Source organism: Chanodichthys erythropterus, unplaced genomic scaffold (genome assembly GCF_024489055.1).
Source record: "Chanodichthys erythropterus isolate Z2021 unplaced genomic scaffold, ASM2448905v1 ctg001590_np12, whole genome shotgun sequence".
Taxonomy (NCBI): Eukaryota; Metazoa; Chordata; class Actinopteri; order Cypriniformes; family Xenocyprididae; genus Chanodichthys; species Chanodichthys erythropterus.
In genome coordinates this window covers 104,089-392,446 of record NW_027125673.1, presented here as the reverse complement: position 1 = coordinate 392,446, position 288,358 = coordinate 104,089, and the positions used below count along the sequence as shown (strand labels likewise).

General features: G+C 40.7%; 3 protein-coding genes and 1 pseudogene across 4 annotated transcripts; 2 read left to right on the top strand and 2 right to left on the bottom strand.

The window, feature by feature from the left end:
• Positions 1-101,213: 101,213 nt before the first annotated feature.
• On the top strand, positions 101,214-105,422 carry LOC137016409 (uncharacterized). 2 transcript variants are annotated; one of them, XM_067380798.1, is made up of 3 exons: positions 101,214-102,583; positions 104,132-105,197; positions 105,263-105,422. In XM_067380798.1, the coding sequence occupies exons 2-3, from the start codon at positions 104,132-104,134 to the stop codon at positions 105,274-105,276; spliced, it is 1,080 nt and encodes a 359-aa protein (XP_067236899.1). In that variant the 5' UTR covers positions 101,214-102,583; the 3' UTR covers positions 105,277-105,422. The 2 variants fall into 2 exon arrangements, with proteins under 2 accessions (XP_067236899.1, XP_067236898.1); XM_067380797.1 differs by having other exon boundaries at positions 105,245-105,422.
• A 1,505-nt stretch (positions 105,423-106,927) lies between these two features.
• LOC137016407 (uncharacterized) lies at positions 106,928-112,604 on the top strand (annotated as a pseudogene).
• Positions 112,605-162,923: 50,319 nt separating this feature from the next.
• Positions 162,924-163,799, bottom strand: LOC137016406 (uncharacterized). The gene has a single exon (XM_067380794.1). It carries the CDS (start codon positions 163,797-163,799, stop codon positions 162,924-162,926), a length of 876 nt encoding a protein of 291 aa, XP_067236895.1.
• Positions 163,800-177,775: 13,976 nt separating this feature from the next.
• On the bottom strand, positions 177,776-268,120 carry LOC137016405 (protein FAM199X; the record flags this gene model as incomplete). The annotated part of the gene is made up of 2 exons (XM_067380793.1): positions 177,776-182,086; positions 267,872-268,120. Coding segments are annotated over 2 exons (423 nt in total), but the record flags the coding sequence as incomplete, so codon positions are not given.
• Positions 268,121-288,358: the final 20,238 nt, after the last annotated feature.

The following is a 288,358-nucleotide window of genomic DNA, read 5'->3' as shown; positions in this document are numbered from 1 at the left end:
GATTTCTTTCAAAATTCTTACAGACCTCTAGGACCATGAGTTGAACATGCCCATTGAGTTTCGTTCCGATCGGCCTCCGTTAACCTGGTCTAATAGGTGCTCAAACTTCATTGGCCGATGGCGGCCATGTTTTTTGAGATACGCCAATGTCCTCATAGACCATCATGCCCCCTTGGACCAAGACACTGCATGCCAAATTTCAAGTCGATTGGACTAACGGTTGCTTAGTTACAGACGTGTTTATGTTTTTTTCAAGTTATAGCGCCACCTAATGCCCAATCGACGAGATTTTTTTATCGTGACCAAAGAATGAGCCCATACACATGTGTACTGAGTTTGGTGCAAATATCTCATTTCGTTCTCGAGTTATAGCCATTTTAGTAAAAGTGGCTCCGCCCTTAACGTACGTTTTGGCGCCCCTTCGTGACCGTGAATCAAAATTTCAACTTTTTTTGATAATTATTGATATTCACACTCCAGAGAACATTTCTGCACTGGTTTGGTTCCGATCGGGCAAAAAACCTAGGACTAGTTCGAAAAGTAGGTTTTGGACAAAATTCAAAATGGCGGGAAAACGGGACCTCGGAGAGCAAATCTGATCTTCTACGCTTGTCACCGCCTTGACGCAAGGATTCCAAATATGTAATTCTTTTAATCTACGACAAACGGTTTAGGAGTTATGAGCCATTTTGCGCATTTGATCGCTGTAGCGCCACCTATTGGCCGATTTGGGTCATACTTTGTCAACCTCTCCTCGATTTTTGTACTATCATCTGACAAAGTTTCAAGTCTCTAGGCCTTACGGTTTGGGCTGCACGATGCGTTTTACGGCAGAAGAAAAAGAATAATAATAATAAAAATCAGCACAATAACAATAGGGTTTCAGCACTACGTGCTTGAACCCCTAATAATAATAATAATTAAAGCTGCATGCAGCATTTTATCGGGGTTCAAGCATTTAAGGCAGTTTAAGGCAGGATTTGTCTTATTTAGCAAGCATGTACCACTGAAATCATATATGCTAAAACAAACACAGAAAGAAAAGGTTTAAACAGTAATACCTTATACATACGAAGCATGCTTTACACACATACACACACACACATAAACAAAAAAATATAATTTTCAGGTCACAATGTAATTGTAATGTTGTCTTACTGCAAAGACATAAGTCACATGAACAAATGAAGTGGTAAACCTTGAAAAAAATGTGATTTGTAATGTTATTATAAGGATTTATATAGTTTAAAGTAGGGGTGCCCAATCCTGTTCCTGGAGATCTACCTTCCTACAATTCAGCTCTAGCCCAGCTCAACACACCTGTCTGTAATTATGAAGTGCTCCTGAAGATCTTAATTAACTGATTCAGGTGTGTTTTATCAGGGTTGGAGCTAAAATGTGCAGGTAGGTAGATATCCAGGAACAGGATTGGGCACCCCTGGTTTAAAGGGATTTTAAATTACAAAACATTGAATTCTTGAAACCTTGAATTATATTAGTGGCCTTCTGCTGCCATCTGGTGGCACAAAATGACAGTGTCAGGCAATACATTATAGAAATATATAGTTTTAAAGGTTTTTTGACAGTTATAGCGCCACCTATTGCCCGATCTCCACCATTTTTGGGGGATGTCCTCGGAGTGTATCCATACATATGTGTGCCAAATTTGGTGAAAATATCTCATTTCGTTTTGACGTTATAGACACATATATATGAGCGCATAAAAATTGACCCATGAAAGACTTTGATTGGATTTTTTTGCCACTTCCTATCAAAATTTTGACATTTGGGCTTTAACGTATAGTAAACCAACTTAGGTTCCGTGTTTTCTACGGTGGTTTCGTGACGATCGGACAAACGGTTTCGAAAATATTCGCAAACGTTTTTTAAGCGCTAAATCACAAGGTGACACAAACCATTTTCCGAAACCTGGCAAGTCTGATATCGTTGAACTCGGCAAGGATTCAGGAGTCTAAAGATATATCTCTTGTCAAAATAAGTCGATCACATCCAGAGTTATATACAATTTAATCCAAAAGCATTAAAAACACAAGTTTTTTAAAGTTTTCTAACAGTTATAGCGCCACCTATGGTCCGATCTCCATAAAAATTGGTGTGCTTCTGTATAGTTATACTTTGCATGCGTTCCCCAATTTTCGTGAAGTTCTGAGTTTACGTTTAGGTTTTATAGGCTTTTGGGTATATTTAGCCACGCCCACTTTCTAAATGACCCCGTTATAGCGACCCAAAGGGTAAAGTTCAACTTTTTTTGATAATTATTGATCTGGAGAGTCCATAGAATTGTCCTGCACTGGTTTCGTTCCGATTGTGCGAAAAACCTAGGACTAGTTCGCAAAAGTAGGTTTTTAAAATATTCATGAATAATTAATGAACAATTTGATTGACAGCAATGGTTCTTGAGGCAAAGTTGTTCAGCATGAGGAGATCTATCAAATGATATGCATATTGTGTGGATTTATGAAACACCATGTGATTACAGAGTCGTAAAACTCGTTAGCGCCAACTAGTGGCCGATTTCTTTCAAAATTGGTACAGACGTCCATGACCACGATTCGATCATGCACACCGAGTTTCGTTCCGATCGGCCTCCGTTAACCTTGTCTAGTAGGTGCTCAAATTTCATTGGCCGATGGCGGCCATGTTTTTTGAGATACACCAATGTCCTTAAAGGCAATCATGCCCCCTTGGACCAAGACACTGCATGCCAAATTTTAAGTCAATCGGACTAACGGTTGCATAGTTATAGCTGTTTTTATGTTTTTTTCGCATTATAGCGCCACCTAGTGGCAGAGGTGCGCAATTTTTTTTATTTAACCAAAGTCTGAGCTTATATATATATGTACCAAGTTTAGTGAAGATATTCCATTCCGTTCAAGAGTTATCACTAAAAATAGCATTTGGCTAACGTTAGCATAGATGTTTTTGGCGTACTGTTTCGTGCAAAATTCGAAATTTCAACTTTTTTTTGATAATTATTGATATTCAGTGTCCAGAGAATATTTCTGCAGTGGATTGGTTCCGATCGGTTGAAAATCCTAGGACTAGTTCGCGAAAGTACGTTTGGGCTTCGGGTCAATTTTACGGAAAAACGGTGCGTCGTAGAGTTAAAAAAGGCACAAAACAATTTTGTTCGTACTAACCCAAGGATTGCAACGATGTACAGTTTTTGAGTCTACGTCAAGCGGTTTACGAGCTATGGCCAAAAATGTCTGAAAATTTTGTTTTTTGCGCTGTAGCGCCCCCGTTTGGCCGATTGGGTCAAGACTTTGATAGGTTCTCCCCAAATTGAGCACTACAATCTGGCCAAATTTCAAGTCTCTAGGCCTTACGGTTTAGGCTGCACGATCAGTTTTACGGCAGAATAATAATAATAATAATAATAATAATAATAATTAAAGCTGCAAGCAGCATTTACCGGGGTTCAAGCATTTAAGACCTTTAAGCAGATATGCATAAAAAGATACTTTAAAGTTTAAAAGATATTTAAGTTTTATTTACCAAGCATGTAAACACCTAAATCATAGAAGGAATTGGCCATTTTCAGCCAAAACAGGCAATTTACCATTGAAAATATATGGATTTTAAAGCTTTTACAGTTATAGCGCCACCTATTGGTCGATCTCCATAAAAATTGGCATGCTTCTTTAGAGGCATATGCTGCGTGTGCTCACTTAATTTCGTGAAGTTCTGGGTTTTAATTTAGGAATTATAAGCTCTTGAGTACATTTTGCCACACAAAATGTTTTGTTGTAGATATTTGAAATTACATGATAGGTAAGAAAATCTTAGTGCAAGTCTTGTCTTTTTCACACCAAAATAATGAATGAATGAATGATGAATAGGAATTTGGTTTATCGCTTATATCTCAGGAACAGGACATCGAAAAATTCTGAAACTCAGAGGGTAGATAGAGCTCAACGGGCCCTGTGGAACAATCCTGTTCCTGCAGATCTACCTTCCTACAGAGTTCAGCTTTAGCCCAGCTCAACACAACACACCTGTCTGTAATTATGAAGTGCTCCTGAAGATCTTAATTAACTGATTCAGGTGTGTTTTATCAGGGTTATAGCTAAAATGTGCAGGTAGGTAGATATCCAGGAACAGGATTGGGCACCCCTGGTTTAAAGGGATTTTAAATGACAAAACATTGAATTCTTGAAACCTTGAATTATATTAGTGGCCTTCTGCTGCCATCTGGTGGCACAAAATGACAGTGTCAGGCAATTCATTATAGAAATATATAGTTTTAAAGGTTTTTTGACAGTTATAGCGCCACCTATTGCCCGATCTCCACCATTTTTGGGGGATGTCCTCGGAGTGTATCCATACATATGTGTGCCAAATTTGGTGAAAAAATCTCATTTCGTTTTGACGTTATAGACACTTATATATATATGAGCGCATAAAAATTGACCCATGAAAGACTTTGATTGGATTTTTTGCCACTTCCTATCAAAATTTTGACATTTGGGCTTTAACATATAGTAAACCAACTTAGGTTTCGTGTTTTCTACGGTGGTTTTGTGACGATCGGACAAACGGTTTCGAAAATATTCGCAAATAAAGTGCAAATAAATATTCGCAAACTGCGTGTGCTCACTTAATTTCGTGAAGTTCTGAGTTTTAATTTAGGAATTATAAGCTCTTGAGTACATTTTGCCACGCAAAATGTTTTGTTGTAGATATTTGAAATTACATGATAGGTAAGAAAATCTTAGTGCAAGTCTTGTCTTTTTCACACCAAAATAATGAATGAATGAATGATGAATAGGAATTTGGTTTATCGCTTATATCTCAGGAACAGGACATCGAAAAATTCTGAAACTCAGAGGGTAGATAGAGCTCAACGGGCCCTGTGGAACGAGACCATCGCCAGGACAGTGAGTGTTGGGGGTCGGGAGTTACGCCTGGTCTAATGCGTATCTTTTTGTGCTTATATCTCAAGAACGCCTAGACCAAATCGCACCAAACTTGAATCGAATCTAGTTGGGGAAAGGGCCTTTCCAACGAGCCCTTCCCCAAGGTCCTAGGAGGTAGGGCTCGGGAGTTACGGCCGTTTAAATTCGGGGGTCCCGCGAACTAGCGATCCGCGGGGGCGTCCCCGAGGCCCGCGACGGATGTGGCCGCTCAAGGGCCGGGAGGGGACCTTGCCATCCGAGTTTGAGCTCGCGGGGACTTTCGGTTCCTGAGTTAGAAGCAAAAATGTACCGGGATGTGACGTCATTGGCGGCCGCCATTTTAAATCGCGCCCGCTGGTTTTTGGCTAATATCTCGGCGAAAATTCAATGAAAATGCCTGAAATTCATAGTGTGGACAGACGTCATCTAGACTGTTCGAATGAGCTCAGTGCTGGCTGGATTGGTTGAGATTTTGTTTATAAACATAGGAATATTGTCATTTTTCATCATTATAACTGTTATAACTTCTATACCTGTTGCCCAATCTTCACAAAATTTGTCATGCTTATTTAGAACAATATTTGGCATATGCTCACTTATTTTCGTGAAGTTCCGAGTTTTCGTTTAGGATTTATAGGCTTTTGAGTACAATTTGCCACACCCATTTTCTAAATGACCAGTTATAGCAACCCACAGGACAAAGTTCAACTTTTTTTGATAATTATTGATCTAGAGAGTCCATAGAATTGTCCTACACTGGTTTCATTCCAATCGGGTGAAAAACCTAGGACTAGTTCGCAAAAGTAGGTTTTTCACATATTTGCGAATAATTAATGAACGATTTGATTGACAGAATTGGTTCTTGAGGCAAAGTTGTTCAGCATGAGGAGATCTATCAAATGATATGCATTTTATGAAACACCATGTGATTACCGAGGCGTAAAACTCGTTAGCGCCAACTTGTGGCCGATTTCTTTCAAAATTCTTACAGACCTCTAGGACCATGAGTTGAACATGCCCATTGAGTTTCGTTCCGATCGGCCTCCGTTAACCTGGTCTAATAGGTGCTCAAACTTCATTGGCCGATGGCGGCCATGTTTTTTGAGATACGCCAATGTCCTCATAGACCATCATGCCCCCTTGGACCAAGACACTGCATGCCAAATTTCAAGTTGATTGGACTAACGGTTGCTTAGTTACAGACGTGTTTATGTTTTTTTCAAGTTATAGCGCCACCTAATGCCCAATCGACGAGATTTTTTTATCGTGACCAAAGAATGAGCCCATACATATGTGTACCGAGTTTGGTGCAAATATCTCTTTTCGTTCTCGAGTTATAGCCATTTTAGTAAAAGTGGCTCCGCCCTTAACGTACGTTTTGGCGCCCCTTCGTGACCGTGAATCAAAATTTCAACTTTTTTTGATAATTATTGATATTCACACTCCAGAGAACATTTCTGCACTGGTTTGGTTCCGATCGGGCAAAAAACCTAGGACTAGTTCGAAAAGTAGGTTTTGGACAAAATTCAAAATGGCGGGAAAACGGGACCTCGGAGAGCAAATCTGATCTTCTACGCTTGTCACCGCCTTGACGCAAGGATTCCAAATATGTAATTCTTTTAATCTACGACAAACGGTTTAGGAGTTATGAGCCATTTTGCGCATTTGATCGCTGTAGCGCCACCCATTGGCCGATTTGGGTCATACTTTGTCAACCTCTCCTCGATTTTTGTACTATCATCTGACAAAGTTTCAAGTCTCTAGGCCTTACGGTTTGGGCTGCACGATGCGTTTTACGGCAGAAGAAAAAGAATAATAATAATAAAAATCAGCACAATAACAAAAGGGTTTCAGCACTACGTGCTTGAACCCCTAATAAATATAGCTGCAAGCAGCAATTACGGGGCCAAGCACAAAAACGGCACAAGAAGCAAGCCAACACGACTGGGAGCATCAGGCTAACTGCAGCAGTGAACAATTAAAGACCTATTAAGATCATTTTATGTGAAAGAGCTGAAAAATGATCAAAAATGAGGATTTACTGCTTCATCACTTTCGACCAATAGGTGGCGCTGTGTCCAAATTGTTGTGGTATGGTCAGAGTGAGGTGACAATGACACTTGCAAAGTTCGGTGTCAATATGTCAAAGCACTGAAGATTTATACAAAAACGGTTTGACATATCGACTTGAAATCCATAACTTTTTGTCGGCATCGTCTGAAGATGACACGGTTCAATTTTGGTGAAAATCGGAGCAACGGTCTAGGAGGAGTTCGAAAAAGTAGGTTTTTAAAGAAAAACAATATGGGGGAAAGGAAGTTTAGCTGACTATGGCAAATTTGATATCTATGTTCTCAGCATGACCCAAAGAATCTACTGAGACCAGTTTCATTTCAATTGGTGAATGCAGTCAAAAGTTATTAACATTTTTGTACATTTTGTTATAACTTTTGGCCACAAGGTGGTGCTGGTCTGAAACTTCTCAAGCACTTTCAGGGCATTGTCCTGATGACCCATACCGAGTTTCGTAACGATACACAAATGCATTCACAAAATACAGCATTTTAGCACAAATTTCAAAATGGCCGAAGAACAAAATGGCCCATATGAGAAAATTGGATATCATTCGACTCGGCATGATGCCTCGAATCTAAAGAGACCAAATTTATGAATTTTTGTCAAACCCATTAGAAGTTAAAAGCAAAAATAGCCATTTTTCATATCTCCACTCCAGTAGGTGGCACTGCGCCGAAACACTGCATGATGCCTCAGGTCATGCTTGTGATGACATGTACCAAGTTTGGTCTAAATATGATAAAGCAGTGCAGAGATACAGCTTCAGGAGTGGGTTTTGCATCATGACTCAAATTCGTTGCTCCAGTATATGAAAACGATTTGACGTATCGACTTGAAATCCATAACTTTTTGTCAGCATGGTCTGACGATGATACGGTTCAATTTTGGTGACAATCGGAGCAACGGTCTAGGAGGAGTTCGAAAAAGTAGGTTTTTAAAGAAAAACAATATGGCGGACAGGACGTTCAGCTGACTATGGAAAATTTGATATCTATGTTCTCAGCATGACCCAAGGAATCCACTGTGACCAGTGACATTACAATAGGTGAATACAGTCAAAGGTTATTAGCATTTTTGTAACATTTTGTTTTAACTTTTGACCACAAGATGGCGCTGTGCCGAAACTTCTCAGTCTCCTTCAGGGCATTGTGCTGATGACCCATACCAAGTTTTGTAAAGATACGTTAATGCGTTCGTAAAATACAGCATTTTAGCACAAAATTCAAAATGGCCGACGGCCAAAATGGCCGAATTGGGAAAATTGGATATCATTCGACTCGGCATGATTCCCCGAATCCAACGAGACCAAATTTATGATTTTTGGACAAACCCATCAGAAGTTATAAGCAAAAATACCCATTTTTCATATCTCCGCACCAGTAGGTGGCGCTGCGCCGAAACACTGCATGGTACCTCAGGTCATGCTTGTGATGACATGTACCAAGTTTGGTCTGAATACGATAAAGCGTTGCGGAGATACAGCCTTACTTCTGTTTTCGCAAGCACTACGTACAATTCGTTCGTTAGTTTTTCGAAAACGGTTTGAGGAATCAACTTGAATTCCATAACTTTTTGTCAGCATGGTCTGAAGATGATCTGATTCAATTTTCATGAAAATCGGAGTAACGGCCTAGGAGGAGTTCGAAAAAGTAAGTTTTTCAGAAAATTCAAAATGGCGGAAAAATTTTCATGACGGAAAATGACGTCATATGGTGCGTTCGATTCGTCTTGAGCCAAGGAATAAGAGGAAAAAAGAATTGTGTTTCTAGCCCTTATGGTTCAAAAGTTATTAACATAAACATAAGTGCAACTTTGGACAGCTGGTGGCGCTAGAGGGATTGAGTTAGAGACTCCAAATTTGCTATGGACAAAGGTCAGACTGTCCTCTGACTGTGTGCCAAATTTCACAACTTTCCCGCCAGCGGTTCTATGGGCTGCCATAGACTTCAAGAGCGGAAGAAGAAGAAGAATAATAATAAGCGTACGGAACGCCAACAATAACAATAGGTGCCTAAGCACCTTCGGTGCTTGGCCCCTAATAATAATAATAATAATAATAATAAAAATCCTAACAATTACAATAGGGTTTCAGCACTTCGTGCTTGAACCCCTAAAAATCCTAACAATTACAATAGGGTTTCAGCACTTCGTGCTTGAACCCCTAATTAAAGCTGCAAGCAGCATTTACCGGGGTTCAAGCATTTAAGACCTTTAAGCAGATATGCATAAAAAGATATTTTAAAGTTTGAAAGATATTTAAGTTTTATTTAGCAAGCATGTCACCACTTAAATCACAGATGAACAGCTATGATATATGCTAAACCAAACACAGAGAAAGAAAAGGCTTAAACAATAATACGCATGCTTACTCATACACACACACACACACCACTTATTAGGTTCACTTTCATTCTGTGTCAAAACAGTATCTGTTTTGTGTTTCAAGTATATTTCCATGTTCACTACATTAATTAAACGTGCTTACAAACACATTTTGTTGCAGATATGGATATTTGAAATCAATAATGAGGTAAGAAAATGCTTATTCCAGGTTTTCCCTTTAAAAATCATCATTTTCAGGTCTCAATGTAATTGTAATGTTGTATTATTGCAAAAAAACATATGTCAGATGAACAAATGAAGAGGTAAACCTTGACAAAATGTGATTTGTAATGATATAATAAGGATTTATATAGTTTAAAAGAGATTGGAAAAACCTTGAAATCTTGAACTATATTAGTGGCCTTCTACTGCCATCTGGTGGCAAATGACAATTTCAGGACATACAAAACATATGAACATTGTCATTCAACACATTTTTAACTGTTAAAGTTAGCTATTGTCCCGATCTCCATGAAATTGCTTGTTTAGAGTCATGTCACACGTCCTTGCTTATTTTCAGAAAGATCTGAGAATTCCTTGGAGAGATATATGGCTTTCAGGGACACTTGGTGAAGGCCACATTTTGAAATGACCCTTTTATATCCACTAATGCAAAAGTTCAACTTTTTTTGATCATTATTAAACAACAGAGTCCAGAGAATTGTACTGCATTGGTTTTATTCAGATTGAGCAAAAAACCTGATTAGTATGCAAAAGTAGGTTTTTAAAATATTCTTGAATGAACGATTTGATTGACATAATAAATGATGGGTAACGAAATGTTTACTGCAAGTCTCCTTAAAGTTTCACATAATGTGGCACAATTATCATTAATAATTCAACCGAAATTGAGTGATGCATTTTGACAAAATGTGATTGTAATCATTAATAGTGATTTTATCAAATCTAAATATGCATTACAGAACAATATGACTACTTTAACCAGCAGACTGTGGCAGCAAAGGACCAGTCATTAGCCTACTTTCAGTTTAAAAATGGTCTGGTTTTGTACATTTTCCATGACTGCATTAAACATGTTTACACACACATTGTTGTAGATATTTGAAATACATGATAGGTAAGAAAATCTTAGTGCAAGTCTTGTCTTTCTGACAACAGAATAATGAATGAATGATAAATGGGAATTTGGTTTTTCGCTTATATCTCGGGAACAGGACATCGAAAAATTCTGAAACTCAGAGGGTAGATAGTGCTCAACAGGCCCTGTGGAACGAGACCATCGCGGGGACAGTGAGTGTTGGGGGTCGGGAGTTACGCCTGGTCTAATGCGTATCTTTTTGTGATTATATCTCAAGAACGCTCAGGCCAAATTGCACCAAACTCGAATCGAATCTAGTCGGGGAAAGGGCCTTTCCAACGAGCCCTTCCCCAAGGTCCTAGGAGGTAGGGCTCGGGAGTTACGGCCGTTTAAAGTCGGGGGTCCCGCGAACTAGCGATCCGCGGGGGCGTCCCCGAGGCCCGCGACGGATGTGGCCGCTCAAGGGCCCGGAGGGGACCTTGCCATCCGAGTTTGAGCTCGCGGGGACTTTCGGTTCCTGTCATTGGCGGCCGCCATTTTAAAACGCGCCCGCTGGTTTTTGGCTAATATCTCGGCGACAATTCAATGAAAATGCCTGAAATTCATAATGTGGACAGACTTCATCTAGACGGTTCGAATGAGCCCGGTGCTGGCTGGATTGGTTGAGATTTCGTTTATAAACATAGGAATATTGTCATTTTTCATCTTTTTAACTGTTATAACTTCTATACCTGTTGCCCAATCTCCACAAAATTTGTCATGCTTATTTAGAACAATATTTGGCATATGCTCACTTATTTTCGTGAAGTTCCGAGTTTTCGTTTAGGATTTATAGGCTTTTGAGTACATTTTGCCACACCCATTTTCTAAATGACCCAGTTATAGCAACCCAAAGGACAAAGTTCAACTTTTTTTGATAATTATTGATCTAGAGAGTCCATAGAATTGTCCTACACTGGTTTCATTCCAATCGGGTGAAAAACCTAGGACTAGTTCGCAAAAGTAGGTTTTTCACATATTTGCGAATAATTAATGAACGATTTGATTGACAGAATTGGTTCTTGAGGCAAAGTTGTTCAGCATGAGGAGATCTATCAAATGATATGCATTTTATGAAACACCATGTGATTACCGAGGCGTAAAACTCGTTAGCGCCAACTTGTGGCCGATTTCTTTCAAAATTCTTACAGACCTCTAGGACCATGAGTTGAACATGCCCATTGAGTTTCGTTCCGATCGGCCTCCGTTAACCTGGTCTAATAGGTGCTTAAACTTCATTGGCCGATGGCGGCCATGTTTTTTGAGATACGCCAATGTCCTCATAGACCATCATGCCCCCTTGGACCAAGACACTGCATGCCAAATTTCAAGTCGATTGGACTAACGGTTGCTTAGTTACAGACGTGTTTATGTTTTTTTCAAGTTATAGCGCCACCTAATGCCCAATCGACGAGATTTTTTTATCGTGACCAAAGAATGAGCCCATACACATGTGTACTGAGATTGGTGCAAATATCTCATTTCGTTCTCGAGTTATAGCCATTTTAGTAAAAGTGGCTCCGCCCTTAACGTACGTTTTGGCGCCCCTTCGTGACCGTGAATCAAAATTTCAACTTTTTTTGATAATTATTGATATTCACACTCCAGAGAACATTTCTGCACTGGTTTGGTTCCGATCGGGCAAAAAACCTAGGACTAGTTCGAAAAGTAGGTTTTGGACAAAATTCAAAATGGCGGGAAAACGGGACCTCGGAGAGCAAATCTGATCTTCTACGCTTGTCACCGCCTTGACGCAAGGATTCCAAATATGTAATTCTTTTAATCTACGACAAACGGTTTAGGAGTTATGAGCCATTTTGCGCATTTGATCGCTGTAGCGCCACCTATTGGCCGATTTGGGTCATACTTTGTCAACCTCTCCTCGATTTTTGTACTATCATCTGACAAAGTTTCAAGTCTCTAGGCCTTACGGTTTGGGCTGCACGATGCGTTTTACGGCAGAAGAAAAAGAATAATAATAATAAAAATCAGCACAATAACAATAGGGTTTCAGCACTACGTGCTTGAACCCCTAAAAATCAGCACAATAACAATAGGGTTTCAGCACTACGTGCTTGAACCCCTAATAATAAAAATCAGCACAATAACAATAGGGTTTCAGCACTACGTGCTTGAACCCCTAATAATAATTAAAGCTGCAAGCAGCATTTACCGGGGTTCAAGCATTTAAGACCTTTAAGCAGATATGCATAAAAAGATATTTTATAGTTTGAAAGATATTTAAGTTTTATTTAGCAAGCATGACACCACTTAAATCACAGATGAACAGCTATGATATATGCTAAACCAAACACAGAGAAAGAAAAGGCTTAAACAATAATACGCATGCTTACTCATACACACACACACACACCACTTATTGGTTCACTTTCATTCTGTGTCAAAACAGTATGTGTTTTGTGTTTCAAGTATATTTCCATGTTCACTACATTAATTAAACATGCTTACAAACACATTTTGTTGCAAATATGGATATTTGAAATCAATAATGAGGTAAGAAAATGCTTATTCCAGGTTTTCCCTTTAAAAATCATCATTTTCAGGTCTCAATGTAATTGTAATGTTGTATTATTGCAAAAAAACATATGTCAGATGAACAAATGAAGAGGTAAACCTTGACAAAATGTGATTTGTAATGATATTATAAGGATTTATATAGTTTAAAAGAGATATAACATGACAAAACCTTGGAAAAACCTTGAAATCTTGAACTATATTAGTGGCCTTCTACTGCCATCTGGTGGCAAATGACAATTTCAGGACATACAAAACATATGAACATTGTCATTCAACACATTTTTAACTGTTAAAGTTAGCTATTGTCCCGATCTCCATGAAATTGCTTGTTTAGAGTCATGTCACACGTCCTTGCTTATTTTCAGAAAGATCTGAGCATTCCTTGGAGAGATATATGGCTTTCAGGGACACTTGGTGAAGGCCACATTTTGAAATGACCCTTTTATATCCACTAATGCAAAAGTTCAACTTTTTGATTATTATTAAACAACAGAGTCCAGAGAATTGTACTGCATTGGTTTTATTCAGATTGAGCAAAAAACCTGATTAGTATGCAAAAGTAGGTTTTTAAAATATTCTTGAATGAACGATTTGATTGACATAATAAATGATGGGTAACGAAATGTTTACTGCAAGTCTCCTTAAAGTTTCACATAATGTGGCACAATTGTCATTAATAATTCAACCGAAATTGAGTGATGCATTTTGACAAAATGTGATTGTAATCATTAATAGTGATTTTATCAAGTCTAAATATGCATTACAGAACAATATGACTACTTTAACCAGCAGGTGGCAGCAAAGGACCAGTCATTAGCCTACTTTCAGTTTAAAAATGGTCTGGTTTTGTACATTTTCCATGACTGCATTAAACATGTTTACATACACATTGTTGTAGATATTTGACATACATGATAGGTAAGAAAATCTTAGTGCAAGTCTTGTCTTTCTGACAACAGAATAATGAATGAATGATAAATGGGAATTTGGTTTTTCGCTTATATCTCGGGAACAGGACATCGAAAAATTCTGAAACTCAGAGGGTAGATAGAGCTCAACAGGCCCTGTGGAACGAGACCATCGAGGGGACAGTGAGTGTTGGGGGTCGGGAGTTACGCCTGGTCTAATGCGTATCTTTTTGTGCTTATATCTCAAGAACGCTCAGGCCAAATTGCACCAAACTCGAATCGAATCTAGTCGGGGAAAGGGCCTTTCCAATGAGCCCTTCCCCAAGGTCCTAGGAGGTAGGGCTCGGGAGTTACGGCCGTTTAAAGTCGGGGGTCCCGCGAACTAGCGATCCGCGGGGGCGTCTCCGAGGCCCGCGACGGATGTGGCCGCTCAAGGGCCCGGAGGGGACCTTGCCATCCGAGTTTGAGCTCGCGGGGACTTTCGGTTCCTGTCATTGGCGGCCGCCATTTTAAAACGCGCCCGCTGGTTTTTGGCTAATATCTCGGCGACAATTCAATGAAAATGCCTGAAATTCATAATGTGGACAGACTTCATCTAGACGGTTCGAATGAGCCCGGTGCTGGCTGGATTGGTTGAGATTTCGTTTATAAACATAGGAATATTGTCATTTTTCATCTTTTTAACTGTTATAACTTCTATACCTGTTGCCCAATCTCCACAAAATTTGTCATGCTTATTTAGAACAATATTTGGCATATGCTCACTTATTTTCGTGAAGTTCCGAGTTTTCGTTTAGGATTTATAGGCTTTTGAGTACATTTTGCCACACCCATTTTCTAAATGACCCAGTTATAGCAACCCAAAGGACAAAGTTCAACTTTTTTTGATAATTATTGATCTAGAGAGTCCATAGAATTGTCCTACACTGGTTTCATTCCAATCGGGTGAAAAACCTAGGACTAGTTCGCAAAAGTAGGTTTTTCACATATTTGCGAATAATTAATGAACGATTTGATTGACAGAATTGGTTCTTGAGGCAAAGTTGTTCAGCATGAGGAGATCTATCAAATGATATGCATTTTATGAAACACCATGTGATTACCGAGGCGTAAAACTCGTTAGCGCCAACTTGTGGCCGATTTCTTTCAAAATTCTTACAGACCTCTAGGACCATGAGTTGAACATGCCCATTGAGTTTCGTTCCGATCGGCCTCCGTTAACCTGGTCTAATAGGTGCTCAAACTTCATTGGCCGATGGCGGCCATGTTTTTTGAGATACGCCAATGTCCTCATAGACCATCATGCCCCCTTGGACCAAGACACTGCATGCCAAATTTCAAGTCGATTGGACTAACGGTTGCTTAGTTACAGACGTGTTTATGTTTTTTTCAAGTTATAGCGCCACCTAATGCCCAATCGACGAGATTTTTTTATCGTGACCAAAGAATGAGCCCATACACATGTGTACCGAGTTTGGTGCAAATATCTCATTTCGTTCTCGAGTTATAGCCATTTTAGTAAAAGTGGCTCCGCCCTTAACGTACGTTTTGGCGCCCCTTCGTGACCGTGAATCAAAATTTCAACTTTTTTTGATAATTATTGATATTCACACTCCAGAGAACATTTCTGCACTGGTTTGGTTCCGATCGGGCAAAAAACCTAGGACTAGTTCGAAAAGTAGGTTTTGGACAAAATTCAAAATGGCGGGAAAACGGGACCTCGGAGAGCAAATCTGATCTTCTACGCTTGTCACCGCCTTGACGCAAGGATTCCAAATATGTAATTCTTTTAATCTACGACAAACGGTTTAGGAGTTATGAGCCATTTTGCGCATTTGATCGCTGTAGCGCCACCTATTGGCCGATTTGGGTCATACTTTGTCAACCTCTCCTCGATTTTTGTACTATCATCTGACAAAGTTTCAAGTCTCTAGGCCTTACGGTTTGGGCTGCACGATGCGTTTTACGGCAGAAGAAAAAGAATAATAATAATTAAAGCTGCAAGCAGCATTTACCGGGGTTCAAGCATTTAAGACCTTTAAGCAGATATGCATAAAAAGATATTTTAAAGTTTGAAAGATATTTAAGTTTTATTTAGCAAGCATGTCACCACTTAAATCACAGATGAACAGCTATGATATATGCTAAACCAAACACAGAGAAAGAAAAGGCTTAAACAATAATACGCATGTTTACTCATACACACACACACCACTTATTGGTTCACTTTCATTCTGTGTCAAAACAGTATCTGTTTTGTGTTTCAAGTATATTTCCATGTTCACTACATTAATTAAACATGCTTACAAACACATTTTGTTGCAAATATGGATTTTTGAAATCAATAATGAGGTAAGAAAATGCTTATTCCAGGTTTTCCCTTTAAAAATCATCATTTTCAGGTCTCAATGTAATTGTAATGTTGTATTATTGCAAAAAAACATATGTCAGATGAACAAATGAAGAGGTAAACCTTGACAAAATGTGATTTGTAATGATATTATAAGGATTTATATAGTTTAAAAGAGATATAACATGACAAAACCTTGGAAAAACCTTGAAATCTTGAACTATATTAGTGGCCTTCTACTGCCATCTGGTGGCAAATGACAATTTCAGGACATACAAAACATATGAACATTGTCATTCAACACATTTTTAACTGTTAAAGTTAGCTATTGTCCCGATCTCCATGAAATTGCTTGTTTAGAGTCATGTCACACGTCCTTGCTTATTTTCAGAAAGATCCGAGCATTCCTTGGAGAGATATATGGCTTTCAGGGACACTTGGTGAAGGCCACATTTTGAAATGACCCTTTTATATCCACTAATGCAAAAGTTCAACTTTTTTTGATTATTATTAAACAACAGAGTCCAGAGAATTGTACTGCATTGGTTTTATTCAGATTGAGCAAAAAACCTGATTAGCATGCAAAAGTAGGTTTTTAAAATATTCTTGAATGAACGATTTGATTGACATAATAAATGATGGGTAACGAAATGTTTACTGCAAGTCTCCTTAAAGTTTCACATAATGTGGCACAATTGTCATTAATACTTCAACCGAAATTGAGTGATGCATTTTGACAAAATGTGATTGTAATCATTAATAGTGATTTTATCAAGTCTAAATATGCATTACAGAACAATATGACTACTTTAACCAGCAGGTGGCAGCAAAGGACCAGTCATTAGCCTACTTTCAGTTTAAAAATGGTCTGGTTTTGTACATTTTCCATGATTGCATTAAACATGTTTACACACACATTGTTGTAGATATTTGAAATACATGATAGGTAAGAAAATCTTAGTGCAAATCTTGTCTTTCTGACAACAGAATAATGAATGAATGAATGATAAATGGGAATTTGGTTTTTCGCTTATATCTCGGGAACAGGACATCGAAAAATTCTGAAACTCAGAGGGTAGATAGTGCTCAACAGGCCCTGTGGAACGAGACCATCGCGGGGACAGTGAGTGTTGGGGGTCGGGAGTTACGCCTGGTCTAATGCGTATCTTTTTGTGCTTATATCTCAAGAACGCTCAGGCCAAATTGCACCAAACTCGAATCAAATCTAGTCGGGGAAAGGGCCTTTCCAACGAGCCCTTCCCCAAGGTCCTAGGAGGTAGGGCTCGGGAGTTACGGCCGTTTAAATTCGGGGGTCCCGCGAACTCGCGATCCGTGGGGGGGCGTTCCCGAGGCCCGAGACGGATGTGGCCGCTCAAGGGCCCGGAGGGGACCTTGCCATCCGAGTTTGAGCTCGCGGGGACTTTCGGTTCCTGAGTTAGAAGCAAAAATGTACCGGGATGTGACGTCATTGGCGGCCGCCATTTTAAATCGCGCCCGCTGGTTTTTGGCTAATATCTCGGCGAAAATTCAATGAAAATGTCTGAAATTCATAGTGTGGACAGACGTCATCTAGACTGTTCGAATGAGCTCGGTGCTGGCTGGATTGGTTGAGATTTCGTTTATAAACATAGGAATATTGTCATTTTTCATCATTGTAACTGTTATAACTTCTATACCTGTTGCCCAATCTTCACAAAAATTGTCATGCTTATTTAGAACAATATTTGGCATATGCTCACTTATTTTCGTGAAGTTCCGAGTTTTGGTTTAGGATTTATAGGCTTTTGAGTACATTTTGCCACACCCATTTTCTAAATGACCAGTTATAGCAACCCAAAGGACAAAGTTCAACTTTTTTTGATAATTATTGATCTAGAGAGTCCATAGAATTGTCCTACACTGGTTTCATTCCAATCGGGTGAAAAACCTAGGACTAGTTCGCAAAAGTAGGTTTTTCACATATTTGCGAATAATTAATGAACGATTTGATTGACAGAATTGGTTCTTGAGGCAAAGTTGTTCAGCATGAGGAGATCTATCAAATGATATGCATTTTATGAAACACCATGTGATTACCGAGGCGTAAAACTCGTTAGCGCCAACTTGTGGCCGATTTCTTTCAAAATTCTTACAGACCTCTAGGACCATGAGTTGAACATGCCCATTGAGTTTCGTTCCGATCGGCCTCCGTTAACCTGGTCTAATAGGTGCTCAAACTTCATTGGCCGATGGCGGCCATGTTTTTTGAGATACGCCAATGTCCTCATAGACCATCATGCCCCCTTGGACCAAGACACTGCATGCCAAATTTCAAGTCGATTGGACTAACGGTTGCTTAGTTACAGACGTGTTTATGTTTTTTTCAAGTTATAGCGCCACCTAATGCCCAATCGACGAGATTTTTTTATCGTGACCAAAGAATGAGCCCATACACATGTGTACCGAGTTTGGTGCAAATATCTCATTTCGTTCTCGAGTTATAGCCATTTTAGTAAAAGTGGCTCCGCCCTTAACGTACGTTTTGGCGCCCCTTCGTGACCGTGAATCAAAATTTCAACTTTTTTTGATAATTATTGATATTCACACTCCAGAGAACATTTCTGCACTGGTTTGGTTCCGATCGGGCAAAAAACCTAGGACTAGTTCGAAAAGTAGGTTTTGGACAAAATTCAAAATGGCGGGAAAACGGGACCTCGGAGAGCAAATCTGATCTTCTACGCTTGTCACCGCCTTGACGCAAGGATTCCAAATATGTAATTCTTTTAATCTACGACAAACGGTTTAGGAGTTATGAGCCATTTTGCGCATTTGATCGCTGTAGCGCCACCTATTGGCCGATTTGGGTCATACTTTGTCAACCTCTCCTCGATTTTTGTACTATCATCTGACAAAGTTTCAAGTCTCTAGGCCTTACGGTTTGGGCTGCACGATGCGTTTTACGGCAGAAGAAAAAGAATAATAATAATAAAAATCAGCACAATAACAATAGGGTTTCAGCACTACGTGCTTGAACCCCTAATAAAAATCAGCACAATAACAATAGGGTTTCAGCACTACGTGCTTGAACCCCTAATAATTAAAGCTGCATGCAGCATTTTATCGGGGTTCAAGCATTCAAGGCAGTTTAAGGCAGGATTTGTCTTATTTAGCAAGCATGTACCACTGAAATCATATATGCTAAAACAAACACAGAAAGAAAAGGTTTAAACAGTAATACCTTATACATACGAAGCATGCTTTACACACATACACACACACACATAAACAAAAAAATATAATTTTCAGGTCACAATGTAATTGTAATGTTGTCTTACTGCAAAGACATAAGTCACATGAACAAATGAAGTGGTAAACCTTGAAAAAAATGTGATTTGTAATGTTATTATAAGGATTTATATAGTTTAAAGCAGGGGTGTCCAATCCTGTTCCTGCAGATCTACCTTCCTACAAAGTTCAGCTTTAGCCCAGCATAACACAACACACCTGTCTGTAATTATGAAGTGCTCCTGAAGATCTTAATTAACTGATTCAGGTGTGTTTTATCAGGGTTGGAGCTAAAATGTGCAGGTAGGTAGATATCCAGGAACAGGATTGGGCACCCCTGGTTTAAAGGGATTTTAAATGACAAAACATTGAATTCTTGAAACCTTGAATTATATTAGTGGCCTTCTGCTGCCATCTGGTGGCACAAAATGACAGTGTCAGGCAATTCATTATAGAAATATATAGTTTTAAAGGTTTTTTGACAGTTATAGCGCCACCTATTGCCCAATCTCCACCATTTTTGGGGGATGTCCTTGGAGTGTATCCATACATATGTGTGCCAAATTTGGTGAAAATATCTCATTTCGTTTTGACGTTATAGACACTTATATATATGAGCGCATAAAAATTGACCCATGAAAGATTTTGATTGGATTTTTTTGCCACTTCCTATCAAAATTTTGACATTTGGGCTTTAACGTATAGTAAACCAACTTAGGTTCCGTGTTTTCTACTGTGGTTTCGTGACGATCGGACAAACGGTTTCGAAGATATTCGCAAACGTTTTTTAAGCGCTAAATCACAACGTGGCACAAACCGTTTTCCGAAACCTGGCAAGTCTGATATCGTTGAACTCGGCAAGGATTCAGGAGTGTAAAGATATATCTCCCGTCGAAATAAGTCGATCACATCCAGAGTTATATACAATTTCATCCAAAAGCATTAAAAACACAAGTTTTTTAAAGTTTTCTAACAGTTATAGCACCACCTATGGTCCGATCTCCATAAAAATTGGTGTGCTTCTGTATAGTTATACTTCGCATGCGTTCACCAATTTTCGTGAAGTTCTGAGTTTACGTTTAGGTTTTATAGGCTTTTGGGTATATTTAGCCACGCCCACTTTCTAAATGACCCCGTTATAGCGACCCAAAGGGTAAAGTTCAACTTTTTTTGATAATTATTGATCTGGAGAGTCCAGAGAATTGTCCTGCACTGGTTTTGTTCCGATTGTGCGAAAAACCTAGGACTAGTTCGCAAAAGTAGGTTTTTAAAATATTCATGAATAATTAATGAACGGTTTGATTGACAGCATTGGTTCTTGATGCAAAGTTGTTCAGCATGAGGAGATCTATCAAATGATATGCATATTATGTGGATTTATGAAACACCATGTGATTACAGAGTCGTAAAACTCGTTAGCGCCAACTAGTGGCCGATTTCTTTCAAAATTGGTACAGACGTCCATGACCACGATTCGATCATGCACACCGAGTTTCGTTCCGATCGGCCTCCGTTAACCTTGTCTAATAGGTGCTCAAATTTCATTGGCCGATGGCGGCCATGTTTTTTGAGATACACCAATGTCCTTAAAGACAATCATGCCCCCTTGGACCAAGACACTACACGCCAAATTTTAAGTCAATCGGACTAACGGTTGCATAGTTATAGCTGTTTTTATGTTTTTTTCGCATTATAGCGCCACCTAGTGGCAGAGGTGCGCAATTTTTTTTATTTAACCAAAGTCTGAGCTTATACATATATGTACCAAGTTTAGTGAAGATATTCCATTCCGTTCAAGAGTTATCACTAAAAATAGCATTTGGCTAATGTTAGCATAGACGTTTTTGGCGTATTGTTTCGTGCAAAATTCGAAATTTCAACTTTTTTTTGATAATTATTGATATTCAGTGTCCAGAGAATATTTTTGCAGTGGATTGGTTCCGATCGGTTGAAAATCCTAGGACTAGTTCGCGAAAGTACGTTTGGGCTTCGGGTCAATTTTACGGAAAAACGGTGCGTCGTAGAGTTAAAAAAGGCGCAAAACAATTTTGTTCGTACTAACCCAAGGATTGCAACGATGTACAGTTTTTGAGTCTACGTCAAGCGGTTTACGAGCTATAGCCAAAAATGTCTGAAAATTTTGTTTTTTGCGCTGTAGCGCCCCCGTTTGGCCGATTGGGTCAAGACTTTGATAGGTTCTCCCCAAATTGAGCACTACAATCTGGCCAAATTTCAAGTCTCTAGGCCTTACGGTTTAGGCTGCACGATCAGTTTTACGGCAGAATAATAATAATAATAATAATTAAAGCTGCAAGCAGCATTTACCGGGGTTCAAGCATTTAAGACCTTTAAGCAGATATGCATAAAAAGATACTTTAAAGTTTAAAAGATATTTAAGTTTTATTTAGCAAGCATGTAAACACCTAAATCATAGAAGGTATTGACCATTTTCAGCCAAAACAGGCAATTTACCATTGAAAATATATGGATTTTAAAGCTTTTACAGTTATAGCGCCACCTATTGGTCGATCTCCATAAAAATTGGCATGCTTCTTTAGAGGCATATGCTGCGTGTGCTCACTTAATTTCGTGAAGTTCTGAGTTTTAATTTAGGAATTATAAGCTCTTGAGTACATTTTGCCACGCAAAATGTTTTGTTGTAGATATTTGAAATTACATGATAGGTAAGAAAATCTTAGTGCAAGTGTCACGAGGTGACAAAAAAATTCCAACTGTCAAGGCGGAACTAATGTTCGCCGCGATTGACTCCCGCCGGACCAATAACAACGGAACACCAGGCTAGTTCCGGTTTAGCGAAAAATCCCCGCGAATGGGGTGATTAGTGAAGATTGCCGGCAGTGGTGCACATTGGGACACGTTGCCCTTAGGGTAGGATAAAAGGAGAGAGGATGCACTAAAAGGGGCGTTTTTTTGTTTCTTTTGTTTGGGGACTGTGAATCTCGGAGGAAGAGTGAGCAGTGGAGAAGAGGAAGTGGGACTGGCAATCAGGCACGGCATTGTGAGTTTGGGAGAGAGAGCACGTTGACTCAATCGGAAGGAGGAAATCGCTGGACAGTAAGATTGTTTGGGAGAGACTGTGAGTAGTTCAATTGATCTCCATCCTCTTCCTTGTTTATGGGACTTCCTGACGTGAATGCCAGGTCAGAAATGGGCGACGGCCATCTATATATGTATTTCCCACTGAGTGTTGAATTGCAGTGATGAAGTGATGTGATGCACTGTTTGATGTGTGAAGTGTGAACTTAAACCCGCCGGGTGTCCACTACTTACCTGAGCTTTCTGTCACGTTCTAAGAAGTAAGAAGAGGATTACGTATCTGTGTATTTACCTGCCTGCTTTGCAGTGAACGTCTCCCATTGTAAGCTCCGTGTCTGCTAGTCCTTCGAGAGGAAGTTATACCTGAATACTCACCTGATTGCTCTGCAGTGAAGCCCTTCAAGCTGTAAGTTCTCTGTCTGTCATTGTGGAAGAAGAGGATTACGTATCTGTGTATTTACCTGCCTGCTTTGCAGTGAACGTCTCCCATTGTAAGCTCTGTGTCTGCTAGTCCTTCGAGAGGAAGTTATACCTGAATACTCACCTGATTGCTCTGCAGTGAAGCCCTTCAAGCTGTAAGTTCTCTGTCTGTCATTGTTGAAGAAGAGGATTACGTATCTGTGTATTTACCTGCCTGCTTGCAGTGAACTTCTCCCATTGTGAGCTCTGTGTCTGCCAGTCCTTCAAGAGGAAGTTATACCTGAATACTCACCTGATTGCTTTGCAGTGAAGCTCCTCCAGCTGTAAGTTCTGTCTGTCATTACTGAAGAGGATTACGTATCTGTATATTCTCCTGCCTGCTTTGCAGTGAACTCCTCCCATTGTAAGCTCTGTGTCTGCCAGTCCTTCAAGAGGAAGTCATACCTGAATACTCACCTGATTGCTTTGCAGTGAAGCTCCTCCAGCTGTAAGTTCTCTGTTTGTCATTGCTGAAGAAGAGGATTATGTATCTGTGTATTCACCTGCCTGCTTTGCAGTGAACTCCTCCCATTGTAAGCTCTGTGTCTGCCAGTCCTTCAAGAGGAAGTTATACTTGAATACTCACCTGAGTGCTCTGCCTTGAAGCTCCTCCAGCCGTAAGTTCTCTGTCTGTCCTTGTCGAAGAGAAGGATTACGTATCTGTGTATTTACCTGCCTGCTTTGCAGTGAACGTCTCCCATTGTAAGCTCTGTGTCTGCTAGTCCTTCGAGAGGAAGTTATACCTGAATACTCACCTGATTGCTCTGCAGTGAAGCCCTTCAAGCTGTAAGTTCTCTGTCTGTCCTTGTCGAAGAGAAGGATTACGTATCTGTGTATTTACCTGCCTGCTTTGCAGTGAACGTCTCCCATTGTAAGCTCTGTGTCTGCTAGTCCTTCGAGAGGAAGTTATACCTGAATACTCACCTGATTGCTCTGCAGTGAAGCCCTTCAAGCTGTAAGTTCTCTGTCTGTCATTATTGAAGAAGAGGATTATGTATCTGTGTATCTACCTGCCTGCTTGCAGTGAACTCCTCCCATTGTAAGCTCTGTGTCCGCCAGTCCTTCAAGAGGAAGTTATATCTGAATACTCACCTGATTGCTCTGCAGTGAAGCTCTTCCAGCTGTAAGTTCTCTGTCTGTCATTATTGAAGAAGAGGATTATGTATCTGTGTATCTACCTGCCTGCTTGCAGTGAACTCCTCCCATTGTAAGCTCTGTGTCTGCCAGCCCTTCAAGAGGAAGTTACATCTGAATACTCACCTGATTGTTTTGCAGTGAAGTTCCTCCGACTGTAAGTCCTCTGACTGTCCTTGTTGAAGAGAAGGATTACGTATCTGTGTATTCACCTACCTGCTTTGCAGTGAACTTCTCCCATTGTGAGCTCTGTGGTTGCCAGTCCTTCAAGAGGAAGTCGTACCTGAATACTCACCTGATTGCTTTGCAGTGAAGCTCCTCCAGCTGTAAGTTCTCTGTCTGTCATTACTGAAGAAGAGGATTACGTATCTGTGTATTCCCCTGCCTGCTTTGCAGTGAACTCCTCCCATTGTAAGCTCTGTGTCTGCCAGTCCTTCAAGAGGAAGTTATACCTGAATACTCACCTGACTGCTTTGCAGTGAAGCTCCTCCAGCTTCCTTCAAGAGGAAGCCATACCTGAATACTCACCTGACTGCTTTGCAGTGAAGCTCCTCCAGCTGTAAGTTCCCTGTCTGTCATTGCTGAAGAAGAGGATTACGTATCTCTGTATTCACCTGTCTGCTTTGCAGTGAACTTCCCCTATTGTAAGCTCTGTGTCTGCCAGCCCATCAAGAGGATTTCATATTGGAATACATCCCGGACTGCTTGGTAGTGGAGCTCCTCAGCCGTCAGTTTTCTGCCTGTCATCTGCAGAAGAAGAGTACGTATCCAAAACACGTACCTTAACTGTCCCATCACAGACCCTCCGGTCGTAAGTCCTGACCCATCCTCCCCTTGGGAAGAAGGGAGTACGTCACCTGAAATACGTACCTGAACAGTCCTACAGCAGTCCCCTCCCAGTGTGAGCCCTGACCCGTCTTTCCCATTGGAAGATAGCGAAGCCATTCCCTAGAGCACCCCCCTATATCGCACTCTGTGGGTCCGCAGGACGGAACGACCCTGCCCAGAAGACTCATTATTTTTAGATTCCCTTTTTATATTCAATAAAATACGGTGTTACTTGAAGCCTTGTCTGTCGTCCTTGTCTGGCCGCTGTCCGACTCCCCAAGGGTGGTACGGGTTTAGGGGTGGTTGCAGCCTGAGGGGCCTGCCCCGTGACATAATTTTGGCGTAGTCGGCAGGGTTCCACCTTGGGTTGAGTAGACAGAGGCGGAGCAATGGCAGACGAAGATGTACCGGCGGGTCACTCACGTGTTATGCCCATCTTTATGGGAGCCCCATGGGCCCAAAAGTATGGAGGACCAGGTTCAGAACTCAGTTTGTCGGCGTGGAAAACTCAAGTGGAGTACTTGGCAGGCCTCCAAGGGTTAAACGCTACACAGAAGACCCAGTTTATTTTAAATTCACTCGAAGGTGATGCCAGGAGAGAAGTACAAGCGGCGCCGGAAGCAACTCGAACCACGGCCCAGGCTATCCTTGACTTTCTAACGGAGCAGTACGGTGACGCAACTCCTGCAGCTGTCCTTCGGACGCAATTCTTTAATTGCAAGCAGGGACCTCGGCAGACCATACGTGCCTTTGCTTTGCAATTGCGAGAACAATTGTTTCGGCTGAAGAAAAGGCAGGACCATGGGCTTGGAGAAGGAGAGGCCCTTTTAAAGGACCAGTTTCTTTTGGGGTTGCGAGATGGCCCAATACGTCAGAGCCTCCGAATACAACTTCGTCGTAGTCCTACTCTGACGTTTGATGAGTTACGCCAGGAAGCTCTGGCCCTCGAACAGGATCATGTAGATACTTCTGATCCTTCCCACTGTATGGCCACCAATGCTGCCAGTAGTCCCCTGCCTCTCGTTCCGTCTGACTGGAAACAGGCCTTACGAGAAGAGTTGAGAAGAGATGTTCGTGACCAGATGACAGAGTTGTCTAAAACCTTTCTAGAAGAATTACGCCGAGAACATTTCCGGCCATTACCACCGGCACGGGAGCGAGCACACTCCGAAGGTAGTCGATTCCCAGTGCGACGTCCACCCGGGTCATCCGGGCCCCGTTTTCAATGGGACGAACAAGGACGTCCCATTTGCAATGGCTGTGGCGAACCAGGCCATTACGTCCGGCAATGCAGCGCACGCCGGGGATCGCAGGGGGGTTTTTAGAGTCTCCGGCCACTGTGGGTCAAGTGGTCGGGACCCCCCTAATTGACCCCTCTCCATTGGAGGCCAAGAACTGTCTAGTCGGGCGCTGCCCCCTTGTGGTGGTTCAAGTCAAGGGGACCGAAGTCCAATGCCTTCTGGATACCGGTTCCCAGGTCACACTGTTCTCCGAAAGCCTGTCTCGGGAGTTATTCGGATTCCAGGGCCATTCGGTTGCAGATGCCCCTTGGTTAACCCTGCGTGGGGCAAATGGTTTGGATATTCCATATGTGGGCTATCTGGTCACAGACCTGGAGGTTCATGGGACCCTTGTGCCTCAAAAGGGAGTTGTGATCGTACGGGATACATGTTTGGGAGCTCACCGTGCCCTACTGGGGATGAACGTCATCATGGATTGCTGGGAGGAGTTGTTTAAAGCGAGACCCACCCCTCGGTCCCGAGGGAGGAAAAACGGGAATGGGATCGGATTGTGGCCGATTGTCGCCGGGTCCGCATGGCTGATGCCCAACGGAATCGAGAGAATGTGGGGAGAGTGATGTGTCGTTACGCACTGTCAGTCCCGGCCGAGAGCGAGGCCATTATCTGGGCCCGCCTTCCTGCCCAGCTTCACGGGTCCCAGGAATGGATCCTGGTGGAGCCTCACTCAGACTGCCAGGCTGTGGAAGTGGCCCGAGGATTGGCTTCTGTCCGCCGGGGCCGGGTTGCCGTAAGACTGAGAAATACAAACCCCTATGCAGTGGATCTGCATCGACACCAACGTCTGGCTCGGGTCACCATGGTAAGCCCCCAACAAGTTCACGAGGAAGGAGAGTTTCGGTTCTGCCAGGTGGGCCCAACGGTAGTAGAGGTGGCCTTGGCACAGACCGAATCCCTTGTGCGCAGAAAGGAGGAAGCGCTGCCGGCCCACCTTGCAGGGGAGTCCTTACGAGGTGACGGGTTAGAAGAAGGGCAGGCGAAGCAACTCCGGGATTTCCTGGTGAGATGGGAGCATCTCTTCTCCGCACATGATGAGGATTATGGGCGGACAGACATCGTAAAACATCAGATCCCTACTGGAGATGCTCCTCCGAGCCGGGAACGCTATCGTCCCGTACCCCCGACTCTGTATGCTGAGGTTCGTACCCTCTTACGAGGGATGCTGGAGAAGGGTGTTATTCGAGAGAGCAGTAGCCCGTGGGCAGCACCGATCGTCCTCGTTCGGAAGAAGACCGGAGCATGGCGATTCTGCGTCGATTATCGGAAGCTGAACCATGTCACCAAACGAGACGCTTTCCCTTTGCCGCGGGTTGAGGACTCCCTGACCAGCCTCACTCGGGCCGCCTGGTATTCTACCTTAGACTTGGCCAGTGGTTACTGGCAAGTTCAAGTGGAGGAAGGAGACCGGGAAAAGACTGCCTTTACCACTCCCTTTGGCCTCTTTGAGTGGGAGCGTATGCCGTTTGGTCTGTGTAACGCTCCCGCTACCTTCCAACGGCTCATGCAGCGCTGTTTGGGAGGTCAGCTTATGGACACCACGCTCGTCTACTTAGACGATGTCATTGTGTACTCTCCCGACTTTGAGTCTCACCTTCGACACTTGGAGCAAGTATTCCAGTCTTTGGAACGGTACGGGTTAAAGCTACAGCCCGAGAAGTGCCAGTTGCTCAAGAAAGAGGTAAAGTTTCTGGGCCATCGAGTTAGTGCGGCTGGGATTGCGGTGGACCCCGAAAAGGTGTCGGCCGTTCAGGAGTGGGCCGCGCCGAGGACGGTGCGTCAGGTGAGATCCTTCTTGGGATTCGTGGGATACTACCGGCGGTTCATTAAGGACTTTGCCAAGATCGCTAAGCCCCTGAATCAGCTGCTTGGAGGCTCGGGGCGGACCCGGGGTCGAGGGTCCCCTACCATCTCGTGGGACCCCGCCTGTGAGTTGGCCTTTCAGAAGCTAAAACAAGAGCTGCTCCAAGCCCCGATCTTGGCCTATGCTGACTTCTCTCAGCCCTTTACGCTCTATACGGACGCCAGTAATCTGGGATTGGGGGCCGTATTAGCCCAAAAGCAACAGGGGGAAGAGAGGGTTATTGCCTATGCGAGTAGGAGTTTGCATCCAGCTGAGCGTAACGACGCTAACTATAGCTCCTTCAAGCTTGAGCTCCTTGCTATGAAGTGGGCCGTCAGCGAGAAGTTCAAGGATTATCTGTGGGGAGCGAAGGTAGTCGTGGTTACGGATAACAACCCCCTGGTCCATCTCCAAACGGCTAAATTGGGAGCCGTCGAGCAGCGATGGGTGGCGCAGCTGGCCAATTATGATTATCACCTTCAGTATCGGCCAGGGAAGGAGCATACTAATGCCGACGTACTGTCGCGGCTCCCTGAGGGTAAACCCTTGAGATCTACTCCGCTTCAGAATGTAGCACCGGGGGAAGGACTTATGGTGGGGATTGTAGAGGCCTCTGGGCTCCGAAGGGAAGGAGTTCCCTTGAGTTGGGGTTGGGACCCCCAACGGTGGAAGGACCGACAGGCAGAGGACTCGGTTTTGGCCCAGGTACAAGATTGGCTGCGGCGAGGGACTTGGCCAGAAGGGGGAGCACGACAGGGGCAACCTCGAGGGGTGAGGCAGCTCCTGGGACAACGGGAGAGGCTCGTTCTTAAGGAGGGAGTCGTCTGTCGAATGTTACGGGATCCAACACTGGGGGAGGAGGTATGTCAAATAGTGGTGCCTGAAGATCAATCCCAAGCTCTGCTCCAAGCTTATCACAATCACTTGGGACATCAAGGGCAGGAGAGGACGCTTTCGTTGGTGCGGAGACACTTTTACTGGCCGGGGATGGAGAAGGCAGTAAGGATGTTCATTGCACAGTGCCCACGCTGCACCCTCTTCAAGACTCGGAGAGAGGTACGAGCTCCACTGGCCCCCATTCAAGCTAAAGCCCCACTACATATGGTGGCAATGGACTACTTGACGTTAGGTCGGCCCACTGACTTTATCCAAAACATCCTCGTAGTAACAGATCTTTTTACGAAGTACGCATGGGCCATTCCAACTAGAGACCAGACTGCAACCACCACTGCCAGTGCCCTTTGGAAGAATGTGTTCCAGCCCTTTGGATGTCCAGAAGTCCTTCATTCGGATCAGGGCCCAAACTTTGAGTCCCGGGTCATCAGAGAGCTGTGTCAGCTATATGGGTGCAAGAAGACCCACACCACGCCGTACCACCCTCAAGGGAACGGAGGGTGTGAACGATTCAATCAGACCCTGTTGGGTCTGTTGGGGACACTGGAGGTGGAACAACAGGGTAATTGGATGGCAAGTCTCCCGGCCGTAGTCCAGGCTTATAATAACAGCGTGCATAGCACTACTGGATATGCTCCGACGTACCTGATGTTCGGACGGCATGTACGGCTACCCATGGACTTACTGTTGGGATCCAGCCCCGCAGAGGAGGGGACTAGCCTAACAGAATGGGTGAGCAATCACCATCAGCGCCTCCATTTTGCTTATGAGCAGGTTTCCTCTCGAATTGAACGAGCTGCGTGGAAGAACAAAAGATTATACGATCGAACAGCTCGTGAGGCTCCCCTGCTGCCGGGAGAAAGGGTTCTGGTTAAAGACAGTCGGCGCCAAGGAAAGGGAAAGTTAAGTGACCGTTGGGAGCCTCGACCTTATGTGGTCCAACGACAACCCCGAATTGACCAGCCTGTGTACGTCCTTTGTCCTGAAGGGGGAACCGGCCCAGAAAGGGTATTGCATCGGAACCTGATCCGCCCTTGTCCCAATTATCCAAGGCTGGTAGACACCATCATCCCCACCGAAGAAAGAGCTCACCAGACCCCGATGATAGGATGGACGGTAGTCCCAAGGGGACCGGCTATTGAACCTGAGCAAGCTATTGAACCTGAGCAAGCCATTGAACCTGAGCAAGCCATTGAACCTGAGCAAGCCATTGAACCTGAGCAAGCCATTGAACCTGAGCAAGCCATTGAACCTGAGCAAGCCATTGAACCTGAGCAAGCCATTGAACCTGAGCAAGCCATTGAACCTGAGCAAGCCATTGAACCTGAGCAAGCCATTGAACCTGAGCAAGCCAATTTCCCCTCGCCCCTAAGACGATCCCAGCGGGATAACCGAGGCCAGCCTCCGGCAAGGTACGGAGACTGGGTAGAGCCACCACGTTCTAGGGACTAGAACGGTTGGGTGGGGGGGTGTGTCACGAGGTGACAAAAATTCCAACTGTCAAGGCGGAACTAATGTTCGCCGCGATTGACTCCCGCCGGACCAATAACAACGGAACACCAGGCTAGTTCCGGTTTAGCGAAAAATCCCCGCGAATGGGGTGATTAGTGAAGATTGCCGGCAGTGGTGCACATTGGGACACGTTGCCCTTAGGGTAGGATAAAAGGAGAGAGGATGCACTAAAAGGGGCGTTTTTTTGTTTCTTTTGTTTGGGGACTGTGAATCTCGGAGGAAGAGTGAGCAGTGGAGAAGAGGAAGTGGGACTGGCAATCAGGCACGGCATTGTGAGTTTGGGAGAGAGAGCACGTTGACTCAATCGGAAGGAGGAAATCGCTGGACAGTAAGATTGTTTGGGAGAGACTGTGAGTAGTTCAATTGATCTCCATCCTCTTCCTTGTTTATGGGACTTCCTGACGTGAATGCCAGGTCAGAAATGGGCGACGGCCATCTATATATGTATTTCCCACTGAGTGTTGAATTGCAGTGATGAAGTGATGTGATGCACTGTTTGATGTGTGAAGTGTGAACTTAAACCCGCCGGGTGTCCACTACTTACCTGAGCTTTCTGTCACGTTCTAAGAAGTAAGAAGAGGATTACGTATCTGTGTATTTACCTGCCTGCTTTGCAGTGAACGTCTCCCATTGTAAGCTCCGTGTCTGCTAGTCCTTCGAGAGGAAGTTATACCTGAATACTCACCTGATTGCTCTGCAGTGAAGCCCTTCAAGCTGTAAGTTCTCTGTCTGTCATTGTGGAAGAAGAGGATTACGTATCTGTGTATTTACCTGCCTGCTTTGCAGTGAACGTCTCCCATTGTAAGCTCTGTGTCTGCTAGTCCTTCGAGAGGAAGTTATACCTGAATACTCACCTGATTGCTCTGCAGTGAAGCCCTTCAAGCTGTAAGTTCTCTGTCTGTCATTGTTGAAGAAGAGGATTACGTATCTGTGTATTTACCTGCCTGCTTGCAGTGAACTTCTCCCATTGTGAGCTCTGTGTCTGCCAGTCCTTCAAGAGGAAGTTATACCTGAATACTCACCTGATTGCTTTGCAGTGAAGCTCCTCCAGCTGTAAGTTCTGTCTGTCATTACTGAAGAGGATTACGTATCTGTATATTCTCCTGCCTGCTTTGCAGTGAACTCCTCCCATTGTAAGCTCTGTGTCTGCCAGTCCTTCAAGAGGAAGTCATACCTGAATACTCACCTGATTGCTTTGCAGTGAAGCTCCTCCAGCTGTAAGTTCTCTGTTTGTCATTGCTGAAGAAGAGGATTATGTATCTGTGTATTCACCTGCCTGCTTTGCAGTGAACTCCTCCCATTGTAAGCTCTGTGTCTGCCAGTCCTTCAAGAGGAAGTTATACTTGAATACTCACCTGAGTGCTCTGCCTTGAAGCTCCTCCAGCCGTAAGTTCTCTGTCTGTCCTTGTCGAAGAGAAGGATTACGTATCTGTGTATTTACCTGCCTGCTTTGCAGTGAACGTCTCCCATTGTAAGCTCTGTGTCTGCTAGTCCTTCGAGAGGAAGTTATACCTGAATACTCACCTGATTGCTCTGCAGTGAAGCCCTTCAAGCTGTAAGTTCTCTGTCTGTCCTTGTCGAAGAGAAGGATTACGTATCTGTGTATTTACCTGCCTGCTTTGCAGTGAACGTCTCCCATTGTAAGCTCTGTGTCTGCTAGTCCTTCGAGAGGAAGTTATACCTGAATACTCACCTGATTGCTCTGCAGTGAAGCCCTTCAAGCTGTAAGTTCTCTGTCTGTCATTATTGAAGAAGAGGATTATGTATCTGTGTATCTACCTGCCTGCTTGCAGTGAACTCCTCCCATTGTAAGCTCTGTGTCCGCCAGTCCTTCAAGAGGAAGTTATACCTGAATACTCACCTGATTGCTTTGCAGTGAAGCTCCTCCAGCTGTAAGTTCTCTGTCTGTCATTACTGAAGAAGAGGATTACGTATCTGTGTATTCCCCTGCCTGCTTTGCAGTGAACTCCTCCCATTGTAAGCTCTGTGTCTGCCAGTCCTTCAAGAGGAAGTTATACCTGAATACTCACCTGACTGCTTTGCAGTGAAGCTCCTCCAGCTTCCTTCAAGAGGAAGCCATACCTGAATACTCACCTGACTGCTTTGCAGTGAAGCTCCTCCAGCTGTAAGTTCCCTGTCTGTCATTGCTGAAGAAGAGGATTACGTATCTCTGTATTCACCTGTCTGCTTTGCAGTGAACTTCCCCTATTGTAAGCTCTGTGTCTGCCAGCCCATCAAGAGGATTTCATATTGGAATACATCCCGGACTGCTTGGTAGTGGAGCTCCTCAGCCGTCAGTTTTCTGCCTGTCATCTGCAGAAGAAGAGTACGTATCCAAAACACGTACCTTAACTGTCCCATCACAGACCCTCCGGTCGTAAGTCCTGACCCATCCTCCCCTTGGGAAGAAGGGAGTACGTCACCTGAAATACGTACCTGAACAGTCCTACAGCAGTCCCCTCCCAGTGTGAGCCCTGACCCGTCTTTCCCATTGGAAGATAGCGAAGCCATTCCCTAGAGCACCCCCCTATATCGCACTCTGTGGGTCCGCAGGACGGAACGACCCTGCCCAGAAGACTCATTATTTTTAGATTCCCTTTTTATATTCAATAAAATACGGTGTTACTTGAAGCCTTGTCTGTCGTCCTTGTCTGGCCGCTGTCCGACTCCCCAAGGGTGGTACGGGTTTAGGGGTGGTTGCAGCCTGAGGGGCCTGCCCCGTGACACAAGTCTTGTCTTTTTCACACCAAAATAATGAATGAATGAATGATGAATAGGAATTTGGTTTATCGCTTATATCTCAGGAACAGGACATCGAAAAATTCTGAAACTCAGAGGGTAGATAGAGCTCAACGGGCCCTGTGGAACGAGACCATCGCCGGGACAGTGAGTGTTGGGGGTCGGGAGTTACGCCTGGTCTAATGCGTATCTTTTTGTGCTTATATCTCAAGAACGCCTAGACCAAATCGCACCAAACTCGAATCGAATCTAGTTGGGGAAAGGGCCTTTCCAACGAGCCCTTCCCCAAGGTCCTAGGAGGTAAGGCTCGGGAGTTACGGCCGTTTAAATTCGGGGGTGACGCGAACTAGCGATCCGCGGGGGGGCGTCCCCGAGGCCCGCGACGGATGTGGCCGCTCAAGGGCCGGGAGGGGATCTTGCCATCCGAGTTTGAGCTCGCGGGGACTTTCGGTTCCTGAGTTAGAAGCAAAAATGTACCGGGATGTGACGTCATTGGCGGCCGCCATTTTAAATCGCGCCCGCTGGTTTTTGGCTAATATCTCGGCGAAAATTCAATGAAAATGCCTGAAATTCATAGTGTGGACAGACGTCATCTAGACTGTTCGAATGAGCTCAGTGCTGGCTGGATTGGTTGAGATTTCGTTTATAAACATAGGAATATTGTCATTTTTCATCATTATAACTGTTATAACTTCTATACCTGTTGCCCAATCTTCACAAAATTTGTCATGCTTATTTAGAACAATATTTGGCATATGCTCACTTATTTTCGTGAAGTTCCGAGTTTTCGTTTAGGATTTATAGGCTTTTGAGTACATTTTGCCACACCCATTTTCTAAATGACCAGTTATAGCAACCCAAAGGACAAAGTTCAACTTTTTTTGATAATTATTGATCTAGAGAGTCCATAGAATTGTCCTACACTGGTTTCATTCCAATCGGGTGAAAAACCTAGGACTAGTTCGCAAAAGTAGGTTTTTCACATATTTGCGAATAATTAATGAACGATTTGATTGACAGAATTGGTTCTTGAGGCAAAGTTGTTCAGCATGAGGAGATCTATCAAATGATATGCATTTTATGAAACACCATGTGATTACCGAGGCGTAAAACTCGTTAGCGCCAACTTGTGGCCGATTTCTTTCAAAATTCTTACAGACCTCTAGGACCATGAGTTGAACATGCCCATTGAGTTTCGTTCCGATCGGCCTCCGTTAACCTGGTCTAATAGGTGCTCAAACTTCATTGGCCGATGGCGGCCATGTTTTTTGAGATACGCCAATGTCCTCATAGACCATCATGCCCCCTTGGACCAAGACACTGCATGCCAAATTTCAAGTCGATTGGACTAACGGTTGCTTAGTTACAGACGTGTTTATGTTTTTTTCAAGTTATAGCGCCACCTAATGCCCAATCGACGAGATTTTTTTATCGTGACCAAAGAATGAGCCCATACACATGTGTACTGAGTTTGGTGCAAATATCTCATTTCGTTCTCGAGTTATAGCCATTTTAGTAAAAGTGGCTCCGCCCTTAACGTACGTTTTGGCGCCCCTTCGTGACCGTGAATCAAAATTTCAACTATTTTTTGATAATTATTGATATTCACACTCCAGAGAACATTTCTGCACTGGTTTGGTTCCGATCGGGCAAAAAACCTAGGACTAGTTCGAAAAGTAGGTTTTGGACAAAATTCAAAATGGCGGGAAAACGGGACCTCGGAGAGCAAATCTGATCTTCTACGCTTGTCACCGCCTTGACGCAAGGATTCCAAATATGTAATTCTTTAAATCTACAACAAACGGTTTAGGAGTTATGAGCCATTTTGCGCATTTGATCGCTGTAGCGCCACCTATTGGCCGATTTGGGTCATACTTTGTCAACCTCTCCTCGATTTTTGTACTATCATCTGACAAAGTTTCAAGTCTCTAGGCCTTACGGTTTGGGCTGCACGATGCGTTTTACGGCAGAAGAAAAAGAATAATAATAATAAAAATCAGCACAATAACAATAGGGTTTCAGCACTACGTGCTTGAACCCCTAATAATAATAATAATTAAAGCTGCATGCAGCATTTTATCGGGGTTCAAGCATTTAAGGCAGTTTAAGGCAGGATTTGTCTTATTTAGCAAGCATGTACCACTGAAATCATATATGCTAAAACAAACACAGAAAGAAAAGGTTTAAACAGTAATACCTTATACATACGAAGCATGCTTTACACACATACACACACACACATAAACAAAAAAATATAATTTTCAGGTCACAATGTAATTGTAATGTTGTCTTACTGCAAAGACATAAGTCACATGAACAAATGAAGTGGTAAACCTTGAAAAAAATGTGATTTGTAATGTTATTATAAGGATTTATATAGTTTAAAGTAGGGGTGCCCAATCCTGTTCCTGGAGATCTACCTTCCTACAATTCAGCTCTAGCCCAGCTCAACACACCTGTCTGTAATTATGAAGTGCTCCTGAAGATCTTAATTAACTGATTCAGGTGTGTTTTATCAGGGTTGGAGCTAAAATGTGCAGGTAGGTAGATATCCAGGAACAGGATTGGGCACCCCTGGTTTAAAGGGATTTTAAATTACAAAACATTGAATTCTTGAAACCTTGAATTATATTAGTGGCCTTCTGCTGCCATCTGGTGGCACAAAATGACAGTGTCAGGCAATACATTATAGAAATATATAGTTTTAAAGGTTTTTTGACAGTTATAGCGCCACCTATTGCCCGATCTCCACCATTTTTGGGGGATGTCCTCGGAGTGTATCCATACATATGTGTGCCAAATTTGGTGAAAATATCTCATTTCGTTTTGACGTTATAGACACATATATATGAGCGCATAAAAATTGACCCATGAAAGACTTTGATTGGATTTTTTTGCCACTTCCTATCAAAATTTTGACATTTGGGCTTTAACGTATAGTAAACCAACTTAGGTTCCGTGTTTTCTACGGTGGTTTCGTGACGATCGGACAAACGGTTTCGAAAATATTCGCAAACGTTTTTTAAGCGCTAAATCACAAGGTGACACAAACCATTTTCCGAAACCTGGCAAGTCTGATATCGTTGAACTCGGCAAGGATTCAGGAGTCTAAAGATATATCTCTTGTCAAAATAAGTCGATCACATCCAGAGTTATATACAATTTAATCCAAAAGCATTAAAAACACAAGTTTTTTAAAGTTTTCTAACAGTTATAGCGCCACCTATGGTCCGATCTCCATAAAAATTGGTGTGCTTCTGTATAGTTATACTTTGCATGCGTTCCCCAATTTTCGTGAAGTTCTGAGTTTACGTTTAGGTTTTATAGGCTTTTGGGTATATTTAGCCACGCCCACTTTCTAAATGACCCCGTTATAGCGACCCAAAGGGTAAAGTTCAACTTTTTTTTGATAATTATTGATCTGGAGAGTCCATAGAATTGTCCTGCACTGGTTTCGTTCCGATTGTGCGAAAAACCTAGGACTAGTTCGCAAAAGTAGGTTTTTAAAATATTCATGAATAATTAATGAACAATTTGATTGACAGCAATGGTTCTTGAGGCAAAGTTGTTCAGCATGAGGAGATCTATCAAATGATATGCATATTGTGTGGATTTATGAAACACCATGTGATTACAGAGTCGTAAAACTCGTTAGCGCCAACTAGTGGCCGATTTCTTTCAAAATTGGTACAGACGTCCATGACCACGATTCGATCATGCACACCGAGTTTCGTTCCGATCGGCCTCCGTTAACCTTGTCTAATAGGTGCTCAAATTTCATTGGCCGATGGCGGCCATGTTTTTTGAGATACACCAATGTCCTTAAAGGCAATCATGCCCCCTTGGACCAAGACACTGCATGCCAAATTTTAAGTCAATCGGACTAACGGTTGCATAGTTATAGCTGTTTTTATGTTTTTTTCGCATTATAGCGCCACCTAGTGGCAGAGGTGCGCAATTTTTTTTATTTAACCAAAGTCTGAGCTTATATATATATGTACCAAGTTTAGTGAAGATATTCCATTCCGTTCAAGAGTTATCACTAAAAATAGCATTTGGCTAACGTTAGCATAGATGTTTTTGGCGTACTGTTTCGTGCAAAATTCGAAATTTCAACTTTTTTTTTGATAATTATTGATATTCAGTGTCCAGAGAATATTTCTGCAGTGGATTGGTTCCGATCGGTTGAAAATCCTAGGACTAGTTCGCGAAAGTACGTTTGGGCTTCGGGTCAATTTTACGGAAAAACGGTGCGTCGTAGAGTTAAAAAAGGCACAAAACAATTTTGTTCGTACTAACCCAAGGATTGCAACGATGTACAGTTTTTGAGTCTACGTCAAGCGGTTTACGAGCTATGGCCAAAAATGTCTGAAAATTTTGTTTTTTGCGCTGTAGCGCCCCCGTTTGGCCGATTGGGTCAAGACTTTGATAGGTTCTCCCCAAATTGAGCACTACAATCTGGCCAAATTTCAAGTCTCTAGGCCTTACGGTTTAGGCTGCACGATCAGTTTTACGGCAGAATAATAATAATAATAATAATAATAATAATAATTAAAGCTGCAAGCAGCATTTACCGGGGTTCAAGCATTTAAGACCTTTAAGCAGATATGCATAAAAAGATACTTTAAAGTTTAAAAGATATTTAAGTTTTATTTACCAAGCATGTAAACACCTAAATCATAGAAGGAATTGGCCATTTTCAGCCAAAACAGGCAATTTACCATTGAAAATATATGGATTTTAAAGCTTTTACAGTTATAGCGCCACCTATTGGTCGATCTCCATAAAAATTGGCATGCTTCTTTAGAGGCATATGCTGCGTGTGCTCACTTAATTTCGTGAAGTTCTGGGTTTTAATTTAGGAATTATAAGCTCTTGAGTACATTTTGCCACACAAAATGTTTTGTTGTAGATATTTGAAATTACATGATAGGTAAGAAAATCTTAGTGCAAGTCTTGTCTTTTTCACACCAAAATAATGAATGAATGAATGATGAATAGGAATTTGGTTTATCGCTTATATCTCAGGAACAGGACATCGAAAAATTCTGAAACTCAGAGGGTAGATAGAGCTCAACGGGCCCTGTGGAACAATCCTGTTCCTGCAGATCTACCTTCCTACAGAGTTCAGCTTTAGCCCAGCTCAACACAACACACCTGTCTGTAATTATGAAGTGCTCCTGAAGATCTTAATTAACTGATTCAGGTGTGTTTTATCAGGGTTATAGCTAAAATGTGCAGGTAGGTAGATATCCAGGAACAGGATTGGGCACCCCTGGTTTAAAGGGATTTTAAATGACAAAACATTGAATTCTTGAAACCTTGAATTATATTAGTGGCCTTCTGCTGCCATCTGGTGGCACAAAATGACAGTGTCAGGCAATTCATTATAGAAATATATAGTTTTAAAGGTTTTTTGACAGTTATAGCGCCACCTATTGCCCGATCTCCACCATTTTTGGGGGATGTCCTCGGAGTGTATCCATACATATGTGTGCCAAATTTGGTGAAAAAATCTCATTTCGTTTTGACGTTATAGACACTTATATATATATGAGCGCATAAAAATTGACCCATGAAAGACTTTGATTGGATTTTTTTTGCCACTTCCTATCAAAATTTTGACATTTGGGCTTTAACATATAGTAAACCAACTTAGGTTTCGTGTTTTCTACGGTGGTTTTGTGACGATCGGACAAACGGTTTCGAAAATATTCGCAAATAAAGTGCAAATAAATATTCGCAAACTGCGTGTGCTCACTTAATTTCGTGAAGTTCTGAGTTTTAATTTAGGAATTATAAGCTCTTGAGTACATTTTGCCACGCAAAATGTTTTGTTGTAGATATTTGAAATTACATGATAGGTAAGAAAATCTTAGTGCAAGTCTTGTCTTTTTCACACCAAAATAATGAATGAATGAATGATGAATAGGAATTTGGTTTATCGCTTATATCTCAGGAACAGGACATCGAAAAATTCTGAAACTCAGAGGGTAGATAGAGCTCAACGGGCCCTGTGGAACGAGACCATCGCCAGGACAGTGAGTGTTGGGGGTCGGGAGTTACGCCTGGTCTAATGCGTATCTTTTTGTGCTTATATCTCAAGAACGCCTAGACCAAATCGCACCAAACTTGAATCGAATCTAGTTGGGGAAAGGGCCTTTCCAACGAGCCCTTCCCCAAGGTCCTAGGAGGTAGGGCTCGGGAGTTACGGCCGTTTAAATTCGGGGGTCCCGCGAACTAGCGATCCGCGGGGGGGCGTCCCCGAGGCCCGCGACGGATGTGGCCGCTCAAGGGCCGGGAGGGGACCTTGCCATCCGAGTTTGAGCTCGCGGGGACTTTCGGTTCCTGAGTTAGAAGCAAAAATGTACCGGGATGTGACGTCATTGGCGGCCGCCATTTTAAATCGCGCCCGCTGGTTTTTGGCTAATATCTCGGCGAAAATTCAATGAAAATGCCTGAAATTCATAGTGTGGACAGACGTCATCTAGACTGTTCGAATGAGCTCAGTGCTGGCTGGATTGGTTGAGATTTTGTTTATAAACATAGGAATATTGTCATTTTTCATCATTATAACTGTTATAACTTCTATACCTGTTGCCCAATCTTCACAAAATTTGTCATGCTTATTTAGAACAATATTTGGCATATGCTCACTTATTTTCGTGAAGTTCCGAGTTTTCGTTTAGGATTTATAGGCTTTTGAGTACAATTTGCCACACCCATTTTCTAAATGACCAGTTATAGCAACCCACAGGACAAAGTTCAACTTTTTTTTGATAATTATTGATCTAGAGAGTCCATAGAATTGTCCTACACTGGTTTCATTCCAATCGGGTGAAAAACCTAGGACTAGTTCGCAAAAGTAGGTTTTTCACATATTTGCGAATAATTAATGAACGATTTGATTGACAGAATTGGTTCTTGAGGCAAAGTTGTTCAGCATGAGGAGATCTATCAAATGATATGCATTTTATGAAACACCATGTGATTACCGAGGCGTAAAACTCGTTAGCGCCAACTTGTGGCCGATTTCTTTCAAAATTCTTACAGACCTCTAGGACCATGAGTTGAACATGCCCATTGAGTTTCGTTCCGATCGGCCTCCGTTAACCTGGTCTAATAGGTGCTCAAACTTCATTGGCCGATGGCGGCCATGTTTTTTGAGATACGCCAATGTCCTCATAGACCATCATGCCCCCTTGGACCAAGACACTGCATGCCAAATTTCAAGTTGATTGGACTAACGGTTGCTTAGTTACAGACGTGTTTATGTTTTTTTCAAGTTATAGCGCCACCTAATGCCCAATCGACGAGATTTTTTTATCGTGACCAAAGAATGAGCCCATACATATGTGTACCGAGTTTGGTGCAAATATCTCTTTTCGTTCTCGAGTTATAGCCATTTTAGTAAAAGTGGCTCCGCCCTTAACGTACGTTTTGGCGCCCCTTCGTGACCGTGAATCAAAATTTCAACTTTTTTTTGATAATTATTGATATTCACACTCCAGAGAACATTTCTGCACTGGTTTGGTTCCGATCGGGCAAAAAACCTAGGACTAGTTCGAAAAGTAGGTTTTGGACAAAATTCAAAATGGCGGGAAAACGGGACCTCGGAGAGCAAATCTGATCTTCTACGCTTGTCACCGCCTTGACGCAAGGATTCCAAATATGTAATTCTTTTAATCTACGACAAACGGTTTAGGAGTTATGAGCCATTTTGCGCATTTGATCGCTGTAGCGCCACCCATTGGCCGATTTGGGTCATACTTTGTCAACCTCTCCTCGATTTTTGTACTATCATCTGACAAAGTTTCAAGTCTCTAGGCCTTACGGTTTGGGCTGCACGATGCGTTTTACGGCAGAAGAAAAAGAATAATAATAATAAAAATCAGCACAATAACAATAGGGTTTCAGCACTACGTGCTTGAACCCCTAATAAATATAGCTGCAAGCAGCAATTACGGGGCCAAGCACAAAAACGGCACAAGAAGCAAGCCAACACGACTGGGAGCATCAGGCTAACTGCAGCAGTGAACAATTAAAGACCTATTAAGATCATTTTATGTGAAAGAGCTGAAAAATGATCAAAAATGAGGATTTACTGCTTCATCACTTTCGACCAATAGGTGGCGCTGTGTCCAAATTGTTGTGGTATGGTCAGAGTGAGGTGACAATGACACTTGCAAAGTTCGGTGTCAATATGTCAAAGCACTGAAGATTTATACAAAAACGGTTTGACATATCGACTTGAAATCCATAACTTTTTGTCGGCATCGTCTGAAGATGACACGGTTCAATTTTGGTGAAAATCGGAGCAACGGTCTAGGAGGAGTTCGAAAAAGTAGGTTTTTAAAGAAAAACAATATGGGGGAAAGGAAGTTTAGCTGACTATGGCAAATTTGATATCTATGTTCTCAGCATGACCCAAAGAATCTACTGAGACCAGTTTCATTTCAATTGGTGAATGCAGTCAAAAGTTATTAACATTTTTGTACATTTTGTTATAACTTTTGGCCACAAGGTGGTGCTGGTCTGAAACTTCTCAAGCACTTTCAGGGCATTGTCCTGATGACCCATACCGAGTTTCGTAACGATACACAAATGCATTCACAAAATACAGCATTTTAGCACAAATTTCAAAATGGCCGAAGAACAAAATGGCCCATATGAGAAAATTGGATATCATTCGACTCGGCATGATGCCTCGAATCTAAAGAGACCAAATTTATGAATTTTTGTCAAACCCATTAGAAGTTAAAAGCAAAAATAGCCATTTTTCATATCTCCACTCCAGTAGGTGGCACTGCGCCGAAACACTGCATGATGCCTCAGGTCATGCTTGTGATGACATGTACCAAGTTTGGTCTAAATATGATAAAGCAGTGCAGAGATACAGCTTCAGGAGTGGGTTTTGCATCATGACTCAAATTCGTTGCTCCAGTATATGAAAACGATTTGACGTATCGACTTGAAATCCATAACTTTTTGTCAGCATGGTCTGACGATGATACGGTTCAATTTTGGTGACAATCGGAGCAACGGTCTAGGAGGAGTTCGAAAAAGTAGGTTTTTAAAGAAAAACAATATGGCGGACAGGACGTTCAGCTGACTATGGAAAATTTGATATCTATGTTCTCAGCATGACCCAAGGAATCCACTGTGACCAGTGACATTACAATAGGTGAATACAGTCAAAGGTTATTAGCATTTTTGTAACATTTTGTTTTAACTTTTGACCACAAGATGGCGCTGTGCCGAAACTTCTCAGTCTCCTTCAGGGCATTGTGCTGATGACCCATACCAAGTTTTGTAAAGATACGTTAATGCGTTCGTAAAATACAGCATTTTAGCACAAAATTCAAAATGGCCGACGGCCAAAATGGCCGAATTGGGAAAATTGGATATCATTCGACTCGGCATGATTCCCCGAATCCAACGAGACCAAATTTATGATTTTTGGACAAACCCATCAGAAGTTATAAGCAAAAATACCCATTTTTCATATCTCCGCACCAGTAGGTGGCGCTGCGCCGAAACACTGCATGGTACCTCAGGTCATGCTTGTGATGACATGTACCAAGTTTGGTCTGAATACGATAAAGCGTTGCGGAGATACAGCCTTACTTCTGTTTTCGCAAGCACTACGTACAATTCGTTCGTTAGTTTTTCGAAAACGGTTTGAGGAATCAACTTGAATTCCATAACTTTTTGTCAGCATGGTCTGAAGATGATCTGATTCAATTTTCATGAAAATCGGAGTAACGGCCTAGGAGGAGTTCGAAAAAGTAAGTTTTTCAGAAAATTCAAAATGGCGGAAAAATTTTCATGACGGAAAATGACGTCATATGGTGCGTTCGATTCGTCTTGAGCCAAGGAATAAGAGGAAAAAAGAATTGTGTTTCTAGCCCTTATGGTTCAAAAGTTATTAACATAAACATAAGTGCAACTTTGGACAGCTGGTGGCGCTAGAGGGATTGAGTTAGAGACTCCAAATTTGCTATGGACAAAGGTCAGACTGTCCTCTGACTGTGTGCCAAATTTCACAACTTTCCCGCCAGCGGTTCTATGGGCTGCCATAGACTTCAAGAGCGGAAGAAGAAGAAGAATAATAATAAGCGTACGGAACGCCAACAATAACAATAGGTGCCTAAGCACCTTCGGTGCTTGGCCCCTAATAATAATAATAATAATAATAATAAAAATCCTAACAATTACAATAGGGTTTCAGCACTTCGTGCTTGAACCCCTAAAAATCCTAACAATTACAATAGGGTTTCAGCACTTCGTGCTTGAACCCCTAATTAAAGCTGCAAGCAGCATTTACCGGGGTTCAAGCATTTAAGACCTTTAAGCAGATATGCATAAAAAGATATTTTAAAGTTTGAAAGATATTTAAGTTTTATTTAGCAAGCATGTCACCACTTAAATCACAGATGAACAGCTATGATATATGCTAAACCAAACACAGAGAAAGAAAAGGCTTAAACAATAATACGCATGCTTACTCATACACACACACACACCACTTATTAGGTTCACTTTCATTCTGTGTCAAAACAGTATCTGTTTTGTGTTTCAAGTATATTTCCATGTTCACTACATTAATTAAACGTGCTTACAAACACATTTTGTTGCAGATATGGATATTTGAAATCAATAATGAGGTAAGAAAATGCTTATTCCAGGTTTTCCCTTTAAAAATCATCATTTTCAGGTCTCAATGTAATTGTAATGTTGTATTATTGCAAAAAAACATATGTCAGATGAACAAATGAAGAGGTAAACCTTGACAAAATGTGATTTGTAATGATATAATAAGGATTTATATAGTTTAAAAGAGATTGGAAAAACCTTGAAATCTTGAACTATATTAGTGGCCTTCTACTGCCATCTGGTGGCAAATGACAATTTCAGGACATACAAAACATATGAACATTGTCATTCAACACATTTTTAACTGTTAAAGTTAGCTATTGTCCCGATCTCCATGAAATTGCTTGTTTAGAGTCATGTCACACGTCCTTGCTTATTTTCAGAAAGATCTGAGAATTCCTTGGAGAGATATATGGCTTTCAGGGACACTTGGTGAAGGCCACATTTTGAAATGACCCTTTTATATCCACTAATGCAAAAGTTCAACTTTTTTTGATCATTATTAAACAACAGAGTCCAGAGAATTGTACTGCATTGGTTTTATTCAGATTGAGCAAAAAACCTGATTAGTATGCAAAAGTAGGTTTTTAAAATATTCTTGAATGAACGATTTGATTGACATAATAAATGATGGGTAACGAAATGTTTACTGCAAGTCTCCTTAAAGTTTCACATAATGTGGCACAATTATCATTAATAATTCAACCGAAATTGAGTGATGCATTTTGACAAAATGTGATTGTAATCATTAATAGTGATTTTATCAAATCTAAATATGCATTACAGAACAATATGACTACTTTAACCAGCAGACTGTGGCAGCAAAGGACCAGTCATTAGCCTACTTTCAGTTTAAAAATGGTCTGGTTTTGTACATTTTCCATGACTGCATTAAACATGTTTACACACACATTGTTGTAGATATTTGAAATACATGATAGGTAAGAAAATCTTAGTGCAAGTCTTGTCTTTCTGACAACAGAATAATGAATGAATGATAAATGGGAATTTGGTTTTTCGCTTATATCTCGGGAACAGGACATCGAAAAATTCTGAAACTCAGAGGGTAGATAGTGCTCAACAGGCCCTGTGGAACGAGACCATCGCGGGGACAGTGAGTGTTGGGGGTCGGGAGTTACGCCTGGTCTAATGCGTATCTTTTTGTGATTATATCTCAAGAACGCTCAGGCCAAATTGCACCAAACTCGAATCGAATCTAGTCGGGGAAAGGGCCTTTCCAACGAGCCCTTCCCCAAGGTCCTAGGAGGTAGGGCTCGGGAGTTACGGCCGTTTAAAGTCGGGGGTCCCGCGAACTAGCGATCCGCGGGGGGGCGTCCCCGAGGCCCGCGACGGATGTGGCCGCTCAAGGGCCCGGAGGGGACCTTGCCATCCGAGTTTGAGCTCGCGGGGACTTTCGGTTCCTGTCATTGGCGGCCGCCATTTTAAAACGCGCCCGCTGGTTTTTGGCTAATATCTCGGCGACAATTCAATGAAAATGCCTGAAATTCATAATGTGGACAGACTTCATCTAGACGGTTCGAATGAGCCCGGTGCTGGCTGGATTGGTTGAGATTTCGTTTATAAACATAGGAATATTGTCATTTTTCATCTTTTTAACTGTTATAACTTCTATACCTGTTGCCCAATCTCCACAAAATTTGTCATGCTTATTTAGAACAATATTTGGCATATGCTCACTTATTTTCGTGAAGTTCCGAGTTTTCGTTTAGGATTTATAGGCTTTTGAGTACATTTTGCCACACCCATTTTCTAAATGACCCAGTTATAGCAACCCAAAGGACAAAGTTCAACTTTTTTTGATAATTATTGATCTAGAGAGTCCATAGAATTGTCCTACACTGGTTTCATTCCAATCGGGTGAAAAACCTAGGACTAGTTCGCAAAAGTAGGTTTTTCACATATTTGCGAATAATTAATGAACGATTTGATTGACAGAATTGGTTCTTGAGGCAAAGTTGTTCAGCATGAGGAGATCTATCAAATGATATGCATTTTATGAAACACCATGTGATTACCGAGGCGTAAAACTCGTTAGCGCCAACTTGTGGCCGATTTCTTTCAAAATTCTTACAGACCTCTAGGACCATGAGTTGAACATGCCCATTGAGTTTCGTTCCGATCGGCCTCCGTTAACCTGGTCTAATAGGTGCTTAAACTTCATTGGCCGATGGCGGCCATGTTTTTTGAGATACGCCAATGTCCTCATAGACCATCATGCCCCCTTGGACCAAGACACTGCATGCCAAATTTCAAGTCGATTGGACTAACGGTTGCTTAGTTACAGACGTGTTTATGTTTTTTTCAAGTTATAGCGCCACCTAATGCCCAATCGACGAGATTTTTTTATCGTGACCAAAGAATGAGCCCATACACATGTGTACTGAGATTGGTGCAAATATCTCATTTCGTTCTCGAGTTATAGCCATTTTAGTAAAAGTGGCTCCGCCCTTAACGTACGTTTTGGCGCCCCTTCGTGACCGTGAATCAAAATTTCAACTTTTTTTTGATAATTATTGATATTCACACTCCAGAGAACATTTCTGCACTGGTTTGGTTCCGATCGGGCAAAAAACCTAGGACTAGTTCGAAAAGTAGGTTTTGGACAAAATTCAAAATGGCGGGAAAACGGGACCTCGGAGAGCAAATCTGATCTTCTACGCTTGTCACCGCCTTGACGCAAGGATTCCAAATATGTAATTCTTTTAATCTACGACAAACGGTTTAGGAGTTATGAGCCATTTTGCGCATTTGATCGCTGTAGCGCCACCTATTGGCCGATTTGGGTCATACTTTGTCAACCTCTCCTCGATTTTTGTACTATCATCTGACAAAGTTTCAAGTCTCTAGGCCTTACGGTTTGGGCTGCACGATGCGTTTTACGGCAGAAGAAAAAGAATAATAATAATAAAAATCAGCACAATAACAATAGGGTTTCAGCACTACGTGCTTGAACCCCTAAAAATCAGCACAATAACAATAGGGTTTCAGCACTACGTGCTTGAACCCCTAATAATAAAAATCAGCACAATAACAATAGGGTTTCAGCACTACGTGCTTGAACCCCTAATAATAATTAAAGCTGCAAGCAGCATTTACCGGGGTTCAAGCATTTAAGACCTTTAAGCAGATATGCATAAAAAGATATTTTATAGTTTGAAAGATATTTAAGTTTTATTTAGCAAGCATGACACCACTTAAATCACAGATGAACAGCTATGATATATGCTAAACCAAACACAGAGAAAGAAAAGGCTTAAACAATAATACGCATGCTTACTCATACACACACACACACACCACTTATTGGTTCACTTTCATTCTGTGTCAAAACAGTATGTGTTTTGTGTTTCAAGTATATTTCCATGTTCACTACATTAATTAAACATGCTTACAAACACATTTTGTTGCAAATATGGATATTTGAAATCAATAATGAGGTAAGAAAATGCTTATTCCAGGTTTTCCCTTTAAAAATCATCATTTTCAGGTCTCAATGTAATTGTAATGTTGTATTATTGCAAAAAAACATATGTCAGATGAACAAATGAAGAGGTAAACCTTGACAAAATGTGATTTGTAATGATATTATAAGGATTTATATAGTTTAAAAGAGATATAACATGACAAAACCTTGGAAAAACCTTGAAATCTTGAACTATATTAGTGGCCTTCTACTGCCATCTGGTGGCAAATGACAATTTCAGGACATACAAAACATATGAACATTGTCATTCAACACATTTTTAACTGTTAAAGTTAGCTATTGTCCCGATCTCCATGAAATTGCTTGTTTAGAGTCATGTCACACGTCCTTGCTTATTTTCAGAAAGATCTGAGCATTCCTTGGAGAGATATATGGCTTTCAGGGACACTTGGTGAAGGCCACATTTTGAAATGACCCTTTTATATCCACTAATGCAAAAGTTCAACTTTTTGATTATTATTAAACAACAGAGTCCAGAGAATTGTACTGCATTGGTTTTATTCAGATTGAGCAAAAAACCTGATTAGTATGCAAAAGTAGGTTTTTAAAATATTCTTGAATGAACGATTTGATTGACATAATAAATGATGGGTAACGAAATGTTTACTGCAAGTCTCCTTAAAGTTTCACATAATGTGGCACAATTGTCATTAATAATTCAACCGAAATTGAGTGATGCATTTTGACAAAATGTGATTGTAATCATTAATAGTGATTTTATCAAGTCTAAATATGCATTACAGAACAATATGACTACTTTAACCAGCAGGTGGCAGCAAAGGACCAGTCATTAGCCTACTTTCAGTTTAAAAATGGTCTGGTTTTGTACATTTTCCATGACTGCATTAAACATGTTTACATACACATTGTTGTAGATATTTGACATACATGATAGGTAAGAAAATCTTAGTGCAAGTCTTGTCTTTCTGACAACAGAATAATGAATGAATGATAAATGGGAATTTGGTTTTTCGCTTATATCTCGGGAACAGGACATCGAAAAATTCTGAAACTCAGAGGGTAGATAGAGCTCAACAGGCCCTGTGGAACGAGACCATCGAGGGGACAGTGAGTGTTGGGGGTCGGGAGTTACGCCTGGTCTAATGCGTATCTTTTTGTGCTTATATCTCAAGAACGCTCAGGCCAAATTGCACCAAACTCGAATCGAATCTAGTCGGGGAAAGGGCCTTTCCAATGAGCCCTTCCCCAAGGTCCTAGGAGGTAGGGCTCGGGAGTTACGGCCGTTTAAAGTCGGGGGTCCCGCGAACTAGCGATCCGCGGGGGGGCGTCTCCGAGGCCCGCGACGGATGTGGCCGCTCAAGGGCCCGGAGGGGACCTTGCCATCCGAGTTTGAGCTCGCGGGGACTTTCGGTTCCTGTCATTGGCGGCCGCCATTTTAAAACGCGCCCGCTGGTTTTTGGCTAATATCTCGGCGACAATTCAATGAAAATGCCTGAAATTCATAATGTGGACAGACTTCATCTAGACGGTTCGAATGAGCCCGGTGCTGGCTGGATTGGTTGAGATTTCGTTTATAAACATAGGAATATTGTCATTTTTCATCTTTTTAACTGTTATAACTTCTATACCTGTTGCCCAATCTCCACAAAATTTGTCATGCTTATTTAGAACAATATTTGGCATATGCTCACTTATTTTCGTGAAGTTCCGAGTTTTCGTTTAGGATTTATAGGCTTTTGAGTACATTTTGCCACACCCATTTTCTAAATGACCCAGTTATAGCAACCCAAAGGACAAAGTTCAACTTTTTTTGATAATTATTGATCTAGAGAGTCCATAGAATTGTCCTACACTGGTTTCATTCCAATCGGGTGAAAAACCTAGGACTAGTTCGCAAAAGTAGGTTTTTCACATATTTGCGAATAATTAATGAACGATTTGATTGACAGAATTGGTTCTTGAGGCAAAGTTGTTCAGCATGAGGAGATCTATCAAATGATATGCATTTTATGAAACACCATGTGATTACCGAGGCGTAAAACTCGTTAGCGCCAACTTGTGGCCGATTTCTTTCAAAATTCTTACAGACCTCTAGGACCATGAGTTGAACATGCCCATTGAGTTTCGTTCCGATCGGCCTCCGTTAACCTGGTCTAATAGGTGCTCAAACTTCATTGGCCGATGGCGGCCATGTTTTTTGAGATACGCCAATGTCCTCATAGACCATCATGCCCCCTTGGACCAAGACACTGCATGCCAAATTTCAAGTCGATTGGACTAACGGTTGCTTAGTTACAGACGTGTTTATGTTTTTTTCAAGTTATAGCGCCACCTAATGCCCAATCGACGAGATTTTTTTATCGTGACCAAAGAATGAGCCCATACACATGTGTACCGAGTTTGGTGCAAATATCTCATTTCGTTCTCGAGTTATAGCCATTTTAGTAAAAGTGGCTCCGCCCTTAACGTACGTTTTGGCGCCCCTTCGTGACCGTGAATCAAAATTTCAACTTTTTTTTGATAATTATTGATATTCACACTCCAGAGAACATTTCTGCACTGGTTTGGTTCCGATCGGGCAAAAAACCTAGGACTAGTTCGAAAAGTAGGTTTTGGACAAAATTCAAAATGGCGGGAAAACGGGACCTCGGAGAGCAAATCTGATCTTCTACGCTTGTCACCGCCTTGACGCAAGGATTCCAAATATGTAATTCTTTTAATCTACGACAAACGGTTTAGGAGTTATGAGCCATTTTGCGCATTTGATCGCTGTAGCGCCACCTATTGGCCGATTTGGGTCATACTTTGTCAACCTCTCCTCGATTTTTGTACTATCATCTGACAAAGTTTCAAGTCTCTAGGCCTTACGGTTTGGGCTGCACGATGCGTTTTACGGCAGAAGAAAAAGAATAATAATAATTAAAGCTGCAAGCAGCATTTACCGGGGTTCAAGCATTTAAGACCTTTAAGCAGATATGCATAAAAAGATACTTTAAAGTTTAAAAGATATTTAAGTTTTATTTAGCAAGCATGTAAACACGTAAATCATAGAAGGAATTGACCATTTTCAGCCAAAACAGGCAATTTACCATTGAAAATATATGGATTTTAAAGCTTTTACAGTTATAGCGCCACCTATTGGTCGATCTCCATAAAAATTGGCATGCTTCTTTAGAGGCATATGCTGCGTGTGCTCACTTAATTTCGTGAAGTTCTGAGTTTTAATTTAGGAATTATAAGCTCTTGAGTACATTTTGCCACGCAAAATGTTTTGTTGTAGATATTTGAAATTACATGATAGGTAAGAAAATCTTAGTGCAAGTCTTGTCTTTTTCACACCAAAATAATGAATGAATGAATGAATGATGAATAGGAATTTGGTTTATCGCTTATATCTCAGGAACAGGACATCGAAAAATTCTGAAACTCAGAGGGTAGATAGAGCTCAACGGGCCCTGTGGAACAATCCTGTTCCTGCAGATCTACCTTCCTACAGAGTTCAGCTTTAGCCCAGCTCAACACAACACACCTGTCTGTAATTATGAAGTGCTCCTGAAGATCTTAATTAACTGATTCAGGTGTGTTTTATCAGGGTTGGAGCTAAAATGTGCAGGTAGGTAGATATCCAGGAACAGGATTGGGCACCCCTGGTTTAAAGGGATTTTAAATGACAAAACATTGAATTCTTGAAACCTTGAATTATATTAGTGGCCTTCTGCTGCCATCTGGTGGCACAAAATGACAGTGTCAGGCAATTCATTATAGAAATATATAGTTTTAAAGGTTTTTTGACAGTTATAGCGCCACCTATTGCCCGATCTCCACCATTTTTGGGGGATGTCCTTGGAGTGTATCCATACATAAGTGTGCCAAATTTGGTGAAAATATCTTATTTCGTTTTGACGTTATAGACACTTATATATATATGAGCGCATAAAAATTGACCCATGAAAGACTTTGATTGGATTTTTTTGCCACTTCCTATCAAAATTTTGACATTTGGGCTTTAACATATAGTAAACCAACTTAGGTTTCGTGTTTTCTACGGTGGTTTCGTGACGATCGGACAAACGGTTTCGAAAATATTCGCAAATAAAGTGCAAATAAAGTGCAAATAAATATTCGCAAACTGCGTGTGCTCACTTAATTTCGTGAAGTTCTGAGTTTTAATTTAGGAATTATAAGCTCTTGAGTACATTTTGCCACGCAAAATGTTTTGTTGTAGATATTTGAAATTACATGATAGGTAAGAATATCTTAGTGCAAGTCTTGTCTTTTTCACACCAAAATAATGAATGAATGAATGATGAATAGGAATTTGGTTTATCGCTTATATCTCAGGAACAGGACATCGAAAAATTCTGAAACTCAGAGGGTAGATAGAGCTCAACGGGCCCTGTGGAACGAGACCATCGCCGGGACAGTGAGTGTTGGGGGTCGGGAGTTACGCCTGGTCTAATGCGTATCTTTTTGTGCTTATATCTCAAGAACGCCTAGACCAAATCGCACCAAACTTGAATCGAATCTAGTTGGGGAAAGGGCCTTTCCAACGAGCCCTTCCCCAAGGTCCTAGGAGGTAGGGCTCGGGAGTTACGGCCGTTTAAATTCGGGGGTCCCGCGAACTAGCGATCCGCGGGGGGGCGTCCCCGAGGCCCGCGACGGATGTGGCCGCTCAAGGGCCGGGAGGGGACCTTGCCATCCGAGTTTGAGCTCGCGGGGACTTTCGGTTCCTGAGTTAGAAGCAAAAATGTACAGGGATGTGACGTCATTGGCGGCCGCCATTTTAAATCGCGCCCGCTGGTTTTTGGCTAATATCTCGGCGAAAATTCAATGAAAATGCCTGAAATTCATAGTGTGGACAGACGTCATCTAGACTGTTCGAATGAGCTCAGTGCTGGCTGGATTGGTTGAGTTTCGTTTATAAACATAGGAATATTGTCATTTTTCATCATTATAACTGTTATAACTTCTATACCTGTTGCCCAATCTTCACAAAATTTGTCATGCTTATTTAGAACAATATTTGGCATATGCTCACTTATTTTCGTGAAGTTCCGAGTTTTCGTTTAGGATTTATAGGCTTTTGAGTACATTTTGCCACACCCATTTTCTAAATGACCAGTTATAGCAACCCAAAGGACAAAGTTCAACTTTTTTTTGATAATTATTGATCTAGAGAGTCCATAGAATTGTCCTACACTGGTTTCATTCCAATCGGGTGAAAAACCTAGGACTAGTTCGCAAAAGTAGGTTTTTCACATATTTGCGAATAATTAATGAACGATTTGATTGACAGAATTGGTTCTTGAGGCAAAGTTGTTCAGCATGAGGAGATCTATCAAATGATATGCATTTTATGAAACACCATGTGATTACCGAGGCGTAAAACTCGTTAGCGCCAACTTGTGGCCGATTTCTTTCAAAATTCTTACAGACCTCTAGGACCATGAGTTGAACATGCCCATTGAGTTTCGTTCCGATCGGCCTCCGTTAACCTGGTCTAATAGGTGCTTAAACTTCATTGGCCGATGGCGGCCATGTTTTTTGAGATACGCCAATGTCCTCATAGACCATCATGCCCCCTTGGACCAAGACACTGCATGCCAAATTTCAAGTCGATTGGACTAACGGTTGCTTAGTTACAGACGTGTTTATGTTTTTTTCAAGTTATAGCGCCACCTAATGCCCAATCGACGAGATTTTTTTATCGTGACCAAAGAATGAGCCCATACACATGTGTACCGAGTTTGGTGCAAATATCTCATTTCGTTCTCGAGTTATAGCCATTTTAGTAAAAGTGGCTCCGCCCTTAACGTACGTTTTGGCGCCCCTTCGTGACCGTGAATCAAAATTTCAACTTTTTTTTGATAATTATTGATATTCACACTCCAGAGAACATTTCTGCACTGGTTTGGTTCCGATCGGGCAAAAAACCTAGGACTAGTTCGAAAAGTAGGTTTTGGACAAAATTCAAAATGGCGGGAAAACGGGACCTCGGAGAGCAAATCTGATCTTCTACGCTTGTCACCGCCTTGACGCAAGGATTCCAAATATGTAATTCTTTTAATCTACGACAAACGGTTTAGGAGTTATGAGCCATTTTGCGCATTTGATCGCTGTAGCGCCACCTATTGGCCGATTTGGGTCATACTTTGTCAACCTCTCCTCGATTTTTGTACTATCATCTGACAAAGTTTCAAGTCTCTAGGCCTTACGGTTTGGGCTGCACGATGCGTTTTACGGCAGAAGAAAAAGAATAATAATAATAATTAAAGCTGCAAGCAGCATTTACCGGGGTTCAAGCATTTAAGACCTTTAAGCAAATATGCATAAAAAGATATTTTAAAGTTTGAAAGATATTTAAGTTTTATTTAGCAAGCATGTCACCACTTAAATCACAGATGAACAGCTATGATATATGCTAAACCAAACACAGAGAAAGAAAAGGCTTAAACAATAATACGCATGTTTACTCATACACACACACACCACTTATTGGTTCACTTTCATTCTGTGTCAAAACAGTATCTGTTTTGTGTTTCAAGTATATTTCCATGTTCACTACATTAATTAAACATGCTTACAAACACATTTTGTTGCAAATATGGATTTTTGAAATCAATAATGAGGTAAGAAAATGCTTATTCCAGGTTTTCCCTTTAAAAATCATCATTTTCAGGTCTCAATGTAATTGTAATGTTGTATTATTGCAAAAAAACATATGTCAGATGAACAAATGAAGAGGTAAACCTTGACAAAATGTGATTTGTAATGATATTATAAGGATTTATATAGTTTAAAAGAGATATAACATGACAAAACCTTGGAAAAACCTTGAAATCTTGAACTATATTAGTGGCCTTCTACTGCCATCTGGTGGCAAATGACAATTTCAGGACATACAAAACATATGAACATTGTCATTCAACACATTTTTAACTGTTAAAGTTAGCTATTGTCCCGATCTCCATGAAATTGCTTGTTTAGAGTCATGTCACACGTCCTTGCTTATTTTCAGAAAGATCCGAGCATTCCTTGGAGAGATATATGGCTTTCAGGGACACTTGGTGAAGGCCACATTTTGAAATGACCCTTTTATATCCACTAATGCAAAAGTTCAACTTTTTTTGATTATTATTAAACAACAGAGTCCAGAGAATTGTACTGCATTGGTTTTATTCAGATTGAGCAAAAAACCTGATTAGCATGCAAAAGTAGGTTTTTAAAATATTCTTGAATGAACGATTTGATTGACATAATAAATGATGGGTAACGAAATGTTTACTGCAAGTCTCCTTAAAGTTTCACATAATGTGGCACAATTGTCATTAATACTTCAACCGAAATTGAGTGATGCATTTTGACAAAATGTGATTGTAATCATTAATAGTGATTTTATCAAGTCTAAATATGCATTACAGAACAATATGACTACTTTAACCAGCAGGTGGCAGCAAAGGACCAGTCATTAGCCTACTTTCAGTTTAAAAATGGTCTGGTTTTGTACATTTTCCATGATTGCATTAAACATGTTTACACACACATTGTTGTAGATATTTGAAATACATGATAGGTAAGAAAATCTTAGTGCAAATCTTGTCTTTCTGACAACAGAATAATGAATGAATGAATGATAAATGGGAATTTGGTTTTTCGCTTATATCTCGGGAACAGGACATCGAAAAATTCTGAAACTCAGAGGGTAGATAGTGCTCAACAGGCCCTGTGGAACGAGACCATCGCGGGGACAGTGAGTGTTGGGGGTCGGGAGTTACGCCTGGTCTAATGCGTATCTTTTTGTGCTTATATCTCAAGAACGCTCAGGCCAAATTGCACCAAACTCGAATCAAATCTAGTCGGGGAAAGGGCCTTTCCAACGAGCCCTTCCCCAAGGTCCTAGGAGGTAGGGCTCGGGAGTTACGGCCGTTTAAATTCGGGGGTCCCGCGAACTCGCGATCCGTGGGGGGGCGTTCCCGAGGCCCGAGACGGATGTGGCCGCTCAAGGGCCCGGAGGGGACCTTGCCATCCGAGTTTGAGCTCGCGGGGACTTTCGGTTCCTGAGTTAGAAGCAAAAATGTACCGGGATGTGACGTCATTGGCGGCCGCCATTTTAAATCGCGCCCGCTGGTTTTTGGCTAATATCTCGGCGAAAATTCAATGAAAATGTCTGAAATTCATAGTGTGGACAGACGTCATCTAGACTGTTCGAATGAGCTCGGTGCTGGCTGGATTGGTTGAGATTTCGTTTATAAACATAGGAATATTGTCATTTTTCATCATTGTAACTGTTATAACTTCTATACCTGTTGCCCAATCTTCACAAAAATTGTCATGCTTATTTAGAACAATATTTGGCATATGCTCACTTATTTTCGTGAAGTTCCGAGTTTTGGTTTAGGATTTATAGGCTTTTGAGTACATTTTGCCACACCCATTTTCTAAATGACCAGTTATAGCAACCCAAAGGACAAAGTTCAACTTTTTTTTGATAATTATTGATCTAGAGAGTCCATAGAATTGTCCTACACTGGTTTCATTCCAATCGGGTGAAAAACCTAGGACTAGTTCGCAAAAGTAGGTTTTTCACATATTTGCGAATAATTAATGAACGATTTGATTGACAGAATTGGTTCTTGAGGCAAAGTTGTTCAGCATGAGGAGATCTATCAAATGATATGCATTTTATGAAACACCATGTGATTACCGAGGCGTAAAACTCGTTAGCGCCAACTTGTGGCCGATTTCTTTCAAAATTCTTACAGACCTCTAGGACCATGAGTTGAACATGCCCATTGAGTTTCGTTCCGATCGGCCTCCGTTAACCTGGTCTAATAGGTGCTCAAACTTCATTGGCCGATGGCGGCCATGTTTTTTGAGATACGCCAATGTCCTCATAGACCATCATGCCCCCTTGGACCAAGACACTGCATGCCAAATTTCAAGTCGATTGGACTAACGGTTGCTTAGTTACAGACGTGTTTATGTTTTTTTCAAGTTATAGCGCCACCTAATGCCCAATCGACGAGATTTTTTTATCGTGACCAAAGAATGAGCCCATACACATGTGTACCGAGTTTGGTGCAAATATCTCATTTCGTTCTCGAGTTATAGCCATTTTAGTAAAAGTGGCTCCGCCCTTAACGTACGTTTTGGCGCCCCTTCGTGACCGTGAATCAAAATTTCAACTTTTTTTTGATAATTATTGATATTCACACTCCAGAGAACATTTCTGCACTGGTTTGGTTCCGATCGGGCAAAAAACCTAGGACTAGTTCGAAAAGTAGGTTTTGGACAAAATTCAAAATGGCGGGAAAACGGGACCTCGGAGAGCAAATCTGATCTTCTACGCTTGTCACCGCCTTGACGCAAGGATTCCAAATATGTAATTCTTTTAATCTACGACAAACGGTTTAGGAGTTATGAGCCATTTTGCGCATTTGATCGCTGTAGCGCCACCTATTGGCCGATTTGGGTCATACTTTGTCAACCTCTCCTCGATTTTTGTACTATCATCTGACAAAGTTTCAAGTCTCTAGGCCTTACGGTTTGGGCTGCACGATGCGTTTTACGGCAGAAGAAAAAGAATAATAATAATAAAAATCAGCACAATAACAATAGGGTTTCAGCACTACGTGCTTGAACCCCTAATAAAAATCAGCACAATAACAATAGGGTTTCAGCACTACGTGCTTGAACCCCTAATAATTAAAGCTGCATGCAGCATTTTATCGGGGTTCAAGCATTCAAGGCAGTTTAAGGCAGGATTTGTCTTATTTAGCAAGCATGTACCACTGAAATCATATATGCTAAAACAAACACAGAAAGAAAAGGTTTAAACAGTAATACCTTATACATACGAAGCATGCTTTACACACATACACACACACACATAAACAAAAAAATATAATTTTCAGGTCACAATGTAATTGTAATGTTGTCTTACTGCAAAGACATAAGTCACATGAACAAATGAAGTGGTAAACCTTGAAAAAAATGTGATTTGTAATGTTATTATAAGGATTTATATAGTTTAAAGCAGGGGTGTCCAATCCTGTTCCTGCAGATCTACCTTCCTACAAAGTTCAGCTTTAGCCCAGCATAACACAACACACCTGTCTGTAATTATGAAGTGCTCCTGAAGATCTTAATTAACTGATTCAGGTGTGTTTTATCAGGGTTGGAGCTAAAATGTGCAGGTAGGTAGATATCCAGGAACAGGATTGGGCACCCCTGGTTTAAAGGGATTTTAAATGACAAAACATTGAATTCTTGAAACCTTGAATTATATTAGTGGCCTTCTGCTGCCATCTGGTGGCACAAAATGACAGTGTCAGGCAATTCATTATAGAAATATATAGTTTTAAAGGTTTTTTGACAGTTATAGCGCCACCTATTGCCCAATCTCCACCATTTTTGGGGGATGTCCTTGGAGTGTATCCATACATATGTGTGCCAAATTTGGTGAAAATATCTCATTTCGTTTTGACGTTATAGACACTTATATATATGAGCGCATAAAAATTGACCCATGAAAGATTTTGATTGGATTTTTTTGCCACTTCCTATCAAAATTTTGACATTTGGGCTTTAACGTATAGTAAACCAACTTAGGTTCCGTGTTTTCTACTGTGGTTTCGTGACGATCGGACAAACGGTTTCGAAGATATTCGCAAACGTTTTTTAAGCGCTAAATCACAACGTGGCACAAACCGTTTTCCGAAACCTGGCAAGTCTGATATCGTTGAACTCGGCAAGGATTCAGGAGTGTAAAGATATATCTCCCGTCGAAATAAGTCGATCACATCCAGAGTTATATACAATTTCATCCAAAAGCATTAAAAACACAAGTTTTTTAAAGTTTTCTAACAGTTATAGCACCACCTATGGTCCGATCTCCATAAAAATTGGTGTGCTTCTGTATAGTTATACTTCGCATGCGTTCACCAATTTTCGTGAAGTTCTGAGTTTACGTTTAGGTTTTATAGGCTTTTGGGTATATTTAGCCACGCCCACTTTCTAAATGACCCCGTTATAGCGACCCAAAGGGTAAAGTTCAACTTTTTTTTGATAATTATTGATCTGGAGAGTCCAGAGAATTGTCCTGCACTGGTTTTGTTCCGATTGTGCGAAAAACCTAGGACTAGTTCGCAAAAGTAGGTTTTTAAAATATTCATGAATAATTAATGAACGGTTTGATTGACAGCATTGGTTCTTGATGCAAAGTTGTTCAGCATGAGGAGATCTATCAAATGATATGCATATTATGTGGATTTATGAAACACCATGTGATTACAGAGTCGTAAAACTCGTTAGCGCCAACTAGTGGCCGATTTCTTTCAAAATTGGTACAGACGTCCATGACCACGATTCGATCATGCACACCGAGTTTCGTTCCGATCGGCCTCCGTTAACCTTGTCTAATAGGTGCTCAAATTTCATTGGCCGATGGCGGCCATGTTTTTTGAGATACACCAATGTCCTTAAAGACAATCATGCCCCCTTGGACCAAGACACTACACGCCAAATTTTAAGTCAATCGGACTAACGGTTGCATAGTTATAGCTGTTTTTATGTTTTTTTCGCATTATAGCGCCACCTAGTGGCAGAGGTGCGCAATTTTTTTTATTTAACCAAAGTCTGAGCTTATACATATATGTACCAAGTTTAGTGAAGATATTCCATTCCGTTCAAGAGTTATCACTAAAAATAGCATTTGGCTAATGTTAGCATAGACGTTTTTGGCGTATTGTTTCGTGCAAAATTCGAAATTTCAACTTATTTTTGATAATTATTGATATTCAGTGTCCAGAGAATATTTTTGCAGTGGATTGGTTCCGATCGGTTGAAAATCCTAGGACTAGTTCGCGAAAGTACGTTTGGGCTTCGGGTCAATTTTACGGAAAAACGGTGCGTCGTAGAGTTAAAAAAGGCGCAAAACAATTTTGTTCGTACTAACCCAAGGATTGCAACGATGTACAGTTTTTGAGTCTACGTCAAGCGGTTTACGAGCTATAGCCAAAAATGTCTGAAAATTTTGTTTTTTGCGCTGTAGCGCCCCCGTTTGGCCGATTGGGTCAAGACTTTGATAGGTTCTCCCCAAATTGAGCACTACAATCTGGCCAAATTTCAAGTCTCTAGGCCTTACGGTTTAGGCTGCACGATCAGTTTTACGGCAGAATAATAATAATAATAATAATTAAAGCTGCAAGCAGCATTTACCGGGGTTCAAGCATTTAAGACCTTTAAGCAGATATGCATAAAAAGATACTTTAAAGTTTAAAAGATATTTAAGTTTTATTTAGCAAGCATGTAAACACCTAAATCATAGAAGGTATTGACCATTTTCAGCCAAAACAGGCAATTTACCATTGAAAATATATGGATTTTAAAGCTTTTACAGTTATAGCGCCACCTATTGGTCGATCTCCATAAAAATTGGCATGCTTCTTTAGAGGCATATGCTGCGTGTGCTCACTTAATTTCGTGAAGTTCTGAGTTTTAATTTAGGAATTATAAGCTCTTGAGTACATTTTGCCACGCAAAATGTTTTGTTGTAGATATTTGAAATTACATGATAGGTAAGAAAATCTTAGTGCAAGTGTCACGAGGTGACAAAAATTCCAACTGTCAAGGCGGAACTAATGTTCGCCGCGATTGACTCCCGCCGGACCAATAACAACGGAACACCAGGCTAGTTCCGGTTTAGCGAAAAATCCCCGCGAATGGGGTGATTAGTGAAGATTGCCGGCAGTGGTGCACATTGGGACACGTTGCCCTTAGGGTAGGATAAAAGGAGAGAGGATGCACTAAAAGGGGCGTTTTTTTGTTTCTTTTGTTTGGGGACTGTGAATCTCGGAGGAAGAGTGAGCAGTGGAGAAGAGGAAGTGGGACTGGCAATCAGGCACGGCATTGTGAGTTTGGGAGAGAGAGCACGTTGACTCAATCGGAAGGAGGAAATCGCTGGACAGTAAGATTGTTTGGGAGAGACTGTGAGTAGTTCAATTGATCTCCATCCTCTTCCTTGTTTATGGGACTTCCTGACGTGAATGCCAGGTCAGAAATGGGCGACGGCCATCTATATATGTATTTCCCACTGAGTGTTGAATTGCAGTGATGAAGTGATGTGATGCACTGTTTGATGTGTGAAGTGTGAACTTAAACCCGCCGGGTGTCCACTACTTACCTGAGCTTTCTGTCACGTTCTAAGAAGTAAGAAGAGGATTACGTATCTGTGTATTTACCTGCCTGCTTTGCAGTGAACGTCTCCCATTGTAAGCTCCGTGTCTGCTAGTCCTTCGAGAGGAAGTTATACCTGAATACTCACCTGATTGCTCTGCAGTGAAGCCCTTCAAGCTGTAAGTTCTCTGTCTGTCATTGTGGAAGAAGAGGATTACGTATCTGTGTATTTACCTGCCTGCTTTGCAGTGAACGTCTCCCATTGTAAGCTCTGTGTCTGCTAGTCCTTCGAGAGGAAGTTATACCTGAATACTCACCTGATTGCTCTGCAGTGAAGCCCTTCAAGCTGTAAGTTCTCTGTCTGTCATTGTTGAAGAAGAGGATTACGTATCTGTGTATTTACCTGCCTGCTTGCAGTGAACTTCTCCCATTGTGAGCTCTGTGTCTGCCAGTCCTTCAAGAGGAAGTTATACCTGAATACTCACCTGATTGCTTTGCAGTGAAGCTCCTCCAGCTGTAAGTTCTGTCTGTCATTACTGAAGAGGATTACGTATCTGTATATTCTCCTGCCTGCTTTGCAGTGAACTCCTCCCATTGTAAGCTCTGTGTCTGCCAGTCCTTCAAGAGGAAGTCATACCTGAATACTCACCTGATTGCTTTGCAGTGAAGCTCCTCCAGCTGTAAGTTCTCTGTTTGTCATTGCTGAAGAAGAGGATTATGTATCTGTGTATTCACCTGCCTGCTTTGCAGTGAACTCCTCCCATTGTAAGCTCTGTGTCTGCCAGTCCTTCAAGAGGAAGTTATACTTGAATACTCACCTGAGTGCTCTGCCTTGAAGCTCCTCCAGCCGTAAGTTCTCTGTCTGTCCTTGTCGAAGAGAAGGATTACGTATCTGTGTATTTACCTGCCTGCTTTGCAGTGAACGTCTCCCATTGTAAGCTCTGTGTCTGCTAGTCCTTCGAGAGGAAGTTATACCTGAATACTCACCTGATTGCTCTGCAGTGAAGCCCTTCAAGCTGTAAGTTCTCTGTCTGTCCTTGTCGAAGAGAAGGATTACGTATCTGTGTATTTACCTGCCTGCTTTGCAGTGAACGTCTTCCATTGTAAGCTCTGTGTCTGCTAGTCCTTCGAGAGGAAGTTATACCTGAATACTCACCTGATTGCTCTGCAGTGAAGCCCTTCAAGCTGTAAGTTCTCTGTCTGTCATTATTGAAGAAGAGGATTATGTATCTGTGTATCTACCTGCCTGCTTGCAGTGAACTCCTCCCATTGTAAGCTCTGTGTCCGCCAGTCCTTCAAGAGGAAGTTATATCTGAATACTCACCTGATTGCTCTGCAGTGAAGCTCTTCCAGCTGTAAGTTCTCTGTCTGTCATTATTGAAGAAGAGGATTATGTATCTGTGTATCTACCTGCCTGCTTGCAGTGAACTCCTCCCATTGTAAGCTCTGTGTCTGCCAGCCCTTCAAGAGGAAGTTACATCTGAATACTCACCTGATTGTTTTGCAGTGAAGTTCCTCCGACTGTAAGTTCTCTGACTGTCCTTGTTGAAGAGAAGGATTACGTATCTGTGTATTCACCTACCTGCTTTGCAGTGAACTTCTCCCATTGTGAGCTCTGTGGTTGCCAGTCCTTCAAGAGGAAGTCGTACCTGAATACTCACCTGATTGCTTTGCAGTGAAGCTCCTCCAGCTGTAAGTTCTCTGTCTGTCATTACTGAAGAAGAGGATTACGTATCTGTGTATTCCCCTGCCTGCTTTGCAGTGAACTCCTCCCATTGTAAGCTCTGTGTCTGCCAGTCCTTCAAGAGGAAGTTATACCTGAATACTCACCTGACTGCTTTGCAGTGAAGCTCCTCCAGCTTCCTTCAAGAGGAAGCCATACCTGAATACTCACCTGACTGCTTTGCAGTGAAGCTCCTCCAGCTGTAAGTTCCCTGTCTGTCATTGCTGAAGAAGAGGATTACGTATCTCTGTATTCACCTGTCTGCTTTGCAGTGAACTTCCCCTATTGTAAGCTCTGTGTCTGCCAGCCCATCAAGAGGATTTCATATTGGAATACATCCCGGACTGCTTGGTAGTGGAGCTCCTCAGCCGTCAGTTTTCTGCCTGTCATCTGCAGAAGAAGAGTACGTATCCAAAACACGTACCTTAACTGTCCCATCACAGACCCTCCGGTCGTAAGTCCTGACCCATCCTCCCCTTGGGAAGAAGGGAGTACGTCACCTGAAATACGTACCTGAACAGTCCTACAGCAGTCCCCTCCCAGTGTGAGCCCTGACCCGTCTTTCCCATTGGAAGATAGCGAAGCCATTCCCTAGAGCACCCCCCTATATCGCACTCTGTGGGTCCGCAGGACGGAACGACCCTGCCCAGAAGACTCATTATTTTTAGATTCCCTTTTTATATTCAATAAAATACGGTGTTACTTGAAGCCTTGTCTGTCGTCCTTGTCTGGCCGCTGTCCGACTCCCCAAGGGTGGTACGGGTTTAGGGGTGGTTGCAGCCTGAGGGGCCTGCCCCGTGACATAATTTTGGCGTAGTCGGCAGGGTTCCACCTTGGGTTGAGTAGACAGAGGCGGAGCAATGGCAGACGAAGATGTACCGGCGGGTCACTCACGTGTTATGCCCATCTTTATGGGAGCCCCATGGGCCCAAAAGTATGGAGGACCAGGTTCAGAACTCAGTTTGTCGGCGTGGAAAACTCAAGTGGAGTACTTGGCAGGCCTCCAAGGGTTAAACGCTACACAGAAGACCCAGTTTATTTTAAATTCACTCGAAGGTGATGCCAGGAGAGAAGTACAAGCGGCGCCGGAAGCAACTCGAACCACGGCCCAGGCTATCCTTGACTTTCTAACGGAGCAGTACGGTGACGCAACTCCTGCAGCTGTCCTTCGGACGCAATTCTTTAATTGCAAGCAGGGACCTCGGCAGACCATACGTGCCTTTGCTTTGCAATTGCGAGAACAATTGTTTCGGCTGAAGAAAAGGCAGGACCATGGGCTTGGAGAAGGAGAGGCCCTTTTAAAGGACCAGTTTCTTTTGGGGTTGCGAGATGGCCCAATACGTCAGAGCCTCCGAATACAACTTCGTCGTAGTCCTACTCTGACGTTTGATGAGTTACGCCAGGAAGCTCTGGCCCTCGAACAGGATCATGTAGATACTTCTGATCCTTCCCACTGTATGGCCACCAATGCTGCCAGTAGTCCCCTGCCTCTCGTTCCGTCTGACTGGAAACAGGCCTTACGAGAAGAGTTGAGAAGAGATGTTCGTGACCAGATGACAGAGTTGTCTAAAACCTTTCTAGAAGAATTACGCCGAGAACATTTCCGGCCATTACCACCGGCACGGGAGCGAGCACACTCCGAAGGTAGTCGATTCCCAGTGCGACGTCCACCCGGGTCATCCGGGCCCCGTTTTCAATGGGACGAACAAGGACGTCCCATTTGCAATGGCTGTGGCGAACCAGGCCATTACGTCCGGCAATGCAGCGCACGCCGGGGATCGCAGGGGGGTTTTTAGAGTCTCCGGCCACTGTGGGTCAAGTGGTCGGGACCCCCCTAATTGACCCCTCTCCATTGGAGGCCAAGAACTGTCTAGTCGGGCGCTGCCCCCTTGTGGTGGTTCAAGTCAAGGGGACCGAAGTCCAATGCCTTCTGGATACCGGTTCCCAGGTCACACTGTTCTCCGAAAGCCTGTCTCGGGAGTTATTCGGATTCCAGGGCCATTCGGTTGCAGATGCCCCTTGGTTAACCCTGCGTGGGGCAAATGGTTTGGATATTCCATATGTGGGCTATCTGGTCACAGACCTGGAGGTTCATGGGACCCTTGTGCCTCAAAAGGGAGTTGTGATCGTACGGGATACATGTTTGGGAGCTCACCGTGCCCTACTGGGGATGAACGTCATCATGGATTGCTGGGAGGAGTTGTTTAAAGCGAGACCCACCCCCTCGGTCCCGAGGGAGGAAAAACGGGAATGGGATCGGATTGTGGCCGATTGTCGCCGGGTCCGCATGGCTGATGCCCAACGGAATCGAGAGAATGTGGGGAGAGTGATGTGTCGTTACGCACTGTCAGTCCCGGCCGAGAGCGAGGCCATTATCTGGGCCCGCCTTCCTGCCCAGCTTCACGGGTCCCAGGAATGGATCCTGGTGGAGCCTCACTCAGACTGCCAGGCTGTGGAAGTGGCCCGAGGATTGGCTTCTGTCCGCCGGGGCCGGGTTGCCGTAAGACTGAGAAATACAAACCCCTATGCAGTGGATCTGCATCGACACCAACGTCTGGCTCGGGTCACCATGGTAAGCCCCCAACAAGTTCACGAGGAAGGAGAGTTTCGGTTCTGCCAGGTGGGCCCAACGGTAGTAGAGGTGGCCTTGGCACAGACCGAATCCCTTGTGCGCAGAAAGGAGGAAGCGCTGCCGGCCCACCTTGCAGGGGAGTCCTTACGAGGTGACGGGTTAGAAGAAGGGCAGGCGAAGCAACTCCGGGATTTCCTGGTGAGATGGGAGCATCTCTTCTCCGCACATGATGAGGATTATGGGCGGACAGACATCGTAAAACATCAGATCCCTACTGGAGATGCTCCTCCGAGCCGGGAACGCTATCGTCCCGTACCCCCGACTCTGTATGCTGAGGTTCGTACCCTCTTACGAGGGATGCTGGAGAAGGGTGTTATTCGAGAGAGCAGTAGCCCGTGGGCAGCACCGATCGTCCTCGTTCGGAAGAAGACCGGAGCATGGCGATTCTGCGTCGATTATCGGAAGCTGAACCATGTCACCAAACGAGACGCTTTCCCTTTGCCGCGGGTTGAGGACTCCCTGACCAGCCTCACTCGGGCCGCCTGGTATTCTACCTTAGACTTGGCCAGTGGTTACTGGCAAGTTCAAGTGGAGGAAGGAGACCGGGAAAAGACTGCCTTTACCACTCCCTTTGGCCTCTTTGAGTGGGAGCGTATGCCGTTTGGTCTGTGTAACGCTCCCGCTACCTTCCAACGGCTCATGCAGCGCTGTTTGGGAGGTCAGCTTATGGACACCACGCTCGTCTACTTAGACGATGTCATTGTGTACTCTCCCGACTTTGAGTCTCACCTTCGACACTTGGAGCAAGTATTCCAGTCTTTGGAACGGTACGGGTTAAAGCTACAGCCCGAGAAGTGCCAGTTGCTCAAGAAAGAGGTAAAGTTTCTGGGCCATCGAGTTAGTGCGGCTGGGATTGCGGTGGACCCCGAAAAGGTGTCGGCCGTTCAGGAGTGGGCCGCGCCGAGGACGGTGCGTCAGGTGAGATCCTTCTTGGGATTCGTGGGATACTACCGGCGGTTCATTAAGGACTTTGCCAAGATCGCTAAGCCCCTGAATCAGCTGCTTGGAGGCTCGGGGCGGACCCGGGGTCGAGGGTCCCCTACCATCTCGTGGGACCCCGCCTGTGAGTTGGCCTTTCAGAAGCTAAAACAAGAGCTGCTCCAAGCCCCGATCTTGGCCTATGCTGACTTCTCTCAGCCCTTTACGCTCTATACGGACGCCAGTAATCTGGGATTGGGGGCCGTATTAGCCCAAAAGCAACAGGGGGAAGAGAGGGTTATTGCCTATGCGAGTAGGAGTTTGCATCCAGCTGAGCGTAACGACGCTAACTATAGCTCCTTCAAGCTTGAGCTCCTTGCTATGAAGTGGGCCGTCAGCGAGAAGTTCAAGGATTATCTGTGGGGAGCGAAGGTAGTCGTGGTTACGGATAACAACCCCCTGGTCCATCTCCAAACGGCTAAATTGGGAGCCGTCGAGCAGCGATGGGTGGCGCAGCTGGCCAATTATGATTATCACCTTCAGTATCGGCCAGGGAAGGAGCATACTAATGCCGACGTACTGTCGCGGCTCCCTGAGGGTAAACCCTTGAGATCTACTCCGCTTCAGAATGTAGCACCGGGGGAAGGACTTATGGTGGGGATTGTAGAGGCCTCTGGGCTCCGAAGGGAAGGAGTTCCCTTGAGTTGGGGTTGGGACCCCCAACGGTGGAAGGACCGACAGGCAGAGGACTCGGTTTTGGCCCAGGTACAAGATTGGCTGCGGCGAGGGACTTGGCCAGAAGGGGGAGCACGACAGGGGCAACCTCGAGGGGTGAGGCAGCTCCTGGGACAACGGGAGAGGCTCGTTCTTAAGGAGGGAGTCGTCTGTCGAATGTTACGGGATCCAACACTGGGGGAGGAGGTATGTCAAATAGTGGTGCCTGAAGATCAATCCCAAGCTCTGCTCCAAGCTTATCACAATCACTTGGGACATCAAGGGCAGGAGAGGACGCTTTCGTTGGTGCGGAGACACTTTTACTGGCCGGGGATGGAGAAGGCAGTAAGGATGTTCATTGCACAGTGCCCACGCTGCACCCTCTTCAAGACTCGGAGAGAGGTACGAGCTCCACTGGCCCCCATTCAAGCTAAAGCCCCACTACATATGGTGGCAATGGACTACTTGACGTTAGGTCGGCCCACTGACTTTATCCAAAACATCCTCGTAGTAACAGATCTTTTTACGAAGTACGCATGGGCCATTCCAACTAGAGACCAGACTGCAACCACCACTGCCAGTGCCCTTTGGAAGAATGTGTTCCAGCCCTTTGGATGTCCAGAAGTCCTTCATTCGGATCAGGGCCCAAACTTTGAGTCCCGGGTCATCAGAGAGCTGTGTCAGCTATATGGGTGCAAGAAGACCCACACCACGCCGTACCACCCTCAAGGGAATGGAGGGTGTGAACGATTCAATCAGACCCTGTTGGGTCTGTTGGGGACACTGGAGGTGGAACAACAGGGTAATTGGATGGCAAGTCTCCCGGCCGTAGTCCAGGCTTATAATAACAGCGTGCATAGCACTACTGGATATGCTCCGACGTACCTGATGTTCGGACGGCATGTACGGCTACCCATGGACTTACTGTTGGGATCCAGCCCCGCAGAGGAGGGGACTAGCCTAACAGAATGGGTGAGCAATCACCATCAGCGCCTCCATTTTGCTTATGAGCAGGTTTCCTCTCGAATTGAACGAGCTGCGTGGAAGAACAAAAGATTATACGATCGAACAGCTCGTGAGGCTCCCCTGCTGCCGGGAGAAAGGGTTCTGGTTAAAGACAGTCGGCGCCAAGGAAAGGGAAAGTTAAGTGACCGTTGGGAGCCTCGACCTTATGTGGTCCAACGACAACCCCGAATTGACCAGCCTGTGTACGTCCTTTGTCCTGAAGGGGGAACCGGCCCAGAAAGGGTATTGCATCGGAACCTGATCCGCCCTTGTCCCAATTATCCAAGGCTGGTAGACACCATCATCCCCACCGAAGAAAGAGCTCACCAGACCCCGATGATAGGATGGACGGTAGTCCCAAGGGGACCGGCTATTGAACCTGAGCAAGCTATTGAACCTGAGCAAGCCATTGAACCTGAGCAAGCCATTGAACCTGAGCAAGCCATTGAACCTGAGCAAGCCATTGAACCTGAGCAAGCCATTGAACCTGAGCAAGCCATTGAACCTGAGCAAGCCATTGAACCTGAGCAAGCCATTGAACCTGAGCAAGCCATTGAACCTGAGCAAGCCAATTTCCCCTCGCCCCTAAGACGATCCCAGCGGGATAACCGAGGCCAGCCTCCGGCAAGGTACGGAGACTGGGTAGAGCCACCACGTTCTAGGGACTAGAACGGTTGGGTGGGGGGGTGTGTCACGAGGTGACAAAAAAATTCCAACTGTCAAGGCGGAACTAATGTTCGCCGCGATTGACTCCCGCCGGACCAATAACAACGGAACACCAGGCTAGTTCCGGTTTAGCGAAAAATCCCCGCGAATGGGGTGATTAGTGAAGATTGCCGGCAGTGGTGCACATTGGGACACGTTGCCCTTAGGGTAGGATAAAAGGAGAGAGGATGCACTAAAAGGGGCGTTTTTTTGTTTCTTTTGTTTGGGGACTGTGAATCTCGGAGGAAGAGTGAGCAGTGGAGAAGAGGAAGTGGGACTGGCAATCAGGCACGGCATTGTGAGTTTGGGAGAGAGAGCACGTTGACTCAATCGGAAGGAGGAAATCGCTGGACAGTAAGATTGTTTGGGAGAGACTGTGAGTAGTTCAATTGATCTCCATCCTCTTCCTTGTTTATGGGACTTCCTGACGTGAATGCCAGGTCAGAAATGGGCGACGGCCATCTATATATGTATTTCCCACTGAGTGTTGAATTGCAGTGATGAAGTGATGTGATGCACTGTTTGATGTGTGAAGTGTGAACTTAAACCCGCCGGGTGTCCACTACTTACCTGAGCTTTCTGTCACGTTCTAAGAAGTAAGAAGAGGATTACGTATCTGTGTATTTACCTGCCTGCTTTGCAGTGAACGTCTCCCATTGTAAGCTCCGTGTCTGCTAGTCCTTCGAGAGGAAGTTATACCTGAATACTCACCTGATTGCTCTGCAGTGAAGCCCTTCAAGCTGTAAGTTCTCTGTCTGTCATTGTGGAAGAAGAGGATTACGTATCTGTGTATTTACCTGCCTGCTTTGCAGTGAACGTCTCCCATTGTAAGCTCTGTGTCTGCTAGTCCTTCGAGAGGAAGTTATACCTGAATACTCACCTGATTGCTCTGCAGTGAAGCCCTTCAAGCTGTAAGTTCTCTGTCTGTCATTGTTGAAGAAGAGGATTACGTATCTGTGTATTTACCTGCCTGCTTGCAGTGAACTTCTCCCATTGTGAGCTCTGTGTCTGCCAGTCCTTCAAGAGGAAGTTATACCTGAATACTCACCTGATTGCTTTGCAGTGAAGCTCCTCCAGCTGTAAGTTCTGTCTGTCATTACTGAAGAGGATTACGTATCTGTATATTCTCCTGCCTGCTTTGCAGTGAACTCCTCCCATTGTAAGCTCTGTGTCTGCCAGTCCTTCAAGAGGAAGTCATACCTGAATACTCACCTGATTGCTTTGCAGTGAAGCTCCTCCAGCTGTAAGTTCTCTGTTTGTCATTGCTGAAGAAGAGGATTATGTATCTGTGTATTCACCTGCCTGCTTTGCAGTGAACTCCTCCCATTGTAAGCTCTGTGTCTGCCAGTCCTTCAAGAGGAAGTTATACTTGAATACTCACCTGAGTGCTCTGCCTTGAAGCTCCTCCAGCCGTAAGTTCTCTGTCTGTCCTTGTCGAAGAGAAGGATTACGTATCTGTGTATTTACCTGCCTGCTTTGCAGTGAACGTCTCCCATTGTAAGCTCTGTGTCTGCTAGTCCTTCGAGAGGAAGTTATACCTGAATACTCACCTGATTGCTCTGCAGTGAAGCCCTTCAAGCTGTAAGTTCTCTGTCTGTCCTTGTCGAAGAGAAGGATTACGTATCTGTGTATTTACCTGCCTGCTTTGCAGTGAACGTCTCCCATTGTAAGCTCTGTGTCTGCTAGTCCTTCGAGAGGAAGTTATACCTGAATACTCACCTGATTGCTCTGCAGTGAAGCCCTTCAAGCTGTAAGTTCTCTGTCTGTCATTATTGAAGAAGAGGATTATGTATCTGTGTATCTACCTGCCTGCTTGCAGTGAACTCCTCCCATTGTAAGCTCTGTGTCCGCCAGTCCTTCAAGAGGAAGTTATACCTGAATACTCACCTGATTGCTTTGCAGTGAAGCTCCTCCAGCTGTAAGTTCTCTGTCTGTCATTACTGAAGAAGAGGATTACGTATCTGTGTATTCCCCTGCCTGCTTTGCAGTGAACTCCTCCCATTGTAAGCTCTGTGTCTGCCAGTCCTTCAAGAGGAAGTTATACCTGAATACTCACCTGACTGCTTTGCAGTGAAGCTCCTCCAGCTTCCTTCAAGAGGAAGCCATACCTGAATACTCACCTGACTGCTTTGCAGTGAAGCTCCTCCAGCTGTAAGTTCCCTGTCTGTCATTGCTGAAGAAGAGGATTACGTATCTCTGTATTCACCTGTCTGCTTTGCAGTGAACTTCCCCTATTGTAAGCTCTGTGTCTGCCAGCCCATCAAGAGGATTTCATATTGGAATACATCCCGGACTGCTTGGTAGTGGAGCTCCTCAGCCGTCAGTTTTCTGCCTGTCATCTGCAGAAGAAGAGTACGTATCCAAAACACGTACCTTAACTGTCCCATCACAGACCCTCCGGTCGTAAGTCCTGACCCATCCTCCCCTTGGGAAGAAGGGAGTACGTCACCTGAAATACGTACCTGAACAGTCCTACAGCAGTCCCCTCCCAGTGTGAGCCCTGACCCGTCTTTCCCATTGGAAGATAGCGAAGCCATTCCCTAGAGCACCCCCCTATATCGCACTCTGTGGGTCCGCAGGACGGAACGACCCTGCCCAGAAGACTCATTATTTTTAGATTCCCTTTTTATATTCAATAAAATACGGTGTTACTTGAAGCCTTGTCTGTCGTCCTTGTCTGGCCGCTGTCCGACTCCCCAAGGGTGGTACGGGTTTAGGGGTGGTTGCAGCCTGAGGGGCCTGCCCCGTGACATAATTTTGGCGTAGTCGGCAGGGTTCCACCTTGGGTTGAGTAGACAGAGGCGGAGCAATGGCAGACGAAGATGTACCGGCGGGTCACTCACGTGTTATGCCCATCTTTATGGGAGCCCCATGGGCCCAAAAGTATGGAGGACCAGGTTCAGAACTCAGTTTGTCGGCGTGGAAAACTCAAGTGGAGTACTTGGCAGGCCTCCAAGGGTTAAACGCTACACAGAAGACCCAGTTTATTTTAAATTCACTCGAAGGTGATGCCAGGAGAGAAGTACAAGCGGCGCCGGAAGCAACTCGAACCACGGCCCAGGCTATCCTTGACTTTCTAACGGAGCAGTACGGTGACGCAACTCCTGCAGCTGTCCTTCGGACGCAATTCTTTAATTGCAAGCAGGGACCTCGGCAGACCATACGTGCCTTTGCTTTGCAATTGCGAGAACAATTGTTTCGGCTGAAGAAAAGGCAGGACCATGGGCTTGGAGAAGGAGAGGCCCTTTTAAAGGACCAGTTTCTTTTGGGGTTGCGAGATGGCCCAATACGTCAGAGCCTCCGAATACAACTTCGTCGTAGTCCTACTCTGACGTTTGATGAGTTACGCCAGGAAGCTCTGGCCCTCGAACAGGATCATGTAGATACTTCTGATCCTTCCCACTGTATGGCCACCAATGCTGCCAGTAGTCCCCTGCCTCTCGTTCCGTCTGACTGGAAACAGGCCTTACGAGAAGAGTTGAGAAGAGATGTTCGTGACCAGATGACAGAGTTGTCTAAAACCTTTCTAGAAGAATTACGCCGAGAACATTTCCGGCCATTACCACCGGCACGGGAGCGAGCACACTCCGAAGGTAGTCGATTCCCAGTGCGACGTCCACCCGGGTCATCCGGGCCCCGTTTTCAATGGGACGAACAAGGACGTCCCATTTGCAATGGCTGTGGCGAACCAGGCCATTACGTCCGGCAATGCAGCGCACGCCGGGGATCGCAGGGGGGTTTTTAGAGTCTCCGGCCACTGTGGGTCAAGTGGTCGGGACCCCCCTAATTGACCCCTCTCCATTGGAGGCCAAGAACTGTCTAGTCGGGCGCTGCCCCCTTGTGGTGGTTCAAGTCAAGGGGACCGAAGTCCAATGCCTTCTGGATACCGGTTCCCAGGTCACACTGTTCTCCGAAAGCCTGTCTCGGGAGTTATTCGGATTCCAGGGCCATTCGGTTGCAGATGCCCCTTGGTTAACCCTGCGTGGGGCAAATGGTTTGGATATTCCATATGTGGGCTATCTGGTCACAGACCTGGAGGTTCATGGGACCCTTGTGCCTCAAAAGGGAGTTGTGATCGTACGGGATACATGTTTGGGAGCTCACCGTGCCCTACTGGGGATGAACGTCATCATGGATTGCTGGGAGGAGTTGTTTAAAGCGAGACCCACCCCTCGGTCCCGAGGGAGGAAAAACGGGAATGGGATCGGATTGTGGCCGATTGTCGCCGGGTCCGCATGGCTGATGCCCAACGGAATCGAGAGAATGTGGGGAGAGTGATGTGTCGTTACGCACTGTCAGTCCCGGCCGAGAGCGAGGCCATTATCTGGGCCCGCCTTCCTGCCCAGCTTCACGGGTCCCAGGAATGGATCCTGGTGGAGCCTCACTCAGACTGCCAGGCTGTGGAAGTGGCCCGAGGATTGGCTTCTGTCCGCCGGGGCCGGGTTGCCGTAAGACTGAGAAATACAAACCCCTATGCAGTGGATCTGCATCGACACCAACGTCTGGCTCGGGTCACCATGGTAAGCCCCCAACAAGTTCACGAGGAAGGAGAGTTTCGGTTCTGCCAGGTGGGCCCAACGGTAGTAGAGGTGGCCTTGGCACAGACCGAATCCCTTGTGCGCAGAAAGGAGGAAGCGCTGCCGGCCCACCTTGCAGGGGAGTCCTTACGAGGTGACGGGTTAGAAGAAGGGCAGGCGAAGCAACTCCGGGATTTCCTGGTGAGATGGGAGCATCTCTTCTCCGCACATGATGAGGATTATGGGCGGACAGACATCGTAAAACATCAGATCCCTACTGGAGATGCTCCTCCGAGCCGGGAACGCTATCGTCCCGTACCCCCGACTCTGTATGCTGAGGTTCGTACCCTCTTACGAGGGATGCTGGAGAAGGGTGTTATTCGAGAGAGCAGTAGCCCGTGGGCAGCACCGATCGTCCTCGTTCGGAAGAAGACCGGAGCATGGCGATTCTGCGTCGATTATCGGAAGCTGAACCATGTCACCAAACGAGACGCTTTCCCTTTGCCGCGGGTTGAGGACTCCCTGACCAGCCTCACTCGGGCCGCCTGGTATTCTACCTTAGACTTGGCCAGTGGTTACTGGCAAGTTCAAGTGGAGGAAGGAGACCGGGAAAAGACTGCCTTTACCACTCCCTTTGGCCTCTTTGAGTGGGAGCGTATGCCGTTTGGTCTGTGTAACGCTCCCGCTACCTTCCAACGGCTCATGCAGCGCTGTTTGGGAGGTCAGCTTATGGACACCACGCTCGTCTACTTAGACGATGTCATTGTGTACTCTCCCGACTTTGAGTCTCACCTTCGACACTTGGAGCAAGTATTCCAGTCTTTGGAACGGTACGGGTTAAAGCTACAGCCCGAGAAGTGCCAGTTGCTCAAGAAAGAGGTAAAGTTTCTGGGCCATCGAGTTAGTGCGGCTGGGATTGCGGTGGACCCCGAAAAGGTGTCGGCCGTTCAGGAGTGGGCCGCGCCGAGGACGGTGCGTCAGGTGAGATCCTTCTTGGGATTCGTGGGATACTACCGGCGGTTCATTAAGGACTTTGCCAAGATCGCTAAGCCCCTGAATCAGCTGCTTGGAGGCTCGGGGCGGACCCGGGGTCGAGGGTCCCCTACCATCTCGTGGGACCCCGCCTGTGAGTTGGCCTTTCAGAAGCTAAAACAAGAGCTGCTCCAAGCCCCGATCTTGGCCTATGCTGACTTCTCTCAGCCCTTTACGCTCTATACGGACGCCAGTAATCTGGGATTGGGGGCCGTATTAGCCCAAAAGCAACAGGGGGAAGAGAGGGTTATTGCCTATGCGAGTAGGAGTTTGCATCCAGCTGAGCGTAACGACGCTAACTATAGCTCCTTCAAGCTTGAGCTCCTTGCTATGAAGTGGGCCGTCAGCGAGAAGTTCAAGGATTATCTGTGGGGAGCGAAGGTAGTCGTGGTTACGGATAACAACCCCCTGGTCCATCTCCAAACGGCTAAATTGGGAGCCGTCGAGCAGCGATGGGTGGCGCAGCTGGCCAATTATGATTATCACCTTCAGTATCGGCCAGGGAAGGAGCATACTAATGCCGACGTACTGTCGCGGCTCCCTGAGGGTAAACCCTTGAGATCTACTCCGCTTCAGAATGTAGCACCGGGGGAAGGACTTATGGTGGGGATTGTAGAGGCCTCTGGGCTCCGAAGGGAAGGAGTTCCCTTGAGTTGGGGTTGGGACCCCCAACGGTGGAAGGACCGACAGGCAGAGGACTCGGTTTTGGCCCAGGTACAAGATTGGCTGCGGCGAGGGACTTGGCCAGAAGGGGGAGCACGACAGGGGCAACCTCGAGGGGTGAGGCAGCTCCTGGGACAACGGGAGAGGCTCGTTCTTAAGGAGGGAGTCGTCTGTCGAATGTTACGGGATCCAACACTGGGGGAGGAGGTATGTCAAATAGTGGTGCCTGAAGATCAATCCCAAGCTCTGCTCCAAGCTTATCACAATCACTTGGGACATCAAGGGCAGGAGAGGACGCTTTCGTTGGTGCGGAGACACTTTTACTGGCCGGGGATGGAGAAGGCAGTAAGGATGTTCATTGCACAGTGCCCACGCTGCACCCTCTTCAAGACTCGGAGAGAGGTACGAGCTCCACTGGCCCCCATTCAAGCTAAAGCCCCACTACATATGGTGGCAATGGACTACTTGACGTTAGGTCGGCCCACTGACTTTATCCAAAACATCCTCGTAGTAACAGATCTTTTTACGAAGTACGCATGGGCCATTCCAACTAGAGACCAGACTGCAACCACCACTGCCAGTGCCCTTTGGAAGAATGTGTTCCAGCCCTTTGGATGTCCAGAAGTCCTTCATTCGGATCAGGGCCCAAACTTTGAGTCCCGGGTCATCAGAGAGCTGTGTCAGCTATATGGGTGCAAGAAGACCCACACCACGCCGTACCACCCTCAAGGGAATGGAGGGTGTGAACGATTCAATCAGACCCTGTTGGGTCTGTTGGGGACACTGGAGGTGGAACAACAGGGTAATTGGATGGCAAGTCTCCCGGCCGTAGTCCAGGCTTATAATAACAGCGTGCATAGCACTACTGGATATGCTCCGACGTACCTGATGTTCGGACGGCATGTACGGCTACCCATGGACTTACTGTTGGGATCCAGCCCCGCAGAGGAGGGGACTAGCCTAACAGAATGGGTGAGCAATCACCATCAGCGCCTCCATTTTGCTTATGAGCAGGTTTCCTCTCGAATTGAACGAGCTGCGTGGAAGAACAAAAGATTATACGATCGAACAGCTCGTGAGGCTCCCCTGCTGCCGGGAGAAAGGGTTCTGGTTAAAGACAGTCGGCGCCAAGGAAAGGGAAAGTTAAGTGACCGTTGGGAGCCTCGACCTTATGTGGTCCAACGACAACCCCGAATTGACCAGCCTGTGTACGTCCTTTGTCCTGAAGGGGGAACCGGCCCAGAAAGGGTATTGCATCGGAACCTGATCCGCCCTTGTCCCAATTATCCAAGGCTGGTAGACACCATCATCCCCACCGAAGAAAGAGCTCACCAGACCCCGATGATAGGATGGACGGTAGTCCCAAGGGGACCGGCTATTGAACCTGAGCAAGCTATTGAACCTGAGCAAGCCATTGAACCTGAGCAAGCCATTGAACCTGAGCAAGCCATTGAACCTGAGCAAGCCATTGAACCTGAGCAAGCCATTGAACCTGAGCAAGCCATTGAACCTGAGCAAGCCATTGAACCTGAGCAAGCCATTGAACCTGAGCAAGCCATTGAACCTGAGCAAGCCAATTTCCCCTCGCCCCTAAGACGATCCCAGCGGGATAACCGAGGCCAGCCTCCGGCAAGGTACGGAGACTGGGTAGAGCCACCACGTTCTAGGGACTAGAACGGTTGGGTGGGGGGGTGTGTCACGAGGTGACAAAAATTCCAACTGTCAAGGCGGAACTAATGTTCGCCGCGATTGACTCCCGCCGGACCAATAACAACGGAACACCAGGCTAGTTCCGGTTTAGCGAAAAATCCCCGCGAATGGGGTGATTAGTGAAGATTGCCGGCAGTGGTGCACATTGGGACACGTTGCCCTTAGGGTAGGATAAAAGGAGAGAGGATGCACTAAAAGGGGCGTTTTTTTGTTTCTTTTGTTTGGGGACTGTGAATCTCGGAGGAAGAGTGAGCAGTGGAGAAGAGGAAGTGGGACTGGCAATCAGGCACGGCATTGTGAGTTTGGGAGAGAGAGCACGTTGACTCAATCGGAAGGAGGAAATCGCTGGACAGTAAGATTGTTTGGGAGAGACTGTGAGTAGTTCAATTGATCTCCATCCTCTTCCTTGTTTATGGGACTTCCTGACGTGAATGCCAGGTCAGAAATGGGCGACGGCCATCTATATATGTATTTCCCACTGAGTGTTGAATTGCAGTGATGAAGTGATGTGATGCACTGTTTGATGTGTGAAGTGTGAACTTAAACCCGCCGGGTGTCCACTACTTACCTGAGCTTTCTGTCACGTTCTAAGAAGTAAGAAGAGGATTACGTATCTGTGTATTTACCTGCCTGCTTTGCAGTGAACGTCTCCCATTGTAAGCTCCGTGTCTGCTAGTCCTTCGAGAGGAAGTTATACCTGAATACTCACCTGATTGCTCTGCAGTGAAGCCCTTCAAGCTGTAAGTTCTCTGTCTGTCATTGTGGAAGAAGAGGATTACGTATCTGTGTATTTACCTGCCTGCTTTGCAGTGAACGTCTCCCATTGTAAGCTCTGTGTCTGCTAGTCCTTCGAGAGGAAGTTATACCTGAATACTCACCTGATTGCTCTGCAGTGAAGCCCTTCAAGCTGTAAGTTCTCTGTCTGTCATTGTTGAAGAAGAGGATTACGTATCTGTGTATTTACCTGCCTGCTTGCAGTGAACTTCTCCCATTGTGAGCTCTGTGTCTGCCAGTCCTTCAAGAGGAAGTTATACCTGAATACTCACCTGATTGCTTTGCAGTGAAGCTCCTCCAGCTGTAAGTTCTGTCTGTCATTACTGAAGAGGATTACGTATCTGTATATTCTCCTGCCTGCTTTGCAGTGAACTCCTCCCATTGTAAGCTCTGTGTCTGCCAGTCCTTCAAGAGGAAGTCATACCTGAATACTCACCTGATTGCTTTGCAGTGAAGCTCCTCCAGCTGTAAGTTCTCTGTTTGTCATTGCTGAAGAAGAGGATTATGTATCTGTGTATTCACCTGCCTGCTTTGCAGTGAACTCCTCCCATTGTAAGCTCTGTGTCTGCCAGTCCTTCAAGAGGAAGTTATACTTGAATACTCACCTGAGTGCTCTGCCTTGAAGCTCCTCCAGCCGTAAGTTCTCTGTCTGTCCTTGTCGAAGAGAAGGATTACGTATCTGTGTATTTACCTGCCTGCTTTGCAGTGAACGTCTCCCATTGTAAGCTCTGTGTCTGCTAGTCCTTCGAGAGGAAGTTATACCTGAATACTCACCTGATTGCTCTGCAGTGAAGCCCTTCAAGCTGTAAGTTCTCTGTCTGTCCTTGTCGAAGAGAAGGATTACGTATCTGTGTATTTACCTGCCTGCTTTGCAGTGAACGTCTCCCATTGTAAGCTCTGTGTCTGCTAGTCCTTCGAGAGGAAGTTATACCTGAATACTCACCTGATTGCTCTGCAGTGAAGCCCTTCAAGCTGTAAGTTCTCTGTCTGTCATTATTGAAGAAGAGGATTATGTATCTGTGTATCTACCTGCCTGCTTGCAGTGAACTCCTCCCATTGTAAGCTCTGTGTCCGCCAGTCCTTCAAGAGGAAGTTATACCTGAATACTCACCTGATTGCTTTGCAGTGAAGCTCCTCCAGCTGTAAGTTCTCTGTCTGTCATTACTGAAGAAGAGGATTACGTATCTGTGTATTCCCCTGCCTGCTTTGCAGTGAACTCCTCCCATTGTAAGCTCTGTGTCTGCCAGTCCTTCAAGAGGAAGTTATACCTGAATACTCACCTGACTGCTTTGCAGTGAAGCTCCTCCAGCTTCCTTCAAGAGGAAGCCATACCTGAATACTCACCTGACTGCTTTGCAGTGAAGCTCCTCCAGCTGTAAGTTCCCTGTCTGTCATTGCTGAAGAAGAGGATTACGTATCTCTGTATTCACCTGTCTGCTTTGCAGTGAACTTCCCCTATTGTAAGCTCTGTGTCTGCCAGCCCATCAAGAGGATTTCATATTGGAATACATCCCGGACTGCTTGGTAGTGGAGCTCCTCAGCCGTCAGTTTTCTGCCTGTCATCTGCAGAAGAAGAGTACGTATCCAAAACACGTACCTTAACTGTCCCATCACAGACCCTCCGGTCGTAAGTCCTGACCCATCCTCCCCTTGGGAAGAAGGGAGTACGTCACCTGAAATACGTACCTGAACAGTCCTACAGCAGTCCCCTCCCAGTGTGAGCCCTGACCCGTCTTTCCCATTGGAAGATAGCGAAGCCATTCCCTAGAGCACCCCCCTATATCGCACTCTGTGGGTCCGCAGGACGGAACGACCCTGCCCAGAAGACTCATTATTTTTAGATTCCCTTTTTATATTCAATAAAATACGGTGTTACTTGAAGCCTTGTCTGTCGTCCTTGTCTGGCCGCTGTCCGACTCCCCAAGGGTGGTACGGGTTTAGGGGTGGTTGCAGCCTGAGGGGCCTGCCCCGTGACACAAGTCTTGTCTTTTTCACACCAAAATAATGAATGAATGAATGATGAATAGGAATTTGGTTTATCGCTTATATCTCAGGAACAGGACATCGAAAAATTCTGAAACTCAGAGGGTAGATAGAGCTCAACGGGCCCTGTGGAACGAGACCATCGCCGGGACAGTGAGTGTTGGGGGTCGGGAGTTACGCCTGGTCTAATGCGTATCTTTTTGTGCTTATATCTCAAGAACGCCTAGACCAAATCGCACCAAACTCGAATCGAATCTAGTTGGGGAAAGGGCCTTTCCAACGAGCCCTTCCCCAAGGTCCTAGGAGGTAAGGCTCGGGAGTTACGGCCGTTTAAATTCGGGGGTGACGCGAACTAGCGATCCGCGGGGGGGCGTCCCCGAGGCCCGCGACGGATGTGGCCGCTCAAGGGCCGGGAGGGGATCTTGCCATCCGAGTTTGAGCTCGCGGGGACTTTCGGTTCCTGAGTTAGAAGCAAAAATGTACCGGGATGTGACGTCATTGGCGGCCGCCATTTTAAATCGCGCCCGCTGGTTTTTGGCTAATATCTCGGCGAAAATTCAATGAAAATGCCTGAAATTCATAGTGTGGACAGACGTCATCTAGACTGTTCGAATGAGCTCAGTGCTGGCTGGATTGGTTGAGATTTCGTTTATAAACATAGGAATATTGTCATTTTTCATCATTATAACTGTTATAACTTCTATACCTGTTGCCCAATCTTCACAAAATTTGTCATGCTTATTTAGAACAATATTTGGCATATGCTCACTTATTTTCGTGAAGTTCCGAGTTTTCGTTTAGGATTTATAGGCTTTTGAGTACATTTTGCCACACCCATTTTCTAAATGACCAGTTATAGCAACCCAAAGGACAAAGTTCAACTTTTTTTGATAATTATTGATCTAGAGAGTCCATAGAATTGTCCTACACTGGTTTCATTCCAATCGGGTGAAAAACCTAGGACTAGTTCGCAAAAGTAGGTTTTTCACATATTTGCGAATAATTAATGAACGATTTGATTGACAGAATTGGTTCTTGAGGCAAAGTTGTTCAGCATGAGGAGATCTATCAAATGATATGCATTTTATGAAACACCATGTGATTACCGAGGCGTAAAACTCGTTAGCGCCAACTTGTGGCCGATTTCTTTCAAAATTCTTACAGACCTCTAGGACCATGAGTTGAACATGCCCATTGAGTTTCGTTCCGATCGGCCTCCGTTAACCTGGTCTAATAGGTGCTCAAACTTCATTGGCCGATGGCGGCCATGTTTTTTGAGATACGCCAATGTCCTCATAGACCATCATGCCCCCTTGGACCAAGACACTGCATGCCAAATTTCAAGTCGATTGGACTAACGGTTGCTTAGTTACAGACGTGTTTATGTTTTTTTCAAGTTATAGCGCCACCTAATGCCCAATCGACGAGATTTTTTTATCGTGACCAAAGAATGAGCCCATACACATGTGTACTGAGTTTGGTGCAAATATCTCATTTCGTTCTCGAGTTATAGCCATTTTAGTAAAAGTGGCTCCGCCCTTAACGTACGTTTTGGCGCCCCTTCGTGACCGTGAATCAAAATTTCAACTTTTTTTTGATAATTATTGATATTCACACTCCAGAGAACATTTCTGCACTGGTTTGGTTCCGATCGGGCAAAAAACCTAGGACTAGTTCGAAAAGTAGGTTTTGGACAAAATTCAAAATGGCGGGAAAACGGGACCTCGGAGAGCAAATCTGATCTTCTACGCTTGTCACCGCCTTGACGCAAGGATTCCAAATATGTAATTCTTTAAATCTACAACAAACGGTTTAGGAGTTATGAGCCATTTTGCGCATTTGATCGCTGTAGCGCCACCTATTGGCCGATTTGGGTCATACTTTGTCAACCTCTCCTCGATTTTTGTACTATCATCTGACAAAGTTTCAAGTCTCTAGGCCTTACGGTTTGGGCTGCACGATGCGTTTTACGGCAGAAGAAAAAGAATAATAATAATAAAAATCAGCACAATAACAATAGGGTTTCAGCACTACGTGCTTGAACCCCTAATAATAATAATAATTAAAGCTGCATGCAGCATTTTATCGGGGTTCAAGCATTTAAGGCAGTTTAAGGCAGGATTTGTCTTATTTAGCAAGCATGTACCACTGAAATCATATATGCTAAAACAAACACAGAAAGAAAAGGTTTAAACAGTAATACCTTATACATACGAAGCATGCTTTACACACATACACACACACACATAAACAAAAAAATATAATTTTCAGGTCACAATGTAATTGTAATGTTGTCTTACTGCAAAGACATAAGTCACATGAACAAATGAAGTGGTAAACCTTGAAAAAAATGTGATTTGTAATGTTATTATAAGGATTTATATAGTTTAAAGTAGGGGTGCCCAATCCTGTTCCTGGAGATCTACCTTCCTACAATTCAGCTCTAGCCCAGCTCAACACACCTGTCTGTAATTATGAAGTGCTCCTGAAGATCTTAATTAACTGATTCAGGTGTGTTTTATCAGGGTTGGAGCTAAAATGTGCAGGTAGGTAGATATCCAGGAACAGGATTGGGCACCCCTGGTTTAAAGGGATTTTAAATGACAAAACATTGAATTCTTGAAACCTTGAATTATATTAGTGGCCTTCTGCTGCCATCTGGTGGCACAAAATGACAGTGTCAGGCAATACATTATAGAAATATATAGTTTTAAAGGTTTTTTGACAGTTATAGCGCCACCTATTGCCCGATCTCCACCATTTTTGGGGGATGTCCTCGGAGTGTATCCATACATATGTGTGCCAAATTTGGTGAAAATATCTCATTTCGTTTTGACGTTATAGACACATATATATGAGCGCATAAAAATTGACCCATGAAAGACTTTGATTGGATTTTTTTGCCACTTCCTATCAAAATTTTGACATTTGGGCTTTAACGTATAGTAAACCAACTTAGGTTCCGTGTTTTCTACGGTGGTTTCGTGACGATCGGACAAACGGTTTCGAAAATATTCGCAAACGTTTTTTAAGCGCTAAATCACAAGGTGACACAAACCATTTTCCGAAACCTGGCAAGTCTGATATCGTTGAACTCGGCAAGGATTCAGGAGTCTAAAGATATATCTCTTGTCAAAATAAGTCGATCACATCCAGAGTTATATACAATTTAATCCAAAAGCATTAAAAACACAAGTTTTTTAAAGTTTTCTAACAGTTATAGCGCCACCTATGGTCCGATCTCCATAAAAATTGGTGTGCTTCTGTATAGTTATACTTTGCATGCGTTCCCCAATTTTCGTGAAGTTCTGAGTTTACGTTTAGGTTTTATAGGCTTTTGGGTATATTTAGCCACGCCCACTTTCTAAATGACCCCGTTATAGCGACCCAAAGGGTAAAGTTCAACTGTTTTTTGATAATTATTGATCTGGAGAGTCCATAGAATTGTCCTGCACTGGTTTCGTTCCGATTGTGCGAAAAACCTAGGACTAGTTCGCAAAAGTAGGTTTTTAAAATATTCATGAATAATTAATGAACAATTTGATTGACAGCAATGGTTCTTGAGGCAAAGTTGTTCAGCATGAGGAGATCTATCAAATGATATGCATATTGTGTGGATTTATGAAACACCATGTGATTACAGAGTCGTAAAACTCGTTAGCGCCAACTAGTGGCCGATTTCTTTCAAAATTGGTACAGACGTCCATGACCACGATTCGATCATGCACACCGAGTTTCGTTCCGATCGGCCTCCGTTAACCTTGTCTAATAGGTGCTCAAATTTCATTGGCCGATGGCGGCCATGTTTTTTGAGATACACCAATGTCCTTAAAGGCAATCATGCCCCCTTGGACCAAGACACTGCATGCCAAATTTTAAGTCAATCGGACTAACGGTTGCATAGTTATAGCTGTTTTTATGTTTTTTTCGCATTATAGCGCCACCTAGTGGCAGAGGTGCGCAATTTTTTTTATTTAACCAAAGTCTGAGCTTATATATATATGTACCAAGTTTAGTGAAGATATTCCATTCCGTTCAAGAGTTATCACTAAAAATAGCATTTGGCTAACGTTAGCATAGATGTTTTTGGCGTACTGTTTCGTGCAAAATTCGAAATTTCAACTTTTTTTGATAATTATTGATATTCAGTGTCCAGAGAATATTTCTGCAGTGGATTGGTTCCGATCGGTTGAAAATCCTAGGACTAGTTCGCGAAAGTACGTTTGGGCTTCGGGTCAATTTTACGGAAAAACGGTGCGTCGTAGAGTTAAAAAAGGCACAAAACAATTTTGTTCGTACTAACCCAAGGATTGCAACGATGTACAGTTTTTGAGTCTACGTCAAGCGGTTTACGAGCTATGGCCAAAAATGTCTGAAAATTTTGTTTTTTGCGCTGTAGCGCCCCCGTTTGGCCGATTGGGTCAAGACTTTGATAGGTTCTCCCCAAATTGAGCACTACAATCTGGCCAAATTTCAAGTCTCTAGGCCTTACGGTTTAGGCTGCACGATCAGTTTTACGGCAGAATAATAATAATAATAATAATAATAATAATAATAATAATTAAAGCTGCAAGCAGCATTTACCGGGGTTCAAGCATTTAAGACCTTTAAGCAGATATGCATAAAAAGATACTTTAAAGTTTAAAAGATATTTAAGTTTTATTTACCAAGCATGTAAACACCTAAATCATAGAAGGAATTGGCCATTTTCAGCCAAAACAGGCAATTTACCATTGAAAATATATGGATTTTAAAGCTTTTACAGTTATAGCGCCACCTATTGGTCGATCTCCATAAAAATTGGCATGCTTCTTTAGAGGCATATGCTGCGTGTGCTCACTTAATTTCGTGAAGTTCTGGGTTTTAATTTAGGAATTATAAGCTCTTGAGTACATTTTGCCACACAAAATGTTTTGTTGTAGATATTTGAAATTACATGATAGGTAAGAAAATCTTAGTGCAAGTCTTGTCTTTTTCACACCAAAATAATGAATGAATGAATGATGAATAGGAATTTGGTTTATCGCTTATATCTCAGGAACAGGACATCGAAAAATTCTGAAACTCAGAGGGTAGATAGAGCTCAACGGGCCCTGTGGAACAATCCTGTTCCTGCAGATCTACCTTCCTACAGAGTTCAGCTTTAGCCCAGCTCAACACAACACACCTGTCTGTAATTATGAAGTGCTCCTGAAGATCTTAATTAACTGATTCAGGTGTGTTTTATCAGGGTTATAGCTAAAATGTGCAGGTAGGTAGATATCCAGGAACAGGATTGGGCACCCCTGGTTTAAAGGGATTTTAAATGACAAAACATTGAATTCTTGAAACCTTGAATTATATTAGTGGCCTTCTGCTGCCATCTGGTGGCACAAAATGACAGTGTCAGGCAATTCATTATAGAAATATATAGTTTTAAAGGTTTTTTGACAGTTATAGCGCCACCTATTGCCCGATCTCCACCATTTTTGGGGGATGTCCTCGGAGTGTATCCATACATATGTGTGCCAAATTTGGTGAAAAAATCTCATTTCGTTTTGACGTTATAGACACTTATATATATATGAGCGCATAAAAATTGACCCATGAAAGACTTTGATTGGATTTTTTTGCCACTTCCTATCAAAATTTTGACATTTGGGCTTTAACATATAGTAAACCAACTTAGGTTTCGTGTTTTCTACGGTGGTTTTGTGACGATCGGACAAACGGTTTCGAAAATATTCGCAAATAAAGTGCAAATAAATATTCGCAAACTGCGTGTGCTCACTTAATTTCGTGAAGTTCTGAGTTTTAATTTAGGAATTATAAGCTCTTGAGTACATTTTGCCACGCAAAATGTTTTGTTGTAGATATTTGAAATTACATGATAGGTAAGAAAATCTTAGTGCAAGTCTTGTCTTTTTCACACCAAAATAATGAATGAATGAATGATGAATAGGAATTTGGTTTATCGCTTATATCTCAGGAACAGGACATCGAAAAATTCTGAAACTCAGAGGGTAGATAGAGCTCAACGGGCCCTGTGGAACGAGACCATCGCCAGGACAGTGAGTGTTGGGGGTCGGGAGTTACGCCTGGTCTAATGCGTATCTTTTTGTGCTTATATCTCAAGAACGCCTAGACCAAATCGCACCAAACTTGAATCGAATCTAGTTGGGGAAAGGGCCTTTCCAACGAGCCCTTCCCCAAGGTCCTAGGAGGTAGGGCTCGGGAGTTACGGCCGTTTAAATTCGGGGGTCCCGCGAACTAGCGATCCGCGGGGGGGCGTCCCCGAGGCCCGCGACGGATGTGGCCGCTCAAGGGCCGGGAGGGGACCTTGCCATCCGAGTTTGAGCTCGCGGGGACTTTCGGTTCCTGAGTTAGAAGCAAAAATGTACCGGGATGTGACGTCATTGGCGGCCGCCATTTTAAATCGCGCCCGCTGGTTTTTGGCTAATATCTCGGCGAAAATTCAATGAAAATGCCTGAAATTCATAGTGTGGACAGACGTCATCTAGACTGTTCGAATGAGCTCAGTGCTGGCTGGATTGGTTGAGATTTTGTTTATAAACATAGGAATATTGTCATTTTTCATCATTATAACTGTTATAACTTCTATACCTGTTGCCCAATCTTCACAAAATTTGTCATGCTTATTTAGAACAATATTTGGCATATGCTCACTTATTTTCGTGAAGTTCCGAGTTTTCGTTTAGGATTTATAGGCTTTTGAGTACAATTTGCCACACCCATTTTCTAAATGACCAGTTATAGCAACCCACAGGACAAAGTTCAACTTTTTTTTGATAATTATTGATCTAGAGAGTCCATAGAATTGTCCTACACTGGTTTCATTCCAATCGGGTGAAAAACCTAGGACTAGTTCGCAAAAGTAGGTTTTTCACATATTTGCGAATAATTAATGAACGATTTGATTGACAGAATTGGTTCTTGAGGCAAAGTTGTTCAGCATGAGGAGATCTATCAAATGATATGCATTTTATGAAACACCATGTGATTACCGAGGCGTAAAACTCGTTAGCGCCAACTTGTGGCCGATTTCTTTCAAAATTCTTACAGACCTCTAGGACCATGAGTTGAACATGCCCATTGAGTTTCGTTCCGATCGGCCTCCGTTAACCTGGTCTAATAGGTGCTCAAACTTCATTGGCCGATGGCGGCCATGTTTTTTGAGATACGCCAATGTCCTCATAGACCATCATGCCCCCTTGGACCAAGACACTGCATGCCAAATTTCAAGTTGATTGGACTAACGGTTGCTTAGTTACAGACGTGTTTATGTTTTTTTCAAGTTATAGCGCCACCTAATGCCCAATCGACGAGATTTTTTTATCGTGACCAAAGAATGAGCCCATACATATGTGTACCGAGTTTGGTGCAAATATCTCTTTTCGTTCTCGAGTTATAGCCATTTTAGTAAAAGTGGCTCCGCCCTTAACGTACGTTTTGGCGCCCCTTCGTGACCGTGAATCAAAATTTCAACTTTTTTTGATAATTATTGATATTCACACTCCAGAGAACATTTCTGCACTGGTTTGGTTCCGATCGGGCAAAAAACCTAGGACTAGTTCGAAAAGTAGGTTTTGGACAAAATTCAAAATGGCGGGAAAACGGGACCTCGGAGAGCAAATCTGATCTTCTACGCTTGTCACCGCCTTGACGCAAGGATTCCAAATATGTAATTCTTTTAATCTACGACAAACGGTTTAGGAGTTATGAGCCATTTTGCGCATTTGATCGCTGTAGCGCCACCCATTGGCCGATTTGGGTCATACTTTGTCAACCTCTCCTCGATTTTTGTACTATCATCTGACAAAGTTTCAAGTCTCTAGGCCTTACGGTTTGGGCTGCACGATGCGTTTTACGGCAGAAGAAAAAGAATAATAATAATAAAAATCAGCACAATAACAATAGGGTTTCAGCACTACGTGCTTGAACCCCTAATAAATATAGCTGCAAGCAGCAATTACGGGGCCAAGCACAAAAACGGCACAAGAAGCAAGCCAACACGACTGGGAGCATCAGGCTAACTGCAGCAGTGAACAATTAAAGACCTATTAAGATCATTTTATGTGAAAGAGCTGAAAAATGATCAAAAATGAGGATTTACTGCTTCATCACTTTCGACCAATAGGTGGCGCTGTGTCCAAATTGTTGTGGTATGGTCAGAGTGAGGTGACAATGACACTTGCAAAGTTCAGTGTCAATATGTCAAAGCACTGAAGATTTATACAAAAACGGTTTGACATATCGACTTGAAATCCATAACTTTTTGTCGGCATCGTCTGAAGATGACACGGTTCAATTTTGGTGAAAATCGGAGCAACGGTCTAGGAGGAGTTCGAAAAAGTAGGTTTTTAAAGAAAAACAATATGGGGGAAAGGAAGTTTAGCTGACTATGGCAAATTTGATATCTATGTTCTCAGCATGACCCAAAGAATCTACTGAGACCAGTTTCATTTCAATTGGTGAATGCAGTCAAAAGTTATTAACATTTTTGTACATTTTGTTATAACTTTTGGCCACAAGGTGGTGCTGGTCTGAAACTTCTCAAGCACTTTCAGGGCATTGTCCTGATGACCCATACCGAGTTTCGTAACGATACACAAATGCATTCACAAAATACAGCATTTTAGCACAAATTTCAAAATGGCCGAAGAACAAAATGGCCCATATGAGAAAATTGGATATCATTCGACTCGGCATGATGCCTCGAATCTAAAGAGACCAAATTTATGAATTTTTGTCAAACCCATTAGAAGTTAAAAGCAAAAATAGCCATTTTTCATATCTCCACTCCAGTAGGTGGCACTGCGCCGAAACACTGCATGATGCCTCAGGTCATGCTTGTGATGACATGTACCAAGTTTGGTCTAAATATGATAAAGCAGTGCAGAGATACAGCTTCAGGAGTGGGTTTTGCATCATGACTCAAATTCGTTGCTCCAGTATATGAAAACGATTTGACGTATCGACTTGAAATCCATAACTTTTTGTCAGCATGGTCTGACGATGATACGGTTCAATTTTGGTGACAATCGGAGCAACGGTCTAGGAGGAGTTCGAAAAAGTAGGTTTTTAAAGAAAAACAATATGGCGGACAGGACGTTCAGCTGACTATGGAAAATTTGATATCTATGTTCTCAGCATGACCCAAGGAATCCACTGTGACCAGTGACATTACAATAGGTGAATACAGTCAAAGGTTATTAGCATTTTTGTAACATTTTGTTTTAACTTTTGACCACAAGATGGCGCTGTGCCGAAACTTCTCAGTCTCCTTCAGGGCATTGTGCTGATGACCCATACCAAGTTTTGTAAAGATACGTTAATGCGTTCGTAAAATACAGCATTTTAGCACAAAATTCAAAATGGCCGACGGCCAAAATGGCCGAATTGGGAAAATTGGATATCATTCGACTCGGCATGATTCCCCGAATCCAACGAGACCAAATTTATGATTTTTGGACAAACCCATCAGAAGTTATAAGCAAAAATACCCATTTTTCATATCTCCGCACCAGTAGGTGGCGCTGCGCCGAAACACTGCATGGTACCTCAGGTCATGCTTGTGATGACATGTACCAAGTTTGGTCTGAATACGATAAAGCGTTGCGGAGATACAGCCTTACTTCTGTTTTCGCAAGCACTACGTACAATTCGTTCGTTAGTTTTTCGAAAACGGTTTGAGGAATCAACTTGAATTCCATAACTTTTTGTCAGCATGGTCTGAAGATGATCTGATTCAATTTTCATGAAAATCGGAGTAACGGCCTAGGAGGAGTTCGAAAAAGTAAGTTTTTCAGAAAATTCAAAATGGCGGAAAAATTTTCATGACGGAAAATGACGTCATATGGTGCGTTCGATTCGTCTTGAGCCAAGGAATAAGAGGAAAAAAGAATTGTGTTTCTAGCCCTTATGGTTCAAAAGTTATTAACATAAACATAAGTGCAACTTTGGACAGCTGGTGGCGCTAGAGGGATTGAGTTAGAGACTCCAAATTTGCTATGGACAAAGGTCAGACTGTCCTCTGACTGTGTGCCAAATTTCACAACTTTCCCGCCAGCGGTTCTATGGGCTGCCATAGACTTCAAGAGCGGAAGAAGAAGAAGAATAATAATAAGCGTACGGAACGCCAACAATAACAATAGGTGCCTAAGCACCTTCGGTGCTTGGCCCCTAATAATAATAATAATAATAATAATAATAAAAATCCTAACAATTACAATAGGGTTTCAGCACTTCGTGCTTGAACCCCTAAAAATCCTAACAATTACAATAGGGTTTCAGCACTTCGTGCTTGAACCCCTAATTAAAGCTGCAAGCAGCATTTACCGGGGTTCAAGCATTTAAGACCTTTAAGCAGATATGCATAAAAAGATATTTTAAAGTTTGAAAGATATTTAAGTTTTATTTAGCAAGCATGTCACCACTTAAATCACAGATGAACAGCTATGATATATGCTAAACCAAACACAGAGAAAGAAAAGGCTTAAACAATAATACGCATGCTTACTCATACACACACACACACACCACTTATTAGGTTCACTTTCATTCTGTGTCAAAACAGTATCTGTTTTGTGTTTCAAGTATATTTCCATGTTCACTACATTAATTAAACGTGCTTACAAACACATTTTGTTGCAGATATGGATATTTGAAATCAATAATGAGGTAAGAAAATGCTTATTCCAGGTTTTCCCTTTAAAAATCATCATTTTCAGGTCTCAATGTAATTGTAATGTTGTATTATTGCAAAAAAACATATGTCAGATGAACAAATGAAGAGGTAAACCTTGACAAAATGTGATTTGTAATGATATAATAAGGATTTATATAGTTTAAAAGAGATTGGAAAAACCTTGAAATCTTGAACTATATTAGTGGCCTTCTACTGCCATCTGGTGGCAAATGACAATTTCAGGACATACAAAACATATGAACATTGTCATTCAACACATTTTTAACTGTTAAAGTTAGCTATTGTCCCGATCTCCATGAAATTGCTTGTTTAGAGTCATGTCACACGTCCTTGCTTATTTTCAGAAAGATCTGAGAATTCCTTGGAGAGATATATGGCTTTCAGGGACACTTGGTGAAGGCCACATTTTGAAATGACCCTTTTATATCCACTAATGCAAAAGTTCAACTTTTTTTGATCATTATTAAACAACAGAGTCCAGAGAATTGTACTGCATTGGTTTTATTCAGATTGAGCAAAAAACCTGATTAGTATGCAAAAGTAGGTTTTTAAAATATTCTTGAATGAACGATTTGATTGACATAATAAATGATGGGTAACGAAATGTTTACTGCAAGTCTCCTTAAAGTTTCACATAATGTGGCACAATTATCATTAATAATTCAACCGAAATTGAGTGATGCATTTTGACAAAATGTGATTGTAATCATTAATAGTGATTTTATCAAATCTAAATATGCATTACAGAACAATATGACTACTTTAACCAGCAGACTGTGGCAGCAAAGGACCAGTCATTAGCCTACTTTCAGTTTAAAAATGGTCTGGTTTTGTACATTTTCCATGACTGCATTAAACATGTTTACACACACATTGTTGTAGATATTTGAAATACATGATAGGTAAGAAAATCTTAGTGCAAGTCTTGTCTTTCTGACAACAGAATAATGAATGAATGATAAATGGGAATTTGGTTTTTCGCTTATATCTCGGGAACAGGACATCGAAAAATTCTGAAACTCAGAGGGTAGATAGTGCTCAACAGGCCCTGTGGAACGAGACCATCGCGGGGACAGTGAGTGTTGGGGGTCGGGAGTTACGCCTGGTCTAATGCGTATCTTTTTGTGATTATATCTCAAGAACGCTCAGGCCAAATTGCACCAAACTCGAATCGAATCTAGTCGGGGAAAGGGCCTTTCCAACGAGCCCTTCCCCAAGGTCCTAGGAGGTAGGGCTCGGGAGTTACGGCCGTTTAAAGTCGGGGGTCCCGCGAACTAGCGATCCGCGGGGGCGTCCCCGAGGCCCGCGACGGATGTGGCCGCTCAAGGGCCCGGAGGGGACCTTGCCATCCGAGTTTGAGCTCGCGGGGACTTTCGGTTCCTGTCATTGGCGGCCGCCATTTTAAAACGCGCCCGCTGGTTTTTGGCTAATATCTCGGCGACAATTCAATGAAAATGCCTGAAATTCATAATGTGGACAGACTTCATCTAGACGGTTCGAATGAGCCCGGTGCTGGCTGGATTGGTTGAGATTTCGTTTATAAACATAGGAATATTGTCATTTTTCATCTTTTTAACTGTTATAACTTCTATACCTGTTGCCCAATCTCCACAAAATTTGTCATGCTTATTTAGAACAATATTTGGCATATGCTCACTTATTTTCGTGAAGTTCCGAGTTTTCGTTTAGGATTTATAGGCTTTTGAGTACATTTTGCCACACCCATTTTCTAAATGACCCAGTTATAGCAACCCAAAGGACAAAGTTCAACTTTTTTTGATAATTATTGATCTAGAGAGTCCATAGAATTGTCCTACACTGGTTTCATTCCAATCGGGTGAAAAACCTAGGACTAGTTCGCAAAAGTAGGTTTTTCACATATTTGCGAATAATTAATGAACGATTTGATTGACAGAATTGGTTCTTGAGGCAAAGTTGTTCAGCATGAGGAGATCTATCAAATGATATGCATTTTATGAAACACCATGTGATTACCGAGGCGTAAAACTCGTTAGCGCCAACTTGTGGCCGATTTCTTTCAAAATTCTTACAGACCTCTAGGACCATGAGTTGAACATGCCCATTGAGTTTCGTTCCGATCGGCCTCCGTTAACCTGGTCTAATAGGTGCTCAAACTTCATTGGCCGATGGCGGCCATGTTTTTTGAGATACGCCAATGTCCTCATAGACCATCATGCCCCCTTGGACCAAGACACTGCATGCCAAATTTCAAGTCGATTGGACTAACGGTTGCTTAGTTACAGACGTGTTTATGTTTTTTTCAAGTTATAGCGCCACCTAATGCCCAATCGACGAGATTTTTTTATCGTGACCAAAGAATGAGCCCATACACATGTGTACCGAGTTTGGTGCAAATATCTCATTTCGTTCTCGAGTTATAGCCATTTTAGTAAAAGTGGCTCCGCCCTTAACGTACGTTTTGGCGCCCCTTCGTGACCGTGAATCAAAATTTCAACTTTTTTTGATAATTATTGATATTCACACTCCAGAGAACATTTCTGCACTGGTTTGGTTCCGATCGGGCAAAAAACCTAGGACTAGTTCGAAAAGTAGGTTTTGGACAAAATTCAAAATGGCGGGAAAACGGGACCTCGGAGAGCAAATCTGATCTTCTACGCTTGTCACCGCCTTGACGCAAGGATTCCAAATATGTAATTCTTTTAATCTACGACAAACGGTTTAGGAGTTATGAGCCATTTTGCGCATTTGATCGCTGTAGCGCCACCCATTGGCCGATTTGGGTCATACTTTGTCAACCTCTCCTCGATTTTTGTACTATCATCTGACAAAGTTTCAAGTCTCTAGGCCTTACGGTTTGGGCTGCACGATGCGTTTTACGGCAGAAGAAAAAGAATAATAATAATAATTAAAGCTGCAAGCAGCATTTACCGGGGTTCAAGCATTTAAGACCTTTAATCAGATATGCATAAAAAGATATTTTATAGTTTGAAAGATATTTAAGTTTTATTTAGCAAGCATGTCACCACTTAAATCACAGATGAACAGCTATGATATATGCTAAACCAAACACAGAGAAAGAAAAGGCTTAAACAATAATACGCATGCTTACTCATACACACACACACCACTTATTGGTTCACTTTCATTCTGTGTCAAAACAGTATGTGTTTTGTGTTTCAAGTATATTTCCATGTTCACTACATTAATTAAACATGCTTACAAACACATTTTGTTGCAAATATGGATATTTGAAATCAATAATGAGGTAAGAAAATGCTTATTCCAGGTTTTCCCTTTAAAAATCATCATTTTCAGGTCTCAATGTAATTGTAATGTTGTATTATTGCAAAAAAACATATGTCAGATGAACAAATGAAGAGGTAAACCTTGACAAAATGTGATTTGTAATGATATTATAAGGATTTATATAGTTTAAAAGAGATATAACATGACAAAACCTTGAAAAAAACTCAAAATCTTGAACTATATTAGTGGCCTTCTACTGCCATCTGGTGGCAAATGACAATTTCAGGACATACAAAATATGAACATTGTCATTCAACACATTTTTAACTGTTGAAGTTAGCTATTGTCCCGATCTCCATGAAATTGCTTGTTTAGAGTCATGTCACACGTCCTTGCTTATTTTCAGAAAGATCTGAGCATTCCTTGGAGAGATATATGGCTTTCAGGGACACTTGGTGAAGGCCACATTTTGAAATGACCCTTTTATATCCACTAATGCAAAAGTTCAACTTTTTGATTATTATTAAACAACAGAGTCCAGAGAATTGTACTGCATTGGTTTTATTCAGATTAAGCAAAAAACCTGATTAGTATGCAAAAGTAGGTTTTTAAAATATTCTTGAATGAACGATTTGATTGACATAATAAATGATGGGTAACGAAATGTTTACTGCAAGTCTCCTTAAAGTTTCACATAATGTGGCACAATTGTCATTAATAATTCAACCGAAATTGAGTGATGCATTTTGACAAAATGTGATTGTAATCATTAACAGTGATTTTATCAAGTCTAAATATGCATTACAGAACAATATGACTACTTTAACCAGCAGGTGGCAGCAAAGGACCAGTCATTAGCCTACTTTCAGTTTAAAAATGGTCTGGTTTTGTACATTTTCCATGACTGCATTAAACATGTTTACACACACATTGTTGTAGATATTTGACATACATGATAGGTAAGAAAATCTTAGTGCAAGTCTTGTCTTTCTGACAACAAAATAATGAATGAATGATAAATGGGAATTTGGTTTTTCGCTTATATCTCAGGAACAGGACATCGAAAAATTCTGAAACTCAGAGGGTAGATAGAGCTCAACAGGCCCTGTGGAACGAGACCATCGCGGGGACAGTGAGTGTTGGGGGTCGGGAGTTACGCCTGGTCTAATGCGTATCTTTTTGTGCTTATATCTCAAGAACGCCTAGACCAAATCGCACCAAACTTGAATCGAATCTAGTTGGGGAAAGGGCCTTTCCAACGAGCCCTTCCCTAAGGTCCTAGGAGGTAGGGCTCGGGAGTTACGGCCGTTTAAATTCGGGGGTGCCGCGAACTAGCGATCCGCGGGGGGGCGTCCCCGAGGCCCGCGACGGATGTGGCCGCTCAAGGGCTGGGAGGGGACCTTGCCATCCGAGTTTGAGCTCGCGGGGACTTTCGGTTCCTGAGTTAGAAGCAAAAATGTACCGGGATGTGACGTCATTGGCGGCCGCCATTTTAAATCGCGCCCGCTGGTTTTTGGCTAATATCTCGGCGAAAATTCAATGAAAATGCCTGAAATTCATAGTGTGGACAGACGTCATCTAGACTGTTCGAATGAGCTCAGTGCTGGCTGGATTGGTTGAGATTTCGTTTATAAACATAGGAATATTGTCATTTTTCATCATTATAACTGTTATAACTTCTATACCTGTTGCCCAATCTTCACAAAATTTGTCATGCTTATTTAGAATAATATTTGGCATATGCTCACTTATTTTCGTGAAGTTCCGAGTTTTCGTTTAGGATTTATAGGCTTTTGAGTACATTTTGCCACACCCATTTTCTAAATGACCAGTTATAGCAACCCAAAGGACAAAGTTCAACTTTTTTTTGATAATTATTGATCTAGAGAGTCCATAGAATTGTCCTACACTGGTTTCATTCCAATCGGGTGAAAAACCTAGGACTAGTTCGCAAAAGTAGGTTTTTCACATATTTGCGAATAATTAATGAACGATTTGATTGACAGAATTGGTTCTTGAGGCAAAGTTGTTCAGCATGAGGAGATCTATCAAATGATATGCATTTTATGAAACACCATGTGATTACCGAGGCGTAAAACTCGTTAGCGCCAACTTGTGGCCGATTTCTTTCAAAATTCTTACAGACCTCTAGGACCATGAGTTGAACATGCCCATTGAGTTTCGTTCCGATCGGCCTCCGTTAACCTGGTCTAATAGGTGCTTAAACTTCATTGGCCGATGGCGGCCATGTTTTTTGAGATACGCCAATGTCCTCATAGACCATCATGCCCCCTTGGACCAAGACACTGCATGCCAAATTTCAAGTCGATTGGACTAACGGTTGCTTAGTTACAGACGTGTTTATGTTTTTTTCAAGTTATAGCGCCACCTAATGCCCAATCGACGAGATTTTTTTATCGTGACCAAAGAATGAGCCCATACACATGTGTACCGAGTTTGGTGCAAATATCTCATTTCGTTCTCGAGTTATAGCCATTTTAGTAAAAGTGGCTCCGCCCTTAACGTACGTTTTGGCGCCCCTTCGTGACCGTGAATCAAAATTTCAACTTTTTTTTTGATAATTATTGATATTCACACTCCAGAGAACATTTCTGCACTGGTTTGGTTCCGATCGGGCAAAAAACCTAGGACTAGTTCGAAAAGTAGGTTTTGGACAAAATTCAAAATGGCGGGAAAACGGGACCTCGGAGAGCGAATCTGATCTTCTACGCTTGTCACCGCCTTGACGCAAGGATTCCAAATATGTAATTCTTTTAATCTACGACAAACAGTTTAGGAGTTATGAGCCATTTTGCGCATTTGATCGCTGTAGCGCCACCTATTGGCCGATTTGGGTCATACTTTGTCAACCTCTCCTCGATTTTTGTACTATCATCTGACAAAGTTTCAAGTCTCTAGGCCTTACGGTTTGGGCTGCACGATGCGTTTTACGGCAGAAGAAAAAGAATAATAATAATAATAATAATAATTAAAGCTGCAAGCAGCATTTACCGGGGTTCAAGCATTTAAGACCTTTAAGCAGATATGCATAAAAAGATATTTTAAAGTTTGAAAGATATTTAAGTTTTATTTAGCAAGCATGTCACCACTTAAATCACAGATGAACAGCTATGATATATGCTAAACCAAACACAGAGAAAGAAAAGGCTTAAACAATAATACGCATGCTTACTCATACACACACACACACCACTTATTAGGTTCACTTTCATTCTGTGTCAAAACAGTATCTGTTTTGTGTTTCAAGTATATTTCCATGTTCACTACATTAATTAAACGTGCTTACAAACACATTTTGTTGCAGATATGGATATTTGAAATCAATAATGAGGTAAGAAAATGCTTATTCCAGGTTTTCCCTTTAAAAATCATCATTTTCAGGTCTCAATGTAATTGTAATGTTGTATTATTGCAAAAAAACATATGTCAGATGAACAAATGAAGAGGTAAACCTTGACAAAATGTGATTTGTAATGATATAATAAGGATTTATATAGTTTAAAAGAGATTGGAAAAACCTTGAAATCTTGAACTATATTAGTGGCCTTCTACTGCCATCTGGTGGCAAATGACAATTTCAGGACATACAAAACATATGAACATTGTCATTCAACACATTTTTAACTGTTAAAGTTAGCTATTGTCCCGATCTCCATGAAATTGCTTGTTTAGAGTCATGTCACACGTCCTTGCTTATTTTCAGAAAGATCTGAGCATTCCTTGGAGAGATATATGGCTTTCAGGGACACTTGGTGAAGGCCACATTTTGAAATGACCCTTTTATATCCACTAATGCAAAAGTTCAACTTTTTTTGATCATTATTAAACAACAGAGTCCAGAGAATTGTACTGCATTGGTTTTATTCAGATTGAGCAAAAAACCTGATTAGTATGCAAAAGTAGGTTTTTAAAATATTCTTGAATGAACAATTTGATTGGCAAAATAAATGATGGGTAACAAAATGTTTACTCCAAGTCTCCTTAAAGTTTCACATAATGTGGCAAAATTGTCATTAATACTTCAACCGAAATTAAGTGATGCATTTTGACAAAATGTGATTGTAATCATTAATAGTGATTTTATCAAGTCTAAATATGGATTATAGAACAATATGACAACTTTAACCAGCAGGTGGCAGCAAAGGACCAGTCATTAGCCTACTTTCATGGTCTGGTTTTGGTTTTGTACATTTTCCATGACTGCATTAAACATGTTTACACACACATTGTTGTAGATATTTGAAATACATGATAGGTAAGAAAATCTTAGTGCAAGTCTTGTCTTTCTGACAACAGAATAATGAATGAATGATAAATGGGAATTTGGTTTTTCGCTTATATCTCGGGAACAGGACATCGAAAAATTCTGAAACTCAGAGGGTAGATAGTGCTCAACAGGCCCTGTGGAACGAGACCATCGCGGGGACAGTGAGTGTTGGGGGTCGGGAGTTACGCCTGGTCTAATGCGTATTTTTTGTGCTTATATCTCAAGAACGCTCAGGCCAAATTGCACCAAACTCGAATCGAATCTAGTCGGGGAAAGGGCCTTTCCAACGAGCCCTTCCCCAAGGTCCTAGGAGGTAGGGCTCGGGAGTTACGGCCGTTTAAAGTCGGGGGTCCCGCGAACTAGCGATCCGCGGGGGGGCGTCCCCGAGGCCCGCGACGGATGTGGCCGCTCAAGGGCCCGGAGGGGACCTTGCCATCCGAGTTTGAGCTCACGGGGACTTTCGGTTCCTGAGTTAGAAGCAAAAATGTACCGGGATGTGACGTCATTGGCGGCCGCCATTTTAAAACGCGCCCGCTGGTTTTTGGCTAATATCTCGGCGACAATTCAATGAAAATGCCTGAAATTCATAATGTGGACAGACTTCATCTAGACGGTTCGAATGAGCCCGGTGCTGGCTGGTTGAGCTTTCGTTTATAAACATAGTTAAAAAGATGAAAAATGACAATATTCCTGTTATAACTTCTATACCTGTTGCCCAATCTCCACAAAATTTGTCATGCTTATTTAGAACAATATTTGGCATATGCTCACTTATTTTCGTGAAGTTCCGAGTTTTCGTTTAGGATTTATAGGCTTTTGAGTACATTTTGCCACACCCATTTTCTAAATGACCCAGTTATAGCAACCCAAAGGACAAAGTTCAACTTTTTTTGATAATTATTGATCTAGAGAGTCCATAGAATTGTCCTACACTGGTTTCATTCCAATCGGGTGAAAAACCTAGGACTAGTTCGCAAAAGTAGGTTTTTCACATATTTGCGAATAATTAATGAACGATTTGATTGACAGAATTGGTTCTTGAGGCAAAGTTGTTCAGCATGAGGAGATCTATCAAATGATATGCATTTTATGAAACACCATGTGATTACCGAGGCGTAAAACTCGTTAGCGCCAACTTGTGGCCGATTTCTTTCAAAATTCTTACAGACCTCTAGGACCATGAGTTGAACATGCCCATTGAGTTTCGTTCCGATCGGCCTCCGTTAACCTGGTCTAATAGGTGCTCAAACTTCATTGGCCGATGGCGGCCATGTTTTTTGAGATACGCCAATGTCCTCATAGACCATCATGCCCCCTTGGACCAAGACACTGCATGCCAAATTTCAAGTCGATTGGACTAACGGTTGCTTAGTTACAGACGTGTTTATGTTTTTTTCAAGTTATAGCGCCACCTAATGCCCAATCGACGAGATTTTTTTATCGTGACCAAAGAATGAGCCCATACACATGTGTACTGAGATTGGTGCAAATATCTCATTTCGTTCTCGAGTTATAGCCATTTTAGTAAAAGTGGCTCCGCCCTTAACGTACGTTTTGGCGCCCCTTCGTGACCGTGAATCAAAATTTCAACTTTTTTTTGATAATTATTGATATTCACACTCCAGAGAACATTTCTGCACTGGTTTGGTTCCGATCGGGCAAAAAACCTAGGACTAGTTCGAAAAGTAGGTTTTGGACAAAATTCAAAATGGCGGGAAAACGGGACCTCGGAGAGCAAATCTGATCTTCTACGCTTGTCACCGCCTTGACGCAAGGATTCCAAATATGTAATTCTTTTAATCTACGACAAACGGTTTAGGAGTTATGAGCCATTTTGCGCATTTGATCGCTGTAGCGCCACCTATTGGCCGATTTGGGTCATACTTTGTCAACCTCTCCTCGATTTTTGTACTATCATCTGACAAAGTTTCAAGTCTCTAGGCCTTACGGTTTGGGCTGCACGATGCGTTTTACGGCAGAAGAAAAAGAATAATAATAATAAAAATCAGCACAATAACAATAGGGTTTCAGCACTACGTGCTTGAACCCCTAAAAATCAGCACAATAACAATAGGGTTTCAGCACTACGTGCTTGAACCCCTAATTAAAGCTGCAAGCAGCATTTACCGGGGTTCAAGCCTTTAAGGCGTTTAATTAACATATATGTGCAAAAAGATATTAAGCTTTATTTAGCAAGCATGACACTGCTTAAATCACAGATGACCAGCTAATATATATGCTAAATCAAACACAGAGAAAGAGAAAGAAAAGGCTTAAACAATAATACGCGTGCTTACACATACACAAACACACATCACTTATTGGCTCACTTTCATTCTGTGTCAGAACAGTATCTGTTTTGTGTTTTGTGTGTCTGAGCATTCCTTGGAGAGATATATGGCTTTCAGGGACACTTGGTGAAGGCCACATTTTGAAATGACCCTTTTATATCCACTAATGCAAAAGTTCAACTTTTTTTGATTATTATTAAACAACAGAGTCCAGAGAATTGTACTGCATTGGTTTTATTCAGATTGAGCAAAAAACCTGATTAGTATGCAAAAGTAGGTTTTTAAAATATTCTTGAATGAACGATTTGATTGACATAATAAATGATGGGTAACAAAATGTTTACTGCAAGTCTCCTTAAAGTTTCACATAATGTGGCACAATTGTCATTAATAATTGAACCGAAATTGAGTGATGCATTTTGACAAAATGTGATTGTAATCATTAATAGTGATTTTATCAAGTCTAAATATGCATTACAGAACAATATGACTACTTTAACCAGCAGGTGGCAGCAAAGGACCAGTCATTAGCCTACTTTCAGTTTAAAAATGGTCTGGTTTTGTACATTTTCCATAACTGCATTAAACATGTTTACACACACATTGTTGTAAATATTTGAAATACATGATAGGTAAGAAAATCTTAGTGCAAGTCTTGTCTTTCTGACAACAGAATAATGAATGAATGATAAATGGGAATTTGGTTTTTCGCTTATATCTCGGGAACAGGACATCGAAAAATTCTGAAACTCAGAGAGTAGATAGTGCTCAACAGGCCCTGTGGAACGAGACCATCGCGGGGACAGTGAGTGTTGGGGGTCGGGAGTTACGCCTGGTCTAATGCGTATCTTTTTGTGCTTATATCTCAAGAACGCCCAGACCAAATCGCACCAATCTTGAATCGAATCTAGTTGGGGAAATGGCCTTTCCAACGAGCCCTTCCCCAAGGTCCTAGGAGGTAGGGCTCGGGAGTTACGGCCGTTTAAATTCGGGGGTCCCGCGAACTCGCGATCCGCGGGGGGGCGTTCCCGAGGCCCGAGACGGATGTGGCCGCTCAAGGGCCCGGAGGGGACCTTACCATCCGAGTTTGAGCTCGCGGGGACTTTCGGTTCCTGAGTTAGAAGCAAAAATGTACCGGGATGTGACGTCATTGGCGGCCGCCATTTTAAAACGCGCCCGCTGGTTTTTGGCTAATATCTCGGCGAAAATTCAATGAAAATGCCTGAAATTCATAATGTGGACAGACGTCATCTAGACGGTTCGAATGAGCTCAGTGCTGGCTGGATTGGTTTTATTTTGGATGGATTTATTTATTTTGTTTATAACACTATTTTCACATTTCTCTGCAATTATAATGCGTTTTAATTATTATTCCATGCACTAGAGGGCGCATGTATTATTGTTAGAGATAGCGTATTCCGGGTTTGCCCGGAAGTGAAGCCATTTTGTCTACTAGCTGGGCAAGGTAAGATGTATGGTGTTCTTTCTGTCTCTAATCCTAATCATCTGTGCATTATTGTTAGTCATCCGTGATATTTTGAAGTTATTCTAAGTAGTTTTTTGTGTGTTTGCATATTGTGTGGCTGTATTTCTTACATAAATGTTGAAAGGCAACGTTTTATTTCAGTTCTAGATTCTTAATTGACTGGGACAGTAATTTGATTATAAGACGAAATAAATCTCTTCTTTTTTTTTTTTTACAGTGATTGCTATTATTAGTTTAATAGTTAGTGGTTCATGTAGTTTATTCTTAGTATTGACATGTTTGGAAAGTAAGGGTGTAATTGTTAATTGCTCTAGCTTCATCTGTTTTTCTTCTTGGTTGAATTTATCATTAGCTTCAGTTTTAAAGGGTAGTTCATAAAAAAATACCAGTTTTGTGTTATATTTACTCATATTTTGTTGACGATGTAAATTCTGTCTATAGATACATTAGTATATTGTATAACGCATGCAGTGCGTCAACAACGTGTAGCACATGCAGTGCATGGGCAAGACACGTGATAAATGTTATTCATATGGTGCATTCAAGTCCTCCTGGGAAGTTTGTATTTATGAGGTGGAAAGTCGTGTGTACAACGGTAGGTGTCTTTCAAGTCACTTTCGTCGGAGTATGATGGCGGTGGGCCTTGTCTAAATTAATTACACAAAATAACAACATTTCTGCTTCTAGAAAATGTAGAGCAAAGAATATGCATTAGTTGTATGTTGCTTTTTTATGTTTTTTAATTAATTTATGAAGCCATTGTAAAATTTATTGTTACATATTACATTTTTATATTGTGATGCTATCGTATTTTTTGCTGGGAATCAGCTTACTTCGTTGTAAATAGAAAAGCCTGACAATGTCACTGCTAAATACCTGTAAGTATTGTGGTATTTCACTATGTTTCTGATTGACATGCCCCCAACTCGTACAGATCGGAGATTAAAGAAAATTACGAGATTCCCACTGGTATTTACGACATTGTGGTGGCGTTCATGTTGGTTCTGCTCGTAAATACGATCTTTCCGACATGACTTGAACGCACCATTAGTCTTTTTAACTAAAGCTAATTTTTTAACCATTTGTTGTGTAAATGTTTTATTCTTTATTGTTATGAAATTTTTCCATGTACCATGAATATGAAATCGAAATTACATACTTTAATAATCATAATTAAATCGTAATTGTAATAATCGTACTTTATCAGTCTCATGTTTCACTTGTTGTTAAACGTTTTTCTGTGTTTGTTGTGTACATAACTGAAAGCATAATAAGTTTGTGATTGGAAGAGAGAGGGCAGATAACTAATACGTGACATGATTGACAGTCAAGTCAAGTAAGCAATCATGGAAACATACTTGATACAGCATTTTAAATCAGTGATGCTCATTAGATCACATAATTTCGTGGATAAACAATAGAATCAGATTATATGTAAAACAAAAAAAATGAAAGTATACCTAATGATATCAGTATCTCTCTTAATAAACAATTTTGACTAAAAGCCATAATTGGCCGTGTTTAGTGATGCTTGCATTAAAATGTAGTGTGAAGTCTTTAAATGTATTTCTTTATATGTTATTAATTTTTTCTCAATTTTGTTGCAGAAGATTTGCAGAAACGTGATTTGAGGTAAGATGATAGTTCTTTTGATATTGCAATAATATGTCCAACAGTGAAGTATTTTGGGTAAAGTAGTGAATGTTTCACAATTTTTTTAATAGATAGCGTGTTGATAAGATTTGTGTAATATACTGTGTATTCTGTAAATAGTTATTATATGTGCTTTCTGAAGATATGTCTAATAAATTTTTATTTTATTTTATTATATTCTTTTTATTTATAGGTAAGAAAAACTCAAATGTTTATCATTTTTTGTAGGACTAGAGTGAATGTAGTTATAAAGGTCATGAAAATCTACATTGAGACATTTATAGTGCAAAAGATATTGATTTCAGTACAAGAAGTTACGTTAAAGTAAAATATTAATCCCTCACACAACAATTATTTTATTGTATTTTAAATGAGGAAAGCATTTCAATTAAGATGGACTTTATTAATTGCAAATAGTCTGGCTGTGCTTAATGGGTATATATTTTTTTCCCTTTAAGCACACCCCTGTACTCATTAAGCTCACATCATGTTTTATTAAAAATTCTTGTTTATTTTAAACAGCCTTTTTAAAGAATAATTGAAAAATGTTTTATTTTAAGGCACAAAGTTAATCACACAGACACACAAAAACAGAACTATAAAATCAAGCAACGAGGCATTCAATTTGATCACTTATATATAATATACATGATTTTCCACTTTCTACTTTCCAGTTTAAATAATTTTGCTAAAGTTTGTTGTTTAGCACATTTTGAAATAATGAAAACAATCATGAGTAGTTGGTGGTGGTGTTGGAATTTGAATAATGATTTATCCTTTATGATCATAAGTTAGTTTTGTTTCAACACTTTTGAATTGCTGTGTGTGAATATACATAGATGCACACAGATTTGTATGTGTGCTTATGATATAATGCAATAGAAAATTTGCACATTTACTGCATTTTGAAACTGTTTGGGAAAATAATCTCTAAACTGAACATTTAATAATTATTTGACACCATTTGTAAGTTAAAAATGGGGTAAAGGTCTTTCAAATGCAAAGAAGCTAAATTATTGTTCATTGGTACAAAGAAATAAATAAAATATGTAACTTTATGATTTCACCACTAGATGTCAGTATAGCTCTAATTAAAACAGGGTTGTTTTGTAGGGATTTAAAGAATTGTGTATTCGTTATCAATGGCTTTTTAGTGCAATCTGTTTATTGAAAAGCATAATGACTATGCAGGTTAATTTTATGTTTGTTATATATGTGAGTAATTATGTTCTGTTTGGTTATTATGGTTAGCTAATATGTTAATAGTTGTGAGTTTAGTTACCATTCAGTTTTATCAGTTAAACATTTAAAAATGAAAAAGTTAATGCTTGTATTTATTTAATTTTTTCATATATAAACATTTTAAGTGCAAAAGACCAAAGTAAGGAGAGTAGCATGCAATATTATTGTTACTAAACATTATTGTAATGTGAACTAAATTTAATAAAATCTTTAATGTATTTTTTGTTAATTATTATGCAGTAATATGTCATTTAATTTATCTTCCTATATTTTGTGTATGTGCAGATGCCTCGGACGAAGCAGTCTCAGCGTTCTCAGGCAGCCAAGAGGAGAATCGCGGACAGGCTGGCTGCTAATCCTGAAGAGATTTTGCAGCCTCCTAAACAAAGAAAAGAAATACAAGAGCCTGATCCTAATTTTGCCAATTGTTCCGAATTTGCCAATTGTTCCGAATTTGCCAATTTTACCGATTCTTACCCAAAGTCTGATTCAGACGCTAATTCAAAGTCTATGCCAAAGTTTCCAAAAGATGCTGAGATGACTATGCATGCTGTTTCTTATTTGTCTCCACAGACTTCCTATATCAGAGGCTCTTTTCATCAAGGACATCCCCGCTTCAATCCCAATGGTGGTAAGCAATGTGCTGCAAACAGTTTAATTGCCATTGTCATGTCTAAGATGAAAAATGTGTTGCAGTGGACCATCAGTGACCTGAATGATGTTCTGATTCACGGAAATGACCTGTACAGTGCCATGAGAGATGCAGGGAAAATCAACGATCACTTAGATGGCTACATGGAAGTTGCTGAGCTGCCTGACACACACACGCTGAATAATTGTACTTTTTCAATAAAGTATGGACAATTACACACAGGGTTGTTTGGCATTTCTAATTATGATGAAGGTCTGCAAGGCTTCGCCATGTCATTTGATGAAGCAGTAAAACAAGCATTCCAGAGGTTTGATGCATGTTTGGTAAATATGAACCACACCATATGTGCAGCTGTTAGACAAGGTTCATGGTATGCAGTGATTGATCCACATTCCCGACACTGTGATGGAACAATGGCAGCTTACGGTAAGAGTGTAGTGACTTTCTATGGCAGCATAGAATCTTTACTCATTCATTTCAAGAGACTTGGTGCATCCTTGAATGCAAAAAATCATCCTTTTGAGGTAACGGGGGTTGAGGTGAATAAGTGTGTACAAAAGTCAAAATGTTTCTCTCCCTATGTCTCTACTACTGAACATAATGAGATGAAAATGAATGCTGGTACTGATGTATGTCCCCAGAGATCTTGCATAAGAGGCTCTTTCCATCAAGGACATCCCCGTTTCAATCCCAATGGTGGTAAGCAATGTGCTGCAAACAGTTTAATTGCCATTGTCATGTCTAAGATGAAAAATGTGTTGCAGTGGACCGTCAGTGACCTGAATGATGTCCTCATTCACGGAGATGACCTGTACAGTGCCATGAGAGATGCAGGGAAAATCAACGATTGCACAGATGGCTACATTCAAGTTGCTGAGCTGCCTGACACACACATGTTGAATAATTGCACTTTTTCAATAAAGTATGGACAATTGCTCACAGGGTTGTTTGGCATTTCTCATTATGATGAAGGTCTACAAGGGTTTGCCATGTCATTTGATGAAGCAGTAAAACAAGCATTCCAGAGGTTTGATGCATGTTTGGTAAATATGAACCACACCATATGTGCAGTTGTCAGACAAGGTTCATGGTATGCAGTGATTGATCCACATTCACGACGCTCTGATGGAACATATGCACAGTATGGTAAGAGTATAGTGACTTTCTATGGCAGCATAGAATCTTTGCTCATTCACTTCAGGAGACTTGGTGCATCATTGATTGCAAAAAATCGTCCTTTTGAGGTAACTGGGGTCGAGGCAAATATGATTAATGATAACACTCTCCGCAATCGTTTGGTGTGCCATCCAGTGGTGGAAGAAAATACTGAAGCAGAACCAGTGAGTAGAGGTATGAAATCAGAAATGGAAAGTTGCAGTAATACTCTGACTGATTTTATCAACACAGATGCAATACCTGTGCATGAAACATGTACACAAATTGACAAAGATATTCAAAATAATCAGGTGATATGTAATCCTGTGATGGAAAATACTAAAATAGAAAAAATGACTGAGGGTATAAAATCAGAAATGGAAAGTTGCAGTTACTCTTTGACTGATTTCTCTAGTGCAGATGAAATATATTTTGTTCAAAGTTATGCACAAAAGAAAACGGAAATGCCCAGTGCATGCCCAAGAAATGAAAATACAGCAGATGTTGAATTCATTTCACAAACTGACACAGTTTGTTTTCAGTTTAGTCCATTAACAGTACAGCAACAAAAAAATATTTGCTTGAAGCTAAACATTGTACATGTTTCAATTGAACAAAATTATCCAAATGAAAGTGTTGAAATGGCTGAACCTTGTAAAACCAAAGATATTGTGGGTGATGGTAACTGCTTTTTCATGATCAATAGCTTATGCTGTAAGTGGAAGTGAAAAAGAACACAGAAAAGTGAGACGTGCTGTTGTATCTCATATTCTCCAAAATGAAGAAAGGTACATTCAGTATCTCAGACAAGGACACAGTTCTGTTGGGAACTATATTGCCACTTTGAGAATGAAATATGTTGGAACTTGGGCATCAGAGCTAGAAATACAAGCAGCCAGTGATTTAATTGGTGTAGACATATTTACTTTTACTCAAGAGAAATGGCTTAAGTATTCAGCCTTAAATGCCACATCAAACAGACAGAGCTGCCAATACAAGGGGATTTACTTGAAACATGCTAATAGTTGTCATTATGAAGTTGTTCTATGTGTGAAAAAAAGGATGGTAGCTGTGCTTCAATTTGTAAATCACCAGTTGAAGTTTCCATGTTTCCTGCATCATTAAATCCCAAGTCAGACCCACTTAAGCTTTATAGACAGAAAGTCCAATACAATAGTAATTATGACTTAAATGAGGGGAAAAAAATGAAAGCAATGAAAAGATATCATGAGGATGAAATGTACAAACATAGGAAAATTAAATCTGGTATTAAAATGTATAATGAAAATGAACACTATCAAGAAAAATTAAAAATATTAAGCAAAAATAAATATGAATCGCGCTGTCAATCTTTGAAAAGGTATTCTATTGACAAATACGCAGAGAATACCGCACACAGGGAATCTTTGAAGCAGCATTCTATTGACAAATACGCAGAGAATACCGCACACAGGGAATCTTTGAAACAGTATTCTATTGACAAATACGCAGAGAATACCGCACACAAGGAACGTTTGAAACAGTACAGTATTAGAAAATATAGTGAAGATGAAATGCACAAGACTAAGGTGATTCATTATAACAAAGAGAAATATAAAAATGATATTAATTTTGCTAGTAGCATTAAAATTAGAAATGCTGTAACTCATCATGAGGCAGAGATCAAAAGGAAAGAGATTGATTGTGTGATTGAACAATTTAAAGAAAAAATATCAACAGGTCCTGAATATGTATGTTCAGTTTGTCATCGCTGCTGCTTTAAAATGCAGGTGAAATACTGTAATAAAAATAAATATATTCAAAAATCTATCCAGGCTGGCTGCATTGCAGAAAAATGTATAACATTGAATGATTTTCATAAATGTAATAAAGACTGCAGTGAAGAATGTGTGTATAAAAATAGTCCAGCGGAATATTTGTGGATTTGTCACACATGTGATAGAAAAATTTCTGAAGGTAAAATGCCTGCTGAAAGTGTTGCAAACAATCTCACTCTGGATCCTATTCCTCCTGAATTGAGCTGTTTAAACTCTCTTGAGCAACATCTAATAGCGAAGCATATCCCATTCATGAAAATGATGGCATTACCACGAGGTGGACAGAATGGTGTTCATGGACCAGTGACATGTGTTCCATCTAATGTTACAGATGTGGTGAATGTTTTACCAAGATCAGAAGATGAGGATTTGATGATTCGTGTAAAGCTTAAGAGAAAACTGACATATAAAGGACACTATGAATATAAGTTTGTGCACGTTGATAAGGTAAAAACTGCTTTAAAATATCTACAACAATATAACAAGTGCTATACAGATGTAGAGTTTAATGAAAGTTGGATTAATCCTCTGAGTAAAACAGAAGAACAAATAAATGATAAAAGTGATAACAATGAACGAGACTTGGGCATATGTGTTAATAAAGAGTATGATATTGAAAATGAAGACAATGACATCACTGATGAGACACTTCATGATCGACAGCAACATGGTTTGTTTATGGATTCGTGTTTGCAACCAGTTGACATTGCACAAGAGGTGTTAGATCAACATTTTGATGGAATTATGTCACTTGCACCAGCAGAGGGCAACAATCCAGTGAGAATGTTAATGGATGAAACTAATGAAGCAAAATGCTTTCCAGTTCTCTTCCCAAATGCAACAGGAACATTTCATGATTCACGACCTGAAAAATTAACACTGTCTAGATATTTAAATAATAGAATCCTAAATGCAGATGGACATTTTGCTCAAAACCTGGACTACATCTTTTATGGACAATATTTGTCTGAGCTTAATCAAGTGATCTCAAATGTATCTATTGCTTTAAGGAAAGGCTATGACACAAGCAACAAAACAAAAATTACTTCAGAAATGCTAACAAACAAAGAATCCCTGCAAAAGATTTTAAATTTTGATCAGGGTTATAAATTTTTGAAACCTGTGAGAGGGACTCCTGTTTTTTGGCAAAGTGTTCAAAAAGATTTATTTGCAATGGTTAGACAATTAGGTATTCCAACATGGTTTTGCTCATTTTCATCAGCGGATTTGCGATGGACAGAGCTAATGCAATGTATTGTAAAACAAGAGGGCTGTCAAACACCTATTGATAAATTGGATTGGTCTGATAGATGTGGGATGTTGAAACGTAATCCTGTAACTGCTGCCAGAATGTTTGATTATCGATTTCACTACTTTCTGAAAGATGTTATTATGTCTCCAGCCCAACCAATTGGAAAAATAATAGATTATTTCTATCGAATAGAATTCCAACAACGTGGTTCACCTCATACACATTGTCTGTTTTGGGTTGAAAATGCACCTCAAGTGGACAGAGATGATGATAATGAAGTTGTAGCATTTGTTGATCGCTATGTCACTTGTGAAATGCCACCTGAACAGCAAAAAGAAATGCATGAAATAGTGAGCAGTGTGCAACAACACAGTAAAAGACATGCAAAAACATGTAAAAAGAAAGGAACTGTGTGTAGATTCAACTTTCCACGTCCACCAAGCAAAAATACTTTTATTACAAGAAGCAGCAAGAGTGATAAAGATGAAAAAGAAACTGATGATGAAAAAAATGAAAGACAATACAAAAAGACAAACTGTAAACAAATATCAAAAGAGTTAGCTGAAGCTGTAATGAAAAAAGTCAGAGAATGTTTATTGAATAGCGATGTTGCATTTGATTCAGTTGACTCTATGTTTGCATCTATTGGTATAAATCAAGAGACATTTGAAATGGCATACAATAGAATTACGAAAAAAACAAATGTTGTTTTGAAGAGAAAGCCAAGTGATGTATGGGTTAATCAATATAATCCTGATCTTCTGAGATGTTGGAATGCAAACATGGATATACAATTTGTTGTTGATGCTTACTCTTGTATAGTATATATAATTTCCTATATTTCCAAAGCTGAGAGAGAAATGGGTTTGCTGCTGGCTAATGCTCAAAAAGAAGCACACAGTCAAGGTAATATGGATGCAAAACAAGCTTTAAGAAAACTTGGCAGTGTGTTTTTACATAATCGAGAGGTCTCAGCTCAAGAAAGTGTTTATCGGCTGACTAACATGAAACTAAAAGAGGGGTCAAGGAAAGTAGTGTTCATTCCAACTGGAATTAATACAATAAGAATGAGTTTACCCTTAAACACTATACATAAAAAAGCTGAATGTGGAGATGACAACAGTGATGGCATATGGATGAAAAGCATCACAGAGAGATACAGAGCCCGTCCAAATACCAAAGAATTTACTGGAATGTGTTTAGCAACCTTTGCCTCAGAGTACAGAGTTTTGAGTAAATCTGAATACTTGTGTGCAGATAGAGTAAAACTGGAAAATGACATGGGCTTTGTGAGAAAACGAACTTGTTCAAACTGTGCCATTGTACGATATGCCCGTTTTTCACCCACTAAAAATCCAGAAAATTATTATCAAAGTATTTTGGAATTATTTTTGCCTCATTTTGTGCGAGATCAATTGAAGCCACCACATTTCCCTTCCCATCAGGAGTTTTATGAGACTGGATTTGTAACAATTTATAATGATGAGCTTGAGTCAGTGAAAATTATAGTTGACACAAACATGTGCAAAATTTGAAAAAGAAGCAGACACAATACAAAGAGCTCAAGATGATTTAGAACAGCACGGACCAATGGAAGATGCTTGGGCCCAAATCTGTCCAGAAGCAGAACTTGAACGTTTGGAATGTCTAGAGAGTAAGAAACAACAAATAGAAACAGAGGAAGGTGATGATATTATACCTGATCTATTACCAAATGTAGGTCCTTCAAAACTAGAATCCAATCCATCTGCTATGACAAAGCAAGATGTTTTGGCTTTGCTACGGTCTTTGAATGAAAAGCAGTCACAAATCTTTTACAAAGTGCGGCAATGGTGTTTAGCAAAAGTACAAGGTGAAAACCCAGATCCATTTCATGTCTTTATATCTGGTCCAGGAGGTGTTGGAAAGTCAGTGCTGATAAAAGCAATCTATTATGAAACCTCTCGCATACTTTCAAGGTTAACAGAGAACCCAGATGAGACACACGTGCTATTAACAGCACCAACTGGTGTTGCAGCTTACAACTTAAAAAATGCAGCTACAGTACATTCCACTCTGTCCATTGGAATAAATGCTACACTGCCATATCAACCACTTGGAGATGAAAAAATTAATTCCTTGAGAGCCAAATTTGGAAAACTGCAAATATTAATAATTGATGAAATTTCAATGGTTGATCATAAACTTCTGTCATATATTCATGGAAGATTGAGACAAATCAAACAAACAGGTGATTACTCTGCATTTGGAAATGTCTCTGTGATAGCAGTTGGAGATTTTTATCAGCTGTCTCCTGTTAAAGGAAAACCACTTTACACTGAACCAGTCAACGGTGTTAATCTTTGGGAAACTAACTTTCATTTTGTTGAACTTACAGAGATTATGCGTCAGAAGGACAAAAAGTTTGCAGAATTATTAAACCGTTTAAGGCTACGTAAAAAAGATGAAGTAATGCTTGAAGAAGATGTTAATATGCTTAAGAAATGTGAAACAGGTGATGGTGATGATAGTACAGATATCCATATTTATGCAATTAATAGTGAAGTTGATGATCACAATATATCAAAGTTACACAAAGTATGCACTGACACGGTTACTATAAATGCTCAAGATTTTGAAAGAAATGCTAAGAATGGCCGAATGGAAAAAAAGGATGGGTTTCATTCCAGAGTGCAGAACAGTAGTTTGGAAAAATCCCTTGAATTAGCCATTGATGCTCGAGTAATGCTGCTGAAAAATATTAATGTCTCAGATGGTCTTGTGAATGGAATCTTTGGGACAATTAAAGAATTTTGTTATGATGATGATGAAATGTTTCCATCAAAAATATATATCGAATTTGATGATGAACATGTTGGTAAAGAAGCTAGAGGTAAAAAAACATGTTTAAAACCTGGACTGGAGAAAAGTACACCAATTGAACCTGAAGAAGAAAAAGTAACAAGCACTGGTGGTGTCAGAAGGCAATATCCTTTGAGACTGGCCTGGGCGTGCACAGTTCACAAAGTACAAGGTCTGACAGTGAACAAAGCTGTTGTTTCAATGAAAAAGATGTTTGCTCCAGGACAAGCATATGTAGCATTAAGTAGAGTGACCTGTCTTGATGGACTCATAATAGAAGATTTCAAAGAAAATGTTATTTTTGCAAAAGACAACATTGAGCAAGCTCTACAGAGTATGCCTCCATTCATTGTTCCAAGGGAAATTACAGAAAGTGTAAAATTTCAAATTATGTTACACAATGTTCAAGGAGTCAATCCACATATTTTAGATATTCGCCAAGATAAGAGATATTTTCAAGCAGATATGATTTGTGTAACAGAGACATGGTTAAAACCAAACTATTTTGAGAATGAAATCAGTCTTACTGGATACTATTTTTATGATAAACCACGAAATGTTGCTTACGACACAAGTCAGGATGTTTTTGCTAAACTAAAAGAAGAAAATCATGGTGGTGTTGGTATCTATTATAGACAGAATGTAAAAGCTACTTTAGTTGATTTACCATGTATTAACATTGAATGTCTAACGTGCAATATACAACATTTAAACACAACCTTGGCAGTTGTGTATAGACCACCATCATATATCTTACCATTGTTTAGAGAGAGGTTGATTACCTTAATTAATCAAATAAACTGCTTACCAGGTGGAAAAATAATTTTAGGGGATTTCAATGAAAACCTTTTTAGTAATTCAACAATTCATGATGTTATGCAGCATTTTGGTTTTACACAAATTGTTGAAAAACCAACAACTGAAAATGGGACATTAATTGACCATGTATATATAAAAGATATTGACTTGGATAAACTTACGATTGACATAATGCCCACATACTTCAGCTATCATGACTGCATTGTGATGAAGTGGCTATAATGCATTGTCCACCGTAAGGGGGGGGATACAGAGGTGGATGTTAATCAGTGGACAGCCTCTGTGGGAATTTATGCTGCCTTCATGTGCTATCGGAATTATTGTAAATAAAAGTTTCTTATTTCATAATTTAATATGATTTTACATAAATATCTTTAATAACAAAATATTAATCAATGACATTTCTAAAAAAAAAAGAAGGCAAGAATCAACCTGCCTTCTATTGAAATTCCTATATTCCTATAGAGAATTAAATAAATTACGAAGACAAACTAAAAATTATGACTTAAGAAGTCAAAAGTAGGACATTTCCGATAGCACGTGAAGGCAGCAGTAGCCATTGGGATTGTTTAATTTTTTACTACTTTAAGTTGGTGTTAAGGTCATGTTCATATTTATGTTTATCTAAAATAAATAGCAGTACTCATTTTTTAGTTATTTAAACTTGTAATGAGTTAATATATTTAAAATATATTTATTGGATTCAAAAATAATGCCATTTATTCAGAGGCCTTAACACCATACACTTTTTTTAAAACAATTACTCATTTTAATTGTTGTAGTTTTTTTATTATTATTATTATTATTCATTCATTTATTCATTCATTCATTCATTCATTTGTCTTTGTTTGTTTCCAATATTTTATTGATCAAAATGTCTATGTAATATGCTTTTGTAATGACTTTGTATGCAGAAATTAATTTTACAGTTGGCATTGATCAAATTTATATTCAACTACTTAAAGAGGTGAAACTTCATTTTAAAACAGTAAGACATTGTATATAAAAGAGAAAGGAAAGACAAAGAGGAACTTTAAGAAATCTTGGACTATCTTAGCTACTTCATTTTCATCATATTACAACAGTTGGAGTATTCATAAACAGGTGAGACCATTTTTATCTTTTAAATTGGTCATAAGTTTTATAATATTAACATACAATTCTAAAATTACCACTATACAATATGTTTGCATTAGAAGAATATTTTGTTTGAATATAAAATATTGTGGTTAAAGTAACCATTTACAGTGTAATCCATTTGTATGTGTTGTAAAATTTAAAAAAAAATTCTAATCAGAATCTAATTCTCCTTAGGTACATCAAATGTAACATCAAATGTTGCTTTGATGACCACATCATCTCCATTATTAGGACAACATTCAACTCCAAGACCTCCTGGCATTTCCATTACATTTCCGTTTTCTACGTAAATCAGGAACAAACAGTTTGACTGCAGAGAACATTCTCCAGACCATTACAGCCCCATCACCATTATGGATTATTGATTCAAGGCAAGTTATTGACTCATGATCTCGGTATCATATGTGTGTGGCTGAATTCAGCTGCAAATCAAATAAGAGTGCAGTGTACCTTTTTCCACTGTTGACTGACCTTTTTTTTTTTTTGACTTTGAGCTAATTGCAGATTTAGCTTTCTGTTCTTGGTTCTCAGAAGAAGAAAACAATTTGATCATGTCATTTTACATTGCCATTTATGTAAAACGTAAAAAAAAGGATTTTTTTTGTCTGCAGTAGCCTATTATCATTCACTGGATTGTTTGTGCATTTAATTATTTGTTTACATACTAAGTAAGACTATTGATCTTCTAGGATTTTCCTGCAGAACTGTAACAGAAATACTCAATTCAAACAACAATCATGACTCCATCTGTCTCGCTGAGGACAATATCTGCCTCACTTTGAACCAGAAACTGAGTCAGCCTTTTTGGATCCTTGGTACAGATAATGAGAGCCTGGAGTGTTTGACAACATCTAATGTCATATTTCACTGAGGATATTTTGTTGGCCTGCATGGACTGAAACTCAAACTGCTATCACTGAGAATTATCCTATGAGCTCAGTTACCATCAAGTTTTGTTATATTATGAGCTAAATTCTAAGCCAATCAATCCAATTCCAAGTAATGTCCATCACTGCTGATTCCACCCAACTTTAAGTATCTGTTGTTGGAGCTTGTCTCTGTTGGCTCAAAGTCTCCTTTATCAACATGTTCACCTGGATTTACACTGTTCACAACTCCACCCATGTCGGTCAAGCTCCTTGTTCTATTGTGCATCTAACCTCCATCTGTTTAGTTGTGGGCCTCCATCACATCCTACCTTCTTACTTCTTATCCACTGTATTATTTGTTTCTGCTACATCCTAAGTCTCATCAGTCTTTGCCTGCTCCTCTCCAACGTTTTGAACCACTTTTTGTTGCTTCTGTTGAGCATTTTGCAGCACAACCACATACTTTTTAGTAGTGGGGCTTGGAGAGTAATGTCATGAAAATATTCTGATAGTTCAGTTTCAATCTGATTTAATTTTGAACATGTATTAACACAAAAATTTTACTACTTTCACATATATAACCCATTGAAATTGATGGAATGAATGAATGAATCATTTTAAATTTGTTGGATATTTTTAAAATGTTTTATGCTTTTTAAAATTTTCAGTAATTTAAAAAAAAAAATGTACTTTTTACATTTCTAAACTCTGTAAATGTTTTTGACACTTAACATTTGTTACTTCAAAGATATGTTTTATATATTATGTGCTTTTTGTTTTTGACATCTACACACTTTAATATCCAAACCATTGAAACTGAATGAATGAATGAATGAATGAATTAATTAATTAGGCTAATTAATATTTCCTTACTATTTTATATTTCTTATTTTCACATGCATTTTTTTTTTTTATATTTTATTGTCTTTATACTCATATACATTTTTTTGTTTGTTAATTGTATGTACTTGTTTTTTATATATAATTTTATATTGTGTAATATTTTTTAAATCTAATATGTGATTTTCCTTTTGCACATCTTATCACCTTTATAAATTATAAGGTTCTGTCTGCATTCTAGTTACTTTTTTAAGTAAGCTTCAAAGTTTTTTTATTGTATTTGTAAATGTATAATTTCCAGCTGACCATATATTAACACAGTTTGCTACTTTAATACACCAACAATTGAAATGAATACGTGTTAATTTACATTTATTGGATTTTTTAATGTATCTTTTTTTTTTTTTTTTAAATTCCCCATGTAATAGTCAATATTTGATTTGTATTGAGTTGGTTTTGGTTTAATTCACAATATTTATTACTGCAATATACAAAAAAGTAAAATAATAATAATAATAATAATAATAATAAAATAAAATAAAATAAAATAAAATAAAAACAAAAGGTAATGAGAGAATTTGATGTTATTTAGACTATTATACAATATTATATGAAATTATTTACAAATAGTTTAACTTTACTGTTTTTACTATTTGTCTTAACAAATGTTTCATTTGAACTCAGTATACAATATTTTTTTTTCTGAACCATATATATGCAAATAGAAACAATATAATGAAATTCCTAATAAATGCATTAATTATTTATTTCCTATAATATTTTAAAAATTGAACCTACTTTGTATGAGTATATGCAAAATTTCACCAACCAAAAAACTTCTTTCCATTAATTATATATTTGTATTTTTAGTAATAACTCAACCATATTGTGGCGGGCTTCAATGAGAACATTGGGGCAGACAGATTTACAGTTGTTTTAAGGGAATTTTAAACAACAGTTGCAGTATGTACAATATTTATATAAACAGTCCCAATGTCATGTGTGTTCTGTTGTCTGTCATGTTCTAGTTGCCATGTTGTTTGATTATGTTAATCCTTGCTTAGCTGTTCCCATTTAGTTCCCTCATCCACTCCTGTGTATATATTCTCCCTGTTTAGTTCAGTCTCTGTCTGTTATTGTTTGTGTGTTAGCACTCTGTTGCATATTTGCCTGAATTAAAACCTGTTTTTTGTTATTCAGCCTTCATCTGTATTCTTCCTGTAACACCCAAACACTAATAAATTATATGATCATACACAGGTATAACTAGATTTTTTGATAACTTTATTAAACATCATTTATAAACTTTCAAAGTACAAATACATTTTTTTTCATACATTCATAGACAATTGAAAACCATAATTACATTTCCTATTGGTTAATTCCTTTTTAGAACTGTGCACACACTCAAAAAACAATGAATCAAACAGGTCCACCAATCGGCCTCTATAACTGATAAATGATACATAAAAAATACTTACTGCAAGCTAAAATTAATTAAATTTAATAATTAGCTAAATTATTTTGAAATGACCCTTTTATATCCACTAATGCAAAAGTTCAACTTTTTTTTGATCATTATTAAACAACAGAGTCCAGAGAATTGTACTGCATTGGTTTTATTCAGATTGAGCAAAAAACCTGATTAGTATGCAAAAGTAGGTTTTTAAAATATTCTTGAATGAACGATTTGATTGACAAAATAAATGATGGGTAACAAAATGTTTACTCCAAGTCTCCTTAAAGTTTCACATAATGTGGCACAATTGTCATTAATCAACCGAAATTAAGTGATGCATTTTGACAAAATGTGATTGTAATCATTAATAGTGATTTTTATCAAGTCTAAATATGGATTATAGAACAATATGACAACTTTAACCAGCAGGTGGCAGCAAAGGACCAGTCATTAGCCTACTTTCATGGTCTGGTTTTGGTTTTGTACATTTTCCATGACTGCATTAAACATGTTTACACACACATTGTTGTAGATATTTGAAATACATGATAGGTAAGAAAATCTTAGTGCAAGTCTTGTCTTTCTGACAACAGAATAATGAATGAATGATAAATGGGAATTTGGTTTTTCGCTTATATCTCGGGAACAGGACATCGAAAAATTCTGAAACTCAGAGGGTAGATAGTGCTCAACAGGCCCTGTGGAACGAGACCATCGCGGGGACAGTGAGTGTTGGGGGTCGGGAGTTACGCCTGGTCTAATGCGTATCTTTTTGTGCTTATATCTCAAGAACGCTCAGGCCAAATTGCACCAAACTCGAATCGAATCTAGTCGGGGAAAGGGCCTTTCCAACGAGCCCTTCCCCAAGGTCCTAGGAGGTAGGGCTCGGGAGTTACGGCCGTTTAAATTCGGGGGTCCCGCGAACTAGCGATCCGCGGGGGGGCGTCCCCGAGGCCCGCGACGGATGTGGCCGCTCAAGGGCCCGGAGAGGACCTTGCCATCCGAGTTTGAGCTCGCGGGGACTTTCGGTTCCTGAGTTAGAAGCAAAAATGTACCGGGATGTGACGTCATTGGCGGCCGCCATTTTAAAACGCGCCCGCTGGTTTTTGGCTAATATCTCGGCGACAATTCAATGAAAATGCCTGAAATTCATAATGTGGACAGACTTCATCTAGACGGTTCGAATGAGCCCGGTGCTGGCTGGATTGGTTGAGATTTCGTTTATAAACATAGGAATATTGTCATTTTTCATCATAATAACTGTTATAACTTCTATACCTGTTGCCCAATCTTCACAAAATTTGTCATGCTTATTTAGAACAATATTTGGCATATGCTCACTTATTTTCGTGAAGTTCCGAGTTTTCGTTTAGGATTTATAGGCTTTTGAGTACATTTTGCCACACCCATTTTCTAAATGACCCAGTTATAGCAACCCAAAGGACAAAGTTCAACTTTTTTTGATAATTATTGATCTAGAGAGTCCATAGAATTGTCCTACACTGGTTTCATTCCAATCGGGTGAAAAACCTAGGACTAGTTCGCAAAAGTAGGTTTTTCACATATTTGCGAATAATTAATGAACGATTTGATTGACAGAATTGGTTCTTGAGGCAAAGTTGTTCAGCATGAGGAGATCTATCAAATGATATGCATTTTATGAAACACCATGTGATTACCGAGGCGTAAAACTCGTTAGCGCCAACTTGTGGCCGATTTCTTTCAAAATTCTTACAGACCTCTAGGACCATGAGTTGAACATGCCCATTGAGTTTCGTTCCGATCGGCCTCCGTTAACCTGGTCTAATAGGTGCTCAAACTTCATTGGCCGATGGCGGCCATGTTTTTTGAGATACGCCAATGTCCTCATAGACCATCATGCCCCCTTGGACCAAGACACTGCATGCCAAATTTCAAGTCGATTGGACTAACGGTTGCTTAGTTACAGACGTGTTTATGTTTTTTTCAAGTTATAGCGCCACCTAATGCCCAATCGACGAGATTTTTTTATCGTGACCAAAGAATGAGCCCATACACATGTGTACTGAGATTGGTGCAAATATCTCATTTCGTTCTCGAGTTATAGCCATTTTAGTAAAAGTGGCTCCGCCCTTAACGTACGTTTTGGCGCCCCTTCGTGACCGTGAATCAAAATTTCAACTTTTTTTTGATAATTATTGATATTCACACTCCAGAGAACATTTCTGCACTGGTTTGGTTCCGATCGGGCAAAAAACCTAGGACTAGTTCGAAAAGTAGGTTTTGGACAAAATTCAAAATGGCGGGAAAACGGGACCTCGGAGAGCAAATCTGATCTTCTACGCTTGTCACCGCCTTGACGCAAGGATTCCAAATATGTAATTCTTTTAATCTACGACAAACGGTTTAGGAGTTATGAGCCATTTTGCGCATTTGATCGCTGTAGCGCCACCTATTGGCCGATTTGGGTCATACTTTGTCAACCTCTCCTCGATTTTTGTACTATCATCTGACAAAGTTTCAAGTCTCTAGGCCTTACGGTTTGGGCTGCACGATGCGTTTTACGGCAGAAGAAAAAGAATAATAATAATAAAAATCAGCACAATAACAATAGGGTTTCAGCACTACGTGCTTGAACCCCTAAAAATCCTAACAATTACAATAGGGTTTCAGCACTTCGTGCTTGAACCCCTAATTAAAGCTGCATGCAGCATTTTATCGGGGTTCAAGCATTTAAGGCAGTTTAAGGCAGGATTTGTCTTATTTAGCAAGCATGTACCACTGAAATCATATATGCTAAAACAAACACAGAAAGAAAAGGTTTAAACAGTAATACCTTATACATACGAAGCATGCTTTACACACATACACACACACACATAAACAAAAAAATATAATTTTCAGGTCACAATGTAATTGTAATGTTGTCTTACTGCAAAGACATAAGTCACATGAACAAATGAAGTGGTAAACCTTGAAAAAAATGTGATTTGTAATGTTATTATAAGGATTTATATAGTTTAAAGTAGGGGTGCCCAATCCTGTTCCTGGAGATCTACCTTCCTACAATTCAGCTCTAGCCCAGCTCAACACACCTGTCTGTAATTATGAAGTGCTCCTGAAGATCTTAATTAACTGATTCAGGTGTGTTTTATCAGGGTTGGAGCTCAAATGTGCAGGTAGGTAGATGTCCAGGAACAGGATTGGGCACCCCTGGTTTAAAGGGATTTTAAATGACAAAACATTGAATTCTTGAAACCTTGAATTATATTAGTGGCCTTCTGCTGCCATCTGGTGGCACAAAATGACAGTGTCAGGCAATTCATTATAGAAATATATAGTTTTAAAGGTTTTTTGACAGTTATAGCGCCACCTATTGCCCGATCTCCACCATTTTTGGGGGATGTCCTTGGAGTGTATCCATACATATGTGTGCCAAATTTGGTGAAAATATCTCATTTCGTTTTGACGTTATAGACACTTATATATATGAGCGCATAAAAATTGACCCATGAAAGACTTTGATTGGATTTTTTTGCCACTTCCTATCAAAATTTTGACATTTGGGCTTTAACGTATTGTAAACCAACTTAGGTTCCGTGTTTTCTACGGTGGTTTCGTGACGATCGGACAAACGGTTTCGAAGATATTCGCAAACGTTTTTTAAGCGCTAAATCACAACGTGGCACAAACCGTTTTCCGAAACCTGGCAAGTCTGATATCGTTGAACTCGGCAAGGATTCAGGAGTCTAAAGATATATATCTTGTCAAAATAAGTCGATCACATCCAGAGTTATATACAATTTCATCCAAAAGCATTAAAAACACAAGTTTTTTAAAGTTTTCTAACAGTTATAGCGCCACCTATGGTCCGATCTCCATAAAAATTTGTGTGCTTCTGTATAGTTATACTTCGCATGCGTTCACCAATTTTCGTGAAGTTCTGAGTTTACGTTTAGGTTTTATAGGCTTTTGGGTATATTTAGCCACGCCCACTTTCTAAATGACCCCGTTATAGCGACCCAAAGGGTAAAGTTCAACTTTTTTTTGATAATTATTGATCTGGAGAGTCCAGAGAATTGTCCTGCACTGGTTTTGTTCCGATTGTGCGAAAAACCTAGGACTAGTTCGCAAAAGTAGGTTTTTAAAATATTCATGAATTAATGAACGGTTTGATTGACAGCATTGGTTCTTGAGGCAAAGTTGTTCAGCATGAGGAGATCTATCAAATGATATGCATTTTATGAAACACCATGTGATTACCGAGGCGTAAAACTCGTTAGCGCCAACTTGTGGCCGATTTCTTTCAAAATTCTTACAGACCTCTAGGACCATGAGTTGAACATGCCCATTGAGTTTCGTTCCGATCGGCCTCCGTTAACCTGGTCTAATAGGTGCTCAAACTTCATTGGCCGATGGCGGCCATGTTTTTTGAGATACGCCAATGTCCTCATAGACCCTTGGACCAAGACACTGCATGCCAAATTTCAAGTCGATTGGACTAACGGTTGCTTAGTTACAGACGTGTTTATGTTTTTTTCAAGTTATAGCGCCACCTAATGCCCAATCGACGAGATTTTTTTATCGTGACCAAAGAATGAGCCCATACACATGTGTACTGAGTTTGGTGCAAATATCTCATTTCGTTCTCGAGTTATAGCCATTTTAGTAAAAGTGGCTCCGCCCTTAACGAACGTTTTGGCGCCCCTTCGTGACCGTGAATCAAAATTTCAACTTTTTTTTGATAATTATTGATATTCACACTCCAGAGAACATTTCTGCACTGGTTTGGTTCCGATCGGGCAAAAAACCTAGGACTAGTTCGAAAAGTAGGTTTTGGACAAAATTCAAAATGGCGGGAAAACGGGACCTCGGAGAGCAAATCTGATCTTCTACGCTTGTCACCGCCTTGACGCAAGGATTCCAAATATGTAATTCTTTTAATCTACGACAAACGGTTTAGGAGTTATGAGCCATTTTGCGCATTTGATCGCTGTAGCGCCACCTATTGGCCGATTTGGGTCATACTTTGTCAACCTCTCCTCGATTTTTGTACTATCATCTGACAAAGTTTCAAGTCTCTAGGCCTTACGGTTTGGGCTGCACGATGCGTTTTACGGCAGAAGAAAAAGAATAATAATAAATATAGCTGCGAGCAGCGATGGCGGGCCCAAGCCCGGTGGCACCGCCACCCCGGTGGCTTCAGGGCAACTGTGCACAGCGGGCAATAGGCACTTAAAACGGTTAAACATCAAAGGACTATGTCAAATTCACTCCACATTTACTGCACTACAAGGTGCCGCTATAGAGCCCCTCCTCCCTGCCCATTTTCAAAGGATTACATGTGCCAAGTTTTAACATTATTCTGATGAATTTTGAAGCAAATCAGGTAAAAATAAGAGGGTGATCTCAATGTATGCTGAAAGTGACACATTTTCTGCTTCCAGTTGGTGGCGCTATGACTTTGAATCACAATACTCAAATCCATGTGATCAGCCTTGTACAACGAAGACTAAGCCAAAGTTTCATCAAAATCAATTAATGTATGCAGAAGTTATAACACTTTGTTTCCCTTTTCTTGCCATAAATTCGTTGCCTCGCCACGGCCAAACCGTTTGAGATATCCAAAATCCGTTTGCAATTAAACAACTTCAATGTGTTCGCAACAAGTTAAAAAAGCTTGGTGTAAATTGGATAAACCCTGTAGGAGTAGTAGTATAAAATTCATAGCCTGTTTTTTCAAAAAATTAACATTCAAACCAAAATAGCTGACTTCCTGTTGGTCGGAGCTAATGAATGTAAATTAGAAAATTGTCCGGCTTGATGAGAATAATATGTGTACCGAGTTTGGTGACTGTAGGAAAAACTAACCCCCCCACTTTTGTCAAAAGGTGGCGCTACTGAGCCCCTCCACCACGCCCATTTCTATGGCTTTGTCCATGTCTACTGGTTGACAATATTGATGTGTGTGTCGAGTTTCATGCAATTTGAAGCATGTTAAGAGCCTCAAAAACACTCAAGAATATTATTACAGTTTGACCTGTTGCCATGGCAACAATATTTCAAATATCAAAAATCCTGTCATAGGTCTACATCTGCTGTGTATTGACATTACACTGATGAAGTTTGAAGCAAATCAGGTAAAAATAAGAGGGTGATCTCAAAACATTTCAAAAAGTGATACACTTCCTGCTGCCAGTTGGTGGCGCTATAACTTTGACTCACAATAGTCACATCCATGTGATCAGACTCCTATAACGAACACACTCGTGAAGTTTCATAAAGATCAATATATGTATTAAGACGTTATAACACATTTCCTGTTTCCTTTTTCTCGCCATAAATTCGTTGCCTCGCCACGGCCAAACCGTTCGAGATATCAAAAATCCCCTGGCAATTTTTAATCATCAGTGTCTTGACTTCATGCTGACCGAGTTTGGTGGCGATCGGATTAATCGTCTAGGAGGAGTATATCAAATTCCAGAGCATGCGTTTTTCAAACAACCCTTAATAGCTGACTTCCTGTTGGCGTGGCGATTAACTTAGAGCGCGAAAGTTGTTCGGCCCGATGAGGTCTATATGTGTACCGAGTTTCATACTAATACGTGCAAGCATGTTTAATATATGGACCAAATTTTCAGACTTTTTTCAAGGGGGCGCTGTCGAGCCCCCCTGCCACGCCCGGGTACCAGCCTCTCCGGCGTCCTAATGGCCGCGGATTCCAATGTGTGTGCCAATTTTCGAGAGTTTTTGAGCATGTTAAGGCCCCCAAAAAGCCCCGGAAGACGGAAAAAAAAAAAAAAAAAAAATAATAATAATCCTTAGAAGAACAAGAGGGCCCTGCGCGAATTTTCGCTTGGGCCCTAATAAAAATCAGCACAATAACAATAGGGTTTCAGCACTACGTGCTTGAACCCCTAATTAAAGCTGCAAGCAGCATTTACCGGGGTTCAAGCATTTAAGGCCTTTAAGCACATAATAAGTTATTATATTTTATTTAACAAGCATGTAAACATTTAGATCATAGACGGAAAAGACCATTTACAGCCAATACAGAGAATTCAGTATGGAAAAACATGTTTTTTAAAGGTTTTTTGACAGTTATAGCGCCATCTGTTGCCCGATCTCCACCACTTTTTTTGGGTGTCCTCAGAGTGTGCCCATACATATGTGTGCCAAATTTGGTGAAAATATCTCATTCCGTTTTGAAGTTATAGACACTTACATATAAGAGAGCATAAAAAATGACCCATGAAAGACATTTATTGGATTTTTTTGCCACTTCCCATCAAAATTTTGACATTTGAGCTTTAACATATAGTAAACCAACTTAGGTTTCGTGTTTCCTACGCTGGTTTCGTCTCGATCGGACTAACGGTTTCGAAGATATTCGCAAAAGTTTATTAAGCGCTAAATCGCAACGTAGCACAAACCATAGGGTGAAACCTACCATATTTGGTATCATTAGACTCGGCAACGATTCAGGAGTCTAAAGAAGTGGCTCCCGTGAAAATGAGTCAGACGCATCCAAAGTTATATATATTTTCATCTAAAACCATTAAAACCATATGTTTTTTAAAGTTTTTTCACAATTATAGCGCCACCTATTGTCCGATTTACACGAAAATGGGCATGCTTCTTTAGAGTCATAGGTTGCATGTGCTCACCTATTTTGGTGAAGATCTGACTTTTTGTTTAGGTTTGATAGGCTTTTGGGTATATTTAGCCACGCCCATTTTCTAAATTACCCAGTTATAGCGAACCAAAGGGCAAAGTTCAACTTTTTTTTGATAATTATTGATCTAGAGACTCCATAGAATTGTCCTAGACTCGTTTGGTTCCGATCGGGCAAAAAACCTAGGACTAGTTCGCAAAAGTAGGTTTTTAACATAATTACAAATATTTAATGAACGATTTGATTGACAGCAATGGTTCTTGAGGCAAAGTTGTTCAGCATGAGCAGATCTATCAAATGATATGGATATTGTGTGGTTTTATGAAACACCACATGATTGCTGAGGCATAAAACTCGTTAGCGCCAACTTGTGGCCGATTTCTTTCAAAATTCTTACAGACCTTTAGGACCATGAGTCGAACATGCCCATCGAGTTTCGTTCCGATCGACCTCCGTTAACCTTGTCTAACAGGTGCTCAAACTTCATTGGCCGATGGCGGCCATGTTTTTTGAGATACGCTAATGTCCTCATAGAATATCATGCCCCCTTGGACCAAGACACTGCATGCCAAATTTCAAGTCAATTGGACTAACGGTTGCATAGTTACAGCTGTTTTTATGTTTTTTTCAAATTATAGCACCACCTAGTGTCCAATCGACGCAGTTTTTTTATCGTGACCAAAGATTAAGCCCATACACATGTGTACTGAGATTGGTGCAAATATCTCATTTCGTTCTTGAGTTATAGCCATTTTAGTAAAAGTGGCTCCGCCCTTAGCGTATGTTTTGGGGCCCCTTAGCGACCGTTAATCAAAATTTCAACTTTTTTTTGATAACTTTTGATATTCAGAGTCCAGAGAACATTTCTGCACTGGTTTGGTTCCGATCGGGCGAAAAACCTAGGACTAGTTCGCAAAAGTAGGTTTTGGACAAAATTCAAAATGGCGGGAAAACGGGACCTCGCAGAGCGAATCTGATCTTCTACGCTTTTAACCGCCTTGACCCAAGGATTCCAAATATGTAATTTTTTAAATCTACGACAAACGGTTTAGGAGTTATGAGCCATTTTGCGCATTTGATTGCTGTAGCGCCACCTATTGGCCGATTTGGGTCATACTTTGTCAACCTCTCCTCGATTTTTGTACTATCATCTGACAAAGTTTCAAGTCTCTAGGCCTTACGGTTTGGGCTGCACGATGCGTTTTACGGCAGAAGAAAAAGAATAATAATAATAAAAATCAGCACAATAACAATAGGGTTTCAGCACTACGTGCTTGAACCCCTAATAATTAAAGCTGCATGCAGCATTTTATCGGGGTTCAAGCATTTAAGGCAGTTTAAGCAGATATGCATAAAAAGATACTTTAAAGTTTAAAAGATATTTGTCTTATTTAGCAAGCATGTACCACTGAAATCATATATGCTAAAACAAACACAGAAAGAAAATGAGATTTTAAACAGTAATACCTTATACATACGAATTGGCATGCTTTACACACATACACCCCCACTCATATACTAAATAATATAATTTTCATGTCACAATGTTATTTTAATGTTGTCTTACTTCAAAGATATTTGAAATTACATATAGGTAATGAAAATCTTATGCAAGTCTTGTCTTTTTCACACCAAAATAATGAATGAATGAATGATGAATAGGAATTTGGTTTATCGCTTATATCTCAGGAACAGGACATCGAAAAATTCTGAAACTCAGAGGGTAGATAGATCTCAACGGGCCCTGTGGAACAATCCTGTTCCTGGAGATCTACCTTCCTACAATTCAGCTCTAGCCCAGCTCAACACACCTGTCTGTAATTATGAAGTGCTCCTGAAGATCTTAATTAACTGATTCAGGTGTGTTTTATCAGGGTTGGAGCTAAAATGTGCAGGTAGGTAGATGTCCAGGAACAGGATTGGGCACCCCTGGTTTAAAGGGATTTTAAATGACAAAACATTGAATTCTTGAAACCTTGAATTATATTAGTGGCCTTCTGCTGCCATCTGGTGGCACAAAATGACAGTGTCAGGCAATTCATTATAGAAATATATAGTTTTAAAGGTTTTTTGACAGTTATAGCGCCACCTATTGCCCGATCTCCACCATTTTTGGGGGATGTCCTCGGAGTGTATCCATACACATGTGTGCCAAATTTGGTGAAAAAATCTCATTTCGTTTTGACGTTATAGACACATATATATATGAGCGCATAAAAATTGACCCATGAAAGACTTTGATTGGATTTTTTTGCCACTTCCTATCAAAATTTTGACATTTGGGCTTTAACATATAGTAAACCAACTTAGGTTTCGTGTTTTCTACGGTGGTTTCGTGACGATCGGACAAACGGTTTCGAAAATATTCGCAAATAAAGTGCAAATAAATATTCGCAAACTGCGTGTGCTCACTTAATTTCGTGAAGTTCTGAGTTTTAATTTAGGAATTATAAGCTCTTGAGTACATTTTGCCACGCAAAATGTTTTGTTGTAGATATTTGAAATTACATGATAGGTAAGAAAATCTTAGTGCAAGTCTTGTCTTTTTCACACCAAAATAATGAATGAATGAATGATGAATAGGAATTTGGTTTATCGCTTATATCTCAGGAACAGGACATCGAAAAATTCTGAAACTCAGAGGGTAGATAGAGCTCAACGGGCCCTGTGGAACGAGACCATCGCCGGGACAGTGAGTGTTGGGGGTCGGGAGTTACGCCTGGTCTAATGCGTATCTTTTTGTGCTTATATCTCAAGAACGCCTAGACCAAATCGCACCAAACTCGAATCGAATCTAGTTGGGGAAAGGGCCTTTCCAACGAGCCCTTCCCCAAGGTCCTAGGAGGTAGGGCTCGGGAGTTACGGCCGTTTAAATTCGGGGGTCCCGCGAACTAGCGATCCGCGGGGGGGCGTCCCCGAGGCCCGCGACGGATGTGGCCGCTCAAGGGCCGGGAGGGGACCTTGCCATCCGAGTTTGAGCTCGCGGGGACTTTCGGTTCCTGAGTTAGAAGCAAAAATGTACCGGGATGTGACGTCATTGGCGGCCGCCATTTTAAATCGCGCCCGCTGGTTTTTGGCTAATATCTCGGCGAAAATTCAATGAAAATGCCTGAAATTCATAGTGTGGACAGACGTCATCTAGACTGTTCGAATGAGCTCAGTGCTGGCTGGATTGGTTGAGATTTCGTTTATAAACATAGGAATATTGTCATTTTTCATCATTATAACTGTTATAACTTCTATACCTGTTGCCCAATCTTCACAAAATTTGTCATGCTTATTTAGAACAATATTTGGCATATGCTCACTTATTTTCGTGAAGTTCCGAGTTTTCGTTTAGGATTTATAGGCTTTTGAGTACATTTTGCCACACCCATTTTCTAAATGACCAGTTATAGCAACCCAAAGGACAAAGTTCAACTTTTTTTTGATAATTATTGATCTAGAGAGTCCATAGAATTGTCCTACACTGGTTTCATTCCAATCGGGTGAAAAACCTAGGACTAGTTCGCAAAAGTAGGTTTTTCACATATTTGCGAATAATTAATGAACGATTTGATTGACAGAATTGGTTCTTGAGGCAAAGTTGTTCAGCATGAGGAGATCTATCAAATGATATGCATTTTATGAAACACCATGTGATTACCGAGGCGTAAAACTCGTTAGCGCCAACTTGTGGCCGATTTCTTTCAAAATTCTTACAGACCTCTAGGACCATGAGTTGAACATGCCCATTGAGTTTCGTTCCGATCGGCCTCCGTTAACCTGGTCTAATAGGTGCTCAAACTTCATTGGCCGATGGCGGCCATGTTTTTTGAGATACGCCAATGTCCTCATAGACCATCATGCCCCCTTGGACCAAGACACTGCATGCCAAATTTCAAGTCGATTGGACTAACGGTTGCTTAGTTACAGACGTGTTTATGTTTTTTTCAAGTTATAGCGCCACCTAATGCCCAATCGACGAGATTTTTTTATCGTGACCAAAGAATGAGCCCATACACATGTGTACCGAGTTTGGTGCAAATATCTCATTTCGTTCTCGAGTTATAGCCATTTTAGTAAAAGTGGCTCCGCCCTTAACGTACATTTTGGCGCCCCTTCATGACCGTGAATCAAAATTTCAACTTTTTTTTGATAATTATTGATATTCACACTCCAGAGAACATTTCTGCACTGGTTTGGTTCCGATCGGGCAAAAAACCTAGGACTAGTTCGAAAAGTAGGTTTTGGACAAAATTCAAAATGGCGGGAAAACGGGACCTCGGAGAGCAAATCTGATCTTCTACGCTTGTCACCGCCTTGACGCAAGGATTCCAAATATGTAATTCTTTTAATCTACGACAAACGGTTTAGGAGTTATGAGCCATTTTGCGCATTTGATCGCTGTAGCGCCACCTATTGGCCGATTTGGGTCATACTTTGTCAACCTCTCCTCGATTTTTGTACTATCATCTGACAAAGTTTCAAGTCTCTAGGCCTTACGGTTTGGGCTGCACGATGCGTTTTACGGCAGAAGAAAAAGAATAATAATAATAAAAATCAGCACAATAACAATAGGGTTTCAGCACTACGTGCTTGAACCCCTAATAATTAAAGCTGCATGCAGCATTTTATCGGGGTTCAAGCATTTAAGGCAGTTTAAGGCAGGATTTGTCTTATTTAGCAAGCATGTACCACTGAAATCATATATGCTAAAACAAACACAGAAAGAAAAGGTTTAAACAGTAATACCTTATACATACGAAGCATGCTTTACACACATACACACACACACATAAACAAAAAAATATAATTTTCAGGTCACAATGTAATTGTAATGTTGTCTTACTGCAAAGACATAAGTCACATGAACAAATGAAGTGGTAAACCTTGAAAAAAATGTGATTTGTAATGTTATTATAAGGATTTATATAGTTTAAAGTAGGGGTGCCCAATCCTGTTCCTGGAGATCTACCTTCCTACAATTCAGCTCTAGCCCAGCTCAACACACCTGTCTGTAATTATGAAGTGCTCCTGAAGATCTTAATTAACTGATTCAGGTGTGTTTTATCAGGGTTGGAGCTAAAATGTGCAGGTAGGTAGATGTCCAGGAACAGGATTGGGCACCCCTGGTTTAAAGGGATTTTAAATGACAAAACATTGAATTCTTGAAACCTTGAATTATATTAGTGGCCTTCTGCTGCCATCTGGTGGCACAAAATGACAGTGTCAGGCAATTCATTATAGAAATATATAGTTTTAAAGGTTTTTTGACAGTTATAGCGCCACCTATTGCCCGATCTCCACCATTTTTGGGGGATGTCCTTGGAGTGTATCCATACATATGTGTGCCAAATTTGGTGAAATTATCTCATTTCGTTTTGACGTTATAGACACTTATATATATGAGCGCATAAAAATTGACCCATGAAAGACTTTGATTGGATTTTTTTGCCACTTCCTATCAAAATTTTGACATTTGGGCTTTAACGTATAGTAAACCAACTTAAGTTCCGTGTTTTCTACGGTGGTTTCGTGACGATCGGACAAACGGTTTCGAAGATATTCGCAAACGTTTTTTAAGCGCTAAATCACAACGTGGCACAAACCGTTTTCCGAAACCTGGCAAGTCTGATATCGTTGAACTCGGCAAGGATTCAGGAGTCTAAAGATATATCTCCCGTTGAAATAAGTCGATCACATCCAGAGTTATATACAATTTCATCCAAAAGCATTAAAAACACAAGTTTTTTAAAGTTTTCTAACAGTTATAGCGCCACCTATGGTCCGATCTCCATAAAAATTGGTGTGCTTCTGTATAGTCATACTCTGCATGCGTTCACCAATTTTCGTGAAGTTCTGAGTTTTCGTTTAGGTTTTATAGGCTTTTGGGTATATTTAGCCACGCCCACTTTCTAAATGACCCCGTTATAGCGACCCAAAGGATAAAGTTCAACTTTTTTTAATAATTATTGATCTAGAGAGTCCAGAGAATTGTCCTACACTGGTTTTATTCCGATTAGGCGAAAAACCTAGGACTAGTTTGCAAAAGTAGGTTTTTAAAATATTCATGAATAATTAATGAACGGTTTGATTGACAGAATTGGTTCTTGAGGCAAAATTGTTCAGCATGAGTAGATCTATCAAATGATATGCATATTGTGTGGATTTATGAAACACCATGTGATTACAGAGTCGTAAAACTCGTTAGCGCCAACTAGTGGCCGATTTCTTTCAAAATTGGTACAGACGTCCATGAGCACGATTCGATCATGCACACCGAGTTTCGTTCCGATCGGGCTCCGTTAACCTTGTCTAATAGGTGCTCAAATTTCATTGGCCGATGGCGGCCATGTTTTTTGAGATACGCCAATGTTCTCATAGACAATCATGCCCCCTTGGACCAAGACACTACACGCCAAATTTTAAGTCAATCGGACTAACGGTTGCATAGTTACAGCTGTTTTCATGTTTTTTTCGCGTTATAGCGCCACCTAGTGGCCAATCGTCGCGATTTTTTTATCGTGACCAAAAATTTAGCCCGTATACAGGTGTACCAAGTTTGGTGCAAATATCTAATTTCGTTCTCGAGTTATAGCCATTTTAGTAAAAGTGGCTCCGCCCACATCGTACGTTTTGGCGCCCTTTAGTGACCGTGAATGAAAATTTCAACTTTTTTTTAATAATTATTGATAATCACACTACAGAGAACATTTCTGCACTGGTTTGGTTCTGATCGGGCAAAAAACCTAGGACTAGTTCGCAAAAGTAGGTTTTGGACAAAATTCAAAATGGCGGGAAAACGGGACCTCGCAGCGCGAATCTTTTTTTCTATGCTTTTAACCGCCTTGACCCAAGGATTCCAAATATGTAATTTTATTAATCTACGATAAACGGTTTAGGAGTTATGAGCCATTTCGCACATTTGATCGCTGTAGCGCCACCTATTGGCCGATTTGGGTCATACTTTGTCAACCTCTCCTCGATTTTTGTACTATCATTTGACAAAGTTTCAAGTCTCTAGCACTTACGGTTTAGGCTGCACAATCAGTTTTACGGCAGAATAATAATAATAATAATAATAATAATAATAATAATAATAATAAAAATCCTAACAATTACAATAGGGTTTCAGCACTTCGTGCTTGAACCCCTAATAATAATAATCCTAACAATTACAATAGGGTTTCAGCACTACGTGCTTGAACCCCTAAAAATCCTAACAATTACAATAGGGTTTCAGCACTTCGTGCTTGAACCCCTAAAAATCCTAACAATTACAATAGGGTTTCAGCACTTCGTGCTTGAACCCCTAATTAAAGCTGCATGCAGCATTTTATCGGGGTTCAAGCATTCAAGGCAGTTTAAGGCAGGATTTGTCTTATTTAGCAAGCATGTACCACTGAAATCATATATGCTAAAACAAACACAGAAAGAAAAGGTTTAAACAGTAATACCTTATACATACGAAGCATGCTTTACACACATACACACACACACATAAACAAAAAAATATAATTTTCAGGTCACAATGTAATTGTAATGTTGTCTTACTGCAAAGACATAAGTCACATGAACAAATGAAGTGGTAAACCTTGAAAAAAATGTGATTTGTAATGTTATTATAAGGATTTATATAGTTTAAAGCAGGGGTGTCCAATCCTGTTCCTGCAGATCTACCTTCCTACAAAGTTCAGCTTTAGCCCAGCTCAACACAACACACCTGTCTGTAATTATGAAGTGCTCCTGAAGATCTTAATTAACTGATTCAGGTGTGTTTTATCAGGGTTGGAGCTAAAATGTGCAGGTAGGTAGATATCCAGGAACAGGATTGGGCACCCCTGGTTTAAAGGGATTTTAAATGACAAAACATTGAATTCTTGAAACCTTGAATTATATTAGTGGCCTTCTGCTGCCATCTGGTGGCACAAAATGACAGTGTCAGGCAATTCATTATAGAAATATATAATTTTAAAGGTTTTTGACAGTTATAGCGCCACCTATTGCCCGATCTCCACCATTTTTGGGGGATGTCCTCGGAGTGTATCCATACATATGTGTGCCAATTTTGGTGAAAATATCTAATTTCGTTTTGAAGTTATAGACACATATATAAGAGAGAATAAAAATTGACCCATGAAAGACTTTTATTGGATTTTTTTGCCACTTCCTATCAAAATTTTGACATTTGGGCTACTGCACTTAGTAAATCAACTTAGGTTCCGTGTTTCCTACGGTGGTTTCATCTCGATCAGACTAACGGTTTCGAAGATATCCGTAAAAGCGCTACATTTTTAAGCGCTAAATCGCAACGTAAGACAAACCATAAGGCGAAACCTAACATGTTTGGTATTGTTAGACTCGGCAACGATTCAGGAGTATAAAAACATGACTCCCGTGAAAATAAGTCGACCACATCCAAAATTATATACATTTTCATCTAAAACCATTAAAAACATATATTTTTAAAAGTTTTCACAATTATAGCGCCACCCATTGTCCGATTTACACGAAAATTGGCATCCTTCTTTAGAGTCATATGCTGCATGTGTTCACCTATTTTCGTGAAGATCTGAGTTTTTGTTTAGGTTTTATAGGCTTTTGGGTACAGTTTGCCACGCCCATTTACTAAATGACCCAGTTATAGCGACCCAAAGGGTAAAGTTAAACTTTTTTTTAATAATTATTGATCCAGAGAGTCCATAGAATTGTTTTACACTGGTTTCGTTCTGATCGGACAAAAAACCTAGGACTAGTTCGTAAAAGTAGGTTTTTCACATATTTGCGAATAATTAATGAACGGTTTGATTCACAGCATTGGTTCTTGAGGCAAAGTTGTTCAACATGAGGAGATCTATCAAATGATATGCATATTGTGTGGTTTTATGAAACACCACGTGATTACCGAGGCGTAAAACTCGTTAGCGCCAACTTGTGGCCGATTTCTTTCAAAATTCTTACAGACCTTTAGGACCATGAGTCAAACATGTCCATCGAGTTTCGTTCCGATCGGCCTCCGTTAACCTGGTCTAATAGGTGCTCAAACTTCATTGGCCAAAGGCGGCCATGTTTTTTGAGATACGCCAATGTCCTCATAGAATGTCATGCCCCCTTGGACCAAGACACTGCATGCCAAATTTCAAGTCAATCGGACTAACGATTGCATAGTTACAACCGTTTTTATGTTTTTTTTCAAGTTATAGCGCCACCTAGTGTCCAATCGACGCGATTTTTTTATCGTGACCAAAGATTGAGCCCCTACACATGTCTTCCGAGTTTGGTGCAAATATCTCATTTGGTTCTCGAGTTATAGCCATTTTAGTAAAAGTGGCTCCGCCCACATTGCATGTTTTGGCGCCCCTTAGCGACTGTGAATCAAAATTTCAAAATTCTCTCGATAATTATTGATCTTTAGACTCCATAGAACATTTCTGCACTGGTTTGGTTCCGATCGGACGAAAAACCTAGGACTAGTTTGCAAAAGTAGGTTTTTGACAAAATTCAAAATGGCAGAAAAATTCTCATACCGTAAATGAAATCGGAGATATACATTTTGTTCGTCAAGGTCTCAGCTTTCCAATGATATAAGACACTTGACTCTGTGACACACGGTTTAGGAGTTATGAGCCATTTCGCGCATTTGATCGCTGTAGCGCCACCTATTGGCCGATTTGGGTCATACTTTGTCAACCTCTCCTCGATTTTTGTACTATCATTTGACAAAGTTTCAAGTCTCTAGGCCTTACGGTTTGGTCTGCACGATGCGTTTTACGGCAGAAGAAAAAGAATAATAAATATAGCTGCGAGCAGCGATGGCGGGCCCAAGCCCGGTGGCACCGCCACCCCGGTGGCACCGCCACCCCGGTGGCTTCAGGGCAACTGTGCACAGCGGGCAATAGGCACTTAAAACGGTTAAACATCAAAGGACTATGTCAAATTCACTCCACATTTACTGCACTACAAGGTGCCGTTATAGAGCCCCTCCTCCCTGCCCATTTTCAAAGGATTACATGTGCCAAGTTTTAACATTATTCTGATGAATTTTGAAGCAAATCAGGTAAAAATAAGAGGGTGATCTCAATGTATGCTGAAAGTGACATTTTCTGCTTCCAGTTGGTGGCGCTATGACTTTGAATCACAATACTCAAATCCATGTGATCAGCCTTGTACAACGAAGACTAAGCCAAAGTTTCATCAAAATCAATTAATGTATGCAGAAGTTATAACACTTTGTTTCCCTTTTCTTGCCATAAATTCGTTGCCTCGCCACGGCCAAACCGTTTGAGATATCCAAAATCCGTTTGCAATTAAACAACTTCAATGTGTTAGCAACAAGTTAAAAAAAGCTTGGTGTAAATTGGACAAACCCTGTAGGAGTAGTAGTATAAAATTCATAGCCTGTTTTTTCAAAAAATTAACATTCAAACAAAAATAGCCGACTTCCTGTTGGTCGGAGCTAATGAATGTAAATTAGAAAATTGTCCGGCTTGATGAGAATAATATGTGTACCGAGTTTGGTGACTGTAAGAAAAACGAACCCCCCCACTTTTGTCAAAAGGTGGCGCTACTGAGCCCCTCCACCACGCCCATTTCTATGGCTTTGTCCATGTCTACTGGTTGACAATATTGATGTGTGTCTCGAGTTTCATGCAATTTGAAGCATGTTAAGAGCCTCAAAAACACTCAAGAATATTATTACAGTTTGACCTGTTGCCATGGCAACAATATTTCAAATATCAAAAATCCTGTCATAGGTCTACATCTGCTGTGTATTGACATTACACTGATGAAGTTTGAAGCAAATCAGGTAAAAATAAGAGGGTGATCTCAAAACATTTCAAAAAGTGATACACTTCCTGCTGCCAGCTGGTGGCGCTATAACTTTGACTCACAATAGTCACATCCATGTGATCAGACTCCTATAACGAACACACTCGTGAAGTTTCATAAAGATCAATATATGTATTAAGACGTTATAACACATTTCCTGTTTCCTTTTTCTCGCCATAAATTCGTTGCCTCGCCACGGCCAAACCGTTCGAGATATCAAAAATCCCCTGGCAATTTTTAATCATCAGTGTCTTGACTTCATGCTGACCGAGTTTGGTGGCGATCGGATTAATCGTCTAGGAGGAGTATATCAAATTCCAGAGCATGCGTTTTTCAAACAACCCTTAATAGCTGACTTCCTGTTGGCGTGGCGATTAACTTAGAGCGCGAAAGTTGTTCGGCCCGATGAGGTCTATATGTGTACCGAGTTTCATACTAATACGTGCAAGCATGTTTAATATATGGACCAAATTTTCAGACTTTTTTCAAGGGGGCGCTGTCGAGCCCCCCTGCCACGCCCGGGTACCAGCCTCTCCGGCGTCCTAATGGCCGCGGATTCCAATGTGTGTGCCAATTTTCAAGAGTTTTTGAGCATGTTAAGGCCCCCAAAAAGCCCCGGAAGACGGAAAAAAATAAAAAAAAAAAAATAATAATAATCCTTAGAAGAACAAGAGGGCCCTGCGCGAATTTTCGCTTGGGCCCTAATAATCCTTAGAAGAACAAGAGGGCCCTGCGCGAATTTTCGCTTGGGCCCTAATAATAAAAATCCTAACAATTACAATAGGGTTTCAGCACTTCGTGCTTGAACCCCTAATAATAATAATCCTAACAATTACAATAGGGTTTCAGCACTACGTGCTTGAACCCCTAATAATCCTAACAATTACAATAGGGTTTCAGCACTACGTGCTTGAACCCCTAATAATCCTAACAATTACAATAGGGTTTCAGCACTACGTGCTTGAACCCCTAATAATAATAATAATAATAAAAATCCTAACAATTACAATAGGGTTTCAGCACTACGTGCTTGAACCCCTAATAATAAAAATCAGCACAATAACAATAGGGTTTCAGCACTACGTGCTTGAACCCCTAATAATAAAAATCAGCACAATAACAATAGGGTTTCAGCACTACGTGCTTGAACCCCTAATAATAAAAATCAGCACAATAACAATAGGGTTTCAGCACTACGTGCTTGAACCCCTAATCAGCACAATAACAATAGGGTTTCAGCACTACGTGCTTGAACCCCTAATAAAAAAAAAGAACGCCAACAATAACAATAGGTGCCTCCGCACCTTCGGTGCTTGGCCCCTAATAATAAAAAAAAAAAAAAAGAACGCCAACAATAACAATAGGTGCCTCCGCATCTTCGGTGCTTGGCCCCTAAAAAATAAAAAAAAAGAACGGCAACAATAACGGCCAATTGGTGGCGCTGTGACCAAATTAATGTGGTATGGTCAGAATGAGGTGACTGACATTTGCAAAGTTTGGTGTTAATATGTCAAAGCATTTCAGAGATACAGCTTCAAGAGTCGTTTTTGCATCATGCCTCAAATTCTTTGCTCTGGTATACGAAAATGGTTTGACTTATCGACTTGAAATCCATAACTTTTTGTTGACATGGTCTGAAGATGATACGGTTCAATTTTGGTGAAAATCGGAGCAACGGTCTAGGAGGAGTTCGAAAAAGTAGGTTTTCAAAGAAAAACAATATTTCGGACAGGAAGTTCAGCTGACTATGGCAATTTTGATATCTATGTTCTCAGCATGACCCAGGGAATCTACTGAGACCAGTTTCATTACAATCAGTTAATACAGTCAAAAGTTATTAGCATTTTTGTAAATTTTGTTATAACTTTTGACCACAAGGTGGCGCCGGTCCGAAACTTCTCAGGCTCCTTCAGGGCTTTTTCCTGATGACCCATGCCTATTTATGAATTTTGGTCAAACCCATCAGAAGTTATAAGCAAAAATAACAATTTTTCATATCTCCACTCCAGTAGGTGGCGCTGCGCCGAAACACTGTATGTTGCCTCAGGTCATGCTTGTGAAGACACATACCAAGTTTGGTCTGAATATGTCAAAGCATTGTAGAGATACAGCTTCAAGAGTAATTTTTGCATCATATCTCAAATTCTTTGCTCCGGCATACGAAAACGGTTTGACTTATTGACTTGAAATCCATAACTTTTTGTTGACATGGTCTGAAGATGATACGGTTCAATTTTGGTGAAAATCGGAGCAACGGTCTAGGAGGAGTTCGAAAAAGTAGGTTTTCAAAGAAAAACAATATTTCGGACAGGAAGTTCAGCTGACTATGGCAATTTTGATATCTATGTTCTCAGCATGACCCAGGGAATCTACTGAGACCAGTTTTGACCACAAGGTGGCGCTAGTCCGAAACTTCTCAGGCTCCTTCAAGGCATTGTCCTGATGACCCATAACGAGTTTCGTAACGATACGCTAATGCGTTCGTAAAATACAGCATTTTAGCACAATATTCAAAATGGCTGACGGCCAAAATTGTCAATATGGGAAAATTGGATATCATTCGACTCGGCATGTTTCTCCGAATCCAACGAGAACAAATTTATGATTTTTGGACAAAACCATCAGAAGTTATAAGCAAAAATGACCATTTTTCATATCTCCGCACCAGTAGGTGGCGCTGCGCCAGAACACTGCATGATGCCTCTGGTCATGCTTGTGATGACAGTACCAAGTTTGGTCTGAATACGATAAAGCATTGCGGAGATACAGCCTTACTTCTGTTTTCGCAAGCACTAGGTACAATTCGTTTGCGAGTTTTTCGAAAACGGTTTGAGGAATCGACTTGAATTCCATAACTTTTGTCAGCATGGTCTGAAGATGATCTGATTCAATTTTCATGAAAATCGGAGTAACTGCCTAGGAGGAGTTTGAAAAAGTACGTTTTTCAGAAAATTCAAAATCGATTCGGCTTGAGCCAAGGAGTCAGAGGAAAGAATTTTGTTTCTAGCCCTTAAGGTTCAAAAGTTATTAACATAAACATAAGTGCAACTTTGGACAGCTGGTGGCGCTAAAGGGATTGAGTTAGAGACTCCAAATTTGCTATGGACATAGATCAGACTGTCCTCTAACTGTGTGCAAAATTTCACAACTTTCCCACAAACGGTTCTATGGGTTGCCATATTGCCATGGATACAATAGGTGCCTCCACACCTTCGGTGCTTGGCCCCTAATAATAATAATAATAATAATAATAAACTGAGCAATTCCAATTGGGTCCTCACACCATCGGTGCTCGGGCTCTAATAAACGGAGCAATTCCAATAGGGTCCTCACACCATTGGTGCTCGGGCCCTAATAAACGCATCAATTCCAGTAGGGTCCTCACACCATCGGTGCTCGGGCCATAATAAATATAGCTGCGAGCAGGAATGGCGGGCCCACCCCAGTGGCTTCAGGGCAACTGTGCACAGCGGGCAATAGGCATTTAAAACGGTTAAACAAAGGACTATGTCAAATTCACTCCACATTTACTGCTGGTGATTACTGTGGTGATGACATGCAGGTGGCGGTGATTAGAACTCCGGTGATTGAGTGCGTGGGTATTGCAGGGAGGTGGAACCTAACGTGTCTGTGACAGATACATCTATGCTGGCTTCAAAAATCGATCAGATGAAGGTATCTCAGGAAACAGGAAGTGAAGCCAACATTGGATTCGGATGTGCCTTGATGCCTTCCCACCTTGAAATGTGTCCTCCAAAGAGAGCATTTTCCAGTTTTCAGACGTAGCAAGATGTACCAGAGCTCAATTTTGAGTGTCATGGCAAAGGCTGTGAATACTTGCAGTATATCGACTTCTACTACACCAGACAGCAAGACATCATGGATCTAGCCCCAAAACTCAACGAAAAAGAGGAAAACGGACTCTTCCACTGATACGGATGATTTACTCACGGCAGGAGAGGTCAGTTTAATGGCAAGCATTAATAAAAAACTGGATCTTCTCAGTCTGTTACATCAGGATGTTAAAGACATCACTCATAGCTTAGAATTTGCTCACGAAAACTTAAAAACCCTACAAAAGCTATGTACACTTGAAAATGTATACTTCACTAAAGTCGCTCTCTGACCAAATGCAAACAATCACAGCAGAAAACAAGCAATCAAAAGAAACGGTTTTGGATTTACAAACCCGGCCTTCCAGAAACAAACAACGAAAACGTGGAAAACGTCAAAGACTTCATAAAAATACAGCTAAAAATATCACCGGAAACATAACACAACATCACCTTTCATCGAGTTCATTGCTTCGGGAAAATCACAAACAAAACACATCGTCCCATCGTCACTAAGTTTGAATATTTTCAGGACAAGTTACTAGTGAAAAGCAAAGGAAAAGAACTGAAGGGTACAAACTTTGGACTTAATGACCAATTTCCAAAGGAAATAAATGAACGAAGGAAAGTTCTATATCCAATCAGTAAAGAACACAAACTCAAAAACATACACACATCACTGATAGTGGACAAACTGTACATCAATGTTCAACTATTTAAAGGCGGTAAAATAACACCCTGGCTCTTCTGATCACTTTACCCACAATGCAATGTATATTATACGAGCTGTAACTGCTAGTGCTACTGAACCTGACAATCTAGCCCTATGACCATGCTTAATTGAGTGTATCTTTGTGGTGTATGTTTTATAAGTCTTTTGTCTGTCTTACCACAAGTTTACCATGTTCTTTGTTTTATGTATTGTATGTACCCCCTCCCCTTCCCCCCTCCACCTCTTATCATTGTATTACTCTTACACTAAAGACTCCAACTATGACCACCATGCATAGTCTTAAAATCATAACCTGGAATGTATGTGGCTTTCGCACCCTCTCTAAAAGAACTAAAATAATTACTTATCCAAATTGAAGGCTGATATATGCTTTTTACAAGAAACCCACATAACCCAACAGGAGTCACAAAATCTACAATTCGGATAATTTGACAAAATATTCTCTGCAACATACAACAGTGGACAACAAGGGGTTTCTATCCTAATTAACAAAAACATTTCAATCATTCAAAATTCAATACATTTTGACCCTGAAGGACGATATCTTATTATGAATTTAACAATTAATAATATATCATGCACTCTGGCCAATGTCTATGGACCAAACACTGATGACTCATCTTTTTTTCATAATCTCTTTGCAGTATTACAAAATCAAGCAAATATCATCTTAGCAGGAGACCTCAACATGGTTATTAACTCAAAACTAGATCGTTCAAGCTCAACTGGTAACACAAGACACACACTATCAGACATAATTAAACAATATATGAACAAATATGGACTTTGTGATAATTGGAGAATGAGGAATCCTACAGACCAGGAATATACATACTTCTCTCCTCACCACCAATCATCATCTAGACTGGACCTTTTTCTCATTAGCAACTCACTCATCCAGTACATCACAGACAACACAATACATCCAATTGTAATCAGTGATCATGCCCCCGTCTCGCTAACAATATCTACATACACTAAAATTAAAAAAAAAAAATTCAAGATGGCGACTTAACACATCACTTCTTGAAGACACAGAATTCACCACACTTTTTTACGGGGAGAGTGGGCATCCTTTCTGGAGATGAACGACTCTCCAGAAATCTCACCATCATTGCTATGGGAAACGGTAAAAAAAAAAATCTAAGTGAAGAGATACAATACGAACTAAAATTAGCTAAAACTCAAATAGTCAGTGGTGTATAAAGTACTCGAAAACCATACTTGAGTAAAAGTATAGATATCTTACCAGAAAATGACTTTGGTAGAAGTTAAAGTCACTGTTGTTACGTGTACTGGTAGAGAGATGAGGCAGATGCGGATTTCCACAATTATATAATGCTTTTAATGTAACAAAGGTAAGGAACGCCAACATACACATCAAACAACATTCAGAACGGACAAGGAGTGAAGGGAGTGAGTGTCATATAAAGGGAGTGCTAACAATAGAGTCCAGGTGCAGGTGATCCGTGATGATGGGGAGATGACGAGGGAAGTGAGTGCAGGTGTGGAGAACAGGAGGATCTTGGGAAATGGAGTCTAGGAGAACAAGGGATCTGTAACAACTGTTTACAACTTTTATTCAAGTAATATTCTAAAGTACGTGATATTTTTTGTACTTAAGTACGAAAAGTATTTTTTTGATATTAAACGTACTTAAGTATTGAAAGTAGAAGTACAAGTAAATGTAAAATACAAAAGGAGCAAAAAAATATTATTATTATTAATATTCAATTGTTCTATACACAGTTTGAGCAGCAAGCTGTTCAGTTTTAACTCTTACATTTTGTTTCTTTGAATTTAAAAAAAAAAGGCTAAATGTTCATTGTAATTTAAATATAAAAATTCGAATATATTAATTATACATTGATCGTTCATGTTGTTTAATAGTGCATTATAACTAATGTAAGAGACAACTTTAAAAATGTAAGTTGAAATTAAAAATGAACAATACTTTTATTAACCTTATTTATACAAATGGACTCTTATTGTTGTAACAGACACGTCAGGTTCCACCTCACTTCCGTACCCACGTACCCAATCACCGGAGTACTAATCACCGCCACCTGTCACTCATCAGCACTGCAATCAACACCACTACAAATACTCTTCACTCACACACACTCACTGTCCGGTCTTGTTTGCTATACCTCACATGTATACTTACCTAAAGGACTCCCAATGCCATATCTACCTGCTTCAGAAGTCTCCTCCTGCTCCCCTGTCTCCTGCTCCTCGTGTTGACCAACCTGCTTGTGTGTGTGAGTGTCTCCGCCAGTTCCTTCCACCATCTGCATCTACAAGACACATTCAGGACAGTATTAGTTTCCCTTCATCTCTCATCCTCCTATTATCTGCTCAACTTCACCCCGTGCTTTGCTGTATTCAATAAACTCACCTGGATTGATCTTATCTCTGCCTCCGTGTCTCTGTACCGTAACAGAAGACCGGACCATACCAACTTCACAGCATGAGCACCAGGACCAGACATCTACCACCAACCTCCTCCGCCGGTCAGAACCCGTCAGCTCCCCAGAACCAGCCACCGAGCCCATGCAAGTTGATCACTCACGTCTCACCTCAAATGAAAGACAAAGAAGATTAACTCTTAACTTATGTTTATATTGTGGATCTCCGGGGCATGTTCTCTCCACATGCCCAACCCGTCCTCCTCGGCCCGTGGTGAGTGCGGTTTTTTTTTTTTTTTCCCTTCCATTCATAAGATGAAACCACTCACTACTGTTGTAATCCTTACTGCTGCAAATACTTCTGTTCCAGTGGTGGCGCTCCTCGACTCAGGGTCTGCAGGAAATTTCATCTCAGGCGCCCTCTGTCGACAACTCAAGCTCAAGATCTCCCCGTCTCCGGTTAACTATCAAATCCACTCCATCACGGGCAAACCCCTGAGCCGTAAGCACATTCGTCATTGTGTGGGACCACTTCAACTCTGCGTGGGTGTTCTACATACAGAAAAGATTCATCTGCTGATTCTGGAGGAATCCACCGCTGATGTGGTTCTAGGGCACCCGTGGCTCGAACAACATAGCCCCAACATCTCTTGGCGCACGGGCGAAGTCCTGAAGTGGGGCGACCACTGCTTTCCAGACTGCTTCCCAGCGCTTCCTGTTCCAAGGTCTTCATTCTCCGAGCCTCTCTCCATGAACGCTACCTCTATTGAAAGCCCCGTCGAGAAACGCTCCGTGGATGTTCCCCCGGACTACACCCCCTTCAGTGACGTTTTCTGCCCGCAACGCGCCTCCAAGCTTCCTCCACACCGGCCATGGGACTGTGCCATCGATCTGCTGCCGGGTGAACCAGTGCCCAGGGGACGTATCTACCCCCTGTCAATACCGGAGGAGAAGGCCATGGAGGAATACATCAAAGAGGCCCTCAACCAAGGTTACATCCGCCCGTCTACTTCCCCTGCTGCTTCAAGCTTCTTTTTTGTGGCTAAGAAGGACGGAGGCTTGAGGCACTGCATTGATTACCGTGCCCTCAACAAAATAACAGTGAAATTCCGCTACCCGCTTCCCCTCGTCCCAGCGGCCCTGGAACATCTCCGTGGTGCCACTGTGTTCACGAAGTTGGACCTCCGCAGCGCTTACAACCTCATCCGGATACGCGAGGGGGACGAGTGGAAGACCGCCTTTGTCACGCCCACCGGACACTACGAGTATCTCGTCATGCCGTATGGCCTGGTCAACGCCCCCTCCGTATTCCAGGACTTTATACATGAGGTGCTCCGGGAGTTCCTACACAAGTTCGTTCTGGTATACATCGATGACATCCTCATCTGCTCCCGGAGCTTGGCCGAACATCGCCACCACGTTGCGGAGGTCCTCCAATGGCTACGACAATTCCACCTCTTCCTCAAAGCTGAAAAGTGCTCCTTTCACCAACCCTCTGTCCAGTTCCTGGGGTACGTCATAGATCACAGTGGCATCCGGATGGACGAGGGGAAGGTCTCCGCCATTCAGTCCTGGCCCACTCCATCTTCAATCAAAGAACTCCAACGCTTCCTAGGTTTCTCCAACTTCTACCGCAGATTTATCAAAAACTACAGCTCCATTGTCAGTCCACTTACCAACCTGCTCCGTAATCAGCCCAAGTCTCTGTCCTGGTCCCAGCAAGCCACCAATGCCTTCGAGACACTGAAGAGAGCCTTCACCACCGCTCCCCTCCTCGTCCACCCCAATCCAGAGCTCCCATTCGTTGTGGAAGTGGACGCCTCCACCACCGGAGTGGGAGCGGTCCTCTCACAGCAGCAGGGGACACCAAGTAGGCTCCATCCATGTGCCTTCTCCCGCAAGCTCAACCCGGCGGAGGTCAACTACGACATCGGTGACCGAGAACTCCTGGCCGTCAAGCTTGCCCTCAAGGAGTGGAGGCATTGGTTGGAGGGGGCTACTCATCCTTTCCAAGTTCTCACTGATCACAAGAACCTTGAATATCTGAAGGCTGCCAAGAGACTCAATCCGCGCCAAGCTCGCTGGGCCATGTTTTTCTCAAGGTTTAATTTCTCTATCTCCTACCGTCCTGGGTCAAAGAATACCAAAGCCGACGCCCTGTCTCGTCTCCATTCTCCTGATGAAAAGCCCGAGGATCCTGAAACCATACTGCCGGAGTCCATCTTCGTGAACCCCATCCAGTGGTCCGAAGAAACCATTCCCTCCTCCAATGCCTCCACACGTACTCCGCCGGGTTGCCCCCAAGGCTTGCAATATGTCACACGGGCACGTCGCACTCCACTCCTGCACAATACCCACTCATCACTTGGCACTGGTCACCCGGGGGTCAATGAGACCCTCTCGTTGCTCAAACAACGCTTCTGGTGGCCCAACATGGCCAACGATGTCAGAAGGTACGTGCAGGGCTGCAGGGAGTGCGCCATCTCCAAGAGCCCACGCCATATTCCCACCGGCAAGCTCCTACCTCTGCCCGTTCCTGAGAGACCCTGGTCACACCTGGGAGTTGACTTCGTCACAGATCTCCCGGAGTCTGACGGTAACACATGCATCCTGGTGGTGGTAGACCGCTTCTCGAAGTCCTGCCGTCTGATACCCCTGGAGGGTCTACCTACCGCCATGGCAACTGCTGAGTTAATGTTTAATCACGTCTTTCGTCATTATGGAATACCTGAAGGTATAGTCTCCGACAGAGGACCCCAATTCGTCTCCCACGTCTGGAAGGCCTTCTTCTCGCTCCTGGGTGTGACCGTCAGCCTATCATCGGGATACCATCCTCAGTCGAACGGGCAGACGGAAAGCAAAATCCAGGAGATTGGCCGCTTCCTGCGTACCTTATGTCACGGCCACCAGAACTCCTGGAACCAGTACCTGGGTTGGGCCGAGTACGCACAGAACTCCCTCCGACAAGCCACAACTGGACTAACACCCTTCCAGTGCGTACTCTGCTACCAACCCCCACTGTTCCCCTGGGATGGGGAACCTTCCAACGTCACCGCAGTCGACTACTGGTTCCGGGAGAGCGAGAGGGTTTGGGACTCAGCTCATCACCAACTGCAGAGAGCCCTGCGCAGACGCAAAATGACAGCCGACCTTCGGCGCTCCGAAGCTCCTGTATACCAACCGGGGCAGAAGGTCTGGCTGTCCACCCGGGACATCAGGATGCGTCTGCCCTGCAAGAAGCTGAGTCCCCGCTTCATTGGCCCGTTCACCATCATCCGGCAGATCAACCCCGTCACCTACCGTCTCCAGCTCCCAGCACAGTACAGTAGAATCCACCCTACATTCCATGTATCACTACTTAAACCTCACCACCCTTCTGTTGTTCCCTCCATAGAACCTGACGTGGCAGCCGCCGAGCCCCCCCTTCCACTCATCCTGGAGGACGGCACAGCTTACGTGGTTCATGAAATCCTGGATTCCCGGCGCCGTGGTGGTCAGCTCGAGTATCTCGTCGACTGGGAAGGCTATGGTCCCGAGGAACGCTCATGGGTCCCCAAGAATGATATCCTTGATCCTATCCTATTACAGAACTTCCATGCCAATCACCCTGACAGACCTGCCCCACGCCCGAGAGGAAGACCACCACGACGTCGGGGTCCGCGGCCCTCAGGAGCGGGCCGTGGGAGGGGGGGTACTGTAACAGACACGTCAGGTTCCACCTCACTTCCATACCCACGTACCCAATCACCGGAGTACTAATCACCGCCACCTGCCACTCATCAGCATTGCAATCAACACCACTACAAATACTCTTCACTCACACACACTCACTATCCGGTCTCGTTTGCTATACCTCACATGTATACTTACCTAAAGGACTCCCAACGCCATATCTACCTGCTTCAGAAGTCTCCTCCTGCTCCCCTGTCTCCTGCTCCTCGTGTTGACCAACCTGCTTGTGTGTGTGAGTGTCTCCGCCAGTTCCTTCCACCATCTGCATCTACAAGACACATTCAGGACAGTATTAGTTTCCCTTCATCTCTCATCCTCCTATTATCTGCTCAACTTCACCCCGTGCTTTGCTGTATTCAATAAACTCACCTGGATTGATCTTATCTCTGCCTCCGTGTCTCTGTACCGTAACAATTGTATGTAGTGTTACCATTTCATTTAAATCCAAACAGTTATGATTAAATATATGCAACTTTGCTGGATAATGAATGCATAGCAGCAAACAACTAGATATAAACTAATGCAAATGAATGGTAACAATCGTGGCATTAAACAGTTGGCATTTGTCACATTGTTTTAACCGCTTGAGGTACTACTAATGTTAGCATCCTCATCCTTGACGACAAACATACTGCTGTTCTCCACTAATGCAGCATCTAATCAACAAACTAATTACTTTATAATGATATGAAAATATGTACTGTAGTGTACACTGTATAACATACAGTTTTGTTGTCCATTTTAAATCCGTTTTTGAAGTGTCCCGCTCTGCAGCACACAGCCTCACGTCACGTGTCAAAACAAATTCTCAGAGGCATCAGTGATGGTTGTCATTTTGCCTCTAGAGGCCGCTCTCGGACTGTTTAATGACAGCGCACTCTTCTCAGCTGCTCCAGCAACAGACGCAACCCGGAAAATGAAATCAACCGCGGTTGTGCGGCACTTGTTTGCACATGCTTGCTGTAGTCTGTGTTCTTCCTACTTTATTTTGTAGTAAGTAACGAAAATGCTTTGGGAAAATGTATCGGAGTAAAAGTACACTTAAAAAAAAAACAAAAAAAAAAACATAAATTTACGGTAAAATACTGGCAGCTGTGGTTCCAGCACTTTACCGTAATTTTACAGTTTCAACGCCGTTTTTCCATTTTACGGTTCAACACTGTTTTTCCGATTTACGGTTTTAATACTGTTTTTCCATTTTACGGTTATAATACTGTTTTTCCATTTTATGGTTTCAACACCGTTTTTCCATTTTACAGCCATGCTGTAATTTCACAGTAAAATACTGGCAGCTGTGGTTCCAGCCATTTACCGTAATTTTACAGTTTCAACACTGTTTTACATTGTACTTGCAGCAATGGTTACAGCTATAATTCTACAATACAGAAAAATTAAAATACATAATACATAATTAACACATCTCTAGTATATAATGCAATGTCAAACTATTTTTCACTAGATGGAGAGAAAATAAATAAAGAAGAAATAGATTATGGTGCATCAATTGCTATTTATTAAAACATGCAAAAAATAGGCATTGACAAATTGACTGAAACTGACCCAAACTGATTATCAACATAAATACAAACAATAAGTTAAAGGGTTATTTCACCCCAAAATTAAAATTCTGTCATTAAGTACTCACCCTCATGTTGTTCCAAACCCGTAAGGCTTTCGTTCATCTTCCGAACAAAAATTAAGATATTTTTGATTACAGAAGCTGTCAGATTTCCATCCATTGAGTGCCTTTTTATCTACCACTTTGATGCTTCAAAATCTTCATAAAGAGATAGGACAACTATTCCATATGAATCGAGCGGTTTAGACCAAATTTTCTGAAGAGACTTGATTGCTTGTTATGATGAAAAGATTTAAATTAGGCTTTTACTCGCATGTAAACATTGATCAGCAAACATAAGCAGAAGCTCAACATAACTTGAATAATGCACAAGAACAAACCTCTTCCGGAAGCTCAAACGTGCAGAGTAACCAATGAGGTTTATTCTCAAAGCAGGTTAGGTTGAGCTTCTGCTTATAGGTTCTCTGATCAATGTTTACGTGCAAGTAAAAGCCTAAATTAATTCTTTTCATCATAACAAGTGATTAGTATGCCCATAAAGAGTAGTTTTCCAATCTCTTTATAAAGTTTTTGAAGCGTCAAAGTGGTAGTTACAAAGGCAGTCAATGGATGGAAATCTGACAGCATTATATCATTAAAAAGATTATAATTTGTGTTCCAAAGATAAACAAAGGTCTTACGGGTGTGGAACGACATGAGGGTGTGTAATTAATGACAGAAATTTTATTTTGGGGGGAACTAAGCCTTTAAGAAAAGGGAAAATAGCACTTGCTTTAACCAACACAAATATTTTTGAATTTGTTAAAAAAAAAAAATTGAATCATCATTTTATCCCACAATTGCCTTTCTTCAGCAGAACACAAACATTCTTAGAATCAGTATCAAAGCCCTGGAGAGAAGCACTAGTTTAAAGTTAAGAATGTTTTAGTTATTGATTTGTTTCTTTAATCACAATGGTGGAAGCCATTTTCTTGCATTGTATGCATCCTACAAAGCTTGAATTTCCTCCAGATTAAAAATATGCTTTTGTGTTCTTATAAAGAAAGTCCTAATACACCATTGGATGGCATCAGGGTAAGTAAATAATGAAAATATTTATTTTTGAAACCAAACTGCAATAAAACAATGAAAAACAATGTCAAAGAGAAAAGTGTAAATTGTACAGTCTGATGAGAGAAACTTTAAGTTAAAGGATGAGTTCACTTTCAAGTAAAATTTTCCTGATAAATTTACTCGCCCCCATGTCATCCAAGATGTCCATGTCCTTCTTTCTTCAGTCAAAAAGAAATGAAGGTTTTTGATGAAAACATTCCAGGATTATTCTCCTTATAATGGACTTCAATGGCCTCCAAATGGCTGAAGGTCAAAATTACAGTTATTATTATTTCAGTGCAGCTTCAAAGAGCTTTAAATAATACCAGATGAGGAATAAGGGTCTTAACATAACGATATGTCATTTCGAAAAATGCAAATGTATGTGCTTTATAAACACAAATGATCGCCTTCCAAGTGCTTCCACCCAAAGCACACTTTTGTATTCTTCAAGCTTACACTATGTCCTACGCCTTCCTTATTTAACTTCCGGAACGACTCGGCCATAAGTAGAATAGGGAATGCGTAGGACATACAGTGTAAGCTTTTTGAAGAATACGAAAGTGCGGTTTTGGCGGAACCACTTGGAAGGTGATCATTTGTGTTTATAAAGCATATACAGTTGTATTTTTTTTTTTAGAAAATGACCAATTGTTTCTCTAGATAAGTTATTCCTCGTCTGGGATCGCTTAAAGCCCTTTGAAGCTGCACTGAAATTGTAATTTTGACCTTCAACCGTTTGGAGACCAGTGAAGTCCACTATAAGGAGAATAATCCTGGAATGTTTTCATCAAAAACCTTAATTTATTTTCGACTGAAGAAAGAAAGACATGAACATCTTGGATGACATGGGGGTGAGTAAATTAGGAAAAATTTATTTGAAAGTGAATTAATCCTTTAACCTTTAGAAAAGATTACATTACACCAACTTTGGATAGATCTGGAAAGAGGTCTGATGAAACTGGTCAACACGTCCAGGTCTGAAAAGAAAACATTAAGAAAATGTTAGTGACTATATATATATATATATATATATATATATATATATATTGCCCATGGAAAAGACAGTTATTATTAACACTACACACAGTTTTAAATTGAACAGAAACTGAACTGTTTAGTTAACCCTCATGTGGTGTTCGGGTCAATTTGACCCGGAGAAGATTTTATTTTTCCCGAAAATACTAGTTAATGTTATCGATTTCGACTGAAACTTAGTGACTTTTTTCCCAAAGGGTATAACTAAATCTCAATTTTTTGGGGGAAATTCTTACATTTTTGTGGGGGTTTTGTTACCTTGTTACACTTGTGACCGGCCTATAAAAAAAAAAAAAAAAGCTTATAAATCACTCATTATACCATATTTTCACCCAATCTTGGATTCAACCTTTTTGTCAACTTGTTCTTTCAATTAGGACTGTTTTTATATTTCTGTTTGCATCGGATTAATCATGGGCCTCATTTATCCGAGAGTAGGCATCTCATTTTTTGAGTAAAAAACATAGAGTAAATTTGGAAATATGAAAAAAAAAAAAGAAAAAAAAAATGGCTACTGTTGATCATACTAGTCTACTCTAATGTTTCACCAGGAATTTTGTTTTGAAACTTTTGTTTTGTAAAAAATATGGCACATAGTCACACTTGTGGTGTTCCCGGTCAAAAATGACCGGCCTATAAAAAATAGCTTATAAATCACTCATTATACCATACTTTCACCCAATCTTGGATTCAATCTTTTTGTCAAATTGTTCTCTTTCAATTAGGACTGGTTTTATATTTCTGTTTTCATCTGATTAATTGTGGGCCTCATTTATCTGAGAGTAGGCGTGGTCAAAAATGGTCACAATGGCCGACCATTGAAAGTGAATGGGAGAGACTGAAAATAACAGAACAATTTAGTTTTCAGGAGCATGTTCATTATTTTCATGTACACATATGAGCATATGTGCTTGCAAACATCGAGCCCTTGGACCTGTGCATGTATCGATACATTTATACACACGCTACCCAGACACACACACATTAAAACACACAAAATTTTTTTGAGTATTACACACATTCTTTTCCACAGAGAGAAATTTGATCATACCCTAACCTGCATCTAATATACATTTATCCATCTGACATTACCACACACACATACACACACGTTAGGTTTTTGTGAATTGTGGGGACTTTCCATAGGCCGCAATGCATTTTATACTGTACAAACCGTACTTCCTATCCCCCTACCCTACACCTAACCCTAAACCTAACCATCACAGGAACCTGTGCATACCTTTATTTTCTCACAAATACATCATTTAGTATTTTTAATAATTAATTTACATTGTGGGGACCAGTGGCCGGTCCCCACGATGTAGGTGAACTCAGGTTTATATTACACACACACACACACACAAACACAAACTGGCCGTGACTGCAGTGACCCGGCTTCAAAAGAATCTTTCTTTCATGTTCTTGTTTCATCACAGCGTCCAGACAAAATTTTATGACATTTTGTTTTGGAACTGTGAGGTTCTCACACAGAACTAGACAATATTTACAAATATACATCATGCGATAGCACAGGCATATATAAATGCCTCACAGCACCTTGCTTGTCATTCATTTGAAGCTGGGTCACTGCAGTCACGGCCCGTTTGTGTGTTTGTGTGTTGTAATGTTAGATGGATAAATGTATATTAGATGCAGGTTAGGGTAGGATCAAATTTCTCTGTGGAAAAGAATGTGTGTTTTAACGTGTGTGTGTCTGGGTAGCGTGTGTATAAATGTATCGATACATGCACAGGTCCAAGGGCTCGATGTTTGCAAGAACATATGCTCATATGTGTACATGAAAATAATGAACATCCTCATGAAAACGTCTCGGTTACGTATGTAACCCTCGTTCCCTGAAGGAGGGAACGGAGACGTACGTCAGTAGTGACCGACGAATTGGGATATCGCTAGAGAGCCCCTATCAGCTTCGAGAGAACTAAAACAAGCCAATGGAATTGGCGTGCGATATTTGCATAATGCGCACCTCCCCTAACAGGTGGATATAAAAAGGGGGGCAGATGCAATCGCACTCTGTTTTTCGCTGAGGAGACAACCGGTGTCCGCACTGCAGCGAGGGTACAGAAACTGTGGCGACGGGACGTACGTCTCCATTCCCTCCTTCAGGGAACGAGGGTTACATACGTAACCGAGACGTTCCCTTTCAGTCGGTCACGTTCGACGTACGTCAGTAGTGACCGACGAATTGGGATCCCAACTAAAACGCCACAGTTACGAAACCCCTTCCAGTGCCCAGCGCAGGCTCTAGCCGCCCGTCGCACCAAGGGGACGGAGAAGGGGGCGAGCTTACGCCGGAAAGTCTACTGCTGTTCCGATATACCCACTAAGTAAACTAGACTACACTGGGGAAGCGAACCCGTAAGGAACGCTGCGGAAACCACTACCTACCCAGAGGGGAAGGAATTTACATGGAAAACATATGGACTGGCCCGCAGGGCAGAGCGCATATGAGTCCCTGGGATGGCTCCACCTGAGTAGGGGGAGACTCATCTGACAGGAGAAAGCAGAAGCTCTGCTAAGGGAAAGACACGGGCTCACCGTAGGGAGTAACCGTGGACAATACACATATGGAATCACTCACGTAGAGGGATTGCAACATATGGAACCCAACCAACAGACAACATCGAAGATGGATGTTGGTCTGGCATCAGACACTCCGCAATGCCCGAGCCGAAGGTGGAGGTGGAGGAACTCGACAGGGTTCACCGAACGGGGAACACGACTGGAGTCAACAGATGCACATATCCTGCCCAGGGGGCGGGAGTGGCATTGCAAGCCGACACGAGCACAGGTTCAACGCGTCTACCGGCTGGTGGAAGCGAGTACACGGGAAGAACCAGCTTACACGTAAGCTAAAAACCCTAGCAAACGTGTTGGGTGTCGCCCAGCCCACAGCTCTACAATCTGTCAGCGAGGCGCCATGAGCCAGCGCCCAGGAAGAGGCCACTCCTCTGGTGGAGTGGGCTCTCAACCCGAACGGGCAAGGCACGCCCTGGGAACATAAGCCAGGGCGATGGCATCCACTAACCAGTGGGCCATCCTCTGCTTGGAGACAGCCTTTCCCTTCTGCTGGTCTCCGTAACAGACAAAGAGCTGATCTGAGGTCCTAAGCTTCAAGTTCTATCCACGTAAACACGCAGGGCGCGAACTGGACAGAGCGAAGCTAGGGCTGGGTCTGCCTCCTCCGAAGGCAGCGCTTGCAGGTTCACTACCTGATCTCTGAAGGGAGTGGTAGGAACCTTGGGCACATATCCAGGCCGGGGTCTCAGGTAGACGTGAGAATCCCCAGGCCCAAATTCCAGGCACGATTCGTCGACCGAAAATGCGTGCAGGTCCCCTACCCTCTTAACATGAGGCCAATGCAACCAGGAGGACGGTCTAAGAGACAGTACTTTTAACTCGACTAATTGCAAAGGCTCAAGGGATGACGCCGAAGTTAGCTAAGAACTAAGGTGAGATCCCTAGAGGGTAAGGAGGGTGGGCAAGGAGGAATCAGTCCCCTCGCCCCCCTCAGGAACCTGATGATCAGACAGTGTTTCCCCAGGGATTGCCATCAACTGCATGGAGATGTGCAGCGAAGCGGCAACATACACCTTGAGGGTGGAGGGAGACAGCCTTCGCTCCAAGCCCTCTTGCAGGAAGGAAAGCACAGATCTGACCGAGCATGATCGGGGGTCCTCTCGTCTTGCGAGAGGAGCACCATTCAACGAATAGGTTCGACTTCAACGCATAGAGGCTCCTCGTGAAGGAGCTCTAGCGGAAGTGATGGTGTCTACGACCGCCTGCGGGAGATCACCCAGAACCTCCGCATCCCGTCCAGGGACCACACGTGGAGGTTCCACAGGTTGGGACGCGGGTGCCATAGGAAGCCCCATCTCTGAGTCAGGAGGTCCTTCCTCAGAGGAATCGGCCAAGGAGGGGCTGTCGTGAGGAGCATTAGGTCCGAAACCCGGGTCTGAGTGACCAATATGGAGCCACTAACAAGACCTGCTCCTCATCCTCCCTGACCTAGCACAGGAGCTGTGCAAGAAGGCTCAATGGGGGAAAATGCATATTGCGTAGGCCCCGGGGCCAGCTGAGTGCCAGGGTATCCGTGCCGAGCGACTCGCCGGTCAGGGAAAACCACTGGCCGAGGGCAGTTCCTGGGGAGGCAACAGGACTACCTGGGCCTCGCTGAAGTAGTGCCAGATCAGCTGGACCGCCTGGGGATGGAGCCGCCACTTGCCCGCAAGTGGAGGCTGCCGTAAGAGCTCGTAGGCTGCACGGTTAAGCACACCTGGGACATGAGTGGCCTGAAGCGACCTCAGATGCTTCTGACTCCATAGCAAAAGATAGCAGCCGAGTTGCGATATGCGACGGGAGCGTAGACCAGCCTGATGGTTGATGTACGCAACGGCCGCCGTGCTTGTCCGAGCGGACCAGTACGTGCTTGTCTGACAGCAGCTCCTTGAAGCGGCCCAGTGCAAGACATACTGCTAGCAACTCGAGGCAATTGATATGCCAATGCAGTCGAGGCCCCGTCCAAGAGCCGAACCGCATGCCCGTTGTACATGGCCCCCCATCCGGTGGTAGAGGCATCTGTGTGGACCACAGCGTCCAAGGGGTACTCCCGCCCGCAGGAACAAAGGGTCCGACCACCGGATGAGGGTAGGGCGGCAGCTCCGTGTCACGAGGACACTGAGCGTGCTGCGCTGCCATGGCCATCTCGGGACCCAGTCGCGGAGCCGGTGTTGAAGCGGCCTCATATGGAGCAACCTGAGCGGCGAAACGCGTCTGCAGATGCCACATGCCCCAGGAGCCTCTGAAGTCTTTCAGTGGGGCCGCCATCCTGCGCTTGAGCGAACTCAGGCAGTTCAACACCGACTGGACGCGCTCCTCAGAGAGGCGCACAATCCAGGCGACCGAGTCTAGCTCGAGACTGAGAAAAGAGATCCTCTGCCCGGGGGCGAGTTTGCTCTTGTCCCAGCTGACCCAAAGACCCAACAGGCTGAGGTGAGCTAAACCATCTCCCTGTGTACGCACAACTGCTTCGCGAGCTGGCCAGGAACAACCAGTCGTCGAGGCAGTCGAGAATGCGAACGCCCTGTTCCTTGAGGGGAACAATGGCCACCTCCGCAACCGTGTGAGGCGTGGAGCGACAGGGCCAGCCCGAAGGGTAGGAGTTTGTACTGACATGCTCGACCCGAGCGCAGAATCGAGACATGAAAGTATGCATCCTTCAGGTCGAATGCTGCAAACCAAACCCCGGGACGGACGCACTCGAAAATGCGCTTCTGCATGAGCACCTTAAACGGCAGCCTGAAGGTACCGGTTCAAGACGCGCAGATCCAGGATTGGCCATAGCCCACCGCCCTTTAGGGTACAATGAAGTAGGGCTGAACCTGACTTCAAATCGGCTGGAGGGACCGGCTCGATTGTATCCCTCACCAGGAGGACAGCAATCTCCACTCGGAGCACAGGTGCAATGTCCAACGACACCTAAGTGAAGTGGACACCCCTGGACGCCGGAGGACACCGGGCGAAATGAATCGCATAGCCGAGTCTGATAGTACGCATGAGCCAGCGGAACGGGCTGGGGGCACTAACCAGGCCTCCAGACACCGAGCCAGCAGAATCAAACGCACCACAGACGTACCGGGGGTGGGGCAGCGAACCAGAGTACGGGGACCCGACTCGGGCGGCGTGGTAGCGGCCCAGAGTGTGATCAGACTCTGCGAGGTAGCAGTGCGTATGGGAGACGGCACACGGGGCGCGGCCTGCACCAACACACTGACACCTGCTGGCGAGGTGAGAGGGGGCTGGGAGTAGCAACGCGGGGCGCTTCACATCGCCAGCCACACTCTTGGGACGTAGAGGATCGGAAAACAGTTCTTAGTGGGTACCGCTGGACTCCGGAGAGCCAGCGGCGGAACAGACCAATTCTCCACCCGGCCCTCCTCCGGGGGAGAAAGAACCGTTTACGTCAGCTCCAGGTCGCCATATCTCCAGGACCGTCTCCCGCTAGTCAGGTGACTGCGGGTTGAGCGGGCTGGGTTCAAGGCCAGTTTGTGAGATGAGCGCATCGAGAAAGCACACTTTGACGACGGCACATCCCAGCAAGACTCGCCAGGGGTGTTTCTGGACCACCATGGTGGACATTGTCTGGCCAGGGGCCTGCGCTTTGATTTGCATCCTGCGTAGCTCAACCCCGACTCAGAACTACCCACATGCAATGAGTGCTTTGACCTACTGCAGACTTGCCAGGGGCCAAGACTCATGCAGGGCAGAGGTGGTGTGCCCGTAGCACTGCCACCCCACCCTAGGGGGTAGTGAGAGAGAAAAAACTTGTAGTGCAGATTATGACCCTCTTGGCGTTCCATATTAACGCCAAAAAAGGCCACAAACTGCCAAGTTTTTTCATGCACATCCGGGCTAAGCCAGGGGGCGGGGCAAGGCGAGTACGCGTCGCACGACACCCCCAGGGGCCCGGGAAAGCATGGTTGCCAAGTCTGAATCCAATTCGGCATGAGCACGCCACAACCGCGGGACGCTCAGCCTCATCTTCATGTTCAGAGCCCAACAATACTCTCTCCAATGTAGCAGTCGACATCTGATCCTCTGCTGGAGCCCTGACTAAGATGTTAGGTCCTCCATATTTATTTTAAGGAGGACCAGCAACACATGCAGAAGCTACCAGCCATGTTGGACAGTGAACGTGGCCGCCCAACTGGACGACACACGGCACCCTGGGCACCGACGTGGCCATGTATCTAAACATGATCCACCCACGAACATAGTCACAACATGTTTGCGATGCACTAGAGGAGTGGGGGGCCCACGGAGAATGACTCGGCGGGTATTGCCCCACTGTGATCCTCTGGTCACCCAGGCTTATTAACCAAAGTAGCACTTTTCTGATTCAGAAAAATAACTAGATCGGGGAATAAGTGAGGGGACTCCACCTCATTAAAGGCAGCCGAGTCTCGACCGTGCATCTAGAGCGCCAGACAGCGCGCAGGGTTGCCGTGGCAACGCGCTCTGTCAGCCGGCAATTCGACGGCACACGGCGCGCTGAGCGCTCAAGCCCTTACGAGAAAGGCGAGCAAACAACGCGCCGACGTGGACATATTTCCATAAGAAAATATGACCACCCACAAACACAGTCTCAGCACGCTAAGCAGACATGAGAGAAAGTGTTCGTGGCCGTCAGAGAGGATAGGAAACAACCGCCTCCAGAAACGCACAGACAGAATGACATCTTGAAAAAGACGCAGTGTCTGTCTGTGAAGCTCTTTTAGAAGGGGAAACTTCAGCTCTTTTGTGTCGAGACACACAGGGAGCGTCACGACGTGTTTAGAAAAACACAGGAGGAACCAGACCAAATCGCAGACCAACCAGTGGAATTACAGCGGAACGCTGGGAAAACAGTAGATGTTTCCACCCGGCTCACTCCAACTCGCGACCTCGCTGCAGGCGTCGTCACACCAACACAAGCGCCGAAACTTCTTCAGAGGCTTGAAGTTCAAACAGCCGCAGGACACCAGGTAGGCTCCGAAGCGAAAGACAGAGTGCGATTGCATCTGCCCCCCTTTTTATATCCACCTGTTAGGGGAGGTGCGCATTATGCAAATATATCACGCCAATTCCATTGGCTTGTTTTAGTTCTCTCGAAGCTGATAGGGGCTCTCTAGCGATATCCCAATTCGTCGGTCACTACTGACGTACGCCGAACGTGACCGACTGAAAGGGAACTAAATTGTTCTGTTATTCAGTCTCTCCCATTCACTTTCAATGGTCGGCCATTGTGACCATTTTTGACCACGCCTACTCTCAGATAAATGAGGCCCACGATTAATCAGATGAAAACAGAAATATAAAACCAGTCCTAATTGAAAGAGGACAAGTTGACAAAAAGATTGAATCCAAGATTGGGTGAAAATATGGTATAATGAGTGATTTATAAGCCATTTTTTATAGGCCGGTCATTTTTGACCGGGAACACCACAAGTGTAACTATGTGCCATATTTTTTACAAAACAAAAGTTTCAAAACAAAATTCCTGGTGAAACATTAGAGTAGACTATTGTGATCAACAATACCAATTTTCTTCAGATTTTATTTAATATTTCCAAAATTATTCAAAAATTAAAAAAAAAATAAAAATTACTCAAAAAATGAAATGCCTACTCTCAAATGAGGCCTATGATTATTCAGATGCAAATCAAAATATAAAACCAGTCCTAATTGAAAGAGAACATGTTGACAAAAAGATTGAATCCAAGATTGGGTGAAAATATGGTATAATGAGTTTTTTATAAGCTTTTTTTTTATGGGCCGAACACCAAGTGTTATAGGGTTTTGAACACGAGGGTTAAATGTTTTAAATGTTTTTTTTTACATAATTAGAAACTTGTAAACTACATAAAAGAGGGTGTTTTTTACATTAGAAAAAAAAAAAAAAACAAGACAAAATATCATCTTAAAAGCAGGGGTGTGCAAAAGATTGTGTGAATGTCTGTTTTCCAGGTAGCCACAGAAGAGTGAATAATTGATTGATTGAGTGTGTGTCTGAAAGCTATGGGTGTATTCTGCATATGCTCCTGGAAACATGCATGTGAATTTGCATGTGCCTCATAAATGCACAGATAGCACTGCTTGTGTTACATGTGTGCATAAAGTTTGCAAAAGTACATCAAGTACAACTCTGATTTTACTAGGAATACATGTAAATCAATTTAAAGGCTCCTATAAAAGAAAAATCAAACCACTTTTGCAATATTTTTATACTACAGCTGTTCAAGGCAGTAGTTCCAGGCATCTTGAGGATTTGACCGCATTACAGTTCCATATCACTTCGCCATACGATCTCAGTTATCTCAAAGGTCCTTAGAGCCTAAAAACCGCAAAAGAACCAAACCCCACAAAGAAATTGATCAAGCAAATATATATAACAGACAAGAGGATAAAAATGAAAAATCCATGTTTTATTGTCTAACCCATTCTCTCATTCTCCCGCTCTTTATCACATACAAACGCACATAGACTTAAACATACATTGAAACTTTATCAATAAAATAATTTTGCAATTAAAAAGCACTGTGACATTTCTCAGATGTGATGTAATAACGCAAGTTCTAAAATGAAGATCTGAATTAGCAACGGAGGACTGGGATGAGATAAATTTACATACAATATCGTTTTAAGAACAAAAACCTGAAAAATGTCTTGAAATACAACATCTGAACAATATCTTGTGGTGTGATGACCGAGGAGGAATACCCGACGACGGGCCGCTTCGAGTCGTGGCTGCATTACAATCTCGGATAGGCTATGCATTGTTTTTCTAATAATTCAGCGGCACGTACGTCGTCAGTTATTCCAAAACCTAACTTTAAAATCGGAGTTTGGAGAACACTACTGAAATGCCTCACCGTTGATAACGGTCTATCTGTCTCTTTTACAGTCTGTCTTTCAGTAACAAGCGATTCGCGCCAACAGCCAAAAATATCTCAAGAGCCACAAAAAAAAAAGAAGGAGATTTTACAAGTTGAGTGCAACAAAAGAACAACAGAAATAATCTTACCTTGAACAGTTTCCTTCTTTAGCACACGCAGACGAAGAGATTGTTATTCAGAGCGCAACACAATTATACCATACAGATTATAACACAAAATACATAGCATACTGAGGCGCTCTTGCTTCGTTTGGAGAACTGCCTTGGCACGCTCTAGGGTAAGCAGAAATGATAAATATAATTCTACGTGAAATCCATTAATTAAATGACTTACCGACCTTGCAAAATCGCTGTTCGTAGTATGAAAAAGTATATGCCCAATAAAATCCGAATACAGCTGCTCACGTACTTAGAATGTAAATAAGATGAAAACATTGTTGGCATTTTTATCATGATATATTCACATTGCATGATCACTCATTAGCCGACACAAACTCATTTCACTCAATAGCAACAGGTAACTTTAGACTGCGGTCAAGTGGGCCGCGCGTCGAAAATACACGGTCAAGCCAGCCGGACTTTTTTTTAGGTCGCTCGTCTATTCCTGCACTTACGGTATGGGTGCTGGAAACGGTCTAAATGCATTTAAAGACGGCAGTTTCCTTTATACTCTTGCAGTTAACCGTAAAAAGGACAAGAGCGTAAAGAGACATCAGATAATATATTGCTTTTTTCCCCATCTTATTATGTCTCTATATGTGCTATATATCATATGTTAATATTAATGGTAATTATTATGAATCATTTATTAATTTGATTTTTTTTTATTTTTTTTTTATTATTGATTTTAATGTTTTATAAATATTATACATTAATTATTATACATTATGCATATTAATTAATGCTAATATGAGTTTTATACATAATTTATTAATTTTATTATTTTTTTGTTGTAATGTTTAATATTCGTTTATTGTTCTACATTATTAATGTTAACATTAATCTTAATAGTAATGTTAATTAATATTGATCATTAATTTTACTATTAAATTAAAATTTTTGATTTTAGTGTTTTTATATATACAATAAATATTTAAACATTATTAATTTTAATGTTAATTATCATACATGCTTAATGTAAATTGTTTTATTTTTATATATAAAACATATATACATCAAAAATAAAAATTGTAAAAAGTACCTTCATAGGTTAGCTCATTCTGTCAACTGATATTTATTCAGGGTCACCCTGGCTATTACTGTACCAATTTTCATATCATTTTACTGTACAGTTTGCGAGAAAATTAGTCAAACTCACCCACAATATCCATTTTCAAACACTCATAAAAACTTTTTCTTTACATATTTGCTCATTCTGTCAGCTGATATTTATTAAGTGTTACTCTGGCTATTACTGTACTCATTTTTGTATCATTTTATTGTACAGTATGGGAGAAAATTTAAGTCAAATTCACCTATAATATCAAAGTGCATTCAAGCACTTGCACTGTAGCCCATATTCAAACCCTCATAAAAATCTTTTCTTTATAGGTTAGCTCATTCTGTCAACTGATATTTATTCAGAGTCACACTGGCTATTACTGTACTTATTTTCATACAATTTTACTGTACAGTTTGGGAGAAAATTAAAGTCAAACTCACCCACAATATCAAAGTGCGTTTTAGCACTTGCACTGTGGCCCATATTCAAACACTCATAAAAATCTTTTCTTTATAGGTTAGCTCATTCTGTCAACTGATATTTATTCAGGGTCACACTGGCTATTACTGTACTTATTTTCATATCGTTTTACTGTACAATTTGGGAGAAAATTAAAGTCAAACTCATCCACAATATCAAAGGGCATTTCAGCACTTGCACTGTGGCCCATATTCAAACACTCATAAAAATCTTTTCTTTATAGGTTAGCTCATTCTGTCAACTGATATTTATTCAGGGTCACCCTGGCTATTACTGTACTCATTGTCATATCGTTTTACTGTACAGTTTGGGAGAAAATTAAAGTCAAACTCACCCACAATATCAAAGTGCGTTTTAGCACTTGCACTGTGGCCCATATTCAAACACTCATAAAAATCTTTTCTTTATAGGTTAGCTCATTCTGTCAACTGATATTTATTCAGGGTCACACTGGCTATTACTGTACTTATTTTCATACCATTTTACTGTACAGTTTGGGAGAAAATTAAAGTCAAACACCCACAATATCAAAGTGCGTTTTAGCACTTACACTGTGGCCCATATTCAAACGCTCATAAAAATCTTTTCTTTATAGGTTAGCTCATTCTGTCAACTGATATTTATTCAGGGTCACACTGGCTATTACTGTACTTATTTTCATAACGTTTTACTGTACAGTTTGGGAGAAAATTATAGTCAAACTCATCCACAATATCAAAGTGCATTTCAGCACTTGCACTGTGGCCCATTTTCAAACACTCATAAAAATCTTTTCTTTTATAGGTTAGCTCATTCTGTCAACTGATATTTATTCAGGGTCACCCTGGCTATTACTGTACTTATTTTCATACCATTTTACTGTACAGTTTGGGAGAAAATTAAAGTCAAACTCACCCACAATATCAAAGTGCGTTTTAGCACTTGCACTGTGGCCCATATTCAAACACTCATAAAAATCTTTTCTTTATAGGTTAGCTCATTCTGTCAACTGATATTTATTCAGGGTCACGCTGACTATTAATGTACTTATTTTCATACCATTTTACTGTACAGTTTGGGAGAAAATTAAAGTCAAACTCACCCACAATATCAAAATGCATTTTAGCACTTGCACCTTGGTCCATTTTCAAACACTAATAAAAATCTTTTCTTTATAGGTTAGCTCATTCTGTCAACTGATATTTATTCAGGGTCACGCTGACTATTAATGTACTTATTTTCATACCATTTTACTGTACAGTTTGGGAGAAAATTAAAGTTAAACTCACCTCCACTATCAAAGTGCATTTTAGCACTTGCACCGTGGTCCATTTTCAAACATTCATAAAAATATTTTATTTATAGGTTAGCTCATTCCTTCAATTGATTTTTATTCAGGGTTTAGTGATTTTTACTTTGTCCATCAAAGGACACAAAGTAAAGTAGGGATTGGTATTCACGTCACCGCTGACGTTGTGATTTTAGGACCACACGTCACTTAAGGGGTGATTATGAGTACATCAGATGACCACTTCCCCTTTTTACGTAGTTCAGGGCACCAGTCAAAGTGTTTTACCGTGGCAGTATGAGAACACTCCCAGCAGGGGCTTTCATTCATTTAGAATTAATGTAAAGTGGTCAGCTGGTTTATCTGAAAGATTGGTGATATTGCTAACTTGTAGACCCTTTTCTGTATTATCAGCACAAGGAAGACACAAGTGTAATAAAATAAATTTTATTAACAAAAAGATAAACAAGAATAACTAACACAACAACTAAATGAATACTATGAATGATAAAGGAATAAAGTGCATAAGATACATAGAATACAAGTGATTAAGTTGGGTGTGGCTATGGAAGAGTTACGTTATCTTATGGAAAGATAAAGTGTTTCTCTGAAAATAATAAGGTGGAGAACCTTATTATGCACCAAACAAATAAACAAAAGATTATTTGTTATTAACTAACATCAGCTATATGTTACGGTGGTGTACTATCAAGGACGAGGAAGGCAGGATAAGAAGCAATAACGTAGTTTAATCACATATAGGAGTCAGGATACATAGAAACACTGGTAACATACAACAATACCGGACACTGGACTGAAGACAGGGAGGAACTTAAGTACACACACAAACCAGAAACAGCTGGGGATGAAATCAGTGTCCATGGTGAATAATGAGTGGCGGGAGCAAAACACAAAGGAACACGTGACAGTCAAACAACCTGGACGAGACGGTGGACGTAACAGTAGCTCCCCCCTCCGGCAAGGCGCGTCCTCGCGCCGTGGAGGAACATCACAGGGGTGGCCGGAGGGGGCTCTGGAGGTGGGCGGAGTGAAGGTGATGGAGTGATGGAGGGAAGACGACGATCCCCTGGCGGCGTGGGTGGATGACCGCTGGCACAGACCCAGAGCTCCCCAGATCCGACAGTCCACGGCCGGGTAGATGGAGGGCGGAGTCCAGATGCTGAAGGGCGGACTGAAGGCATCTGGGGGATGACCGACGGAGACTCGGCAGGTGGATTCTGGTGCGCAGACGGAGAGCTGGCGAACTCCCGCGACGTCGCTGGTTTAGGAGACTGCGGTGATGTACAGGCGACGATCAGCGGAGGTGTAGCTGGAGATCCCGAGGGCTGCGGTGACGTCGGCTCGACCGAGGACAGAGGCGACTCCGAGGGGAAGGAGGAGCCCTCTGTAGCCGAAGGGGTGGAGGGACGGAGAGTACTCGACGTCTCGAAAGTCCGTGGCGGAAGAGGAGGGACGACTGACCAAGGGGGAGCCGGCCGGACGAGGGAGGTCGGAGGAGCCGTCAGTCGGAGGGTCTCCGGCGGAACCGTAGCTGGGAGGAGCCTGGACGGAGCCGGCAGGTCGACGGGCCAAGATGGAGCGACGAGGACGGCAGCTGGAGGCGAAGCCACCGGAACCTCTGGCCTACGTGCTGCTGGTTGGAGTGTGACCTGCGGCTCTACGTCACAGGGGTTCCCCGGAGACGGCGCAGGGCAGATGACATCCAGCAGTGATGTAGTAGGAGGACTGGCTGAGCGAGGTGTTGACAGCGTCGATAGGGAATCTGTAAATAAAACACAGTCCATAGTAATGTCTCTGTTAGATGACGAAGGTAAACATTACGGGTGGGTTTGGGTGGGCGTAGACTCATCGCTGAAGTCAATCAGCGAGTCCTCCCTCTCCGTAGTCGATTCTCCCTCGTCCGCAGATGTCGTGGGCTCACACCCCTGGTCAGACGTCTGGTGGAGTTCCACTTCCTGGGCGCAGGTCACCTCTGTCCTCGGGGTCTCGGGATCTGGCTGACCTTTAGCTGCCGGTGGTAACTCTCCGTCTGCGGGGGGCTCGCACAAGTGCTCCGCGGTCCGTGGGGAAGATACGGGCTCTGGGTCTGGCTGTGCTCTGGATCGGGGACGAACACTCTCCAGACACCTGAGGATATGTTCCATCCAGCTGAGTCCGGGGGTGTCTGGGACGTCCACAGGATGATGGTAATTGGCCCCGATCCAGAACAACGACTTCAGGGTGTCGTCGTCGTAGGGGCAGGCGAGTGCAACACAGATAAATTCCTTGGTGAACGAACAAAAATCGGGGTTATTCCTTGCAACAAGCGTGAACATGCCGCCGAAATCCATTTTCAGTGTTGGGTCCGGTATTCTGTTACGGTGGTGTACTATCAAGGACGAGGAAGGCAGGATAAGAAGCAATAACGTAGTTTAATCACATATAGGAGTCAGGATACATAGAAACACTGGTAACATACAACAATACCGGACACTGGACTGAAGACAGGGAGGAACTTAAGTACACACACAAACCAGAAACAGCTGGGGATGAAATCAGTGTCCATGGTGAATAATGAGTGGCGGGAGCAAAACACAAAGGAACACGTGATAGTCAAACAACCTGGACGAGACGGTGGACGTAACACTATATTACATCTAATGGAAATTAGGAAATTATATACTGATAATATACAACAATGCCAAGGTGTCTGGAAAGAGGTTTGGTTAAGTGATATTTATGTGCCACTTGGTTGAGTCCGACGACGTTGACGTCCTCCACTGGTTGTGCTGGGGGACAATGCAGTGGGGAGAGGAGCCAGAATCTCTTTCAACGGTCTTGAACACGAAGCTCTGTGGGATGCTGATCTCCTGAAGCACCAAAGGGTCCTAAAATCTGGAACATGCAGATGAGGCCCTGGTGTAGGTGCAGAAGGTCCTTAACAATATGGAACACACAGACGAAGGTACCTTGTAGTGAAGGTTTGCTCTCCTGAGCTTAACCTTGTTGCAGATGTCGTTACTCGATGGACGGAAACTCTGAACGTAGTGTTTGTCAATGTTTCTTTCCTCACAAGCTGGAGGCTTAGAATGTGGTCGTCTCTGTTGCTGCCTCACAAGCTGTAGACTCAGATCACAGGATCTGTTGTTGTCTCTTCTGGATGGACCAGAGGCTCAGAACGGTGTTGTGTCTGTTAATGTCTGTCTCCGTGCAGGACAGACTCAGAACGGCATATCTGTTGTGTCTCACCCGATGGGAGTGTCTGTTGAGAGGGTACCCTTTATCCCTTTCTGATGAGGAGGAGATTGCATTTTGGCGCTTCTTCATTCGAGTGCTGTGATTGGCTGTTTGTAGGGGAAACACAGAATGTGGCCCACCCTTCTTTCTCCTGTGGAACTCATTTGCATAAAGCACAAAGTTGGAAGTCTTTACAGTGTCTTTAAAGTTTACCAATGCATTTCTCACTTTCCAAACCACCACCAGAATACATTTGGCAATATTCTAAACAGATAGAAAAACATTCAATTGTACATTAACAGCTGGATTTGTATCAGAGGTTGCACTACAAATAGCTGTCACTGAGAATACTTATTTCGGTGAAATGGATGTGTAGTTTGCATCAGTTCTAAGGTTTTCAAACATAGTTTTGAATGGATTTGGATGGATCTTTGTGATCTCTCTTTGTTTCACCCATTACTGCTAAGGTCCCGAGGAATTTTTATGGCAGGCCTGTGGCCAACCTTAGGAAGTAGTCTCTAGATGGGTGAAGCCTATGGACCAATGAGAAGTCCTGTCCTTCCCAGGCTTGGTACAAGAGGTCTTCTTCTTGCCCTCTAAGAGAGGTCTGGATGTTGTCCTTACATCTTTATCTGATGGCGTTGGACAGTTTGTATGTGTTAGGCCACCAAGATCCAATAAAAATGTAGCAAACCTTTGTCCACTGTTACAGATAGAGAGGGGCCCGGCCATAAACTGGGCCCTAGAATGTGCTGTTCACTACAAGGGTTAACCTGACTATTACTGTACTCATTGTTTTATCAATTTGCTGTACAGTTTGGGAAAAATTTAAAGTTAAACACACCCCCAAACATCAAAGTTCATTCTAGCACATATAATGTCCCAATTTCAAACACTCATAAAAATCTTCAGATGGTAGATCTGAAGTGTCGAAGGGCTGAAGTGGAGCAGTGGGCACAGAGGCTGGAGGTGGAAACGGGATCTTCTGTGCGAGAAGGAGCTGTTGGCCTGAAAACACTTGGCATCTCTTGCTGGCATGTGGAGGATGTAGAAGGTGATGGTGGGGCTGAGGAACTGGCTGAATGAAGAGGTGTGAGAGGGAGGCTGGGTGGGAATTCAGGAAATACAAGGGACACTACAGATACAGGTGCTGGAGATACAGATGGTACACCAGAGACCAGACAGGAAGAGGCCCCAGGGTGGAGTCGCAGGTGGGAGGCAGAATAGCGCCCCATTGGAAATACAGGGTAGAATCACCTCTCCAAAAAAGTCTATCAAGATCACTTCAACAAATCCTTCAGTTCATCAAAATATTTGCCAGAGTTTTACATACACATTTCCACAGCAGTGGTGTTGTGGGCAGAGTTTTTTTCCCAGCCCTCAAACTCCACAATCACTAACTCAGTGATGAATGGTGTTGCCAGCTTGCACACCTGGTAAGACTCTGTAGGTGGTCTGAGCTACAAAACACTCTGTCCTTATCATTGGTATGGGCTTGTCTCTCATGGTGGCCGGTCTCCACTGTCTGCGGTGGGCTCAAACAGCATCTCCGTCACATCGTTCATCGTTGGTGGTGGTTGGCTGGCCTCTGGCACTGGAGTGGGACTGGTGGTGAAGTCAAACAAAGGAACTAATAAGGGAGTAAATGAACACTGGAGGAAACTAATTACATAATTAACAGACTGTTCAAACTAAGAAACACAACACAGCAGACATGTGACACTGTAGTCATGTTGACAATTTTATTGATGCTATTACTACTTAATAGTAATAGATTACTACTACTCTGGACCTTGACTGTTGCAACTTTGTTGCTTTCAATGGAGGATGAAAAAACCTCTTGGATTTTGCATAAATATCATAATTTGACATGAAACAAATGTGATTTTTGGGTGAACTAACCCTTTAATATAACTCTGATTGTGTTCATCAAAAAGACAAATGTCATTGAAAAGAACATTCCTCCTCCTCTCAATGCTATAACAGGTGCCGCTCTCCCACTCCAGCATGAGATGCAGCCTGTAACACATCAAGCAAAATTTTGGCATTCTCATGAAAATAGCATTCCCCTCCTCTCAATGCTGTGACAGGTGCCTCTTACTTGCTTCAGTGCGAAACACAGCCAGTAGCACTTTAATAATTCGCCACTCAACTCCGGGCATGGCAGGCCATCCCCATGCTGTCGAGCTGGATATCAGAAATAACAGAACGAGTCTACTAGCTCCATTTCGCTCGCAGACCACCACGCTTCTTGGGCATGATTTACTCCTCAGTCTCAAGCAACAGGTCTCATGTCCTCCAAGCCAAAGTGCAGTCTCTGCTAGAAAAAGGTGATGTGGAGATAGTTCCCTCAGAATGCAGAGAGTCAGGCTTTTACAGCTGCTACTTCCTTGTTCCAAAGAATGATGGCGGTCTCAGGCCCATTCTTGATCTGTGACGTCTGAACCGGATCCTCATGAGATTAATTTATATTGGTCAATCTGAAAGACTCTGACTTTCATATCTAGAAAGCCCCCCACAAAAGGCCATTCTTGAGATTTGCCTTTGAGGGAGTGGTATACGAATTCCTAAATTCCTTCAATTCATACTCTCTAGAGCTCCGCATAACTTTATGAAGTGTGTAGACGCGGCCCTCACTTTTTTGCAACAGAACAGAAAATCGGGAGCATGGCAGCCTTTTTCAAGTTGGGGTCTATTCTTCCCCTCAATAGATTTCAGAAGCGGCAAGGCTATTTGCAACCACTACAGCACTGGTTGAAAGACGTGTTCCACCTCGTGAGTGGCACACAGGCCTAGACCTTCTTAGAGTTCGCCACCACTGTGTTCTTGGTCCCCTTGAAATCGTCCCATTTTTATTAGAACAGGATAATGCTGGGCTCTGTTTCCAGAAGGAAAGTGGTCATGACAGACATCTCCAAGATGGGTTTGGGGCCCTGTGTGACTGCAGAATAGCCTTCAGCTCATGGGCGACTCCCTTGATGAATTGGCACATCAACCATCTGATGGGATACGTTGGCACTTTGATATTTAGGGTAAATTCACCTTTAGTTTTCTCCCAAACTATACAGTAAAAATATATGACAATAAGTACAGTAATAGTCAGGTTGACCCTGAATAAATATCAGTTGACAGAATGAGCAAACCTATCAAGAAAAGATTTTTATGAGTGTTTGAAAATAAGACAATGATGTAAGTGCTAGAATGACTTTTGATGTTTGAAGGTGAGTTTGCCTTTAATTTTCTCCCAAACTCTACAGTAAAATGATATGCCAGAATGAGCAAACCTATTAGTGTTCGAATTTGGGCCATATGTGCTAGAATGCACTTTGATATTGGAGGTGAGTTTGCCTTTAAGTTTCTCCCATACTGTACAGTAAAATGCTACAACAATGAGTACAGTAATATCTAGGGTGACCCTGAATAACAATCAATTGAAGGAATTAGCTAACCTATAAAGAAAATATTTTTATGAGTGTTTGAATATAGGCTACAGTGCAAGTGCTTGGATGCATTTTGATATTATAGGTGAGTTTGACTTTAATTTTCTCCCAAACTGTACAGTAAAATGATACGAATATGAGTACAGTAATAGCTAGAGTAACCCTTAATAAATATCAGTTGACAGAATGAGCAAACCTTTAAAGGAAAGATTTTCATGAGTGTTGGAAAATGGGCCACGGTGCAAGGGCTTGAATGCACTTTTAGTGCATTCAAGTGGAGGTGGATAGTGGAGGTGAGTTTGACTTTAATTTTCTCCCAAACTGTACAGTAAAATTATATGAAAATAAGTACAGTAATAGCCAGGGTGAGCCTGAATAAATATCAGTTGACAGAATGAGCTAACCTATAAAGGAAAGATTTTTATGAGTGTTTGAAAATGAGCCACAGTGCAAGTGCTTGAATGTACTTTGATATTCTAGGTGAGTTTGACTTTAATTTTCGCCTAAACTGTACAGTAAAAATATATGAAAATGAGCACAGTAATATCTAGGATGACCCTGAATAAATATCAGTTGACAGAATGAGCTAATCTATAAAGAAAATATTTTTATGAGTGTTTGAAAATGGACCAAGGTGCAAGTGCTAAAATGCATTTTGATATTGTGGGTGAGTTTGACTTTAATTTTCTCCCAAACTGTACAGTAAAATGATATCAAAATTGGTACAGTAATAGCCAGGGTGACCTCAATAAATATCAGTTGACAGAATGAGCTAACCTATAAAGAAAAGATTTTTATGAGTGTTTGAAAATGGGCTACAGTGCAAGTGCTTGAATGCACTTTGATATTATGGGTGAGTTTGACTTTAATTTTCTCCCAAACTGTACAGTAAAATGATATGAAAAAGAGTACAGTAATAGCCAGGGTGACCTTGAAAAAATATCAGTTGACAGAATGAGCTAACCTATAAAAGAAAAGATTTTTATGAGTGTTTGAAAATGGGCCACAGTGCAAGTGCTAAAATGCACTTTGATAGTGGAGGTGAGTTTGACTTTAATTTTCTCCCAAACTGTACAGTAAAATGGTATGAAAATGAGTACAGTAATAGCCAGGGTGACCCGGAATAAATATCAGTTGACAGAATGAGCTAACCTATAAAGAAAAGATTTTTATGAGTGTTTGAAAATGGGCCATGGTGCAAACTTAATGTACCTTGATATTGTGGGTGAGTTTAACATTAATTTTCTCCCAAACTGTACAGTAAAATGGTATGAAAATAAGTACAGTAATAGCCAGTGTGACCCTGAATAGATATCAGTTGACAATGAGCTAACCTATAAAGACAAGATTTTTATGAGGGTTTGAATATGGGCTACAGTGCAAGTGCTTGAATGCACTTTGATATTATAGGTGAGTTTGACTTTAATTTTCTCCCAAACTGTACAGTAAAATGATATGACAATGAGTACAGTAATAGCCAGGGTGACCCTGAATAAATATCAGTTGACAGAATGAGCTAACCTATAAAGAAAAGATTTTTATGAGTGTTTGAATATGGGCCACAGTGCAAGTGCTGAAATGCACTTTGATATTATAGGTGAGTTTGACTTTAATTTTCTCCCATACTGTACAGTAAAATGATACAAAAATGAGTACAGTAATAGCCAGAGCACTTAATAAATATCAGTTGACAGAATGAGCAAATATGTAAAGAAAAAGTTTTTATGAGTGTTTGAAAATGGATATTGTGGGTGAGTTTGACTTTAATTTTCTCGCAAACTGTACAGTAAAATGATATCAAAATTGGTACAGTAATAGCCAGGGTGACCCTGAATAAATATCAGTTGACAGAATGAGCTAGCCTATGAAGGTACTTTTTAAAATTTTAATTTTTGATGTATATATGTTTTATATATAAAAATAAAACAATTTACATTAAGCATGTATGATAATTAACATTAAAATTAATAAATAATGTTTAAATAATTATTGTATATATAAAAACACTAAAATCAAAAATTTTAATTTAATAGTAAAATTAATGATCAATATTAATTAACATTACTATTAAGATTAATGTTAACATTAATAATGTAGAACAATAAACGAATATTAAACATTACAACAAAAAATGTAATAAAATTAATAAATTATGTATAAAACTATTAGCATTAATTAATATGCATAATGTATAATAATTAATGTATAATATTTATAAAACATTAAAATCAATAATAAAAAAAATAATAAAAAAAATCAAATTAATAAATGATTCATAATAATTACCATTAATATTAACATTAACATATGATGTATAGCACATATAGAGACATAATAAGATGGGGAAAAAAGCAATATATAACTTATCTGATGTCTCTTTACGTTCTTGTCCTTTTTACGGTTAACTGCAAGAGTATAAAGGAAACTGCCGTCTTTAAATGCATTTAGACCGTTTCCAGCACCCATACCGTAAGTGCAGGAATAGACGAGCGACCTAAAAAAAGTGCAGCTGGCTTGACCATGTATTTTCGACGCGCGGCCCACTTGACCGCAGTAACTTTAGCCCTGCACGCGGCACGCACGCAACGTTGCCATTGCTATCTGAATTTATCCATACTGCTGCTGCACAAAATACTTGCTGTAGCTTCGTTAGAATGTGATACAAAACAAAACCTGTTTCCATTTAAGTTCAGCAAGCTTGTCTCTGTATCATTATACACATGCATATGCGCTAGCTGCTAAAATGTTTAGTAATTCTCTAAGCATTAAACAGACTGTTGATATGACATAGAATTGATAAAGCAGACTACGCAAAAATGCAGTGATATAGAGTAAAACCCATGTACTTATCTTAGATGATTTCTGAAGCACGCTGCGCTGCTAAGCAATGCTAACTCATGTATTTAAAGATTAAGCACGCAGCTCATTGGCTGCTAATACAGCAGGAACCAATCATCTATGACCTATAGATATTGATAATTAGCAGGTGTGTTAAAGGACCTATTAGCCTGCACCATCTAGAGTTTCATGCCAGAACTTTGTAGGTATATATATTTATACAGAGCAATAATTGTCTAAACTGTTTAATTCTCATTTATAAAAATGTTAAATGTTTGAGCGCACAATTACTTACTGTTAAGACAATACACTTACTGTAAAGATGGATTTAAATGCTGAAAGTATTTCATGTCAAGACAATATATAATTGACACAAAAGCTACAGCACGATATGCAATGCATTTCACACTTCAATTTTATTTTATAGAATTACGAATATTCAGACATTTCAGCAAAGCAGTAAAATCATACTAACTTGACCTTATACATTTGTATGTCTGGATCAAAATATCTAAGTACTAATCTTACAAATATCTAAAAATTTATTTTATTTAGACACATTGCAACTAAACATTTTTGGGAATCATCCCATTGTTTGAATATCTGCTCATTTATGTTTAGAGAGATCAAAGGGAAAATACTTTAGATGAATCTCTAAATTTTTGCACAATGTTGTTTTCTGTACATTTGCAATAAAGGAAGCTTAAATTATATGCTTAAATAACACATACTGTATTTAAGGTTTTAAAAAAGAAGTTTTGTAAATAAATTCTAACCTAAAATTTCAAGATGTAAGACAACTTTTTTTTACACTAAACAGTAGTCCCTTCGCTTTCAGATTACATATACATAAATCACAATAAAAATGAAATATTACTTTTTTCCACCTTTGCTAAGAAAGCATAAGTAATATTTTCAAAAATATTAAGTCAACAAACATCTTTAAAGTTAGTGTGTTCTATTAGTTTTTCATGTGAAACTTAAATGTCAAAGAGTTCCAAAACATAATTGACCTTTCAAACTAATTTAAAGTAGATGCAAAATGAAGGCAATGACTTAATTTGTCAGTGTTCCCTCTATGCCTGAGTTCATATTGTATATACTTCTACAAACAGTAATTACACAATAAATTATGTACACATTAAAAAATGATCAGTGAAGATGTCATTGATTTTCAAATATTTCAAATATTCATCATTGTCCTTTTAATTTTAAACACCATTTAAGAATTTGAATTTGTATGGTACAATGCAACTACACCATTACCAAAAAAAAAAAAAAAAAAAAAAAAAAGCTTCAGGGCAAGAGTTGTTGATGTAAATCAAATATACAGAGGAAAAAAAAAAAAAAAAAAAAAAAAAAAATATATATATATATATATATATATATATATATATATATATATATATATATATATATATATAGGCCTTATGGACATTTGTGACTTTTTCAGTTTTTTTTTTTTTTTTTTTTTTTTAATCATTTTGCCTGTGTTAATACCAATTGCATACATTTTGGCTTAGGCGTGTATTTTTATTTGTCTGGCTATCACCAGACCAAGCTCAATTTTAAATTGAACATTGGTCTGGAGAGTCGGTACGTATTTTCTACTGCACAAGATGTGTGATCAACGAGCATTATTCACGCAATTGGATAGTCCTTCAACCAATCTGATCAACGATCTGGGTGACGTACTTTGCAAAGCGACCTGTCAGGTTTAAGCTGCGTTCCATTCGACAGGGTCCCTACGCAGTGTTCACTGCTCCCTACTCCCTGAGCACGGTATATCCGTTGAAGAGGACTTCGCTGACAAGAAATCACTCATTTGGAACGCACTGCAAACATCATCAAAGAAAGTCAACGACGGTGTCATGCAGATTATGATATAACAAATAAATAGATATTATAATTTACTTTCAAATTTAAAATGGACTCTTAACAGATTTGAAGCTGTAGCCTCTCATGCCATATGAAAATAAATTCTAATTTTGGTTAACTGTGTATCTTGTGTGCTTTCTTTTCCACGCACAGCCACAGAGTAAACACTTCTGAGATAAATAAAGTAAAATAAAAAATGACAGAGCCTCAGCTTCTTTTTCAAATTTTTACTTTGTCATGCCTATTCATACAATAAAATATGCAAATACAATCATCGCTATAACCATTCATACTTTTGTTCGTATAATAATAACAAAATTTATGAATTCTCAAAATTCAAATGTAAATTCCTCCATCGGAGAGCCATTTAAAAACTCTTTCAACTGCTCTGCTCCATCGTAGTTCTGACTGGTGACACAGGGTGCTTCTCAATATCCTTCCTCGTCTCCCCGCTCCTCCGTCCTCCATCCTATGACCCGGAAAACAATCGAGCTCAGCCATCTTGAAGGACATCTCAATTCTCTAATTGCATCGCGAGGAGGCGAGGAACGAGGAGTGAGGAGGCTTCCTGAGGAGTTATGAGCGAGGATACACAGGTGCATCCTTTGCGGAAGTCTTTCTCATCGAGTAACCTGATGCACGCATAAATTCTCCTCCCCCTTATCTGTCACAATAATTTAAATGTATGCTTTACTTTTACAGATTAAATAAACTTTATATCTCATATATTTCAACTAGGCATCTTGCTTTATTAATATTTATTATATTTTTTTAAATAACCAAACTTTAACAACATGTGGGTAGATCCCTCGAGCGCAGCTGATGACGCTTTGAAGTGACGCTAAAGGGAGCGAGGATTTATCATTTCACTTGATTCAATTCCTCCATCCTCTCGTCTTTTCCTTGCATCCTTCCCTCGCATCCTGGAGGGGTGGAGCTAAGACGCGAGGAAAGGAAGCAAGGAAAGGAAACGAGGATGCACAAATAAGAATTGAGAAGCACCCACAGTGCGCAATGACAGTTGGGTGATTTTACCTCTCTACTTCCTGTGAAGTGATGTATCTATGTTCCCTTATTCCCTATGCCGTTCGCAGTGCCCTTCAAACTGGAATCTCACTTCATAAGATGGCGAAATACCCTGTGAAGTCCATTTCGCAGTCCACTTGCGGTCGAATGGAACGCACCTTTAGTTTGTATTGGTTTGTAGCATTGATCAGCGGTTTGCAGAAGCAGCAATGGCATCGAGCGATTTTTGCAGGTTGTGCAAAAAAAAACATGAAAGTGAGTGGTATTTACACCCACTCGAGCGATTTGTTTGCTAAACTAAAGAAGTCATTCAGCATCGTCGAGAGGTTAAAAGGAATTGGATTGACGGTCGTACTTGCCGTTGCTTCTCTATCGTCATCGTGTTATACCCACCAATAGCGAGCAAGGTGGATAAGCCAGTCTGTGATTGATTCCCGCAAAAGTGTAACAGACACAGTAGAAATGAATGTACAGGTTTCCAGACTGAGTTGCCGGGCAAAATCAAATCGTCGGCAGATCAGGCTGGGTTTACCCAGTCTATATTTTTATTGGAATTTTACTATTTCACCCCCATTTCCTTTAAAAAATCTATTTTGCACTAGGTACAAAAACTAGTTCCTTTCAAACAGTGTTGCCAATTTAGGGATTTTGTCACTAGATTTAGTGACTTCCCTGTCCCTTTTGAGACTTTTTTCAAAAGTTAAGGGACAGATCTAGCAACTTCTTGGACAGATTGTCTAGATTCTTACTTTGCCCACTGATCTATATTCATGTTTATCAATGAATTTGCCATTAAGATGTCTATGATCTAGTGACATTTAGCTACCAGTTTTAGCTACTTTTAACTGAAAGCAGTTGGCAACACTGCCTCTCAGAGCCCTAAGGACAAAAATGTCCCTATTGAAACTAATTAAAACTGCATTTTTTTAATCCAGGGGCTATTGAACTATAAAAAAGTTGCAATCTTTGTTAATAGGCTTTCATTCTGTTGGCAAGGCTTCAAAATTTAAATTTTTACTATTTTTTAGCAGATGGTGCCAAGTTTGGCCCATAAAGCAAATACTCACTTTATTCCTGCTTATTTCTGCTTATGCATATTATAGAGCCAATTGGATAAATTATGCAGCTATAATTGTGTGGGTGTGTTAGTATGGATGTGAGAGTGGTTTGTATGTGTTATAAAAAATTGTGTGTGTGTGTAATATTTAAGAGAGAAAAACTCTACTGCAAATCATAGATCCAACTACTGTGTACCAGCAGAGATTTGCTGGCATCTAATGGGGAAAATTTGGTACTGCACCCAAACAAAATCTTACTGAAAGCTCATTTTTTGAGATATCAACCTCAAATTTGGAACACAACTTGTATAGATTTATGGCTTTGATTTTTTTTCTTTTTCTTTCTTTCTTTCTTTTTTTTTAGCAGTTTTAGAGTTCAACAGGTTTCATAAAATATATATTTTATATAAAATAGTGTTCATAAACAATTTTCATAAACTTAAACCTTTATAACTTTTTATTAGTTTCACTTTTTAAAATGTTTTTCAAAAATAATCTGCCAAGAGTCTTCTTATATATATAAAATATTAGCAAACTGAAAATAATCTGCATTGTTTATCCTTTTGATCTTTCATTCAAAAAATTCATAAAAAAAAAAACTAACCTTTCATTGAAGGAAAACAGTTGAAAGTGGGAGGAAACTCACATTATGAAATAAATGTTTTTCTCCAATACATGTTGGCCACAATTATTGGCACCCCTAGAAATTCTTATGAGTAAAATATCTCTGAAGTATATTCCCATTCATATTTACATTTTTTTAGCACACCAGGGTGACTAGGAGCATGAAATTGTCCAGCCATGACTTCCTGTTCCACAGAAATATAAACACGAGGAAACACAAATGCCAAATTCCCGTAATCATTCATCACAATGAGTAAAACCAAAGAATATAGTTCTGATGTGCAGCAAAAAAATTGTTGGGCTTCACAAAATAGAAAGTGGCTGTAAGAAAATACCTAAAACATTGAAAATCCCCATTTCCACTATCAGGGCAATAATTAAGAAGTTTCAATCAACTAAACATTTTACAAATCTGCCTGGAAGAGGACGTGTGTCTAAATCATCCTAATGTGAAGTGAGGAGGAAAGTTTAAGTGGACAAAGACTCTCCAAGGATCACAGCTGTAGAATTGCAGAGATTAGTTGAGTCTTGAGTCTCAGAAAGCCTAAAAAGAATTATCAAACAACACCCACTAGATGAGTTTGGTGCACACAGGGGTAAAAAGTACCCCATGCCCACGGTTAAATATACTGCTGGATCTTTAATGTTGTGGGCCTATTTTTCTGCTGGAGGTCCTGGACATCTTGTTCAGATACATAGTATCATGGACTCTATCAAATACCAACAGATAAAAAATCAAAACCTGACCGCTTCTGCTAGAAATCCAATAATGGGCTGTGGTTGGATCTTCCATCAGGACAATAATCCAAAACAAACATCAAATCCAACACAAAAATGGGTCACTGAGCACAAAATGAAGCTTCTGCCATGGCCATCTCAGTCCTAAAGAAAATGAGTGGAGTCAACTAAAGACAAGAAGCACCAGCATGGAGCTTGAATCTGAAGGATCTGGAGAGATTCTGCATGAAGGAATGATCTCTGATCTCTTGTCAGGTGTTCTCCAAACTCATCAGGCATTATAGGTGAAGACTCAGAGCTGTTATCTTGGCAAAAGGAGGTTGCAAAAAGTTTTGAATAAAAGGGTGCCAATAATTGTGGCCAACGTGTTTTGGAGAAAAACATTTATTTCATAATGTAAGTTTCCCCCCACTTTCAATTATTTTCTTTAAATGAAAGGTTATAATTTTGTGAATTTTTTGAATGAAAGATAAAAAGGATAAACAATGCAAATTTATTTTCACAGCTGCTTTTGCTCATAATTACTAAGGGTGCCAATAATTGTGGAGGGCACTGTATATATATATATATGCTTCTTTAAGCAATAATCAGTATTTAGTGTGACCTCCTGGACTTCTTCCAGTCTCTCAAAGAAATTCTGAGAAACTTCTCATCAGATTTTGAAAGTTTTCTTTGCCTTGCAGTACTTTTCCATTCCATTTAGGTTTAAGAGAGTCATTTTTTTCCTGAATGTTTCTGTTTTTAATTCTGCATACAAATTTCCTGTATTTTCTGGTTATATTCTAAAAAAGAGACTTTGAAATAATTATACCATTGCCAAAACAACAATATAATGGTGGCCTAAGACTTTTGCACAGTACTGTATATATATATTTTTTCAATGCTCTCCATATTCGATAAAAGATCTAAAGATTCATGCTCATCACAAGTGTGGCAAACCATTAAGTGGTTCTGACTAAAACTGTACCAAGTCCAGATTAAACTAGGTAACAGATGCAATTGCTTAATCATTTATTTTTATTTTCCCATGTAAAGTGTGTTCAATAGCACATACATTTTTGCTGTGGTACCAAGGATCATGAAACTTCACTGCCACTGGTACTGTCTACTAACATGTATCAAGTACAAACAACCTTGGAGGCAGCAGTCTTTTATAGGTCTGTTGACTGCATGCACAACTCTTCTTGCAAACAATTTCATGTGTAGGTATGTGCACCTATGATGTTAATTCAGACAACTGATGAGATGTATATTAATTTACATTTACAGAGATGATAATTGGTCACTGGAAATGTTGGTCAGACAATATTTACCATTAGCTTAACTTAAGAGAGACTTTATTATTACAACTAAAGATCTGGGGCCTCATGTATAAAACTTTACGTAGATTTACTCAAAGTGTGTGCACAAAAGTTAGATTTTAAAATTAAAGTTAAAATTCCCTTTATAAAACCCAGTCAGCAGAAGATTGTGTGTACATTCATCTCCATCCCGAAATAACCATATGGAGCTTAAAATGGCTTGTTTTATTATGCATTACGTCATCTGTTTCCATATGCATATTCCCAACCACATGATGCCTTTAACAGTACAAGACATTAGGAAAATATGAGATATGGACTATAAATGCCATTTGTGCAGTCACATTATATTGCTAAAATTATAATATCCTTGTCTCGTAAAATAAATATATCAACATATCCGTAAAAGATAATTTTTATAAAATAGGGCCTACATTTCAGAGAAGATTTTCAGAGAAGAGTTACTCTCATTCTTTTCCACTGCCAAATAGTATTTTTAATGGTTTTAAACAAATAAAATGAATGCAATTTTGCCTATAAGGTAAATATATGTTTTAGAATGTTTTATATTTCTAATGGAAACAGATTGGCCTTATTTTTTGCAGTGTAAATATAATTGTCTGACTCTGCAAGTCATTGTCATGCAAATCTTACCATTGCCTATTTTCCCAAATTCTATCCTTCAAATACAATTGTATTTTTCATAATGCTGGGAAGATCACAGAAAGAGTTATCATTAGGATATTAACTGCCTGCACACAATATCAACATCACACCTCCATGCAGTAGTGGTTGTACAGTATTACCATCAGACGTATTTAAACCGGCCAATGGACCATTCTACCACTGAACAAAAGAGCGCATAATTTTTTATTGTTCTCGCGAGAAATATTTTCTTAGAAAATGAGCTCAGGAATTTAGTTTAAAGAGGAATCATGCGCCTGGCACTCTTCGCTGTCACAAAAACATGAAAACGTAGCATGCCACAGGAAAAGCAGCACATCCAAATTTTTCTAAAATATTTCTAAATTCATATAATTTTTGTTTAACTTCTGGATAATGACAATGTAATTTGTTCTTAAAGGCACAATATGTAAGATTTTTGGATTAAAATATCCAGAAACCGCTAAAACAATGTTAGATATTTTTTTGACTTGTGTACATGCATTATACCAAATGTATCCAACAATGTTTAAATCCAGAGAAATCAGTTATTTTAACCAGTGTAATGGCTCGTGTCATTGCGTCGCCCGTCAATGACTTCATATTCGCGCTACCCTTGCTTTCCAGTTTTACTTCTGTAGAAACCATGGAAACATCAAAGATGCTTTAATATATTATGCATTTTATAAGACAGGTGAGCAACTGTTTGGATACATTTATTGACAGAAAAGTAATGTTTGTTATATAATTCAACACGGGTAGTCTTAAGGCCTTTGCACGCTGAGTCCGAAATTCGCATGCAAAATTTCGCACGTTAAAAAATAAATTCGACCTCATGTTATGTCAATCACGTTTGCACACTGCCTCCAAAAACTTCGTCCATCATAAAAAATTCGTATCAGGTTCAATTTTCTGCGTTTTTCGCATCTGTGGCACGCATTTTGAGAGACGTTTTGACAATTCAGAGCCACGGTACGTGAACACCAAAATCCAGAATGCCATCTGACAAGTTGATCCACGTCGTCGAATACGAAAAAACGCATGCGAAAATTTCAGGCTCAGTTCAAGGCAACGTGCCATGTGTGAGTACACCCTTAAGCCCTATTTGGACAGGCAGTCTTCTCACATGGGTGTCTGTAAAAATAAATCTGACTGCACCTCAGTGATAAAACTCATTTACTCAGATGGTGATTTATTCACGGTGGAGGAGCGAGTTTAGTGATCCTACGAACCCAGGACCATGCTGCTCACATGACCGCGTGATTGTCTGCAGTAAATAAAATATCATAAGCTTGGAATACTACTAAATTCATATTTAACTTAATAGAAAAATATCCTATTTATCGTGTGATTATTTATATCTCCTGTTTAAAAATAGGTAGACACACTATAGTTGAAATGGTTTGCTGTCTTGTGTTTTATCTCAAAACGATGGATGTCATTTTAAAAATATGAAAATTAGCAGAAATAAGTTAACAAAGCCCCTTATCTACATGAGGTAAACAAAGCTGCTTGGTTTATATTTTAATGTATTTGTATATAATACATTTCAAAATTGCATTGCTGTAACGGCACATTTCAAATGTTTACATGTTTTTTTCCTCTTTCTCCTTTTGCTGAGGTGAAGCAGTGATGAAATAGTTCTTGTAAATGCTTCCCAGCATTACAGTAATAAAAGTGTACATTTTAAAATGCATGCAAATTACAGTGAAGCACAACAGTTATCATACGGTGTTTCACAGTGCAAAAAACTGTGAATTTTGTATTAATCTCCTCCTGTAAACTAGAGAGATGTGGATTCGGATGCAATTAAATTATCACACGACCTTGGCATTTGTCAAAAAACAGTAGGTAATTTGGCCGGGGATTTTTATTTGGGTGGTGGTAGAAAAACACTGACATTCTGGATTTGGACAGCAATAAAATCACTGACCAGCCCCTGTAAATTTTTAAAATACCGTACATCCCTATGAGAAACACTTACTGTCCAAATAGGGCTTTATTTGAATCTTGTTTTCTTGATTTACCGCGAGTAACATGTTTGTACCATGCCTCAGAGACAGCACTATTTTATCATGTGACTAACATAGCTTAATCAGAAAGAGCTTTATTTGTAATAACAGTAATACAGCATTTTCTCCACCATACAATATATTTTAGAATTAATTGCATGCCATTTACCAACACAAGTCATCCAGTTTTTATCTCATATCGATCTAGCTTACTGAAGTGTGCAACAAGTATCTCATACCAGCAACCAAGCCTAATGCACAAAGTAATGTTGAAACGACTTTAAACAAACTCAAAGTATTTTGGTATGATTGTTTTGACCAAATAAAACAGTGCTGCTTTAACCCACAATTAAAATTTGTCAGATAAAGTGACCTGTATGAGTAGTTCAGCACTTGCAGCTGTTTTATTAGAATGAAATAAAATAATGTGAATTTAAGTGATCAAATAACTTTAATTGTAAAATAAACAAGAAAACATAAGGAGCAGCAGCGGCTGACTGCGGCATATAAGCATTATAAAAACACCAACGTAAACTGTCCCAGGCTCTTGGCCCTGCCCCGCTTCAGACCACAATAACGTTAATAAAACTTTAATACATTAGCTCACCCATGAGCATGATTTCTGCCGAGTCTCATTGGATTGCTTTCCATTGGTTGTGGAGGTGAATACGACTACCATGAACTACCATGATTTCACGCCTTTATTATTGTTTTGAAAAAAAAAAAAAAAAAGACCTCTAGCAGTGAAACTTACATACTGTGCCTTCAACTCCATTAATGAGAGTGGAATATTTAATCTAGATGTGTAACAAAATGAAAACAGAGTTTAAAATCATTCTATTTACTTCATTACTTTGCTCACTCCAGTAAAAGAGTAAAACACACGGTCTAGAGTGTGTGGATGGTGCGCACATATTTACATTAAGTTTATTTTTATAAATCTTGATATGTGCGTAGAAAATTGCGTACACACATTTCAATGCCTTTTTTGTGCATACGCAACATCTAGACATCTCTCGGCAATCAGTGGCCAGATGTATAAAACAGAGTAATTAATGCTGCATGGAAGAGGCTTAGAAGGAACACTGAATAATTCATTCTGGTCACATCAATACATCAACATCATCACAACGGTCTTCCTCCTCTGTGACTTTAAGTGAAAGGACCTCCTCATTCAGGAAGAGACCACTCAATCTCTCTTTGCGAGCCTGTCTCTGCTCCTTCAGCTGGCGCTTACGTAAAGCCTTCTGTTGCATTTTCCTCTGCTTGGAGCGTTTCTGTAAAAGATGATGATCACAGCAGAATTAAGAATAAAGCATTTAAAGTTGGGATGCACCAATTAGGGCTGCTTGATTATGGCAAAAATCATATCAATATTTTACAATATGTGTAATTTTAAATAGTGAAATTTCACAATTATTGATACTTTAGCAAAAACTAATACTAGGTTAACTAATGTAAGAAAAAGTTCCTTAAAACAATTACATAAAACAAGTAAACAGCAATACAATAAGAACAAAGAAAGTAATTACAATCAAAACAGACAAATACAACAGAGTGAAAATACAAATGAAATAAACAGTGTTTAAGTTTTTTCAGGAATATTTACTAACAGTGGTATTCAAATAAGTAATAGCCTACAAAAAAAAAAAAATAATAATAATAATCAAATGTAAAATAACTGCATAGTCTTACTATACACGTTAAATATAGGTTAATCCTTATTAAAGCTACTTAAGTTATTGAGTCAAGATCAGTGAGTAATCTTCCGGTCATTTGTTGTTTGATTAACATTAATGACAGACTGCAGCAGGTATATTAGGCTGCTGTCAATTTAATAACTAATGCACAGATCCAATATACTGTTATACTACAGCTGCCCCCTAATAGTCGAATAATTGTTCGTTGAATAGAAGAGGCTTAAACCAAAATTTCAGTTGGTTAGTTGCAGAAAATAAAACCTTGTGGCAAAGTCACGCAGACCGCGAAGGACAGATCGTTAATGACAGGTCCTTGTGGTAATTACAGTATGTTTGGCAGGAAATCCAAACGTTGCGCTACTATTATTCAAATATATCCAAGTATCTGTACGGAGTGTGGAAGCTAGAGTATAGCATGCTTACTGCAAGACATGGTGGCGTCAGCGCGATCATTGGCATTTTTTTCTGCTAACAGTGGAAACAACTTAAAATACTCAATTTATGGTCATACAGATAAACTCACAATAACAACAAAACGTTGTGCCTTTGTAAAATAAAGAAAACAAACAGGACGCGCTTTCTGCTGTCTCAGTCTCCCTGAACTGGAGCGCATCATAAAAATTCAATCGAAAATCAGTGTATAGGTTAATTGCCTTACATACATGAGAAATATATCTATAGAAAGTTTGAAATGTCTAATTTAAACAAACCAATATGAAATTTAATATTCTCTGCTATGTAATCCACATGAAAGGTGCATTTTCTCTCTAAAGGCACATTCATTATACTGCGGAGATGTATGTAAATAATTAAAATGTCTCCTTGCTATTTTTTCAACAATACCACAGCAGTACATTCTTTTGTTGTGTTACCGTCATTTTACTGACGACTGCTTCTCAAACCTTGGGGAGTTTCACAAAACGCTTGGTCGAAAATATGGATCAATGACCAGTTTATTTGGACCAGCTGGCTCCTCTGAATCTCAACCTGTAAGTATGATTAATAATTGATGTTTATATTTTCTAGCGATCAAAATTCATAGTTTTGAATGTTATGTTATGTGTAACGTACACCAGTCTGTCTCCTGCTATTCAGATGCAGGCCCAATATTGTCTAAAAATGTGTCAATTAATGCAGCTTGTCTGTCTTATAACTTGGAGTAATGATCAAGGATGAAGCAAGACTTTTGTTTACAAAGTCTAATGCATTATCAGCTATTCACGTTTGTGCTCAGCTAACATGGGACTTTACAACATACAATATTTTTTTTATTACAGTAGAGTGGAGCTCTATCTATATTGTAATAGGATGTTAAGATGCTAGTCCGTGCTAACTAGTTCAAGTATTCCCTCTGTAAACAGTAAACACCCATTGTAATGTCAAACAACGGTATAGCCATTTTTCTTTGTTAACACTCTGGAGTCTGAGGTATCGCTGGCGATACCACCTCGGTTTTTTCTTACTAGTGTGAAAGAGACTCAAAATACTCACAATTAAGAGTTATACACCATTTTAATCTGTTGAGTATCTTCTTTTATTTGTGTACACTCAGAGTAAAAACAAAATGTTGTGCTTTTTGCAAAATAAAGAAAACTAACATGATGCGTGATCTCTTGTCTCCCTCTGAAGGAAGTCCAATCTGATAGTTCTCAGAAAATGAAATGCAACTTAGTGAATACTAATGATGAAAAAATGAGAATTATGTCTAAAAAAAATGTTGAAATGTCAGGTTTTAAATCATGTAAGTCAAATCGAAAACAAATATTCTCTGTTTATGTAATCTGTATGAAAAACATGATCACAGAGGGTTTTTTCACTAACTACCTGACTGAAAGGCCTCATTATTATGCAGGTCATTACAGCTCATTATGCGATTCTTTTGTCTTCTCAGGTGTGAATTACAGGATTATTCATGATGATTCACGCCTCCACGCATACGGTGTTTCTTGACAAAAAGTGTCTTAAAAAATTTTAATCTCTCTATTGTTTTATATGAACGAGTAGGCAGGATAATTTTACATCATTCTGAAGCAAAAACTCTAGTCTACAATATCCAGAAATCTTGTGAACACAGATTTAATATATTTTTTTGGCCTTATTTAAGTGACTTCCGTTTTTTGTTTTTTCAATAACCACTCATAAACGTTATTCCTTCAAAAATACAAACATGTACATACATGTTCCTCACATATTATGGTAGCCTAGTTTGTGCTGAATAAAGTGTAATGACACTTTTTCCATTAATATGTTTATGAACAACTGAAAAAAGCACAAATGTCATGGCATGTCAAAACTTCTCCAGGGCCCCAAATCAGCCTCAGACTCCAGAGGGTTAATAGTTATGACGGAAAAGTCTGTACACATCTATGTTAGAAGTTTTCAGCTTTGTTGGCATTCTGATACAGTTCCCACAGGTGCGCCTACATAAAGTATAACAGTGATGCTGATATCACGCCTTAAAAAAGTAACTATGGAGACACTTACCAGTCGTGATTGCGAATCAGTTTCTGATTGATCGACTACTTCAGATATTTCATCGTCGGACTCGGGCTTGAATTGATATGGTAAAATCAATGCTATCTTTTCTGCCCATATATTGTATACAATGTCTTGCAAATTGATAGCTGTCATTCAGTTATGGCAATGGGCACGGTAGACCAATCAGAGCAGTGTTGGCTCATGGAAAGGAGGGGTAAACGTGAGAGAGACTGATTTATTGAACTGCTTCAAACAAATCATTTACCAATGTTTGGTGAACTGAGGTGAAGTTAAATGTATATTATGAGAAAACAAAAGTGTCTTTTGACCTTGCATGCATGGAAATCTGTTGTAGGAGACTCCCAAGACATTATTAGGAACCTTAAAAAAGGCATAATAGGGACACTTTAAATGCTCATTATGATTTAGTATTCCTCTCAGTATGTATTTAAGTAATTCAATTAATATAAACGTGCCATTAGTCGACTAATGGTTTAAATGAACAACTAATAGTTGACTAGAAAAATCTTTAGTCAGAAGCAGTCCAGCGTTACACACGTTTTCTTTCTCAACTGTGTGCATTTACTTACAGGGTTCCTATACATTTTCCAATTCGAATTGAAAATACTTTTCCAGAATGTGGATGAATGTGGATTATTATTATTAGGGCCAAAGGCTGAATGCCCTATTGTTTTCTTTAGGATTAACCCTATTGGATTTCCTCCGTTTATTAGGGCCCAAGCCAATGTAATGGCGAAGGGCCCTTTTGATTCCCTAAGGATTGTTTTTTTTTTTTTTTCATCTTCATCTTCAGGGGCTTTTTGGGGGCCTTAACATGTTAAAAACTCTTGAAAATTGGCACACACAATGGAATCTGCAGCCATCAGGGCCGGGCAGAAGCTGGTACCCGGGCGATGGCAGGGGGTTTGACAGCGCCCCCTTGAACAAAGTCTGAAAACTTGGTCCATATATTAAACACACTTGCACGTATTAGTATGAAACTCAGTACACATATAGACCTCATTGGGCCTAAAAACTTTCATGCTCTAAGTTATACGTCATCTCAACAGGAAGTCGGCTATTACTCCTCCTAGGCGATTAAATCCGATCTCCACCAAACTCAGTCAGCATGAAGTCAAGACATTATTGATGAAAAATTGCCAGCGGATTTTTGATATCTCAAACAGTTTGGCCATGGCGAGGCAACTAATTTATGGCGAGAAAAGGGAAACAGGAAATGTGTTATAATGTCTGCATACATTGAATGATGTTTATGAAACTTCAGCTGTGTGTTTGTTATAGGAGTCTGATCACATGGATGTGACTATTGTGAGTCAAAGTAATAGCACCTCCAACTGGCAGCAGGAAGTGTGTCACTTTCAAAATGCTTTGAGATCACCCTTTTTTTTCACCCAAATTTGCTTCAATCTTCATCACAATAATGTCAAAACATGGCAGATGTAGACCTGTTAATGTGTCTGTGATATATTAAATATTGTTGCCATGGCAACATGTCAAACTTTAATAATATTCTTCGGCATTTTTGAGGCTCTTAACATGCTTCACACTGCATGAAACTTGACACACACATCAATATTGTCATACAGTAGATATGGGCAAAGCCTTAGAAACGGGCGTAGAGCAGGGGCTTTACAGCGCCACCTTTTGACAAACCACACCAAACCACATGTTGGTCTCATTAAGCTGGACAACTTTCTAATTTACACTCATTAGCTCCGATATTTTGGCTTGAATGTGGATTTTTCAAACACACTCTCTCCCTCTCTGCCCCCGTCCCTCCCTCAGTCTGTCATTCTGTGTCTGTTTGTGTGTGAGAGGGAGGGGAGGGGTCTGTGTGTGGGTCTCTGTCTGTATATGTCTCTCTCTCTCTCTCTCTCTCTCACTCACTCTTTATCTCTCCCAGTGTGTGGATCACTGTGTATGTGTTTGTGTATATTGTAGTCTTGATTAGTGGTCTTTAACCCTTTTACTGAGGGTTTACTTTTACTTGTGAACTTATACAAATTTTGAACTGCAAATTATAACGTCACACTCATTTGAAATTGAACCATGACACTATATCACTATTTGGACAGGACTAGTTTTCTAAATATTGAGTTACAACTATATATATATATATATATATATATATATTTCAATTACAGTTTCAATTAAGTATTTATTGATACAATTCAAATTTAATTTTTGAGCAGAAAAATCTAGACATGTACCTTACTATTACCTGAGACTAACATTAAAATAGTTTTTGCAGGTTCTGTGATTTGGCTCTGTTTATTCATTTTTTCATTTTATTTTTTTTATCTTATACCACACATATAAAAATTAAATGAAAGCACGCTTTTGGTGCATAAAATTGGTACACAAACAACAGCTCAAGGAGGTCAAAAAACACATGAAGAGAAGTGTTGAGATTATACAAGATCAGCAATCAAAGACATTCACATTAACTCTCTGGAGTCCGTTAACGCGCCGGCGCATTTTGCAGGATTTTTTTCACAATGCAGCAAAACAGACTTAAAATAATAGTCATAGAGACATAAGTAATATATCAATTGAAACCATAGAATATCTTCTTTTATTTGTGTACACTCAGAGTAAAAACACGTTGTGCTTTTTGTAAAACAAAGAAAACTAACATGATGCGTGATCTCTCATCTCCCTCTGAAGGAAGTCTCAGATAGTTCTCAGAAAATGAACTAACTTATGAATACTAATGACAAAAAAAATGACACGTGTCTAAAGAAACGTTGAAATGTCTGGTTTTAAATCGTATCAAATCGAAAACAAACATTCTGTGTTTATGTAATCTGTATAAAAAAAGAGAGCAATGTCAGAAGTCTGTGATTCAGCTCATTATCCGCTAATGCGGCCACGCCCATGGAGCCAACGCTATTCAGAGGCAAATTCAGAGGCAATACTTGCATTGTCTCAATCGTGTATTTATTGTCCTGAAAAGTGTTTATCTGGATGTTAAAGCCATGGTTAGCGATCTCTAGAAGACATGCGGTTAGTTTCTAGTTCCTTTTCTTCTTTATATGAATTTGTGGCCTGAAGGTGTACAGAGAGCCCCCTCCGGCTGCAAGTATGAATTGAAAACACAGTATCCAGCACTCATAGTGATGACAATACTGAATTAAAGCTGCAAGCAGCGTTGAAAGGGCCCTTGCACCCGGGCTCACCGCCACCCGTTAACCTCAGGAAAACAGTGAACAGTGGGCGACATGCATGTAAGCGAGTGAATACAGGAGAATCATGCCAAAGTCTTTTCGAAATGCCACACTTCCTGCGGCCAACAGGTGGCACTTTGACCGTAACTGAATTTTGCCATGTTGATGTCTTCAGCCCAGGACTATTATCGAACATGTGAAGTTTGGAGCAGATCGGACATTGTATGTCTGAGTTACAACAACTTCCTGTTTCTTTTGTGGCGTTAATCGCATAAATTAGCACTCAGCCAAGTGTTGCATGATTTAACGTGTCTCTAGCATGTTTGGTACTTTGTGGCATAATGAAATGTGACTCTGGTAGTGAATTACTTCGTGAAGCATGCCATTTCCTGTTGCCAGCAGGTGGCACTATGACTAACTAAATATTGTCATATAGATGTCTTTAGGCCAGGACTCTTATCACACATGTGAAGTTTGGAGCAGATCAGACATAGTATACCTGAGTTACAGCAGCTTCCTCTTTCATGGCGAAACATCAGACTTTGTCAGGCCGCCACAGACACGCCCTTCAGCGAAAACTCAAGATCTTTGATATTTATCATTGCTAAGGTCTTGAGATTAGACTGACAACATTTGATGTTGATCTGGTTAAATCTCTATGAGGAGTTAATCACAGTGTAAAACATGTCATTTCCTGTTGCTTGCAGGTGGCGCTATGACTGTAACTGGATATCGTTATGAAGATGTCTTCAGGCCAGGACTCTAATAAAGCATGTGAAGTTTGGGGCAGATCTGACATTGTTTGTCTGAGTTACAACAACTTCCTTTTTCATGGCGAAAACATCAATCTTTGTCAGGCCACCACAGACACGCCCTTCAGTGAAAACTCTAGATCTTCACAATTTAATGTCACAAAGGTCTTTAGATTAGACTGACCAAAAATGACATTGATCTGATTAAATCTCTGAGGAGGAGTTTGTTTAAGTACAACGTCTGGAAAATGCAAAAAAACGGTGAATTAATTCAAAATATCTGACTTCCTGTTCGGTTTCGGATTTCGCTCCAAGAGAATTTTTTGTAGGTACTGGGCTGATAAATGTGTGTACCGAATTTCAAAACCCTAGTCAAGTCAAGTCAAATTTATTTATATAGCGCTTTTACAATTGGTAATTGTTTCAAAGCAGCTTTACATATTAGAAGCACAGAAAAAAAGGGAAGTGGTTAAAACTGTACAAACAAGCGTGGTAATATGTAACATATACAAGATGGTGCTACATTAAGCCAATGTCGGCTGACTTCCAGGGGTGGAAAAAAAACCCCTAGGAGAAAAACCCAGCGTGCTAGTACTGGGAAAAAAGTCCTAGGAGGGAAAAAACAATGTAATGTAGTGTAATGTAGCAAGCGGGGTTGTGCGTTAGATGGCGCTATCGAGCCATTTTGCCACGCCCAATTCCGAAACCCATAACAGACGTAAATTTTCACCACTTCTGACGCGTGTGCTAAGTTTCATGAGTTTTCGAGCACGTTTAGGCCATCTAAAATGCGATTCACTTTGGAGAAGAAGAAGAAGAAGAAGAAGAAGAAATAAAGCTGCGAGCAGCGATGGCGGGCCCAAGCCCGGTGGCACCGCCACCCCGGTGGCTTCAGGGCAACTGTGCACAGCGGGCAATAGGCATTTAAAACGTTTAAACATCAAAGGACTATGTCAAATTCACTCCACATTTACTGCACTACAAGGTGCCGCTATAGAGCCCCTCCTCCCTGCCCATTTTCAAAGGATTACATGTGCCAAGTTTTAACATTATTCTGATGAATTTTGAAGCAAATCAGGTAAAAATAAGAGGGTGATCTCAATGTATGCTGAAACTGACACATTTTCTGCTTCCAGTTGGTGGTGCTATGACTTTGAATCACAATAGTCACATCCATGTGATCAGCCTTGTACAACGAAGACTAAGCCGAAGTTTCATCAAAATTCATTAATGTATGCAGAAGTTATAACTGTTATGTGTAGCTGGTGCAGAGATGAGGCAGATGCGGATTTCCACAATAATATAATCCTTTTAATGTAACAAAGGCAAGGAACGCCAACATACACAGTAAACAACATTCAGAACGGACAAGGAGTGAAGGGAGTGAGTGTCATATAAAGGGAGTGCTAACAATAGAGTCCAGGTGCAGGTGATCCGTGATAATAGGGAGATGACGAGGGAAGTGAGTGCAGGTGTGGAGAACAGGAGGGTCTTGGGATATGGAGTCCAGGGAAACAAGGGATCCGTAACAGTACCTCCAGGGGGCGGGCGTGGAGGTCTCCAGCGCAGGTTCAAAAGCCATGGCGGGTCAGGAGCCGTGGGCAGCCATGGCGGGTCAGGAGCCGTGGGCAGCCATGGCGGGTCAGGGGACGAAGGCGGCCATGGAGGGTCAGGGGCCGAAGGCAGCCATGGAGGGTCAGGGGCCGAAACCTTGCAGCCGTCGAGCCCAGGCGGCGCTGAGGGACTGGTGGGAGATGGCGGAACCCACGGGTCCACCGACCGAAGCGCAGCCGGGGCTCCAGAAGGCCGCAGTAGAAGACAGACGACATACAACATAGTGAACACCGGGGGGAGTGAGGAGGCCAACTGGAACTGAGGGACGGAGGGACGGAGCAGAGACGGAGGAGTGCAGTCCAGAAGTGAGGGCAGGCCGACGAAGGAACAAGGTGTGAACGGGGGCAGGATGGAGACTGGTGAGACTAGTGGACTGATGGGCCATGGTGGAGACGAGGGAGGTTGGAGCCAGGGTGTAGGTAATCGCCCAGAGGTCCGAGGAGGAGATCTGGGCGAGGGGGCTTGAGGTGGAGGTGCAGTATGGACACAGGTGGGAGGAGGCGGGAGAGGGAGACAGGGAGGGCAAACAGTCTTTGGGCTGGATATTACAATAACACAGTTAATCATAGAAGCGGGCTCGGCGGCGGCTGGAGCGGCTGGCTCGGCGGCGGCGGCTGGAGCGGCTGGCTCGGCGGCGGCGGCCGGAGCGGCTGGCTCGGCGGCGGCGGCTGGAGCGGCTGGCTCGGCGGCGGCGGCTGGAGCGGCTGGCTCGGCGGCGGCGGTTGGAGCGGCTGGCTCGGCTGGAGCTGAGGGCTCGTAGGCGGCGGCTGGAGCGGAGGGCTCGTAGGCGGCGGCTGGAGCTGAGGGCTCGGTAAAAAAGTCAATAAGCCAGTCCACATCTGGCGGCTCGCACAGGGTTGGAGCGGGCTCTGGAGATACAGGAGCGGGCTCTGGAGAGACTGGAGCGGGCTCTGGAGAGACCGGAGCGGGCTCTGGAGAGACTGGAGCGGGCTCTGGAGATGCTGGAGCGGGCTCTGGAGATACTGGAGCCGGCTCTGGAAATGCTGGAGCAGGCTCTAGAGACACTGGAGCGGGCTCTGGAGATACTGGAGCGGGCTCTGAAGAGACTGGCTCGCAGGAGACTGGAGAGCGCTCGCCCTTCTTCCTCTTCCTCCTCTTAGGTTTACCGGACCCAGCGGAGATTTGTGGGCCCGGCAGGACACAGGGGAAACATTCACTGGAGGGGTATGCGGAGGAAGACGGAGACTGACTGACTGGCCCGGCCAACCTTGTTTCTGGATGGACTGGAGACATACACTGATCCTGAACCTTTTCCACAAAGAATTTGGAGCCATTTAAACACAAAATTAAATTGATAGTTTCGCTTAAGGAGAAACGATAATCAGGTTCATCTAAACGGATAGTGTTGTCGTCCAGACCATCCAGAAACAGGGCGATCAAACATGCTTCAGGCCAGTCAGACGAAAAGGCAAGCTCAACGAACTCCTCCACATACCTCTCCAGCGAACGGCCCACCTGAAGAAGCCCAATGAGGTGTTCGCCAGCAGTCCAAGGAGAGAGAAGCATTATAGAAGCTGGAGCCCGGTAGCTGGGGAAAGTCTCCATAATTCTTTACTGTGGAAATCCGGTCGATTTTGGTCCGTTCTTCTGTTATGTGTAGCTGGTGCAGAGATGAGGCAGATGCGGATTTCCACAATAATATAATCCTTTTAATGTAACAAAGGTAAGGAACGCCAACATACACAGTAAACAACATTCAGAACGGACAAGGAGTGAAGGGAGTGAGTGTCATATAAAGGGAGTGCTAACAATAGAGTCCAGGTGCAGGTGATCCGTGATGATAGGGAGATGACGAGGGAAGTGAGTGCAGGTGTGGAGAACAGGAGGATCTTGGGATATGGAGTCCAGGGAAATAAGGGATCCATAACAATAACACTTTGTTTCCCTTTTTTTGCCATAAATTTGTTGCCTCGCCACGGCCAAACCGTTTGAGATATCCAAAATCCGTTTGCAATTAAACAACTTCAATGTGTTAGCAACAAGTTAAAAAAAGCTTGGTGTAAATTGTATAAACCCTGTAGGAGTAGTAGTATAAAATTCATAGCCTGTTTTTTCAAAAAATTTACATTCAAACAAAAATAGCCAACTTCCTGTTGGCCGGAGCTAATGAATGTAAATTAGAAAATTGTCCGGCTTGATCAGAACAATATGTGTACCGAGTTTGGTGACTGTAGGAAAAACTAACCCCCCTACTTTTGTCAAAAGGTGGCGCTACTGAGCCCCTCCACCACGCCCATTTCTATGGCTTTGTCCATGTCTACTGGTTGACAATATTGATGTGTGTGTCGAGTTTCATGCAATTTGAAGCATGTTAGAGCCTCAAAAACACTCAAGAATATTATTACAGTTTGACCTGTTGCCATGGCAACAATATTTCAAATATCAAAAATCCTGTTATAGGTCTACATCTGCTGTGTATTGACATTACACTGATGAAGTTTGAAGCAAATCAGGTAAAAATAAGAGGGTGATCTCAAAGCATTTCAAAAAGTGATACACTTCCTGCTGCCAGTTGGTGGCGCTATAACTTTGACTCACAATAGTCACATCCATGTGATCAGACTACTACAACCAACACACTCGTGAAGTTTCATAAAGATCAATATATGTATGCAGACGTTATAACACATTTCCTGTTTGCTTTTTCTCGCCATAAATTTGTTGCCTCGCCACGGCCAAACCGTTCGAGATATCAAAAATCCCCTGGCAATTTTTAATCATCAATGTCTTGACTTCATGCTGACCGAGTTTGGTGGCGATCGGATTAATCGCCTAGGAGGAGTATATCAAATTCCAGAGCATGCGTTTTTCAAACAACCCTTAATAGCTGACTTCCTGTTGGTGTGGCGTTTAACTTAGAGTACGAAAGTTGTTCGGCCCGATGAGTATAAAATACTAAATAAATAAATAAAATAATAAATATAGCTGCAAGCAGCGATGGCGGGCCCAAGCCCGGTGGCACCGCCACCCCGGTGGCTTCAGGGCAACTGTGCACAGCGGGCAATAGGCATTTAAAACAGTTAAACATCAAAGGACTATGTCAAATTCACTCCACATTTACTGCACTACAAGGTGCCGCTATAGAGCCCCTCCTCCCTGCTCCTTTTCAAAGGTTTACATGTGCCAAGTTTTAACATTATTCTGATGAATTTTGAAGCAAATCAAGTAAAAATAAGAGGGTGATCTCAATGTATGCTGAAAGTGACACATTTTCTGCTTCCAGTTGGTGGCGCTATGAATTTGAATCACAATAGTCACATCCATGTGATCAGGCTTGTACAACGAAGACTAAGCCGAAGTTTCATCAAAATCAATTAATGTATGCAGAATTTATAACCCTTTGTTTCCCTTTTCTTGCCATGAATTTGTTGCCTCGCCACGGCCAAACCGTTCGAGATATCAAAAATCCGCTGGCAATTTTTAATCATCAAGGTCTTGACTTCATGCTGACCGAGTTTGGTGGCGATCGGATTAATCGTCTAGGAGGAGTATATCAAATTCCAGAGCATGCGTTTTTCAAACAACCCTTAATAGCTGACTTCCTGTTGGCGTGGCGTTTAACTTAGAGCACGAAAGTTGTTCGACCCGATGAGGTCTATATGTGTACCGAGTTTCATACTAATACGTGCAAGCGTGTTTAATATATGGACCAAATTTTCAGACTTTTTTCAAGGGGGCGCTGTCGAGACCCCCTGCCACGCCCGGGTACCAGCCTCTGCGGCGTCCTAATGGCAGCGGATTCCAATGTGTGTGCAAATTTTCAAGAGTTTTTGAGCATGTTAAGGCCCCCAAAAAGCCCCGGAAGACGGAAAAAAAATAAAAAATAAATAAATATAGCTGCGAGCAGCGATGACGGGCCAAAGCCCGGTGGCACCGCCACCCCGTTGCTTCAGGTCAGCTGTGCACGGCGGGCAATGTGCATTTAAAACAATTAAACTTAAAAGGACTATGTCAATTTCAAATCACACTTACTGCAGCGGCTGATGCTCCTATGATGACAAACCACAAAACCCACATGCATGAGATTGTTTAAATTTAGATGACTTTCATGTCACAGAATGTTATAAGTCTATTTCAAATGAGTGCAGAATATCACCATAATCTAAAATGTCTGGGTTTTTTCTCATTGCGAGTTCAGGTTGCATGATTTAGCCCCAATTTTAGCTCGCAGACAGGTTTTGTGAAATCACAGACAAATGCCAGAAATCACAGGCAAATCAGTGCTCTGTTATGCGAGTGCTCTGTCACAGTCTCTCCAACCATTTCCTCCTCCATATTATTCTTCTCTTTTTCTTGTTTTCGCTGAAAATCAGCACACAGGCCATTCGTATTGCAAGCTCCTTGCGGGTTACCGTTTTTAATAATAAACCCAGTCTCACTTGAGAACTCCGGTCTTGCATACGTGATATTGTGTTGTTTCCTTGTCACATCTCCCGTGTGTTTGGTTGTGAAACGTAGTTTGAGTGCCAGACAGATGTGTCGGCGATTCTTCTTATTCTAAATTCATGCAGTGTGAAACCTTCTGTCGCCGATCCATCATGCATTTTGAACAACAGCGACTGAATCGAAAGCGAAAGTAATGCAGTGTGAAAAGGACAGTGACCAGACTAGTTTGAAAATCATGCAGTCTGAAGTCGGCTTCAGACAACCCCTATAAAAATTCTAGACCAAATTATATACTGTTATTTGTGCAAACTCCACAATGCTCTGAAATAACTAATCCAGCCATAATGTGAATGTCTGTGATTGCTGATGTTGTATAATCCTCACACTTCTATTCATGTGTTTTTTGACCTCCATGAGCTGTTGTTTGTGCACCAATTTTATGCACCAAAAGCATGCATTCATTTAATTTTAATATGTGTGGTATAAGATAAAAAATAAAATGGAAAAATAATAAATAATAAATAGAGCCTAATCTCAGAACCTGCAAAGACAATTTTAATGTCAGTCTCAGGTATTAATAAGGTTCATGTCTTGAATTTTCTGCTCACTTAAGGCATCTTTACACAGAAAAAGCGGCACAGAAACCAACTCTGAAGCGGCATAAAATCACAAAAATGTGCATTTACACAGACTGTTTAATGCTCCTCTGAAACGGCATGAATGCATTTACACAGGAATTAAAATCGTGGGAAACCATGCTTTGAACATTAGTATTTCAATACTAACAGTTTTAACAAAATTAATTTAAAAATAATTAAATAATAAACAATGAAATATAACTCGAAATAAAAAAAATACGAAAATTTAAAGTAGTAAACTGCGTGCTATATCTCACGCTTTGATGTTTGTCATGATAAAAATTGTCCCAGTTGGAACGATGCAACAAGAAATTATTCATTATTACACCGGGTAGTTCACAACAGGATTAAAAGAGGTCGAACATTTTTTTTTTTTTTTTCCAAAGAGACAGAAACAACAAATGATGGTAACATTTGCATGTATCAGGAAGCAGCAAATCACCAGACCGTCGTGTGTGGGTGAAATATCGCCCTCAAGGAGATGATTTTTGGAATATAACAGTACACAATCAAAGTGACGCCGATTGTGTTAAGCATTTTCCTTATCTGAGAGAAATGTAGCAGCGCGTTGATCTGAAAGTCTCTTCATATAGGAAGATTACATACGCTGAAAGCCAACTGATGACACACAACGATTCTCTGTTGTTATTTTGGTGGTTTGCTTCACGATGTGAGTACAGGACTCTTATTTCAATGCCCCTTGTTGGAAGACATTATTTTTATTATTTGCCCTACGTTATGTTTCGTCTCCTGCTTCTTGAATCTCGCGCCGCCTGAGCTGACTGGAATGCTTTTGGTTGTCATGGCAATGACGTAGTTTAGAGCGGCTATATTCCGCATTCATTTACACTGAACCAGAACAGTATCAGACTCGCCTTTGATACTAGGGGCTGAGGTGGGTCAGATCCGGCGTATTTTAGGTCTTCTTTAACACAGCATTGCGTCTTTACACTGAATTCTGAGCAGGTACAGACCCGCTTCAGAACAGCCATAAATCGGCTGTGTAAAGCTGCCCTTATGCAAGTTTATTTTAAACAGCCACTTTCATAATCATGTGAAATTTTACTGAAACAGGGTTTTTTAATCAATTTGAATTATATCAGTAAATAATTCAAAAATTCTAATTGTAATTGTTAAAAATAAATAACAATATTTAGAAAAAAAATAAGACTGTAAAGCACACATATGCATACACAGAGAGAGAAAAAGATATATATAGACAGTGTGACACAGACATAGACCCACACACCGACAGCCTATATATAAATTCTATATATAAATTAATTGTGTATAGTGTTTTTCTTAATAGAGAATATGAGTCATTCCGTTTACCTTTTTTACATTACTTCAATCTATTACCATGGCAAGACGGTTCGAGATATCCATTATCCGTTTTCAATTTAACATCTTCAATGTCTTAGCAACATGTAAAAAATGTTTGGTCTGAATGGAATAACCTCCCTAGAAGTAGTAGTTTAAAATTCAGAGCCTGTTTAGTCAAAAAAAATCCACATTCAAACCAAAATAGACTTCCTGTTGGTCGGAGCTAATGACTGTAAATTAGAAAATTATCCGGCTTAATGAGAACAATAAGTGTACCGAGTTTGGTGACTGTAGGTTAAACTAACCCCCCCACTTTTGTCAAAAGGTGGCGCTATAGAGGCCCTGCTCCCCGCCCATTTCTACGGTTTTGCCCATGTCTGCTGGTTGATATCTCTGATGTGTGCATTGAGTTTCATGCAATTTGAAGCATGTTAAGAGTCTCAAAAGCTTCCAAAACTAATATTAAAGTTTGATGCGTTGCCATGGCAACAGTGTTTGTGATATCACTATTCTTTTCAAAGCCTTAATGCGAATGTCTGTGATTGCTGATGTTGTGTCCACCTTATTCCAACGCCCCATGACGCTTTGCATGAATTATGGGAGTAATTTCTGTTAAACTGTAAACGGTCAGTGATAGACACTATGATCTTTTTAAACTGGGTACAATAAGATGACATTATTCTACTCACCCTTCAACCAATGAACAATAAATGGACATTTAAAAGTGTGAAAGCATCAACAACATAATTTCAACAAGCCATGTAAAGGTGTGATTTTTTCCACAGCAATAACGGATGGGTTGAACATATGCTATAATAATATATATGTGCATTATGTAATACATTGCCTTAATAAAAAAAGGTCATGAACTTCAGCATTGTGTGATACCTGTGAAACAAACCTGGAAAGAGACGTGAGGCTTTGAGGAGATTCTTTGTGCATTCCAGTGAATTATTAATGGGATGTATTGTAAATTATATAGAGATAACAGACCACAAATGTACAGTATATGCTGTCCTTTTTCATACTATTACAGCAGTATGCAAAGAGACAAAATAAAATATTCTGGAGGATAGAAAGCAGCTGCTGAAAAGAGCTCTTGCCATAGATATTTTTGTTGTAACATATTACAATACCAAGCGTTATGTCATTCTCATGATGTCTGAAAATAAAACATGAAAGAAATTGACAACTGATTCAGTCAAGCTGACAGATAAGCTTTAATTGTAGGGCAACCATATGATTTGAAATGATAAGTTTCAGTTTTTTTGAATGGAAGTTCACCAAACCGGAAGTGGAACCCGTAATTTGAAACGCAGTAGGCTAGTCAATAATCCTCACACTTCATGTTTTTGACCTCCCTGAGCTGTTGTTTGTGTCCCAATCTTATGCACCAAAAGCATGCTTTTGCAGTGTGTTTTTATATTTGAATTAACCCTAATTATCAAAATAATAATGTAATAATATGTTGTCAGTGGCCTACAGATGAACTGGCCTGATTAGCTGCTTCAGATGTGTTTGAGTAAGGGTTGGAAATAAACTCTTAAGCACAGTGAGTCTGCAATAAAAGGGTTAAATAACTGATCTGAGGCTGTAAAACTCTCTCTGTCTCTCTGTCTCTCACTTTCACTCACACACACACACACACACACACACACACACACACACACACACACACACACACACACACACACACACACACACACACACACACACACACACACACACACACAGAGGGAGGGGGGTAGGGGGACTGAGACCCTACGTCTAAGAGAGCTTATGTGTGTGCGTAAGAATGTTTGAAAAATCCACATTTAAACCAAAATATCTGACTTCCTGTTGGTCAGAGCTAATGACTGTAAATGAGAAAGTTGTCCAGTTTAATGAGAACAATAAGTGTACAGAGTTTGGTGACTGTAGGTTAAACTAACCCCCCCACTTTTGTCAAAAGGTGGCGCTGCAGAGCCCCTGCTCCCCGCCCGTTTCTAAGGCTTTGTCCATATCTACTGTATGACAATAATGATATGTGTGTCGAGTTTCATCCAATTTGAAGCATGTTAACGGCTTCAAAAACGCCCAAGAATATTATAAAAGTTTGACATGTTGCCAAGGCAACTATGTTTGAGATATCACAATTCTTTTCAAAGGTCTACATCTGCCATGTTTTGACATTATTGTGGTGAAGTTTGAAGCAAATCGGATAAAAATAAAATGGTGATCTCAAAGCATTTTGAAAGTGACACGCTTCCTGCTGCCAGTTGGTGGCAGTATAACTTTGACTCACAATAGTCACATCCATGTGATCTGACTATTACAACCAACATACACGTGAAGTTTCACAAAGATCAATATATGTATGCAGAAGTTATAAAACATTTCCTGTTTCCCTTTTCTCGCCATAAATTCGTTGCCTCGCCACAGCCAAACTGTTCGAGATATCAAAAATCCGCTGGCAATTTTTCATCATCAATGTCTTGACTTCATGCTGACCGAGTTTGGTGGCGATCGGATTAATTGCCTAGGAGGAGTATATCAAATTCCAGAGCATGCGTTTTTCAAACAACCCATAATAGCTGACTTCCTGTTGAGGTGACGTATAACTTAGAGTACGAAAGTTGTTTGGCCCGATAAAGTCTATATGTGTACCGAGTTTTATACTTGTAAGTGCAAGCGTGTTTGATATATGGACCATGTTTTCTGACCCAACTCAAGGGGGCGCTGTCGAGCCCCTCTGCCACGCCCGGGTACCAGCTTTTCTACGGCTGTCATGGCCGCGGGTTCTGATCCGTGTGCAAAATTTCAAGAGTTTTTGAGCATGTTAAGGGCCCCAAAAACCCCAAAAACTTAGAAAAAAAATAATAATAAATATAGCTGCGAGCAGTGATGACGGGCCAAAGCCCGGTGGCACCGCCACCCTGGTTGCTTCAGGTCAGCTGTGCACGGCGGGCAATGTGCATTTAAAACAATTAAACATAAAAGGACTATATCAATTTCAAACCACATTCACTGCAGCGGCTGATGATCCTATGATGACAAACCACAAAAGCCACATGCATGAGATCATTTAAATTGAGATGACTTTCATGTCACAGAATGTTATAAGTCTATTTCAAATGAGTGCAGAATATCATCATAATCTGAAATGTCTGGGTTTTTTCTCATTGCGAGTTCAGGCTGCATGATTTTAGCCCCGATTTTAGCTCGCAGACAGGTTTTGTGAAATCGCAGACAAATGCCCGAAATCACAGGCAAATCAGTGCTCTGTTATGCGAGTGCTCTGTCACAGTCTCTCCAACCATTTCCTCCTCCATATTCTTCTTTTTTTTTCTCTTGTTTTCGCTGCAAATCAGCACACATGCCATTCGTATTGCAAGCTTCTTGCGGGTTACCGTTTTTAATAATAAACCCAGTCTCACTTGAGAACTCCGGTCTTGCATACGTGATATTGTGTTGTTTCCTTGTCACATCTCCCGTGTGTTTGGTTGTGAAACGTAGTTTGAGTGCCAGACAGATGTGTCGGTGATTCTTCCTATTCTAAATTCATGCAGTGTGAAACCTTCTGTCGCCAATCCATCATGCATTTTGAACACAACAGCGACAGAATTGAAAGCGGAAGTAATGCAGTGTGAAAAGGACAGTGACCAGACTAGTTTGAAAATCATGCAGTCTGAAGTTGGCTTCAGACAACCCCTATAAAAATTCTAGACCAAATTATATACTGTTATTTGTGCAAACTCCACAATGCTCTGAAATAACTAATCCAGCCATAATGTGAATGAGGATTATACAACATCAGCAATCACAGACACTCTTCTATTCATGTGTTTTTTGACCTCCATGAGCTGTTGTTTGTGCACCAATCTTATGCACCAAAAGCATGCATTCATTTAATTTTAATATGTGTGGTATAAGATAAAAAATAAAATGGAAAAATAATAAATAATAAATAATAAATAGAGCCAAATCACAGAACCTGCAAAGACAATTTTGATGTCAGTCTCAGGTATTAATAAGGTTCATATCTTGAATTTTCTGCTCACTTATGCAAGTTTATTTTAAACAGCCACTTTCATAATCATGTGAAATTTTACTGAAACAGGGTTTTTTAATAAATTTGAATTATATCAGTAAATAATTCAAAAATTCTCATTGTAATTGTTAAAAATAAATAACTCAATATTTAGAAAAAAATAAGACTGTAAAGCACACATATGCATACACAGAGAGAGAAAAAGATATATATAGACAGTGTGACACAGACATAGACCCACACACAGACAACCCCCACACACACACACACACACACACACACACCCGAATGAGCCTGAGGTAATATGGGGAGGACAGAGAGAGAGAGAGGGAGAGAGACTGAGACAGACTGAGAAGATCATTTTAAACAAACAAACAAAACAAAAAAAATCTTAATTATGACAAAGTAGTCTTTGATAATTTTTTAAATATACCTGCACAAAAAGTATAATTAAAACAAATTATTTGTTCTATATATATCAAAATGATTATATATGTTTGACTTGTTTGATGTCAAAACGAGTCAAATATGTTTGAAAACGAGCTGTTAGAAAAGCTGAACGTAGTTGGAAGAAAACAAAACTAGAAGTTTTTCGCCTTTCGTGGAAAGAAAAAATGATTGAGTACAGAACAGCCATAAGAAATGCTAGATCTACTTATTTTTCAAATCTCTTAATAGAAAACAAACATAATCCTAGGTATTTATTTGACACAGTGGCTAAATTAACTAGAAACAGAGATTCAACTGCTGACGTTTCCATAGAGCACAGCAGTAATGAATTTATGAACTTCTTTACTTGCAAGATTGATAATATTAGAGAGAAAATTATAAACATGCAACCGTCTACAGTTTCGCTTCAGACAGTGCACTGTAGTGTCCCTGAGGTAAAACTAGAATCATTCGCCGCTATAGGAGAGGAAGAATTATCTAAACTTATCAAATCATCAAAATCAACGACATGTATGTTAGACCCAATGCCGACTAAACTACTGAAAGAAATGCTTCCAGAGGTCGTAGGTCCACTTCTTGATATAATTAATTCATCTTTAACACTAGGACACGTGCCAAAAACCTTTAAGCAGGCTATTATCAAACCTCTTATTAAAAAACCTCAACTAGATCCGAGAGATTTAGTAAATTACAGGCCAATCTCGAATCTACCTTTTCTGTCAAAGGTACTAGAGAAGGCAGTTTCAACACAACTGTGTTCCTTTTTAGAAAGAAACGGAATCTGTGAGGATTTCCAGTCAGGATTTAGACCATACCATAGTACTGAGACTGCTCTCGTTAGAGTTACAAACGATCTACTCCTATCATCCGATCGTGGCTGTATTTCTCTATTAGTGTTATTAGATCTCAGTGCTGCTTTTGACACTATCGATCATAACATTCTTTTAAAAAGACTTGAAAACTATATTGGCATTAGTGGAATTGCTTTGGCATGGTTCAAATCATACTTATCTGACCGTTATCAGTCTGTGGTAGTTAATGAAGAGATGTCGTATCGATTACAGGTTAAATATGGGGTACCACAAGGCTCAGTATTAGGACCGTTGCTTTTCACTCTGTACATGCTGCCCTTAGGAGAGATAATTAGGAAGCATGGTGTTAGTTTTCACTGCTACGCTGACGATACTCAGCTCTATATTTCCTCGCGCCCTGACGAAACCTACAAATTCACAAAACTAACAGAATGCATAGCTGACATTAAAAACTGGATGACAAGAAATTTCTTATTATTAAATTCAGAAAAAACTGATATCCTAATCTTTGGACCAAAAACTTCCTCACGAAAAAACCTTGAATACTCTCTAACACTTGATGGGTGCTCCATTAAACCTTCGTCCTCAGTTAGGAACCTGGGTGTGCTCTTTGATACCAATCTTTCATTTGAAAGTCATGTTTCTAGTATCTGTAAAACCGCCTTCTTCCATCTAAAAAATATATCTAAATTACGACATATGCTCTCAATGACAAATGCGGAACAGTTGGTTCATGCATTCATGACCTCAAGACTAGATTATTGTAACGCTCTACTGGGTGGTTGTTCTGCTCGGCTTTTAAACAAACTACAGTTGGTCCAAAATGCGGCAGCTAGAGTTCTTACTAGAACCAGAAAGTATGACCATATTAGCCCAGTTCTGTCAACATTACATTAGCTCCCTATTAAACATCGTATAGATTTTAAAATCTTGCTACTTATAAAGCTCTAAATGGTTTAGCTCCCCACTACCTAAGTGAGCTCTTAATGCATTCTAGTCCTTCACGTTTATTGCAATCTCAGAATTTAAGCCAGTTGATAATACCCAGAATATCAAAATCAACTGAAGGCGGCGGATCCTTTTCCTATTTAGCACCTAAACTCTGGAACAATCTTCCTAGCATTGTTCGGGAAGCAGACACACTCTGTCAGTTTAAATCTAGACTAAAAACACATCTCTTTGCTCTTGCATACACATAACACATTATCAATACATTAACATTTTTCAAATCCGTTAAAGGATTGTTACGCTGCAATAATTAGGTCGGCCGGAACCGAGAACATTTCCTATAACACTAGATATACCTGTACATCAGAATAAGAATGGCATCTACGCTAATATCTGTCTCTCTGCTTATCCTGAGGTTTGCCGGGTGCTGGATCCAGGCCGTATCCAGATCAGATGGAGAACCTGCGTCTGGACCTGACTACAACGTAGCCCAGGAGACAATGGGCCTAAAGATCCAATTCTGGCTGCATCTATAATTCAGATTTTTAATCCCCGTATCCGCGTACATATATTTATATATAATCGATTTTTAATCTCTATAATAAAAATGTACAATTCAGATTTTGATCTCCATATACATTTACATATATATATCTTCCAAGGGGTTTTTTCCCTCCTAGGACTTTTTTCCCAGTGCTAGCACGCTGGGTTTTTCTCCTAGGGTTTTTTTTCCACCCCTGGAAGTCAGCCGACATTGGCTTAATGTAGCACCATCTTGTATATGTTACATATTACCACGCTTGTTTGTACAGTTTTAACCACTTCCCTTTTTTTTTCTGTGCTTCTAATATGTAAAGCTGCTTTGAAACAATTACCAATTGTAAAAGCGCTATATAAATAAATTTGACTTGACTTATCCAACCCTGTTTTAAAAATAGGTATATGCTGCCCTCTAGTTGTTACTCTATGTATTACATTAATTATATTTGATTGAAAAATTGATTAATCTGCCTATTTTTAATTACACATGCTTTTTGAATTGGAAGAAAATGAATAAAATGTGTTTATTTCAAACATCTATATTATTCTATATATAAATTAATTGTGTATAGTTTTTTTTTTTAATAGAGAATATGAGTCATTCCGTTTACCTTTTTTACATTACTTCAATCTATTACCATGGCAAGACGGTTCGAGATATCCATTATCCGTCAATTTAACATCTTCAATGTCTTAGCAACATGTAAAAAAAGTTTGGTCTGAATGGAATAAACTCCCTAGAAGTAGTAGTTTAAAATTCAGAGCCTGTTTAGTCAAAAAATCCACATTCAAACCAAAATAGCAGACTTCCTTTTGGTCGGAGCTAATGACTGTAAATTAAAAAATTATCTGGCTTAATGACAACAATAAGTGTACCGAGTTTGGTGACTGTAGGTTAAACTAACCCCCCCCCCACTTTTGTCAAAAGGTGGCGCTATAGAGGCCCTGCTCCCCGCCCGTTTCTACGGTTTTGCCCATGTCTGCTGGTTGATATCTCTGATGTGTGCATTGAGTTTCATGCAATTTGAAGCATGTTAAGAGTCTCAAAAGCTTCCAAAACTAATATTAAAGTTTGATGCGTTGCCATAGCAACAGTGTTTGTGATATCACTATTCTATAGTAATATATATATGCATTATGTAATACATTGCCTTAATAAAAAAGGTCATGAACTTCAGCATTGTGTGATACCTGTGAAACAAACCTGGAAAGAGACGTGAGGCTTTGAGGAGATTCTTTGTGCATTCCAGTGAATTATTAATGGGATGTATTGTAAATTATATAGAGAGAACAGACCACAAATGTACAGTATATGCTGTCCTTTTTCATACTATTACAGCAGTATGCAAAGAGACAAAATAAAATATTCTGGAGGATAGAAAGCAGCTGCTGAAAAGAGCTCTTGCCATAGATATTTTTGTTGTAACATATTACAGTGCCAAGCGTTATGTCATTCTCATGATGTCTGAAAATAAAACATGAAAGAAATTGACAGCTGATTCAGTCAAGCTGACAGATAAGCTTTAATTGTAGGGCAACCATATGATTTGAAATGATAAGTTTCAGTTTTTTTTAATGGAAGTTCACCAAACCGGAAGTGGAACCCGTAATTTGAAACGCAGTAGGCTAGTCAGGAATAAGGCTAGTCAATAATCCTCACACTTCATGTTTTTGACCTCCCTGAGCTGTTGTTTGTGCCCCAATCTTATGCACCAAAAGCATGCTTTTGCAGTGTGTTTTTATATTTGAATTAACCCTAATTATCAAACTAATAATGTAATAATATGTTGTCAGTGGCCTACAGATGAACTGGCCTGATTAGCTGCTTCAGATGTGTTTGAGTAAGGGTTGGAAATAAACTCTTAAGCACAGTGAGTCTGCAATAAAAGGGTTAAATAACTGATCTGAGGCTGTAAAACTCTCTATGTCTCTCTGTCTCTCACTTTCACTCACACACACACATACACACACACACACACACATACAGAGGGAGGGGGGTAGGGGGACTGAGACCCTACGTCTAAGAGAGCTTATGTGTGTGCGTAAGAATGTTTGAAAAATCCACATTTAAACCAAAATATCTGACTTCCTGTTGGTCAGAGCTAATGACTGTAAATGAGAAAGTTGTCCAGTTTAATGAGAACAATAAGTGTACCGAGTTTGGTGACTGTAGGTTAAACTAAACCCCCCACTTTTTTCAAAAGGTGGCGCTGCAGAGCCCCTGCTCCCCGCCCGTTTCTAAGGCTTTGTCCATATCTACTGTATGACAATAATGATATGTGTGTCGAGTTTCATCCAATTTGAAGCATGTTAACGGCTTCAAAAACGCCCAAGAATATTATAAAAGTTTGACGCATTGCCAAGGCAACTATGTTTGAGATATCACAATTCTTTTCAAAGGTCTACATCTGCCATGTTTTGACATTATTGTGGTGAAGTTTGAAGCAAATCGGATAAAAATAAAATGGTGATCTCAAAGCATTTTGAAAGTGACACGCTTCCTGCTGCCAGTTGGTGGCAGTATAACTTTGACTCACAATAGTCACATCCATGCGATCCGACTATTACAACCAACATACACGTGAAGTTTCATAAAGATCAATATATGTCTGCAGAAGTTATAACACATTTCCTGTTTCCCTTTTCTCGCCATAAATTCGTTGCCTCGCCACAGCCAAACCGTTCGAGATATCAAATATTCGCTGGCAATTTTTCATCATCAATGTCTTGACTTCATGCTGACCGAGTTTGGTGGTGATCAGATTAATTGCTTAGGAGGAGTATATCAAATTCCAGAGCATGCGTTTTTCAAACAACCCATAATAGCTGACTTCCTGTTGAGGTGACGTATAACCTAGAGTACGAAAGTTGTTTGGCCCGATAAAGTCTATATGTGTACCGTGTTTTATACTTGTATGTGCAAGCGTGTTTGATATATGGACCACGTTTTCTGACCCAATTCAAGGGGGCGCTGTCGAGCCCCTCTGCCATGCCCGGGTACCAGCTTTTCTACGGCTGAATTTCAAGAGTTTTTGAGCATGTTAAGGGCCCCAAAAACCCCAAAAATTTAGAAAAAAAAAAATAAATATAGCTGCGAGCAGCGATGGCGGGCCCAAGCCCTGTGGCACCGCCACCCCGGTGGCTTCAGTGCAACTGTGCACGGCGGGCAATAGGCATTTAAAACGGTAAAACATCAAAGGACTATGTCAAATTCACTCCACATTTACTGCACTACAAGGTGCCGCTATAGAGCCCCTCCTCCCAGCTCATTTTCAAAGGTTTACATGTGCCAAGTTTTAACATTATTCTGATGAATTTTGAAGCAAATCAGGTAAAAATAAGAGGGTGATCTCAATGTATGCTGAAAGTGACACATTTTCTGCTTCCAGCTGGTGGCGCTATGACTTTGAATCACAATAGTCACATCCATGTGATCAGCCTTGTACAACGAAGACTAAGCCGAAGTTTCATCAAAATCAATGAATGTATACAGAAGTTATAACACTTTGTTTCCCTTTTCTTGCCATAAATTCGTTGCCTCGCCACGGCCAAACCGTTTGAGGTATCCAAAATCCGTTTGCAATTAAACAACTTCAATGTGTTAGCAACAAGTTAAAAAAAGCTTGGTGTAAATTGGATAAACCCTGTAGGAGTAGTAGTATAAAATTCATAGCCTGTTTTTTCAAAAAATTAACATTCAAACAAAAATAGCCGACGTCCTGTTGGTCGGAATGTAAACTAGAAAATTGTCCGGCTTGATGAGAACAATATGTGTACCGAGTTTGGTGACTGTAGGAAAAACTAACCCCCCCACTTTTGACAAAAGGTGGCGCTACTGAGCCCCTTCACCACGCCCATTTCTATGGCTTTGTCCATGTCTACTGGTTGACAATATTGATGTGTGTGTCGAGTTTCATGCAATTTGAAGCATGTTAAGAGCCTCAAAAACACTCAAGAATATTATTACAGTTTCACCTGTTGCCATGGCAACAATATTTCAAATATCAAAAATCCTGTCATAGGTCTACATCTGCTGTGTATTGACATTACACTGATGAAGTTTGAAGCAAATCAGGTAAAAATAAGAGGGTGATCTCAAAGCATTTCAAAAAGTGATACACTTCCTGCTGCCAGTTGGTGGCGCTATAACTTTGACTCACAATAGTCACATCCATGTGATCAGACTACTACAACCAACACACTCGTGAAGTTTCATAAAGATCAATATATGTATGCAGACGTTATAACACATTTCCTGTTTCCTTTTTCTCGCCATAAATTCATTGCCTCGCCACGGCCAAACCGTTCGAGATATCAAAAATCCCCTGGCAATTTTTAATCATCAGTGTCTTGACTTCATGCTGACCGAGTTTGGTGGCGATCGGATTAATCGTCTAGGAGGAGTATATCAAATTCCAGAGCATGCGTTTTTCAAACAACCCTTAATAGCTGACTTCCTGTTGGTGTGGCGTTTAACTTAGAGCGCGAAAGTTGTTCGGCCCGATGAGGTCTATATGTGTACCGAGTTTCATACTAATACGTGCAAGCGTGTTTAATATATGGACCAAATTTTCAGACTTTTTTCAAGGGGGCGCTGTCGAACCCCCCTGCCACGCCCGGGTACCAGCCTCTGCGGCGTCCTAATGGCCGCAGATTCCAATGTGTGTGCCAATTTTCAAGAGTTTTTGAGCATGTTAAGGCCCCCAAAAAGCCCCAGAAGACGAAAAAAAAAAAAAAAAAAAAAGTAAATATAGCTGCGAGCAGCGATGGCGGGCCCAAGCCCGGTGGCACCGCCACCCCGGTGGCTTCAGGGCAACTGTGCACAGCGGGCAATAGGCACTTAAAATGGTTAAACATCAAAGGACTATGTCAAATTCACTCCACATTTACTGCCCTACAAGGTGCCGCTATAGAGCCCCTCCTCCCTGCCCATTTTCAAAGGATTACATGTGCCAAGTTTTAACATTATTCTGATGAATTTTGAAGCAAATCAGGTAAAAATAAGAGGGTGATCTCAATGTATGCTGAAAGTGACACATTTTCTGCTTCCAGTTGGTGGCGCTATGACTTTGAATCACAATAGTCAAATCCATGTGATCAGCCTTGTACAACGAAGACTAAGCCAAAGTTTCATCAAAATCAATTAATGTATGCAGAAGTTATAACACTTTGTTTCCCTTTTCTTGCCATAAATTCGTTGCCTCGCCACGGCCAAACCGTTTGAGATATCCAAAATCCGTTTGCAATTAAACAACTTCAATGTGTTAGCAACAAGTTAAAAAAAGCTTGGTGTAAATTGGATAAACCCTGTAGGAGTAGTAGTATAAAATTCATAGCCTGTTTTTTCAAAAAATTAACATTCAAACAAAAATAGCCGACTTCCTGTTGGTTGGAGCTAATGAATGTAAATTAGAAAATTGTCCAGCTTGATGAGAACAATATGTGTACCGAGTTTGGTGACTGTAGGAAAAACTAAACCCCCCACTTTTGACAAAAGGTGGCGCTACTGAGCCCCTTCACCACGCCCATTTCTATGGCTTTGTCCATGTCTACTGGTTGACAATATTGATGTGTGTGTCGAGTTTCATGCAATTTGAAGCATGTTAAGAGCCTCAAAAACACTCAAGAATATTATTACAGTTTGACCTGTTGCCATGGCAACAATATTTCAAATATCAAAAATCCTGTCATAGGTCTACATCTGCTGTGTATTGACATTACACTGATGAAGTTTGAAGCAAATCAGGTAAAAATAAGAGGGTGATCTCAAAGCATTTCAAAAAGTGATACACTTCCTGCTGCCAGTTGGTGGCGCTATAACTTTGACTCACAATAGTCACATCCATGTGATCAGACTACTACAACTAACACACTCGTGAAGTTTCATAAAGATTAATATATGTATGCAGACGTTATAACACATTTCCTGTTTCCTTTTTCGCGCCATAAATTTGTTGCCTCGCCATGGCCAAACCGTTTGAGATATCCAAAATCCGTTTGCAATTAAACAACTTCAATGTGTTAGCAACAAGTTAAAAAAGCTTGGTGTAAATTGGATAAACCCTGTAGGAGTAGTAGTATAAAATTCATAGCCTGTTTTTTCAAAAAATTAACATTCAAACAAAAATAGCCAACTTCCTGTTGGTCGGAGCTAGAGAATGTAAATTAGAAAATTGTCCGGCTTGATGAGAACAATATGTGTACCGAGTTTGGTGACTGTAGGAAAAACTAACCCCCACTTTTGACAAAAGGTGGCGCTACTGAGCCCCTTCACCACGCCCATTTCTATGGCTTTGTCCATGTCTACTGGTTGACAATATTGATGTGTGTGTCGAGTTTCATGCAATTTGAGGCATGTTAAGAGCCTCAAAAACACTCAAGAATATTATTACAGTTTGACCTGTTGCCATGGCAACAATATTTCAAATATCAAAAATCCTGTCATAGGTCTACATCTGCTGTGTATTGACATTACACTGATGAAGTTTGAAGCAAATCAGGTAAAAATAAGAGGGTGATCTCAAAGCATTTCAAAAAGTGATACACTTCCTGCTGCCAGTTGGTGGCGCTATAACTTTGACTCACAATAGTCACATCCATGTGATCAGACTACTACAACCAACACACTTGTGAAGTTTCATAAAGATCAATATATGTATGCAGACGTTATAACACATTTCCTGTTTCCTTTTTCTCGCCATAAATTCGTTGCCTCGCCACGGCCAAACCGTTCGAGATATCAAAAATCCGCTGGCAATTTTTAATCTTCAATGTCTTGACTTCATGCTGACCGAGTTTGGTGGCGATCGGATTAATCGTCTAGGAGGAGTATATCAAATTCCAGAGCATGCGTTTTTCAAACAACCCTTAATAGCTGACTTCCTGTTGGCGTGGCGTTTAACTTAGAGCACAAAAGCTGTTCGGCCCGATGAGGTCTATATGTGTACCGAGTTTCATACTAATATGTGCAAAATAGCTGACCAAAATAGCTGACTTCCTGTTGGTCGGAGCTAATGAATGTAAATTAGAAAATTGTCCGGCTTGATGAGAACAATATGTGTACCGAGTTTGGTGACTGTAGGAAAAACTAACCCCCACTTTTGTCAAAAGGTGGCGCTACTGAGCCCCTCCACCACGCCCATTTCTATGGCTTTGTCCATGTCTACTGGTTGACAATATTGATGTGTGTGTCGAGTTTCATGCAATTTGAAGCATGTTAAGAGCCTCAAAAACACTCAAGAATATTATTACAGTTTGACCTGTTGCCATGGCAACAATATTTCAAATATCAAAAATACTGCCATAGGTTACATCTGCTGTGTATTGCCATTACATTGATGAAGTTTGAAGCAAATCAGGTAAAAATAAGAGGGTGATCTCAAAGCATTTCAAAAAGTGATACACTTCCTGCTGCCAGTTGGTGGCGCTATAACTTTGACTCACAATAGTCACATCCATGTGATCAGACTACTACAACCAACACACTCGTGAAGTTTCATAAAGATCAATATATGTATGCAGACGTTATAACACATTTCCTGTTTCCTTTTTCTCGCCATAAATTCGTTGCCTCGCCACGGCCAAACCGTTCGAGATATCAAAAATCCCCTGGCAATTTTTAATCATCAGTGTCTTGACTTCATGCTGACCGAGTTTGGTGGCGATCGGATTAATCGTCTAGGAGGAGTATATCAAATTCCAGAGCATGCGTTTTTCAAACAACCCTTAATAGCTGACTTCCTGTTGGCGTGGCGATTAACTTAGAGCGCGAAAGTTGTTCGGCCCGATGAGGTCTATATGTGTACCGAGTTTCATACTAATACGTGCAAGCATGTTTAATATATGGACCAAATTTTCAGACTTTTTTCAAGGGGGCGCTGTCGAGCCCCCCTGCCACGCCCGGGTACCAGCCTCGCCGGCGTCCTAATGGCCGCGGATTCCAATGTGTGTGCCAATTTTCAAGAGTTTTTGAGCATTTTAAGGCCCCCAAAAAGCCCCGGAAGACGGAAAAAAAAAAAAAAAATAATAATAATAATAATAATCCTTAGAAGAACAAGAGGGCCCTGCGCGAATTTTCGCTTGGGCCCTAATAATCCTTAGAAGAACAAGAGGGCCCTGCGCGAATTTTCACTTGGGCCCTAAATATAGCTGCGAGCAGCGATGGCGGGCCCAAGCCCGGTGGCACCGCCACCCCGGTGGCTTCAGGGCAACTGTGCACAGCGGGCAATAGGCACTTAAAATGGTTAAACATCAAAGGACTATGTCAAATTCACTCCACATTTACTGCACTACAAGGTGCCGCTATAGAGCCCCTCCTCCCTGCCCATTTTCAAAGGATTACATGTGCCAAGTTTTAACATTATTCTGATGAATTTTGAAGCAAATCAGGTAAAAATAAGAGGGTGATCTCAATGTATGCTGAAAGTGACACATTTTCTGCTTCCAGTTGGTGGCGCTATGACTTTGAATCACAATAGTTAAATCCATGTGATCAGCCTTGTACAACGAAGACTAAGCCAAAGTTTCATCAAAATCAATTAATGTATGCAGAAGTTATAACACTTTGTTTCCCTTTTCTTGCCATAAATTCGTTGCCTCGCCACGGCCAAACCGTTTGAGATATCCAAAATCCGTTTGCAATTAAACAACTTCAATGTGTTAGCAACAAGTTAAAAAAAGCTTGGTGTAAATTGGATAAACCCTGTAGGAGTAGTAGTATAAAATTCATAGCCTGTTTTTTCAAAAAATTAACATTCAAACAAAAATAGCCGACTTCCTGTTGGTCGGAGCTAATGAATGTAAATTCGAAAATTGTCCGGCTTGATGAGATCAATATATGTACCGAGTTTGGTGACTGTAGGAAAAACTAACCCCCCCACTTTTGTCAAAAGGTGGCGCTACTGAGCCCCTCCACCACGCCCATTTCTATGGCTTTGTCCATGTCTACTGGTTGACAATATTGATGTGTGTGTCGAGTTTCATGCAAATTGAAGCATGTTAAGAGCCTCAAAAACACTCAAGAATATTATTACAGTTTGACCTGTCGCCATGGCAACGATATTTCAAATATCAAAAATCCTGTCATAGGTCTACATCTGCTGTGTATTGACATTACACTGATGAAGTTTGAAGCAAATCAGGTAAAAATAAGAGTGTGATCTCAAAACATTTCAAAAAGTGATACACTTCCTGCTGCCAGTTGGTGGCGCTATAACTTTGACACACAATAGTCACATCCATGTGATCAGACTCCTATAACGAACACACTCGTGAAGTTTCATAAAGATCAATATATGTATTAAGACGTTATAACACATTTCCTGTTTCCTTTTTCTCGCCATAAATTCGTTGCCTCGCCACGGCCAAACCGTTCGAGATATCAAAAATCCCCTGGCAATTTTTAATCATCAGTGTCTTGACTTCATGCTGACCGAGTTTGGTGGCGATCGGATTAATCGTCTAGGAGGAGTATATCAAATTCCAGAGCATGCGTTTTTCAAACAACCCTTAATAGCTGACTTCCTGTTGGCGTGGCGATTAACTTAGAGCGCGAAAGTTGTTCGGCCCGATGAGGTCTATATGTGTACCGAGTTTCATACTAATACGTGCAAGCATGTTTAATATATGGACCAAATTTTCAGACTTTTTTCAAGGGGGCGCTGTCGAGCCCCCCTGCCACGCCTGGGTACCAGCCTCTCCGGCGTCCTAATGGCCGCGGATTCCAATGTGTGTGCCAATTTTCAAGAGTTTTTGAGCATGTTAAGGCCCCCAAAAAGCCCCGGAAGACGGAAAAAAAAAAAAAAAAAAAAATATAGCTGCGAGCAGCGATGGCGGGCCCAAGCCCGGTGGCACCGCCACCCCGGTGGCTTCAGGGCAACTGTGCACAGCGGGCAATAGGCACTTAAAACGGTTAAACATCAAAGGACTGTGTCAAATTCACTCCACATTTACTGCACTACAAGGTGCCGTTATAGAGCCCCTCCTCCCTGCCCATTTTCAAAGGATTACATGTGCCAAGTTTTAACATTATTCTGATGAATTTTGAAGCAAATCAGGTAAAAATAAGAGGGTGATCTCAATGTATGCTGAAAGTGACACATTTTCTGCTTCCAGTTGGTGGCGCTATGACTTTGAATCACAATAGTCAAATCCATGTGATCAGCCTTGTACAACGAAGACTAAGCCAAAGTTTCATCAAAATCAATTAATGTATGCAGAAGTTATAACACTTTGTTTCCCTTTTCTTGCCATAAATTCGTTGCCTCGCCACGGCCAAACCGTTTGAGATATCCAAAATCCGTTTGCAATTAAACAACTTCAATGTGTTCGCAACAAGTTAAAAAAAGCTTGGTGTAAATTGGATAAACCCTGTAGGAGTAGTAGTATAAAATTCATAGCCTGTTTTTTCAAAAAATTAACATTCAAACCAAAATAGCTGACTTCCTGTTGGTCGGAGCTAATGAATGTAAATTAGAAAATTGTCCGGCTTGATAAGAATAATATGTGTACCGAGTTTGGTGACTGTAGGAAAAACTAACCCCCACTTTTGTCAAAAGGTGGCGCTACTGAGCCCCTCCACCACGCCCATTTCTATGGCTTTGTCCATGTCTACTGGTTGACAATATTGATGTGTGTGTCGAGTTTCATGCAATTTGAAGCATGTTAAGAGCCTCAAAAACACTCAAGAATATTATTACAGTTTGACCTGTTGCCATGGCAACAATATTTCAAATATCAAAAATCCTGTCATAGGTCTACATCTGCTGTGTATTGACATTACACTGATGAAGTTTGAAGCAAATCAGGTAAAAATAAGAGGGTGATCTCAAAACATTTCAAAAAGTGATACACTTCTTGCTGCCATTTGGTGGCGCTATAACTTTGACTCACAATAGTTACATCCATGTGATCAGACTCCTATAACGAACACACTCGTGAAGTTTCATAAAGATCAATATATGTATTAAGACGTTATAACACATTTCCTGTTTCCTTTTTCTCGCCATAAATTCGTTGCCTCGCCACGGCCAAACCGTTCGAGATATCAAAAATCCCCTGGCAATTTTTAATCATCAGTGTCTTGACTTCATGCTGACCGAGTTTGGTGGCGATCGGATTAATCGTCTAGGAGGAGTATATCAAATTCCAGAGCATGCGTTTTTCAAACAACCCTTAATAGCTGACTTCCTGTTGGCGTGGCGATTAACTTAGAGCGCGAAAGTTGTTCGGCCCGATGAGGTCTATATGTGTACCGAGTTTCATACTAATACGTGCAAGCATGTTTAATATATGGACCAAATTTTCAGACTTTTTTCAAGGGGGCGCTGTCGAGCCCCCCTGCTACGCCCGGGTACCAGCCTCTCCGGCGTCCTAATGGCCGCGGATTCCAATGTGTGTGCCAATTTTCAAGAGTTTTTGAGCATGTTAAGGCCCCCAAAAAGCCCCGGAAGACGGAAAAAAAAAAAAAAAAAAAAAAAAAAAAATAATAATAATAATCCTTAGAAGAACAAGAGGGCCCTGCGCGAATTTTCGCTTGGGCCCTAAATATAGCTGCGAGCAGCGATGGCGGGCCCAAGCCCGGTGGCACCGCCACCCCGGTGGCTTCAGGGCAACTGTGCACAGCGGGCAATAGGCACTTAAAACGGTTAAACATCAAAGGACTATGTCAAATTCACTCCACATTTACTGCACTACAAGGTGCCGCTATAGAGCCCCTCCTCCCTGCCCATTTTCAAAGGATTACATGTGCCAAGTTTTAACATTATTCTGATGAATTTTGAAGCAAATCAGGTAAAAATAAGAGGGTGATCTCAATGTATGCTGAAAGTGACACATTTTCTGCTTCCAGTTGGTGGCGCTATGACTTTGAATCACAATACTCAAATCCATGTGATCAGCCTTGTACAACGAAGACTAAGCCAAAGTTTCATCAAAATCAATTAATGTATGCAGAAGTTATAACACTTTGTTTCCCTTTTCTTGCCATAAATTCGTTGCCTCGCCACGGCCAAACCGTTTGAGATATCCAAAATCCGTTTGCAATTAAACAACTTCAATGTGTTAGCAACAAGTTAAAAAAAGCTTGGTGTAAATTGGATAAACCCTGTAGGAGTAGTAGTATAAAATTCATAGCCTGTTTTTTCAAAAAATTAACATTCAAACAAAAATAGCCGACTTCCTGTTGGTTGGAGCTAATGAATGTAAATTAGAAAATTGTCCAGCTTGATGAGAACAATATGTGTACCGAGTTTGGTGACTGTAGGAAAAACTAAACCCCCCACTTTTGACAAAAGGTGGCGCTACTGAGCCCCTTCACCACGCCCATTTCTATGGCTTTGTCCATGTCTACTGGTTGACAATATTGATGTGTGTGTCGAGTTTCATGCAATTTGAAGCATGTTAAGAGCCTCAAAAACACTCAAGAATATTATTACAGTTTGACCTGTTGCCATGGCAACAATATTTCAAATATCAAAAATCCTGTCATAGGTCTACATCTGCTGTGTATTGACATTACACTGATGAAGTTTGAAGCAAATCAGGTAAAAATAAGAGGGTGATCTCAAAGCATTTCAAAAAGTGATACACTTCCTGCTGCCAGTTGGTGGCGCTATAACTTTGACTCACAATAGTCACATCCATGTGATCAGACTACTACAACTAACACACTCGTGAAGTTTCATAAAGATTAATATATGTATGCAGACGTTATAACACATTTCCTGTTTCCTTTTTCGCGCCATAAATTTGTTGCCTCGCCATGGCCAAACCGTTTGAGATATCCAAAATCCGTTTGCAATTAAACAACTTCAATGTGTTAGCAACAAGTTAAAAAAAGCTTGGTGTAAATTGGATAAACCCTGTAGGAGTAGTAGTATAAAATTCATAGCCTGTTTTTTCAAAAAATTAACATTCAAACAAAAATAGCCAACTTCCTGTTGGTCGGAGCTAGAGAATGTAAATTAGAAAATTGTCCGGCTTGATGAGAACAATATGTGTACCGAGTTTGGTGACTGTAGGAAAAACTAACCCCCCCACTTTTGACAAAAGGTGGCGCTACTGAGCCCCTTCACCACGCCCATTTCTATGGCTTTGTCCATGTCTACTGGTTGACAATATTGATGTGTGTGTCGAGTTTCATGCAATTTGAGGCATGTTAAGAGCCTCAAAAACACTCAAGAATATTATTACAGTTTGACCTGTTGCCATGGCAACAATATTTCAAATATCAAAAATCCTGTCATAGGTCTACATCTGCTGTGTATTGACATTACACTGATGAAGTTTGAAGCAAATCAGGTAAAAATAAGAGGGTGATCTCAAAGCATTTCAAAAAGTGATACACTTCCTGCTGCCAGTTGGTGGCGCTATAACTTTGACTCACAATAGTCACATCCATGTGATCAGACTACTACAACCAACACACTTGTGAAGTTTCATAAAGATCAATATATGTATGCAGACGTTATAACACATTTCCTGTTTCCTTTTTCTCGCCATAAATTCGTTGCCTCGCCACGGCCAAACCGTTCGAGATATCAAAAATCCGCTGGCAATTTTTAATCTTCAATGTCTTGACTTCATGCTGACCGAGTTTGGTGGCGATCGGATTAATCGTCTAGGAGGAGTATATCAAATTCCAGAGCATGCGTTTTTCAAACAACCCTTAATAGCTGACTTCCTGTTGGCGTGGCGTTTAACTTAGAGCACAAAAGCTGTTCGGCCCGATGAGGTCTATATGTGTACCGAGTTTCATACTAATATGTGCAAAATAGCTGACCAAAATAGCTGACTTCCTGTTGGTCGGAGCTAATGAATGTAAATTAGAAAATTGTCCGGCTTGATGAGAACAATATGTGTACCGAGTTTGGTGACTGTAGGAAAAACTAACCCCCCCACTTTTGTCAAAAGGTGGCGCTACTGAGCCCCTCCACCACGCCCATTTCTATGGCTTTGTCCATGTCTACTGGTTGACAATATTGATGTGTGTGTCGAGTTTCATGCAATTTGAAGCATGTTAAGAGCCTCAAAAACACTCAAGAATATTATTACAGTTTGACCTGTTGCCATGGCAACAATATTTCAAATATCAAAAATACTGCCATAGGTTACATCTGCTGTGTATTGCCATTACATTGATGAAGTTTGAAGCAAATCAGGTAAAAATAAGAGGGTGATCTCAAAGCATTTCAAAAAGTGATACACTTCCTGCTGCCAGTTGGTGGCGCTATAACTTTGACTCACAATAGTCACATCCATGTGATCAGACTACTACAACCAACACACTCGTGAAGTTTCATAAAGATCAATATATGTATGCAGACGTTATAACACATTTCCTGTTTCCTTTTTCTCGCCATAAATTCGTTGCCTCGCCACGGCCAAACCGTTCGAGATATCAAAAATCCCCTGGCAATTTTTAATCATCAGTGTCTTGACTTCATGCTGACCGAGTTTGGTGGCGATCGGATTAATCGTCTAGGAGGAGTATATCAAATTCCAGAGCATGCGTTTTTCAAACAACCCTTAATAGCTGACTTCCTGTTGGCGTGGCGATTAACTTAGAGCGCGAAAGTTGTTCGGCCCGATGAGGTCTATATGTGTACCGAGTTTCATACTAATACGTGCAAGCATGTTTAATATATGGACCAAATTTTCAGACTTTTTTCAAGGGGGCGCTGTCGAGCCCCCCTGCCACGCCCGGGTACCAGCCTCGCCGGCGTCCTAATGGCCGCGGATTCCAATGTGTGTGCCAATTTTCAAGAGTTTTTGAGCATGTTAAGGCCCCCAAAAAGCCCCGGAAGACGGAAAAAAAAAAAAATAAATAATAATAATAATAATAATCCTTAGAAGAACAAGAGGGCCCTGCGCGAATTTTCGCTTGGGCCCTAATAATCCTTAGAAGAACAAGAGGGCCCTGCGCGAATTTTCACTTGGGCCCTAAATATAGCTGCGAGCAGCGATGGCGGGCCCAAGCCCGGTGGCACCGCCACCCCGGTGGCTTCAGGGCAACTGTGCACAGCGGGCAATAGGCACTTAAAATGGTTAAACATCAAAGGACTATGTCAAATTCACTCCACATTTACTGCACTACAAGGTGCCGCTATAGAGCCCCTCCTCCCTGCCCATTTTCAAAGGATTACATGTGCCAAGTTTTAACATTATTCTGATGAATTTTGAAGCAAATCAGGTAAAAATAAGAGGGTGATCTCAATGTATGCTGAAAGTGACACATTTTCTGCTTCCAGTTGGTGGCGCTATGACTTTGAATCACAATAGTTAAATCCATGTGATCAGCCTTGTACAACGAAGACTAAGCCAAAGTTTCATCAAAATCAATTAATGTATGCAGAAGTTATAACACTTTGTTTCCCTTTTCTTGCCATAAATTCGTTGCCTCGCCACGGCCAAACCGTTTGAGATATCCAAAATCCGTTTGCAATTAAACAACTTCAATGTGTTAGCAACAAGTTAAAAAAAGCTTGGTGTAAATTGGATAAACCCTGTAGGAGTAGTAGTATAAAATTCATAGCCTGTTTTTTCAAAAAATTAACATTCAAACAAAAATAGCCGACTTCCTGTTGGTCGGAGCTAATGAATGTAAATTCGAAAATTGTCCGGCTTGATGAGATCAATATATGTACCGAGTTTGGTGACTGTAGGAAAAACTAACCCCACTTTTGTCAAAAGGTGGCGCTACTGAGCCCCTCCACCACGCCCATTTCTATGGCTTTGTCCATGTCTACTGGTTGACAATATTGATGTGTGTGTCGAGTTTCATGCAAATTGAAGCATGTTAAGAGCCTCAAAAACACTCAAGAATATTATTACAGTTTGACCTGTCGCCATGGCAACGATATTTCAAATATCAAAAATCCTGTCATAGGTCTACATCTGCTGTGTATTGACATTACACTGATGAAGTTTGAAGCAAATCAGGTAAAAATAAGAGTGTGATCTCAAAACATTTCAAAAAGTGATACACTTCCTGCTGCCAGTTGGTGGCGCTATAACTTTGACACACAATAGTCACATCCATGTGATCAGACTCCTATAACGAACACACTCGTGAAGTTTCATAAAGATCAATATATGTATTAAGACGTTATAACACATTTCCTGTTTCCTTTTTCTCGCCATAAATTCGTTGCCTCGCCACGGCCAAACCGTTCGAGATATCAAAAATCCCCTGGCAATTTTTAATCATCAGTGTCTTGACTTCATGCTGACCGAGTTTGGTGGCGATCGGATTAATCGTCTAGGAGGAGTATATCAAATTCCAGAGCATGCGTTTTTCAAACAACCCTTAATAGCTGACTTCCTGTTGGCGTGGCGATTAACTTAGAGCGCGAAAGTTGTTCGGCCCGATGAGGTCTATATGTGTACCGAGTTTCATACTAATACGTGCAAGCATGTTTAATATATGGACCAAATTTTCAGACTTTTTTCAAGGGGGCGCTGTCGAGCCCCCCTGCCACGCCTGGGTACCAGCCTCTCCGGCGTCCTAATGGCCGCGGATTCCAATGTGTGTGCCAATTTTCAAGAGTTTTTGAGCATGTTAAGGCCCCCAAAAAGCCCCGGAAGACGGAAAAAAAAAAAAAAAAAAAAAAAATATAGCTGCGAGCAGCGATGGCGGGCCCAAGCCCGGTGGCACCGCCACCCCGGTGGCTTCAGGGCAACTGTGCACAGCGGGCAATAGGCACTTAAAACGGTTAAACATCAAAGGACTGTGTCAAATTCACTCCACATTTACTGCACTACAAGGTGCCGTTATAGAGCCCCTCCTCCCTGCCCATTTTCAAAGGATTACATGTGCCAAGTTTTAACATTATTCTGATGAATTTTGAAGCAAATCAGGTAAAAATAAGAGGGTGATCTCAATGTATGCTGAAAGTGACACATTTTCTGCTTCCAGTTGGTGGCGCTATGACTTTGAATCACAATAGTCAAATCCATGTGATCAGCCTTGTACAACGAAGACTAAGCCAAAGTTTCATCAAAATCAATTAATGTATGCAGAAGTTATAACACTTTGTTTCCCTTTTCTTGCCATAAATTCGTTGCCTCGCCACGGCCAAACCGTTTGAGATATCCAAAATCCGTTTGCAATTAAACAACTTCAATGTGTTCGCAACAAGTTAAAAAAAGCTTGGTGTAAATTGGATAAACCCTGTAGGAGTAGTAGTATAAAATTCATAGCCTGTTTTTTCAAAAAATTAACATTCAAACCAAAATAGCTGACTTCCTGTTGGTCGGAGCTAATGAATGTAAATTAGAAAATTGTCCGGCTTGATAAGAATAATATGTGTACCGAGTTTGGTGACTGTAGGAAAAACTAACCCCCCCACTTTTGTCAAAAGGTGGCGCTACTGAGCCCCTCCACCACGCCCATTTCTATGGCTTTGTCCATGTCTACTGGTTGACAATATTGATGTGTGTGTCGAGTTTCATGCAATTTGAAGCATGTTAAGAGCCTCAAAAACACTCAAGAATATTATTACAGTTTGACCTGTTGCCATGGCAACAATATTTCAAATATCAAAAATCCTGTCATAGGTCTACATCTGCTGTGTATTGACATTACACTGATGAAGTTTGAAGCAAATCAGGTAAAAATAAGAGGGTGATCTCAAAACATTTCAAAAAGTGATACACTTCTTGCTGCCATTTGGTGGCGCTATAACTTTGACTCACAATAGTTACATCCATGTGATCAGACTCCTATAACGAACACACTCGTGAAGTTTCATAAAGATCAATATATGTATTAAGACGTTATAACACATTTCCTGTTTCCTTTTTCTCGCCATAAATTCGTTGCCTCGCCACGGCCAAACCGTTCGAGATATCAAAAATCCCCTGGCAATTTTTAATCATCAGTGTCTTGACTTCATGCTGACCGAGTTTGGTGGCGATCGGATTAATCGTCTAGGAGGAGTATATCAAATTCCAGAGCATGCGTTTTTCAAACAACCCTTAATAGCTGACTTCCTGTTGGCGTGGCGATTAACTTAGAGCGCGAAAGTTGTTCGGCCCGATGAGGTCTATATGTGTACCGAGTTTCATACTAATACGTGCAAGCATGTTTAATATATGGACCAAATTTTCAGACTTTTTTCAAGGGGGCGCTGTCGAGCCCCTGCTACGCCCGGGTACCAGCCTCTCCGGCGTCCTAATGGCCGCGGATTCCAATGTGTGTGCCAATTTTCAAGAGTTTTTGAGCATGTTAAGGCCCCCAAAAAGCCCCGGAAGACGGAAAAAAAAAAAAAAAAAAAAATAATAATAATAATCCTTAGAAGAACAAGAGGGCCCTGCGCGAATTTTCGCTTGGGCCCTAAATATAGCTGCGAGCAGCGATGGCGGGCCCAAGCCCGGTGGCACCGCCACCCCGGTGGCTTCAGGGCAACTGTGCACAGCGGGCAATAGGCACTTAAAACGGTTAAACATCAAAGGACTATGTCAAATTCACTCCACATTTACTGCACTACAAGGTGCCGCTATAGAGCCCCTCCTCCCTGCCCATTTTCAAAGGATTACATGTGCCAAGTTTTAACATTATTCTGATGAATTTTGAAGCAAATCAGGTAAAAATAAGAGGGTGATCTCAATGTATGCTGAAAGTGACACATTTTCTGCTTCCAGTTGGTGGCGCTATGACTTTGAATCACAATACTCAAATCCATGTGATCAGCCTTGTACAACGAAGACTAAGCCAAAGTTTCATCAAAATCAATTAATGTATGCAGAAGTTATAACACTTTGTTTCCCTTTTCTTGCCATAAATTCGTTGCCTCGCCACGGCCAAACCGTTTGAGATATCCAAAATCCGTTTGCAATTAAACAACTTCAATGTGTTAGCAACAAGTTAAAAAAGCTTGGTGTAAATTGGATAAACCCTGTAGGAGTAGTAGTATAAAATTCATAGCCTGTTTTTTCAAAAAATTAACATTCAAACCAAAATAGCTGACTTCCTGTTGGTCGGAGCTAATGAATGTAAATTAGAAAATTGTCCGGCTTGATGAGAATAATATGTGTACCGAGTTTGGTGACTGTAGGAAAAACTAACCCCCACTTTTGTCAAAAGGTGGCGCTACTGAGCCCCTCCACCACGCCCATTTCTATGGCTTTGTCCATGTCTACTGGTTGACAATATTGATGTGTGTGTCGAGTTTCATGCAATTTGAAGCATGTTAAGAGCCTCAAAAACACTCAAGAATATTATTACAGTTTGACCTGTTGCCATGGCAACAATATTTCAAATATCAAAAATCCTGTCATAGGTCTACATCTGCTGTGTATTGACATTACACTGATGAAGTTTGAAGCAAATCAGGTAAAAATAAGAGGGTGATCTCAAAGCATTTTAAAAGTGATACACTTCTTGCTGCCATTTGGTGGCGCTATAACTTTGACTCACAATAGTTACATCCATGTGATCAGACTACTACAACCAACACACTCCTGAAGTTTCATAAACATCAATCAATGTATGCAGAAGTTATAACACATTTCCTGTTTCCCTTTTCTCGCCATAAATTCGTTGCCTCGCCACGGCCAAACCGTTTGAGATATCCAAAATCCGTTTGCAATTAAACAACTTCAATGTGTTTGCAACAAGTTAAAAAAAGCTTGGTGTAAATTGGATAAACCCTGTAGGAGTAGTAGTATAAAATTCATAGCCTGTTTTTTCAAAAACTTAACATTCAAACCAAAATAGCTGACTTCCTGTTGGTCGGAGCTAATGAATGTAAATTAGAAAATTGTCCGGCTTGATGAGAATAATATGTGTACCGAGTTTGGTGACTGTAGGAAAAACTAACCCCCACTTTTGTCAAAAGGTGGCGCTACTGAGCCCCTCCACCACGCCCATTTCTATGGCTTTGTCCATGTCTACTGGTTGACAATATTGATGTGTGTGTCGAGTTTCATGCAATTTGAAGCATGTTAAGAGCCTCAAAAACACTCAAGAATATTATTACAGTTTGACCTGTTGCCATGGCAACAATATTTCAAATATCAAAAATCCTGTCATAGGTCTACATCTGCTGTGTATTGACATTACACTGATGAAGTTTGAAGCAAATCAGGTAAAAATAAGAGGGTGATCTCAAAACATTTCAAAAAGTGATACACTTCCTGCTGCCAGTTGGTGGCGCTATAACTTTGACTCACAATAGTCACATCCATGTGATCAGACTTCTATAACGAACACACTCGTGAAGTTTCATAAAGATCAATATATGTATTAAGACGTTATAACACATTTCCTGTTTCCTTTTTCTCGCCATAAATTCGTTGCCTCGCCACGGCCAAACCGTTTGAGATATCAAAAATCCCCTGGCAATTTTTAATCATCAGTGTCTTGACTTCATGCTGACCGAGTTTGGTGGCGATCGGATTAATCGTCTAGGAGGAGTATATCAAATTCCAGAGCATGCGTTTTTCAAACAACCCTTAATAGCTGACTTCCTGTTGGCGTGGCGATTAACTTAGAGCGCGAAAGTTGTTCGGCCCGATGAGGTCTATATGTGTACCGAGTTTCATACTAATACGTGCAAGCATGTTTAATATATGGACCAAATTTTCAGACTTTTTTCAAGGGGGCGCTGTCGAGCCCCCCTGCCACGCCCGGGTACCAGCCTCTCCGGCGTCCTAATGGCCGCGGATTCCAATGTGTGTGCCAATTTTCAAGAGTTTTTGAGCATGTTAAGGCCCCCAAAAAGCCCCGGAAGACGGAAAAAAAAAAAAAAAATAATAATAATAATAAATATAGCTGCGAGCAGCGATGGCGGGCCCAAGCCCGGTGGCACCGCCACCCCGGTGGCTTCAGGGCAACTGTGCACAGCGGGCAATAGGCACTTAAAACGGTTAAACATCAAAGGACTATGTCAAATTCACTCCACATTTACTGCACTACAAGGTGCCGTTATAGAGCCCCTCCTCCCTGCCCATTTTCAAAGGATTACATGTGCCAAGTTTTAACATTATTCTGATGAATTTTGAAGCAAATCAGGTAAAAATAAGAGGGTGATCTCAATGTATGCTGAAAGTGACACATTTTCTGCTTCCAGTTGGTGGCGCTATGACTTTGAATCACAATAGTCAAATCCATGCGATCAGCCTTGTACAACGAAGACTAAGCCAAAGTTTCATCAAAATCAATTAATGTATGCAGAAGTTATAACACTTTGTTTCCCTTTTCTTGCCATAAATTTGTTGCCTCGCCACGGCCAAACCGTTTGAGATATCCAAAATCCGTTTGCAATTAAACAACTTCAATGTGTTAGCAACAAGTTAAAAAAAGCTTGGTGTAAATTGGATAAACCCTGTAGGAGTAGTAGTATAAAATTCATAGCCTGTTTTTTCAAAAAATTAACATTCAAACCAAAATAGCTGACTTCCTGTTGGTCGGAGCTAATGAATGTAAATTAGAAAATTGTCCGGCTTGATGAGAATAATATGTGTACCGAGTTTGGTGACTGTAGGAAAAACTAACCCCCACTTTTGTCAAAAGGTGGCGCTACTGAGCCCCTCCACCACGCCCATTTCTATGGCTTTGTCCATGTCTACTGGTTGACAATATTGATGTGTGTGTCGAGTTTCATGCAATTTGAAGCATGTTAAGAGCCTCAAAAACACTCAAGAATATTATTACAGTTTGACCTGTTGCCATGGCAACAATATTTCAAATATCAAAAATCCTGTCATAGGTCTACATCTGCTGTGTATTGACATTACACTGATGAAGTTTGAAGCAAATCAGGTAAAAATAAGAGGGTGATCTCAAAGCATTTTAAAAGTGATACACTTCTTGCTGCCATTTGGTGGCGCTATAACTTTGACTCACAATAGTTACATCCATGTGATCAGACTACTACAACCAACACACTCCTGAAGTTTCATAAACATCAATCAATGTATGCAGAAGTTATAACACATTTCCTGTTTCCCTTTTCTCGCTATAAATTCGTTGCCTCGCCACGGCCAAACCGTTTGAGATATCCAAAATCCGTTTGCAATTAAACAACTTCAATGTGTTCGCAACAAGTTAAAAAAAGCTTGGTGTAAATTGGATAAACCCTGTAGGAGTAGTAGTATAAAATTCATAGCCTGTTTTTTCAAAAAATTAACATTCAAACCAAAATAGCTGACTTCCTGTTGGTCGGAGCTAATGAATGTAAATTAGAAAATTGTCCGGCTTGATGAGAATAATATGTGTACCGAGTTTGGTGACTGTAGGAAAAACTAACCCCCCCACTTTTGTCAAAAGGTGGCGCTACTGAGCCCCTCCACCACGCCCATTTCTATGGCTTTGTCCATGTCTACTGGTTGACAATATTGATGTGTGTGTCGAGTTTCATGCAATTTGAAGCATGTTAAGAGCCTCAAAAACACTCAAGAATATTATTACAGTTTGACCTGTTGCCATGGCAACAATATTTCAAATATCAAAAATCCTGTCATAGGTCTACATCTGCTGTGTATTGACATTACACTGATGAAGTTTGAAGCAAATCAGGTAAAAATAAGAGGGTGATCTCAAAACATTTCAAAAAGTGATACACTTCCTGCTGCCAGTTGGTGGCGCTATAACTTTGACTCACAATAGTCACATCCATGTGATCAGACTCCTATAACGAACACACTCGTGAAGTTTCATAAAGATCAATATATGTATTAAGACGTTATAACACATTTCCTGTTTCCTTTTTCTCGCCATAAATTCGTTGCCTCGCCACGGCCAAACCGTTCGAGATATCAAAAATCCCCTGGCAATTTTTAATCATCAGTGTCTTGACTTCATGCTGACCGAGTTTGGTGGCGATCGGATTAATCGTCTAGGAGGAGTATATCAAATTCCAGAGCATGCGTTTTTCAAACAACCCTTAATAGCTGACTTCCTGTTGGCGTGGCGATTAACTTAGAGCGCGAAAGTTGTTCGGCCCGATGAGGTCTATATGTGTACCGAGTTTCATACTAATACGTGCAAGCATGTTTAATATATGGACCAAATTTTCAGACTTTTTTCAAGGGGGCGCTGTCGAGCCCCCCTGCCACGCCCGGGTACCAGCCTCTCCGGCGTCCTAATGGCCGCGGATTCCAATGTGTGTGCCAATTTTCAAGAGTTTTTGAGCATGTTAAGGCCCCCAAAAAGCCCCGGAAGACGGAAAAAAAAAAAAAAAAAAAAAAAAAAAAAAAAAAAATAATAATAATCCTTAGAAGAACAAGAGGGCCCTGCGCGAATTTTCGCTTGGGCCCTAATAATCCTTAGAAGAACAAGAGGGCCCTGCGCGAATTTTCGCTTGGGCCCTAATAATAATCCTTAGAAGAACAAGAGGGCCCTGCGCGAATTTTCGCTTGGGCCCTAATAATCCTTAGAAGAACAAGAGGGCCCTGCGCGAATTTTCGCTTGGGCCCTAATAATAATCCTTAGAAGAACAAGAGGGCCCTGCGCGCTTAATTCGCTTGGGCCTTAATTAAAGCTGCAAGCAGCGTTGAGAGGGCCCTCGCACCCGGGCTCACCGCCACCCGTTGGCCTCAGGAAAACAGTGAACAGTGGGCGTCATGCATTTAAGTGAGTGAATACAGGAGAATTATGCCAAAGTCATTTTGAAATGCCACACTTCCTGCGGCCAACAGGTGGCGCTTTCACCATAACTGAATTTTGCCATGTTGATGTCTTCAGGCCAGGACTATCATTGAACACGTGAAGTTTGAAGCAGATCGGACACTGTATGCCTGAGTTACAACAACTTCCTGTTTCTTTCGTGGCGTTAATCGCATAAATTAGCACTCAGCCAAGTGTCGCATGATTTAACGTGTCTCTAGCATGTTTGGTACTTCGTGGCATAATGAAATGTGACTCTGGTAGTGAATTACATCCTGAAGCATGCCATTTCCTGTTGCCAGCAGGTGGCGCTATGACTAACTAAATATTGTCATATAAATGTCTTTAGGCCAGGACTCTTATCACACATGTGAAGTTTGGGGAAGATCGGACATTGTATGCCTGAGTTACAGCAGCTTCCTCTTTCATGGCGAAACATCAGACTTTGTCAGGCCGCCACAGACACGCCCTTCAGCGAAAACTCAAGATCTTTGAAATTTATCATCGCTATGGTCTTGAGTTTAGACTGACAACATTTGATGTTGATCTGGTTAAATCTCTATGAGGAGTTAATCACAGTATAAAACATGTCATTTCCTGTTGCCTACAGGTGGCGCTATGACTGTAACTGAATATTGTTATGAAGATGTCTTCAGGTTAGGACTCTAATAAAGCATGTGAAGTTTGGGGCAGATCCGACATTGTTTGTCTGAGTTACAACAACTTCCTTTTTCATGGCGAAGACATCAAACTTTGTCAGGCCGCCACGGACACGCCCTTCAGCGAAAACTCAAGATCTTTGAAATTTATCATCGCTATGGTCTTGAGTTTAGACTGACAACATTTGATGTTGATCTGGTTAAATCTCTATGAGGAGTTAATCACAGTATAAAACATGTCATTTCCTGTTGCCTACAGGTGGCGCTATGACTGTAACTGAATATTGTTATGAAGATGTCTTCAGGTTAGGACTCTAATAAAGCATGTGAAGTTTGGGGCAGATCCGACATTGTTTGTCTGAGTTACAACAACTTCCTTTTTCATGGCGAAGACATCAAACTTTGTCAGGCCGCCACAGACACGCCTTTTAGTGAAAACTCTAGATCTTCGCAATTTAACATCTGAAAGGCCTTTAGATTAGACTGACCAAATATGATGTTGATCTGATTAAAGCTCTAGGAGGAGTTTGTTAAAGTACAACGTCTGGAAATGGCAAAAGCTGCACAAATTTTGCAAAGAAAATTCAAAATATCTCACTTCTAGTTGGTTTTCAGATTTCACTCCAAGAGACTTTTTTGTAGGTATTGGGCTGTTAGATGTGTGTACCAAATTTCATACCTGTACGTGAAACGTAGTGTCAGGGGCACTTCGTTGAAATTTTTTAGGTGGCGCTATCGAGCCATTTTGCCACACTTAATTCTGAAACCCACATCAGACATACATTTTCACCACTTCTGACGTATCTGCAAAGTTTCATGAGTTTTCGAGTATGTTTCGGCCCTCAAAAAAGTGATTCACCTTACATGGCGAAACATCAGACTTTGTCGGTCACCACGGACATGCCCTTCAACGAAAACTCAAGATCTTTGCAATTTAACATCTCAAAGGCCTTAAGATTAGACTGGCCATATATGATGTGCTTCTGGTTTAATCTCTATGAGGAGTTAATCACAGTGTAAAACATGACATTTCCTGTTGCCCCCAGGTGGCGCTATGACTGTTACTGAATATTGTCATATAGATGTCTTCAGGCCAGGACTCTAATAAAACATGTGAAGTTTGGGGCAGATCAGACATTGTATGCCCGATTTACAACAACTTCCTGTTTCATGGCGAAACATCGAACTTTGCCAGGCCGCCACGGACACGCCTTTCAGCGAAAACTCTAGATCTTCGCAATTTAACGTCTCAAAGGCCTTTAGATTAGACTGACCAAATATGATGTTGATCTGATTAAAGCTCTAGGAGGAGTTCGTTAAAGTACAACGTCTGTAAAATGCAAAAAAATGTGAATTAATTCAAAATATCTGACTTCCTGTTTGGTTTCGGATTTCGCTCCAAGAGAATTTTTTGTAGGTACTGGGCTGATAAATGTGTGTACCGAATTTCAAACCCCTAGTGTTATGTAGCGAGCAGGGCTGTACGTTAGATGGCGCTATCGAGCCATTTTGCCACGCCCAATTCCGAAACCCATAACAGACGTAAATTTTCACCACTTCTGACGCGTGTGCAAAGTTTCGTGAGTTTTCGAGCACGTTTAGGCCCTCTAAAATGCGATTCACTTTGGAGAAGAAGAATAATAAATATAGCTGCGAGCAGCGATGGCGGGCCCAAGCCCGGTGGCACCGCCACCCCGGTGGCTTCAGGGCAACTGTGCACAGCGGGCAATAGGCACTTAAAACGGTTAAACATCAAAGGACTATGTCAAATTCACTCCACATTTACTGCACTACAAGGTGCCGCTATAGACCCCTTCCTCCCTGCTCATTTTCAAAGGATTACATGTGCCAAGTTTTAACATTATTCTGATGAATTTTGAAGCAAATCAGGTAAAAATAAGAGGGCGATCTCAATGTATGCTGAAAGTGACACATTTTCTGCTTCCAGTTGGTGGCGCTATGACTTTGAATCACAATAGTCAAATCCATGTGATCAGCCTTGTACAACGAAGACTAAGCCAAAGTTTCATCAAAATCAATTAAAGTATGCAGAAGTTATAACACTTTGTTTCCCTTTTCTTGCCATAAATTCGTTGCCTCGCCACGGCCAAACCGTTTGAGATATCCAAAATCCGTTTGCAATTAAACAACTTCAATGTGTTACCAACAAGTTTAAAAAAGCTTGGTGTAAATTGGATAAACCCTGTAGGAGTAGTAGTATAAAATTCATAGCCTGTTTTTTCAAAAAATTAACATTCAAACCAAAATAGCTGACTTCCTGTTGGTCGGAGCTAATGAATGTAAATTAGAAAATTGTCCGGCTTGATGAGAATAATATGTGTACCGAGTTTGGTGACTGTAGGAAAAACTAACCCCCACTTTTGTCAAAAGGTGGCGCTACTGAGCCCCTCCACCACGCCCATTTCTATGGCTTTGTCCATGTCTACTGGTTGACAATATTGATGTGTGTGTCGAGTTTCATGCAATTTGAAGCATGTTAAGAGCCTCAAAAACACTCAAGAATATTATTACAGTTTGACCTGTTGCCATGGCAACAATATTTCAAATATCAAAAATCCTGTCATAGGTCTACATCTGCTGTGTATTGACATTACACTGATGAAGTTTGAAGCAAATCAGGTAAAAATAAGAGGGTGATCTCAAAGCATTTTAAAAGTGATACACTTCTTGCTGCCATTTGGTGGCGCTATAACTTTGACTCACAATAGTTACATCCATGTGATCAGACTACTACAACCAACACACTCCTGAAGTTTCATAAACATCAATCAATGTATGCAGAAGTTATAACACATTTCCTGTTTCCCTTTTCTCGCCATAAATTCGTTGCCTCGCCACGGCCAAACCGTTTGAGATATCCAAAATCCGTTTGCAATTAAACAACTTCAATGTGTTCGCAACAAGTTAAAAAAAGCTTGGTGTAAATTGGATAAACCCTGTAGGAGTAGTAGTATAAAATTCATAGCCTGTTTTTTCAAAAAATTAACATTCAAACCAAAATAGCTGACTTCCTGTTGGTCGGAGCTAATGAATGTAAATAAGAAAATTGTCCGGCTTGATGAGAATAATATGTGTACCAAGTTTGGTGACTGTAGGAAAAACTAACCCCCTCACTTTTGTCAAAAGGTGGCGCTACTGAGCCCCTCCACCACGCCCATTTCTATGGCTTTGTCCATGTCTACTGGTTGACAATATTGATGTGTGTGTCGAGTTTCATGCAATTTGAAGCATGTTAAGAGCCTCAAAAACACTCAAGAATATTATTACAGTTTGACCTGTTGCCATGGCAACAATATTTCAAATATCAAAAATCCTGTCATAGGTCTACATCTGCTGTGTATTGACATTACACTGATGAAGTTTGAAGCAAATCAGGAAAAAATAAGAGGGTGATCTCAAAACATTTCAAAAAGTGATACACTTCCTGCTGCCAGTTGGTGGCGCTATAACTTTGACTCACAATAGTCACATCCATGTGATCAGACTCCTATAACGAACACACTCGTGAAGTTTCATAAAGATCAATATATGTATTAAGACGTTATAACACATTTCCTGTTTCCTTTTTCTCGCCATAAATTCGTTGCCTCGCCACGGCCAAACCGTTCGAGATATCAAAAATCCCCTGGCAATTTTTAATCATCAGTGTCTTGACTTCATGCTGACCGAGTTTGGTGGCGATCGGATTAATCGTCTAGGAGGAGTATATCAAATTCCAGAGCATGCGTTTTTCAAACAACCCTTAATAGCTGACTTCCTGTTGGCGTGGCGATTAACTTAGAGCGCGAAAGTTGTTCGGCCCGATGAGGTCTATATGTGTACCGAGTTTCATACTAATACGTGCAAGCATGTTTAATATATGGACCAAATTTTCAGACTTTTTTCAAGGGGGCGCTGTCGAGCCCCCCTGCCACGCCCGGGTACCAGCCTCTCCGGCGTCCTAATGGCCGCGGATTCCAATGTGTGTGCCAATTTTCAAGAGTTTTTGAGCATGTTAAGGCCCCCAAAAAGCCCCGGAAGACGGAAAAAAAAAAAAAAAAAAAAAAAAAATAATAATAATAATAATAATCCTTAGAAGAACAAGAGGGCCCTGCGCGCTTAATTCGCTTGGGCCCTAATAAATATAGCTGCAAGCAGCAATTATGGGGCCAAGCACAAAAACGGCACAAGAAACCAGCCAACACGGCTGGGAGCATCAGACCAACTGCACCAGTGAACAATTAAAGACGTATTAAGATCATTTTAGGCATAAGAGCTGAAAAATTATCAAAAATGAGGATTTACTGGTTCATAACTTTCGACCAATAGGTGGCGCTGTGTCCAAATTGTTGTGGTATGGTCAGAGTGAGGTGACAATGACACTTCCAAAGTTTGGTGTCAATATGTCAAAGCACTGAAGAGATACAGCTTCAAGAGTCATTTTTGAATCATGCCTCAAATTCTTTGCTCTGGTATACAAAAACGGTTTGACATATGGACTTGAAATCCATAACTTTTTGTCGGCATGGTCTGAAGATGACACGGTTCAATTTTGGTGAAAATCGGAGCAAAGGTCTAGGAGGAGTTTGAAAAAGTATGTTTTTAAAGAAAAACAATATGGCGGACAGGAAGTTCAGCTGAATATGGCAAATTTGATATCTATGTTCTCAGCATAACCCAAGGAATCTACAGAGACCAGTTTCATTACAATTGGTTAATATAGACAAAAGTTATTAGCATTTTTGTAAATTTTGTTATAACTTTTGACCACGAGGTGGCGCTGGTCCGAAACTTCTCAGGCTCCTTCAGGGCATTGTCCTGATGACCCATACCAAATTCATGAATTTTGGTCAAACTCATCAGAAGTTATGAGCAAAATAACAATTTTTCATATCTCCACTCCAGTAGGTGGCGCTGCACCGAAACACTGTATAATGCCTCAGGTCATGCTTGTGATGACATGTACAAAGTTTGGTCTAAATATGTCAAAGCATTGTAGAGATACAGCTTCAAGGGTAATTTTTGCATCACATCTCAAATTCTTTGCTCCGGTATACGAAAACGGTTTGACATATCAACTTGAAATCCATAACTTTTTGTCGGCATGGTCTGACGATGACACGGTTCAATTTTGGTGAAAATCGGAGCAACGGTCTAGGAGGAGTTCGAAAAAGTAGGTTTTTAAAGAAAAACAATATGGCGGACAGGAAGTTTAGCTGAATATGGCAAATTTGATATCTATGTTCTCAGCATGACCCAAGGAATCTATTGAGACCAGTTTCATTACAATCGGTAGATATAATCAAAAGTTATTAGCATTTTTGTCAATTTTGTTATAACTTTTGACAACAAGGTGGTGCTGGTCCGAAACTTCTCAGGCTCCTTCAGGGCATTGTCCTGATGAACCATACCAAATTTATGAATTTTGGTCAAACCCATCAGAAGTTATAAGCAAAAACAGCCATTTTTCATATCTCCACTCCAGTAGGTGGCGCTGTGCTGAAACATTGTATGATGCCTCAGGTCATGCTTGTGATGACACATACCAAGTTTGGTCTGAATATGATAAAGCATTGTAGAGATACAGCTTCAAGGGTAATTTTTGCATCACATCTCAAATTCTTTGCTCCGGTATACGAAAACGGTTTGACTTATCGACTTGAAATCCATAACTTTTGTCGGCATGGTCTGAAGATGACACGGTTCAATTTTGGTGAAAATTGGAGCAACGGTCTAGGAGGAGTTCGAAAAAGTAGGTTTTTGAAGAAAAACAATATGACGGACAGGAAGTTTAGCTGACTATAGCAAATGTGATATCTATGTTCTCAGCATGACCCAAGGAATCTACTGAGACCAGTTTCATTACAATTGGTGAATACAGTCAAAAGATATTAGCATTTTTGTAAAAATTTTTATAACTTTTGACCACAAGGAGGCGCTGTGCCGAAACTTCTCAGGCTCCTTCAGGGCATTGTGCTGATGACCCATACCAAGTTTTGTAAAGATACTTTAATGCGTTCGTAAAATACAGCATTTTAGCACAAAATTCAAAATGGCCGACGGCCAAAATAACCGAATTGGGAAAATTGGATATCATTCGACTCGGCATGATTCCCCGAATCCAACGAGACCAAATTTATGATTTTTGGACAAACCCATCAGAAGTTATAAGCAAAAATACCCATTTTTCATATCTCCGCACCAGTAGGTGGCACTGCGTTGAAACGCTGCATGGTGCCTCATGTCATGATTTTGATGAGATATACCAAGTTTGGTCTGAATATGATAAAGCATTGCGGAGATACAGGTTCAAGAGTTTGTTTTGCATCATGCCTCAAATTCATTACTCTGGTATACGAAAACGGTTTGACGTATCGACTTGAAATCCATAACTTTTTGTCGGCATGGTCTGAAGATGACACGGTTCAATTTTGGTGAAAATCGGAGCAACGGTCTAGGAGGAGTTCGAAAAAGTAGGTTTTTAAAGAAAAACAATATGGCGGACAGGAAGTTTAGCTGACTATGGCAAATTTGATATCTATGTTCTCAGCATGACCCAAGGAATCTACTGAGACCAGTTTCATAACAATTGGTGAATACAGTCAAAATTTATTAGCATTTTTGTAAATTTTGTTATAACTTTTGACCACAAGGTGGCGCTGGTCCGAAACTTCTCAGGCTCCTTCAAGGCATTGTCCTGATGACCCATACCGAGTTTCGTAAAGATACGCTAATGCGTTCGTAAAATACAGCATTTTAGCACAATATTCAAAATGGCTGACGGCCAAAATTGCCAATATGGGAAAATTGGATATCATTCGACTCGGCTTGTTTCCCCGAATCCAACGAGACCAAATTTATGATTTTTGGACAAAACCATCAGAAGTTATAAGTAAAAATGACAAATTTGCATATCTCCGCACCAGTAGGTGGCACTGCGCCGTAACACTGCATGATGCCTCTGGTCATGCTTGTGATGACATGTACCAAGTTTGGTCTGAATACGATAAAGCGTTGCGGAGATACAGCTTTATGTCCATTTTCGCAAGCACTCTGCACAATTCGTTCGCTTATTTTACGAAAACGGTTTGAGGAATTGACTTGAATTCCATAAATTTTTGTCAGCATGGTCTGAAGATGGTCTGATTCAATTTTCGTGAAAATCGGAGTAACGGCCTAGGAGGAGTTCGAAAAAGTACGTTTTTCAGAAAATTCAAAATGGCGGGAAAATTTTCATGACGGAAAATGACGTCATATGGTACAGTCGATTTGTCTTGAGCCAAGGAATCAGAGGAAAAAAGAATTTTGTTTCTAGCCCTTACGGTTCAGAAGTTATTAACAAACATAAGTGCAACTTTGGACAGCTGGTGGCGCTAGACGGATTGAGTTACAGACTCCAAATTTGCTATGGACAAAGGGCTGAATGTCCTCTAACTGTGTGCTAAATTTCATAACTTTCCCGCAAGCGGTTCTATGGGCTGCCATAGATTTCAAGAGCGGAAGAAGAAGAATAAATATAGCTGCAAGCAGCAATTACGGGGCCAAGCACAAAAACGGCACAAGAAGCCAGCCAACATGGCCGTGAGCATCAGACCAACAGCAGCAGTGAGCAATTAGAAAAAAAAGTTATTAGCATTTTTGTCAAGTTTGTTATAACTTTTGAGCACGAGGTGGCGCTGGTCCGAAACTTCTCAGGCTGCTTCAGGGCATTGTCCTGATGACCCATACCAAATTAATGAATTTTGGTCAAACCCATCAGAAGTTATAAGCAAAAATAGCCATTTTTCATATCTCCACTCCAGTAGGTGGCGCTGCGCCGAAACACTGTATGATGCCTCAGGTCATGCTTGTGATGACACGTACCAAGTTTGGTCTGAATATGTCGAAGCATTGTAGAGATACAGCTTCAAGAGTAATTTTTGCATCATCTCTCAAATTCTTTGCTCCGGTATACGAAAACGGTTTGACTTATCAACTTGAAATCCATAACTTTTTGTCGGCATGGTCTGAAGATGATACGGTTCAATTTTGGTGAAAATCGGAGCAAAGGTCTAGGAGGAGTTTGAAAAAGTATGTTTTTAAAGAAAAACAATATGGCGGACAGGAAGTTCAGCTGAATATGGCAAATGTGATATCTATGTTCTCAGCATGACCCAAGGAATCTATTGAGACCAGTTTCATTACAATCGGTAGATATAATCAAAAGTTATTAGCATTTTTGTCAATTTTGTTATAACTTTTGACCACAAGGTGGTGCTGGTCCGAAACTTCTCAGGCTCCTTCAGGGCATTGTCCTGATGAACCATACCAAATTTATGAATTTTGGTCAAACCCATCAGAAGTTATAAGCAAAAACAGCCATTTTTCATATCTCCACTCCAGTTGGTGGCGCTGTGCTGAAACATTGTATGATGCCTCAGGTTATGCTTGTGATGACACATACCAAGTTTGGTCTGAATATGATAAAGCATTGTAGAGATACAGCTTCAAGGGTAATTTTTGCATCACATCTCAAAATTCTTTGCTCCGGTAAACGAAAACGGTTTGACTTATCGACTTGAAATCCATAACTTTTTGTCGGCATGGTCTGAAGATGACACGGTTCAATTTTGGTGAAAATTGGAGCAACGGTCTAGGAGGAGTTCGAAAAAGTAGGTTTTTGAAGAAAAACAATATGGCGGACAGGAAGTTTAGCTGACTATAGCAAATGTGATATCTATGTTCTCAGCATGACCCAAGGAATCTACTGAGACCAGTTTCATTACAATTGGTGAATACAGTCAAAAGTTATTAGCATTTTTGTCAATTTTGTTATATCTTTTGACCACAAGGTGGCGCTGGTCCGAAACTTCTCAGGCTCCTTCAGTGCATTGTCCTGATGACCCATACCAAATTTATGAATTTTGGTCAAACCCATCAGAAGTTATAAGCAAAAATGGAATTTGTAATATCTCCACTCCAGTAGGTGGCGCTGCACCGAAACACTGTATAATGCCTCAGGTCATGCTTGTGATGACATGTACCAAGTTTGGTCTAAATATGTCAAAGCATTGTAGAGATACAGCTTCAAGGGTAATTTTTGCATCACATCTCAAATTCTTTGCTCCGGTATACGAAAACGGTTTGACTTATCGACTTGAAATCCATAACTTTTTGTCGGCATGGTCTGAAGATGACACGGTTCAATTTTGGTGAAAATTGGAGCAACGGTCTAGGAGGAGTTCGAAAAAGTAGGTTTTTGAAGAAAAACAATATGGCGGACAGGAAGTTTAGCTGACTATAGCAAATGTGATATCTATGTTCTCAGCATGACCCAAGGAATCTACTGAGACCAGTTTCATTACAATTGGTGAATACAGTCAAAAGTTATTAGCATTTTTGTAAATTTTGTTATAACTTTTGACCACAAGGTGGCGCTGTGCCGAAACTTCTCAGGCTCCTTTAGGGCATTGTGCTGATGACCCATACCAAGTTTTGTAAAGATACGTTAATGCGTTCGTAAAATACAGCATTTTAGCACAAAATTCAAAATGGCCGACAGCCAAAATGGCCGATATGGGAAAATTGGATATCATTCGACTCTGCATGATTCCCCGAATCCAACGAGACCAAATTTATGATTTTTGGACAAACCCATCAGAAGTTATAAGCAAAAATACCCATTTTTCATATCTCCGCACCAGTAGGTGGCGCTGCGCCGAAACACTGCATGGTACCTCAGGTCATGCTTGTGATGACATGTACCAAGTTTGGTCTGAATACAATAAAGCGTTGCGGAGATACAGCCTTACTTCTGTTTTCGCAAGCACTACGTACAATTCGTTCGTGAGTTTTTCGAAAACGGTTTGAGGAATCAACTTGAATTCCATAACTTTTTGTCAACATGGTCTGAAGATGATCTGATTCAATTTTCATGAAAATCGGAGTAACGGCCTAGGAGGAGTTCGAAAAAGTAAGTTTTTCAGAAAATTAAAAATGGCGGAAAAATTTTCATGCGATCAATTCGTCTTGACCCAAGGAATCAGAGGAAAAAATAATTTTTTTTCTAGCCCTTATGGTTCAAAAGTTATTAACATAAACATAAGTGCAAATTTGGACAGCTGGTGGCGCTAGAGGGATTGAGATAGAGACTCCAAATTTGCTGTGGACAAAGGTCAGACTGTCCTCTAACTGTGTGCCAAATTTCACAACTTTCCCGCAAGCGGTTCTATGGGTTGCCATAGACTTCAAGAGCGGAAGAAGAAGAAGAAGAATAAAAAAAAAAAAATAAAAAAAAAAGAACGCCAACAATAACAATAGGTGCCTCCGCACCTTCGGTGCTTGGCCCCTAATAAATATAGCTGCAAGCAGCAATTATGGGCCAAGCACAAAAACGGCACAAGAAACCAGCCAACACGGCTGGGAGCATCAGACCAACTGCAACAGTGAACAATTAAAGACGTATTAAGATCATTTTAGGCATAAGAGCTGAAAAATTATCAAAAATGAGGATTTACTGGTTCATAACTTTCGACCAATAGGTGGCGCTGTGTCCAAATTGTTGTGGTATGGTCAGAGTGAGGTGACAATGACACTTCCAAAGTTTGGTGACTTTTATAAGCGATCGGGTGTACGATGTTCGTCCAGCGGGCGAAAAAGTAGCGAAAAAAATCCCATAGACTTTGCATTGTGACAAATTTTGACGAGTCATAGCTCCTAACGAGGATTTCGTAGAAACATGTAATTTACCACGTTTGAAGAGGCTGACAGCCTCTGTCAGACCATATCTCAAAATAGGGTCTAAGTTGTACCCCTGGGGCACAGGGGCTGCCCAAAGTTGCCCCATAGACATACTATGGTGAAGCCGTGCCCATGAAACAGTGTGTTTTTCCTACTATGGGAAATTACATAGGGATTTTGTATTGAACATAACTCTGGATCACAATGTCATAGAGACAAGGGGGTGGGCCCATTTTACTCAGGCAACCAATCAGTCTCTCAGGATCATTGTGAAGCTATAAAGCCACGCCCTAGCAACCATATAGAGCACCATAGCAACAAGTTCCATAGACTTCCATTGAAAAAGATCAAAGGAATATCTTTGGATAGGAGTGTCATAGAAACATGAGGGTGGGCTCATTTGACTCGAGGCAGCAAACCGCCAATCACAAATCACCTTAAAGACATCATAGCCACGCCTTAGCAACCATATAGAGCACCCTAGCAGCCCAAAGCATAGGCAGATATCTTCAAATCTGAATATCATAGAGGCATGGGGGTTGGTTTATATCATTCATACTGGCAAGCAGCCTTTGGTGTATCATCATTGGTAGCTGCCAAGCCACTCCTTAGCAACCAAACAGAGTACCCTAGCAACCATTTTGCAAGATCTATATCTCTGCGTCAGAACATCGTACAGACATGGGGGTTGGTTTATATTGTCAAGCAGCCTTTGGAGTATCATCATTGGCAGCTGCCAAGCCACTCCCTAGCAACCAAACAGAGTACCCTAGCAACCGTTTTGCAACACCTATATCTCTGCATCAGAACATTATAGAGACATGGCGGTTGGCTCTTTTGACTCATGCTAGCAAACTGGACTTCCACCATGCTACACATGCTAGCAGTGAATAGCTACATGCTAATAGTGATTAGCTTAAGGTTTAAACATGACACAAACTAGTAAAAATGTGTTAGAATAATGCTAGTGGCATGTTAATTGTGTTAGCATGATGCTAGTAGCATGCTAATCATGTTAGCATCATGCTAGCAAACATGCTAATCATGTTAGCATCTTGTTAAAAACATGCTAACAACATGGTAATCATGCTAGCATCATGCTAGCATTATGCTAATGATGTTAGCATGTTGCTAGCATTATGTTAACATGATTAGCATCTTGTTAAAATCATGCTAGCAACATGGTAATCATGCTAGCATCATGCTAGCAAACATGGTAATCATGTTAGCATCATGCTAGCAAACATGCTAATCATGTTAGCATCATGCTAGCAAACATGCTAATCATGTTATCATCTTGTTAAAACCATGCTAATCATGTTAGCATGTTGCTAGCATTATGCTAACATGATTAGCATATTGTTTAAAACATGTTAGCAGCATGCTAAGGGTGTTAGCATCATGGTTGCAACATGCTAATCATGTTAGCATCTTGCTAAAAACATCCTAGCAGGACGGTAATTATGTTAGCATAGTTTTGCCACTGCAAGCACCATTCACATTTTCTTCAGGAAATGTACATTCTAGTTATTATTATTATTCTTCCACTTTTTTTTCTGCGCGCTACTCCTCCCGCAGTTTTTGTCCTAGACCCATGAATGAGGTGTCAAATCGACCGGCTCATTGAGGAGAGGTGTGCTATGACTTTTATAAGCGATCGGGTGTACGATGTTCGTTCTGCGGGCGAAAAAGTAGCGAAAAAAATCCCATAGACTTTGCATTGTGACAAACTTTGACGAGTCATAGCTCCTAACGAGAATTTCGTAGAAACATGTGGGTCACCACGATTGAAGGGGCTGACAGGCTCTGTCAGACCATAGCTCAAAATGGGGTGTAAGTTGTACCCCTGGGGCACAAGAGCTGCCCAAAGTTGCCCCATAGACATACTATGGTGAAGCCGTGCCCATGAAACAGTGTGTTTTTCCTACTATGGGAAATTACATAGGGATTTTGTATTGAACATAACTCTGGATCACAATGTCATAGAGAGAAGGGGGTGGGCTCATTTCACTCAGGCAGCCAATCAGTCTCTCAGGATCATTGTGAAGCTATCAAGCCACGCCCTAGCAACCATATAGAGCACCATAGCAACAAGTTCCATAGACTTCCATTGAAAAAGATTTAAGGAATATCTTTGGATAGGTGTGTCATAGAAACATGAGGGTGGGCTCATTTGACTCGGGGTAGCAAACGGCCAATCACGAATCACCTTAAAGACATCATAGCCACGCCCTAGTAATCATTCAGAGCACCCTAGCAACCCAAAGCATAGAGGGGATATCTTCAAATCTGAACATCATAGAGGCATGGGGGTTGGTTTATATCATTCATACTGGTAAGCAGCCTTTGGTTTATCATTACTGGCAGTTGCCAAGCCACTCCCTAGCAACCAAACAGAGTACCCTAGCAACCGTTTTGCAAGATTTATATCTGTGCATCAGAAAATCGTGAAGACATGGGGGTTGTATTATATTGTCAAGCAGCCTTTGGAGTATCATCATTGGTAGCTGCTAAGCCACTCCTTAGCAACCAAACAGAGTACCCTAGCAACCGTTTAGCAAGATCTATATCTCTGCATCAGAGCATCATAGAGACATGGTGGTTGGCTCTTTTGACTCATGCTATCAAACTGGACTTCCAACATGCTACACATGCTAGCAGGTGAATAGCTACATGCTAATAGTGATTAGCTAAGTGCTAAAGTGGGCTAAGAACATGCTAAGAAGTCTATAGAAACTTCTTAGTAACTATCTGTGACAACTACCAACCACCTAGTAACACCATAGCAACCACCCGGGTTACCATAGCAACCGCCTAGCAACCATCAGAACACCTAGCAACCACCTAGCAACACTGTAGTGACCACCCCAGGTACCTTAGCAACACCCTAGCAACCACCCAGGTTACCATAGCAACTGCCTAGCAACCACCCAGAACAACCTAGCAACCGCCTAGCAACACCGTAGTGACCACCCCAGGTACCTTAGCACCTGCCTAGCAACACCTTAACAACCACCCAGGTTACCATAGCAACCACCAAGAACACCCTAGCAACCGCCTAGCAACACCGTAGTGACCACCCCAGGTATCTTAGAAACTGCCTACCAACACCCTAGCAGCCACCCAGGTTACCATAGCAACCGCTTAGCAACCACCCAGAACACCTTGGCAACCGCCTAGCAACACCTTAGCAACCACTCCAAGTACCTTAGCAACTGCCTAGCAACACCCTAGCAACCACTCAGGTTACCATAGCAACCGCCTAGCATCATTCTAGCAACCACCCGGGTTACCATAGCAACCGCCTATCAACCACCCAGAACACCCTAGCAACCGCCTAGCAACAGCTTAGCGACCGCTCCAAGTACCTTAGCAACTGCCTAGAAACACCCTAGCAACCACCCATGTTACCATAGCAACCACCTAGCAACCACCCAGAACACCCTAGCAACCGCCTAGCAACACCTTAGCAACTACCCAAGTACCTTAGCAACCGCCTAGCAACCACACAGAACACCCTAGCAACCGCCTAGCAACACCTTAGCAACCGCCCCAATTACCTTAGCAACCGCCTAGCAACCGAGTGCCGATTTTGCCACTGCAAGCACCATTCACATTTTCTTCAGGAAATGTACATTCTAGTTATTATTATTATTTTTCCCGAATGGGAGTCTATGGCAGCCCTATAAATGGAACATGAGAAAATGATGAAATTTGGCACACTTGTAGTGATGGTCATGTCTAGAAATCTGACCAATTTTGGAGTCTCTAGGACCAACTCTATAGCGCCACCACCAGTTCAAAAATTCAACATTCTAAAGGTTATAACATTTGAACCATTTGCTCTAGAAAAATGTAGTACATCTGATTTGGCTCGTCATGCTGATGCTATTCAACATATTACATTAAGTCTCCGCCCATTACAGTAGCAGCCATTTTGAAAAGTACAGTAATCCGTTTTTTCGCTACTCCTCCTCCAAATTTTGTCCAATTTTGTCCAAACTTTGATCAGATGATCTTTGATCTGAGCTGCACAGAAATGACTGAACAGATTTTTTGTATTCATATTTGTTCAAAAGTTTTGTCATGAAGTTCACAAGGTCGACCTGAAATTGCTATAGAGGCTGTATCTCGGCCAAAATTTGAGCAATCTAAACAAAAATTGGTACACTTGATCAGTACCATGATCTGAGGTTCCATGCCAAATTTGGGAACAGCGCCACCTGCAGTTCATGAGATCTGAAAAATGGCTATTTTGGCCAATAACTTTTGAAAAGTTTGTCAGAAAATCAAGATCTTGGTGTCTATGGATTCCTGGGGCCAGGATATAGATTTTCTCAACATCAGATGATACGCATGTCCGCCATTTTGAATTTTGTCATAAATTGCAATATCTTTTAAACAATTTGACATATCTTCACAAAAATTGGTACGTGTGACCTTTAGAAGGTCCTGAAGGTACCTGAGAAGATTCAACACAGCGCCACCTACTGTTCCACAGATATAATGTTTTTTTGCAAAAACGCTTATAACGTTTGAAAACATTCCAAAATGTGTATGCTTTGTCATTTTATTCCCTGGCTAACGCCAATTCCAACGATGTGTCATTTGTCATTTTCCTTAAATGTCCATGTCCGCCATATTAAAATAAATGAAAAACAGTTTTTTTGCTACTCCTCCCACAAATTTTGTCCAATTTTGTCCAAAATCAGCTCAGATGTTCTTTGGACCGAGCCGCATAGAAATGGCTGAACAGATTTTTGATATTCGCTACCATTCCCGAGATATGCGTCTCTGAATAAGACCTTGCTTGTGTTTGTTGTCTTATGCTAATTAGCTTAGCATGCTAAATGCTTATTTTGTACAAATTGCTTCTGTTCCTGATATGGAATGTTTCTGTGAATGATCTAAACTAAAATTTATAAATATAACATATGGTGCATTTTTATAAAAATTCTTGATTGTGAGTTCATTCTCATGAACTACTAAACTTCGACAGCTGTGTGACACTGCCTGCCCAGTGGCACAAAGAGTTGAGTGACAGACACATGATCCAGAGACTGTGGATTTGAGTCCCGTGTGGGTCAACTTTATAAAATTGTTTGTAATGTTGTCATTTCAATTCCTTTATTATACAAACAAGAATTGTACTAGTCTTTCTTCTTTTAATTAGAAATTAATGTATTTTTATTCATTCTATGTTCATTTTCATCTTAGCTTCTGGTCATTTTGAGTTCATTCTTACCTATACTTCTGAACCAGCTGTTTTTCATGTACATTCAATTTCTGCTCTTTTTGCTCTGCATTGCACTACATCTCAGACATTTGAGTGCATGAAATGTATGCTGTGTTGCTCTTCATTGTGAGTTCATTCTCATGAACTATTGAACTCGGACCGCTGTGTAACACTGTCTGCTCAGTGGCGCAAAGAGTTGAGGGACAAACACATGATCCAGAGATTGTGGGTTCAAATCCCACGTGGGGTGACTTTATAAAATTGTTTGTAATGTTGTCATTTCAATTCCTCTATCATCCCAAGAAGCTTCTGGTCATTTTGAGCTCATTCTCACCTCTACTTCTGAACCAGCTGTTTTTCATGTACATTCAATTTTTGCTGTTTTTGCTCTTCTTGCTCCGCACTGCACTACAGCTCAGACATTTGAGTGCTTGAAATGCTTGCCGTGTTGCTCTGCTTTAAAAGCTGATCTTTTTGCTGTGCTGTTCTGCCTGCAGTGTTGCTCAGCATGCTGTGCTGTTCTGTTTGATGTTCTGCTCTGCTTGGTGTGCTGCTCTGTTTGATGTGCTGTTCTGCTTACAGTGCTGCTCTGCTTGCTGTGTTGCTCTGTTTGCGGTGCCTTCGGTGCTTAGCCCCGCATTGCTGCTTGCAGCTATATTTATTTTTAAATCTGTATTGTTAAGAGATAATGGGCGATAACTAGAACATTGAGTCGGGTCTTTATTTGGTTTGAGTAGTACTGAAATTAGTGCTGTATTCATATGAGCTGGAATAGACAACATTTTTTTTAATTTCTGCTGTCATTTGCATGAAAAGCGGTGATATAGTTGACCAAAAGTGTTTATAAAATTCTGGTGGGTATCCATCTAAACCTGGAGCTTTATTGTTTGATAGTGATTCAAGAGCCTGCTTATATTCAATTTCTGATTTATGTAATGCTTCTCTTTGCGTCAGGGTTAAACTAGGTAGAGTTATGTTGTTAAGGAATAAATTTGTATCTTTTATTTTCGGGTTTTTATCGTTACTGTACAAATGTTTGTAGAATGTTTGAAAGGTGTTGTTGATGTCTTGTAAGGTGTGGAGCGCCTTCCCTTCTGTGTTCTTAATTACTGGGATTGTTGTTTTTTCTCTATTACGTTTAATTAAGTTGGCTAGATATTTACCTGATTTATTATTATGTTCAAAGTGTGTATTTCTTAGACATTGTTTTTGAAATTCTATCCGTGTATTTATAATATTTTCATAATCAGTTTTTGTTTTGTTAATCTCCTTTAAAGTCTGTTTATTAGGATTATGAGTGTAGCTATTATGTAACATATGTATTTTATTTTCTAGGTCTTTTTCTATTTTTTGTTCCTTTTTGTGTTTATATGCAGAGTATGATATAATCTTTCCTCTTAATACAGCTTTAGCTGTCTCCCAGAGAATTACTGCAGAGGTACCTGGTATATTAATTGTTTCCATGAAAATTGTCCATTCTTTTTCAAAGTATTCATTAAAGTCTTTATCTTTAAGTAGAGATATATTCATCCTCCATCTAAATGTTTTTTTTTTTTTTTGTAACCACTGTATTATTAATAGTTATAATGATTGGGGCATGATCAGATATAATAATAGGATTAATTGTTGTATTTAAAATGTCTGGCATGAGGGAGTTGCTTGTAAAAAATAATCAATGCGCGAGTATGACTTATGAACTGCTGAAAAATAAGTGTATTCTCGTGAAGTTGGGTTTGTAAGTCTCCAGCTATCACCAAGACCTAGGTCAGCCATGTATTGTTTAATGATTTCTGTAGATTGCCATGGTTTAAAATGCAATGGTGTATTTGATTTATCTTGAGTTGGATCGATAACTGTATTAAAATCTCCTCCTATTATGATACCTAATTGAGAAAGGTTGGCTAATGAGGAGAAGAAGTTATGGAAAAATTGGGGGTCATCGGTGTTTGGACCATATATATTAGCAACGGTCAGTATTTTATTATTAAAGGATATGTTAATGTTTTTTTTTTTTGGAAAACAATCTGTAAAAATAGATTTATCTTTAGTACTAACACAAATATTCAATTAATACAGTATAAGATTGTACATAGAACACACATTACACAACAGAAGATGTTCAAAATGGGCCTAGAAACTTCGGACAAATGTACTAACTGCAATTTAAACATACAAGACTCTTACTTTCATGCACTTTGGTTATGCCCTCCAGTTCATCAGTTCTGGACAGATGTCACTAACAAATTAACAGAATTTTTCAAAACCAAAATCCCGAAATTCCCTTCATTATGCCTCCTAGGCGACACCTCCCAAATTAACCCATCTTTTAAATATCCAATACCTTTACTCATGTCTCTAGCTATTGCCAAGAAAACAATATTACTTAATTGGAAAAAGAAATGCCAAATATCAATTACACAATGGCTACATCTATTAAAGGTACATATTAATCAAGAAAAACATGTATCAGAAACAAAAAATCAGTTATTCAGATTTTATACAGTTTTCAGCCCACTGCTTCTATCCTTAAATATTGATTAAATCTGGCTGGTGAGCTGATGCCCCAATCCTCAGGGTACATACAATAGATGCATTTTCAAATTAGATGAATAGGAAATGAGAAATCATGCTTCAACAAAAGATGAATAAAGTTTTATCTAATATATATTATTACAATTATAGATGAATATAATGCAAATGTTTTATATGTTATATGTATATGTCTATATGTGGATATATGTTATATGTACATGTATGTATGTATGTGTGTATATATATATATATATATATATATGTATATATTTATATATATATATATATATGTATATATATATGTTTGTGTGTGTATGAGTATATATATGTATGTGTATGGGGGTTTATGTACATATATTATGTGTATTAAGTGACTGCGATTTTATATTATGAATATATGATACCTGACTATATAGTTGTACTGTATGCGAAAATATGTCGTATGTGTATATGTATGTATGTATGTATGTATGTATGTGTATGTGTGCATATATATGCATGTATGTGGATGCGTATATGTATGTATATGTATGTATGTATGTTAGGGGTGTAACGATACGCTCAGGTCACGATACGATACGTATCTCGATACGGAGTTCACGATACGATACGTATCACGATATTTTGAACAAAATGAAACAATTCAAACAAGATTTATTAAAAAAAACATTAACAAATTTCAATAATTGTCCTTGTACACACAAGATCACATTTCAATAAAATAAATAAATATAAAATTTTAATAAAAACCTTCTGTATTCAAATTAACAGTTGAATAGGGCTGTCTGTCACTAAACATTTTTTTTTTAATTTAACATGAACTTAGAATTATGAATAGGGGCCGTTCACATATCGCGTCTAAAAACGCGTGGAAGGCGCGGCCGCACCGCTTCTCCTTCTTTCCAAAGCGTTTGCGCTCCCGTGGCTTCGGTCGTTGCTATGCAACCTTGAACTGGGCTCTCCAAGAGGATCAGGATGTTTCTGCAAAGCATAAATGATTTCTAGCCCTTGCATTAGGTTTACTACGAGATATATTGATGGAGATAAGATATAAAAACCACCATGTACAGCTATGATCAGCTGTTCGGCTGAGCTTTTGATGTTTTGTTACGGAAAGGCCATAACTGATCGGTTGATTCTTGTCACACGACCTGCGGTGCGCTTGCGGCATTCTGAGAAGTTGAGAATTGCATGCGCGTCGCGACCGACATGAGAAACTTTTAAACCTGCTTGCAGGATTCAATGTGTGCCCGAAACACTTACTGAACTAGAGAGCTGATTGAGACACACCATCTACGATAAATCGTTACACCCCTAATACTTATAGTAATTTAAAAATGTGGTAGCATTGGATCTGGACAGGAAAGATAACTCTGGGAGTTGGAAGGGGTGTGTCGCGATTCTGCCTTCTCACATCGCGATACAGGTTCGTGGACCTGCGTATCGCGATTTCGATTTCATATCGCATATCGTTACAGCCCTAATGTATGTGTGTGTATATAAGTATATGTATGTGTGTGTGTATATATATATATATATATATATATATATATATATATATATATATATATATATAAATATATATTTTAAAGTATATTAGTACTATTATTACTATGATTATGGTTATTAGTAGTGGCAGCATTGGTCGAACTATCAATACTTTCATTTTTTTATAGAACAATTTGGGCCTCTTCTGTATCTACATTGATTATGATAACAATTTCACAATCATTATGAATTTTTAATAATTTACATAACATATACACACTCTGGGTTTGGTGGCCGCTCTATTTCTGTCGGTGGGCCTGAATGGCACATCCAGTTGATACAGGCACTGTCGAGTATGTTTTTTTGTTTTTTTTTGTTTGTTTTTTTTTTTTGCCTACCTCCTCCCTTCGACACCTCTGCCGGTGATCTGGGTCAAACATCTCTGTTGAGTTAAACGTGGTGTCTCTGGCTAGGGAACGCCACAGTTATACCCAAAGAATATAACTTAAAATGGCTCAACTGATACATTGAACACCAGAAATTCATATAAGAATAGTCAGTTGTTGGGTCACACCCAGACTAGGTGAGCCTTGTCTGGAGGTGCCTGACACTGGCACAAGAGTCTGGTATGTCCGGGGGTGTGAAGGAGAGAGAAGGTGAATCAGAGGCGGTTCTGATGGTTGTGAGGACGGGTCTGTCGATTGTGCTTGCCGCCGGGGGCAGGGTGGCTCCTGAACCTAGCAGGGTATGGATTTGTCTGTAATCATTTCACTGACTAGTCCATTCATCATTATCATTAAAATTATTGTCATTATTATTATCACTACCAATGCTACTGCCATTACTTCCAATCCAGCACCGATGGGTACCACAACTACTATTATTATTATTAAGTTATTTACTATTAATATTAATGTTGTTGCATTACATTGTATTAATAACTATCTATCACTGAGTGCAGCCACTTCTAGTTTTTGTTCTGTTGTTGTCCCCCACCCCCCCTCTCTTTGTTCCTCCCTACAACAATACAAGAAAAGTTAAACAGTAATTACTAATATAATTCATGATACTGATCTAACTGATCTCTGTACCTGTACCTAGAGAAACTACTACAACCATATATCTATAGCCTACTCTTTGTCTCTCTTTTCCTGTCTTCTTCTATTTGTATATGTATATAACTGTCACTGTTTTTTCTTCTTTTGTAACCGTCTTTTTGCTTAATAAAAAAAAAAAAGAGCATATGTCGTAGTTTAGATATATTTTTAAGATGGAAGAATGCAGTTTTACAGATGCTAGTAACATGGCCTTCAAATGAAAGATTGGTATCAAAGAGCACTCCCAGGTTCCTAGCTGACGACGAAGACTTAACAGAGCAGCCATCAAGTGTTAGACAGTATTCTAGGTTACTGCGTGAAGTAGTTTTCGGTCCAAAAATTAGAATCTCTGTTTTTTCTGAATTTAGTAGTAGGAAATTACTGGTCATCCAGTTTTCTATATCAGCTATGCATTCTGTTAATTTTGTGAATTGGTAAGTTTCGTCAGGGCGTGAAGAAATATAGAGCTGAGTATCATCAGCGTAACAATGAAAACTAACGCAATGCTTCCTAATGATATCTCCCAACGGTAGCATGTACAGAGTAAAAAGCAACGGTCCTAGTACTGAGCCTTGCGGTACTCCATATTTAACTTGTGATCGATATGATATCTCATCGTTTACTACTACAAACTGATAACGTTCAGATAAGTATGATTTGAACCATGCCAATGCAATTCCATTAATGCCAACATAATTTTCAAGTCTATTTAAGAGAATATTGTGATCGATAGTGTCAAATGCAGCACTAAGATCCATAGCACTAATAGAGAGATACAACCACGATCTGATGATAAGAGCAAATCATTAGTAACTAATGAGAGCAGTCTCAGTACTATGGTACGGTCTAAATCCTGACTGGAAATCCTCACAGATACTATTTCTTTCTAAAAAGGAACACAGTTGCGATGAAACTGCCTTTTCTAGTTTTTTTTGCAGAAAAGTAAGATTTGAGATCAGCCTGTAATTGACTAATTCTTTAGGATCTAGTTGTGTTTTTTTTAATAAGAGGTTTAATAATAGCCAGCTTAAAAGTTTTTGGTACGTATCCTAATGACAAAGATGAATTAACAATATTAAGAAGGGGATCTATGACTTCTGGAAGCATCTCTTTCAATAGCTTAGTTGGTATAGGGTCTAACATACATGTTGTTGATTTTGATGATTTAACAAGTTTAGACAATTCTTCCTCTCCTAAAGCAGTAAATGAAATGAATTTTTCCTCAGGGACACTACAATGCAATGTCTGACACGATACTGTAGTAGACTGTTGCATGGTTATAATTTTCTCTCTAATATTATGCAAGTAAAGAAGTTCATAAAGTCGTTACTGCTGTGCTCTTTGGAAACATCAGAAGTTGAAGCTTTATTTCTTGTTAATTTAGCCACTGTATCAAAGATTCTTCTAAGAGTTTTGAAAAATAGGCAGATCAAGCAGTTTTTAAGGCCTTTCTGTGCTCAATCATTTTCTCTCTCCACGAAATGTGAAATACTTTTAGTTTTGTTTTCTTCCAGCTACGCTCCATTTTTCTGGCTGCAGTTTTTAGGGCCCCAGTCTGCTCACTGTACCATGGCATTGGATTAAATTCCTTAATCTTTTTTAAACGCAAAGGAGCGACTGAATCTAATGTGCTGGAAAAGACAGAGGCAATAGTTTCTGTTGCAACATCGAGGTTTTCTAAGCTGTCTGGTATGCTAAGGCGATGAAACTGATCAGGAAGGTTATTTATAAAGCGATCTTTAGTGGTAGAAGTGATGTTTCTACCATATTTATGGCAGGGAGGCAGTTTAGCCTCTTTAACTAAATGTAGTATACACAAGACTAGATAATGATCTGAGATGTCGTCGCTCTGCTGCAGAATTTCAACGGCGTCAATATCGATTCCATGTGACAATATTAGATCTAAAGTGTGATTACGACAATGAGTGGGTCCTGACACGTGTTGTCTAACACCAATAGAGTTTAGAATGTCTAAATGCCAATCCCAATTAGTCTTTTTTATTATCTACATGGATATTAAAATCACCAACAACACGGACTATCTGCAGCTAGTACTAACTCTGATACAAAATCAGCAAATTCTTTAATAAAATCTGTATGGTGTCCTGGTGGCCTGTATACAGTAGCCAAAACAAATGTCAACTTACATAATGTTACGTATAGCACCATCACTTCGAAGGAATTATATTTGAAAGACTTCTGGCTGATACTGTAAATATTACTATAAATTACAGCAACACCTCCCCCTTTGCCTTTCTGTCGAGGATTGTGTCGATAATCATAACCTTGAGGGCTGGACTTATTTAAAGTAATGTAATCGTCCGGTTTTAGCCAGGTTTCTGTCAAACACAGCACATCTAGATTATTGTCTGTGATAATATCATTTACAATAAGTGCTTTTGAAGAAAGTGATATAATATTTAACAGTCCAAGCTTTATCATTTTTTTATCATTATTATCTCAATTTTTTATTTGTTGAACATCAATTAAATTTTTTCCATTAAATGGGTTTGGAAGTTTTTTGTTTTTATTAATTCGGGGTACAGACACAGTCTCTATGTGATAATATCTAGGTGTAAGAGTTTCTATGTGTTGGGATTTATCTGACTTCTGTAACGTGAGGCAGCTAGCAGACGGTTGGTTTAGCCAGTCTGTCTGCTTCCTGACCTGTTTGACCTGGCCGTAGTATGTCATGTTTCAGACTATGAGCCATATTACTAGAGAGAAGAGCAGCACCATCCCGGGAGGGATGAATACAATCTCTTTTCAACAGGTCAGGTCTTTTCCAATTATCTATGAAACCTATATTATTCTGCGGACCCCACTGTGGTCTTCAAAGGTCAGATGACCTTTTTAACACCCAAGTTGGTAACTGATGTTGAAAGTGGAATATCCTGGCCAGAGAAGATAATGCTGTTGATGACAGATGTTCGGACCTGGTTTGGAGTGCCGACTAGGATGGCTTCAGTCTTGGAGCGGTTAGCTACAAGAAGTTTTGCTTCATCCGTGCCTTTATCTCCTCTAGGCAGGTGGTCAGAGTAGAAGATGGCAGGGCAACAGATGGGGTTGAGTTGGTCCTGACATAGAGTTGAGTGTCATCAGTGTAGCAATGAAAAGAAATTCCATACCGGCTGATGACATGACCGAGGGCGAGCATGTAAAGTATAAACAGGATGGAGCTGAGCACTGAGCCTTGCGGGACACCACAGGCGACATTGTGCGTCAAGGATTTAACCTCTCCCAAGGCGACATGCTCAGTTCTCCTAGTGAGGTAGGATGAGAACCAGTTATACACAGAATTAGAGGGACCAATGGTGGAATGCAGATGATGAAGGAGAATGTTGAGATCCACAGTGTCATATGCTGAGCTCAAAGCCTGGAGGATAAGGAGAGATGAGGAGCCAGCATCTGTCGTCATCAGCAGGTCATTTGTGACCCTGGCCAGGGCTGTTTCCGTGCTGTGGCCAGAGCGGAAACCAGACTGCAATTTCTCAAACAGTTTGTTTTGTTTTAAATGGACCAGAAGCTGCACAGCAACTACTTTTTCCTGCACTTGGAAAGGAATGGAAGTTTGGAGATGGGCCTGTAGTTGTCAAGGACTTCTGGGTGTGGGGACATCAACATTTTGTTGGAGGTTGAGACAGTCCAGTAGTTGCAGAAAATCAGCTGCAAAGTGGCAGGATATAATATTCTACATGAATATTAAAATCTACAAGTATTATAATGTTGGCAGAAATTGTGCAGTGTTGTAAGTAGATCGTGCATCTCTGAAATGAAAACTGAGTTTTGTTTAGGGGGACGATAAATGAGAAGTATTGTCGTAGACTTGCAGTGTAAACACAGCCATTGTCACTGATCATTAAGGAAGCTAAACACCATAATAAAACCCAGAAGGATGTAATACTTTTAATCTAGACCAATTTGTCTAAATTCAGTTTTTGTTTTGTTTTGTGAAATAATGTATAAATTGTTGTGAAATAGCTTAATCAGGGAAGTACTAAGAAAAACAAAAAGAACATCAACTAAAAGTTACTGTTACTTAGTTTGTACAGTAGTAATGCGTAAGGACAGACAAATCAGACACAATTATTTGTTTTAACAAATAATGTTTAAAACTCACTCTGGAGTCTGTAAACCCATCCCCTGAGAAGACCAACTGGGGCAAGGGCCTCAGTAACCATGGACACCATCTGATAAGGTGGTTTATTGCCCTCCCAGCTATGTGGAAGAGCAACAGCCATAGGGAAGACACAAAGCTTGTAAAACAGACTCTTTTCTGCCTCAATTTATAGACAAACTGTTCTATAAATTAACATGCATCCCAGGACATTGTGTTTATGATTATGACTGTTTTGTGTCTTTTGTGTGGTATTTGGCTTTATGCATATTTTATGATAAGAACCAATGGTTAACAAACTCACCTATACCAAGTTTGGTGCCTATTAGTTTGTATTTTGAAGATTTAAATGCTCGTGTATATTACAAGAAACTTTAATACTTTCTTCTCCATCTCTAGACAAAGGATTGCAAACTTTCCTTTCAAAAGCTTGAGTGTGATTGGCCCACTGACCCAGAGGAGGAGAGGCCAGCACCAGAGGTTAACCCTCTGGAGTCTGGCGCTGAGCGCTCAATATCTGATTTTACATAGACATACCAGTTCTTTCCCAGTAGGTTAAAGGGATACTCCACCGTTTTTTCATATTAAACTATGTTATTCCCTTAACTAAGACAAGTTGATACATACCTCTCTCATCTCAGTGCTTGCAAAAAATCGCTCTGTCTTGCGGCGAAACTTTGTTAGCACTTAGCTTAGCCCAGTTCATTCAATAGGGGCCAAGCAGAGAAGCTACCAAACACCTCCACGTTTTCCCTGTTTAAATACAGTTACTCGAGTAGTGTAACTCGACCTAGGACGGTGACAAAACAAAACGTTGCGCTTTTCTAAGCGTGTATAATGGATAACTATGTTGTATAGCGGAATACCATAGCAAGTGCTCGGGAGCACTTTGACTTGGCGCAGTAATATCTTCACTCGTGAAAAGTCCTCTCACCGGCCCCCACTCCCTCTCCTCCTCCCTCTCATTTCCGTCAATAAAACCAACGTGACTTTTACAGGAGAGGGAGCGGGGGGCGGTGAGAGGACTTTTCACGAGTCTGTCCGCAAGACAGAGCGATTTAGTGCACGCACTGAGACAAGAGAGGTATGTATCAACTCGTCTTAGTTAAGGGAATAACATAGTTTAATATGAAAAAATGGTGGAGTATCCCTTTAATATACAGCCTATTATGGTAATACTTTAAATAAAAATGTGAAAAGAAAGAAGCTTTTAATAAATATTTTTAATGTGCGTGAAAAAATCCAACCACCCCTGTGACCGATTTAAGTTTCACTTCGATGATCCGTGACCGGCAGAGGAGCATCTTTGCGCAGGGATTAAATATTTAATAATGTCTGGGATAAAGTGTAGAATTGGATGCACTTTGAAATGGTAAAAGATTATCAAAAAAAAAAAAACTTTTTGCTGTTGTGCCAACAGCTCATGTCCTAGAACTCAACAACGACAAACACTGTGGCGCGCTTCTGCCGGCCAACGAGCTGACTAGTAGGTAGGGTAGCTACAAGTGATTTCAAACTATTTCAGCCGGATGTAATTTGATTTTTGGATGCTGTTAATGTTTAGCTAAAAAGACAGCCATTCCAGTTTAGCGTTTATTGTCTCTGCAGTTAAAAAGACAAGCTGACAATTCTAGCTATACTTTTGTTATTTTAATAATTTCTTTAATTTTAATTTAATTATTGATCACTCATCTAATTTAACTATTTGTGGCTTGTGTTTTGAATATGTTCCCCTGCACTTCAGGCATTTTGCAGTTTGACTTGATCATATTTAATTTTTTTAATTAGGCTTTTTTTATTAGAATGGTATATTCTGTTCTAATTCAATTCTGTAAATTAATGTTTGATTAAATAATTATAATTTTTTAATTTAATGTTTTTTGGTGCATCAATGTTGCACTGTAGATTAGTTAAAGCTTGCTCGCACAGACAATTTTGCTGATTTAATGTGATTTACCGACATTTGACATGTATATGTATCTGCAGTGTGGCCTTTCTGCAGAACAGAATATATTTATTATATATCTGTATATATATATATATATATATATATATATATATATATATATATATATATATATATATATATATATATATATATATATATATATATATATATATATATATATATATATATATATATATATATATATTAGTGGTGGGCATAGATTAATTTTAATAATAATAATGATAATCTTGGAATTAATCTAGATTAATCTAGATTAAAATGGCTCATTTGAATTCTGCCGAAGACATTCAGAATATGTGAGATACCCAAATTGTCCCTGCGTCCCAATGTCCATACTATCCATCCTAAATAGTATGTGAGATTAAAATAAGTGTGTCCCAAAGCATAGTATGTTGAAAAGAGTATGCCAAAAGTTCCTGGATGGTCTACTATTTCCGGTAGATTTTCAAAGTGTGGATCTGTGCACACAACAGAGGCTTATACTGCCCACAACCCATTGCGCTTTGGACGAGGATTCAGTGTTAAAAACTACAAAACATGGCGAATATGCACGATCGACGCTGAGAGGTTGTTTGAGTGACTAATAATCAGTTCAAACTGATAGAAAATATTTATTTTAATGTTATGTGTGTTATTTTTCATCTGCAAATACCAATGTGGACTTTTATAAAGATCTGATTGGCCATTAACTTTTAAATGCATCATTATGCATTAATATGAGGAGAGTTCTCCACATGAAAGACTCGCGACTGCAGATCAACGTGCTGCATTTCTCTCCCGATACGGTAGGAAATTAGCTAAATGAAATGTGGAGGATGTAAGATGATTGACAGGGCAGTTTACGGTGACTGGATGCGGCAGAGAGCAAAGACGCAATTGTATGACGTGATAGTATGCCCCAAAGCTTGTCTACTCTTTTGAAACACTCAAAAGTAAGTACTTTTTGTTCACAGAAAGAGTACATACTTTAAGGGCGTAGTATAAGTAGGTGAATTGGGACGCAGCAAATGACTAAAAGTAATCCGCCATTTTGTCCGACAAAGCAGAAAGGAGTTAGAAGATTAACCTTGGTGGAGTTAAACTTGAAAAATTGTGTATATTGACATCTTTCCGCATTTGAAACAACATTGATTCTCATGTTCATTCATGTTTATTTGATGCTCTAAACGGACTCGTAGTAAAAGATGATCGGTTTACGAGCCTCTTAAGGTGAGGCGCTACAGCAATCTGTCACGACACAATAAAAAGAACAACAAAACGGTTTTTATTGTTTGAATTTCTTAAAAACTACACAGTTTTAAAGCTGGGACTTTGTTAAATATCATAAGTAACCTGCTCTGTCTTGTCTGTCAACGTGTTGTCAGTATCCTCTTTGCTCCGCGATGTATTTTTCATTGCATGTGGCGTAACAGCGCCACGGCTTGTCGGACAAAGCAGCAGTAACTAAGGGGGGCGGGTCTTTGCGAAGGGTCAGTTCGGCTAGGTATACATCCATTTATTAGAATGATGTCTCTCTGTGCTGTGCGTGAAAGAAAATTAAAGTTGTCTTAAGCCGCGGGTAGGCTATAGGCCTTACTTAATTTTCCGTGTCCCGCTCCATCTTGTGCACAGTTCAGCGCGCGAACCTTTCAAAGTCCGTGCGCACTATCTAGTGGACCCCACACCCACACACACATATATGATTCGACTATCAGTCAAATATAGGCAATCCGATTCGAATCGGATTCGACTATGTAAATCTGTAGTCGAGGACACCCCTAGTTTAATGTGAACAATCATCAAAGAATGCTATACATGTTTGGTATCGTTTGAAATGTCTCAGTGCAACTGGTACAATGGTCTCGTCTACATGGAAGTAAACCAAAGGTATTAAAGGTTTTAAGAGTTTAGGGATATTTTGGTTGCAAACATGGGTGTGTCCCTTTCCCAGGGTCTTTCATCCAAATTACCTTCTGTTCCACAGCAAGGTGCGAGCCCCTGAGGTCTGTGACCCTAGTCAATGCAAATTCTGACTAAGTTCATGCCCCACATTGGGGGATGTTTTGTATTTAAGGAAATGTTGCAAAAGGCTCAGGGCTACTCTGTATTCAGATGAAGCCCACATTGCCGAATGTCCATGACACTCAGCAATGTTTATTTTTCTCATGTCAGGTATGCATCTTACTCTATTTCTGAGCATTTGATGTTTTGTATTGATCATCTCTGAATTGATTATTGTAAGAAAAAATGATGAGGACGTTGAAGATCTCGATGAAGAAGTTTATTGCAGCGTAGCAGTGACAAAGTACACGTAGCACCTTGGGTTCATCGGAGTCGGAATGAACCCAGAACATCCAAATCGCAAACCTTTTATCCTGTTACAGTTTACCACTCTTCATGTAAATGTAGTTTCTCATGTTTTACCAGTTGTGGTCTGTATGTTAATAAGTTGTGACACCTCATTGTCTGAGATGGTTCCCTGTGTCCCACACCCATTCCCATTCTACAATTGATTACCATTTGCTCAGGATTTGATCAATCAAATGTTACATAAACAATATACAAGTTGACTTTCTTCTTCTCTATGATAATTAAGCCATTTTGGGGATGAGCTGATTCTAAAATATACTTTGGAGTGGAATCTGGGTCGAGGCAGACTACAATTTCTTATAGTCCCCTCTTTGATGCTCTTGGCCCAAAAGAAGCATCACAACCACTCCATTTTCACAGATTACACCTCCCATTCTCTATTGGGCAGGTGCCCAGTGGCGGTGAAGCCCTGCCTTAGGTTGTCCTCCGCTGGCCAAAAGAGAATCTTACCCGTCATTGGGTCATCACCTCATGCACACTGGTTACAGCTCCATCCAACTGGGCAGAATTATCAAATAGACTTCTAAAATTTGGCAAAATGAAATACAAACTTCTTGGGATTGGGTGAGAAGACATTCAAGGACCATCACAGCCAGTGGGAGTGTCCTAAAGTTAAAGTTATTTGCAATTTTACATTTAAACATAATAACAAGGAAGATACATACACATACAGTTGTTTTAAAGGTTACATCCCAAATGAAAACAGAATAGGCAATAGCTAAGTCTCCAACATGCATTTGTTTTGCCAAAATCTTGTCTTTTTGTTTTTTTTTCTTCTTCAAAACCTTGTTGGGCTTTCATAATCTTTCCTTTGCATCAGTAATAATAGCAAATTGTTTAGTTTTTATTAACTCTAATCAAAAATCAATAGACAATATAATGTGTGTGTGTGTGTGTGTGTGTGTGTGTGTGTGTGTGTGTGTGTGTGTGTGTGTGTGTGTGTGTGTGTGCGTGTGTGTCTCTGTGCGCATGCTTTTTCATTTTGTCCTGTGTATTGTGTCCATTTTCTCAGTGTGGACACCCTTTATCCATATGTGTGCGTTCACATGTGTGCATTTCTTGTGGGTATGTTCTTTTGCCCACTTGTTTTCCATCTAGGTGGAAGGATGTCTGTCCATAGTCTCTGACGCTGTTTAATCTTCTCTTGTTTCTCTTCTCATTGTCTGTTCTTTTCCACCTGGACCATAAGTCCTTCTAGAAGAAGCAGTCACTGTTGCTGTTCAAGTCTGTATCACTCCATCAGTTTCATTCATCCCATGGTCATTCTCAGGGTTTCTAGAACTTGTAGGCCTGGGGTTCTGGATCTTGCATGTCTGGAAATCTCTGGGTTTCTGGATCATAGATCACTGTTCTTTTTCTTGAGAATGTCCCATGGTTCCACTGGTTCAACTCGCCTTCTCGTTCCTCAAATGACCAGATCATCTTTCTCCAGGAGGTAAGCCATTCCAGACAAACATCTCAAATGAAGAGGTTGCCCCCCCTTTCCCCCACAAGAATCTTTTCACTTTCAAAAAATGTTTTCTTGAGAAAATCCCCTGTATCCACTGGTTCCACTGGCCTTCTCATCCTTCAAATGACCAGATCATCTTTCTCCAGGAGTGTGCACATTTCAGACAAACATCTCGATGCTTATATCTGAAACAATAATCAGAAAATGTTGCCCCCCTTTCCCCCACAAGAATCTTTTCACATTTACACATCAAAGTCACAGACATTTCATCTCAAAACATCAAACATCAGTAATGTCTTAAATTCATTTTAAAATGAATGCCATTAAAACATTTCTTATAAATTACACGTACATATCAAAGCCAATAATTTTTTTTAAAGATTTTTTTTAATAAATTATTAAGAATCACCCCCCTTTTGATAGTAAACATTCTTTTTGAAAATGTGCTACTATCATAAAACACTTCTAATTAACATCAGCATCTGCTTGTGACTGAGTTACAGTCACGTCGTTCATGCAGTGATGTGTCTGGCAAAGTTTGAATTTCCTTTCAGTTGTGCCAACTGGGTTTCTAAATTGCCTTTTCTCTTAAGCAAATTGTGATAGCCCACCTTTCTTTTATGTGAAAAGTGACACTCTCTTGCCTTGTGTCCTGTCTTTCCACATGCAAAACAAACAACTTCCTGATCGTTCCTTCTTTTCTGCAAACAGTGCCTTGCAATGTGACCATCCCTTCCACATGCATGACAGACAAATCTTTTAAGAGATCTCTCATTGTCTTGACAATGTCTAGCGATGTGACCAGCTTTTCCACATGCATAACAAACAACCTCCTGATCTTCCCTACTTTTCTCCAAACAATGCCTTGCAATGTGACCATGCTTTCCACATGCATGACAGACAAAGCTTTGATGAGGTCTCTCATTGTCTTGACAATGTCTAGCAATGTGACCAGCTTTTCCACATGCATAGCAAAGAATAACACCTTCTGAATTTACTCCCCTTGTTCTGTGATAGAAATCACCAGAAAATCTAGAACATTCTGTTCTGCCAAAGGCAGCAACTGGATGTCTACATTTGGCATCTTTCATTTGATTATTTGCATTCCCATTATTGTTGTAAAACTGTGTCATTTTAGCAATAATGTCATTATACTCAGAGAGAGGTGTCACAACCATTGACACAGCAGAAGGAGTGAGTGGGTCACATTTTTTAATCAAGGCAGACTTGAAACTGACATCATTCTTAGTGATATCAGAATTTCCACTGAAAGTTTTAAACACCTCCAATAATCGTTCTGAAAACGCTGCTGGGTGCTCTCCTTTCCTCATGTGCATCTCAGATATTTTATCCCAATTAACTGACAACACACCTAAAACTTCAAGTAGTGCCTGTTTCCTCTCTGACTTATTTGCAGTTCTGTCCTTTACTTTCTGAGTTAAGGCTCCAGACAAAGTGTCAGGCAAGCACATTCTTAACAAAACACATGCATCACCGTCTGTAAATTGGTAAATCTCTGCATATTCCTCCAAGTTTTTCAGAAAATCTAATGGATCTTGTTTGGCAGGATCAAATTTCCCAATATTCTTAATGACAATTTCTAGTTCAGTTGGATTAAATTCTCTGACCATGGTAGTGGTCATTTGCTCTTCCCTCCCTTCAATAGCACGCATAGTTGTTGTACTATGAACTGGTGCCATGGGAAATCTAACTGTACAGTCAGAGTCTTGACTACTGAATGACCGAAAATCTCTTTCCCAACCCTCAGAGCTATGTCCCTGCAAATCTGGCATTTCTGGATCTGGGTTACTCAGTGTGTCCCCTAACAATGTCTTACTGGTGTTTTTGTCAGTTATGCCATTCTTGATCATAAACTCACAAGCTGTCATGTTTCCTCCAAATTGCTGGCCAATTTTTCCACAGATGATTTAAGCATGTCTTTGTTAGTTCTAAGAAACGCAATCTCATTCTGCATTCTGATCTTTTCTTCTTTCCATATTGTTTCACCAGCTAGGTAATTTTATGTAGAAATTACCCCAACACTGAGTCGCTCATTTTCAGCTTTTAACTCATCTACTTTCTTCCTAATTACTTTGTATGAAGCAAAAACTGCTTGAAGTGCATTAGCAATTTTTCCTTCTTTGTTCTTTGGCATTTTGGGGGAATTTTTGAATCGACCCATAGCCCAATTGTATGGATCATCTGCCTTCTCTATCCCATCAAACATTCCAGGTGAACCGTGCCTAGCAATGTATTTAATGATAATTTCTTCCATTTTCAAAACCTTATTGAACTGTGATAATTCAACAACTATTCACAATGTCTTGTTTCAATGACTATACATTATCTAGTTGCTTTAAGATAACTGTTAGTCTAATTCAGACAAAAATGAACTCCATAGGGCCTTAAATCTTACTACTCTGAATAGTTAAACAAACTGTCAATACTGTCACAGTACATTGGACAAAACCACATACCTAGCCACAGTAGTTCGGACTTAAGTTTATCAAATTTAAAACAATGCCTCAGTACATTGGGCAAAACCACACTGCTTCAGGTTATTGTTTTAAATTTCTCAGAATCACTGTGCATCAGACTCCCTGCACTGCACTTCAGTTATTCTTTCAAATAGCAGTTATAAATAATTCTGTGACCACACTGCATTGGGTCAATTCAGTTACTTTAGAATCTTAACAGAATTATAACAACTCTACACTCAGTTTCAGTTACGTTAGAAACAACAATTCCAATAAAACTCTATCAACACACTGCATTGGGCTGATTCAGTTCCGTTAGAATCTTAAACAAAATTGTACAGAATAGGCTTAAGGCTTAACTCCTCCTGCTAATACTGAATAAACAATTCTCTTCTGTCCTTAAAATTTCCTTTCTAGATTTTTTTAAACGAGGGGGTTCCCTGACAAAAACCAGCATAAAAGAAAGAAAACAGCTTTTTCTTACCTTTCCCACTTTATTGGAAAACCCTCGCTGGGTGGCTCGCCAATGTAAGAAAAAATGATGAAGATCTCGATGAAGAAGTTTATTGCAGCGTAGCAGTGACAAAGTACACATAGCACCTTGGGTTCATCGGAGTCAGAATGAACCCAGAACATCCAAACCTCAAACCTTTTATCTTGTTACAGTTTACCACTCTTCATGTAAATGTAGTTTCTCATGTTTTACCAGTTGTGGTCTGTATGTTAATAAGTTGTGACACCTCATTGTCTGAGATGGTTCCCTGTGTCCCACACCCATTCCCATTCTACAATTGATTACCATTTGCTCAGGATTTGATCAATCAAATGGTACATAAACAATATACAAGTTGACTTTCTTCTCTATGATAATTAAGCCATTTTGGGGATAAGCTGATTCTAAAATATACTTTGGAGTGGAATCTGGGTCGAGGCAGACTACAATTTCTTATATTATGTAATTGGCATGATACATTTACCTGACTAATAAATTGTTACATTTGATTTTATTCTGACTTACTCTGAAATTATTGACTTCAGTAGATTACGATGTATCCATTGTTACCGCAAATCTGCGTCAGGTTAGTAACGGACTAAAGTGGAGCATAGGGCACACCAACTGTGATTTTAGAGCTCCGACTAACGCTTTGCATTAGTTCAAGTGTACTTAGACTGTAAAGGTTAAAAAGGGAATTTCCATTTAGGACAACAAAATGTTGATCGACCAACCTAAATAGGGTGAGCCTTACCTCTGTTTAATGTAACGTTACTCTAGCTAAGTGTACGTGGGAAACCATGGCATAACCAAACCAAAGCTGATATAAGAGAAGTAATATTGGTCGGCTTATCTGTTGTAGTGGTTATGACCTCTGACTAGAGTTAGTGTTACTTTAATTCAAGTGTATACAGATCTATGGGGACTAAACAAATACTTTTAGAAAGAGCAAGCATGAAGGCGGCCTTCTAAACAGTATAGTCAATTACCTCTGTCTAGTGACCAAGACTGGCGAGTTTGTGATCGTGGGCCCGCATAATTAATGAATGGCCAGTGCGAGGACCCTGTGCGACACTGAGAAATGAATGAACAAGTACAATAAGAGTAAAGAGTTAAATAGAATATTCAAATGTAGAGCCAAATTATTATACAAATGACCAATAATCAATTGACATTCTAAACTAAATTTGAGGTCATAATAACATGGAGTCAGATAAAAGATTATTTGGAATTAAACTACTTTGCCACACTGAAAAGACTGAACGTGCAAGAAACCTTCCCCGTCCTGTAGGAAACCGCCATTGGGCCGACTGGGCGGGCCTTACAAGTCCACAAATTAATCTAAAGAAGAACAGGTCATGTGACATGAGTGTACACAAATAAAAGAACATATTCTATAGTTTCAATTGATATATTACTTCTGTCTCTATGACAAAAAATGACAGAGTATTTTAGTCTGTTTTGCTGCAATGTGAAAAAAATCCTGCAAAATGCGCCGGCGCATTTCCAGACTCCAGAGAGTTAAAAGCCAGCGTACAGTTCTTTTCCCACTCTCTTGCCTGCTCCAAGTGACACTGCATCAGTGGGGCGCTGCCTGTTGGCCTGCTAGGCCAACAGGTTTCGACCTGCCCCCACCATGTGCTTACCTAGAAGAGAGAAAGAACTCTTCCCTACTGTTCCCGTTTCCGGTTTCACACTGTCATTTCTCATTTTACCTATGCATGTGTGACTTGTGTGTATGTATGTGTTTGTTAGTTTAGTAATGTGTTCATGATTGAGTTAATAAAACTTGTGCACAATATATATTTGATTCTGACTCCCTGTCACTGAATAACTGTCACTTAAATTATCTCAATTTTGTTACAAGCTCTAAGCGCTGTAAATGCCAAGAAATAATTATTTTTCTGTTGTAGGGTCTGCACAGTCTCAAAGATGAGCAGGTCCCACCATAAACTGTGTTTAAGTCCCAATTCACAGAACTTTGATTTGTAAATCTTACATCTCATCCAGCCTGGCAGACACTAATGGATCACGAGACTCTTTTTTATGACTATTGCAATAAGTCCCGAACCTCTCCTCCGCGACTTCAAAGGAGATTCGAACACCACGGATCGGGTTTCTAGGAGACAGGCCCAAATTCCAAACGGTCATAAAAAGGAAAATACACGCACACGCACACACACACACAAACACACACACACACACAAATACCTACATAAAGACTGTATGCACAGATATTATACCTGCAAATATGAATGTATCTGCCATTGTAGTGCTTGTTGCATATATGTGTTACTAGTGTAGAATCATAGAATTAACTATAGTAAGTTAGTTTTCATGTTAAACAATTGTAGTAGAATATAGAGTGTATTTTCTGTATAGGATGAGCGACACCTGTCGAGTTTGATCTCTCCGTAAAGCTGTGAGTCCAAGCTATTCACCCATGTATGTTACAGTTCTGTCAAATGCATCGTTCAATGTTTAATAGTACTATGAAGAAAATGCACCGATTTGACATACCATAAATTAACCCGGGGGACAGGACAAAGGGATGTGGAAAAACCGCCAAATTGCAATGCTATCATTGGAGGACGTTATCAAGAAGGCGTTCTGGCCTGTTGTCCTTAAAATACCATGATACGCGTCTCTTCGATGCACAAGTTTCCTGCACAAGTTCCTGCTGTAGAGACGGACTCTCTTCTCTATCTTCCGGTCATCTTACTTCCAGTTAAGCCTTCGTTCGAAACTTCGCTGAACATCACCTCCTGAAGGACCAACTACCACACTGAGCGCTCCGAAACTCGAAGCACCACAACGAATCTATATGCAAGTATTTGTTTAAGATTTTAAATACTGTGTTTCCTTGCTGGCTCTTTAAGGTTAACTGGTGGAATTGGCCATGCTTTGATCACCTCGCTCTTTTCTGCCTTTATTTTCACCTGTATATATCTATATCTACTTGTGTACATTTATCCGTATAACCTTTGTATTACCCGTTCTGTATATTAAATCCATCATATCCACGCTTATTTTGTTCACTTGCTCATTCAGCAACAATCGAGTCACTTTAACGTTCTGATTCTAATATCCTTGCTTTACGTTTGGATGCTACCATAGAAATTTATCTTCGTGGCCAGAGGGTAATATTTCTGTCGTAAGAGCTTGTGGATAACTTACCGGTTTGCTGGACGGACCGATAGTTCTCTACATAATTATTAAAACAGAACTAATCATATGTGTGATTGATTATAATTCGTTGTAGTTAATTCACCATATATGGTTAATTCCCCCTTGGTTTGGTATGTGCATAATAATAATTCATAAAACCTTATGAATTATTATATACATATTCCACCCATAAATTGATTAACTACTGTACAAATCGTCACACTGTGGCCATGAAAAATACCCTTCTCTTAGAATTAATTAATAATCAATACTGTGTTCACAGGATGAACCGATTGATTGATTGTAATGTTAATGTTGCTACATCAAGTTAATCTGATTACTAATAACTCATTATGAGTCAGTTAATTTTTAATATTACCCCTTTAAGCTAATTCGCAATCTGCGGATAACATTCCAATGGGAATGCGTATGATAGATAATAGATAAATGCGTATGATAGATAAATCATGAATGTCTTCATTTTAATAAAGACACAAACTCATTTCACAGTAAAATGCAAAGAATGTGCATCACTCTTATTTCTGTTTTCAAAAATAGCATATCCCTTCAAGAAGAACCAATAAAGGAAAACATTTGCCTAGAGAAATTCCTAGTGGATATTAAAAACTACATGAGAAATTGCTTAATACTAACGCAAACATTTGAACTAAAATATACACAAAATATACACAAAAGTAACAAATTACTATGAGAAGGGTGTTTTCCAACAGAATGTAAATATTAGCATTTTTATAGCCTTATTTTTCATCAAGCACTAGTTTGCAGACGCAGTTGCAGGGTTTACTTTTTAAAGCAGCAATGGAGCCAAAATAGATCTGAGAGAATTTTCAAAAAAAGAGAATTAAAACAAAGAGAAGGAAATAAAAGTACCGTGTGGGAGCATTTTAGTGAAGTGGTTAACCAGGACCAATCAAGTGTCTGGTATCTGATATGTAATGGCTGTGAAACGCTGTATGTATATGATAATAAACTAATAAAGCCTATATCCAGCCTTTGCTTGGGCTGAACATATTTAATGACTTGTGTGTGTTCGGGAATTTGCAGTGACAGAAACAGTGACATTCCAATTTAAAGGGGACCTATTATGCTACCTTTTACAAGATGTAAAATAAGCCTCTGATGTCCCCAGAGTGTGTATGTGAAGTTTTAGCTCAAAATACTCAACAGATAATTTTTATAGCACATTAAAACACATTGCAACTTTTTGGGGTTGAGCAAAAACACACCGTTTCAGTGTGTGCTATTTAAATGCAAATGAGCTGCTGCACTCGGCCTAAGAGGGCGGAGCTTCAAAAGCTCATTCTCCCCTATCAGGATTCAGTCAAGACACACTATAATGTCAGAAACTGTGAATATATGCTGCATGGAGATAGAACAGGTATAGTTTAGTTTAATTACGGTTATAACTTATATTGACTTGTTTTTATCCACTATATTAGTACAAGCCAGTTTACCGATGAGATTTATAAGGTTAATTGTACTTCACACAAAATATGAAGGATCCATATTCAATCTAGAAAATCTCTGTAACAGCTTAATAAAACACAGTGCAAGTGTGCATTAAAATAGTATATCCTTAAACTCTCTCTCTCTCCCTTGCATTATCATCAAGATACACAGCGAAGTACACAGAAACACTCATTAAAACTAACAATAAACAAATATATAAAGACATTATGCCTTTTCGGGTGGTGCTTAATAAACTGGTAAACTTTATATCCGTAAATCAACTCCAATGTACTGTAATAAAGTGCTCTCACCTTCATTACTGACGTATCCAGAATCACTCTGGAGACTGTAAGCTGGATCATGAACAGTTTACTGATCTATCCTTGAGTAACAAATTTTTTGCTCAACCTCTGTTTTGTATTGTCCCTTTTATATTGACATTTATTCACAAAGCAGTCCGTTGTGAAATGAATCGCGCAGACATAAATTTCGGTAGAGTTGAGGGAGCATTTTCTTCGAAAACAAAATGAATCCACCTAGTCTTCAGCAGCTCAGATTTCGGGAGTAAATGGTGAGAGCTATGTGGATTAATCCATCCAGCTACAGAACACCTAAAACGCTTAGGAGACGTTAAAATGGCAGTGTCTGTCAACATCCGTGGGTGGGGGCTGTGGCTAATGTGACATCACACTGCCAGGGATCTGGAAACGGCTTGTTCTTAGATATTGCTTATGATTTATTGAAATTAAAAAAGGGAATTGATGGATTTTTATCATTATAGGGTGGTTGTGTACACACACTGCCAACACACATTTATGTCCAAAAATTTTGCATGATAGGTCCCTTTTATGTTTTAAAGGAGTAAAAAACCTCTATTAAAAACACTTAATTTTGCCAAAATTACTTTAATTTTACTTTTTACTTTAAATATCTAACTGTAATGTGACAAACGATTGGGTTGGGTGCGGATATTTAAATCAGAGAAAATCATAGGTGCAAGTGGGTGGTAGTGATGTGCCATTTGCGAATGAGTCAGCTCTTTTAAGTGAATGGTGAGAGTCGGTTTCCGTGATTTGGAATTCCCATCATGAGTGGGCAGATGACTAATTTTTAAAAGCGGATTCAGGTGATGTTTGGGCTAATCCACACATCATACAGTGAATGATTTCTCAGACTGATTCAATCTGTATTTTTTTTTCCCATTTAAGAGAACTGATTTATAAGACATTTCCTTGTGAATCAAATTACACTGGCAGCACTGTATGTTTGTATTAACACATGTCGCCATTGCAGTACACTGTCTCATGTTATTTTTCTTAATGTCTTGAAGTAATTGAGTGCTGAATGTACCTTAGAGTCTCGTATTCGCTCTGCAGCAGTGGCCAGGTTTCCATCACTGTGTGCACGGCTGATGCTTGTGGAGGAATTGGACCCCGTGGAAGCAGTGCTACTGCTGGCACTGCTTACCATGCTGGCATTACTACTGCTGTGAGCACTGACACCGCTGGTGCTGCCACTGCTCGCCATGCTCCTCTTCCAGCCATCACGTGTCATGCTGGGACGCTGCCGTGGACTGTGCTCACGGATGTAGCTCCTCACCTAAATGAACAATAGATATCTGAATGTTTTTAAGAGTTTTACTGACTACCACATCTGCAGGAGGAGACTATCACATACCACATTTGCGGGAGGAAATCATCTGTCTGTCCTTAGAATCATCAGTTCCCCACCCAGCCCACATGGCACCCCAGGGTAAAAGTATTGTGCTATAACTTTTAATTAACTACACTAAATTGTTAAAAATTTATCCAAACCTTATAGGTTTCATAACTCTCAGTATCAACGGATCAAATTAACTCCAAATTTACCTGTACATATAAAGCACACTCATGTAAGCAGGGTTGCCAACTTTGGCCTGCCTAGCTGGAGTAAGATTTTGATGACATGATCTGAATCAATGACATGCCCCTATTTGAGGTTTTAAGGATCCAACAATTCATTTTTAATTTCATCTTAATGCAAATTCCCCAAATACTAATGCTAGATGCACTTTTTAGAAACTGAACCTGTTAACTTTACCTACCATATACGCTAGTTAGCTAGCAAGCTAGCTGTTTTACCAGCCAGTCAGAGTTCTTACTAATTTATTTAAAAAAATTCTACCACTTCACGGAGACCGAGATGGCAGAAAGCACACCGTTTTTTTGTTATTTTAAGCTTACAGAAATAAATATATAATATTGTATTGTAAATAAACAAATGAAAAAAATGTGTAATACAATACAATTATACATAAAAGCTGCAAGCAGCGTTGAAAGGGCCCTCGCACCCAGACTCACTGCCGCTTGGTGGCATTCAGAAAACAGTGAACAGTTGGCGACATGTATTTAAGCGGTATATGTAGGAGAAATGTGGCAAAGTCATTTAGTTAAATTTTTATTGAGGTTTTTTTTTTTTTTTTTTTTTTAAGTAAAGAAATTCAAGAATACAATTATACAAATCTACAACCCACCCCAAACCATCCCACCCCTGGTAGACTTCGAGAAAAATATAAATATAATACAAACGTAGAAGGAAGACAAAATAAATTAATTAAAACAAATAAATAATAATAATAATAAAAAAGTTCAGACAATAATATCAAAAGCAGCGTGCCATAAATTCAGAGTATTAACATTGGATCCATGCTGTAAGAGTGGCTAACAGTACATACAAAAAAAAAAAAAAAAAAAAAGAGGCGTGGAGTCAAACATCAGTGCCCAACAGATATGATAAGTCCTGTGAGAGCTGGGTCCAAAAGGCAAAGTAATTTTGGCATTTCAAAATGCCGCACTTCCTGCTGCAAACAGGTGGCACTTTAACTGTAACTGAATATTGCCATGTATATGTCTTCAGGCCAGGACTATTACCAAAAGTTTGGAGCAGATCGGACACTGTATGCCTGAGTTACAACAACTTCCTGTTTCATGACGTTAATCGCATACATTAGCACTTAGCCAAGTGCTGCATGATTTAACGTGTTTCTAGCATGTTTGGTACTTATAAATATATTTAAACGTATTTCAGGGATGCCATTTCCTGTTGACAGCAGGTGGCGCTATGACTAATTGAATATTGGCATAGAGGTCTTCAGGCCAGGACTCTTATCACATGTGAAGTTTGGGGCAGATCGGACACTGCATGCCTGAGTTACAACAGCTTCCTCTTTCATGGCGAAACATCAAACTTTGTCAGGCCACCACAGAAACACCCTTCAAACGAAAACTCAAGATCTTTGCAATGTAACATCGCTAAGGCCTTAAGATTAGACTGACCGAATATGATGTTGATCAGGTTAAATCTCAATGAGGACTTAATCACAGTATAAAACATAATTTCCTGTTGCCCACAGGTTGCGCTATAACTGTAACTAAATATTGTCATGTAGATGTCTTCAGGCCAGGACCAGAAGCTTTTAGATTAGACAGACCGAATATGATGTTGATCTGATTAAAGCTCTAGGAGGCGTTCAACATCTGGAAAATGGCAAAAACTGCAAACATTTTGCAGAGAAAATTCAAAATATCTCACTTCCAATTGGGTTTTCAGATTTTGCACCCAGGGACTTTTTTGTAGGTATTGGGCTGTTACATGTGTCTACCGAATTTCATACCGCCACCCTGGTGGCTTTAGAGCAGCTGTGCTTGATGGACAGTATGCATTAACTGGGTGAATGTTAAACGAATATGTCAAAGTCATTTGAATACGGTACATTAACTGGAGTCAGCTGGTGCACCTATGACTGTGAACCACACCAGTCAACATTGTAAAACAAAAAATAAAATCTAAATTGTGACAGAAAGTAGTCTTTGATAATGTTTAAATATACATGCAAATACAGTGTGGAATAAAATGAAATTATTATACTTTAACACACTAACAGCAAAAAAAATAAAATAAATAAATAAAAAATAATAATTATCCAACCATGTTTAAATATAGGCATTTGATGCCATATTTTGGTTATACAATATATTACATGCTTTAATTTATTGTCCTCAAACAGAGCACTAATCTGCTTATTTTTAAATTACACAGTACAATGATTGAAAAAGAAATGTTTTTTTCTAATATTATTGTTGTATATAAATAAATGGTGTATAATTCAGAGGAGAATATTGTTTAGTGTCATGAATTAATCTCAACTACAAAATTTTTAAGAAAAAATAAATGATATTATTATATATAATATAATATATATTAAATATAATATATATATATATATATATATTTTTTTTTTTTCCTGAAATATCTGAAATATAGTACAATCATTTTAAATTTAAAAAGAATTTATCCAGACTTATCCACTATAGCAGGGGTACTCAACAGGCGGCCCGCGGGCCGCATCCGGCCCGTCAGCATTAAATTTGTGGCCCGCATCATGCTACATATAAATGTATATTTATTATAATTTGCGTCTAAAATTAGCGTGAATATTACTTCGTTTTTTTTACACGTACACAAGGGTAGGCGTACAGTGCGCATGACGCTGTAATCATCAGCAGAGAACGCGTCTAGTGTACGCGCGCAGCACAGTTTTTCTAACCGCAAAGAACAATATAAACTGAAGGCACTTTGCACGCGCGCATTGAATACTTTTTGCACTAATTTAGTTTGTCCACAAGGTGTCAGCACTGAAACGGGCTGTTGTTTCAGTCTGAAAAGAAACGGATAAGACGGAGTAAGAGTAACAACAAACACAATAGCCGACCGTGTTGAAGAGCGCTTGTTTGAGGGGATTAAAAGATACCAGCAACTCTAATTTTAAACAAGTACAAGACATTTTATTGTAACTATTTGAGCGAAAAAGACTAGACAAGCATGAATCTCTCTAGTGCGCATGTGTCGAGCACTTTGTGTTCGTGAACGCCATCAAAGGCGCAAGTAAAAAACAAAGTAACCTTATTTTTCCATGATGAAATGCAGTTGACATTCCTCAAACTTTGCAGTGTGTAAGTTGCCGAGCAGCATGAAAAACAAACCTTTTATTCTTAATGTCAATGTGTTATAAACAGAAAGCAAGCAGCGCTCCCATTAAAGATCTGTCATCACATAATTGAGCTCACGGAGAATAACCGATTTATCAATGTGATTGAACATTTAAAAAAAAAAAAATAAAAATTTTGGATTCTTACCAAATTAAAAGGTAATAATAATATAAACTAGAATGTACATTTCCTGAAGAAAATGTGAATGGTGCTTGCAGTGGTAAAATTCGGCCCCAGTTGCTAGGGTGATGTAATTGGTTGCTAGGGCGTCGCTATGAAGTTGCTGTGTCACTACTTATTGGCTGGCCGAATCAAAAGAGCCCAGCCCCAAGTCTCTATGACCTTCTGATCCATAGATATGATCTCACAGATTTTGACCCAATGTTAAGTCTATGGGAGTTTTTTCAGCCGTTTTTTCGTACGCTGTGCAGACATCGTACACACGATCGCTTAGAAAAGTCATAGCACACCTCTCCTCGATAAGCCGGTCGATTTGACACCTCATTCATAGGTCTACGACAAACGGTGCGGGACGAGTTACGCGCCAAAGTTTTGTTCAGGTGAATAGTAATTACAATACTAGAATGTACATTTCCTGAAGAAAATGTGAATGGTGCTTGCAGTGGCAAAACTCGGCACTCTTGATTAACATGATGCTAACATAATTACCGTCCAGCTAGGATGTTTTTAGCAAGATGCTAACATGATTAGCATGTTGCTTGGCATTATCTTAACACCCTTAGCATGCTGCTAACATGTTTTTAGAAAGATGCTAATCATGTTAGCATAATGCTCGCAACATGCTAACAAGATTAGCATGTTGCTAGCATAATCTTAACACCCTTAGCATGCTGCTAGCTTGTTTTTAGAAAGATGCTAATCATGTTAGCATTATGTTAGCAACATGCTAACATGATTAACATAATCTTAGCATGATGCTACCATGATTACCATGTTGTTAGCATGTTTTTAACAAGATTCTAACATAATTAGCATGTTTGCTAGCATGATGCTAACATGAATAGCATGCTACTAGCATGATGCTAACACAGTTAGCATGTTACCAGCATTATGCTAACACATTTTTACTAGTTTGTGTCATGTTTAAACCCTAAGCTAATCACTATTAGCATATAGCTATTCACTGATAGCATGTGTAGCATGTTGGAAGTCCAGTTTGCTATTATGAGTCAAAAGAGCCAACCGCCATGTCTCTATGATGCTCTGATGCAGAGATATAGATCTTGCAAAACGGTTACTAGGGTACTCTGTTTGGTTGCTAGGGAGTGGCTTGGTAGCTACCAATGATGATACTCCAAAGGCTGCTTGACAATATAAACCAACACCCATGTCTCTACGATGTTCTGATGCAGAGATATAGATCTTGCTAAATGGTTGCTAGGGTACTCTGTTTGGTTACTAGGGAGTGGCTTGGTAGCTACCAATGATGATACTCCAAAGGCTGCTTGACAATATAAACCAACACCCATGTCTTTACGATGTTCTGATGCAGAAATATAGATGTTGAATAATGGTTGCTAGGGTACTCTGTTTGGTTGCTAGGGAGTGGCTTGGCAGCTACCAATGATGATACTCCAAAGGCTGCTTGCCAGTATGAATGATATAAACCAACCCCCATGCCTCTATGATATTCAGATTTGAAGATATCTGCCTATGCTTTGGGTTGCTAGGGTGCTCTAAATGGTTGCTAAGGCGTGGCTATGATGTCTTTAAGGTGATTTGTGATTGGCGGTTTGCTGCCTCGAGTCAAATGAGCCCACCCTCTTGTTTGTACGACACTTCTATCCAAAGATATTCATTTGAACTTTTTCAATGGAAGTCTATGAAGCTTGTTACTAAGGTGCTCTAAATGGTTGCTAGGGCGTGGCTTGATATCTTCAAAGTTTTCCTGAGAGACTGATTGGTTGCCTGAGTAAAATGAGACCACCCCCTTGTCTCTATGACATTGTGATCCAGAGTTATGACTTGTCAAAGTTCGTTCCAATGTTAAGTCTATGGCTACTTTTTCGCCCGCCGGACGAACATCGTACACCCGATCGCTTATAAAAGTCATAGCACACCTCTCCTCAATGAGCCGGTCGATTTGACACCTCATTCATGGGTCTAGGACAAAAACTGCGGGAGGAGTAGCGCGCAGAAAAAAAAGTGGAAGAAGAAGAAGAAGAATAATAATAAGTATGCAGGAGAATAAGAATGGAGCTTTGCCTTTGGCAAGCACCATTAACTAGAATGTACATTTCCTGAAGAAAATGTGAATGGTGCTTGCAGTGGCAAAACTCGGCACTCTTGATTAACATGATGCTAACATAATTACCGTCCAGCTAGGATGTTTTTAGCAAGATGCTAACATGATTAGCATGTTGCTAGCATTATGCTAACACCCTTAGCATGCTGCTAACATGTTTTTAGAAAGATGCTAATCATGTTAGCATAATGCTAGCAACATGCTAACATGATTAGCATGATGCTTGTATAATCTTAACACCCTTAGCATGCTGCTAGCTTGTTTTTAGAAAGATGCTAATCATGTTAGCATTATGTTAGCAACATGCTAACATGATTAACATAATCTTAGCATGATGCTACCATGATTACCATGTTGTTAGCATGTTTTTAACAAGATGCTAACATAATTAGCATGTTCTTAGCATGATGCTAACATGATTAGCATGCTACTAGCATGATGCTAACACAGTTAGCATGTTACCAGCATTATGCTAACACATTTTTACTAGTTTGTGTCATGTTTAAACCCTAAGCTAATCACTATTAGCATGTAGCTATTCACTGCTAGCATGTGTAGCATGTTGGAAGTCCAGTTTGCTAGCATGAGTCAAAAGAGCCAACCGCCATGTCTCTATGATGCTCTGATGCAGAGATATAGATCTTGCAAAACGGTTACTAGGGTACTCTGTTTGGTTGCTAGGGAGTGGCTTGGTAGCTACCAATGATGATACTCCAAAGGCTGCTTGACAATATAAACCAACACCCATGTCTCTACGATGTTCTGATGCAGAGATATAGATCTTGCTAAATGGTTGCTAGGGTACTCTGTTTGGTTACTAGGGAGTGGCTTGGTAGCTACCAATGATGATACTCCAAAGGCTGCTTGACAATATAAACCAACACCCATGTCTTTACGATGTTCTGATGCAGAAATATAGATGTTGAATAATGGTTGCTAGGGTACTCTGTTTGGTTGCTAGGGAGTGGCTTGGCAGCTACCAATGATGATACTCCAAAGGCTGCTTGCCAGTATGAATGATATAAACCAACCCCCATGCCTCTATGATATTCAGATTTGAAGATATCTGCCTATGCTTTGGGTTGCTAGGGTGCTCTAAATGGTTGCTAAGGCGTGGCTATGATGTCTTTAAGGTGATTTGTGATTGGCGGTTTGCTGCCTCGAGTCAAATGAGCCCACCCTCTTGTTTGTACGACACTTCTATCCAAAGATATTCATTTGAACTTTTTCAATGGAAGTCTATGAAGCTTGTTACTAAGGTGCTCTAAATGGTTGCTAGGGCGTGGCTTGATATCTTCAAAGTTTTCCTGAGAGACTGATTGGTTGCCTGAGTAAAATGAGACCACCCCCTTGTCTCTATGACATTGTGATCCAGAGTTATGACTTGTCAAAGTTCGTTCCAATGTTAAGTCTATGGGATTTTTTTCGCTACTTTTTCGCCCGCCGGACGAACATCGTACACCCGATCGCTTATAAAAGTCATAGCACACCTCTCCTCAATGAGCCGGTCGATTTGACACCTCATTCATGGGTCTAGGACAAAAACTGCGGGAGGAGTAGCGCGCAGAAAAAAAAGTGGAAGAAGAAGAAGAAGAAGAAGAATAATAAGTATGCAGGAGAATAAGAATGGAGCTTTGCCTTTGGCAAGCACCATTAACTAGAATGTACATTTCCTGAAGAAAATGTGAATGGTGCTTGCAGTGGCAAAATTCGGCACCCGGTTGCTAGGGTGCTGTAATTGGTTGCTAGGGCGTGGCCATGAAGTCACTAGTTATTGGCGGCTTGATAGGCCGAGTCAAAAGAGCCCAGCCCCAAATCTCTATGACCTTCTAAACCAAAGATATGATCTCACAGATTTGGCCCCCATGTTAAGTCTATGGGAGTTTTTTCAGCCGTTTTTTCGTATGCTGTGCGAACATCGTACACCCGATCGCTTAGAAAAGTCGTAGCACACCTCTCCTCAATAAGCCGGTCGATTTGACACCTCATTCGTGGGTCTACGACAAACGTTGCGGGACGAGTTACGCGCCAAAGTTTTGTTCAGGTGAATAGTAATTACAATACTAGAATGTACATTTCCTGAAGAAAATGTGAATGGTGCTTGCAGTGGTAAAATTCGGCCCCAGTTGCTAGGGTGATGTAATTGGTTGCTAGGGCGTCGCTATGAAGTTGCTGTGTCACTACTTATTGGCTGGCCGAATCAAAAGAGCCCAGCCCCAAGTCTCTATGACCTTCTGATCCATAGATATGATCTCACAGATTTTGACCCAATGTTCAGTCTATGGGAGTTTTTTCAGCCGTTTTTTCGTACGCTGTGCGGACATCGTACACACGATCACTTAGAAAAGTCATAGCACACCTCTCCTCGATAAGCCGGTCGATTTGACACCTCATTCATGGGTCTACGACAAACGGTGCGGGACGAGTTACGCGCCAAAGTTTTGTTCAGGTGAATAGTAATTACAATACTAGAATGTACATTTCCTGAAGAAAATGTGAATGGTGCTTGCAGTGGCAAAACACCGGACTCGGTTGCTAGGGTGCGGTAATTGGTTGCTAGGGCGTGGCTATGAAGTTGCTGTGTCACTACTTATTGGCTGGCCGAGTCAAAAGAGCCCAGCCCCAAGTCTCTATGACCTTCTAAACCAAAGATATGATCTCACAGATTTGGCCCCCATGTTATGTCTATGGGAGATTTTTCAGCCGTTTTTTCGTACACTGTGCGAACATCGTACACCCGATCGCTTAGAAAAGTCATAGCACACCCCTCCTCAATAAGCCGGTCGATTTGACACCTCATTCGTGGGTCTACGACAAACGGTGCGGGACAAGTTACGCGCCAAAGTTTTGTTGAGGTGAATAGTAATTACAATACTAGAATGTACATTTCCTGAAGAAAATGTGAATGGTGCTTGCAGTGGCAAAACTCGGCACTCTTGATTAGCATTATGCTAACATAATTACCGTCCTGCTAGGATGTTTTTAGCAAGATGCTAACATGATTAGCATGTTGCTAGCATTATGCTAACACCCTTAGCATCCTGCTAACATGTTTTTAGAAAGATGCGAATCATGTTAACATAATGCTAGCAAAATGCTAACATGATTAGCATGTTGCTAGCATTATGCTAACACCCTTAGCATGCTGCTAGCATGTTTTTAGAAAGATGCTAATCATGTTAGCATAATGTTAGCAACATGCTAACATGATTAGCATAATGCTAGCATGATGCTAGCATGATTACCATGTTGTTAGCATGTTTTTAACAAGATGCTAATCATGTTAGCATAATGCTAGCAACATGCTAACATGATTAGCATAATGGTAACATGATGCTTAGCATGATTACCATTTCTTTAGCATGTTTTTAACAAGATGCTAACATGATTAGCATGTTCTTTAGCATGATCTTAACACCCTAAGCATGCTGCTAGCATTTTTTAAACAAAATGCTAGTCATGTTAGCATAATGCTAGCAACATGCTAACATGATTAGCATAATCTTGGCATGATGCTAGCATGATTACCATGTTGCTAGCATTATTTTAACCAAATGCTAATAATGTTAGCATTATGTTAGCAACATGCTAACATGATTAGCATGTTCTTGGCATGATGCTTAACACCCTTAGCATGCTGCTTAGCATGTTTTAAACAAAATGCTAATCATGTTAGCATAATGCTAGCAAACATGCTAACATGATTAGCATAATCTTGGCATGATCTAGCATGATTACCATGTTTTTAGCATGATTTTAACAAGATGCTAATCATGTTAGCATAATGTTAGCAACATGCTAACATCATTAGCATAATGCTAGCATGATGCTAGCATGATTACCATGTTGTTAGCATGTATTTAACAAGATGCTAACATGATTAGCATGTTTGCTAACATGATGCTAACATGATTAGCATGCTACTAAGCATCATGCTAACACAATTAACATGCCACTAGCATTATTCTAACACATTTTTACTAGTTTGTGTCATGTTTAAACCTTAAGCTAATCACTATTAGCATGTAGCTATTCACTGCTAGCATGTGTAGCATGGTGGAAGTCCAGTTTGCTAGCATGAGTCAAAAGAGCCAACCGCCATGTCTCTATAATGTTCTGATGCAGAAATATAGGTGTTTCAAAACGGTTGCTAGGGTACTCTGTTTGGTTGCTAGGGAGTGGCTTGGTAGCTACCAATGATGATACTCAAAAGGCTGCTTGACAATATAAACCAACACCCATGTCTCTACGATGTTCTGATGCAGAGATATAGATCTTGCAAAACGGTTGCTAGGGTACTCTGTTTGGTTGCTAGGGAGTGGCTTGGCAGCTGCCAGTAATGATAAACCAAAGGCTGCTTGCCAGTATGAATGATATAAACCAACCCCCATTCCTCTATGATGTTCAGATTTGAAGATATCCCCTCTATGCTTTGAGTTGCTAGGGTGCTCTAAATAGTTGCTAGGGCGTGGCTATGATATCTTGAAGGTGATTCGTGATTGGCCGTTTGCTGCCCCGAGTCAAATGAGCCCACCCTCATGTTTCTATGACACTCCTATCCAAAGATATTCCTTTGATCTTTTTCAATGGAAGTCTATGGAACTTGTTGCTAAGGTACTCTCTATGGTTGCTAGGGCCTGGCTTGATAGCTTTAAAATTATCTTGATAGACTGATTGGTTGCCTGAGTAAAATGAGCCCACCCCCTTGTCTCTATGACATTGTGATCCAGAGTTATGACTTGTCAAAGTTCGTCCCAATGTTAAGTCTATGGGATTTTTCGCCCGATTTTTCGCCCGTCGGACGAACATCGTACACCCGATCGCTTATAAAAGTCATAGCACACCTCTCCTCAATAAGCCGGTCGATTTGACACCTCATTCATGGGTCTAGGACAAAAGCTGCGGGAGGAGTAGCGCGCCAAAATTTTGTGTGGAATAATAATAATAATAATAATAATAATAATAATAATAATAATAACTAGAATGTACATTTCCTGAAGAAAATGTGAATGGTGCTTGCAGTGGCAAAATTCGACACTCGGTTGCTAGGCGGTTGCTAAGGTACTTGGGGTGGTTGCTAAGGTGTTGCTAGGCGGTTGCTATGGTGTTCTGGGTGGTTGCTAGGCGGTTGCTATGGTAACCTGGGTGGTTGCTAGGGTGTTGCTAGGTGGTTGGTAGTTGTCACAGATAGTTACTGTGGAGTTTCTATAGAGTTCCTGGCGTGTTCTCAGCCCACTTTAGCACTTAGCTAATCACTATTAGCATGTAGCTATTAACTGCTAGCATGTGTAGCATGTTGGAAGTCCAGTTTGCTAGCATGAGTCAAAAGAGCCAACCGCCATGTCTCTATGATGCTCTGATGCAGAGATATAGATATTTTGCTAAACGGTTGCTAAGGTACTCTGTTTGGTTGCTAGGGAGTGGCTTGGCAGCTGCCAGTAATGATAAACCAAAGGCTGCTTGCCAGTATGAATGCTATAAACCAACCCCTATGCCTCTATGATATTCAGATTTGAAGATATCTGCCTATGCTTTGGGTTGCTAGGGTGCTCTAAATGGTTGCTAAGGCGTGGCTATGATGTCTTTAAGGTGATTTGTGATTGGCAGTTTGCTGCCTCGAGTCAAATGAGCCCACCCTCATGTTTGTACGACACTCCTATCCAAAGATATTCCTTTGATCTTTTTCAATGGAAGTCTATGGAGCATGTTACTAAGGTGCTCTATATGGTTGCTAGGGCGTGGCTTGATAGCTTCACAATGATCCGGAGAGACTGATTGGTTGCCTGAGTAAAATGAGCCCACCCCCTTGTCTCTATGACACTGCAATCCAGAGTTATGTTCAATACAAAATCCCTATGTAATTTCCCATAGTAGGAAAAACACAGTACTTCCTGGTTCATGGGCACGGCTTCACCATAGTATGTCTATGGGGCAATTTTGGGCAGCTCTTGCGCCCCAGGGGTACAACTTACACCCCATATTGAGGTATGGGCTGACAGAGCTTGCCAGCCTCTTCAAACGTGGTAACCCACATGTTTCTACGAAATTCTCGCTCGGAACAATGACTCGTCAAAGTTTGTCGCAATGCAAAGTCTATGGGATTTTTTTCGCTACTTTTTCGCCCGCCTGACGAACATCGTACACCCGATCGCTTATAAAAGTCATAGCACAGCTCTCCTCAATGAGCCGATCGATTTGACACCTCATTCATGGGTCTAGGACAAACGCTGCGGGAGGAGTAGCGCACAGAAATAAAAGTGGAAGAAAATGAGTGTCTGTGTCTGAGAGAGAAAGGCTTCTAAGGGCCTGCGTGTGTGAGTGTGTGTGAGAAAGTGACAGTTGAAATTCAAATTTCTGAAGATTCCGCCATTGAAAGTCAATGGGACTTTTTTGGCCGCTTTTCGCCCCCCTGTGCGAACATCGTTGGTCCGATCGCTTATAAAAATCATAACACATATCTCCTCAATGAGCCGGTCGATTTGACACCTCATTCATGGGTCTAGGACAAACGCTGCGGGAGGAGTAGCGCGCAGAAATAAAAGTGGAAGAAAATGAGTGTCTGTGTCTGAGAGAGAAAGGCTTTTAAGGGCCTGCATGTGTGAGTGTGTGTGAGAAAGTGACAGTTGAGAGAGACGGAATGTTCGTGAATTTGAATTTTTCAATGTAAGTCAATGGGACTTTTTTGGCCGCTTTTTCGTCCGCTGTGCGAACATCGTTGGTCCGATCGCTTATAAAAGTCATAGCACACCTGTCCTCAATGAGCCGGTCGATTTGACACCTCATTCATGGGTCTATGACAAAAACTGCGGGAGGAGTAGCGCGCAGAAATTGTGTCCAGAAGAAGAAGAAGAAGAACTAGAATGTACATTTCCTGAAGAAAATGTGAATGGTGCTTGCAGTGGCAAAAATCGGCACCGGTTGCTAGGGTGCTGTAATTGGTTGCTAGGGCGTGGCTATGAAGTTGCTGTGCCACTACTTATTGGCTGGCCGAATCAAAAGAGCCCAGCCCCAAGTCTCTATGACCTTCTGATCCAAAGATATGATCTCACAGATTTTGACCCAATGTTAAGTCTATGGGAGTTTTTTCAGCCGTTTTTTCGTACACTGTGCGAACATCGTACACCCGATCGCTTAGAAAAGTCATAGCACACCTCTCCTCAATAAGCCGGTCGATTTGACACCTCATATGTGGGTCTACGACAAACGGTGCGGGACGAGTTACACGCCAAAGTTTTGTTCAGGTGAATAGTAATTACAATACTAGAATGTACATTTCCTGAAGAAAATGTGAATGGTGCTTGCAGTGGCAAAACTCGGCACTCTTGATTAGCATGATGCTAACATAATTACCGTCCTGCTAGGATGTTTTTAGCAAAATGCTAACATGATTAGCATGTTCTTAGCATGATGCTAACACCCTAAGCATGCTTGCTAGCATGTTTTAAACAAAATGCTAGTCATGTTAGCATAATGCTAGCAAAATGCTAACATGATTAGCATAATACTAGCATGATGCTAGCATGATTACCATGTTGCTTAGCATTATTTTAACAAGATGCTAATCATGTTAGCATTATGTTAACAACATGCTAACATGATTAGCATGTTGCTAGCATGATCTTAACACCCTTAACATGCTTTGTTAGCATGTTTTAAACAAGATGCTAATCATGTTAGCATAATGCTAGCAAACATGCTAACATGATTAGCATAATGCTTAGCATGATGCTAGCATGATTACCATGTTCTTAGCATGATTTTAACAAGATGCTAATCATGTTAGCATAATCTTAAGCAACATGCTAACATCATTAGCATAATGCTAGCATGATGCTAGCATGATTACCATGTTGTTAGCATGTATTTAACAAGATGCTAACATGATTAGCATGTTTGCTAACATGATGCTAACATGATTATCATGCTACTAAGCATCATGCTAACACAATTAACATGCCACTAGCATTATTCTAACACATTTTTACTAGTTTGTGTCATGTTTAAACCTTAAGCTAATCACTATTAGCATGTAGCTATTCACTGCTAGCATGTGTAGCATGGTGGAAGTCCAGTTTGCTAGCATGAGTCAAAAGAGCCAACCGCCATGTCTCTATAATGTTCTGATGCAGAAATATAGGTGTTTCAAAACGGTTGCTAGGGTACTCTGTTTGGTTGCTAGGGAGTGGCTTGGCAGCTGCCAATGATGATACTCCAAAGGCTGCTTGACAATATAAACCAACCCCCATGTCTGTACGATGTTCTGACGCAGAGATATAGATCTTGCAAAATGGTTGCTAGGGTACTCTGTTTGGTTGCTAAGGAGTGGCTTGGCAGCAACCAATGATGATACACCAAAGGCTGCTTGCCAGTATGAATGATATAAACCAACCCCCATGCCTCTATGATATTCAGATTTGAAGATATCTGCCTATGCTTTGGGTTGCTAGGGTGCTCTATATGGTTGCTAAGGCGTGGCTATGATGTCTTTAAGGTGATTTGTGATTGGCGGTTTGCTGCCTCGAGTCAAATGAGCCCACCCTCATGTTTCTATGACACTCCTATCCAAAGATATTCCTTTGATCTTTTTCAATGGAAGTCTATGGAACTTGTTGCTATGGTTCTCTATATGGTTGCTAGGGCGTGGCTTGATAGCTTTACAATGATCCTGAGAGACTGATTGGTTGCCTGAGTAAAATGAGCCCACCCCCTTGTCTCTATGACATTGTGATCCAGAGTTATGTTCAATACAAAATCCCTATGTAATTTCCCATAGTAGGAAAAACACAGTACTTCCTGGTTCATGGGCACGGCTTCACCATAGTATGTCTATGGGGCAACTTTGGGCAGCTCTTGCGCCCCAGGGGTACAACTTACACCCCATTTTGAGGTATGGTCTGAGAGAGCCTATCAGGCTCTTCAAACGTGGTAACCCACATGTTTCTATGAAATTCTCGTTAGGAGCTATTACTCATCAAAGTTTGTCCCAATGCAAAGTCTATGGGATTTTTTTCGCTACTTTTTCGCCCGCCGGACGAACATCGTACACCCGATCGCTTATAAAAGTCATAGCACACCTGTCCTCAATGAGCCGGTCGATTTGACACCTCATTCATGGGTCTATGACAAAAACTGCGGGAGGAGTAGCGCGCAGAAATTGTGTCCAGAAGAAGAAGAAGAAGAATAATAAGTATGCAGAAGAATAAGAATGGAGCTTTGCCTTTGGCAAGCACCATTAATAATAAGTATGCAGAAGAATAAGAATGGAGCTTTGCCTTTGGCAAGCACCATTAATAATAATAAGTATGCAGGAGAATAAGAATGGAGCTTTGCCTTTGGCAAGCACCATTAACTAGAATGTACATTTCCTGAAGAAAATGTGAATGGTGCTTGCAGTGGTAAAATTCGGCCCCAGTTGCTAGGGTGATGTAATTGGTTGCTAGGGCGTCGCTATGAAGTTGCTGTGTCACTACTTATTGGCTGGCCGAATCAAAAGAGCCCAGCCCCAAGTCTCTATGACCTTCTGATCCATAGATATGATCTCACAGATTTTGACCCAATGTTCAGTCTATGGGAGTTTTTTCAGCCGTTTTTTCGTACGCTGTGCGGACATCGTACACACGATCGCTTAGAAAAGTCATAGCACACCTCTCCTCGATAAGCCGGTCGATTTGACACCTCATTCATGGGTCTACGACAAACGGTGCGGGACGAGTTACGCGACAAAGTTTTGTTCAGGTGAATAGTAATTACAATACTAGAATGTACATTTCCTGAAGAAAATGTGAATGGTGCTTGCAGTGGCAAAACACCGGACTCGGTTGCTAGGGTGCGGTAATTGGTTGCTAGGGCGTGGCTATGAAGTTGCTGTGTCACTACTTATTGGCTGGCCGAGTCAAAAGAGCCCAGCCCCAAGTCTCTATGACCTTCTAAACCAAAGATATGATCTCACAGATTTGGCCCCCATGTTATGTCTATGGGAGATTTTTCAGCCGTTTTTTCGTACACTGTGCGAACATCGTACACCCGATCGCTTAGAAAAGTCATAGCACACCCCTCCTCAATAAGCCGGTCGATTTGACACCTCATTCGTGGGTCTACGACAAACGGTGCGGGACAAGTTACGCGCCAAAGTTTTGTTGAGGTGAATAGTAATTACAATACTAGAATGTACATTTCCTGAAGAAAATGTGAATGGTGCTTGCAGTGGCAAAACTCGGCACTCTTGATTAGCATGATGGTAGCATGATGCTAACACCCTTAGCATATTGCTAGGATGTGTTTACCAAGATGCTAATCATGTTAGCATAATGCTAGCAACATGCTAACATGATTAGCATGTTGCCACCATGATGTTAACACCCGTAGCATACTGTTAACATGTTTTTAGCAAGATGCTAACCATGTTAGCATAATGTTAACAACATGCTAACATGATTAGCATGTTTGCTAACATGATTAGCATGCTACTATCATCATGCTAACACATTTTCACTAGTTTGTGTCATGTTTAAACCCTAAGCTAATCACTATTAGCATGTAGCTATTCACTGCTAGCATGTGTATCATGTTGGAAGTCCAGATTGCTAGCATGAGTCAAAAGAGCCAACCGCCATGTCTCTATGATGCTCTGATGCAGAGATATAGGTCTTGCTAAACAGTTGCTAGGGTACTCTGTTTGGTTGCTAGGGAGTGGCTTGGCAGCTGCCAATGATGATACTCCAAAGGCTGCTTGACAATATAAACCAACCCCCATGTCTGTACGATGTTCTGATGCAGAGATATACATCTTGAAAAACGGTTGCTAGGGTACTCTGTTTGGTTGCTAGGGAGTGGCTTGGCAGCTGCCAATGATGATACATCAAAGGCTGCTTGCCAGTATGAATGATATAAACCAACCCCCATGCCTGTATGATATTCAGATTTGAAGATATCCCCTCTATGCTTTGGGTTGCTAGGGTGCTCTAAATGGTTGCTAGGGCGTGGCTATGAAGTGTTGAAGGTGATTCGTGATTGGCCGTTTGCTGCCCCGAGTCAAATGAGCCCACCCTCATGTTTCTATGACACTCCTATCCAAAGATATTCATTTGATCTTTTTCAATGGAAGTCTATGGAACTTGTTGCTATGGTGCTCTATATGGTTGCTAGGGCGTGGCTTGATAGCTTCACAATGATCCTGAGAGACTGATTGGTTGCCTGAGTAAAATGAGCCCACCCCCTTGTCTCTAAGACATTGTGATCCAGAGTTATGTTCAATACAAAATCCCTATGTAATTTCCCATAGTAGGAAAAACACAGTACTTCCTGGTTCATGGGCACGGCTTCACCATAGTATGTCTATGGGGCAACTTTGGGCAGCTCTTGCGCCCCAGGGGTACAACTTACACCCAGTTTTGAGGTATGGCCTGACAGAGCTTGCTAGCCTCTTCAAACGTGGTAACCCACATGTTTCTACGAAATTCTCACTCGGAGCAATAACTCGTCAAAATTTGTCGCAATGCAAAGTCTATGGGATTTTTTTCGCTACTTTTTCGCCCGCTGGACGAACATCGTACACCCGATCGCTTATAAAAGTCATAGCACAGGTCTCCTCAATAAGCCAGTCGATTTGACACCTGATTCATTGGTCTAGGACAAAAACTGTGGGAGGAGTAGCGCGCCAAACTTTTGTCCAGAAAAATAATTATAATAATAAGTATGAGCAATAATAAGAATGGAGCTTTGCCTATGGCAAGCACCATTAACTAGAATGTACATTTCCTGAAGAAAATGTGAATGGTGCTTGCAGTGGCAAAACACCGGACTCGGTTGCTAGGGTGCTGTAATTGGTTGCTAGGGCGTGGCCATGAAGTCACTACTTATTGGCGGCTTGATAGGCAGAGTCAAAAGAGCCCAGCCCCAAGTCTCTATGACCTTCTAAACCAAAGATATGATTTCACAGGTTTGGCCCCCATGTTAAGTCTATGGGAGTTTTTGTCAGCCGTTTTTTCGTACGCTGTGCGAACAATGTACACCTGATCGCTTAGAAAAGTCATAGCACACCTCTCCTCAATAAGCCGGTCGATTTGACACCTCATTCGTGGGTCTACGACAAACGGTGCGGGACGAGTTACGCGCCAAAGTTTTGTTCAGGTGAATAGTAATTACAATACTAGAATGTACATTTCCTGAAGAAAATGTGAATGGTGCTTGCAGTGGCAAAACTCGGCACTCTTGATTAGCATGATGCTAACATAATTACCGTCCTGCTAGGATGTTTTTAGCAAAATGCTAACATGATTAGCATGTTGCTAGCATGATGCTAACACCCTAAGCATGCTGCTAGCATTTTTTAAACAAAATGCTAGTCATGTTAGCATAATGCTAGCAAAATGCTAACATGATTAGCATAATACTAGCATGATGCTAGCATGATTACCATGTTGCTTAGCATTATTTTAACAAGATGCTAATCATGTTAGCATTATGTTAACAACATGCTAACATGATTAGCATGTTGCTAGCACTATGCTTAACACCCTTAGCATGCTGTTAGCATGTTTTAAACAAGATGCTAATCATGTTAGCATAATGCTAGCAAACATGCTAACATGATTAGCATAATCTTAGCATGATGCTAGCATGATTACCATGTTCTTAGCATGATTTTAACAAGATGCTAATCATGTTAGCATAATGCTAGCAACATGCTAACATCATTAGCATAATGCTAGCATGATGCTAGCATGATTACCATGTTGTTAGCATGTATTTAACAAGATGCTAACATGATTAGCATGTTTGCTAACATGATGCTAACATGATTATCATGCTACTAGCATCATGCTAACACAATTAACATGCCACTAGCATTATTCTAACACATTTTTACTAGTTTGTGTCATGTTTAAACCTTAAGCTAATCACTATTAGCATGTAGCTATTCACTGCTAGCATGTGTAGCATGGTGGAAGTCCAGTTTGCTAGCATGAGTCAAAAGAGCCAACCGCCATGTCTCTATAATGTTCTGATGCAGAAATATAGGTGTTTCAAAACGGTTGCTAGGGTACTCTGTTTGGTTGCTAGGGAGTGGCTTGGCAGCTGCCAATGATGATACTCCAAAGGCTGCTTGACAATATAAACCAACCCCCATGTCTGTACGATGTTCTGACGCAGAGATATAGATCTTGCAAAATGGTTGCTAGGGTACTCTGTTTGGTTGCTAAGGAGTGGCTTGGCAGCTACCAATGATGATACACCAAAGGCTGCTTGCCAGTATGAATGATATAAACCAACCCCCATGCCTCTATGATATTCAGATTTGAAGATATCTGCCTATGCTTTGGGTTGCTAGGGTGCTCTATATGGTTGCTAAGGCGTGGCTATGATGTCTTTAAGGTGATTTGTGATTGGCGGTTTGCTGCCTCGAGTCAAATGAGCCCACCCTCATGTTTCTATGACACTCCTATCCAAAGATATTCCTTTGATCTTTTTCAATGGAAGTCTATGGAACTTGTTGCTATGGTTCTCTATATGGTTGCTAGGGCGTGGCTTGATAGCTTTACAATGATCCTGAGAGACTGATTGGTTGCCTGAGTAAAATGAGCCCACCCCCTTGTCTCTATGACATTGTGATCCAGAGTTATGTTCAATACAAAATCCCTATGTAATTTCCCATAGTAGGAAAAACACAGTACTTCCTGGTTCATGGGCACGGCTTCACCATAGTATGTCTATGGGGCAACTTTGGGCAGCTCTTGCGCCCCAGGGGTACAACTTACACCCCATTTTGAGGTATGGTCTGAGAGAGCCTATCAGGCTCTTCAAACGTGGTAACCCACATGTTTCTATGAAATTCTCGTTAGGAGCTATTACTCATCAAAGTTTGTCCCAATGCAAAGTCTATGGGATTTTTTTTCGCTACTTTTTCGCCCGCCGGACGAACATCGTACACCCGATCGCTTATAAAAGTCATAGCACACCTGTCCTCAATGAGCCGGTCGATTTGACACCTCATTCATGGGTCTATGACAAAAACTGCGGGAGGAGTAGCGCGCAGAAATTGTGTCCAGAAGAAGAAGAAGAAGAATAATAAGTATGCAGAAGAATAAGAATGGAGCTTTGCCTTTGGCAAGCACCATTAACTAGAATGTACATTTCCTGAAGAAAATGTGAATGGTGCTTGCAGTGGCAAAACTCGGCACTCTTGATTAGCATGATGGTAGCATGATGCTAACACCCTTAGCATATTGCTAGGATGTGTTTACCAAGATGCTAATCATGTTAGCATAATGCTAGCAACATGCTAACATGATTAGCATGTTGCCACCATGATGTTAACACCCGTAGCATACTGTTAACATGTTTTTAGCAAGATGCTAACCATGTTAGCATAATGTTAACAACATGCTAACATGATTAGCATGTTTGCTAACATGATTAGCATGCTACTATCATCATGCTAACACATTTTCACTAGTTTGTGTCATGTTTAAACCCTAAGCTAATCACTATTAGCATGTAGCTATTCACTGCTAGCATGTGTATCATGTTGGAAGTCCAGATTGC

What these genes read in the sequence shown, in the direction of transcription:
- LOC137016409 (XM_067380797.1), top strand. Translation starts at nt 104,132, where the DNA reads ATGCCTCGGACGAAGCAGTCTCAGCGTTCTCAGGCAGCCAAGAGGAGA. An exon ending in CCGTTTCAATCCCAATGGTG is followed by an intron (nt 105,198 to 105,244) that starts GTAAGCAATGTG and finishes GTCATGTCTAAG; the next exon opens with ATGAAAAATGTGTTGCAGTG.
- LOC137016406 (XM_067380794.1), bottom strand. Translation starts at nt 163,799, where the DNA reads ATGGACTGTGTTTTATTTACAGATTCCCTATCGACGCTGTCAACACCT.